Genomic DNA, 248928 nt, shown 5'->3' on the forward strand with positions numbered 1-248928 from the left:
CAGCCCAGAGGCAGCTGCAGAGAGCAGCCTTAGGTAGGAGGGTCCTGTCTGAGGAACACTGACTGAGGACAGCCCCCTTTCCTGCCTTTCCAACAAGGAAATAAAGAATAGGGTTCATGCAGTATGAAGAGGCAAGGAGGCATGAGAGACAGCTCCCTGGGAAACTAAGATTTCGTGTACTAAAGGACAAAGAGAGCAGGAAGCTTGTTAACGTCAGTGAGGAAGAAGGGACCCTAGCTAATTTGTGTTGTTTCTAAATGGCAATATGTGAGGAGAAGGCAGAGCAAGACCAGGAAAAAAGTTTCTACTGTAAAAGGTAGGCTTCTACTTTCCAGAGGTGAGATATTAAATCTGCCCTGGCCCTCAGTGACCAGGGTCAGGATGAGAGCTATGCTTCCAAAGACGTGATATGCTGGACAGAAGAGGGGCTTCAGGGAAGGAACATAGATTCAGGGAATACCCAGGTTTTGTGTTAGAAAGAAGCTGTGGTTGGCCTGAGATGGGTGCCCCACATAGGAGTGTTGTTGTTCAAGGCACTGGAGTGATACTGTGCCCCTTATGGGGGAATCCCACCCCTACCTGACAGCAGGGAGCTTCAAATCTCCCAGCTGCATTTCTCTTTCATATAAATGATCCTGTGGCCCTTGCAGTATTTTAAGTGGAATGGTATGGGTGGAGGGAGGGCCATGAGACTGTACATGGAGAGATGAACTTTTTCCATTCCTCTTACTCAGTGTTCTGTCCTTGCACTATGATTGCTGGGCATTAGAGTCCTAGCATGGTTGGGTCATAAGAGAGATGCTTCATTCCTGCATGTTCTCATTCCTCATCCTTACTCTACATAACTATCTCCAGGATATAGAGATAGAAGAAATGTGGGAGACCCAGACCCCATCACAGCCTGTGAAAATGTAAGAAATCTCTCCCTTATGAAATGTTTCATGCCAGAATGTGAGCTCCGGGTCTGAGGCTGTTCATACTGAAGATGCTAAGCAGGGTGGGATGGGAAGACAGCCCTGTTGGGTGTCAGACTAATGAACACGTGATATGGAGGCAGTGGAGGGATGATAGAGCTACACGGTGCCATATTTACACAGACTGATGGACCTATTGTTCTTCTGCTTAGGGCTGATGTACTGCCTTCTGTCTTTTACAGCCCCACCAAGCAATTTCTCCAGGACTCCCCACCACAACACTAGTGGAAATGTAGTCAGAAAATGGATCACTTTCCTCTCTTTCAGCTGTTGTCTTAACCTCAAGGTCTTGGAGGATCTTGTATAGAAGGAATTTAGTCCAATTTTCTGGGGCATATCCTCTTTATTCTGAGTCCGTTGTTGCTACTGCCCATGTTTTCAGATGTCTTTGACAGAACATAAAACCATGCAGTTCTGTGATTCCTGTGATCCTGTCCAACCTTTATCTTAGGAAAACCTGTGGAGGTTCTTGAGCCTATCTCAACCACTGCCTCCTCCACTTGGGACACCAAGCTTGGTAGGTGTGACATCAAATCAAACACCTCCTTGTTTCAACCGTAGGGCCTATATAACAGAATGCCCTACCGCTGAGAGCACAGCACAGATATACCTACAACCGGAAAACCAGCCATGGCAGCATACACTGGATTGTAACACCACCAAAAGTTATCATACCCAAAAACATCAAGAAGCCATTTGTTGCAGATGATATAGTGACCCCAAAGGTTCCACCAGAGAACCACTAAGCCTGATAAACAACTTGAACAAACTGGCTGGGTATAAAATTATCTCAAGCAAATCAGTAGTAAACAGGGTAAACAGGCTGAGAAAGAAATTAGGGAAGTGACACCCTACACAAAAGTCACAAATATGTTGTTGTAAAAATATAAAAATTTTAAAAAGTAGGGTTATCTTTTACCTCGCTGGGTCCGCACCTCAGTGCCCCAAGATATCTGTTAGATATCTTGGCAGAAACACAGCCTAACTCCACAGCAGCCCAGTGTCTCTTGCCACCACACACCTTCCTACACTCAAACCGTCACATAAAAGAACACACAACACAATAATCTTTGACCCAATTGATAAGATATAATTGCCCACTTAAACATACAAAGCCCGGTACCATCCATCCCTTAGGAACATTAATAACAACCTGTAAATACACAGAGCAGAATCTTAACATCACCTGCCATCTTTCCTGCCATGGCTTCTCAGCCCCTCTCCCTCCTGGCTCCTGTCTCCTCCTCTTCCTTCAAACTTCTCTCCTGCCCATCCTTCCTTCTCCTCCAATGACAGGCCTCCTTCTATCCTGTACCTGCCCCTCACCTGTACTTTACAAATTCAATGGGGTGCTGGTTCTGGTGAAGTCACCTGAGTTCTGAGTAGGTGACTAGGCAGCTGTCCTTGGGGCAGTGGAATTAGCATCAAAATACAGATAACTTCAGGGTAAACCACAACACAAATACCATAAAATAACTCAGTGTGACTTTAACCAAGCAAGTGAAAATCTGTATGACAAGAACTTCAAGTCTCTGAAGAAAGAAATTGAATAAGATCTCAGAAGATGGAAAGATCTCCCATGCTCATGGATTGTCAGATTTAATATAGTAAAAATGGCCATTTTGCCAAAAGCAATCTACAGATTAAATGCAATCCGATCAAAATTCCAACTCAATTCTTCATAGAGTTAGAAAGAGCAATTTGCAAATTAATTTGGAATAACAAAAAACCCAGGATAGTGAAAACTATTATCAACAATAAAAGAACTTCTCGGGGAATCACCACCCCATGGCCTCAAAGAGTATCACAGAGTAATAGTGATAAAAACTGTATGGTATTGGTACAGAGACAGGCAGGTAGATCAGTGAAATAGAATTGAAGACCCAGAAATGAACACACACCCCTATGGTCACTTGATATTTGACAAAGGAGCTAAAAGCATCCAATTCTAATATTGAATAAAATTGACTTTCAACCAAAAGTCATTAAAAAAAGAGAAAGAAGGACACTTCACATTCAAAGGAAAAATTCGCCAAGATGAACTCTTAATCCTAAATCCTATGCTCCAAATGCAAGGGCACCTACATACATAAAAGAAACCTTACTAAAGTTCAAAGCACACATTATACCTCACACCATAATAGATTTCAACACCCCATTCTCATCAATGGACACATCATGGAAACAGAAATTAAACAGAGACATAGAGAAACTAACAGAAGTTATGAACCAAATGGACTTAACAGATATTTATAGAACATTCCCTCCTGAAACAAAAGGATTTACCTTCTTCTCAGCACCTCTTGGTGTTGTGGTTTGCCCTGAAGCTATCAGTATTTTGATGCTAATTCCACTGCACCAAGGACAGCTGCCTAGTCACATACTCAGGACTCATGTGACTTCTCCAGAAACACCTCTCCATTGAATTTGTAAAGTACAGGTGAGGGGCAGGTACAGGATAGAAGGAGGCCTGTCATTGGAGGAGAAGGAAGGATGGGCGGGAGAGAAGTTTGAAGGAAGAGGAGGAGACAGGAGCCAGGAGGGAGAGAGGGGCTGAGAAGCCATGGCAGGAAAGATGGCAGGTGATGTTAAGATTCTGCTCTGTGTATTTACAGGTTGTTATTAATGTTCTCAAGGGATGGATAGTACCGGGCATTGTATGTTTAAGTGGGCAATTATATCTTACCAATTGGATCTAAGATTATTGTGTTGTGTGTTCTTTTATGTGAGGGTTTGAGTGTAGGAAAGTGTGCAGCTGGGATGTGTTTCTGCCAAGATATCTAGCAGATATCTGGGGCACCCCCAGTGCAGACGCAGTGGGGTAATAGACAACATTACTCTTTTCTATTTTATATATTTTTACAACAACATCATGGTACCTTCTCCAAAACTGACCATATAATCAGTCACAAAACATGCCTCAACAGATAAAGGAAGACTGAAATAATCCCATGCATCCTAAGATCCCCAAGGACCAAAGCTGGTCTTCAATAACAGTAACAACAGAAAGCCCACATATACATGGAAGTTGAACAACGCTCTGCTCAATGACAACTTGGTCAAGGAAGAAATAAAGAAAAATTAAAGACTTCTTAGAATTTAATGAAAATGAAGATACAACATAACCAAACTTATGGGATACAATGAAAGCTGTGCTAAGAGAGAAACTCATAGCTCTGAGTGCCTGCAGAGGGAAACAGGAGAGAGCATATATCAGCAGCTTGACAGCACACCTTAAAGCTCTAGAACAAAAAGAATTAATAAACCTAAGAGGAGTAGAAGGCAGGAAATAATCAAACTCAGGGCTGAAATCAACCAAGCAGAAACGAAAAGGACAAAACCAGGAGCTGGTTCTTTGAGAAAAATCAACAAGACAGATAAACCCAGACTAACCAGAGGTCACAGAGAGTGTATCCAAATTAGCAAAACTAAAAATGAAAAGGGACACATAATAGAATCTGAGGAAATTCACAAACTCATCAGATCCTACTACAAAAGTCTATATTCAACAAAACTGGAAAATCTGGAGGAAATGGACAATTTTCTAGACAGATACCAGGTACCAAAGTTAAATCAGGAACAAATAAACCATCTAAACAACCCCATAACTCCTAAAGAAATAGAAGCAGTTATTAAAAGTCTCCCAACCAAAAAGAGCCCAGGTCCAGATGGATTTAGTGCAGAATTCTATCAGACCTTCATAGAAGACCTCATACCAATACTGTCCAAACTATTCAACAAAATAGAAACAAATGGAGCACTACCAAACTCCTTCTATGAAGCCACAGTCACTCTTATACCAAAAGCACACAAAGACCTAACAAAGAAAGAGAACTTCATACCAATTTCCCTTCTGAATATTGATAGAAAAATACTCAATAAAATTCTTGCAAACCTCATCCAAGAATACATCAAAAGGATCGTCCATCATGATCAAGTAAGCTTCATCCCAGGGATGCAGGGATGGTCTAATATATGGAAATCTATCAATGTAATACACTATATAAACAAACTCAAAGATAAGAACCACATGATCATCTCATTAAATGCTGAGAAAGCATTTGACAAAATTCAACATACCTTCATGATAAAAGTCCTGGAAAGATCAGTAATTCAAGCCCCATATCTAAACATAGTAAAAGCACTGTACAGTAAACCAGTAGCTAATATCAAACTAAATGGAGAGAAACTTGAAGCAATCCCAATAAAATCAGGGATTGGACAAGGCTGCCCACTCTCTCCCTACTAATTCAATATAGTACTCCAAGTCCTAGCCAGAGCAATCAGACAAGAAAAGGACGTCAAAGGGATACAAACTGGAAGGGAAGAAATCAAAATATCACTATTTGCAAATGATAGGATAATGTACTTAAGTGACCCCAAAAGTTCCACCAGAGAACTACTCAACCTGATAAACAATTTCAGCAAAGTGTTGGGGTATAAAATTAATTTTAAAAAAATCAATAGCCTTCCTCTACTCAAAGGATAAACAGGCTAAGAAAGAAATTAGGGAAATTACACCCTTCACAATAGTCACAAATAATATAAAATATCGTGGTGTGACTAACCAAGCAAGTGAAATATCTGTATGACAAGAACTTAAGGTCTCTGAAGAAAGAAATTGAGGAAGATGTCAGATGATGGAAAGATCTCCTATGCTCATGAATTGGCAGGATTAATATAGTAAAAATGGCCATTTAGCCAAAAGCAATCTACAGATTCAATGAAATCCCCATCAAAATTTCTACCCAATTCTTTATAGAGATAGAAAGAGTAATTTGCAAATTCATTCGGAATAACAAAAAACCCAGGATATCGAAAACTATCCTCAACAATAAACCAACTTGGAGAATCAACATCCCTGACCTCAAGCAGTATTTCAGAGTCAACAGTCATAAAAACGTTATGTTATTGGTACAGAAATAGGCAGATAGATCAGTGGAACAGAATTGAAGACCCAGAAATGAACCCACACACCTATGGTCACTTGATCTTTGACAAAGGAGCTAAAACCATTGATGGAAGAAGATAGCATTTTCAACAAATGGTGCTGGTTAAACTGGAGGTCAGCATGTAGAAGAATCCAAATCGATCATTTCTTATTACCATGTAAAAGCTTAAGTCCAAGTGGATCAAGGACCTCCACATCAAACCAGATACACTCAAACTAATAGAAGAAAAACTAGGGCAGCATCTAGAACACATGGGCACTGGAAAAAATTGCCTGAACAAAACACCAATGGCTTATGCTCTAAGATCAAGAATCGACAAATGGGATCTCATAAAACTGCAAAGCTTCTGTAAGGCAAAGGACACTGTGGTTAGGACAAAACGGCAACCAACAGATTGGGAAAAGATCTTTACCAATCCTACAACAGATAGAGGGCTTATATCCAAAATATACAAAGAACTCAAGAAGGTAGACCGCAGGGAGTCAAATAACCCTATTAAAAAATAGAGTTCAGAGCTAAACAAAGAATTCACAGCCAAGGAATGCCGAATGGCTGAGAAACATCTAAAGAAATGTTCAACATCTTTAGTCATAAGGGAAATGCAAATCAAAATAACCCTGAGATTCCACCTCACACCATTCATAATGGCTAAGATCAAAAACTCATGTGACAGCCGATGCTGGCGAGGACATGGAGAAAGAAGAAAACTCCTCCATTGTTGGTGGGATTGCAGATGGGTACAAACATTCTGGGAATCAGACTGGAGGTTCCTTAGAAAATTGGACATTGAACTACCCGAGGACCCAGCTATACCTCTCTTGGGCATATACCTAAAAGATACCCCAACATATAACAAAGATACATGCTCGACTATGTTCCTAGCAGCCTTATTTATAATAGCCAGAAGCTGGAAAGAACCCAGATGCCCTTCAGCAGAGGAATAGATACAGAAAATGTGGTACATCTACACAATGGAATATTACTCAGCTGTCAAAAACAATGACTTCATGAAATTCATAGGCAAATGGAATGAACTAGAAAATATCATTCTAAGTGAAGTAACCCAATCACAGAAAAACACACTTGGTATGCACTCATTGATAAGTGGATAGTACCCCAAAAGCTCGAATTACCCAAGATGCGTTCCACAGACCACATGAAGCTCAAGAAGGATGCGGATGCTCCCATTCCTTCTTAAAAAGGGAAAGAAATATACACAGGAGGGAATATGGAGGCAAACTTTAGGGCAGCGATTCAAGGAATGGCCATTCAGAGCCTGCCCCATATGTGGCATATATATACACACACACAGCGCCACCAAATCTAGATAAGATTGAAGAAGCTAAAAAGTGCATGCTGAAAGGGGCCAATATAGATCTCTACTGAGAGACATATCCAGAGCATGTCAAATACAGAGGTCAATGCTAGCAGCAAAACACCTAACTGAGAACAGGACCCCCTTTGGAGGAATTAGAGGAAGGATTGAAAGAACTGAAGGGGCTTGCAACCCCATAAGAACAACAATGCCAACCAATCAGAGCTTCCAGGGACTAAACCACTACCAAAAGACTATACATGGACTGACCCAGGGCTCCAACTGCATATGTAGCAGAGAATAGCCTTGTTGGTGCACCATTGGAAGGGGAAGCCCTTGGTCCTGCCAAGGTTGTATTCCCAGTGCAGGGAAATGTTGGGGGGCAGGTGTAATGGGGGTGGATGGGGGATGAACATCTGTATGGGGGAGGGAGAAGGGATGGGGAATTATGGACAGGAAACTGGGGAATTTCAAATGTAAATAAAGGAATGTATCTAATATAAAAGGTGGGGGAAAGTCATTCGACGGAAAAAAGATAGCATTTTCAACAAATGGTGCTGGTTCAACTGGAGGGTAGCATGTAGAATGGAAATCAATCTATTCTTACCACCCTGTACAAAGCACAAGTCCAAGTGGATCAAGGATCTCCACATCAAACCAGATACACTCAAACTAATAGAAAAAAACTTGGGGCTGGAGAGATGGCTCAGTGGTTAAGAGTGCCGACTGCTCTTTCAAAGGTCATGAGTTCAAATCCCAGCAACCACATCGTGGCTCACAACCATCTGTAATGGGGGACAACTACAGTGTACTCATATATAATAAATAAAATCTTTAAAAAAGGGGGGGGGCTGGAGAGATGGCTCAGCGGTTAAGAGCACCCGACTGCTCTTCCAGAGGTCATGAGTTCAATTCCCAGCAACCACATGGTGGCTCACAACCATCTGTAAAGAGATCTGATGCCCTCTTCTGGTGTATCTGAAGACAGCTACAGTGTACTTATATATAATAAATAAATAAATCTTTAAAAAAATTTGGGAGGAGTCTCGAATACATGGGTATTGGGGAAATTTTCCTGAACAAAACACCATTGGTTTATGCTCTAAGATCAAGAATCAACAAATGGGACCTCATAAAACTGCAAAGCTCAAATTACCCAAGATACAATCCACAGACCACATGAAGTTTAAGAAGAAGGATGACCAAAATGTGAATGCTTCACTCCTTCTTAAAAGGGGAAACAAAAATATTCATAGGAGAGGATATGGAGGCAAAGTTTAGAGCAGAGACTTAAGGAATGGCCATTTAGAGCCTGTCCCATACATGGCTCATATATATACAGCCACCAAAACTAGGTAAGAATGATGAAGCTAAAAAATGCATGATGACAAGAACCTGATATAGATCTCTCTGCAGAGACACAGCCAGAGCATGTCAAATACAGAGGCAAATGCTGGCAGCAAACCACTGAACCAAGGACAGGACTGCCATTGGAGGAATTAGAGAAAGGATTGAAAGAGCTGAAGGGCTTGCAACCCCATAAAAACAATGACAACCAACCAGAGCTTCTAGGGACTAAACCACTACTCTAAAACTATACATGGTCTGACCCATGTCTCTTGTCTTAGTCAGGGTTTCTATTCCTGCACAAACATTATGACCAAAAAGGGTTTATTCAGCTTACACTTCCACGTTGCTGACCAGACGAAGTCAGGACTGGAACTCAAGCAGGTCAGGAAGCAGGAGCTGATGTAGAGGTCATGGAAGGATGTTTCTTACTGACTTGCTTCCCCTGGCTTGCTCAGCTTGCTCTCTTATAGAACCCAAGACCATGAGCCCAGGGATGGCACCACCCACAATGGGCTGGGTCCTCCCACCTTGACCACTAGTTGAGAAAATGCCTTACAGCTGGGTTTCATGAAGTCATTTCCACAACTGAGTTTCCTTTTCTGTGATAACTCCAGCTTGTGTCAAGTTAAGACACAAAACTAGCCAGTACAACTGACCCCTGGTTACCTTGACACAGAAGCACATCACAATTAAGCTTCAACCCTTACTTTCTTATTCATCCCCAAGATCTAAATAACTTTTGAGAGTCTCACAATCTTTACATATTAAAAGTTCAACCCCTTTAAAATAGCCAATATCTTTTAAAATTCATAGTCATTTTAAAATTCAAAGTCTCTTAACTATGAACTCCACTAAAATACTTTCTTCCTTCAAAAGGGAAAAATATCAGGGCACAGTCACAATCAAAAGCAAAATTAAACTCTTAACTGTTCAATGTCTGGGATCCACCAAAAATCTTCTAGGCTCCTCCAAGAGCTTGGGTCACTTCTCCAGCTCTGCCCTTTGTAGCACACCCCTTGTCTACTAGGCTCCAGCTGCCTGTACTCCACTGCTGCTGCTGCTCTTGATGGTCATCTCATGGCACTGGCATCTCCAAAATGCTGCTGTCTTCCACTGCAACTAGGCTTCACCAATAGCCTTTCACAGGCTCTCTTCATGGTGCCAGGCTTCAACTCCTTTGTATGACCCCTTCAGTCCTGGGCCATTAACTGCAACTGAGGCTGCACCTTCACCAATGGCCTTCCATGGCCTCTCACAGTGCCCAGCCTCAGCTGCTCTTCATGACCCCTTCCTGCCTTCAAAACCAGTACCATCTGGGTGACTCTTACACATTACCAAGTCCAGCCACAGCACAAGGTACAACCTTGACTATCTCTAGAACACAGCCTCTTTGTGCTCTCAGAAACACTTTCCAGAAGATTTCACCTCAGTGATGCTGGTCTCTTCTTAATCACCACTAATTTATTAGCTCCAGCTGACCAGCATCAATAGTCCCAGTAACGCAAAGGTTCACTTTGGTAGTTCTGGTATCTTGTTAATCACAGCTGATTCTTCAGCCCCCAGATAACGAAAACCACAGAATCTTCACAATCAAAATAACGTGGCCCTGAAAAGAGTCTTTAATCTTCTCTGAAATTTCACAAGCCAGGCCTCCATCTTCTGCACTGTTCTCAACATTATCTTCCATTCTCCTACAGAAGCTCTTAACATCACAATAACTCTTCTAGCTCAAAGTTCCACAGTCCTCCCCGAAACATGGTCAAGTTGTCATAGGAATACCCCCACTATGCTGGTACAAATTTGTCTTATTCAGGATTCCTATTCCTGCACAAAACATCATGACCAGGGAGGAAAGGGTTTACTCAGCTTACACCTCCACGTTGCTGTTCATCACCAAAGGAAGTCAGGACAGGAACTCAAAAAGGTCAGGAGGCAGGAGCTGATGCAGAGGCCATGGAGGGATGTTACTTCCTGGCTTGCTTCCCCTGGCTTGCTCAGCTTGCTCTCTTATAGAACCCAAGACCATCAGCCCAGGGACGGCACCACCCACAATGGGCTGGGTCATCCCCCCTTGATCACTAATTGAGAAAATACCTTACAGCTGGGCCTCATGGAGACATTTCCTCAACTGAGGCTCCTTTTCTGTGATAACTCCAGCTTGTATCAAGTTGACACACAAAACAGGCCAATAGAGGTTCCAATTGCATGTGTAGGAGAGAATGGCCTTGTTGGGCACCAATGGGAGGAGAAGCCCTTGGTCCTGCCAAGTTGGACCCCCTAGTGTAGGGGAATGTCTGGGGGCACAGGAAGGAGTGCTGGATGGGGAGGGGAACACCCATATAGAAGAAGGGGAGGAGAAGGGATGGGGGCTTATGGACAGGAAACCAGGAAAGGGACTAACATTTGAAATGTAAATAAAGAAATATCCCATTAAAAAAGGAAAAACACAAAAAAAGAAGCCATTCGTAAGCCCACTCAGAACTTGTCCAGGGCACCCTGCAAAATAAAGCCATCAGGCCACCATCTATCCTTGCTGAGCATTGTCAGATGGTCCATAACAATAAGGAGCCACAGAATGACGACAGGGCAACTAATGTGGGACAACAAGAAGGAACCTCCACCAGACTCCTGCCATACTGGAAGTTGACACAGCTTCAGGGAGATCTCCCATCAAACAGTGATCATTGAAGAGCAGGCCTCAACTCGCCCTGCCTGACCAGCCCTCCATCCTCAACCCCAAAAGGGGACTGCACTCCTTAAGGATACCCTTAAGGAAGGTCATAGAAAATTGTGATATACATAACACCATCAAGAAGGGCATTAGTCTTTGATAGCTGAGTAGTATTCCATTGTGTAGATGTACCGCATTTTCTGTATCCATTCCTCTGTTGAAGGACATCTGGGTTCTTTACAGCTTCTGGCTATTATAAATAAGGCTGCTATGAACATAGTGGAACATGTATCTTTGTTATGTTTTGGGGCATCTTTTGGGTATATGCCCAAGAGAGGTATAGCTGGGTCCTCAGGTAGTTCAATGATCAATTTTCTGAGGAACCTCCAGACTGATTTCCAGAATGGTTGTACCAGTCTCAATCCCACCAACAATGGAGGAGTGTTCCTCTTTCTCCACATCCTCACCAGCGTCTGCCGTCACCTGAGTTTTTGATCTTAGCCATTCTGACTGGCATGAGGCGGAATCTCAGGGTCGTTTTGATTTGCATCTCCCTTATGACTAAGGATGTTGAACATTTCTTTAGGTGTTTCTCAGCCATTCGGCATTCCTCAGCTGTGAATTCTTTGTTTAGCTCTGAACCCCATTTTTTAAATAGGGTTATTTGTCTCCCTGCAGTCTAACTTCATAATTTCTTTGTATATTTTGGATATTAGCCCTCTATCAGTTGGAGGATTGGATGGACTGACCCTGGGCTCCAACCGCACAGGTAGCAAGAGCCTAGTAAGAGCACCAGTGGAAGGGGAAGACCTTGGTCCTGCCAAGACTGAACCCCAGTGAACGTGATTGTTGGGGGGAGGGCAATAATGGGGGGAGGATAGGGAGGGGAACACACATATAGAAGGGGAGGCAGAGGGGTTAGGGGATGTTGGCCAGGAAACTGGGAAAGGGAATAACAATTGAAATGTAAATAAGAATTATCCAAGTTAATAAAGATGGAGAAAAAATGAAAAAAAAACGGGGGGGGGCATTAGTCTAGGGTGCAAACACCTGCCTTGCGCTTCAATCAGTACTCCTGAGAAGGGGCTGAAACACTGTTGATGATCATTCCTTCCTTGACTAAAAAACTGAAAGGAAGCTGGAATTTAACATCACAGAATTTCCAGTGAAATGCAGAAGAAGACCATATCTGCAGATCCTTGAGACAAGGGATCAAACCCCACCTGGGGTTCCAGCCTCAAACCTTCTCCATGTCCTGTTTCCCTCCTCCCCCATCTGTGATTCCAAGGAGGAGTACTATTCCAAGGCTGCCATGATCCTGGAAAATTTGCATCACCAGGACCCAGGAGGGACAAGGGTAGAAAGTGTGTCAGCTGCCAGGCTAGAGAGTGCTCTGTGTATGCACTCAGCTGCAGAGGTGCAGGAGAACCAAAGAGCCCCTCAACCTGATACCAGTCATTGTAGGGCACCCTCCTGTGGTGAACAGCAGTACTGCGCATGCGCGGGTTTTGTACCTGGCGTCAGTTGGCCAGGACGTTAATATGCTAATGAGGGATTCATGCTCCGCCAATCCCTGGAGGACAAGTAGCAGGGGTGATAGTGGGGTGATAGTGGAGTGATAGTGGGGTGATTTGTGCTCCGCCAATCCCTGAAAGACAATTAGCATAGCCCCAGCCTGTTGTGTATATAAGGCGAGCGCTTTTGCCGCTCGAGGTCCCCGTATCAGCAGAGGTGGTCCTGCAATAAAGGCTGTTGAGAAGAATCCGATCGTGTTGCGTCTTCATTGCCGGACGAGATGGATGCTACAACTGGTGGCCCATACGGACACCCGAGGACATTCTCGTGGATTCAGAACTCTTCAGTTTCAGGACGGCGACGTCGGTAAAGTTCCCGGATAAGGGATGATAAGGTTCTCTGGAGGTAAGCAGAGACGATGAAAGCCTTGGTATAGAGGCCAAAAGGTTTGTGAACTAAGGCAATGTTGTTTCCAACTGATCCTTTGTGGGTAGGGCTTGTAATTTTGTTTCTTTATTTCTTTGTGTGGGATAGAGAAGCCACAGAGGGTAAGCTTAAGCCGGGACCAAAACCTCTTTGGCGAATGATCTGTGCCTGCTTAGAGGATAAACGATGTGAGGAAGCCATTAGAGCCATTAGGACAGGTCAGAGGGTCCTTGCAGAGCAACAAGAAAGTATGTCGAAGGGAGAAAAGGTCTCGAAAGAAAAAAAGAAAAGGAGATAAAAGGAACAGAGAGAAGGCAGAGATAAACAAAAGAGGCTAATCAGGACCAGGAAACAAATAAGATATATTCTTCTTTAAAAGCCTTGACCTTAAAAATGTCAGACAATCTAGAAAGCATCACTGACAGCTTAGAGAAAGTGAAACTAAAGGTAGAACCATTGGGTCCGGGGCCGCCCCGCAGAGCAACAAAAGGAAGCGCAGGACTCGACCTCAGTTCCACCACCAGACTCGTATTGACCCCTCAAATGGGAACTCAGGTGGTGGATACAGATTTTAAAGGCCCCAGTAAGCAGAATTCAGGATTGCAGAAATTGAAAGCATGTGCAAAGATAAAGATTTGGGGTAGTGGTAGTGGTCAAAAGGGGACAAGGTAAAATGTTTTTGTGTATGTGTTCTTTTAGAGTTATGTTAATCTAGAGAAGCAAAGTCGATTCTCATAGATGGTTTTAGTCTTTGGACCCTGACTAGAGACAGTTTACACCCTAGACAAGAGAGAGAATGGGGTTGAGAAAAACAGTGCTCCCGAACTCTCCACAGATGCTTTGGGAAAAGAAGGAAATGAGCTTAAGTTTTTGAAGCTCTCCTGGAGACAGAAGGAGATGGGAGACGTCTTGCCTCCTTGCTGGCTCCTATTGGAGAAGTGCTTATTTCTGGTTCTGGGTTCTTTAGGTAGGATGTCTGGGTCCCTTTGGTGGAACACCATCTAGTTCTTTTCCTCTGTGTCTATTGTCTGTCCTTGGTGCACCAAGCTGTCCATGTATGTCAATTTATGTCTGGGTTTTGCTTCTCGTTGCTTGAATGTTTTGTGTTTCATGTTTAAAAGAAAAGGTTAAAATTTTAAATGCTGGTTGATTCACCCATTGATGTAGCTTTAACTCCTTTCAAGAAAGGAACAAATAAATAAAAAGTTTCAATTGGCTTTTGGAGCCTGCATCTGTAGCTAGAAGCCTAAGTCGGCTGGGCAAACTCCCCAGGGGGCTGGCTAAATGTTTATACTAGCCGATCCTAAAGACACCAGGAGCTTCACAGCTTCTAAGGTAATGGAACTGATGGCTGTTTCTCTTAGAAAAATCTTTGACTGTGATTATTGGACTCAACAGGTGACAAGGTGTTTCTCTTAAAACTACAGCTAGAAAAAGTAAAAATGGTGATTGATTTAAATATTAAAGGTATGTGTAGCCACTTCAATTTTGTTTCTGATTGGTTTTAAATGTATAAATATTCTCTACATGCCTTGGTTATGGACTATTGACTTTTAAGTTATTGGATATGGTTTAAAAAAATGTAACATTGGTAACAGAAAGTTGACATAAAACTGGTAAATTTGAATGCAGTCATTCTAGACAACATGTGGCATGAGCCAATCTAGGGAAACAGGTCTAAATTGGGATGATATTTTTATGGAAATCTTATCCTAGAAACCAGGCTTCTAAAAGATTTTAAGGCAATGTCTCTTTGTTGAGGTATTGGAGACTGCACCATCATGCGTTCATATGTAGGAATTGGCAGTCAAACCTTGTAGCATGAAGAATAGACTCTGTTTTGGAGACTGGATTTTGGGATGATGAGGCTGATCTCGAGGAAGAGGCTGCTCAGTGTGAGAGGGAGAGATATGATCCAGACTGGCCACACGCTAGTGCCACATGGCAACGAGGCAGACAATTAGGCAAGAAAGCGGTTAAGAAGGTACAAGGAAAAGGAGGATCTGCTTTTGTGTATACTGAGAACCTTTCATCAGCCTACATGAGTGCTATGGCAACAGGGACCACTTCTTTGGATTTATCCCCATATTTCTCCTAATAAGACCCTTGAATATTACCCTTCTGCTGTTGCACAGCTTGCTGTATTAGACGTTAAATCTTGTATTCAGCATTTTGGTATTTTACCCAAGAAAATTATTATACCATATACTACATCTCAGATATAAACATTGTGTGCCTTGATAGATGATTAGGCCATATTACGCTGTAGTTTTGATGGAGAGTTTGACAATCATTATCCTAAGGATCCTTTGCTACAATTTTTCATTGAACATCCAGTGATTTTTCCAAAGGTCACTGCCTCAGAGCCTTTGTCAGGAGCGTTAGGTATTTATACAGATGGCTCCAAAACAGGTGTAGGTGCCTATGTGGTTGATTCTCAAGAACCAGTTTTAATTCAATACAGTCCAGGCACCCCCCAAATTATGGATGTCACACACATACCTCAATTTGGAAATTTAAAATATGCTCATGTTTCTGTTGATACCTGTTCCAGTATTATACACACTACTCTGATGACTGGTGAAAAGACTCGTAATGCCATTAGTCATTGCTTAGAGGCATGGGCGGTCTGGGGAAACCCTGATAGTCTCAAGACAGACAACGGGCCTGCCTACACAGCATTTTGCCAGACAATGCAGGTCGGTCATACTACAGGATTACCATACAATCCCCAGGGTCAAGGAATTGTGGAAAGAGCACACTGTACTTTAAAAGAGCTTATACAAAAACAAAAAGAGGGAATTGCCAGTGGCCTAATACCAAAAGAACAACTTTCTTTAGCTCTTTTTACTCTAAAATTTTTAATTTTGGATGCGCGTGGCAGCTCTGCCGCGGATCGCCATGCTGCTACTACACCTATGACTAAAGCAGAAGTAAAGTGGAAGGATGTATTAACTGGTGAATGGTGTGGCCCAGATCCCATGATTTCGAGATCTAGGGGAGCTGTTTGTGTTTTTCTGCAGAATCAAGAAAATCCAATTTGGGTACCTGAGCGCTTGACTCGAAAATTGCCTTCTGCTCTTCCTGAAGATGAGACAATGAACCCTACTATTATTGGGAATGGTAATCCAGGTTGATTCACTCATCTTGTGGGCTGTTGCCAGATCCTGGCCAGTACCCATGCCAGTTCATAGCAATTCTACTGTTTTGCCAACCTTTTCTCTACCTCCTATTTGTGTGATGTTCCCTGTATAGTGCCAGATGGAGAAATGCCCCAACGGTATGCCGCCACTAACTTTTCTCTGTCGCATACCTTATGTTTTACTGTTAAGAACTCTTCCCTGCCCTGCATTTGGTTGCGTAGAGCCACATTTCAATATTCAATATACTATAAGCTCTAATGCGAGCAATGTACCCATTTGATCTGGCTTTCTATTAGCTAATCAAAGGATAGATTTAGTTCAAGAACAAATTGAAGCACTGTATCATATGACGCAACTGTCTTGTGTTTCCTCCTTTAGAGGTTTATGCATTATTCCTTTGCGAGCTAACTTTTCTCAGCACTCTCAACAGAGCAAAGAAATCTCGAATTATCTGAAAGGAAACTGGTCCATGAAAGCAGAGCAACTATCAAGACAATTGCTGATGCAGATCGCTGTCCTCAACAGCACTAGGTTGGACCCCATCACAGTTGAAGATTTTACCTCATGGATTGCCAATGCTTTCTCCCTTTTTAAGGAGTAGGCAGGCATGTTTGCCTGGGGAGCTATTGTCCTCCTGGGATGCAGAGTAGGTCTCTGGCTTATTGGCCTTTTAAAAAGAGAACATGCCAGACACAAAGTGGTTGTTTACCAGGCTATGACCGCCATTAAAAATGGTGCTTCTCCCAACATATGGCTGACCTCTTTGAAAGATTAAGAGTTCGCCCTAGATCATTTTTGTCACGGTCATGTGGAGTCATTGTATCCAGAGACGGGCAACTTTCCTCGAGCTTGGACCAACCTAAGACATGGGGCCCAGTGGTGATAGGGTAACTCTATGACAGGTAAGGCCGAGTTTGGATGAGAACGACCTAAGACAGGAGCAATGACAAAATTGACACCCAGATCTAGACCAGTCATTTTATTAAACAAAAAAAGGGGGAGATGTAGAGCACCCTCCTGTGGTGAACAGCAGTACTGCACATGCACGGGTTTTGTACCTGGCATCAGTTGGCCGGGACGTTAATATGCTAATGAGGGATTCATGCTCCACCAATCCCTGGAGGATAAGTAGCAGGGGTGATAGTGGGGTGATAGTGGGGTGATAGTGGGGTGATAGTGGGGTGATTTGTGCTCCGCCAATCCCTGAAAGACAATTAGCATAGCCCCAGCCTGTTGTGTATATAAGGTGAGTGCTTTTGCTGCTCAAGGTCCCCGTATCAGCAAAGAGGTGGTCCTGCAATAAAGGGTGTTGAGAAGAATCCGACCGTGTTGCGTCTTCCTTGCCTGCCGAGGTGGGTGCGACAAGTCATGGGCCCTCAAAAGCTCATCCAGATCCATTTTAGGGATATCTGAGTATTCAGCAAACTGACTTTCACCTCCAGACAAAACCACAGCAGACCAGGACTATCCAAAGAATGGAAAGAGGCAGTATGCAAACAAATTTGGCCCAAAAATGGCCAAGCATCCACCTAGGAGGAGGTTTCAGCATGTGGACTCAGCTCATCCCTTCTGGCGTGTGATAGTGCTTGGCCAGGATGAAACTGTCCCACCCTCAGGAGCCAAATAAAGCAATATGGTAGGTGTGATAGAAGAGCCATCTGCATGGACAGTGAGTCTGGAATCCAGTGAGAGTCACAATGGGCAAGCCATCATGATCAGTCCCAGGGACTTTGGGTCTTTAGAGACCAACAAAAAATCCAGGCCGTCTCCAAACACCTACCCTATAGCATGAACAGGACACAGGTCTAAAATCACAGACATATAGTCAGATTGACTTGAAATCAAAGTACAAACAAAAAAAGGGCTGTGGCTGCCTTACACGTCCCAAAGGGACTTACAAGTCCAGTCAATCACATGGGAACTGACTGCTCCTGGCCTTCAGCCACAGCCCTGGCCTGTGAAACACGATCCAGATGTCCCCACTACAGTACACACTGCCAAGGTCAGCTTGCCTTCAAAACACCGGATGCTTAACTTCCAGAATACATGCCAAAATCCCATAACTTCCCAGGGCTCAGGTGATGTCTTCATGAGGAGACACTCGAGGGTAGAAACTGGAGAGATATGTGTCCCTAAGGAAAAATTTGAAGTGAAAGATTTCAAGGGGTTCCATGCCCATGAAGAGAAGCAGATTACTATAAGATCTAGAGCCATAAGCCAGGGAGAAAGGCTCAGGAAAGTAAGTCCTTCCATCCCAAGCTCCACCCAGTTTAGGGATACAACCAAGACTTGGATTCCAGGGGAAGGGGAGGCTACTTCTAAAAGGTCTTGGAATAACATCACAAGGACTGCTTCAAAATATGGAAACTTCATCACAAAATACTTAGGGCAGGGGGATTCCATAGAGAATATTCTCCCTACATCAGGTACTGGGCAAATACAGGAGGTTGTAACGAGGAACAAGGTCATCTTCAATTGTAGCTGAAATACAATCACTTGTGAATGCTCTCGTCCAGATCTTGGAAAACACTGAAGGGTACCCATCAAAGGTACTAGGGTGTAAAGTAGACTCACTGACATCCCACTCTCCTGTGGGTCTGCATGACACAATTCATAGCAGAGCAGCAAGCAGATTACGCTGTGGCCATGTCAGCCCTGAGATCAATAGCTATCCCTTCACATATACGGGGATTGAAGACAAACCACAGTCAGATATTGAAGCCCAGAGAGCCTGTGACCAACTTCCAACTCAAGTGAAGAGGGGGATGGGCTTTAAGCAGCTCCACACGCCCAAGGAGAATGAACTTCCATGTGGGTACAGGGGAACTAGAGACAAGCAGGGGCCAGGTATTGCTGACTAGAGAGCATGTGACCCAGGTAAAACTACAACAAAAACTTGAATCAGTCACAGTCTTCAAAATCAGCCCTGTGAGACAGAACCATTCACACGGATACTGAGAAATTAGAGGAACAGCAGTCAGGTACTGATCATTCAGTCCCTGAACCACATTAAAGTTCCATGGCTGCCTTACAAGTCCCAAAGGGAACCATCCAGTCAACCACACGGGAACTGACTGCTTAAGGACTTCAGTTGCTGCCCAGCAAGCATCTGACACCAGATAGACCTGACCAGGACAGGGCAAGGTGCAGGTGGCTCTGGCCATCTTTGCCTTAACACCAGGATTTTCTAGAAGATGTCCCATCTGCCCAGCCATTGTGTCCCCCATGCTTCCTGGTAATAAACTTGATTTTGTCCCTGCAAAGAAAGGTTGTTCTTTCTGGAGCTCTTCCTCCTGAGCTCATGGCTCCTTCCCAGATGGGAGCTGCTTCCTGGTAAACACTCCTGTCTTTCAGGACAGTGGTTCCTGTCTCACAGTGATGGAGCAGGGGAAGGTCAGCATTGCTCCTGCCCCAGTGCAGTTTATGGAGAGACAGGGCAGGTGGGAAGGCACAGTCACTTTCAGGTGTCACCTTCACACATGCCCTTTGCTGTGCAGTTAGTAATAATCTTTCTGTCATTACAGAGACAACAAAAGGCTACACTTTTTCAGGATGAGCCAACCCTGTGAAGACCCCACCCAGGTCTGTGGCTCAATGTGTCCCCTTACTGTCCCACCTTTATGTTTTTGTCACTTTACAGACTGATGTGCTGAGACAACAACCACAAAGATTTCATCCCCATTTCAAAAGTAGGAGAATTTATACGTACATTTCAAAGTCAGACGTAGAAAACACCTATCCCAGGAGTCCGTACCTGCATTTCTAGGACAGACATAAAGAACACCTATCCCGGGAGCTCCTCCTCACCTTGATGTGGTCAGACCCTATCACTACTCATCTAAGCCTGTGTGATGGGTCAGTGGTCATCACCAGTCTGTCTTCTTCTGTGACTGTAGCTTGATCCAGAATAGAGCGCAGTGTGTGACCATTGATAGTTACTGAGGGCCACATCACACAGGCCTGCCTAGTAACACAGGAAATCCTGCAGAGAAACCACAGACATCCCCGTGAGTCCCCTCAGTGTTCTCCCTGGAGACATGGATATATCCTCCACTTCCTCCCCAAGCCATCACCATGGAGACATGCAGCTTATATGATGCTGCACCAGTGCCACTCTGGAGTAGTCAATGTCTGTCAGTTGTAGACTGTTTCCTGGTGAAGATTATTATGCAGATAATTTGGAAGCCTACATTCCTACTTTACCACCCCCTCTGAGCTCTGTGGAGACCAAACACCCTATCTGCATCCACTGTCTGGTAGAGTTCATCTCTGCTCTCTCCTCCCATAATTTTCTTTCAATTCTGCATCCCTCCTGCAAGCCCTGAAGGAAGCAATCCATTTTTCCTCCCCCACTGCTTCACCAGATCTCATCTCCACTTCTTCTTTTGCATTTTCTTCATATATTTGTTTTTAGTATAAAATAAAGAAAACATAACAAAACATATATGGGATGTTAAGTCATTAGTATAAAACTAAAAAGGGAACAAACTCCGAGGGTCAAAATACAAGATGCTGTCAACCCCTCAAAGCTTATGTGCTCCTCTGTCATCACCCCTCCCCTCTGCAAGGGAAGCCCTTGCTTCAGGAGCTTCCTCTTCCTCTTCCTCACATAGAAGTAGAGTCTTGACACCCCGAACTTGTATTGCTCGTCTCAGTGACTCTGTCTGCCATCGTCCCTTTAACACTGTAGCATAGGATGATCCATCCCTGCTCACAGGACCCACATCTGAATCATTTAGCACTTTCACCTTATTTTAATGTACCCAGATTTCTCTATCCATTCCAAAGTGGACAGATGTTTACATCCCCATTTAATTGATGACTGCCCTGGAAACTGCTTCCTCCCTGCATGATGCTAGTAATAGCTTGTGTGCTTCTAGGGCTCCTGCTTTGGTGTACAGAGGTCCCACTGGCACAAGGGTTGGTTATTTGTGGCTGCTTCGGGCCTCTTTTCCCAGTCTCACTCACTTGAGTAACTACAGGGTTAACGGATGGGTTTTGAGACTTCGGTTTCCTTGGTGCTGTTCATGGTTCTGTTTTCTTACCTGCAGCCATGCCAGTCTCACTCTTCCTTTCTCCTCACTGATTGATAGGAAGGTATATTCTGGATGTTAGCATTTCACTGGTTATATCTTGGCAGGGTATCTGGAGATTGGCTTACACATGGCTGGGAGCTACCATGTGAGTGCTAGGAATTGAACCTGGTCCTGTCCAAGGCAGCCACTGCTTTTAACTACGGAGGCAACTCTCCAGTCCCACAGGTCCTAATACTGTGAGAAAACACTTTCACTATTTCATCCATCAAAAGGATTTTATTTTGCCCCTTTTATTTCTGTATAGCTGTCAAATATTAAGGAGAAAATACATAAAATCTATCATTATATTGAATTCTCATTTTCATTAAATTATAATATATCAATTATAATAGACATTACCATTATTTAACTGATTCTTTTAAATGATGAAGATGATATTACTATTTTAAGTTTAGGACGATTAAATGTATCTTTTCATAGTCTTGTAAAACTTTACCTTCAAGGCTTTCCTACTTTTATTAGATACTTTGCTAAGTGCAAGTCCATGTTTTAAAATTATAACCTCTAGACCACCATAATCTGGTGGGCTTTGTTTTGTTTTCCTTAAGATAAAAATATGAAGCTGTGTGGGTAGTGAGGGAGAAATTTGGGAAAAGTTGGAGGAAGGAAAGAATATGACCCATATATATTGTAACAAATACAAAATAAAACAATAGTTGGGAAAATGAACCCCATTCAAATAAAGGCAACTAAGACTTCTTTTCGTACCTGGAAACACACTTTATCGCTGCACACTGACCTGCTAACCGGCTACTTGGGTCACTTCCCAGAGCTTTCCTCTCTCTTCATTTTCCTATAACGTGTGCCTTTAGGAACGTCATGTGCTATCCCTGATCCAGCCCACTTCACACACAAATTCTATTCCCTCCTGATATAGGCTTTGGGGCATAACTAGGTTATTAAGAGCATGGATACCCTTGTCCATAGAAACAGAGAACTTCCAAGTGCACTATCATCTATGTGTGGTGTGTGTGTGTGTGTGTGTGTGTGTGTGTGTGTGTGTGTGTATGTTGTTTATGATGTGTGGGGTGTGTGTGTGTGTGTGTGTGTGTGTGTGTGTGTGTTGTATGAGTGTGGACCTTTCTCTTTGTTTCCTTGGTGGGTGGTTTACAAATACAAGAGGCTCATCTGCAAACCAGAAAGGGTCCTCACTATAAACAAATCATGTATGCAGCACCTTGATAATTGAACTTGGCCTTGGAATGGGGCCAGGACAGAGTAGGGGAGGGACCTCCATGTATGTAGGAATGTGGAAGATGTCAGCCTCACTTGGTACTAACTTTTTTCTGGTACAACTTGACAGGGAGGACACATGTACCTTTGCAGGTAACCCCTAACCTCTGCTCTGTAAGTGAGCCCTTATTAGCTCATTGATTCCCAGATCAGGTTCTGTCCGAGTGTGTCACTGGGACCTTAGGAAGAAGGGTAGAAGTTAAGTCTGCTGCAAAAAAAAAAAAAAAAAAAAAAAAAAAAAAAAAAAAAACTTCTATTGACTCATAAGCTGATAACCTTTAACTTCCTTTCTTATGTCAGGACCCTGAATCTAGCAGGGCCAATGGAAGGTGGTGAGGTGTCCTGCAGGACCTGATACCTATTCCTGTATCTCAGGTGGCACTGGGGTCAGAGGGGTTGTCTAGCTGGTTCTTGAACCTGGCACTGTATATGCCACAGTAGAAGAGATACTGTCTAGGCAGGACTGATATCTAGAAATCTATATGGTGACTGTTCTAAGGTTCCTTAAATAACAATATCTCTACTGTGCTAACAGGTTATATGAGGTTCGTGTTCACCACATTTGTAAGACCTTGGTTATCAGACAATGTTGCATACAACATCCCAAAGCACCTGCCAATACAGTGCTGTGATCAGTTCCAGCTGGAGAGCCACCCTGCCACACACAGTATGTTGGGAATCTGGCCTCAGCACAGCACACACTGCACCATCACTAGGCTTGAACGTCTCTCCAGAGGTGACTTTGATGGCCGAATTCACACAGTGTGATGTTGCAGTGTGCAGTGCTGTTCTCACTGCTCAGTGAACTGAACACCATCTCTGTGAAGAGGGGCTGAGCCTGTTCTGCCTGTAGACGCCCGACCTTCTCAATGAGGCTCACCAGATCTCCCTCAGCAGCCGTCCCAGCACCACACACATATGTTTTCCCATTATGAGGGGGAAGAGATGCATTATATTTGGATGGCCCAGAAGATTGACTCAGTCATTTTCTCCCCCATTTCCTGGACCCTGAAAGTGTTATACGCTTCCTGTGGAGGAGGCACAGCTGAGGAAAGCTGCCTTTCTGTGCCAAGGTCCTGAAGGTGACAAGATCTCGTGAAACGGACACATTTTGGAAGATCTAACTCCAGTTCCAGCTTCACTGCTGCCTGCTCTCTTCACTTGCTGGCAGGTTGCTCGGCAATTCCCATGCTAACACCAGCTGACTAAACACTGAGATGAAAACCATGATATTGCACTCAAGAGAAGCAGGATGGGAGGAAGCTTTATGGCTTTCAATTCCCACATGGGTAAGTGAGAGAGAGGTGAGATGGCCCCACAGTGTGCTTCAGGGTCACAGAAAAATAATACACAAAACCCTAAAGCAGCCGCTGATAAACAGCTGAAGGTGAGAGCTGCTCACCGCCGCAGCAGATGAGCCCAGGTCTAGTTCTTGAGCCCACATGGTGGAGGGATAGAACTGGCCCCACAATTTGTCCTTTGACCTCCACATGTGTGCAGACACACACAATTAAAACTACAATAAACCAAATACTATGTCAATATATTCATGGGGAAAATGTGAAAACCTCAATGAAAGTTACTTCTTTATTTATTTATTTGTTTATTTACTTATTTACTTATTGCTTTAGCTGCTGTTTATTGACATTCAGGTGGGCACTATAGCAACAGTGAGGAAACTGGTCAGTGAGCCCTTTACAAAGACAGCACAACATGCTAGAAGGATCAGTAATGAAGACAGTGGCTCATGAAATCCGATCACTAGGAAGGCGTTTTCCAAATGTATCGGTGGAGAAAACAGGTCTGCAGACTAAAGCCAGTTAGGGATATCTCTTACTAGGGACCTCAGGTGCTATCTCACGGTCTTAGCTTGGGATATACTTAAGACAGTTTCAGAGGAAAATTTAAAGCCATGTATGCATGCATTAACCTCCACTCCCCTCCCCCCCCACAAAAGAAATACAACCAAAATCTCAAATCAAGGACCAAATGATGCATCCTGAGGTCTTAGAAAAACAAAGTGAGCTGGCACCCACTACAAGCAGGACATTTCAAGAATAATACTCATAGGGGCAAAAGCAACTATAATAGAGACTAAAGGATAATATGAACAATAAGTTAAACGAGACTTAGTTTTTTAGAAAATAAGTAGGATTGGAAACCTCCCACCTGAATTAATCAATGATGTAGAGTCCCAGATAGCAAAATTAGAGATGATAGGAGAGATGTTACAGCACATTCAGAATACATCCAAAGGATTGTTGGGGGAACACATTGAAAATACATAGAAGGGGTTGGGGATTTAGCTCAGTGGTAGAGCGCTTGCCTAGCAAGCGCAAGGCCCTGGGTTCAGTCCCCAGCTCCAAAAAAAGAAAAAAGAAAAAAAAATACATAGAAGAAAACAAAAAACTTAAAAATATAGAATAGAAAACCCACTGTAACATATGAAAGTAATTAGAGGCCAAGCATGGTGGAGCCTGCCTTTAATATCAGTAGTAGTTTGGATGCAAAGAACGCAAGTCTCTGTGAGTGTGAAGACAGCCTGGTTTACATAGTGAGTTCCAAGGCACCAGTGCTCCAGTGATCCACAGTGAAATCCTTCTAAAATCTAAAGACTGGAGAGAGCATTCAGTGGTTAAGATTACGTATACTTCCTGTTCTTGCATAACAGCCAGACTCTATCACCTACAGCAAACAGCTCACGACTGCCTGTGAGTCCAACTGTAATATAGACACACAAATGTTCAACATGATTAAATGATGAAAATCTCTCACCAATTATAAGTTGACAGAACATGCTTGAATGTAATAAAGGCTTTATGTGAGAGACTTAAGAACAATTTTATATCAAACACTGCAAACCTCAGAGTATGTACATTAAGATCTGCAGTGAGACAAGGGTATCTACATTCTATATACTTAACCACTTAGAGCCAAAGGACAAAAAGGTGACCTTAAATCAAAACATATAAAGATGATACAGACCTGTAGAAAGGAGATTAATAAATGCCTTAAGAAATATAGGAAAATGAAATCACACATGTGAAAAAAAATGCATAAAACTGCCAACAACCTGAAATCAGAAACAAAAGTAACAAAGAAAACAAAAACTGAGTGAATCATGGAGTTTGAAAACCAAGGGAAGGAACAGGAGCTACAGAGGTGAACATCACCAACAGAATATAAGAGATGGAGGGGAGGGATTCAGGCATAGAAGGTATGATATGAAGAAATCAATAGAATGAAGAAAAGACCAAATATAAAAAGTCACGACAGCTTTGAAGAAATCAGGGACACTATGAAAAGACCAAACCTAAGAAATATAGGAGCAGAAGAAAGAGAAGGTTCCCAGGTACAAGGCCAGAAGATATTTTCAACAAAATCATAGAAGTAAATTTCAGCAACCTAAAAATAGACATGCCTATATACATACAGGAATCTTACCAAACACGAAATAGATTGGATCAAAAAAGAAAATCCTGCCACCCCACAAAAATCAAAGCACTATATATACAGAATCCCCAAAAAGAGAAAAAGGCAAGGTAACATAAAAGTCAGACCTACCAGAATTACACCAAATTGCTCAACAGAGACTTTAAAAGTCAGAAGGGCCTTGGCAAGTGTGCTGAAATGGCAGACTTCAGTCCAGAATACTGTAGCTAGCAAAACTTTCAATCACCTTAGATGGAGAAAACAAGATATTCCATGGCAAAACCAAGTTTAAACAATATCTAAATTAAAATACAGTCCTACAGGACAACTCTAACCCAAGGAGGCTACCTTCACACAAGAAAGCACAGGAAATAAATAACACCACACCAGAAAACCACAGGAAGGGAAGCACGCAAACACACAGACACACACACACACGCAAATCACCACCAAAGTCAAATTGCCTGGAATTAACAGTCATAGGTCATTAATATCTCTCAACATCAAGGGAATCAATTTCCCAACAAAAACAAACAAGCCAACAGAATGGATGGGAAAACAGGATCCATCATACTGGTGCATAACGAAAATACACCTCTGAAACACAGATAATCATAACAAAAGGCTAAAGGGCTGAAAAAATGTTCTTCAAGCAAGCATACCCAATAAGCAAGCAGGATAGCAATTCTAATATCTAATAAAATGGAATTTCAAACAAGAATAATCAAAAGAGATGACGAAGAATACATCATATTCATCAAAGGAAAAATGCCTCAAATGAAAGGGCACCCACACTCATAAAAGAAACATGACTAAAACTTAAATCACCCATCAAACCCCCATGTTAATAGTGGGAGACTTCAACACCCAGCTCTCACCAATGTACAGGCCATCAAGACAGAAAATACATGGAGACATAATGCAATCAATAGACATTATGATTCCAAATGACCTAACAGGTTATCTACAGACCATTCCAACCAACCACAAAAGAATAGACTACCATCTTCTCACCATCTTACTGAACCTTCCCAAAAATTGGCCATATACTTGTCACAAAGCATGCCTCAACAGATAAAACAAAACTGAAATGACCCCTTGCATCTTATCACACAACAATAGGTAAAAGCTGAAATTCAACAACAGAAACAAAAGCAAGTCTACAAATGCATGGAAACAGGACAATTGTCTACTGAATGAAAATTGAGAAAGGAAAGAAAGAAATTTTGGACATCCCAGAATTCAGTGAAAATGAAGGCAGAACATACATAAACTTATAGCACACAATGAGAGCAGTGCTAAGAGGAGAGTTCAGAGAACAAAATGCCTTCAGGAAGGAGAGATCTCCTCCTAGGAATGCCAAAGCACACCTGAAAGCTTCAGAACAAAAAGAAGCAAATGTACGAGAAGTAGACAGTAAAAACATAATCAAACTCGGGACAGGAGTCAACAAATGAGGAACAGAGAGAACTATACAGAGGACCAAAGAAACAAAGTGCTAGTTCTTTGGGGGGAAAAAATCAACAAGAAAGACAAACTCTTAGCCAAATTAATGAAAAAGCAGGAAGAATATACACAAGTCAGGAAAATCAGAAATTAAAAGCAGAATGTAGCAACAGACACGGGGAAATCCAAAGAATAATGTGGACTGACTTCAAAGTCCGAATGCCATAAAATTAAACCATCTAAATGTCAGGAACAATTCTTTTTTTCCCCATCTTTATTAACTTGAGTATTTCTTATTTACATTTCGATTGTTATTCCCCTTCCCGGTTTCACTGGCAACATCCCCCTACCCCTCCACCTCCCCTTCTGTATGGGTGTTACCCTCCCCATCCCCCCCATTATCACCCTCCCCCCCCCAACAATCACATTCACTGGGGGTTCAGTCTTAGCAGGACCAAGGGCTTCCCCTTCCACTGGTGCTTTTACTAGGCTATTCATTGCTACCTATGAGGTTGGAGCCCAGTGTCAGTCCATGTATAGTCTTTGGGTAGTGGCTTAGTCCCTGGAAGCTCTGGTTGGTTGGCATTGTTGTTCATATGGGGTCTCAAGCCCCTTCAAGCTCTTTCAGTTCTTTCTAAGATTGTCAGGAACAATTCTACAGATACCTTTCCCCACAGTTAAAGCGAGAAGAGGTAAACAATTCAAACGGTCCTATAAACTTCTAAGGAAATAGAAATAAAACAAACCCAGGGCCAGATGGTTTTCACACAGAGCTCCACCAGACTTTCAAAGAAGAGCTAATGCCAATACTCCTTAAACTATTTGAGGAAATAGAAACAGAAGAAACAATGTGAAAGTCATTGTATGAAGCTACAATGACCCTGATAGGTAAACCACATGAAGACTCAAGAAAGGGAATTTCAGACCAATTCAGCAGGAGGGATTCAGACCAGCAGGGATGCCAGGAGCTGCTGTGCCTCTCTGGACTGAGTGAACATCAGTGAAGACACAAGGCCAAGAAGAGTTTAGCTGTGCGAGCAATGCAAGCTCTTCTCACACTGGTTTAGTCCTATTTACCCCCCCCCCTCCAAGCATCACATGCCCTCCCTGGTTTTGCCTCACCAGGTGTCTTGCCTCAGGATGTGAGTCTCCCTCAGCTGACATCACTCTGCCAATTGGCTCGAGTCCTCAAAAGGGCAAGAAATGCAGCATAGCACACCACCGGAAAATTTTGGTGATTTTCTCTCTATGGAGTCCTGACAAATGAAACTCAAGTAAAAATGTAAGTCAGACCAATAGATGCTAGTTGTTAACAGAGAATTGTTCATCACATGTCCTTTCACATGCTTGCTTTGGCAAAACATCCTTTCGCCTCTGTCTACTTCAGGAAACTCTTCCTTCACATTGTCACCCCAGCAAAACATTACCCAGAAGAAATGACTTTCCAAAGAACACTTAAGGTTCCTCTTCACATCCCCCTCTCTGTTTAAGAATTGTCCTTTTCTCTAACATCAATAATCTTTTCACAATAGAAATAATTACAGAAATCATCACTTTTCAATAAAGGGCTTATTAAGTACAATATTGTCATAGTCTAAAAAACAAGCTCGAATGCCTATGAATAGAGAATGACTAAACATAATCCTTTCATGTCTTTCAATATAGAGCACAATAATTAAACCAAAACCTTAAATTTCTATTAATATACAAATTCAAACACTAGAGGATAACAACTATAACACATCCAGTGACTAAAACTACCTAGTCAACTTAAGGGATTGGGGCGAGAGTCTTCTTTTCTTGATGCATTGTGTTGAAGAATTCCTGTTTAGGGCCCCAGAGGGAAATGGTTAGTCTGAATAAAGCTAGCTGCAGCATTTATTGCCCAGACTCTGGGTTTATACAGTTGCTGAACTGTCTGTTGTTTGGTCCCCAAGGAAAAGTGGTTAGTCTGAAAACAGTGGGCTGGATCATTTATTGTCCAGTCTCTGTGTTTATCCATTTTCTGTATTGTCCTTCCAGTCTATATTATACAGTCCCTGTGTGATTGGTCACGAGGGCCCTCTGAAGTTGATTTGCATGCATTTTTAAGGATTCATACATTGAGACAGTCTATGAATAACTTTGGCTATTTGCTTCATGAAGACATCCAGGTCTCCAGTGATAGGAGTTTTTCCCTGGTCCTATCTGATCTTTATAAGGTTTGCTGGTAGCCATTTTTTTGAGCACCTGTACATACATAAGCATTACCATGTCCCCATCTTAAAGCTAATGCAGATTGACATTCTAAAGTCAACACACCCTTACAGTATATTGGTTGACCTAGTTTGTTCAGGATTGAACTGCCCTTCCTGATTCCTGTGTGGTGTCTGCTCAGTGCTCTAGACTGCAGCTGCTGATTCATATTTGGTGTTTGCTCTGGGTTTGGACTGAGAACAACAGAGATTGGAATTGCCCAAATGAAATATTTCTAAACAGGTCCACTTCCCATATTCTAATAATCCTCCTTTTCAACTACCTCTGGTAGATGGTGAACTGGGGAGAGGTTGAACTATATTAAAGTAGGTTGTGAAAAATATGGGCCTACACAGAGAAATGTTGGGGCTCAGGGATATGGAACAAAACATGGACAGAATCTACTTGAGACTGATTCACAAGCAGGATTTGGATGGAGGGAGCAGGGAAAGGGCACAGAGGGGCTGGCTGGGCTGGAGCCTGGAAAGGGGCTGTGGCAGCCTCTCTACTGCCAGGATCCCTTTGTGATGAGGAGGCCACAGCAGTGTGATGAACCCTGAGCCCTCCTGACACATGTCAAACTGAGCTTCAGGACTCAGTGTCCTGGGAGCTGCACTGCAATTCAGAAGATGGTGAATTCCCTTCTTCTAATGAATAACGTTAAGAGATTCGTGGATGAGCCCCAGCTCCATGGACATAGCAATGGACAGGAGCATTGGGATGTGTGAGAGGAGGGGATGGCTTTCCTACTATTCCCATCCTTCACTGAGTATCCACTGTCACCACCATCTGGAAGCATAGGGGACATCCCAAAGATGAGCAAAGACACGGTTCACACACAGTGGAGCAGCAGTCTCTAATCATAACCTTTAATCTCCCATTCCCTTGAAAGGCAGGTGTACTGACAAAGTTTAGCATTTTTATTCTTTTAAAAACATAAATATAAAGACTATACATGGACTGACCCTGGACTCTGACCCCATATGTAGCAATGAATATCCTAGTAAGAGCACCAGTGGAAGGGGAAGCCCTGGGTCCTGCTAAGACTGAACCCCCAGTGAACTAGTCTATGGGGGGAGGGCGGCAATGGGGGGAGGGTTGGGAGGGGAAAAAAATAAATAAAAAAAACATAAATATAAGAATATTTTTGTGGTTTTGTTTTAATCTTGGGGGTGGTAATATGGTGTACCTTAAGATTTTCCACATCAACTGACTATGATTTGCCTCATGCTCTAGAATGTGAGTGATTTTGCCAGCAGCAGATAGTTTCTGCATTTCTCTGGTTCCTGTAACTCTGTGGTCTTTTCAGAGGGTATAAAAATGACAGGGCCTTGGGAGGCATGGTGGGTTATTGGTGGGCTGTGTTTCCTATCAGTGGTTGGTGTTTGTGTTTTGATACATAGTCATGTGCACAGAAACAAGACGAAGTTGGATATCCTGATGGAAAGGTCAAACTTGGCCCAAGGAACTCAACCCCCCTAAATCAGCATGAGTTAGTCTAACAATAACATCACCCCCTTTCTACTCCATCATTGTTCTCTCCTATGTAGTGCTACGTAGTTGAAAGGGTGGAAGAAAAGGGGTGGAGAAGGCTGGAAGAGAGGAAAACATTCAAACTCTAGCTACAGATACATAAGGGACAAACTCTAAAGAGCAGCACTTCCGTCTGCAGCAACAGACAGGTAGACCAGCGGTGAGAGTGCCCCTGAGGTGACTGACTGAAGATCTCAGACCATCTGTAGAGAGAGACAGAGAGGCTACTCAGGATGACATGACTCCATGGACAGACTATTTCTGAGTTGGTGAGGACACAGGACAAGCTACGAGAAAAGCTGTTGTCTTCTGCTCAGGGACTTGCCTATGTTTGTGGTGAACTAATGTGAAACAGGTGATGAGGCCATGGGCCTCAGATCACGGACTGAGTCTCTGCTCTGAGGAAGCAGATATCACCTGAGAGCCCAGAATCAGCTGCAGAGCTTGGGCTTGAGTAGGATCCTGTCTGAGGAACACTGATTGAGGCACATGTGGAACCTGAGGCACAGACACTGCCTTCTGCTATTTCCAACAGGGCTAAAAGGAAATGTGTTTATACACCGTGTGAATGGGTCAAGGATGGATGAGACAGAGCTCTCTGGGAAATGCATTTCATTGTTATTCATGAGCACAGAGAACAGGAAGGTTGTCTACCAGAGTGAGTAAAGCGAGTCCCCAGCTCATTTGTATTGTTTGGAACTCACAGGGGCTGAAGAGGGGTAGAGCAAGACCAGGAAGAAAACTGCTGCTGTAAAAGGTAGGCTCCTGCTTTCCTGTGGAGAGGAATTCTATCTGGCCCTCACCTCGTTGATGAGGATCATGGTGACAGCCATGCTTTTTGAACATGAGATGCAGAGCTCCAAGAAGGAAGGGGGGCTGCTGGGAAGGAAATAAGGGACAGGAAATCCCCAGGATTTGGACACAACAAAGCTGTGATTAGCCTTGATGGGTGCTACACTTGGAAGTGTAGTTTGAGCACTGGAGTGATATTGTGGACTCCCAGGTCCACCTGACAACATGTAGCTTCAATTCTCCTAGATGCAATTCTCTCTCAGAGAACAGGTCCTGTGCCCCTTGCTATATTGTAAGGGGAATGACAGGAATGGAGGGAAGAGCAAGGAAAGTATAAATGGAGAGATGAGGTCCCTCATTCCCCTTGCTCACAGTGCTGTCCTTGCACAATGGTGCTTGAGAATTAGAATCCTAGCATGGGTTGTCATAAGAGAGATGCCTCACTAATCTGTGTTATCGTTCCTTGTCCTTATCTTACATAACTATCTCTAGGGTTAGAGATGGCAGAAAAACTGAGGAAGAGGCCCAGACTCCATCACAACCTGTGAATATGTAAGAAAATCTCTAAGTCTTGTGGAATTTTTCACTCCATAATGTGAGCACAGAGTCTGGGGGTCTCCATACTGAAGGTGCCATGCAGGGTGGGATTGGAACACACCCCTATTGGATGTGACACTAAGGGATATGGGATATGGAGGCAGTGGAGGGACTCTATGGCTACAGGTGCCATATTTACACAGTCTAATGATCCTCTGCATAGGCCTGACGCTATTGCCTCCTGTCTCTTGCAGTCCGACAAAGCAACTTTTCCACACCACAGCCTTCTTCAAACCCTAATCAGAAAATGGATTATAGTCCTTTCTCTCAGCTGTTGTCCTACCTCAAGGTCTTGGAGGATCCTATACAGCTGAAGTTTAGTGGACTTGTCAGGGGCATATCCTGTGTTCTCAGTCAGTTGTGGCTACTGCCCAGGCCTTCAGAAGCCCTTCATCATCAGGATATAAACTGTGACATTTAGTGATGCATTTGTCCCTGTCCGAGGACTAAAGAAGGCTGGAAGACCTCCAGAGATTTCCCAGGAGCAGCCATTGCATCAACCATTTGTAATTCCAAGCTTGGTTGTTGTGACTGAGGCCCAGGAACTGGAAGAACTACCAAGTTCCACACCAAACCAACACCGATTGTTTACAGAGTAGGGCCTGTGGAAGAGCTGAGCCTAGCACTGAGATAGACATGCAGGCATGGCAACCAACTGAAAACCAGCCCTGGCAAACGGACTGAATTGGAAAGGCATGACAGGTTCCAAGGAACGAAAACATGAAACAGCCATTACTCGGCACACTGACAACTTGTCCAGGGGACCCTGCAAACTAAAACTACCAGATCAGCCTCTAGCATCCTGAGCATTGTCCAATGCTCCACCATCATGAATAGTCACAGAATGAAAAAGACAGGGTAATCAAGGACAACAAGGAATGCCCTTCTCATTGCTCCCATCCAGGGAATTGATTTCCATCCAAGGTCAATGTCCAGCAAACACTGTGTTGTTCTAAGAACAAGCCTGAACTCTCCTTTCCTGCTCAGCCCCATATCCTCAACTCCAAAAGCTACCAGTAGGGCCAGGTGACGGGGTCTGTGCTGAGAGATGCCCTCAGAAAGGCAATAGCTAAGTGTAACACACAGAACGCCTTCAATAAGAGCCTAGGTGTTAGGGACAAAGGCCTAACCTGCACTTTGAGCAGCAGCCCTGGGAAGAGGCTGGAGTCAGGAACCTTGCACTGAGGAGAAACCAGCTCTTCTACATGAACCCTGCTGAGCATTGTTCCCTGCTTGACTCAAAGACTGAATGGGAGCAGGAATCAAACATCACATACCTTCCAGTGAAATGCAGAAGGAGACAATAGCTGCAGATTCCTGAGGCAAGGGATCTCACCTCACCTGGGATTTCAGTTTTAACCCTTCCCCATGTTGTGTGTACATCCTCACCCATCTGTGACTCCAAGCCTTAATACTAAGTATTCCCTGGCTGCCATGGATCTGAAAAATTTGCATCACCAGGACCCAAGAGGGACAAGGGGAGAAAGTACGTCAGCTGCCAGGCTAGAGAGGGCTCTGTCTATGCACTCAGCTGCAGAGGTGCAGGACACACAAAGAGCCCCTCCACCTGCAGCCAACCATGGACCCAAAGGCTCATTGAGATCCATGGCAGAGATACCTGAGTGCTAGGCTCTGTGCTTCCTGCCTTGAGACCAAATCCCAGCAGAACATGACTATCAAAGGGACTGGAAAAGCATCCTGCTATCAGGACTACCCGAAATGACCAGGATTGCAACATAGAAGAGATCAGAGGATGTGGCGTCAGAGTATATGCTCTGGAGTGAAAAAACTGTAGGCTCTAAAGATAGGGTCAGATCTGCAGTGGTCAAAACAAACCAATACCTAAGAGGTGAAAGGAGAGCCTCCCTGACTGGGGAGTTAGACTGGGATCCAGTATGATTCCCAATGGCCCAGCCATCAACATGGGTCCCAAGTATTTGAGTCTGCAGAGGCCAACCAGACTTGACATCTCCCAACACCTACCCCACACACACTCTTGGGAGTCAGCTCTAAAAACACAAACATACACTGTGACTGACTCAATATCAAATAAGCATCCCCAGGCCTGGCCTGTGAGACATCGTCCAGAAGGCCCCGGTACAGTACACACAGGCCAGATCATCTTGCCTTCACAACACTCTCTGACCAGCTTCCAGAATACACGCCAAAACCCCAGACTTCCCAGGGCTTAGATGATTCTTCAGAAGAAGACATAGGAGGGAGGATACTCAAGAATTAAGAGTCCCGGGACTCCCAGGCGGCAGCGGTAGCGGCGGCGAGGACTGCGGCGGCGGCGACGGCAGAGAGTTCATATGGGAAGGACATTGGGGTGAGCATCTTCTCTATTTGCAGCTGGCTTTTCTGATTCACCCTACCATTTAAAACCTGGAGGCACTGGCCCACACAAAGCCTTGCTGCTGCATCACCACACCGCCGGACCCTGAAGGAAACAGACCGGATAAACAGTTCTCTGCACCCAAATCCCGTGGGAGGGAGAGCTAAACCTTCAGAGAGGCAGACAAGCCTGGGAAACCAGAAGAGACTGCTCCCTGCACACACATCTCGGACGCCAGAGGAAAAAGCCAAAGACCATCTGGAACCCTGGTGCACTGAAGCTCCCGGAAGGGGCGGCACAGGTCTTCCTGGTTGCTGCCGCTGCAGAGAGCCCCTGGGCAGCACCCCACGAGCGAACCTGAGCCTCGGGACCACAGGTAAGACCAAATTTTCTGCTGCAAGAAAGCTGCCTGGTGAACTCAAGACACAGGCCCACAGGAACAGCTGAAGACCTGTAGAGAGGAAAAACTACACGCCCGAAAGCAGAACACTCTGTCCCCATAACTGACTGAAAGAGAGGAAAACAGGTCTACAGCACTCCTGACACACAGGCTTATAGGACAGTCTAGCCACTGTCAGAAATAGCAGAACAAAGTAACACTAGAGATAATCTGATGGCGAGAGGCAAGCGCAGGAACCCAAGCAACAGAAACCAAGACTACATGCCATCATCCGAGCCCAATTCTCCCACCAAAACAAACATGGAATATCCAAACACACCAGAAAAGCAAGATCTAGTTTCAAAATCATATTTGATCATGATGCTGGAGGACTTCAAGAAAGACATGAACACACTTAGGGAAACACAGGAAAACATTAATAAACAAGTAGAAGCCTACAGAGAGGAATCGCAAAAATCCCTTAAAGAATTCCAGGAAAACACAATCAAACAGTTGAAGGAATTAAAAATGGAAATAGAAGCAATCAAGAAAGAACACATGGAAACAACCCTGGATATAGAAAACCAAAAGAAGAGACAAGGAGCTGTAGATACAAGCTTCACCAACAGAATACAAGAGATGGAAGAGAGAATCTCAGGAGCAGAAGATTCCATAGAAATCATTGACTCAACTGTCAAAGATAATGTAAAGCGGAAAAAGCTACTGGTCCAAAACATACAGGAAATCCAGGACTCAATGAGAAGATCAAACCTAAGGATAATAGGTATAGAAGAGAGTGAAGACTCCCAGCTCAAAGGACCAGTAAATATCTTCAAAAAAATCATAGAAGAAAACTTCACTAACCTAAAAAAAGAGATACCCATAGACATACAAGAAGCCTACAGAACTCCAAATAGATTGGACCAGAAAAGAAACACCTCCCGTCACATAATTGTCAAAACACCAAACGCACAAAATAAAGAAAGAATATTAAAAGCAGTAAGGGAAAAAGGTCAAGTAACATATAAAGGCAGACCTATCAGAATCACACCAGACTTCTCGCCAGAAACTATGAAGGCCAGAAGATCCTGGACTGATGTCATACAGACCCTAAGAGAACACAAATGCCAGCCCAGGTTACTGTATCCAGCAAAACTCTCAATTAACATTGATGGAGAAACCAAGATATTCCATGACAAAACCAAATTTACACAATATCTTTCTACAAATCCAGCACTACAAAGGATAATAAATGGGAAAGCCCAACATAAGGAGGCAAGCTATACCCTAGAAGAAGCAAGAAACTAATCGTCTTGGCAACAAAACAAAGAGAATGAAAGCACACAAACATAACCTCACATCCAAATATGAATATAACGGGAAGCAATAATCACTATTCCTTAATATCTCTCAATATCAATGGCCTCAACTCCCCAATAAAAAGACATAGATTAACAAACTGGATACGCAACGAGGACCCTGCATTCTGCTGCCTACAGGAAACACACCTCAGAGACAAAGACAGACACTACCTCAGAGTGAAAGGCTGGAAAACAACTTTCCAAGCAAATGGTCAGAAGAAGCAAGCTGGAGTAGCCATTCTAATATCAAATAAAATCAATTTTCAATTAAAAGTCATCAAAAAAGGTAAGGAAGGACACTTCATATTCATCAAAGGAAAAATCAACCAAGATGAACTCTCAATCCTAAATATCTATGCCCCAAATACAAGGGCACCTACATACGTAAAAGAAACCTTACTAAAGCTCAAAACACACATTGCACCTCACACAATAATAGTAGGAGATTTCAACACCCCACTCTCATCAATGGACAGATCATGGAAACAGAAATTAAACAGTGATGTCGACAGACTAAGAGAAGTCATGAGCCAAATGGACTTAACGGATATTTATAGAACATTCTATCCTAAAGCAAAAGGATATACCTTCTTCTCAGCTCCTCATGGTACTTTCTCCAAAATTGACCATATAATTGGTCAAAAAACGGGCCTCAACAGGTACAGAAAGATAGAAATAATCCCATGCGTGCTATCGGACCACCACGGCCTAAAACTGGTCTTCAATAACAATAAGGGAAGAATGCCCACATATACGTGGAAATTGAACAATGCTCTACTCAATGATAACCTGGTCAAGGAAGAAATAAAGAAAGAAATTAAAAACTTTTTAGAATTTAATGAAAATGAAGATACAACATACTCAAACTTATGGGACACAATGAAAGCTGTGCTAAGAGGAAAACTCATAGCGCTGAGTGCCTGCAGAAAGAAACAGGAAAGAGCATATGTCAGCAGCTTGACAGCACACCTAAAAGCTCTAGAACAAAAAGAAGCAAATACACCCAGGAGGAGTAGAAGGCAGGAAATAATCAAACTCAGAGCTGAAATCAACCAAGTAGAAACAAAAAGGACCATAGAAAGAATCAACAGAACCAAAAGTTGGTTCTTTGAGAAAATCAACAAGATAGATAAACCCTTAGCCAGACTAACGAGAGGACACAGAGAGTGTGTCCAAATTAACAAAATCAGAAATGAAAAGGGAGACATAACTACAGATTCGGAGGAAATTCAAAAAATCATCAGATCTTACTATAAAAACCTATATTCAACAAAATTTGAAAATCTTCAGGAAATGGACAATTTCCTAGACAGATACCAGGTATCGAAGTTAAATCAGGAGCAGATAAACCAGTTAAACAACCCCATAACTCCTAAGGAAATAGAAGCAGTCATTAAAGGTCTCCCAACCAAAAAGAGCCCAGGTCCAGACGGATTTAGTGCAGAATTCTATCAAACCTTCATAGAAGACCTCATACCAATATTATCCAAACTATTCCACAAAATTGAAACAGATGGAGCCCTACCGAATTCCTTCTACGAAGCCACAATTACTCTTATACCTAAACCACACAAAGACACAACAAAGAAAGAGAACTTCAGACCAATTTCCCTTATGAATATCGACGCAAAAATACTCAATAAAATTCTGGCAAACCGAATTCAAGAGCACATCAAAACAATCATCCACCATGATCAAGTAGGCTTCATCCCAGGCATGCAGGGATGGTTTAATATACGGAAAACCATCAACGTGATCCATTATATAAACAAACTGAAAGAACAGAACCACATGATCATTTCATTAGATGCTGAGAAAGCATTTGACAAAATTCAACACCCCTTCATGATAAAAGTCCTGGAAAGAATAGGAATTCAAGGCCCATACCTAAACATAGTAAAAGCCATATACAGCAAACCAGTTGCTAACATTAAACTAAATGGAGAGAAACTTGAAGCAATCCCACTAAAATCAGGGACTAGACAAGGCTGCCCACTCTCTCCCTACTTATTCAATATAGTTCTTGAAGTTCTAGCCAGAGCAATCAGACAACAAAAGGAGATCAAGGGGATACAGATCGGAAAAGAAGAGGTCAAAATATCACTATTTGCAGACGACATGATAGTATATTTAAGTGATCCCAAAAGTTCCACCAGAGAACTACTAAAGCTGATAAACAACTTCAGCAAAGTGGCTGGGTATAAAATTAACTCAAATAAATCAGTTGCCTTCCTCTATACAAAAGAGAAACAAGCCGAGAAAGAAATTAGGGAAACGACACCCTTCATAATAGACCCAAATAATATAAAGTACCTCGGTGTGACTTTAACCAAGCAAGTAAAAGATCTGTACAATAAGAACTTCAAGACACTGAGGAAAGAAATTGAAGAAGACCTCAGAAGATGGAAAGATCTCCCATGCTCATGGATTGGCAGGATTAATATAGTAAAAATGGCCATTTTACCAAAAGCAATCTACAGATTCAATGCAATCCCCATCAAAATACCAATCCAATTCTTCAAAGAGTTAGACAGAACAATTTGCAAATTCATCTGGAATAACAAAAAACCCAGGATAGCTAAAGCTATCCTCAACAATAAAAGGACTTCAGGGGGAATCACTATCCCTGAACTCAAGCAGTATTACAGAGCAATAGTGATAAAAACTGCATGGTATTGGTACAGAGACAGACAGATAGACCAATGGAATAGAATTGAAGACCCAGAAATGAACCCACACACCTATGGTCACTTGATTTTTGACAAAGGAGCCAAAACCATCCAATGGAAAAAAGATAGCATTTTCAGCAAATGGTGCTGGTTCAACTGGAGGTCAACATGTAGAAGAATGCAGATCGATCCATGCTTATCACCCTGTACAAAGCTTAAGTCCAAGTGGATCAAGGACCTCCACATCAAACCAGACACACTCAAACTAATAGAAGAAAAACTAGGGAAGCATCTGGAACACATGGGCACTGGAAAAAATTTCCTGAACAAAACACCAATGGCTTATGCTCTAAGATCAAGAATCGACAAATGGGATCTCATAAAACTGCAAAGCTTCTGTAAGGCAAAGGACACTGTGGTTAGGACAAAACGGCAACCAACAGATTGGGAAAAGATCTTTACCAATCCTACAACAGATAGAGGCCTTATATCCAAAATATACAAAGAACTCAAGAAGTTAGACCGCAGGGAAACAAATAACCCTATTAAAAAATGGGGTTCAGAGCTAAACAAAGAATTCACAGCTGAGGAATGCCGAATGGCTGAGAAACACCTAAAGAAATGTTCAACATCTTTAGTCATAAGGGAAATGCAAATCAAAACAACCCTGAGATTTCACCTCACACCAGTGCGATTGGCTAAGATCAAAAACTCAGGTGACAGCAGATGCTGGCGAGGATGTGGAGAAAGAGGAACACTCCTCCATTGTTGGTGGGATTGCAGACTGGTAAAACCATTCTGGAAATCAGTCTGGAGGTTCCTCAGAAAATTGGACATTGAACTGCCTGAGGATCCAGCTATACCTCTCTTGGGCATATACCCAAAAGATGCCTCAACATATAAAAGAGACACGTGCTCCACTATGTTCATCGCAGCCTTATTTATAATAGCCAGAAAATGGAAAGAACCCAGATGCCCTTCAACAGAGGAATGGATGCAGAAAATGTGGTACATCTACACAATGGAATATTACTCAGCTATCAAAAACAACGAGTTTATGAAATTCATAGGCAAATGGTTGGAACTGGAAAATATCATCCTGAGTGAGCTAACCCAATCACAGAAAGACATACATGGTATGCACTCATTGATAAGTGGCTATTAGCCCAAATGCTTGAATACCCCTAGATCCCTAGAACAAACGAAACTCAAGACGGATGATCAAAATGTGAATGCTTCACTCCTTCTTTAAATGAGGAAAAAGAATACCCTTGGCAGGGAAGGGAGAGGCAAAGATTAAAACAGAGACTGAAGGAACACCCATTCAGAGCCTGCTCCACATGTGGCCCATACATATACTGCCACCCAATTAGACAAGATGGATGAAACAAAGAAGTGCAGACCGACAGGAGCCGGATGTAGATCGCTCCTGAGAGACACAGCCAGAATACAGCAAATACAGAGGCGAATGCCAGCAGCAAACCACTGAACTGAGAATAGGTCCCCTATTGAAGGAATCAGAGAAAGAACTGGAAGAGCTTGAAGGGGCTCGAGACCCCAAAAGTACAACAATGCCAAGCAACCAGAGCTTCCAGGGACTAAGCCACTACCTAAAGACTATACATGGACTGACCCTGGACTCTGACCCCATAGGTAGCAATGAATATCCTAGTAAGAGCACCAGTGGAAGGGGAAGCCCTGGGTCCTGCTAAGACTGAACCCCCAGTGAACTAGTCTATGGGGGGAGGGCGGCAATGGGGGGAGGGTTGGGAGGGGAACACCCATAAGGAAGGGGAGGGGGAGGGGGATGTTTGCCCGGAAACCGGGAAAGGGAATAACACTCGAAATGTATATAAGAAATACTCAAGTTAATAAAAAAAAAGAAAAAAAAAAGAATTAAGAGTCCCCAAGGATAAGATCAACGTGAATGATCTCAATGTGTTTCATCACCATGAAGTGAGACAGAGGATTATAAGATCTAAAGGGAAAATCCAGGGAACATGTCATGGGATAGTAAGGTCTTCTATCCCATGCTTCACCCAGCTGAAAGATACAGAAAAAAAAAAATGGGAGCCAGTCCTCCCTATATATACAGGGAAAAGGAAAAAAAAGACTCCTACTACAATACCTCTGAGGAACATCCAAGTATGCTCAGGGATCGACTGAAACTTCTACACATATGTCAGGCTCCCAGAGTGAAGTCCTCATGCTTTACCTGTTGGAGCAGGATGTGGCCTTCCAAAATGGTTCCCAATGTTCTCTTCACCCCCTCCAGGTAATAAAACTCTTCTCTCCTTTGTCCCATCTCTGCTTAGTTTGTCTTTGACTTGAGCCACAAGAGCCCTTGGTGCGTGTCTTGCACTTAGACTATCACTGTAGCCCACACAGCAGGCATCGGCCATGCTGCTCTCTCCATTTGTCCTGCATCAGTGACGTCACAGGCAGGACATACACAGGTGTGCCGCCTTCAGGGCAGTGAAGCCCTTCAGGGAAAAGGAGTCAGAGATGGACTTACTCCTCATACTCACCTTAGGGAGCGGGAATATGGATGGCCCTTCCTCAAGCTGTCTCATTCAAATGACAGGCACAAAGAATGTTCACCTCTCAAGATTCAGCTGAAACACTTTCACATCCAGTTCAGGTAGTTTGTTTCAGTATCTACTGGGAAAGAGAGGACAGTGACTGTTCAGCCTAGTAAATGCGCAAATGAAACCAGAGTCCTATTCCCATGGGTAACTCACCTGCTGCTGGTGGTCAAGGATCCAGGACATGTTTAAATACAAAGTCAGGAGCTGGGATAGGGTGCTTGACCAGTTTGACCATGAAATCATGCTGGTGCTGCTGTAAGCTGACAGAGCGTAGAGCTAGTAGGTAAATTCCAGCCACTGGAGGAAGCCTATAAGCACACAGACCCAGAGTCTCATTGCTGTCTGATGGTGTACAGACACACATCCCCAGGAAGCTAGAACCTGGCTCCTTCCTGAACCTATCAGTCCTTGTCTGGAAACTCCCTGCTCCCATGGTTCAACAACCACAGAGATGAGCCTCTTCTCCTTCATCATTTGAGAGACACAGGACAGAGTCTGTTAGAAAGGTTAAAACACCTCACTGACTCAGTACTGAGTAGCCCTGAGCTGTATCAACAGCATTCCCTAACCCATGTTAGAAATGGATTCTGGGCCAGGAAATGCCATTACCCATATGGGACAGGCCAGAGAGAGGTGGCAGAAGTCTCCTCCAGAGTCTGCGCATACAGGCGTAATTGTGAAGGATTGATCGGTTTGTGCAAAGGCCAGCAAGTGTGGCTTCCTCCTGGTCACAGAAGCATTTTCCTTTCCAGGGAAGTCAGCAATGCAGCCAAGCCTGCATTCATTCCTTGCAACCTTACATCCCTGAGAGACTGTCCAAAACATGTCACCAGGTGCCACCATCTTCCATGTGCTCACTGTGTCTGTCAGCAAGTTTGCTTCTGCTTGGAGAACAGATATCAGGGTGACAGTATTGAAGGCACAAGCACATATGTGGACATCCTGCACCCGGTCACTGCCCAAAAGTCACGTCTGAAAGATACTTCTGACCAATCCAACATGATCCAGTAGATATGAGGACGAGCAGGGCACACATACCAACACACACACACACACACACACACACACACACACACACACTCACAGTACTACCTATAATACTATGCTGGATAACACGATTTGTTGCTGTCCCATTACACTGCTAGGAATGGAGCTTTGAGGGAAGTAGAGAAGGATGGAAAACTTGTTGGAAGATACATAAAACTCTTGAAACACAACAGTTACACAACAGAGGGTGGAGTTCTACAGTGGGAAGCCCAGGATACTCTGGCAGCTGGCAGCTGATATCAGTTAGCTACAGAGATAGAGGGACTCCAATAGGGTCTCATATGTTAGTGTACATGGGACAACATGAGCAGCTGGGGAAGGCTGGATAGGAAGGAGTTTCTATGGGAAACAGCAGCACAATGACCGGCAGGGCTTAAAAATATACATGTGAAAAAATATATATACATGTGTGGAAATGTGTGTGCAATGATTGGAAAAATGGTAACATGCATCACTACAGCCTGTCCTTCCACACTGTGTGTATGGGGTAGGTACAGTAGGACCTGACACTATGCACAGCACAGTGGTGGGAGGAGGAGGGGTGTCCTGTGTGTCCCGATTCCTAGCAGAGTATGGGAGTTGAGGGGTCTCATAGGGTGTGAGACTTAGGTATGTGGGGTGAAACATACTGGGTTTACCAGCAGAGTCTGAAACATAGAAGCATCTTTATGGATGATGTGAGGGAATATGTCCAGCACAGTTAGATACACAGCCCAATAGTATGGCTAGGGTCCCAGTAGCATCTGTTTTGTAACAGTGTACCTAAGACTGCAGAGTGGTCTCTAGCAGGTCCTGGAATGTACCAGTTTATGTGGGGTAGGGCCCAGGAGGACACCATTTCTACAGGTTTGTATGTGCCATGGGATATGCTGCAAGGGTTGATAGCTTGATGTATGTGAGCAGCCCCACTGCCCATGTTGCTGCCCTAAATACAATGTGAATTTTCAAGCATGGTTGGACACACTCTACTTGAACCCCATACAATCTTTGTTGTATGAGGGCACGGAAAAATACATCAGAGGGTTACACCACTTACGATACTGGGTAATAGACATTATGAGACCATGTGAATACTTCCTTGCTGCTATCTGAAAAGCACAACTAAGTTATCAGACTCCACACCTTGTCCCCTGACAAAGACTCCCATACACTGCCATTTTCAGAACCTTCTAGACATTCTCCACCACCCACACCACATTCACTGAGGTTTGAAGCCCTCTAGGACGTCACCTCCACTACCACAGACAACTGCTAGGCACTAGGTCATTCTGCACTTGACTTCCCTCATTTCCACAGCCTTAAATACACTGCTTTTATCACGCCATGCTGGATGCCTGATAATTTATGTTGTAGTAGGTGCTGATGAGGCTCATGTCTAAGAGAGTCCTGACACCCAGCAGTACACGTGGGCGTCGTTAGTGTGAGGCTGACAAGCAGGTCCTGCACACAGCAGTGTGCTGTGCATACAGGGGAGGGGAGTATCCAGCATGGCCTGATGACTGTCAGTCATTGTGAGGTTTGTCAGGGATCATTTAGGATCCAGAACTTATGTGATGTAGATGTTGGGGGTCTGTTCAGCATGGCCAAATACCTACCAGTCAATGTGGTGTTTGCTGGGAAGCCATGCATTGCCCAATACTTAGGAATGCATTTGAGGCACGGGGCTGTGGTACAGCAATGCCTACAACCTCGCTGCACAAGTGCTGTCTCACAGTGCAATACCCCTGAGGTGTATGCCAGGGTGGAGGTGTCCAGCCAGATCTGAATCTAGCAGGATATGAGGGTCAATGACAGGAGGTGGAATGTCCAGCAGACCTGATGCCTTTCCCAGTATCTCAAATGGCAATGTAGTCGGAGATATCAAGGAGTATCTGGTACCTGGCATTGCATATGCAGCAGCATACAAGATGCTGCCTAGCCAGGAGTGATATCTAGAAATCTATAAGGTGAGTGTCCTACATGCCCTCAAAGTAACAATGTAAATAAGGTGTTAATGGGGTGTGGGTGCATGCACAGCACATTTGTAAGTTTCTAGGTGATCAGATCCTGTTGCCCACCCCATCCCACATTACCTGACAATATAATGCTATGATCAGATCCAGCTGGAGAGCCCCTATCTCCACACATAATGTGTTGGGAATCTGGCATCACCACACCCCACACTGTACCACACCACACTTGAACTTCTGTCCAGTGGTGAGTTTGATGGCCAGGCCAAAGACATACAGTTTGATGTATCTGTGTGCAATTCTGTTCTCATGGGTTAGTGAGCTGAACACATCATCTGGGTGAAGATGTGATGAGTGTGTCCCTTCTGTAGACAGCCGCCCTTCTCAGTCTGGCTCACCAGATCTCCCTCAGCAGCACATTCCTGCCACAAAGATGTGTTTTCAGGTTGATGTGGAACAGCTCCATGATGTTTGGATGATCCAGAAGCTTAATGATGTCAGTTTCAGTGCTGTGGTCAGAGTGATTTTTCTCACCCCTTTCCAGGACCCTGACCACAGCCTACACCTCTTTGTGGAGGTGGCACAGCCATGTGGAGCTGCCTTTGCCAAGCTGTCCTGAGGTGACCCAGAGGGTCTGACCTCCAGGTCCAGCTGCATCATTGCCCACCCTCTTCAATTCCCTGCACATTGCTTGACAATTTCCATCCTAAGACAAGCTGACAAAACAGAGAGATGAGATCCATGATACTGCACCAAGAGAAACAGGATGGAAAGTAGCTGTACAGCTCTGAGTTCCCACACAGGAAAGAGAGAGGTGAGATGGCCCCACAGTGTGCGTCAGGGTCACAGAAAAATAACAAACAAACCCCAAAGCAGTAGCTGACAAAACACACTGAAGGTGAGAGCTGAACCTAGCCAAACAGACCATAAAGAACAATGAAAAAATAGAAGCATGGTCCTTGGAAAGGAGAGGAAACTGAGGCAGCATTCCCAAATCTAACAAAAGAAGATACAGAGTAAAACGAGAGGAAAAGAATGAATGAAATACAGTAGCAGATATAGCAAGGCACTAAGGACCATTAGCACAGGGCTGGAGAGATGGCTCAGCAGTTAAGAGCACTGACTGCTCTTCCAGAAGTCCTGAGTTCAATTCCCAGCGATCATATGGTGGCTCACAACCATCTGTGATGGGATCCAATGCCCTCTGCTGGTGTGTCTGAAGACAGCAACAGTGCACTAATTACATACAATAAACAAATGTAAAAAGAAAAGAGCAGCCATTAGAAGAGACCTAAGAACCTATGGAACAGAGACAGGAAACCTAAAAGACAATCAGTCTCCAGGGAGAGATGGGAAATTTTCCAAATGCATATAAAATGCTTGAGTAGGCCAAAAACAAGCAATGAAGGTAAAAGATTAACAAACGAAAAATCAGCCAGACGTAATCATAAATGAACTCAGCTAGACTTTTAAAGAACACCACTTCCTAAAATAATTCCATAATACAAAAGGGAAGGGACACTTTCCAATGTGTTCCAGAAAGCCAATGTTACCCTGTACCCAAAACCAGTGCTGTTTACCACCAGACCTGATGACCCAAGTTTTAATTTTTCAAGCCCATATGGTGGAAGGAGAGAGCCGGGCCCACAATTTGTCTTCTGACTTTAACATGTGTGCAAACACACTCATAAAATTAAAACAACAATAAACCAGATACTACGTCAATATTTTCATGTAAAAGATGTAACAAACCTTAACAAGAGTACTTGATACTTCACACCATTTCAACGACATTTAAAAATTCATGTTCATGATCAAGATCAGTTCACTCACGAATATGAGGTGAGTTTGAAATACACAGATCCACAAATAAAAGCACGTGAAGTCTATATGAGACAAAGAAAGCGCCTAGCCTTAAGAAACAGGTGGAACGAAGGATAATGTTACACGAGATAAGAGAAGTTACTAAAGACAAATGTGGTGTATTCTCCCCTAAGCAGAATGTGCACATTTGCAGGATCCTGGGACATCAAAGAGGGCAGGGCTCTGCTTCCCTGGGGTGGCCCACAGGACATGTCCTGGGCAGGGCCTGGGTGTCTCAGTCACCACTGACTGTACAGTGAGGGCTGCACAGAGTCCTAGGAGAGTCATAGACTCCTGCAGCCTTAACACCTCCGTTAGCCAGGCGGTGGGAAGAGAGGGTCAGTGCCTACAACCCAACCAAAGTGGATCTGACAAGCAGAGAAGTCAGGGTGAGGGACCCAACTCATTAGCAAGACTAGGAAGAGCAGGCTGTACCTGGGTGTTTGAGGAGTAGACAAGAGCTGCTGTCCTCTAATCATGGTGTCACACACTGCCTCATATTACTGTCTCTGCCTCTGGAGTCCCAGAGTGAAACCTTAACCTCAATGATAGCAGGCCAGTTACCAACTGTCTCAGCCACCCTGCACCAACTGTAACTCCTCATCTATGACTTAATTGGTCACATGTCCACAACTTGGCCAGTCAGACTGGCTAGCCAACCAGGACTCTCCTGAATGGTCATATTGAAATCACGTGACTCCTGCTCTCTAGTGAGAAGACTCACATTCAGACCATAGGGTGGGCAATAGTATTACAGCAGGGGTAAGGAAAGTCATTAGCCTGCTCTGTGCTTCCTTTCCAGAGATGTGACAGCTAGGGTGCACCTCCCCCAATCCCACCTCCTACCTCAGCAGGACAAGTCAGGATTGCACTTCCTTTCCCAGGTCCTGAAATACTGATTTATTTCCTAAGGTCAGATTTTGGGTTTGCTCTCAGCTGTGTGTCCTCCCTAGTACAAGTGACTTCAGTTAGGTATTCAGTCCATGATTGTTCAGTTTTCACTAGGGATCACCTTTGGGTTCAGAGGGCAACAAGACTGAAGGAATTCCTGTCTTCAGGAAGCACACGGTCTAAAATAATGAGTGAGTCTCTTTCAAGCAGTGTCTATGTCTGGAGTGTGTACAGCCTTTACCTCAGAGAGGGGCTCTTCCTTAATGCCTGTGCTTCCCTGTGTGCTAACACCATTACCTAGTGAACTCCAAAGTGAACTCCATCGTAAAATAGTCGAGGCTTCTCATACTTGATTTTCCTCTCAAAATATCTTAAAATTAAACCCTATTTTCCTCTGTCTTTTTTGAACTTTCCTTGCAATAACTTTGTGATGGATAATTTTTTTTTTTTTTTTTTTTTTTGGAATTGAGGACCGAACCCAGGGCCTTGCGCTTGCTAGGCAAGCGCTCTACCACTGAGCTAAATCCCCAAGGGATAATTTTTTAACTGGATATTTTATTTACATCTCAAATGTTATCCCCACTCCTGTTATACCTTCAGGAAACCCCCTATCCCATCCTCCCTGCCCTTGCTTCTATATGGGTGCTTCCCCACTCCTGCCTCCTCACTCGGGCATTTCCCTACACTGAGGCATTGAGCCTTCCCAGGACCAAAGGCCTCTCCTCCAATTGATGTCCAACAAGACCATCCTCTGCTACATATGCGGCAGGAGCCATGGGTCCCTCTATATGTACTCTTTGGTTGGTGGTTTAATCCCAGGGAGCTTTGGGATGTCCGGGTGGTTGCTACTGTTGTTCTTCCTATGGGTTTTAAACCACTTCAGCTCCTTCAGTCCTTTCTCTAACTCCTCCATTGGGGCCCCCATGTTGGATAATTTCAATCCACAAATTTTTGTCGGTATTTGCAACTTCCCCATTTTTTTTCATGATTTCTCCAGTACTTTGGAAAATACTCTCAATCAGTTCCTAATTAGACCTCACAGTACTTAAGTACTTTCTAACTTTCCTCCAAAACTTTTTTTCTTTTTCAATTTTTTCACCCATATCCTAATAACATTCCTCTTTCACTGGTAGGTAGAGGGTGAGAAGGGAGGGTGAAATATTATAAAAGTAGGTTGAGCAAAATATATGCCTACACCGAGAAATACTGGTGCTCAGAAAAGAGGAACAAAATATGGACAGAGGTCTATTTGTGCCTGATACAGCAACAGGATTAGGAAGAAGGGAAAGGGAAAAGACACAGCAGGTAACCCTGCCATGGAGGCTGGGGAGGGGCAGTGGCACCCTCTCCCCTGGCAGGAGCCCTTTGTGATGAAGAGACCACAGTTGTGTGATGTGGCCTGAGAGCCCTTGAAAAGTCACATGCTATACAGCACAGGTCAGTGGCCTGTGAGCTGCACTACGATTCAGAAGATGGAGAGACTTCTCAATCTGATGAATAGCATTATTTACTCATGGGTGAGCCCCTGCACCATAGATTTAGCAATGGACATGAGCATTGCCATTCTGTGTGGAGCTGGGCTCTATTTCCTACTGACCCCCTTCCTGAAGAACCTCCCTGTGTCAACATGTGAAAGTGAAATGGACATCACAGAGGTGAGGAGAGCCTTGGTTCACATGGAATAGAGAAGCTGTCTGTTGTTCACTACTGCTGCTCCAACTTTTCATAGAGATACAGGTGCACTGACAATTCTGGTATTAAAAAAACCATAAATATGAAAATTTATTTTTTAAACTCAGGTGGGTGATAAGGGGCTGCTTCAGATTGTCCACAGTAACTGTATTGTCACATGATCAAGGAGGAGCATGAATTTGTCAACAGCAGATAGTTTCACTGTTCTTGTGAATTTGGAATTTAGGGAATTTTTCAGAGGATACATAAAATCTAAGTCATTGAGGGGCATAGGGGTTGTCGTTTGTTGGGGGTTGCTATTCCATGCTGGTTTTTGTGGTTTGGTAACTAGTTGTGTGAACAGAAGAAAGAAGAAGAAGTTTTCCTGAATATCCTGACAGTAAAGGTCAAACTTTCACCCAGGACATCATCCCCTGTAATCAACGAAAACAGTCTAAAAATAGTCTCCCCCTTAACCCTCTACCTTCTTCTTCCATATCTGGTCTTAGGGGATAGAATGGGTGGGAGAAAAAGGGTGGAGAAGGATGGAAGTAAGAAGAACCAACAAATTAGCTAAAATCTAGCTACAGACAGGAGAGGGGAAATCTCCAGAAAGAGTCTGAATGGGTTAGCAGGAAGGGCATAGGAGAGTGTGGCCCTGAGGTGTCTGCCTGAAGCTCTCACACCATTGGTAAGAGGATGCAGACAGGGCACTAAGTACGACTCTGGCTACTTGGACAGACTGCATTTCTGAGTTGGTGAGGATGCAGGACAAGCTCAGCACAAGGCAATCTGTCCTCTGCTCAGGTGCTTGGTTTCAATTGTGTTGAGCTGATGTGAAGCAGGTGATAAGACCATGGCCACAGATCAGGGCTTGAGTCTCTTCTCCTCTGAGGAAGCAGATATCACCTGACAGACCAGAGCGAACTGCATAGTCTGAGGAACCCTGACTGAGGACATCCCTGGTAACTGTAGCATAGGAAGCCCCTTTTCCTGCCTTTCCAACAAGGCAATAAGGAGATGGATTTATGTACAGTGTTGAAGAGGCAAGGAGGGATGAGAGAGATCTCCCTGGGAAATTAAATTTTCATGTACTAAAGGACTGAAGAGAGAAGGCAGCTTGTTAATGGGAGTGAGGAAGAAGGGACCCCAGCTAATTTGTGTTGTTTATAAATGGCAGGATGTGAAGAGGAGGCAGAGAAAGACCAAGAAGAAAACTGCTACTCTAAAAGGTAGGCTACTGTTTCTCAGGGTTGAGATATTGAATCTACCTGCCCCTGAGTGACCAGGGTCATGATGAGAGACATGCTCCCAAAGTCATGATATGCAGCACGGAAGAGTGGCTGCAGGGAAGGAACATAGATTCAGAAAATACCCAGGTTTTGTGAGAGAAAGAAGCTGTGGTTGGCCTGGGATGGGTGCTGCACATGGGAATATTGTTCAAGGCACTGGAGTGATTCTGTGCCCCTTATGGGGGAATCCCACTTCCACCTGAAAGCAGAGAGCTTCAGTTCTCCGAGCTGTAAGTCCCTTTCACATAACTGAAGCTGTGGCCCTTGCCTTATTCTAAGAGGAATGACAGGAATGGAGGGGGAGAAGGAAATTGTACATGGGCAGATAAACTCCCTCCATTCCCCTTGCACACACTCAGTGTTCTGTCCTTGCACTATGGGAGTTGAGCATTCCATTCTTGGCATGGGGAGTAGAGAGAGACGCCTCAGTTCTGAGTGTTCTCATTCCTCATATTTTTTACATGATCATCTCCAGGTTGCAGAGAAGATGAAAAGAATGTGGAAGAGACCAAGACTCCATCACAACCTATGAACATGTAAGAAATATTTGTCCTGTGGAATTTTTCATGCCAAAATGTGAGAGGAAGCTTTGGGCATCTTCATACTGAAGATGTTATGCAGGTTGGGATGGGAAGACAGGCCTCTTGGATATCACACTAGGAGATAGGGCTTATGGAGGCGATGAGGCCCTATATGGCTATAGATGCCTTATTTATACAGAGTTGTGGACCTCTTGTTCTTCTGATGGGGGCTGATGCTTTTGCGTCCTTTCTTTTGCACTTCTAGCGAGCAACTTCTCCAGGACTCCACACCACATCCCTGGTGGAACCCTCTTCAGAAAATGGATCACCTTCCTCTCTTTCGGGTGTTGTCTTATCTCAAGTTCTTGGAGTATCTTATACACAAGGAATTTAGTCACATTTTCTGGGGCATATCCACTCTGTTCTCTGAGTCAGTCGTGGCTACTGCCCACGCCGTCAGAAGCCCTTCCTTAGCAGAACAAAAAACCGTGAGGTTTCGTGATGCCTATCGCAGTGGCCAAGCTCCTTCCCAGGCTCAAGGACCTCCAGAGTGTTCCCAAGAACAGCCATTGCCTGCACAACTTGTGACACCAAGCTTGTTAGCTATGACAAAGGCCCAACTAATGCAAATCTTTCCAAGCTCTACACCAATCAAAACACCTCCTTGTTTCAAGAGGCAGGCCTTTGGAAAAGCACGTCCTACCAGTGATAAAGGTATACAGGTATCCCTATCAACGGAAAACAATGCCTGGCAACATGGACAGTATTGGAACCCCACCGAAGGTGATGATATCCAAAAACATCAGGCAGCCTTGATGAAACCCACTCAAAACTTAACCCTACACAGTGAGGCTGTCAGGTCAGGCTCCATCCCTTGGGAGCATGGGCAGATGGCCCACAAGAATGAGGGGCCACAGAATGAAGGAAAGGAAAGTAATATTGAACAAGAACAAGGAACCCCCATCACATTCCTCCCATCCTGGAGGCTGGCCCAGCTTCAGGGAAATTTTCCAACATACAGTTATTATTGCAAGAGCAGGCCTCTACTCTGCCAATCTGTCCAGTCCTCCATCCTTGACCACAAAAGGTACACGTGGATCAAAATGACGGGGACTAAGCCCATGGAGGTCCCCTTAAGGGAGATCATAGAAAAGAGTGAAAAACATACCACCATCAAGAAGGGCATTGGTCTGGGGAGCAAGTACCTGCCTTGCGCTTCAGGCAGCACCCATAGAAAGTGGCTAAATCCTAGGATTCCCACACTAAGGTCAGACGAGCTGTCTGACATGAACTCTACTGATGATGATTCTCTGCATGACTCAAACACTGAAAGGAAGCTGGCATTAGATATCACAGAACTTCCAGTCAAACGTAGAAGGAAACCATATCTGCAGATCCTTGAGGCAAGGGATCTCACCCCACCTGGGAGTCTAGCCTCAAACATTCCCCAGGTTGTGTTTCCCTCCTCCCCCATCTTTGATTCCAAGGAGGAGTACTACTCCAAGGCTGCCATGATCCTGGAAAATTTGCATCACCAGGACCCAGGAGGGACAAGGGTAGAAAGTGCGTCAGCTGCCAGGCTAGAGAGTGCTCTGTGTATGCACTCAGCTGCAGAGGTGCAGGAGAACCAAAGAGCCCCTCAACCTGATGCCAGCCATGGGCCCTCAAAAGCTCATCCAGATCCACTGAAGAGACACCTGAGTAGTCAGCAACCTGATTTCTGCCTCCAGGCTCAACCCCAGCAGAACCGGACCATCCAAGGAAGTGAAACAGGCAGTCTCCAACAAAATACAAGCACAAAAATTGACAAGTATCTACCATGGAAGGGGTTTCAGTATGTGGACTCATCTCAACCCTGCTGTCGTGTGATAGTGCTTGGTCAGGATGAAACCGGCCCACCCTCAGCAGCCAAACCAAGCAACAGAGTGGAGGTGAAAGAAGAGCCATCTGCATGGACAGTGAGTCTGGGATCCAGTGAGAGTCACGATGGCCAAGCTATCGGTATCAGTGCCAGGGACATTGCATCTTTACAGCCCAACAAACATCCTGGTCATCTGCAAACACCTACCCTACAGCCCTCAGAGGACTCAGTACAAAAACCACAATCACACAGTAAGATAGACCTGAAATCAAAGGAGCAGGCACAGCCCTGGCCTGTGAGACACGATCCAGATGTCCCCAGTACAGTACACCCTGCCAAGGTCAGCTTGCCTTCAAAACACTGGATGCATAGCTTCCAGAATACATGCCAAAACCCTGTAAATACCCTGGGTTTAGATGATGTTTCCATGAGGAGACATGACAGGGTAGAAACTGGAGAGATATATGTCCCAGAGGAAAAACTCGAAGTGAAAGATTTCAAGGGGTCCCATCCCCATGAAGAGAAGCAGATTACTATAAGACCTAGGGCCATAAGCCAGGGAGAAAGGCTCGGGAGAGTAAGTCCTTCCATCCCAAGCTCCACCCAGATCAAGGACACAACCAAGACTTGGATACCAGGGAAAGGGGAGGTTACTTCGAAGAGTTCTTGGAATAAAATCTCAAAGACTGCTTCAAAATATGGAAAGGTCAGCAAAAAATACTTAGGGCAAGGGGATTCCTTAGAGAATGTTCTCCAAACATCAGGTACTGAGCAAATACAGGAAGCTGTAACAAAAAACAAGGTCCTCTACAATACAGTAACTCAAATACAATCACTTGTGAATGCTCTGGCCCAGATCCTAGAAAACACTGAAGAGTACCGATCAAAGGTACTAGGGTGTAAAGTGGAATCCCTGACATCCCAGCTGGATGACCCATCCCACACTCCTGTGGGTATGCATGATACAATCCACAGCAGAGCAGTAAACAGACTGAGCTGTGGCCATGTCAGCCCTGAGGTCAATAATTATCCCTTCACATATATGGGGATTGAAGACCAACTACAGTCAGGGATTGACGCCCAGAGAGCCTGTGATCAAGATCTGAACCAAGGAGGGACAGCGATCGGTTTTGACCAGCTCCCCATGCCCGAGGGGAATGACCTTCCTTCCGAGTACAGGGGAATTGGAGACAAGCAGGAGTCAGATCTTGCTGACCAGAGAGCCTATGACCCAGATAAAATCACAGCAAATGTTGGAATGGGCTGCTGGCCACATAGCAGCCTCGAGGGGCACAACCATTCCTTCGGACACAGAGAAATTGAAGGCAAACAGCTGCCAGGCATTACCCATAAAGCCTTTGACCCTCATCAAAGTACAAAGAAAGGAACCGGTCATGACTGCTTTCTGCGTCCCAAGAAGAACCATCCAGTCAAGCACAGGGCAAATGACTGCCTAAGGACTTCAGTTGCTGCCCAGCAAGCCTCTGACACCACGTAGACCTCACCATGACAGGGCAAAGAGCAGGTGGCATGGGCCATCCTTGCCTTCACAGCAGGATTTCTAGATGTTGTCCCATCTGCCCAGCTATTGTATCCCCCATGCCTCCTGGTCATAAACTTGGTTTTATCCCTGCAAAGGAAGGTGTTTCTTTCTGGAGCTCTTGGCTCCTTCCCAGAAAGGAGGTGCTTTCTGGTAAACACTCCTGCCTTTCACCACAGTGGTTTCTTTCTTACAGTGATGGAGCAGGGAAAGGTCAGCATTGCTTTGGCCTCAGTACAGTTTATGGAGAGACAGGGCACATGGGAAGGCACAGTCACTTTGTGGTGTCATCTACACACAGTCTCATCAGTGTGCAGTTAGCCTTAACTAAAACACTATGCAGTGTTTCAGGATAAGCCAACCCCATAAAGACCCCACCCAGGTCTAGGTCTCAATGTGTTCCCTTCATTTTCCCACCTTGATGTTTGTGGCACTGTACACAGGATGTACAGAGACAGCAACCACAAACATTTCATCCTTGCTACAAATGTAGGAAAAGCTCTCCCTGCATTCCTAGGACAGACATAGAGAATACCTATCCCAGGAGTCCTTACTCACCTTGATGTAGGCTGAGCCCATATCAGTACTTATTACAGCCTGTTCAATAGGTTGGTAACTGTCCACAGTCTGCCTTCTTCTGTGACTAGAGCCAGAGCCAGAATAGAACGTGCAGTCTGTGACCATAGGTGGTTACTGAAGGCCATGTCATGTCACAGAGGCCTGCTCAGTAACACAGGAAAACCTGCAGAGAGACCAGAGACATCCCAGTCAGTCCCCTCAGTGCCCTCCCTGGAGACCTGGAATCATCCTGCCCAGGCCATCACCTTGCTGACATTCAGGTCATATGATGCTGCACCAGTGCCAACCTGGGGTAGACAATGTCTGTCAGTTGTAGATTGTTTCCTGGTAGAAGAATTCTATGTGAATAATTTGGAAACCTACATTCGTAGTTTATGGTGCTTCTGGATCTGTCGAGACCCAAGGTCCTATCTGCATCCATTTTCTAGCAGAGTTCAATCTCCCCTCTCTCCTCCCATAATGGTCTTTCAATTCTGCATCCCTCCTGCAAGCCCTGAATGAAACAATCCATTTTTCGTCTCCCACTGCTTCATCAGATCTCATTTACACTACTACTTTTGCATTTTCTTCATATATTTGCTTTTAGTATACAATAAAGGATATAGACCACACCCAGAGGAAGCTAACTTGCCTAGGATCACACATCAGGAGGACACAACATCTGTCCCAACACTCAGAGTGACTGGGTCTCCCGGGATCCAGGGATGTAAGAACCCCTACCCAGCCAGCCACAGTGGTTCCTTCCAGTCTGAACTTGTGCCCTGAACAAACCTTGGGCACTAGTCCCACACTCAGTCCCACAACACTCAGAGGAATCCCATCACCCAGGTGTTCTAACATACCCAGGATCAGAGGAACACAGGATCACAGAGGAAGCTCAACTCCCAAGAGTTGACACATGCAGGAGCACTGGAGCTCTGACACAGTCAAGGTCACAGTTGAGGAAACAACTTGTTCCCCACCACCCAGCATAACTGGGACCTACACAGAAACCATGGAAACACAAACCTCATCCACCCAGAGGCACAGGTTCCTCCCAGGTTTTATCTGTGCTCTCAGCAATCTCAGGGCTCTGGACTCCACTCACCCACTTCTGTAAGACCCAGAAAAAGCTTGACTCACAGAAGCTCGGACAAAACAGGACCTCAGGAGCTTGGTCTCACGAGGACTTCAGTATCTCAGAGGCAGCTTGACTCCCAGAATCTCTGACACAGTCAGGATTCCAGGATCCCAGGATCAGAAAGACACCTGAACTCTGAGGAGTTCTGACACAACCAAAACCACAGTAGGGACAGGCTCCAGTCAGGGACACCTAGGGCAGGACTAGAGAAAACCAGATAGTGAGATGCAAGCACAAAACAAAAGCAACAGAAACCAAGGCTACTTCTCACCATCAGAATCCAGTTATCTCACTACAGCAAGTCCTGAATACTCCCATCACATCTGAAAAGCAAGATATGAAGTTAAAAATATCTCACGATGATGGTAGAGGACTTTAAGAAGGACATGAATAACTCCCTTAAAGAACACAACCAAACAGGTAAAGGAATTGAACAAAAACATACAGGATATAAAAATGGAAATAGAAACAATAAAGAAATCACAGCCCTGGAGACAGAAAACCTAGGGGAGAGATCAAGAATCAAAGATGCAAGCATCACCAATAGAATACGAGAGATAGAAAAGAAAATCTCAGGAACAGACGATACCATAGAAAACATAGACACAACAATCAAAGAACATGCAAAGTGAAAAAAGGTCCTAACCCAAACCATCCAGGACATCAGGGACACAGTGAGAAGACCAACCTTACGGATAATAGGTATAGAAGAGAGTGAAGATTCCCAACTTAAGTATCTTCAACTAATTATAGACGGAAACTTCCTTAAACTAAGAAAATAAAGAGACGCCCATGAAGATACAAGAAGCCTACAGAACTCCAGATAGACTAGACCACAAAAATTCCTCCCACCACATAATAGTCAAAACACAAAATGCACAAAACAAAAAAAGAACATTAAAAGCAGTAAGGGAAAAAGGTCAAGTAACATATAAAGGCAGATCTCTCAGAATTACACCACACATTTCATCAGGGACCATGGAAGCCACAAGATCCTAGACAAATATTATTCAGACCCTAAGAGAACACAAATGCCAGCCCAGGCTACTATATCCAGCAAAACTCTCAATTAACATATATGGCTAAACCAAAATATTCCATGACAAAACCAAATTTATGCAATATCTTTCCACAAATCCAGCCCTACAAAGGATAATAGATGGAAGACTACAACACAATGAGGGAAACTACACCCTAGGAAAAGCAAGACAGTCATTGTCTTGCAACAAGCCCAAAAGAAGATAGCCATAGAAACATAATTCCACCTCTAACAACAAAACTAATAGTAAACAACAATCACTACTACTTAATATCTCTTAACATCAATGGGCTCAATTCCTTAATAAAAAGACATAGACTAACAGACGGGATATGTAAACAGGACCCAGCATTTTGTTGCTTACAGGAAATGCACCTCAGTGACAAAGACAGACACTACCTCAGAGTAAAAGGCTGGAAAACATTTTTCCACATGAGGGTTCCAAGAAACAAGCTGGGGTAGCCATTCTAATATCCAATAAACTTTACTTTCAACCAGAATTTATCAAAAAGAATAAGGAAGGGCACTTCATATTCACCAAAATAATAATCCACCAAGATGAACTCTCTATTCAGAATATCTATGCTCCAAAAGCAAGGGCACCCACATTCATGAAAGAACATTTACTAAAGCTCAAAGCATACATTGTACCACACACAATAAAACTGGGAGACTTCAACATGCCACTCTCATCAATGGACAGATCATGGAAACAGAAACTAAACAGAGACACAGAGAACCTAACAGAAGTTATGAACCAAATGGATTTAACAGTTATCTATAGAACATTTCATCCTAAAACAAAAGAATACACCTTCTTCTTTACATGACATGGTACCTTCTCCAAAATTGGTCATATAATTGTGTAGAGAGCTGCGACGTGCCGCCCCTCAAAGATGGCGCTGGTTTCCGCCTTCCAGCCTCCCAACAGTGAGCGCTCCTTGCAGTAAACAAGTCCTTATTTGGCTATGTCTGCCTGGCCCGATAGCTTCCGCATAGTGACAGCCTATCTACATGACCCACGTGGCTTGCTAGGACTGGCCAGTGCTAGCTATTTAAGTGTGGTGCAGGGTGTTCCCCGAAGAGAGAGAGAGAGAGAGAGAGAGAGAGAGAGAGAGAGAGAGAGAGAGAGAGAGAAGAGAGAGTCAGGGAGAGAGAGAGTCAGAAGAGAAAGAGATAGAGTCAGAAGAGAGAGAGTCAGAGGAGAGTCAGAAGAGAGAGAGTCAGAAAAGAGAGAGTCAGAAGAGAGAGAGTCAGAAGGAGAGAGTCAAAAGAGATAGAGGTTAGAAGATTGTATCAAGGTTCCTGAGTAAAACTGCTTGAAGAAGATCTCCTGTGGTCATGTCTTCCTTGCTGGTCGAGGTTGAGCGCGGCAAGTGGTAGCCTGTACGGAGAATCCTCGAATCCACCGTAAAGGGACTCAACTCTCTCCGAGATCAGAACTTCTTGCAGTCAGGGCAGCGCTGGAAAGTTCCCAGGGTAAGATGGGACAATAAGGACCACAGGAAATAAGCAGGTATAAAGTCTCAGGGTAGTGAGCAAGTAAAGTTCGCGGTAATGGCGAACCGAAAGTAAAGTTCGCGGTAGCAGCGAACCGAAAGGAGACAATAAAGTTCCCAGGTTTTGGGACGAGGGTTAAGTTCTCAGATTGAGACAATAAGGTTCCCAGGTTTTGGGACGAGGGTTAAGTTCCAGGATTGAGACAATAAGGTTCCCGGTTTTGGGACAAGTCGCAAAACTCTCGGATTGAGACTATAAGGTTCCTGGTTTTGGGACAAGTTAAGAGGGATGTAGCTTACACCCGGAAATCTGGAAAGTTTTTTATTTGCTCCAGGAACAAGCGGATATTATGATGGGAGTGACTTTGAGTTTTATGGTTATATTATTACTCTGGGAGAGGGTACAAGATACAAGCTTTTCCAGTTTCAGACTAAGGAACACAGTATTTTGGGAGAAAGATTTTGTCTTTGTGCTTTTAAAAGGTGTGATTAGGCTCTGGAAACCTCACAGAGTCATACTGATCAGATTTGATAGAGGTAGACCACCTGAAAAATTTATTCAGGAGCAGCGAACCAAAAGCAAAGTTTGAGGTAACAGCGAACCGAAAGTAAGTTCGCAGTAGCAGGGAACCGAAAGTAAAGTTCGAGGTAGCAGCGAAAGGAAAGTAGCAAGACACGCAGTGAATTTAGCCGTAGCAGCATAGAAAGTTTTTGTCATGGGGACCTCACAGTCTCGTCCAATTTTTCTGGCTCTTCAAGAGCTGTTTGAGCGAAAGAAACTAAAAATAAAAAGAAGCATCATAGAGAGATTTTTGAGCGAATGCGATGCCATTGCACCCTGGTTCGCAGCCTCTGGTAATCTCATAGTGGCGAGCTGGGACAAGTTAGGGAAAGACCTTGATTTTGCCCGGGAACAGGGGACTCTAAGACCTGGGGTCCGTCCAGTATGGTGCTTAGTGTGTAGCTGCCTTGAGGATCAGAAATGTTGTCAGGCAGCTATAGAGAAGGGGCAAGCTGGGGTTGGGGATTTAGCTCAGCGGTAGAGCACTTGCCTCGAAAGCGCAAGGCCCTGGGTTTGGTCCCCAGCTCTGGAAAAAAAAAAGAATAGGGAGAAGGGGCAAGCTGCCCTAGAAATGCTTCAAGAGGAGAGGTCAGAAAAGCAGGGAAGCGCAAAGGAGACAGACTCAGAAAAGACAAATACAGAGGAGGAAACAGACGAAACAGATTCAGAAGAAGAGTTACAAGAGTTGATAGATGAAATGCGGAAACAGTCTCTAAGGAATAGACAGAAGAAGAATAGGCAAAAGCCTAAAATGGTGGAGGAACCTCCTGGGCAGTTCCCCTCGGCTCCTCCTCCCTGCAATGTTGTAGAGGAAGGAAGTAGAGTTTCAGGTAGTACATTCTGCCCAGAAGTGTGGAAGGCAGTCTGCACAGAACTACATCTGGCCTATCCTGTTATGTGGATGCTAATCAACAAAGGTATCATGAGCCTTTAGACTTTAAGGTGATCAAGTCCCTGGCAGAATCAGGACATATGGTATCACTGCCTCCTTTACTATTGCTCAGATAGAGGCTCTGCACAGATTTTGCATGACTTCTAGTGATTGGACCACCCTGGTGTGAGCGTGCCTCAAACCAGGGCAGTATCTAGATTGGAGAGCTTTTCTAATTGAATACTGCCAATTTTCAGTGTTCCCAAGACCCATGCCGATACGTCATGACCTTTAAGCCCACTACTCTAATTTGTCTAAACAGTTGTCAAGTTGTTTTTTAGGTAATTGGACTGGAGAATTCGATTTCTTAATGGATCAGCTACGTGTAGCCATCGTGACCGTGAACTCCACATGTGCAGATGCTAGACTGGCTACAGGATTGTCATCTTGGATTGCTGCTGCTATGAATCATCTTAGAGAGTGGGTGGGTATGGGAGCCCTAGCTGAATTCTTGCTGCTGGTCTCCCTAGTGAGCCTGTGGTGTCTCTGTAGAATGAGGTTTGTTCAGAGGCGGCACGAGGCTTTGATGGTACAGACATTTATAGCCATTGAAGCAGGACAGTCCCCTCAAGCCTGGCTTACGGTCATTCAGAAGACCTAGTTGCACCTCGCCCCTGAGTATATGTGAGTGACCTTGCCCAGCGACGGGCAACTTCCCTTCTACCTAAGGCATGGAACGTTGTGGGCGACGAGGTGTCCTACGACGGGTTTAATGAAGGGATGATCCTAAGACAGGGGGGGTCACCACGCTCAGCGGTGCCTTTGCCTGCTTGATTAATTAAACAAAAAGGGGGAACTGTAGAGAGCTGCAACGTGCTGCGCCTCAAAGATGGCGCTGGTTTCCGCTTTCCACCCTCTCAACAGTGAGCGCTCCTTGCAGTAAACAAGTCCTTATTTGGCTATGTCTGCCTAGCCCGATAGCTTCTGCATAGTGACAGCCTATCTACATGACCCACGTGGCTTGCTAGGACTGGCCAGTGCTAGATATTTAAGTGTGGTGCAGGGCGTTCCCCGGAAAAGAGAGAGAGAGAGAGAGAGAGAGAGAGAGAGAGAGAGAGAGAGAGTCAGAGAGAGAGAGAATCAGAAGAGAGAAAGGGAGAGAGTCAGAAGAGAGAGAGTCAGAGGAGAGAGAGTCAGAAGAGAGTCAGAAGAGAGAGGTCAGAAGAGAGAGAGTCCGAAGAGAGAGAGTCAGAAGAGAGAGAGAGAGTCAGAAGGAGAGAGAGTCAGAAGAGATAGAGGTTAGAAGATTGTATCAAGGTTCCTGAGTGAAACTGCTTGAAGAAGATCTCCTGTGGTCATGTCTTCTTTGCTGGTCGAGGTTGGGCACGGCATAATTGGTCACCAAACAGGCATCAATAGATAGAAGAAGATTGGAATAATCCCATGCATCCTATCAGATCATATCCTGGACTATGGCTGCTCTTCAATAACAACACAACAGAAGGCCACATACACATGAAGTTGAATACTGCTCAACTCAATGATTACTTGGTCAAGGAAGAAACAAAGAAAAAATTAAAGGCCTTTTAGAATTTAATGAAAATGAAGGCACAACATACCAAAACTTATGGCACACAATGAAAGCAATGCTAAAATGAAAACTCAGCTCTGAGTGCCTCCAAAAAGTCACTGGTCAGAGCATACATCAGCAGCTTGACAGCACACCCGAAAGCTCTAGAACAAAATGAATCAAATTCACCCAAGAGGAGTAGAAGTTAGGAAATAATCAAACTCAGTGCTGAAATCAACCAAGTAGAAACAAAAAGAAGTATACGAACAATCAACAGAAGCAGGAGATGGTTCTTAGAAAAAAAATCAACCAGATAGGTAAACACTTAGACTAACCAGAGGGCATAGAGGGACTATCCAAATTAACAAAATCAGGAATGGAAAGGGAGATATATCAACAGAAACTGGGGAAATTCAAAAAGTCATCATATCCTATTACAAAAGCCTATATTCAACAAAACTGGAAAATCTGGATGAAATGGAAATTTTTCTAGACAGACACAAGGTACCAAAGTTAAATCAGGATCAGATAAACCATCTAAACAGTCCCATAACTCCTAAAGAAATAGAAGCAGTCATTAAAAGTCTCCCAACCAAAAAAAAGGCCCAGGGCCAGATGGGTTAGTGCAGAATTCTATCAGACCTTCATAGAAGACCTCATACCAATACTGTCCAAACTATTCCACAAAATAGAAACAGAAGGAATACTACCATATTCCTTCTATGAAGCCACAAGCATGCTTATACCGAAACCACACAAAGACCCAACAAAAAATGAGAACTTCACACCAATTTCCCTTCTGAATATCAATGCAAAAATACTCAATAAAATTCTTGCAAACTGAATCCAAGAACACATCAAAATTATTATCCATAATGATCAAGTAGTCTTCACCCCAGGGATGCGGGGATGGTTCAATATATAGAAATCCATCAACATAATCCACTATATAATCAAACTCAAAGAAAAAACATATGATCATCTCATTAGATGCTGAGAAAGCATTTGACAAAATTCAACACCCCTTCATGTTAAAAAGTCTTGAAAGATCAGGAATTTAAGACCCATACCTAAACATAGTAAAAACAATATACAGCAAACCAATAGCCAACATCAAACTAAATGGAGAGAAACTTGAAGCAATCCCACTAAAATCAGGGACTAGACAAGGCTGCCCACTCTCTCCCTACTTATTCAATATAGCACTTGAAGTCCTAGCCAGAGCAATCAGAAAACAAAAGGAGGTCAAAGGGATACAAATTGGACAGGAAGAAGTCAAAATATCACTATTTGCAGATGATAAGATAGTATACTTAAGTGACCCCAAAATTCCACCAGAGAACTTCTACAGTTGAAAAACAACTTCAGCAAAGTGGCTGGGTATAAAATTAACTCAAACAAATCAGTAGTGTTCCTCTACTCAAAGGATAATCAGACTGAGAACGAGATTAGGGAAATCACACCCTTCACAAGAGTCACAAACAATATAAAATACCTTGGTGTGACTCTAATCAAGCAAGTGAAAGGTCTGATGACAAGAACATCAAGTCTCTGAAGAAAGAAACTGAAGATCTCAGAAGATAGAAAGATCTCTCATGTGCATAGATTGGCAGGATTAATATAGTAAAAATGGCCATCTTTCTGAAAGCAATCTACAGATTCAATGCAATCTCAATCAAAATCCCAACTCAATTTTTCATAGAGTTAGAAAGAGCAATTTGCAAATTCATTTGGAATAACAAAAAACCCAGGATAGCAAAAAGTATCCTCAACAATAAAAGAACTCATGGGAGAAATCACCATCACTGACCTTAAGCTGTATTACAGAACAATAGTGGAAAAAAACTGTATGGTATTGGTACAGAAACAGGCAGATAGATTGATGGAATAGAATTGAAGACCCAGAAATGAACCCACACACAGATGGTCATTTGATCATTGGCAAAGGAGTTAAAACCATCCAGTGGTAAAAAGATAGCATTTTCAACAAATGGTGCTGGTTCAACTAGAGGTCAGCATGTAGAAGAATGCAGATCGATCCATGCTTATCTCCTTGTACAAAGCTTAAGTCCAAGTGGATCAAGGACCTCCACATCAAACCAGATACACTCAAACTAATAGAAGAAAAAGTGGGGAATAGCCTTGAACACATTGGCACTGGGGCTTGGACACACACACACACACACACACACACACACACACACACACAGAGAGAGAGAGAGAGAGAGAGAGAGAGAGAGAGACAGACAGACAGACAGACAGACAGACACACACACACACAGACACACACACAGACACACGGACACAGAAAAGCACACACAGAGACAGAGGGGGGGTACACAAGTACCTGGCAGCTATTGGTGGGCGCCCCACCCCCTAGGTGAGTAGGGCCAGGCTCTGCCCTCGCCACAAGGCCCCGCCTCCCACTTGCACCTGGACAGTTGAGTCCTGTGGTGTTGGTTGCCTGGACAGCAGTCAGGTAGTCACAGTTCTCTGTGCCTTGGTGGCTGGTGTGCGGATGGCAGCTGTGGTGAAGAGCGGGGCCGACAGGTGAGACACGCTTGGGGCCAGGTTACACCTGAAATATTTTGACCAGTAGCTGTATGCAGACTCTTTAGTGTGCAGCTGTCCACTCTGTCCCTACTGGGGAACATCAGTGAGGATCAGTTTCATCTTATTCCTTCTAGACTTTGATACTTGGTGTGGTGTAGACCAGGCTGACGACCCCCTGATCCTCCTGCTTCTGCTTTCAAACTGCTGCCACCCTTTCAACATCATTTTCTCAAACCAAATCTAAGGTTTAAGTTTTTAGGCAGGGTTTTACTGCTGTGAACAGACACCATGACCAAAGCAACTTGTATAAGGACAACATTTCACTGGGGCTGGCTTACAGGAGCATGGCAGGATCCAGGTAGGCAGAGCTAAGAGCTCTACATCTATCTGAAACTGCTAGCAGAATACTGGCTTCCAGGCAGCTAGGGTTTGGGTCTTAAAGCCCACACCCACTCTAACAAGGCCACACTTTTTAATAGTGCCACTCCCAGGGCTGAGCATACACAAACCATCACATTTCACTACCTGGCCCCCATAGGCTTGTTCAAACACATGAGTCTATGGGGGCCATAATTAAACATAGCATAATGTAAAATACATTTAATCCAACTTCAGAAGTCCCCATAGGCTATAGCAGTCTCAACAATGTTAAAAGTCGAAAGTTCAAGGTCTCTTCTGAGATTCATCCAATCACTTAACTGCAATCCACAGACAAGACAGGAAACCAGCTGGGCAAACTCCAAACTCTGCATCTTCATGTCTGATGTCAAAGCAATCCTCATCTGTGCTGACTTCAAGAAACTTCTTTCCCCTGGGTGGGTTCCGCTAACTATCAGCAGCTTTCCTTAGCGTCTTGGGGGTCTCCAAGGCAACATCAATTGTTACAGCTTCTTGTTTTGGTGTCTGGATCCATACATGATCTTCTGGGCTCCTCCAAAGGGTTGGTGTCACTTCTGCAGCTCTGCCCTCTGTAGCACTCTAAGCTCAGGGTGATCCATAACACTGTTGTTCTTGGTGATCATCCTATGATACTGGCATCTCAATACACTGTGTGTGTGTGTGGGGGGGGGGTGTTCTGCTACAACTTGGCTTCACCAATAGCCTCTCATAGGTCCTCTTTGCCAAGCCTCAACTCCTTTGCATGAATCCTTCAATCCCGGGGTCCACACTCTGCCTGAACAGGAATCCGAACAGGAATACATTCTGAGAAATCACAGACCCTAACAACTGTTCAAATCCCATCCAGCCACCTCTTAAGACTAGTGGAGTCATCAGAAAAAAACAAAATAAAAAACAAAAAAATAAAAAATAAAAAACTCAGCAAGACATCCTTAACAACCTACAGAAAACAGAGTACCAAGTCCACCCTCAGCACCTGTTTGACAAAATGCCCTACTACTTTTCTTCAAAATCACTTGATAAGAAAGGTCTGGGTGTCTAACCTACTGCTAAAGCATTTGCTAGAATACACAAGACCCTTGGTTTGACCTTCTACACACACACACACACACACACACACACACACACGTGCGCGCGCGCGCACACACACACACACACACACACACACAAACATGTGAGAATGAAACCAGTCCTACCTAGAGACCCAGAGAGCAACAGGCCCTTATCTAACACAAGGGAAGCTAGGACTCAATGAAGAAAAGAGGAGCAGGGAAAAGCAATGGCCAAAGTAGAGCTTTGCTGAAACTACTGAGCACAGACTGACGAACAAGCAGGGAGGGAGCGTGCAGAGGACCCCTAAACTAACTTCCGACATCATGGACAGTATCTTCTTCACAAGAGCTAAACAGGAAGCACTTCTGAACACAGCAGATACAGGGAAACGAAAATCTGCTGTCAAACAGCAAATCCACCCTCAATCCACCCACTGACAGCCCAAGTACCTTCCAATCACAACAGGGGGCCCTGCACATAAACAGTCCAGCTGCACCAAAAAATACCCCAACCCCCCCCCCAATAAAAACAAAAAAGGCTGTGGATTCCTGTAGCAGGGGAGTTGTACAGGCTTGGCTTTTATTTTGCTTCTGAGACAAGACTTCATGTAGCCCAGGCTGAACTGGAACTTGCTATGTAATGGAGAATGGCCTAGAATTCCTGGTCCTCCTGACTCCACACTTCAGAGCGCTGGAATTACAGGCTCCTGAGTGTCGCACGCCCAATGTCTTGCCAGCAAGAACGACGCATGGCAACAGGATTCTTCTGCGAACAAGCCTTTATTGTACAGCTCTCTTGAACAGGGACCCCGAGGAAGGAAAAGGCACTGCTTATATATGCTTAGGAGACTCATGTCGCTACCCGATTGGTTCAAGCCCCAATGCCCAATTTGCATGCCTCAAGAGACGTGCTTGGCTCATGCGCACTGCGTCCTTCGGGGTGGACAACAGCTGTGCCCTGTTGACTCACTCACAGGAAATCGGCGCCATCTTTGGGCGTGGTACGGGCAGCTACCAACATCTCCCCCTCTCAAATAATATAAAGAACAAGGTCGATCAACCATTGGGCTCTTGTAGGACTCTCAGGGTTCGAGACCTTGAATGGATGTGACAAGGGCAAGGTACCTTCCTGCGTGCAATGGGACTAACCCTGCAGGGTGCAAAGGCTACCTTTAGGTGTAGGACACCCAATCCTGGTGCAATGTCTCAAAGGACTCAGGGTGCATGGGCTGTCTGAACAAAATCCCATTGTCAATCCTTAAGCATGTTTAACCAAACCGAGGGAGATGAGCCCACATCAAGTGCTGCAAGGGCCTGTGCAATGACCACTTTGTCACGTTGCTGTTGGGCACGTAGCTTACACACCAACCATAGCATAAACACTATCCCTCCGCACAAAAGCATGCCAACCCCAATTGCTCCCGCCCACTCCTTGAAGTGGGTCATGGCAGATGTGATCCAGGAAGATACTCCCTCTGCGAAAGAAGCATCAACTCTTGTGGAATTCACAGTTACAATGGCCACACGCAGCTGCTCCATCAAATTGTCAAATTCACCAGTCCAATTTCTTTGGCTGTCGAGGCGGCATAAGCCCCTCCTGTCTGGCCAGCCACCAGCCAGAAATCCAGGTGGCATTCAGCATTTACAGGGCCCAGATGAATCCCATAGCAAATTAAACTACGCTGTGGTCTGATTATACAACTTCATGCATGGATCATTATTTTGGGAAATATTACGTACTAGGGTAAAGCACAAGCTACCCAACAGGGAAAAATTCTTATATTCCCCTAAGCCAGCCACTTTCTCATCTAAGGGCAAAAAGGGCAAATCAAAGGACTTATTGGATGTAAAAAGGCGAGGAAACAATTTAGCATCATGATGAATTGGCATCGGCTTCGGGAACACCGACAGGATCCCCCATCGAGGTTCTGCTTGAATCATCAGGTGGGACAGGCATATCAGTAACAGCTGCAATATCATCTTGCTCGGGGAGCACTCCGCAAGTCAGGCGCTCCGGGATCCAGACCGGGCTGTCTTCACCCTGCGGAAACAGACAAACAGCTCCTCTGGATCGTATTAGAATAGGATCCGGGCCTTTCCATTCTCCAGTGAGTACATCCTTCCACTTCACCTGATCTTTGGGTGGGATAGGCCATTGCCCATGGCGTTCTGCTGCCGAATGGCCATGGGCATCTAAATTTAAGAAATTTAAAGTAAGAAGTGTGGTGGAGATGGCAACCTTGGGGGTTGGTGGCACCTCACCAATTCCCCCCTTTTTGTTTATTTAAATAAGCCTTTAATATGCGATGGGCACGTTCAATGATTCCTTGGTCTTGAGGATTATAAGGAAGTCCCGTCAGGTGTGCAACACCCATCTGATTGCAGAAATGTTTAAACTTTTCTGAAGTATAAGCAGGGCCATTGTCAGTCTTGAGCAGCCTAGGAAGACCCCAAGCACTCCAAGCCTCAAGACAGTGGGCAATGACATGAGAGGCCTTTTCCCCAGACAAGGGAGAAGCAACTATGACCCCGGAGCATGTATCAATGGAAACGTGCACATAATTTAATTTTCCAAAGGCGGGGACATGGGTAACATCCATCTGCCAAACCTGCAGGGGTCAAAGGCCGTGGGGATTAATGCCCACATGTGGGGTGGTAATAAACGCACTGCAATTACCGCAGCGAAGCACTATTTTTCTGGCCTCTGCTCTAGAAATAGAAAAATGCCTGCATAAGGTCTCAGCAATAACATGAAACAAGGAATGGAACTGGGTGGCAGCTTCCACAGGAGTCAGCACAGCAAACGCAGTGGCTCTAGTAGCCAAATCGGCTAGGTTATTCCCATGAGACATTGGGCCAGGCAACCCTGAATGAGCCCTTATATGGGTGATGAAAAAAGGGGAATGCCGAGATAGTAACTCCTGCTGGATCTCCAGAAACACAGAAGCCACTGTACTAGTGGTTCTAATCAATCCCGCAACTTCTAAAGATTTAACTGAATTAACTACATAGGAGGAATCTGAAACAATATTTAATGGACCAGGGAACACTCAGAGCACTTCCAATAAAATCTGACACTCAACTAATTGAGGGGAATTAGGGGTAAATTGCTTAGTTACCACTTTACCATCATGCACATAAGCACCCAAACCAGTTTTCAAACCATCCGTATAAACAATATCTCCTGCCTGAAGGGGTTCCATGCTGGTAACCCGGGGAAACACAAGGGGATGACATTTTGCAAAGGTCAAAATGGGGTGCCTGGGGTAGTGATTATCAAACACCCCTGAAAAGATGCACACAAGTATTGCCCAGTCATCATTTGTAGTGGCCAGCACTTGGAGCTGTTCTGCAGTATAGGGTATAACAATTTTTATTGGATGTTTACCAAAATGAGTTACAGCTGCTTTTAGTCCTCTCATAGCCAATCTTGCCACCGCTGAGGGGTACCACTCTATGGTTTTAGCCGGAGAGGCTTGTGGGTGAATCCAAAGTAAGGGGCCATTCTGCCATAACACCACAGTGGGTAATTTAGCAGTTTGCAAAACACATAGCTCAAAAGGTTCATCAGGTTGTATCCTTACTAATTGAGCCTCAGAGTCTTCTCCACCTTTCGGAGGGCCTCTACAGCCTCCATAGACAGGGATCGCGGGGATGTTAATTGCGGATCCCCTTCCAATATATCAAACAAAGGTTTTAACTCAGCAGTAGATATTTTCAGGAATGGCCGTAGCCAATTAATATCTCCCAAAAATTTTTGAAAATCATTTAAGGTTTGTAGGTGATCTCACCTGATTTCAATTTTTTGTGGAGTAATAATTTCTGGATGTACAACGGCTCCTAAAAACTTGCCCATCAGCGATCTCTGAACCTTTTCAGTAGCTATAGTTAGCCCGAACTGTTGCAAATGCTTAATTAAGTCAGCATATACTATCTCAAGCTCTTGAGGTTTGGATCCACAGAGGAGTATATCATCCATGTAATGAAGAATCGTTAGTGATGGATATCGCCCTCTGACAGGAGTCAGGGCCTGTTGTACATATAACTGACACATAGTGGGGCTGTTTGCCATCCCCTGAGGCAAGACTTTCCATTGATAGCGCTCATCAGGCTCCACATGATTTATTGCAGGCAGAGTAAAGGCAAACCTCTCTTTATCCTTAGGATATAAAGGAATAGAGAAAAAGCAATCCTAAATATCTATTATAATAACCTCCCATTGCTTTGGCAAGGCAGAAAGAAGCGGGAGACCGCGTTGGACTGATCCAAACAATTTCATTTGTGTATTAATTGCTCTAAGATCATGCAATAGTCTCCATTTTCCTGACTTCTTTTTTATAACAAATATTGGAGTATTCCAGGGTGAGCTTGAAGGTTCCAAATGTCCTAATTGCAACTGTTCCTTTACTAATTGGTGAGCGGCCTCCAGCTTTTCAGAGGAGAGAGGCCATTGAGGAACCCATACAGCCTCATCTGTTATCCACGGTATGGGCATAGCCCCCTCAACGGCCCCTAAGAAAAACCCAGACCGTGACGATCGAGTTTTGCAGTGGGTTGAATTGGCTCTGTAGTTCCTTGGTGATGCTTACCAATGCCTTTTCCTGGGACATACCCCATATCCCTCATCATTCTCTGTGCTGGTAGGGAATACTCATTCATAAGTTTAAGCCCTAACTCAGCCAAAATATCTCTTCCCCATAAGTTGACAGGTAAAGGAAGAACATATGGGACGAAACTAGCCTCCTGTCCTTCTGGGGCTTTCCACTTTAAGGGCCTAGAGGTAACAGTTGGACTAGCTTCATAAACTAAACCTTGTAATGAATGGGAAGATTGAATAATGGGCCATTTTGTAGGCCACCATTTAGTGGAGATAATGCTTTTGTCTGCCCCTGTATCTAGAATTCCCTCAAATGCTTTTCCTTCAATGGTTAGGATCAGAGTAGGTCGAGCGTGTAAATCGACCATAAGATATGCTGAATCAGTGCCCGTAGAGCCGAAACCCTTCTTTCCTCTTTTTGTACTTCCTGATTTAAACTGGGCGTGACAACTGGGTAAAACAAGCAATTGTGCAATCCGGTCACCTGGGGAAATGGAGAAGAGACCTCGTGGGGAGGAGCACATGATCTTCAACTGGCCCTCGTAATCTTGATCAATAACCCCAGGATGTACCACCAATCCCTTAAGAGTAGTAGAGGAGCGTCCTAAAAGCAGCCCAACCGTATTGGGTGGTGAAGGGCCATGAAAGTCAGAGGGGATAGACTGCACCCCCATTTGAGGGGTTAGGACGATTCTGGAGGTGGCACGGAAGTCCAATCCTGCGGAACCCGGAGTGGCTCTCCTGGGGAAGTTTGATGAGCCCAGGTTACTGGGGAGCTGGTTGCCCTATATATGTGAGGGCCCTGAGGACGGGGGTCCTGTTGGACGTTTTTTGACACATCCAAGGGCTTCCCCGTTATGTCCTTTACTGACCTGCACTCATTGGCCCAATGCTTCCCTTTCTTACACTTTCGACACAGTCCTGGGACTTTCTTTGGATTAAAGCCAGGATTCTGATTCCTGCACTCCCTTTTCATATGACCAGGCTTTCCACATTGGAAACACATGATGCTTCTACTAGAGAGGCCAGGCCGCCTTTGTCCTTGTAATATAGCCACGGCTAGACCGGCATTGGTAAGTGGTCCTCCTATTTCCCTACAGGCTTTCAGCCAAGCCTGCAGCCCCTTAGACTTCCAGGGGAGGATTGCATTGCAGCATTCTTTGGTACATTGTTCAAAAACTAACTGTTCTATTAAGGGCATGGCCTGGTCTTGGTCTCCAAAAATCCTGCCAACAGCCTCCATCATGAGGGCCACAAAATCTGAGAAAGGCTCACTTGGTCCTTGGATGACCTTGGTCAGGTTCCCAGACACCTCTCCTCTGTTAGTTAGAGCTTTCCATGCCTTGACAGCACTAGTAGCAATCTGGCCATATACCTCCAAGGGGAAGGCAGTTTGATTATTGGCCCATTGCCCTTGTCCAGTTAACATGTCAAATGTCCAGGCAGGTTGTCCTGCTGCTGCATTTGCACGTGCTTGTGCTTGGCAAGCATCGTGCCACAGTGCCTTCCACTCAATATACTGTCCCATGCTAAGGAGACAGGCCTTTGTCACAGATTGCCAGTCTGCTGGAGTCATGGCAATGCTTGCTAGTCTTTCCACCTGTGACATGGTAAAATTAGCAGTAACCCCATAGGCACGAACAGACTCTGCCAGTTCCTTAACTTGCTTGTGCTCTAGGGGCTGATGAGAACGAACGCCATCGTCCTCAAACACAGGAAACATTTGCCTGATAGCTTGCTGTGTTTCAGGCGGACAGAAAGAGTACTCACACTTCCCCTCTGTATAAGGCAGGGGAGCGGAGGCCACCGCGGCATTAATAACTTTCAGTTTCTTCACAGTGGCTCTCCACCTAGGCCCATATCTTTCTTCCTCATATCTGGCTGCCTCTTCCTTTAATTCCTCCTCCTCTGACTCTGACAACTCTTGCTCAGTCACTACCAGCCAGTTCTAAGGCTTCTAATTCCTTTAATGGATACAAAGTATCCTCTCCGGATGACTTGTACTTCGTCCTCCGGGGCACGCCTATTCTTTCCTCCGGCGGCGTTTCTTCCGCCTTTTGTATCTCTTTCATTTTTGTTTTAGTAACCTTTTCCTTTTTGCATGCTCCTAATTTCTCACTCCGCTCCGTTTCTGACATGCTCTCTTGAATGTCCGCTAAGACTTTCTGTCTCTCAAAGCAGAACACAACTAGCAAGAAGACAGCAGTCACTATAAGAATGAGCAACAATCCCTCCATGGCAGGACTAAATCCAGAAAGGGGCGTGCCTCTCGGAGCTTTCCTTTTAATTTACCTTCTCGCAGTTCTGAATCCTCTTCAGCACACTGAAGGGTCCCCTCGGCACCGGCGATGTTGGTTTCCGAGTTTTGGCACCACTTGTCACGCGCCCAACGTCTCGCCAGCAAGAACGACGCGCGGCAACAGGATTCTTCTGCGAACAAGCCTTTATTGTACAGCTCTCTTGAACAGGGACCCCGAGGGAGGAAAAGACACTGCTTATATATGCTTAGGAGACTCGTGTCGCTACCCGATAAGTGCAAGCCCCAATGCCCAATTTGCATGCCCCAAGAGCGGGCTGTAACGTGCTTGGCTCATGCGCACTGCGTCCTTCGGGGTGGACAACAGCTGTGCCCTGCTGACTCACTCACAGGAAATCGGCGCCATCTTTGTGCGCAGTACGGGCGGCTACCAACACCTGAGGCCTCATTCATTTCAGATCCAAACCAGCAAAGCTGCTTTAAATAAGTGAACAAAAACTGAGTAAGAGCCTCCCTCTACCCTAAAGGATCCGGTCTCCTAAGTCTCACCGAATCCAACAAGCGAACGTGAACACCTCACCTTCTCGTAAAAAGAAAGCCTTGATTCCACTCCATTCTGCTACTTCAAATTCCTTTATCACTTACTAGGTTGTATAGAAAACAATAGTGGTATTAAGGGTTCCCTTACTCAAGAGATCGGAGCTCTTCTTTCACATGCAGCAAGCTATAAAACATGGAGAAGGGCACACCCTGCGCAGGCGCTATGTGAAACCCCTGCTCTAAAGGGTACAGCGCGCTGACACACACAGCACTCAAGTGCTTACCTGCATCAGCTCTGGACCACTGGCCAGGTGTCTTCCCGAATGGGGTCTTCATTCATCTGCATCTATGTGAGCAGCAGAGCTGCTGGACTAGGGTGAAAATCCAATGTTCTCAGCTGAGGCTGCCCACAGGTCAGTGTTCTTGTTAATCCACCATCCAGGTGTCGCCTTTACAAGTTCAGCAAAAACACATGGAATCCCAAGCACTCTGTAAAATGAGCGTCGAGACAGCAAAATGCCTAGTGAGCCTCTAGACATAACAGGAAATGTAAGCATAATTCTAAACTGAAGGCACCGATCCCTGGAGCAATGACAGCTCCCAGGTCATAGCCAGTGTGGAGAAGAGGCTATGCAGAGACCAGGGAGCCCTGTCCTGTTAGAGCCTAAATTGAGTCTCAATACCTTATCCTCAGGTGTAAAAGTGTCAGAATGAAGCCCCACTGTGTGTAATTCATTCCGTCAAGAGGCCAGCAAGATGCCTCAGTGAAAAAGCCTGTCGTGCCTTACGAGCTGAAGAGGAAAGTCAGGGGAAGGCTGAGGTCAGAACTGGCTTCTGCAGCACAGAAGCTGTGTTTAAAGGATGGAATTTACTGGAAGATTTTCTTGAGAAAGGGTCTCACGTAGTCCAGGGTGCACTGGAACCTCTGATCCTCCTGCCTCCTGTGCTGTGTATTACCACATCTGGTTTTATAGTGAGACAGAAAGGAGGAGGCCAGGGCCTCATGCAAGCTAAGTGTGCGCTCTGGCAAGTGAGCTCCATCTCCACACCATCGTTCCTAGTACAGTATTTCTTTCTAAATGAAGCCTGCGCAGGGGCTCAGTGGGTGAAGGCATGAGCTGCACAAGCCTGAGCAGCTGACCTGGATCCCCAGAACCAACATAAGGATGGAAGGAGAGCCAACTCCACACTTCTCTTCTGACCTCCAAGTGTACACTGTGACACATGCCCACACAGAAGCTGGAGGGAGCCATCCACAGACAGACATTTACCTGCTCATTGCAGTTTCCTCAGCATTCTCGAAACCTCCCACCATAGAAGGACAATCACTCTGAGACAAAGTCACCTAAATCCAGGCACCAGGTGGGGGAGAGCCCACATTGAAGAACAGAAGTCAAGAGCAAAAGGTGTCAACTGGGCAATGGCTTTAGATTCTGTATTTCTGAGAAATGCAATTCAGAACCTTCTTGGGGGTAAAATAAGTCTCACTAGAGATCCCAAGTAACACTGTTCATACACTACCTAAGCCTAAATGAAGGCCTCTGGACATCAAAGTTAATGTGAAGATGAAGGATGAGTCCCCTGCGATAGATCATTTGTATGTGAGAAGCCCTAGGTTTCATCCACAGCACCACCAAAAAATAAAAATTATAAAAGGGACTCAATTACTTCAAGTTGCTGAACACCTTGGTTGTCATAAACTTTTAAGAAGTATCTAAGTTCTTCAAAGGTCAAAACACTCTTTAACAATTTAAGCAAAAACCATCAATCCCTCTGACTAAACCCACAGATACCAACTTTTAACAAGGACCACAAATCCAGATGGTGGAAACTAATACTCTCATTTTTTAACCTTCCTTCTGAAATACAGCACCCCTTGCCCCAGGAAGACACAACACACTGCACCTGACTCTCAAGCCACAGATCTTACCAACCCTCTCTGCACATACTGTAGACCTCAAACAGGTAAACTCAATTGTGGCAGCCACTGACCTGCTACTCCAGCAAAGACTAGCCCTGTGCCTTTGGCGCTCAAGCACCAATGACCACAGTGCAGCTCAGGGTGGAGTCCTCAGCTACCCTGGAGAAGCAGAATCATGAATGGCACACCAAAGTTCACAGCCTTTATGCAGATCCTCAAAAAGTTCTCTATATCCCAAAACTTCCAAGGTCGAGACTGTCTCAGAGTCAAGCTGACCTCTCAGCTAATTAACACTATAAATACTGGGAAAGGGACTAGCCACACAGAAAGGGCAATCAAGGGATCGGAGACTGCAGCTTTGAGCCCCAGACAGCAGCCAGACATCTAGGGAAAGGAGATGCCAATTACTCAACCAATCAAGATGACACATGAACCATCAGTAGTCTGTGACACACATGCTCATGTGAGCTCTACTGACTGACAGCACTCCGTATGCTGGTGTATGGCTGTGCCAGGGGTCATCTGACCTGACTGCACAGGAGGATGCACTCACAGCCTCACTCTGAGGACCTCCTCTGGCTGGTCCTTCGCATCCTTTCCTGACACAAAGCTATAATCACAAAAGACTGTAAGTGTCTTGAATGAGAGAAAAGAGAATGTGCTTTGCGGGTTCTTCCTGTTTGATGGGTTGGACCAGATCACTGAGTGTCTGGAGCTTGGCATAGGTTTCTTTCTACATTTCTTAAAAAATGAAAAGTAAATGCAAAACAGAACCTCAGTTTCTCTCACCACCCCATCCTTGACAGGGATGCCTTGTTGTTTCCTCCAGTAGTGGGAAGGCTCAGGGAGACCTTAGAGTTAGATGCTGAGGGAAATCAGCAGAGCTGCAGTCAGAGCTCCCAGTTGTCCCTAGGAGGTTCTAGGAGGATTCAAGGTTCAACTCCACCTCAGTGAAAATGCCGTGAATTTGTTTTGTCTATTGTCTGTTGGAGTCTAATCCAGGGAGGGCCCCAACGAGCTAGGCAAGTGTTATAGACAGCTTTTAATTTTATTTTCAGTGGAGATCATCTTGGGTGTTTGCTGGGTTTGGGAGACTAGCTTCAAGGCAAGCCATTCTACATTTCTCTGCCTTATTTATACAGAAGTACGGGCCTCTGTTCTTCTGCTCAGGGCTGATGCTTTTCCCTCCCGTCTTTTGCAGTTCCAGCAAGCAACTTCTCCAGGACTCTACACCACAACACTGGTGGAACCCTCTTCAGAAAATGGATCACCTTCCTTTCTCTCAGCTATTGTCTTACCTTAAGTTCTTGGAGCATCGCATACAGAAGGAATTTAGTCAACTTTTCTGGGGCATATCCTCTGTGTTCTCAGAGTCAGTTGTGGCTACTGCTCAGGTCTTCAGAAGCCATACCTCAGCAGAACATAAATCTGTGACATTTTATGGTGCCCGTGGTCCTGCCCAAGCTCTATCCCAGGCTCACAGACCTCCACAGCTTTTCCAGGACCATCCATTGCCTCTCCAACTTGTAACACCAAGTTTGGTAGGTGCGACAGGGGTCAGAGACCTGGAAAAGCTACCAAGCACTACAGCAAGTCAAACACCTCCTTGTTTCAAGAGTAGGGCCTGGGGAATACCATGTCTTCCCACTGAGAGAGGTAGACAGGCACCCTACCAACTAAAAACCAGCCCTGGCAAGTGGGCTGTATTGGGAAGACAATAAAGGTTATGATATCCCAAAACATCCAAAAGCCAATAGCAGGTCCACTGGGAACTTTTCCAGGGGCACCCTGCCCAATAAAGTTCTGAGGCCACTCTCCATCCTTCCTGAGCATTGTCAGATGCTCCTTAACACTGAGGAGACACAGAACAGAGACAAGGTAACTAATGTGGGAGAGCAACAAAGAACCAACCACCTTCAGATTCCTCCCACTAAGAAAACCGACTCAGCTTCAGGGACATTTCCCACAAAACAGTGATCACTATTGCAAGAGCAGGCCTCAGCCTGCCCAGCCCTCCATCCTCAACCCCAAAATCTACATGTTGATCAAAATGATGGGGACTGTGCCCCTGGGGATACCCTTAAGGAAGGTCATAGCAAAGGGTGATATACATAACACCATCAAGAAGGGCCTCAGTATTGGGGGCAGCGATGTGCCTTGCTCTGTAAGCAGCACCCCTGGGAAGGGGCTGAAACCCAGGAACACTGCACTGAGGACAGATGATCTGTTCTACAGCAACCCTGCTGAGCACCATTCCTTTCTTGACTCAAAGACTGAAAGGAAGCTGGCATCAAACATCACAGAACTTCCAGTCAAACGCAGAAGGAGACCCATATCTGCAGATCCTTGAGACGAGGGATCTCACCACACCTGGGGTTCCAGCCTCAAACCTTCCCTGGGTTGTGTTCCCCTCTCCCCCATCTTTGATTCCAAGGAGGAGTACTATTCCAAGGCTGCCATGATCCTGGAAAATTTGCATCACCGGGACCCAGGAGGGACAAGGGTAGAAAGTGTGTCAGCTGCCAGGCTGAGTTTATACCCTCACCAGCAGAGGTTTGGGAGACTCAAAGAGCCCCTCCACCTGCAGCCACCTGGAGATCCATGGCAGGGATACCTGTGGGTTCAGTGACCTGCTTTCTGCTTCCAGACAAAATCCCAGCAAAGCAGGACTATCCATCGAATGGGAAAAGACAGCTCATAATCAAATGGTTGATGCTTGACCCCCAAATGGTCAAGCATCAACCACTGAAGAGCTTTCAGAATGTCGCTGCAGGACAGCCCCACTGCGGTGAGACAGTAGTTGCCCCTGAAGAAAGGGTTCTACCTTCAGAAGCCCAACAGTCCAATGTCCTGGAGGTGAAAGAAGAGCCATCTGCATGGACAGTGAGTCTGGGATCCAGCGAGATTCACAATGGCCAAGCCATCAATAGCAATCCCAGGGACTTTGGGTCCGTAGGGGCCAAAAGAATCCCAGGCTTTCTCCAAACACCTGCCCCACAGCAATCACAGAACTCGGGTCTTAAACCACAAGCAAACAGTAAGATTGACTTGATATCAAAGGATCAGCCACAGCCCTGGCCTGTGAGAAATGATCCAGTAGAGTTCGGCCTGCCAAGGTCAGCTTCCTTCACTGTACTGGTTACCGAGTTGCCGAGTTTCCAGAAGAGATGTCAAAAGTCCAAGACATCGGAGGGCTTATGGGATGTCTTCATGAGGAGACATGAGAGGCTGGAAACTAAAATGGTCAGTATCCCAAAGGATAAGATCAAAATGAAGCATCTCAAGGGCTTTTATCCCCATGAAGAGGGGCAGAGTTCTATAAGATCTAGAGCCCTTCAGGGAGAAAGGCTTGGGAGAGGAAGGCTTTCTTTCAGAGCTCTACCAGTTCAAGGATACTGCCAAGACTCAGATACCAGGAAAAGGGGAGGCTACTTGTAAAAGCTCTTGGAAGAACATCCCAAGGAATGTTTTACAGTGTGGAAACATCAGTAGAAACTTCAAGGTACAAGGGGATTCTTTAAAGAATTTTCGCCCCACCCCCCACCCCGCAGCAGCTACTGAGCAGACATAGGAGGTTGTTGTACCAAGAAAAATGATCATTCACCATGTAATAGCTGAACTGCAATCCCTTGAGAAATTTCTGGTCCAGATCTTGAAGAACTCTGACAGGGACCCATCAAAGGTATATAACGTGGAATCGCTGATATCCAAGCTGGGTGGCTTATCCCACTCTTCTGAGGGTGTCTATGACCCAAACCAGAGCAGAGCAGCAAGCAGAATGAGCTGTGGCCTCGCCAGCTCGGAGGAGCACAGACATCCACTCACTTACAGAGGAACTGGAGACAAAAGAGAGTCAGGAGCTGATGCTCAGAAAGCCTACGACCAACATCCGAACCAGATGTAGATTAGAATGGGCTGGGACAGGCTCCCCATTCCCACAGGAATGACCATACATGCGGTTTCAGGGGTTTTAGAGATAAGCAGGAGCCAGGACTTGCTGACCAGAGAGCCTGCAACCCAGGTAAAATTAGAATAAAGATTGGTATAGGCAAATGTTCACACAGAAGCCCTGAGGGGCACCACCATTCATTCAGATACACAAAAATTGTAGACAAAGAGCAACCAGATTTTGCCCATAAGTTCTTTGACCCACATCAAAGTACAAAGAAAGGAATGGGCTCTGGCTGCCTTATGGGATACAAAGAGAACCATCCAGTCAAGCACAAAAGGAACTGGAGGCCAGTAGCACTCAGGTGTTGCTGCCCAGGGAGCCTCTGACACCCAGTTACCAGAGCAGGCCAAGAGCTGATGCCTCAAGTCATCCCTCCTTCCCACAACTGGTCCTCTCCAAGTCGGCCAGTTCTTTTAAATACTGACCCATATTTCAATCCCTATATGAACTAATATTGTAAGAAAAAGCTTTAGTTCATCCCTCAAAATAATTTCATTTTTCCCTTTATTTTTATGTAGCTTTCAAATTTCAAGGAGAAAATAACATTAAATTTTATCATGATTATATTGAATTTTAAAAAGAGTACATTGAATTCTCATTTTCATTAAATTAGAATATATATAAATTACAATAACCAGCATCATTATAAAGTTGATTCTTTTAAAATATGAAGATGATGTTACTATTTTAGGTTTAGGACTATTAAATTTTATAATTTTAATATTGCAGAATGTTAACATCTAGGCTTTCCTACTTGCATTAAAATCTACCTAATTTCAAAAACAGAGTTAGTTCTTTGGAAAATAAATAGTTTTGAAAAGATCCTACACAAATTACCAAAGATAATTTATGGATAGCATAATTAGAGATGACAGGAGAGAGGCTACAAAAGATTTTGATAAAATGTAGAGAATTGTAAAGACATATGTTGAAAATACATATCCTAAAAAAACTTGAGACTGTAGAAGAAACCGAAAATTCCACTATGATTATCAAGCATAAATTAGGGGCCAGGTGTGGTTGAGTATGCCTTTTATTTCAGTAGTAGTTAGGATGCAAAGGAAGGCCAGTCTCTGTGAGTGTGAAGATAGCCTAGTCTATTCAGTAAGGCCCAAGACAACCAGTGTTCCAGTGTTCCATGGTGAAACCCTGTCTCAGAAAAAAAAGACGTGTCAGTGGTTAAGAGTACTAATGCTTTAGAAACCTGGAGAATGCTCAGATTATACCATCCACAGCTAGTAGGTCAAACTACATAAAACTCTAGCTGCAAATTATCCCTTCTAGCTTCTGTGGGCATGCGCACACACACACGGGGGGGGGGGGCGGGGGGGAACAGAGATATCATAAAATAAAATATTATTTAAAGATTGGGAAGATATAAACAATTTAAACATATCCACTTACCTTACAACCAACATGGATTAATCACAGGGATATAACTTTGGTTTAACTAGTGTAACCCAAAAAGTGTAACACCTGATATGAATATGCTTATGAATAAAAATCATCTGAATAGCTGCACAGAGGATATTTGACAAAGTTCAATATGCTTTAAGTGATGAAAGTCCCAATAAAATATGAATTGACATAAGATACTTGAATGCACTAAAAGCTTTATATGACAGAATTAAGGCCAACATTATAGGAAATACTGCAAGTTGAGAATATGTCCTTTAACATCTGAAATGAGACAAGGGTATCTTCTCTCCACACTCTTCTTATCCACTTAGAGCTTGAACACTAAGAACAATAAGAAAAAGAAATAAAATGCATACAAATACATAATCCAAACTGCTTCTATGCATGATTCTGTATTTAAAAGTTCATACACATGACAACAGAAAATTCCAGAACTGACAAACACTGTCAGGAAAGAAGGCAGATCACATTAGAAATATAAGAGTTACCTTTGCCATATGAACAGCAAAGAGGCAAGGCATAAAACTGGAAAGCTCTTGCTATGCCAAGGATACCCTCAATATGACAAAATGGCACCCTACAGATTGGGAAATGATCTTCACCAAGCCTACATTTGAGAGATGACTAATATGTTTAAGAACTCAAGAAATGGGACAAGAACAAGCCAAATAACCTAATCAAATAATGGGGTACAGAGCTAAACAGAGGATTCTCAACAGAGGAATCTCTAATGGCTGAGAAGCACTTAAATGTTGAGCATACAGTCATCAGGGAAACGTAAATCAAAAGGACTCAGAGATTCCAACTTACAGTTGTCAAAATGGCTAAGATCAAGAAACCAAGTGACAAGAGGAACTGTCCTCCACTGCAGGTAGTACAGACTTGCACAACCACTTTGGAAATCAATCTGGCAGTTTCTCTCTTGGGATTCATTCTACCTAGCTATATCTCTCCCGAGTAAATACCCACAATCTCACAACTATATTCATACCAACATTATGTGTAATACCCAGGATTGGAAACAACCTAGATGTCCCTCAAATGAAGAATGGATAAAACACTGAGGTACATTTTTACAAAGGAATAATATTCAGCTATTAAAAACAAAGACTTCGCTTTTGGCCTGAGCCTTCCACTTGGGCACATCACCAGTTAGTCTTCTCTTCTGAAGACCCGAGTCTGGAGGCCTCCCAGGAAATCAGCTGCTGCACACAGAGCAACAAATTAGCAGCTCCCCTCCTCCTCTGACAACCACAGAGGTCATGCAGACCTGAAGATAACACAAATGCCATCCCAGGCTACCACAACAAGCAAAATATCTCAATCAGTATAGGTAGAGAACCCAAAATATTCCAGGATAAAACCAAATTCTCTACCAATCCATACTGATAGAGGATTCTAGAAGGAAAACTCCAACACAAGGAGGATACCTACACCAAACAAATATAATATATTAATTACCTCAAAACAAAGCAAAAAGTTGAGAATCACATGGACGTAATGCCATGTACAATTACAAATGTCACAGGAACTGACAATCATCTGTCTTAAATATTTCACCACAACTGACTCAATTCCCCCAATAAAAGACATAAGCTAACAGACTAGATACAAATACAGGGTCCAATATTTTGCTGCATAAAAGGAACACACCTCAATAAAAAAAAAAGGCAGATGCTACCTCAGAGTGAAAGGATGGAAAAATAGACATCAAGCAAATAATCTCAAGAAATATGCTGGAGTTGCCATCCTAATGACCAATAAATTGAAAAATAGATTTTCAACCAAAAGTTATCAAGCAAGATGGGGAAGGACAGTCACTTCATATTCATCAAAGGAATAATCCACCAAGAGAAAGTCTCATTTCTCAATAACTATGCCCTAAATGCAAGGGCACCCACATTCATAAAAGAAACTTTGATGAAGGTCAAAACCCACCTTGAACCCCAAACAGTCATAGCAGGAGACTTCAACAACCTACTCTCACCAATGTACAGGTCATTGAAACAAAATCTAAACAGAGACACAATGAAACCTAATAAAGGTTATGAAGCAAACCGTTTTAACAGATATATACAGAGCATTTCACCCTCAAACAAAAGAATATACCTTCTTCTCAGCACCTCATGGTACCTTCTCCAAAACTGACCAAATAATCTGTCACAAAACAGGCCTCAACAGATATAAGAAGATTGGCATAGGGGTTGGGGATTTAGCTCAGTGGTAGAGCACTTGCCTAGCAAGCGCAAGGCCCTGGGTTCGGTCCCCAGCTCCGAAAAAAAAAAAAAAGAGAGAAAAGAAGATTGGCATAATCCAATGCATCCTATCAGATCACCACAAACTAAAGCTAGATGTGAATTAGAAAAAAACAGAAAACCCACATACCAAAGGAAACTGAACAAATTTCCAGGCAATAACAGAGACTTGGTCAGAGTCTAAAGAAAGAAATTCAAGACTTCCTGGAACTCAATGAAAATAATGACATATCATACCCAAACATATGGGGTACAATGAAAGTAAGAGGAAAAGTTATAGCACTCGGTGCCCTCATAAAGAAGTTGGAGAGATTCTATGCTAACAATATAACGGCACAACTGAAAGCCCTAGAACAAAAAGAAGCAAATATACCCAAGAGGAGTAGAAGGTCAGAAATAATCAGCCACAAGGCAGAAATCAATGGAATAGAATGAGCTCACTCTTGGAGAAAATCAACAAGATAGAGAAAGCCCTAGCCAAACTAAAGGACACAAAGACAGTATCCAAATTAACAAAACCAGACATAAAAAGGAGATATAACAACAGAAACTGAGGAAATTCAAGAAATGGTCAGATCCTACTACAAAAGCCTATAGTCAACACTACCAGAAAATCTAGATGAAATGTATGATTTTCTAGACAGATACCCCGTACCAAAGTTCAATCAAGAGAAGATAAACTATCTAAACAGACCCCTATCCCCTAAGGAGATAAAAGTCATTAAAAAAAACCTTCCAACCAAAAAGAAAAGCTACAAAAAAGAGCTACACTCCTCACACTGTTCCATAAAAGAGAAACTGAAGAAACACTCCTTGATTCACTCATGAAGCCACAGTTACTCACACTCCTTGATTCACTCATGAAGCCACAGTTACTCACACGCCTTGATTCACTCATGAAGCCACAGTTACTCTGCTATCACACAAGGACCCAAGAGAAAAAAGGAACTTCAGACCAATTTTGCTTATAAATATCAGAGCAAAAATACTGAATAAAATTCTAGCAAATCAAATCAAAGAAGACATCAAAACCATCATTCACCATGATCAAGTAGGCTTCATTCCCAGGGATGCAGGGTTGGTTCAATGTACGAAACTCCATTAAAGAGAACCACTATATAAACAAACTCAAAGGAAACAAAATCACCCAAACATCAAGGATTTGACACAATACAACACCCCTTCATGTTAAAAGAATTGGAGAGATCAGGAATTCAAGGCCAATACCTAAACATAATTAAGCAATATACAACAAACCAATATACAAGAAACCAAAAACCAGTATCAAAATCTATGGAGAGATACTTGAGCAATCCCACTAAAATCAGAGACAAGACAAGGATGCTAGCTCTCCCCATACCTAATCAATATAGTACTCCAAGTTCTAGCTAGTGCAGTAATACAACAAATGGAGGACAAGGGGATACAAATTTAAATAGAAGAAGTAAGGGTATCACCATTTGCAGATGATATGGTAGTATACATAATTAGTCCCAAAAATTCTACCAGAGAACTACTACATCTGATAAACAACTTCCCTAAAATGGCTGGATATGAAATAATTGGGCTGAAAAAGAAATTTGGGAAACAACACCCTTCTCAACAGTCAAAAAAAATTAAAATATCTCTTGGTAACATTAACCAAACAAACGAAGTATCTGTATGAAGAGAACTTCAAGTCTTTCAAGAAAAAAAATAAAAGAAGACCTCAGAAGATGGAGAAATATCCCATGTTCATGGATTGGTGGAATAAACATAGCAAAAATGGCCATCCTATCAATAGCAATCTAGACAGTCAATGAAATCCCCATCAAAATGACAACACAATTTTTCACAGATGTGGAAAGAGCAATTTTCAATTTCATTTGGAACAACAAAAAACACAAATAGTGAAAACAATTCTTAACAATAATAATACTCTGGGGGAATCACCTTCCCTGTTTTCAAGCTATGCTACAGAGCAATAGTAATAAAACCAGCATGGCATTGGCACAGAGACAGACAGATGGATCAGTGGAATAGAATTGAAGACCCAGAAATAAACCCACACACTCATAGACACTTAATCTTTGACAATGACAAAGAAGCCAAAAATATACAATGGAAAAAAGTAAGCATCTTCAATAAATGATGCTGGTATAAGTGACAGTTGGCCTATAGAGAAAGGAAAACATATCTATTTTTCACTTTGCACAAAGCTCAAATATAAGTGGATCAAGGACCTCAAAATAAAACCAGATACACTGAATCTAACAGAAGTAAAAGTGGAAAGAGAATCAAACTCATTGGCATGGATGGTGGGGATTTCCTAAACAGAACTCTTATGGCTCAGGCACTAAGATCAATAATTGATAAATGGGACCTCATGAAACTGGAAACTTCTGTAATGCAATGGACATGTCAACAGGACAAAGTAGCAACCTACATATTGGTAAAAATCTTCACTAACCCCACATCTGACAGAGGCATAATATCCAAAATATATAAAGAACTCAAGAAGCTAACTGTCAAAAAAACTCAACAACCCAATCAAAAAATGGGGTACAGAGCTAGACAGAGAATTCCCAGCAGAGGAATCTCAAATAGCTGAGAAGCACTTGAAGAAATGATCAAAGTCCTTAGTCATCAGAGAAATGCAAATCAAAATGACCCTGAGATTCCACTTTATACCAATAAGGATGGCTAAGGTCAAAAACAACACATGTTGGTGAGAAGGTGGGGAAAGAGGAACACTCCTCCATTGCTGGCGGGATTGCAAACTGGTACAACCACTCTAAAAATCAATCTGGGGCTTCCTCAGAAAATTGGAAACAGATCTTCCTGAAGACTCAGCTATACCCATCTTGGTCTACTATGCCACAAAGGCATGCATTCCACTACGTTCACAGCAGCATTACTTGTGATAGTCAGAAGCTCAAAACAACCCAGATGTCCCACAATGGAAGAATGCTTCGAGAAAATATGGTTTACTTACACAATGGAATATTATTCAGCTATTAAGAAAGAGGAGATCATGTGTTTTGCAGGCAAATGGATGGAACTAGAAAATATAATCCTGAGTGAGGTAACTCAGACCCAAAGGACACATTTGATATGTACTCACTAATAGGTGAATATTAGCCCAAAAAAGCTAAAAATATCTAGATTACCATCCACAGAACTCAAGAAGGTTAACAAGCAGAAGATAACTCAATCCCATTTCAAAGGGAGAAGAAAGAAATCTTGGGGAGAAGGGGAGACAGGCAGGGGAAAAGGGAAAGATGATGATGTACTGGGTGGGGGACAAAACAGGATTGAAGCCTTGAAGGCCGACACAAAGAATGGAAACAGGCAACCTTGGGAGGTAGGAGGTGGACAGGGTACTGTAGAAAGTACAAGAGACCTGGGAGGTGAGAGACACTCAGGACTGGCATGGAGGGACCTTAGATGAAATTCCCAACAGTGGGGAGAGGGCACTTGTAGAGTCCACTTCCAGTAGAATGACAAGGGATTGATTGTGGGGATTGGTTTGCCATCCTACAGTCAAGAACTGTGTCCCAGGATTGTCCCTGTCTAACAGAACTGCAGGGACAGGGACGAAACAGAGAAAAGAATGATGTTATGGTAAAAATTGAAAACGAATGTTTTCTATTAGTTCCCATGAGCCAGATCTGCTCCACTCTCTACTGCCCAATCATTTAGGACCTTGACATCAACCTACAGACTGAAGGAAAGGAGGTCCAGTGACGAGCCCAAATTTCTATCCAGCTCAAGGAGACAATATTATTGATGCTATGATGTACTTACAGGCATGAGCCTAGAATGGCTGCCCTCTGAAAGGCCCAACAAGCAGCTAAAAGAGTCAGATGTAGTTACACCCAACTGAAAGGCAAAAGCTGGGGAGCCCTATGATTGAATCAGGGAAAGGCTGGAAGAAGGTAACTTCATAGGAATACCAACCATCTCAACTAAACTGGACCCTCAAGATCTCTCAGACAATGAGCCACCAACCAGGCAGCATACACTAGCTGACATGGGGCCTCCAAAACATTGAAAGCAGAGGACTGCCTGGTTTGGACACAGAGAAGACGCACCTAACCCTCAAGAAACTTGAGGCCCTAGGGAGTAGGGATGTCTGATAGGGTGGTGTGGGGGTGGTTGGGAAATCTTCTAGGATACTGGGAAGGAGGAATGGGATGAAGGACTGTTGGAGGGCAGACTGGGAAAGCAATGACAACTGGACTATAAAAATGATTAAATACTAATAATAATAATAATAAATAAAAACAAAGACACCATTACATTTGCAGGCAAATAGATGAAACTAGAAAATATCATCCTGAGTAAGGTAACCCGAACTCAGAAATGCATGCAAAGTAAGCAGTCACAACTGGACATTAGCTACAAAATACAGAAAAACTATTCTTCAATCCACAGAGCCAGAAAAAAACTAAAGAACATGGAAGGCCCAAAGAGGATGAATTAATCTCATTCAGAAAAAAATGCAATAGACATCAGAGGTAGATGAAGGGAGAGAACTGGGTGGGAGAGGGGTTGAGAAGCAGCAGGTGGAACCAGATGCAGACACCCATAGCCCAACATTGGACAGGGTTTGGGAAGTCATGTGGAAGGGTTGGGAGTAAGGATGGGGAAACAAGAAGGGTCAAGGACACCACTAGCTGACCTACACAGCCAACTAACTGGGGCCCATAGGGGCTCACAGGGATTGTACCACTAACCAAAGAGTTTGCAGAGGTTGGAGGTAGGATCCCTTCACATTTGTAACAAATGGGCAGCTCATGTGGGACCATAACTTTGAGCAGGAGCTGTCTCTGACTATCTTGCCAGGTTTTGCATCCCTTTCCCCCCAGCTAGAATGCCTGGGTGGGCCTCAGTGGGAGAGAATTCACTTTGTCCTGCTTGAACTTGATTATTGAGGCTGGTTGGTACACAAGTTGAATGTGTCTCTCTCTTCTCTGAGGAAAAAGAAAGGGAGTAATGGGGGGAAGCGATTTGTGAGGATGGGACTGAAAGTAGGGACTATGATCAGGATGTAAAGTAAATAAAAAATTAATGGTAAAAAAGAACTCCAATAGCACAGAAATGAGAAATTGAAATTGAGTTTACATGGCATGAAAAGGCACTGTGCAAATAAAGAGGCGGGCTTCAAAGCCTCCAGGACGGGAGATCATCACACCAGTGAAACTGCGATCATCACAGAAGGTTGAGTTCATAATTAGCCACATGGATTCTCATGATTACGAACTAAATTTAATTTTCCAAACTATTCAAGAACTGAAGAGAATAAAAGTAACTTACTTTAGATGTTTATTCAATGGTGATGAAGCTAAATAAATAGGAAACAAGTGGAAGTTTTGCGTCTGACTTGAGACAAGCTGGGATCACATAATGGACAGACATGGATCTGCAGACAGAACACAACCTGAGAATAGCAATCCCCAAGGAAAAAACTCAAGTTCCACACAGAAGCCACTTTGTCAGAAACTCGGAACCTGATGGACTCATGCAGACAGCTTCCAGGACACAAGGGCGAAGTGAAAACGTCTGGTTTCTTTAGAGACTCCGGTTATGCTGAGGTTTTCCTGGGACAGACAGGTGAGAGAGTTTGGCTGAAGCAGACACAGGTGAAAGGATGCTTTGCTGTAGCAAACACGTGAGGGGACACATGACGTTTAGAAGGAACATTGATATGACCCAACAGATAAGGAGCTCCACCTTTGGTTCGCCTTGCCCTCCCTTGCTCGTCATTGCTTGTGACAAGTTTGTATTGATTGGTTCCCCCTACAATTGCTGAGCTCTGCCTGTGGGGTCTTCTTAGAGAGAAAGTCACCAGAGAACTTCTAGTGAGATTCCCAAGTCTCCTTGGACTCTGGCTCCACTGGGGAGGCTCGCAGACTCTTCAGACATAACGGCCCTTGGTGATTAGTGTGTTCCCTGTACCCAGGGGACTGATCTGAAGGAGCTGACTCATGGTTGGTGTTTGCTAGGGGACTGGATGAGAACAACAGGGATTGTAATTGCCCAGTAGAACTATTTCTACACACGTCTGCTTCTCCCAGATCCCTAATAACCTCTCTTTCCCACTTTCTCTGTGGGCTGGGGGGCTAGAGGGGAAGAGAACCCTTACTAAAGTAGGATAAACATAATATATGTCTACACAAAAGACTACTGAGGCGCAGGGATAAGGAACAAAGCATAAACTGGGATCTATTTCTGACTGGTTCCCTTGGAAGGAGGGAGCAAGGACAGCACACACGAGGGACTCCTGGGCTGGAGGCTGGGGACAGGCTGTGGCATCCCCTCTCTTGGCAGGAGCCCTTTGTGATGAGGAGGCCACAGCTGTGTGATGCTGCCTGAGCCCTCCTGACACATCTCACACTGCAGCCCTGGGCTTAGTGGCCTGAGAGATGCACTGCCATTCAGAAGATGGAGAGTTTTCTCCTTCTGATGAATAGTGCTATTGAGTCATGGATGAACACCAGCACCATGGACATAGCAACGGACCTGAGCATTGCCATTCTGTGTGGGGTGGGGCTCTTTTTCCTACTAATCCCCTTCCTGAAGGACTGCCCACTGTCACCAGCATCTGGAAACAAAACAGACATCCCAAAGGTGAGGGGAGCTTTGGTCCACACACAATGGAGCAGTAAGCTGTTGTTCATGACGGTTACTCTCATATTTCCTGGAAAACAGGTTTAGTGGCAGTTGATATTTTATAAAAACATTAACATAAGAAGATGTTCTTTGTTTTAACTCAGGGATGGGATGGAGGCTGCCTACCTTGTCCACAGCAGCTGAGTGAGCCTTGCTCATGGTCAGGCCAGGGCATGATTTTCCATCAGCTGAGAGTTTCTCTGTTCCTGTGACTTCTGGAACTCTGGGGACTTTCCAGAATAAACAAATGCCAGGTCCTTAGGAGACATGTGGGTCCTTTGTTGTGGGTCTCTGGTGTTTGTGGTTTGTTCAGTAGTTGTTTGTGCAGAAGAAAGAAGAAAAAGAAATTTGGTATCCTGACAGGGAAGATGAAAGGAATTCAATCCACCTAATCGACAGATATGGATAATCTACCAATAACTTCTCCCCCTTTCCCTGCTATTTTTCTCCCCTATCTAGTGTTAGGGGATAGAATGGGTGGGAGAAAGGGGTGGGGGAGGTGGAAGAAAGGCGAAGCTACAAAGTAGCTAATGTCCAGCTGCAGACAGGTGAGGGGAAATCTCAGAGTCAGACAGGGCTGACAGGCAGCAAAGGGGTGAGAATGGACCTGAGGTGTCTGCCTGAAGCTCTCAAACCATCTGTCTAAGGAGGCAGAGAGGACACTCAGGACGACTGGGCTCCATGGGCAGATGCATTTCTGAGTTGGTGGGGACTCAGGACACCCTCAGTGAAAGGTCATCTGTCCTCATTCAGGTGCTTGCCTTCTTTGGGTTGGGTTGATGTGAAGCAGGTGATGAGACCAAGGCCCTCAGATCAGGGCTTGAGTCTCCTCTGCTCTGAGGAAGCAGATATCACCTGACAGCACAGAGACAGCTGCAGAGAGCAGCCTTAGGTAGGAGGATCCTGTCTGAGGAACAGTGACTGAGGTCATCCCTGGTAAGGGTGGTATACATAGCAGCTTCTGCTGTTTATCCAAGAAGGCCAAAAGGAAATGTTTGCACACAGTGAGAATGACACAGGATGGATGAGAGAGAGCCCGCTGAGAAATGCAGATTTCATGTTATCCCTGAGAACAGAGAGCAGGAAGGTTGTCTACCAGAGAGAGGAGGAAAGGACACCGGGTCACTTGTGTTGTTTCTAACTGGCAGGATGTGAAGAGGGGGCGGAGCAACACCAGGAGGAAAACTGATGTGGAAAAAGGTAGGCTTCTGCTTTTCTGTGGAGAGAAACGCCCTCTGGCCTAACCCTCAGTCAGGAGGACACGATATGCAGGAAAGAAGAGGGAACTTCTGGGAAGGAAATTATCATTATGGAATCCCCAAGTTTGTGATAGAAAGGAGTTGTGGTTGGCCTGGGCTGGGTACTATTCAGAGGACTGTTGTGCAAGGCACTGGAGTGATGCTGTGCCCTGTATGGGGACTCCCAGGTCCAACTGACACCAGGTAGCTTCAGATCTCCCACCTGCATTTCTATTTCAGATAACTGACCCTGTGGCCATTATAGTGTTGTCAGTGGAATTGCAAGGTCTGACAGAGGAGCAAGGACAGTGTAAATGGAGAGAGGAGGTCCCTCCACGCCCCTTGCTCATGCTCAGTGTTCTGTCCTTGGACTATGGTGGTTGAGCATTAGAGTCTTACCATGGGTAGTCATAAGACAGATGCCACTCTCTTGTGTGTTCTCACTCCTTATCCTGATCCTACATAACTATTCCCAGGTTGTAGAGATGGAGGGAAAACTGTGGAAGAGACCAAGACTCCATCACAACCTATGAAAATGTAAGAAATCTTTGTCTTGTGGAATTTTTCATACCAGAATGTGAGCTCTGGGTCTGGTGAGCTCTGGGTCTGGGCATCTTCATATGGAAGGTGTATGCAGGGTGGGATTTGAAGGCAGCCATGTAGTATGCGAAACCAAGGGGCTGGGATATGGGACAAGGGAGGGCTCTAAGAGTACAAGTGCCATACTTATAGACTTGAGGGCCCCTTGATCCTCTGCTTGGGCAGAGGCTTTCACCTCCTTCTTTTGCAGTCTGACCAGGCAACTTCTCCAGGACTCCACACCACAAATCTTTTGGAACTCAAGTCAGAAACTGGATCACCTTCTGCTCTCTCAGCTGTTCTCTTCCCTCACGAGCTTAGAGGATCTTATATTGCAGAAATTTAATCGACGTTTCTGGGGCACATCCTCTATTTTCTCTGAATCAGTTGTGGCTATGGCCCATGTCCTCAGAAACCCGAGCTTCCCACAACAGAAATCTGTGAGGTTTAGTGATCCCTGTGTCACTGACCAAGCTCCATCCCAGGCTCAAGGACTTCGACAGCAACACCGGTACCACCCACGGCTTCACCGACAAAGGAAAACAAGTTTGGTAGGTATGACATGGGTCCCAGAAAAGAAAATCCTCCCAATCTCTACCCCAAAACAAATACATCCCTGTTTGAAGAGAAGGGCCTATGGAGTGTCATGTCCAACCACTGAGAAAGGGATCCAGACATCCCTACCCCCTGAATGCCTGTCCCATAAACATGGACTGTATTCTAAAGCCGTCAAAGGTTATGTTAAACGAAACCATCAAAAAGCCATTGGAAAGCCCCCTGGGAACTGGCTCAGGGACACCCTGAAGACTAAGGCTATCAGGCCTGCATCCATCCTTTCTGAACATCTTCGGATGTTCCTGCACCACAAGGAGCCACAGACTAAAGACAAGGCAACAAATGTGGAAAAACAACAAGGAACCTGCATCAGATCCCCTCCATCCAAGAAACTGAAGCAGTTTCAGGGACGTTTCCCACCAAACACTGATCATTATTGCAAGAGAAGGCCTCAACTCTCCCAGCCTGGCCAGCCCTCCATCCTCAATTCTAAAAGCTACAAATTACGCAAAATCATACAGTCTGTGCTTGCAGGGATGACCTTAATGAAGGACAGAGCAGACTTTAGTATGCAGTCTCAATTCTCCCAGGCTCCACAGTCTTCCGTCTGCAACGCCAAAAGGTACAAATATAGTAAAAGGATGGGGTCTGTGCCCAGAAGGGTGCCCTTAAAGAAAGACACAGCAAGGTATGATATGGGAAAGCCCATCAAGAAGTGCCTTGGTGCTGGGACAAAAAATGTGCCTCACAGTGCATGCAGCATCCTTGGGAAGAGGCTGAGAGCCAGGAACCTTGCACTGAAGAAAGGCCAGGCGTCCGTCATGAACCCTACTGGCAATTATTGTCTGCATGATTCAAAGGCTGAAATGAAGCTGGCATCAAATAACACAGCACTTCCAGTCCAATGCAGAAGGACACCATATCTGCAGATCCTTGAGGCACTGAATCCCATCCCACCTGGGGTTCTAGCCTCAAAACTTCCCCGCATTGTATTTCCCTCCTCACCCATCTGTGATTTCAAGGAGGAATACTACTCCAAGGCTGCCACAGTCCTCAAAAATTTGCATCACCAGGACCCAGGAGGGACAAGGGTAAAAAGTACATCAGCTGCCAGTCTAGAGAGTGCTCTGTCTATGTGCTCAGCTGCAAAGATTCAGAAGACACAAAGAGCCCCTCCACCTGCTGCCAGCCGTGGACTCTCAAAAGCCCATACAGATCTACTGAAGAGACACCTGAGTATTCAGCACTCTGCTTTGTACTTCGAGCAGGGCAGGATTATCCAAGGGACTGGAAAGGGCAGCCTACAACAAAATACCAACCCCCAAAAGGCCAAGCATGCACCACTCAAGAGCTTTCATGAGGGGGACTCAAGACATCACTCGTGGAATGGGACAATGGTGGGCCCTGGAAAAAGGGTCCCACCTGCAGCAGCCAAACAGACTAAAGCAGTGGAGGTAAAAAAAGAGACACCTTATGCATGGAGTCTGGGATCCAACGAGAGTCACACTGGCAAGGACATCAATATCAGTCCCAGGGTCTTTGGCTCTTTAGGGGCCAAGAGAAGCCCAGGCCATCTCCAAACATGTACTCCACAACACTCACAGGACTCAACTCTAAGAACACAAGGGCACAGGAATATCATTCTCTGTTCAAACAAGCAGCCGCAGCCCAGGCCCGGGAGACACGATCCAGAATGCCCCAGTACAGTACACCCTGCCAAGGTCAACTTGTCTTCAGAGCACTCAATGTCCAGCTTCCAGAATACATGCCAAAAGCCCAAGACTGCCCAGGGCTCATGTGAGAGGGCAGATACTAAAGAGAATAGAGTCCTGAAGGATAAGATTAGAATAAATCATCTCAAGGACTTGTGTCCCCACAAAGAGAGGCAGGGTTCTATAAGACCTACAGCCATAAGCCAGGGAGGAAGGCTTGGGAGATCAAGGCCTTGTAGCCTGAGCTCCACACAGCTCAAGGATACAGCAAAGACTCGGACATCAGATAAAAGACAGGCTACTTCTAAAAGCTCTTGGAAGAGCGACATAAGGGAGGTTTTAAAATATGGATATGTTGGCTCCAAAGACATTATTGGACAAGAGGACACTTCAAAGAAAGATCAGCCCCCAGCAGTGACTGAGCGGACAGAGGAAGACTGGACAGGGGAAAAGGCCATGTGCAATATGATAGCTCACCTGCAATACCTTACGAATTTTCTGTTCGAGATCATGGAGGACACTGAATGGGACCCATCAAAGCTACAAGGGTGTGAAGTGGAATCCCTGACATTCCAGCTGGGTAGCTCATCCGACTCTTCTGAGGGTGATGATGACATAAACCAAGGTACATCAACAAGCACAATGAGCTTTGGCCAGACCAGCCCCGAGATGCATAACTGTTCCTTCACAAAAACAGGGATTGGAGACAAAACACAGTCAGAGATTAAAGCCAAGACAGCCTGTGACCAACATCTGAACCAGGTGAACAGAGGGATGTTCTCAGACCAGCTCCCTATGCCCAAAGAATATGACCTTTCATGTAGGTACAGGGGAATTCAACACCAGCAGGAGCTGGGTCTCCCAGACCAGACCTTTTACCAATATAAGTTAAGAATGACCCACTGTCCACATGGAGGCACCAAGGGGCACAACTATTCCTTTGGATATAGAAAACTTGGAGACCAACAACAGCCAGACTTTACCCATAAGGCCTTGGACCCACATCAAAGTGCAAAGGAAGACATGGGCTGTGTCTCCTGTCTGAGTCCCAAAGGGAGCCGTCCAGTCAAGCACAGGCGAACTGACTGCTTCTCACCTTAAGTTGCTGCCCAGCAAGCCTCTGGCACTAGAACGGGGCAATGAGTAGGTGGCTCAGGCTGTCCTTGCCTTCTCACACCAATTTTCTAGAAGGTGTCCCATCTGCCCAGCCATTGTGTCCCCCATGCCTCCTAGTAATAAACTTGGTTTTGTCCCTGTAAAGAAAGTCGTTTCTTTCTGGAAGTCTTCCTCCTGAGCTCATGGCTCCTTCCCAGATGGGAGCTGCTTCCTGGTAAACACTCCTGTCTTTCAGGACAGTGGTTCCTGTCTCACAGTGATGGAGCAGGGCAAGGTCAGCATTGCTCCTGCCCCAGTGCAGTTTATGGAGAGACAGGGCAGGTGGGAAGGCACAGTCACTTTCAGGTGTCACCCCACACACTCCCTTTGCTGTGCAGTTAGTAATAATCTTTCTGTCATTACAGAGACAACAAAAGGTTACACTTTTTCAGGATGAGCCAACCCTGTGAAGACCCCACCCAGGTCTGTGGCTCAATCTGTTCCCTTACTGTCCACCTTTATGTTTCTGTCACTTTACAGAATGATGTGCTGAGACAACAATCACAAACTTTTCATCCCCACTTCAAAGGTTGGAGAACCAGGACAGACATAGAGAACAACTATCCCAGGAGCCCCTGTCATCTTGATGCAGACGGAGGCCCTAGCACAGCTTACCTCACCTTGTGTGATGGGCAGAGATTGTCCATAGTCTGCTTTGCTCTTTGACTAGAGTAGGGTCCAGAGTAGAACATGCAGTGTGGGACCATGGGTCGTTACTGGAGGCCATGTCACAGAGGCCTGCCCAGTAGCACAGGAAACCTGCAGAGAAACCGAAGGCATCCCAGTCAGTCCCCTCACTGACCTCCCTAGAGACCTGGCATCATCCTGCACAGGCCATCGCCTTGCTGACATGTGGACATGCAGCTCATATGATGCTGCACCAGTGCCACCCTGGGGTAGACAATGTCTGTCAGTTGTAGATTGTTTCCTGGTGGAAGATTTCTATGCAGACAATTTGGAAACCTACATCCGTACTTTACCATCCTTCAAGATCTGAGGAGAACAGAGACCCTTTCTGGATCTATGCTCTGTCAAAGTTCCACCTCCCCTCTCTCCTCCCATAATTTTCTTTCAACTCTGCATTCCTCCTGCAAGCCCTGAATGAAGCAATCCACCTTTCATCCCCCACTGCTTCACCAGATCTCATCTCCACTTCTTTTGTGTTTCCTTCATATATTTGTTTTTAGTGTAAAATAAAGACAATATAGCTAAGACTAAGTGATATCAATGAATTAGTATAAACCAAAGAAGTGCACAACCTCCCTAGGGTAAACATGCGGGATGCTGTCAGCCCCTCAAAGCCCACACGCTTCTCTGTCACCAAGCCCCCTCAACAAGGACAGCCACCTTGCTTTAGGAACCCACTTCAGATGGACATGTTGATGCCAGGGACAGACAAGTCCGCAGTTGCTTGTGAAGGCCCCAAGGGTGTGTAAATGATGAGGTCCTTTAGTGCTGAAAGAGCGTCTAAGAAGGGACAAGAGGTGAAACTAACAGATGTAAGGAAGAGACTGCAGGGAGATGGGGTGGGACTGAAGCATCACCCAGCAAAGAGGCTGGAGGGGATAAGAAAGCTTCAGGGAGTGCCTGGTGAGGCCTGGCAAGTGCCACTCCAGAAGTCCCTTATCTAGTGACACAAGCAAGAAACATCTATAGAACATCTTGCAAGTCAATCATGGCAGAAAGTTGGAGGAGAACACACAGCGTCATCCCCACGTGTACTGATCATGGCCCACTGTCAACCATGCTCGCCCAAAGCCCAGCTTCCTCAGCCCATAATCCCAGCATTCTGGAAGGGTTGGACATCCCATGAGAATACCCCCGGAAGCCTTCCTTCCTTGACCTCAGGTCTCACCTAAGTCAGAACCAGACACCCCGTATCTTGTGAGGTTCAGGTGGGGCTCAAACCTGCAGGTTCTGGAGCCAGGGGACCCCACGCTGGGGGTCACTCCAGCCTCGTCCCTTCCCTAGACTGTTGATTCCACGTTGACACCACACTTGCTCTCTCCTGGATAAAACTACCAGAGCAAGGCTGTTCACCCAGAGACTCAGCATGTAGTCAAGTCCGAGCCTTGCAAAGATGATGGGTGACACACAGCAGGTGAGTGGGTATGTGGCCTCAGAAGACACTGAAGAAGTATGACCACCATGGAGACTGGAATAGGGTTCCAGTCATCAGTGACCAAACCACCATGACTGTGGAGTCACTGGAGGTGTGGTGATGACATCACTGCTGAGTGCTAATGGTGTCCCTGCCAAAGTTAATCAATGAATCTAGCAAGATCAGATTCGAGACTAGTAAAAACCTCCATTCTAGAAAGCAGGCATCCTGGCCTGAAAGCACAATAGTGACAGGTATACATTTAAGGCAATAATCTCAAGAATGGACCCCTGGTCCTCCCCCAACACTGTGTCACACTCCCCACCTCAGCCAGCCTGCTCTCTGCACCTCTCGGAGCATCTTTCAGAGTCTAGAAGCAACATGGAGACTCTGGTGAGTTTCTGTGCTCTGAATGAGCTGTAGGCACAGCAGAGAGCTGGTCGCCAAAGAGAAGGTTTCAGAAGGAGTCCCAGCAGATAATTCTATAACCAGGAGAGAGGCGGCCATGAGAGGCCCAGAGCGGAACAGCAAGAGAAAGGCTTGCAGGGGTGAGAGCCTTCCGAGCCAGTGAGCTGAGCCATGCTCAGGGCAGGAATCTAGGTGGGCGCTGTTGGGAGCAAGCCCTCCCCATGCCCGTCAAAGTGACAGTCTCCCCCAGGAAGGCATTTTAAGAGAAGGATGAGGAATGTTCTGCGGTGTGTGGATAACATTGTCTAGTGAATGGAATACTCTCTGCTTTAGTGTGAAGTCCCTGCAGCTACTGTCCAGAGCTGGGCCTAAGTCCAAAGGCATCTCTTCCTGTACATGGGGCAACAGGATGCTCATGACCTCATAGAGACAGCCCAGAGCAAAAGATGGGCTCTGACACAAAATGGCCCATAATAGTGAAGATGCCAAGTTGAGGAACCCCTGGCCCTCTGACGGCAGCCATCCCAGCCACAGTGGGGGTCACTACGACCTAGAACAAAGCAGAGTGGTGAGGCACAAGCTGTGGGCATCATATCAGCCCCAGAGGCCACAGCCATCAGTGAAAAACAAGTGGGCCACAATAGGGACAGCACTCAGGCCTTGCTGCCCAGAAAGTCTGTCCCCAGGAGCCTCTGCCCACACAGTCCACAGAAGACAGGGTTCTGGTTACCTTTACCATCCATCAGGCAGTCATTCAGTAAGGTGGCCCCGTCTGATCAACCAATGCTTCTCACGCATGTCGGCAAAGCTTTTCCAGTAAAAATACGTCCCCACAAGGGAAAAGCTTTACTTCTTATGTGAGCACACCCTCTGTGCACTAATAGCTGTGTCTTCTCAGGACGGGGACCGCTTCCTGGTTGTGTTTCTCTTCCAGTGCGTTGGTTTCTGTCTGCACTGAGCTGGGCACAAGGCAGGTCAGCATTTGGAAATCTTGAAACAGCTTCTAGAAGTAAAGGGCACACAGAGATGTGACAATAACACTGACACTCACACTCACCCATAATCCCTAGCTGCACTGTGAGACTCGCCATCCCAGCACCAGAGAAACGTATGAGGAGATGCACCATCCCTCCCGGGACACCCACCTCAGGGTCTTGCTCAACCTGACCCTCTGGCTATGCTGCACACGTGTGCTGGTGAAGGGATGGGTCCACAGAGGCATGCTGGGGAGCTTAGGAATGCTGGGGCTGAGGTTGTCTCCTGCGTCCTGGGCTTCCTGGGGAGAAATGAAACCCCCAGGACAGAAGACCCTGTTCTCCATGGTGAAGCCTAACCCTGCAGCCCCTCAGCTCAGCCTGGGTGACAACATAGTGTGTTCTTCTCAGTCACAGTCTGAATTAAAATATCTCCCATAACGCCTAGAGGGCAGCACTATTAAGAGGGATGGCCTTGTTGGAGTGAGTGTGGAATTGTTAAGAGGAAATAAGTCACTGGGGTTGAGCTTTGAGGTCTCATGTGCTTAAACCAGGCCTAGTAACCCAGTCACCCTTCCTGCTGCCTGCTGATGCAGATGTAGAACTCTCTGCTACCTGTCCAGCACCGTGTCTGCCTGCATGCAGTCTTGCTTCTTGCCATGATGATAATGAACTAAGCCTGTGACCAGTAAGCTGGCCGGCCCCAGTTAGGTGTTGTCCCTTATAAGTGTTGCCTGGTCATGATGTCTCTTCACAACAACAGAAACCCCAACTAAGACTGTAGTCACTGTCTTCCCACCTCCCAGCCTCGGAGGTGCCTCACTGAACCTGTATGCCTGCAGTATGGAGGCTGCAGGATGGCATTTGAGGGGTGTGCCATCCTGGCCAGGGCTCTCCTGACTTTTCACCTTCTCAGGTCTGGGTGTGCAGTCGTGGCTGTCCTGGACACGTCTCTGCACTCACAGGACAGAGCACTAACTCTAGTGATGGGACCTTTGGCTCTGAGCATCCTCTCTGTGACACCATCCCAGTGACCCTTGCTCTTGGTCTAAATCACAAGCCTGGAGGGACCTCGGCTCCAACACAGACTTCTGAAAGTAAACAAAGCCTTTAATCCGGAAATACTATTTCCTTAGAGCCCCGTTTAACTCCAGAAAGGATAAATTGCTGATTGATGGGAAAGTCAGACCTAAGAATTCTGAATGTGACACATACCCTGGTGACCTTTATAGATACATATAGCACCACTGCTCTACTTGGGGCAGAGGAGGGTACCTAATGTTATCAAGAGCATGGCCTGGACCCATATACCAAGTCCTTCTGGGCTTCCGGCACTTGTCTTCCAATGAGACCAGCAGGAGACTATCCTACAGAGTACGCTATCCTACAGAACTGGCTCACACAAAGGATGGGGCTTGTTCCAAATGCAGGAATTACCTGGTCACTGAGCAGGCCAGGAAGGTGGTGAGGCCTCACTCAGCTTCCAGCCAAGCTTCCACGTGGGCATGAGAATGCATCAAAACAGGAAAGCACCTGTTTTGCCATTCCAAAGCCTTCCATAGAGACTCCCACCTCGAAGACGCCAGTCACCTTTTCCCCTAACTTACATGTGTGTGAGCACATGTCTATCTGCACATCACACACCTGCAACACCTGTGGAGGCCTCTGATCCCTGGAATGGGAATTCCAGGCAGTTGTGAACCCGTTGATATGAGTACTGGGAACCAAACCATGCTCCATTTCCTGTGTTGGTGTAGTTCGCTCTTCCTCCACCTGTCTTTTTGGGAAGAAGAGGAAGAGAAATTGGAGGCCTGCACCTTTTCTGGCGGTACAGGGCCTAAGTTCCCAGGGGCCCTTCCACTTTTCTCTGAGCCTTCCGAGCCTTCCTCCAGCACTCCCCTAGCAGTCACTGCCCCCCATTCTGGTCTCCATAGCCCTGCTTCCGCTCTCCCTTGCTCGCCCCCCATACCAGATGCTGCAGGGCTCTCAGGCTGAGCTACAGTTGGCAATGTGTCCTCCAGCAGGAGACCAGCAGCCCCCCAGCGACTTCAATATTGCCAGGCACATCACCTCTCCACTCAAGTCCCGGCAGCCAGCCCCCAGCACCTCTGAATTTCCCCCATAGGCCATGGGGGACACCGACAGTTTCTCTGCTGATTCCTGGGTGAGGATCCTTACAGGAAAACTTCCAACAGTTACCTTAACAAGGTCCAGACATATTCTACTCCGGGAGCACTGCGCGCCAGGCAGTTAAACAGCCGAAGAGCCGCAAACCGTTCAGATACATCCTTATTGACTGCAGGAAGCACGTCCAGCAGGCACCAAGTGATCCACTGGCAGCCAGTGATTGGCTTCATTTCTGTGATTGGCTGGAATTTCATTGCTGTGGTTGGCTGAGACTCGATTGCATAGTTATAAGATTAAGCTATCATTGGCTCATAGCAAATGAGGTCACAGTTCTCTCTCTACGGTGGCCACACTGGACAAGCTTCGTTGGCTGTTATACTATGCGTTTTGTCCAAGCTTGAGTTCAACAGCCCCCCACCCCCTTTTTTGTTCTTCCATAAGAGAGAATGGAAGTATGGGCATGGATGGGCCCTGCCACAGCCTGCCAGGATTGAAATGAATCTTGTGGATTCCTTACAGTGTTCACAGTTCACAGTGCCAGATTAGCCCAACACTCTTAGGGCTACCTTCTTTGGCATTCTGACCACCAAGGCACGATTTGGTGGGAAAGAAGAGCAACTCTGATCAAAAATTAAGGAGAGCACTAAAAGAGATAAAAGACAGACAACAATGCCAACATTCATTCTTCCTCAGAACCCTCTATGAGGCACATGGAGCAAAGCTGCATAGCTTGACAGACCTCAGAGGCAGCTCAACAGCTTGTGAGCCTCACTGCTCACAGTCCGCAGATGGACTCTGGGCTGCAGGGTGACCAAGAGGTGCCCATTCCTGCAGACCACCTGGCAACAGGTATCTTAGTGATCCGCAGACCAACCAATTGCCTGCTTAGGTTAATTTGACCATGGGAATCAGTGGTCTTTCTCTACCCACCTATGGGATTAACACTACCCCGACTCTCCTTAAAATCCAAGTTTAAAAGAGGAGAATAAAAAAGAGTTGTTTGATGTTGTTTTGAGACATGGACTTGCTACTATCCCAAGCCAGACTGAAGCTTGCTGCAATCCTGACTTACTTTCCCTAGTGCTTGAAAACACAGGCATGAGCCACTACATCTAAGAGAACATCAAGAGAATCTTGAAGGCAGATCTCGACTCAAGATGAGCGTATCCTCCTGCCATTGGGGATTTGGGAGGCCAGAGGCCAGAGGGCTGATATAGTCCAAGTGGTAAAATTTGAGAACACTTCTATCAATCATGTTCAATACACACACACACACACACACACACACACACACACACACACACGTGTATGTGTCTATGCATGTGTCCCCAAAGAGATCTATACTGTGGTATTCTAGTTATAGGATTTCTGAAAAATGTGTGCTTTGTATGGCTGTGTTATGTACTCAGAGAAAAAAGTCACCAAATCAGTTTAACACAAATGACAAATGAGTGGTGTGTTTAACTCATAGATTGTGGAAGTCTCCTTTTTTTTTTTTTTTTTGGCATTCTTCTCAAATGGGAATTTATTATGCTACTCTTTAGACGAACAAAACAAAACGAAACAAAACAAAAGATCCTACCTGCTTGGGAACATGATTTCAGAGTTAAGAATTTGCCCAGTGCCATCTAGCCAGAATTTTACATATGTGTATATATGTTTACATATACTTATACATGAATAGCTATGTAAACCACTGTTCCATATTCCATGTGGTCCATAGTAGCAGCACATTTTAAATTTTATTTATGTATATGTGAGGCTAAGCTGCTGTTTGAAAAATTTTCTGTAATGTTTTAAGCGGTTGCAGCTGGCGATTAATAAAAACCGCCTGCAGATTTGCAGGGTAAACTCAGCCTTGAAATGTTGATGTTCAATGGGTTTTAGCAGTGGCGTAGGTGGCTAGGAGAATAGCTCCAGGGACCACCAAGCCAAAAGCTGGCAGTACTTCCTGTCAGGTGAGATCCAGGAATCTGGAGAACTGCATCCTTCAAGATTGCAGCTTTAGTTATGGATGTCTCCCGCAGGAGCCATGGTCCAGGGGAAGCAGACCCTTCACAGAGGCACTGCCCTGGCTAGTGATTCTGCACCCCTCCACAGGAGCCCAGAGTGCAAAAACTGGGCAAGTGGGCGGAGCTTTCTCATTTGGGGCGGGGATACGAGAAGGGGGCGGGGCTTTGTGAAGGTGATTCTGTCCTGGGCGGGGTCAGCCTGTTAATTGGAGCCTCACGTGAAAGGGTTCTAGATCTTCATCGGTTGATCTCGTGTGCAGCAGTTGGTTGAGTCTGGTGGTCACAAACGTTGGAGCTGCAGTTTCTTTTCGCTCCTCACTTCGCTGCCACCACTCAGGCCCTGCTGCCCCAGGTTCGCGTCTGTGTCCACAGCGCCCGAGAACCTGCGTGGGTGGCCCTGGAGGGGTACTGAACCGCCAAGGCCAGTCAGGGAGGCTGCACCAAGCCAGATTGACGGAGAAAGAAGAGGATGGAGGTAGAGTGATTTGACTTTTTAAAACTGCGGATTACTTGTCATTGTGTTTATACAACCCCCAAAACAGGTTTTCTCTGTAGTGCCCTGGCTCTCTTGGAACAGCCTATAGACCAGGCTAGTCTTGAACTAGAGAGATCCGCCCAGCTACACTAAAGACTTTTTTAAAATTAATTATTTACATCCCAAATGCTGCCGGTTCCCCATCGCAGAGTTCCTCCTCCTTCCCCCTCCCTTTAGCCTCTGAGAGTGAAGCACCCCCGTATGTCCCCTCCCCTGTAGTCTATACAGGATTAGGTCCATCCTCTCTCACTGAGACCAGACAAGGCGGCCCTCTGTTACATATGAGCTGAGGAGGGCCTCGGACCAGCCCATGTACACTCTTTGGTTGGTGGCTCAGTCTCTGGGAGCTCCCAGGGATCCAAGTTGGTAGACACTGTCGGTTGTCCTGTGGGGTCGTCATCTCATTGAGGTCCTTCGATCCTTCCTAACTCTTCCACAGGGGCCCCTGACCTCCATCCAGTGTTTGTCTGTGTTTATCTGCATCTGTCTCAGTCAGTTGCTGGATAGAGCCTCTCAGAGGCTGCTGTATGCTAGGCTCCTGTCTGTAAGCACAAGACAGCATCACTAATAGAATATGAGGGATTGGTGCCTCCCCGAGAGATGGGTCCCAAAATGGGCAGGTCACGTTTCAGCCACTCCTTCAGTCTCTGCTCCGTCTTTGTCCCTGCATTTCTTTTAAAGAGGATCAATTTGGGGTCAAAACGTTTTGTAGGTGGGTTGATGTCCCTATCCCTCCCCTGGGGTTCCTATCTGGCTACTGTAGGTGTTCTCTTCAGATTTTCCATATTCCACTGTCAGGGGTTTTGGCTAAGGTCACCTGCATTGACTCCTGGGAGCCTCCCTTATCCCAGGTCTCTGGAACTTCCTAGAGACTCCTCCCACCGACCCCGACACCCAGCAGCTGCATATTCCCATTCATTTTCCTCGCCCTCTGGGCCTCTCTCCCTCCTGTCTCTTCCCCACGCCTGATCCTGCCCCCTGCCTTATTTTTCTCCCCTCCCTTCTCCCACCCAGGTCCCTTCCTCCCACTGCCTCCCATGACTATTTTGATCTCCCTTCTAAATGGGATTGAAGCATCCTCATTTGGGCTTTCCTTGTTTAACTTTTCTGAGTCCGTAGGGTATATCCTAGGTATATACCTATGTACAGTGAGTACATACCATGTATGTCCTTTTACCTCACTCAGGATGATATTTTCTAGTTCCGTGCATTTGCCTGCAATATTCACAAAGTCTTTGTCTTTAATAGCTGAGTGGTACTCCATTGTGTAAATGAACCACATTTTCTGTATCCATTCTTTGGTTGAGGGACATCTGGGTTGCTTCCAACTTCTGGCTATTAGGAATAAAGCTGCTATGAACACAGTGGAGCACCTGTCCTTGGAGTATGGTGGAACATTTTTTGGGTGTATGCCCAGGAATGTTATAACTGGGTTTTCAGGTAGAACTTCCCAGTTTTCTGAGAAACAGCCAGATTGATGTCCAGAGTGGTTTTACAAGTCTTGAGATCTTTGTATATTTTGGATATTAGCCTTCTGTCAGATATAAGGTGGGTAAAGATCCTTTCCCAATCTGTAGGCTGCCGGTGTGTCCTTTACCTTACAGAAGCTTTTAGGTTTCATGAGGTCCCGTTTATTAATTCCTGACCTTAATGCCTGAGCCATTGATGTTCAGGAAATTTTCTCCTGACTCAATGCATCCAAAGGTATGGAGCCATGGGTCTGTCCGTGTGTACTCTTTGAATGGTGGTTTAGTCCCTGGGAGCTCTGTTTGGTTGGTATTGTTGTTCTTGTGGGGTTGCAAACTCCTTCAGTGCCCTCAATCCTTTCTCTAACTCCTCCAGTGGGGTCCCTATCTTAGTTGAAAGGTTGGCTGCGAGCATCCACCTCTGTATTTGTCAGGCTCTGGCAGAGCCTCTCAGGAGACGGCTATATCAGGCTCCTTTCAGCATGCATTTCTTGGCATCAGCAATATTGTCTGGGTTTGGAGTCTGTATGTATATGGGCTGAATCCCCATGTGGGACAGTCTCTGAATGGCCACTCTTCCGGTCTCTGCTCCAAACTTTGTCTCCATATCTCCTCCTATGAGTATTTTTGTTCCCCCTTCATAGAAGGAATTGGGTAATGTTCCTTCTTTTCCTATTTTGTGTAACAGTTTGAACAGTATTGGTATTAGATCTTCTGGTTAGTTTGGGGGCTTCCAAAAGTTTCCATGAAGGTGGGTAGGATATTCTTGTGGTCCCACAAGGCTCCTCCAGACTGAGGAGTAAGGCCAGAGCTAGACCCACTAAAAACTAATGAAGTTTCTTGCTAGATCAGTGGTTCTCAACCTGTGAGTTGCAACCAAGACAAATAAATATTTTCTTTGGAGCCAACACACCACTCAGTATCAAAATTACAGTTATGAAGCAGCAATGAAAATAATTTTATGGTTGGTGGTCAGCACAACATAAGGAAATCTATTAAAGGGTCACAGCATTTGAAGGTTAAGAATCACTGCTCTAGACAGACCCATAGTATAGGTGAAACATATCAAATGTGGGAATTATCAAAATACCAGGAGTTAGTGGGGAAACGTGCATATTATTAAAATGCTGGTAGTTAGTGGAAAATATGTATTTATGTTGCTTAGTATATGTAGAGAACACAGAATTGTATAGTAGTTATTTCCAACTGTGGACTCCTGGTTTTCAATTAAAATAAGTATACTACATTTATTTTGTCAGTTTATCTGAATAGTTCTTGTGTTATTGTATAGGTAGGTCCATCCACTTCTCTGCCTTAAGATATGCAGTGTCATCAAGGGTCCAATAGGACAGTAGCCTCTTCCCCTTCTCCTCCTTGCTTCCACATCTTCTTCCCATGACACTGAGGTCCTACAGGGGTTCCTGGGAGGCTGGAGCCCTGGCAAAGGCAGGAGAGGGCCAGGGAAACCTGGCTATTCGCAAACTGCCCCACAAACCTACACTAACAGGTATATAATATCTTTTTATATGTGGAATTGTTGAACTTTACTGGTTGCTTTTTAAATTCTTATTTTGAAGAGTCATTGTCTTACTGAGCTGAACCTCACTATAGAGATCAGGCTAATATTGAACTCTTGATCGTCCTGCCTCTACCTTGGGAGTCCTGGCATTATAGGCTTGCCCCAAACACACTTGGACAATGCTCTAATACCTCATTGAGTTGTGTTCATGACAGATATAGGTTTGATGTTTCTATTCTTTGCCTCACTTGGGCATTTCTGTAATGCTGCTTTCAAAGAATGGGTTAGGAAGGATACCATCCGCTTCTGTGATTGGAGGGATTGGAGGGCAGGAGGCTATCCTAGGTTCAACTCCTGACACTGCAAAATGAAAAAAAAAAAGGAAATTGGTACAGTTCTTCCAAGTTTTGAGGAATTTACCATTGATTTTATACAGTACAGACCAGGCAGGCTATCACACGCCTGTAATCCCAGCACTCAGAAGGCAAAGGCAGGAAGGGAGTTCTCTTTAGGCAATCCTGTTCTACATGGAAAGTGTGTAGAACTAAGACTATATAGTGAGGCTATATAGTGAGGCCTTGTCTCAAAAACAATTTTTAAGGTGGGGCCAGTAAGCTGTTTCTGTATGCAAAGTTACTTGCCACCCAGTCTGATGATCTGAATTCAATCTCCAGTACTAACATCCTGGAATGACAGAAATGGCCCTCACAAGTTGTCTTCTGATCTTCATAGGCACAGTAACACACACATGTGTATACGCAAACATGAAAGAGAATTTTAATTAGAAAATAAAGATGGCTGGTAACTGAATGATACCCAAGTTTGACCTCTTACTTCCATATGTACACACATGCAGACAAACCTTCACACACACACACACACACACACACACACACACACACACACACACATGTACAGAGTACATTTCATAAATATGTGGTCTCTAAATGAGAAGGGAATGAACAGAGGAAGAGGAGGAAAAGGACTAGAAGGAGGAAGAAGAGCATAAGAGAGAGAGGGGGGTGGAGGAATGAAGAATTAGTCACCAAGCTGGAATGCACATAGAGCCGACAGTCCTGAGGATGTGACTCTGTAGGGAACAGTGAGCCTGCCAAACAGAACAGAACACCCAATAATGTAAGCGCATAGCAAATAGTACTTCTAGCATATTGTATTTCTGTAAACCAACAAAAATATGAAAAGGAAACTAATTATACAGTTTTGTTCACAAAAGGATTAAATATTGGGAAATGAGGCATTACAAAGAGGAAGGAAAAGCTGGAGCCAAGTGGATGCTGGGAATTATGAAGACTGCGATCCTCCCCCAAGTCACCTAGCCCCGTGCTGGATCCCCTCAAAATCACTGCAGATGTGCTGGGGGGAGGGGTGTGACTTTGGCAAGCTACTCCTAAAATGTACATTAAAGTGTAAATGACCTAGAATCACCGGAACATATTCAATTTAAAAATTCAATGTAAAGGGCATTGCACCTAATCAACAGCTTAAAGAGGAATAGAATCTGATCACGACATGTTTACAGGATTGTGTAGTGATGTTCTAAGAATACTGCTTGAGTATGCCTACTAATTTTCCAAACCTAGAGTCTGATGACAGAGTATCTAGCTGTGTTCTTTAATCAGGGAATCAGAGTAGTTAAGAGGCAGAGGAGCTATTACAGCTGTGAGAAAGAGCTGGTGTTTTGTAGTTGTAGATGGAAAATACACCTTTCAGGTTTGGCCTCAGCATTTAAGAAGCTAGGCCTGCTTTGGTGGTGGTGGTGGTGGTGGTGGTGGTGGTGGTGGTGGTGGTGGTGGTGGTGGTGGTGATGGTGATGGTGGTGGTGGTGGTGGTGGTGGTAGTTTGGTTTTGGTTTTGGTTTTGGTTTTGGTTTTGGTTTTAGTTTTGAACTGTGGATAGATACTGTGCATAGTTGCTGATGGAATCCAAGGTCTTATATCTCCTCTCTCTCTCTCTCTCTCTCTCTCTCTCTCTCTCTCTCTCTCTCTCTCTCTGTGTGTGTGTGTGTGTGTATGTGTGTGTGTGAGAGAGAGAGAGAGAGATAGAGAAAGAGAGACAGACAAAGAGACAGAGACAGAGAGACAGAGATAGAGAATCATTAATAGGAAATAATTATCTACATTTTATATGGCTTAGTATAATGTCTTAGGACAGCAAGTCCTGTTTTTGTCCTATTGAGCCTAATTGATGATGCCATCCCTGGAGCACTGGGTGTTTGAGGGTCCTCTGACTACTTGAGCCTTTCTTTTTTTTTTAATTTTATTTTTATTTTTATTTTGTTTCTTTTTTTCTTTATTAACTTGAGTATTTCTTATTTACATTTCAATTGTTATTCCCTTTGCCGGTTTCCGGGCCAACATCCCCCTAACCCTTCCCCCTCCCCTTCTGTATGGGCGTTCCCCTCCTCATCCCCCCCCATTACCACCCTCCCCCCAACAATCACATTCACTGGGGGTTCAGTCTTAGCAGGACCCAGGGCTTCCCCTTCCACTGGTGCTCTTACTAGGATATTCATTGCTACCTATGAGGTCAGAGTCCAGGGTCAGTCCATGTATAGTCTTTGAGTAGTGGCTTAGTCCCTGGAAGCTCTGGTTGCTTGGCATTGTTGTTCATAAGGGGTCTCGAGTCCCTTCAAGCTCTTCCAGTTCTTTCTCTGATTCCTTCAACGGGGGACCTATTCTCAGTTCAGTGGTTTGCTGCTGGCATTCGCCTCTGTATTTGCTGTATTCTGGCTGTGTCTCTCAGGAGACATCTACATCTGGTTCCTGTCAGCCTGCACTTCTTTGCTTCATCTATCTTGTCTAATTGGATGGCTGTATATGCATGGGCCACATGTGGGGCAGGCTCTGAATGGGTGTTCCTTCTGCCTCTGTTTTAATCTTTGCCTCTCTATTCCCTGCCAAGGGTATTCTTGTTCCCCTTTAAAGAAGGAGTGAAGAATTTGCATTTTGATCATCCGTCTTGACTTTCATGTGTTCTGTGAATCTAGAGTAATTCTCCTTGAGCCTTTCTTGACCAGTTGCCCATGTATGAAGGTAAGCCAAAAACTGCTCAACCTGGCTATGGCCTGCTGACTCTGGTTAGAATTCACTGAGTGCTCAGGGTCTCATGACCTTCCTGAATGGGAGATTAGGTGACTTCACACAGTTCCACAACAAGATGACTCACAGTCCTCTGGAACCTCATTGACCTTGAAGGGCAAAGGGGAAACATTTTCTCTTTTTAGGCCTTTCTACCTGTATTAGAATAGCATTCAAGTACAGTTGCTAAACATCCAGAAGATCAGTTATACCAGTGTGGCAATTTTAACTACTATTTGATATTTTAATAGTTAGGTAATTTTAAATAAACTTCAGTGTGACTTATATTTTAGCCAGTTTTTGTAGTTGCTGATCATAGACCTTAAGAACTTTTAATGCCATATACACTATCCCTTTATGTACCTTAAGATATTCAGACCTTCATTACTTGCAAATGCTTTCTAGTTTCTTTTCCTTTTTTTAACTTTGTAATTATATTTATGTGTTAATTATACTTAAGAAAACTTAGTGTACATTTAACCCAGCTTAGTGGCGAGTTCTTTAGCCTTTGCCTTTTCCAGCTTGGCAATGTGAGCCACAGACTTAGGACCCAGGACGTTGCCTTCCCAGTGGCGGCGGATCTCGTCATATCTGTCATTATAATTGATCCTAATAGCTTCCACTAGCTTAGCCAGAGCACCCTTGTCTTCCGAGTTAACCTGTGTGAAGGCAACAGTGGTGCACGTCTTCCTGTGGACCAGGCGCCCCAGCCTGGCCTTTCCCTTGATGATGCAGTAGGGCACCCCCATCTTTCAACACAGGGCAGGCAGGAAAACTACCAGCTCAATGGGGTCTACATCATGGGCAGTCACCACCAGCTGAGCCTTCTTGTTCTCCACCAAGGTGGTGACTGTATTGACCCCTGCTCAGAGGACAGGTGGTCTCTCAGTTGGGACGTCCCCTTTGCCAGCAGTTTTCTTCTCAGCTTGGGCCAGCAACCTCTGCTTCTTCTCCTGCTTTGTCTCTGGCCTGTACTTGTGGGCGAGCTTAAGCAGCTGAGTCCCTGTTTGCCTGTCCAGGGCCTGGGTGAACTGGTTGATGGCCGGAGGTACTTTGAGCCGCTTATAGAGGATGGCTCTTTGCCGCTGCAGCCTGATGTAGCGGGGCCATTTGACGAAGCGTGTGAGATCTCTTTTGGGCTGGATGTCCTGCCCAGTGTCGAAGTTCTTAGGCCTTTTCTCAAAGGATTGAACAACCTTTTTGGCCTCCTGTTTCTTGACCACAGCGGGGGCCAGGGCCACCTTCTTCCCCTTGGCCTTCTTTCCTTTGGGCATCTTGCTCGGCTGGAGGAGAGAGAAAGAAGAGGGAATTGTGGGTGATAAGCAAGCAGCCACAGAGATTGCTTTTCCTTTTTTGTGAAAACAATTTAGACCTTTATAACTTGCAGAAGATTAATCTTTATACATAAATCTTTCTATATTTAAACAATTTCTATTTTTCATCCTTATAAATTTTTCTTAATACCACGCTACATGATAGAGCGTTAACAAATAAATTTAAAGTCAATTTGGTACTTAATACAAGATGTAAAGAAACAAATTAGTCATATATGAACAGACAGCTTATTTATATATTTAGTCATATATAAGGAATATCTTAATAAACTAAGATTTTGAGCATTATTATTTGTTGCAATTTTATTTTTATCATTCTTTGTTAAAGAGAAACTTAAGGGAGATCCTTAGTAAACATTGTTAGATTGGGCAGCCCAATAATCATGTGTGGAACAAAGATTAGCATCCAAGAGTGTTGAGGGAATTGGGTTTAGAAAGACAGACAGGAGTGAGGACAGAAAAAGTGACATGGAGGTAGGTGTAGGAGAAGGCATTATACGCGGGACCTCAGATCATATTCCATTCTGTCTTATGAAACTAAGTCAGTTAAGATATTAAAATCGAAAGTTCTAGACCAATGACTGTTGTCCATTGTATACTGAGACCAAACCAATGTTGAGAAGCAAAGAAGAGTTACTGGTCTCAATTCTTCTAATTGGAGTAACTTTGGGTAAAGAGAATTTGGAATCCATAGCAGATGTTGGGACTGAGGTTAAAAAGGGGGGAGGGTAGTCAAATCCTGCCTCGGAAACATCCCTTGAGTTTAGGGATTGATCAAACACGTCTGGAAAGTAAAAGAGGGTGCTTCCGGAAAGGCACTTCACAGGACACAAGGGATTGTGGGACCTGTGGAAAATTCCCACAAGTCCCAACGAATGAGTCTCAAGATGAGATGGAGGAGGCTCCTGGAGTCCTGGAGATTTAACAGGGTACCTCTGACTTAGGTCTCATGCGTTACCTTGTCCAACTTTCTGACTGTGTTGGATATGTGGTCTGGTCAAATAAAAAATGCCTCTTTAATCTACAGTACAGACCAGTGTGATGGGGAGGGAGAGGGAGAGAAGCAGGGGTAAAGACAGTGAGAGAAAAGTAAGAAAGTAGTCTTGTTAGAGAAGTTTTAAAAGTGATGAGTTGTTTTCTCTATCCTGGCTAGCTCCCAAAATAAATGAGTCAGACTATAAGATTTCTTTCAAGCTTTATGGAAATAGCTGAGCAGTTATTAATCTATTCTAATCCTCTAAACTAATATGGCTACCTCCCAGCAGAAATCCCCAATATACTTGCATTTTAGTGTTTCTCTTTCTCTCTCTCTCTCTCTCTCTCTCTCTCCCTCTCTCTCTCTCTCTCCCCCCTCCCGCCGTCCCTCCCTCCCTCCTTCCCTCCTTCCTTCCCTCTCTCCCTCCCTCTTTCTGCTCCCAATATGTCTCCATGGTGTCCCTCTATGGCAAATTCCTTCTTCCTCTCTCTCCCTCCCTCCTCTGGCTGGGATATGAAGTCCAGCCCTATTCTCTCTTCTGCTCAACCATTGGCTGATCAGTTTTTATTGACAAGTCAGAATGGTTACACAACTTTGAGATGGGAGAGTCTTAGAATAAGCATTACAATGCCATATGGGGATTGCAACCAGTTATGGGGACAGAGAAATCAGTGTTTGAATAATACAAGGATAATCTTTACATATTCCACAACAACAGTATGCCTACACAATCTAGCTATCTCCCAGGAATATTTGCTGGGTTCACACAGAACTCCAGTAAAGCACAAAGAGTCAGAGATGTCCTCTAGGGCACTTGCACTTCTCATAGCGAAAGTGGCCACAAAGAAATGTCAAGTAGACTGGTGACTGCTTAGCCTTTATATTGAGATGTTCCTGAAAGAATGGGTCCCAGGAATCAATAAGGGCAGTAAGGAAATTAAGGTTTGGAGCCAGGGAACAGCAGCCCCAGAAGCTCTCCCAGGTTTTGGCACCAAGATGTTAGGTTTAGAATTCAGGGTTTAGAAACAGGAGTTGGGAATGTGCCAAGAGTCTGACCTCAAGAGATGGAACTGTTATTAGGGCACACAGCAAGGGGAGACTCTCCTGCAGCTATGGAGAGTCTGCAAAGAGGAGGGAGCTGAGCAGAGAAGGGAACTTGGGAATAAGGAAGTTGATCCAAGGGTAGGGGGCACATATTGGCTAGTAGGGTCTTAAGAAAGACAGTCTTCACAGTCTCCCTTTTGGGGAATTGTCTTGCTTAGGCAATGTGGGATATTTTGAGAAACTGCCTGTCTCAACAAACATTTCTTTCTTGGATATGAATGTGGCTGAAAAATAAGGGTTGAGTAACAACAGCAAGGCAGTCCAGTCCCGGGGACTTCCGGTTTTCTTCATTCAGGCATTTTATCACTTACAGACTGTTCCTGCCACGGAGGGTGCCAGGCCCTTCAGAGGAGGTGGACTTTGAACCTGACATCCAAGTGAATGCAGGGCTGCAGCAAGTGAGGGGAGAAGGTGACCTGCCTCCAAGAGCCCCGAGCACCCAGGATCCAGGTAGGAGCTTGGGGCTCATGAGACAGAGAAAGGTGTTATGGAGAGGGCTCAAGTTCCCTCTGCTCTCCACCCAGCTTCAGTTTGGATGCCTTGCTCCTGAAACAGAAGGATTCAGTGGGACAGTATAGAAGATCCAGCATCCAGAATGAGAGCTAGCAAGGAAAACAGAATGCAAGCTTTACAAGACAAGTGGGGCTAGCAGAATGGGCTCTCGTGTCTCCTGACCCTGTCATCCCTGCCCTGTGCCTCCCTTAGCAGGAGAACACCCAGAGCAGGAGCAGGCTTCTCCTGAAAAACCCATTTACCATGTACTCAGTCTAGACAGATAGATGGGAAGATGCAAGAAAGTGCACGGGACTATGAGCACCTCCAAAGCTGGACAGTTTACGAGAGGTGGCTCATCCTTCATAAGCTCTCCTAGCCAGGAAGCCCGTGAAGAGAACTGAGCTGCACCAGCTCATCAACTGAAAGGACCTGCTCTTGTATAGGCCCTGATTCGTGGACTATGGCCAGCTTTGCATCCTGATTTTGAAGTGGAGTGAAGCACTACCACCACCACTGTCTTGACCAACAGTCAACCGTCACCACCATCTCCTGATCCTGTTTCAGGGTCATGAGCAGGCACAGATACTACTGCATTCTGATACCCTATATTAGACTCTTCTTTGCCAGTTCATTGAGGAGCTAGGCTCCTGCCTGATGCAAAGTCTGTGAACTACGCTGCCTAAGGAAAGGGTCTCGGAAGCTGCTGTATTGTTAGTGCCATTCAGACTCCATCTGTGCTCTGTAAGCACGAAGGGTCCATGCATAGTATGAAGCATGAGCAAGCATATGGCATCACACTGTGATAGTGCCAACTGTCCCATCACAGAGGATGAGGGCTCACTGAGCTTTGTGTCAGTGGATCAGGCACCACTTACAAACATACCTGTACCAGCATTCAGACATAGAAATGAATGTATATGTGTGTTTGCGGTCACACACACACACACACACACACACACACACACACACGAACACAGAGTGCAACAGTGCATGGCCAGTCCAGTCATTTTCAGTCATCTACAGAGAAGCCCTCATGTCTGCTCCCTGTCTTTCTATGATCAACAATTTGTGAATAGATCAGTCACCATGAAGGACACATGAAGTGGGGGAACTAAAAGGATATCCATTAAGTTTTTGTTTTCCACTTAGTATTTTATAGTTATATATGAGTATCCAAACCGTTATATAAAACTAAAACTAAAGTACAAAGATCCTATTTTATTTTAAAAATAATTGAGTATTTCTAAAGCATATATATATATATATATATATATATATATATATATATATCAGACTTAAAAATGAACAGAAATCACCAGGAAAAAAGTAGAATATTGTGATAGTTGATTGTAACTAGCATAAACCATTTCATGTGTTTTTCTGAGAAAAAAAAATTTTAGAAACACTTTATTCCCAACAGTGGGCTATCTATCCATGCTGGGGCCGTCTTCCAACCCACCGAGGGCCTGGAGGAGTTTTATTGTATGTGGGAAACACTGCCTGTCTTTGCCTTCATGTCTGCTTAAGCTGAGGCTCCAGTCATTTCTGTTAATTTGCAGAGGGTGCCTTGCGCTGACACGGTCCCTGCTGTTGCATTTGCTCCACAGAGGTATAGCATTCTCCATAATGACTGTTTGCCTGTCTTTAACCAAGACTACAGAACCTTGCCCTTTGAGCATTTTGAACCCATTTTCCCGTCATCCATCTATCCAACCTAAACAGGGTCAAAGTCAATGATAACTCTGTTCAGGTATAATTCTACCCCTGGATTAGGATGCATGGCCATGAGGTAACCTTTCTTAGCAGAGTCAAACCAAATGCAGCGAAGACATGCAATGTAACAAGTATCAGATTGAGTCAGTGTCACAGGAGCCCTTCACTACAATGCTCCTAGACAAGAATGATGGATTATTGAAGGTTGAAAATATAACTAACTCATGAGAAATATTATTTTTGAATGATGAAATGTTAACTAGTGATTTTCCTTTCCTCTCTTTCTTCTCCTTATCTTTCTCCTTTTTTCCTCTTTCCTCCCCCTCCTCCCCCTCCCCCTCCTCCTCCCCCATGTCCCCTGCCTAGTCTGTCTGTATCTGTGTACAGGTGCATGCGTTCACATGTGTTTAAAGACACGTGCATGTGCTTGGTCTTTGTGAGTAGGACAGAGGTCAGCATCAAGTCTCTTGCTCTGTCACTCTTTACCTTACTTTTGAGACAGTCTCTACTTGACGCTAGAGCCTGGCAATGAGTCTCCATCTTCTGCACAGGGAGTTCCAAGGTCTGTCGGCTTCCATCTCCCAGAGGTGGGACGAGAGGCACACACTGCCCTGCCAGGCTTTTCTGTGGTTGCTGGGGGTCTAACTCAGGTAGGTCCTCCTGCTTTTCTTACAAGAATGCTGACTATGGAGCTGTCACCCTGTGACAAGAGGAGCATGTTTGGATGGTGAAACTCTCATTAGATTTCTCGTGAGCCTAACACGGGCCACAGAGAGCAGACTGTTCACACCCTGACTGGTCAATCTCCTGGTGCAATTATAAGAAGCAGGAGAGGCTGGTGGCAGAGGATGGCCTCTGTGGAGTTCACAGGACTCATGAGAGCCTGGGCACAGTGAACAGCCTGGGGGACCAGGGAAACTGGCAGGGAAAGTTTTCTCTTGACTTGTGCTGAGGTGAGAAGTATGGAATTGAAGACTGAAAGGGAGTGGGTAAGCAGAGGCCCCAAGGCATCTGGGACTTGTTGGCCTGGAGGTACTGAAGAGAAGGGGTCTGGCTGATTGGGATGCTCTTCCTAATGGCTCCCATGAGCTAGTCCTACAAGGGGTGAGTCACTTCATATTGCCTCAGCCTTTCTAGTGAGGAGGGATGTTCCATTTCTCTGCTTCTGTGGCATTCAGCCCGATTCCTTCCATCCCACGTCCAGGCTAAGGGGTCAGTCAGGCTGTGAGACGCTTTCGGGGCTTAAAAGTCTTTCTCAACCCAAGCAGCTCAGAGACAGAGTACTCCCTACCAATGTGAAATACGTGTCTCAGTTTGGAATACTGAGTCTGGGAGTCATGGGCTGGGTGTCATTAACAATGAATTTCCCACCTGTTTGAGCCAGTTGCCACAGGGGCTGTGACATTGAATGGTTTACTGGCTTTCACTGTGGTCAGAATTCGTTTGTTGCCTGTGGACTGGACTGGACACTTGGTAGCGTTGTGTGTTTTATCTTTTGAGGAGAATAATGGGGGTATGCTTGTTCGTTCTTTTTCTGAAACATAGTTTCACTCTCTAGTCCAGGCTCACTGACTGAGGCAGTCCTGCCTGAGCTAGTTAAACTTGGGTTTTGGGAACCAAATTCAGGTTCTCTACAAGAGTAGCGCCCCCAAAATAAAGGCTCTTTGGAGAAGAAAACCAAACTCTAGAACCCTGGAGGCTTCTCACAGAACCCTGCGCTAGTCATGAAGGGACAAGTCTGAAGCTCTTCAGTGATTTTTTCTGGAGCATCTTCATAGGATTAGAGGTTTTGGTAAAATTTCCCTTCTGGGAAAATGCAAACAGAGTCCAAGGCAGGGAGTACAGGGCCATATGCAACGTTCAGTGCCCATTATGATGCTTCCTTCCCCAAGGGAACACTCTCCTAAGACCCAAGATAGTCTGGGGTAAGAAGGTGAAGATTTAATCAGGAACTGGTGTTGGAGGAGAAACCCCCTTTGTCACACAGCAGGCGACTGACCTCTAGGCCCCTGAAGGGCTGGCTGTCTTACTAGACTCTCAGGAAAACACACAAGTGTGGAGTTCTTCGAAAAGATGAGGCGTATAATGACACTCGTCATGCACTGCCAGTATGGGTTGGGAATTCAGGCTTCTATATCTAGGTGGCCTAATCTATAAATATAAAATACAGCCGAGCAGTTGTAAGAAAGGAAAACCATTCCAGACAAATGGGTGACTGTTGCAGTTTCCTCTCCAACCCGAATCGGCCCGTACAAAGAAAACGCAACTCAATTAATATGAAAACAACTTAGCGTCTAGATTGGGCAGATCCACCCTACACTGTCCTATTCCTAGCTCCCAAATCCCTCATCCCTTGCACCTTTTATTTGCCAGGTCTCCAGCTTCTCCTTCTCCCACGACGACTCTCTCCTCGCTTCTTTCCTTTTTCCTCCCCTGACTCCTCTAACTTTTCTCCCAACTCATCCTCTCTCAGTTCCCCAACGTGTGCTTAAACAGTCCCTTTCCCACTTTTTCCATTACTAACAGCTGCAAACTATAACAACTGTTCAATGCTTTCCCCTATGCTCAGGTTCTACTGGCTCAACTGTTGCCAAATGTCTGCTCTAACCCTATTCTCTGAATCTAATCCCCGTCTCAGGAACCTCTCCTGAGTTTTTCTATCTTCCCCTCTCCCTCCTGACTCCTCCCTCTGCCCAAATCTCGTGCTCTTGCCTTTATTTTACAAATTCAGAGAGAACTCCAAGGCAAACCACAACAGGTGACCAGACACAAAGTCCCCTGTTCCCCAGGACAGAGGCTGCAGCCTCTGCAGAGAAGAGCATGTTCATTCCCACTGGTGGTCAGAGAATAAAGAGAGACAAGCACAAAGCCTGTCTCCTTCCTTTGTGACCTCTCCTGGGGAGAGACACCAAGCAGGGCCTCTCCCTCCAGGGCTGGGCTCAGCCTGGCTGGACCAGCTCTTTTTCCTGGCAGCAGGCTTTGGGATCAGGTGGTCAGAAAAGGCTCCCTACCAACATGTCACACTAGAGCCTCTGTCCTCCCACTTCCCACCTCCTTTATGCTTGTCCAGGTGAGACAGAGCAAAGAAAGTTTCAATGCTGAACCCATCAAATAGAGCCAGCAGAACTGAGACCCGGGAGGAAGGCTGGTGGGTCTCTGGAGCTGACACTGAACTCCTAAGCCCAGCCTGGGGCCACAGAGGACATCACGGCTAGGGCCAAAGACCTGGATCAGGAATGACCCAGTTCCCTGACCTAACTTGTTCATCCCTCAAGAAGAAGCTCCTCCATTTCTCTGATAAGGCCCCTGGCGTTTCCTCCATCATAAGCAGGAATTCTGTGGGCTGCGGTGGACTGGGATGAGCCTGCTACCCAGAGGTTGATAGTGACCACGCTGGTTTCCAACAGCAAGACAGAAAGCAGCAGTGCAAGAGTGTGCAGGGTCCAGGAACCTCTTCCTCACCTGAGCCTCTGCTCTCCAATAGCAAACCAAAGAAGGCCTGCTGGACAGAAATGCAAGTTCTGTAGTTTTTGCACTAAATGGTTCCTGACATGCCTTTTCTGTAGGGAAGTATGGACGTGGCGATGCCTTAACAAGGCCAACCAAAGTCCTCCAGGGCACCTCTCTGCATTCCGGAGAGTCACTCTCACTTCAAGACCAGCACCTGGTGCTTGATTCCCCTGACGCGTTCCTGTGAAGGCCACAGAACCCACTACCCTTCCCAGCCCTGTCTTTATTAATCTGCAGCAGAACCAAAGGTCTGCCCAGGTAGATTCCCACACATTCAAGCCTTCCCAGCCTACAGTGAAGCTGCGTCTTGCTTCCAGCCCTGTTCCCATGTGGGGCCACATGGGACTTACCAGGTAGTCAAGGTTCTGGAATGTGATGTGACAGAGTAGCTGGCTGGTGACAGCACATCCTTCATGCCACACTGCTGGGGTGGTGTTTCAGCCACTCCATTCAGTGTGGGGTCACTGCTTCATAAAGGCCCAGTCACAGAGAGTCAAAATAAAAGCCTGCAACCAAGCACACAGCAGACCAGCTAGGTCCTCCCTAGTCACACCTCTGTGGTCCCTCAAGTCTTACATTGCCTTTCAGCAAAGCAAATCAATGACCCTTTGTTCAGGCTGCCATATGCTACCTCACATTTTCTGTGTCTTAACTTGGGTCAGTGTTGCATCAAGACCAGGCTTCAGAAACTCATCTTCTACCACAAGCAGATAACTTAGTGGGCTCCAGCTTAGCTTAGATGCATGATTCACACAGATTAGGCTTCTAGATTCCCTGGCAGCTGAGTAGCCCCTGCTGATGTAGGGAGCTTTCCCCTACCTAAAAGGTGCTCAGAACACTGTTTACACATTACCCAGCAGAGATCGGGACCCTAAGGTCACAGAGGAGTCCCTTGACTGCTGGCCTTATGGAGGCAATGCTGGGTCCCATGCCTGGCAAGGCCTACTTGTTTTGCCTCAGTGTAGCAGAAAAATCTGATAATTTCAGTCAAGGGAATCCCCCTTTAAGGTATGAAAATTATACTAGTTTTAGAATAATGGGGTGGGAGGGCAGCATCATGGGAAGCACAGAGGAAGGAGGCTATAAAGTCAAAGACAGATGTTGGCAGATCCGCCTAAAACATGGTCAAGCATGAGGAGGAACTGCCTGCACTGAAGGATGCGGCTTCTCTGATCTCCTTCCTCAACTCCCCAGGACAGGAGCGTATATTCAAGGCAGCATCCTCCTGCCTTGTATTGGCATATACTGGGATACACCAGGATCAGTGCCCCCCCCTCCTATTGTTGGCTGTGACCTGCCCCCTCCAACTTTGCTTTTCAGGGGAAGTTTGCTCCTGCTCCTGCTTATCCAGGGTCCCTGGTCCTTCCTAACACACTCTTTCTCTCCACTTCTGTGATTTTAATTGTCTTAGGACAGGCTTCACCCCTCTCCATTCCCGTTGCATTTCTCCCCCCTACCCTTCCCCTTTCCTCTGACTGGACATGCACAGTTTTATTTCTGGCAACAGTTAGTGAAAGAGAAGGTCAGAGGTGGGCGAAGGAACTAAACTAGTTAGAAGCCTAAGATAGGTGTGTGTGTCTGTCCAATTCCCAAGGCGCCTGGTGCCAGGCGCTGCAGGAGCTGGGGACGTAGAGCTTCCTCAGGTAGATGCCACATGAAACCACCTATCTGTGCAGCAGCCAGCAGTTTGCGTCGGAGTGAGAGGGAGGACCAGAAAGCTGGCGGATGCTGCAGGAGCCTGTGCCCTGGGTGTGTGCACCTGGCCCATAGCTCAACCTGGCCTTGTCTCCTTCACTATCTCAAAGCAGGACACATGAAAGGGCTTCTGTCGGTGACCTTGACATAGAAGGACTACTGAGCCACCCTGCTGTGACCTAGCTCCCCACTGATTTCTCCTTTATGACCCTTTGCTCCATCTTGTCGAGCTCTCCTTCCTCCCCCGCCACCCTCTACTTGCCATGCTTTTGCTGTCTGCTTCTGACTCAGCTTTGCATGGTTCTCTGTAAGGTGGTACTGGGGCATTGTTCCTTCTAAATGAATTGATTTCTTCAGTTTTGCACTCCATGGATGTATGCAAGTTGTCGATGACAAAGGGCTTTCCAAAACCAAAGTTAGAAAACAATGTAGATGTGCAACTTGGTGGCCTGACCAAGGTTTCCTGTGGGTCTCTTCCTTTCATTTCTTTGTAGCCCTTACTGCGAGGGTGGCTCGCCATGGGATGGGCACACAGCAGCTGAGTGTTCTCAGTACCCAAGTAACGCAGCTCCTTATCCCCTTCTAGGCCTTGAGTACCTTGTAACCAAATTCTGTGAAACAACCTGGGGCTGATCGCTGAGGGTATTTGTCCCAGTTTTCGGTTCTATGGGATCAAGTCTCTTTTCATTTAACCCTGTGGTTGTTGCGTCCTGAACTGACTTGGGGAGGGCAGATTATCAAGTAGGGTGTCACCCAAAGTCATGTTAATTTCAGTGTCCTTCAGAATACTGCTATCGATGTCAACAGTCACAGCATTATCTTCTAGGTCTGGACAGCACTAGGGCATGAGACATGTTGAGCCTTGTGCAACCTTCCTCCTTCCTTCCTCATCACCCTCCTATAGCTGATTCCTCCCAGGTAACACAGAGATTGTAAAGGCAGGTACATGTTTTTCTTCAAGGGCCTGGAGAGAAGGGGCTGGTCCATCCCTAACAGTTTGTGATCCAGCTCATGACTGTGGCCTTGATGCTCTGGGCATCATCCCTTGACAAAAGCCTCTCTTTGCTTCAAATGACAAGGCAAATATCAGCTATTGCAAAAAGTGTGTTTCAGGGCTGGTATTTAAACAAGGTTTCACAGTTGGCAGATGGCTTTTCCCACAACCCAATTGATGTTTCAGTATATTGAATGTTGCTGTGAGCCTCATTTAGTAACCTGTGTTTTGCTTATGACACAGTTTCCTGAAGGCTATATCCAGTCATGGACATGGTCCCCATGGCCAGGAGAATTATTTCTTTGGAGCCATACCAATGGGTGTTCCCACAAGGTGACCTATTGCCATTCCGCACAGGGGATGTGGGGGAGACCATTAGCATTTGTGTAATAATAACTTGGCAGGTTTGGGACAAGTGATGGGGACGATGATACATTGTAGTGGTGGTGAACTGGTGCATGCCTGAAAGGTTGTTTCTAAGTATAGAGGCTAACTTGTAAGCATGACATAAAGGATGCCTAGGTTCCACGATGCCAACAGTAAAGCCATTATAGGAATTCCATTTCTAGGGCTAAACAGAGCAGAAAGCCACAGACTGGGGTTCCCCAATATGTGCACATCTGAGTTTTATAGCCAAAGTCACAAGCTCTAACTTGCCTGTTGCATCAACTATGATGGTTTCTAGTTTTATATCCCGGTGGTCATGTGTCTTTCCTGCAGAAAGTGAACTGGTGGTACAGCCTGCTGGAGAATTAGTCCTGCCTTCTCCTCCTTTATACAGCCCAGCTCCTTAAGGCACTTCTCTGGGTCTCCTCCTGCCACATATGCCATTATCATATAAGCTGTTAATGGTGTATCAATCATGTGAAAAAGTTTGATGATGTTCCAATGATTTAATGAGCTCTACCTCAGAGGTGATGTCATTCAGGTCATTGTTGCTCTTCTCCAGGACCTGGACAATTACTGGTTTATGTGTGGGAATACAGCATGCCAGTTTGACCTCCCTGAAGGCACCACAGCTCAGAGACAGATTCTGGGATCATTTTAAAGGTTACCCTTTTCACTGGGTTTGCCCTGAGACTTGCCTCCATCTCTCTCCACCACTTTACTGTTGGGAAACAGTAGCAACACATGATGCTAGGAAGAAATATAAAGCAGTTTAGAAGTTTATAGCTATGAATTCTAGATAAACTCTGAGAGACCCCAAACAACCTAATGATGTACCTTAAGGCCACAGAAAAATAAGAACAACCCAAACCCCACAGCAGTAGATAAAAAGCATAGTAAAGGTCAAAGACGGAATTAATTAAACTTGACATTTAAAAGACAATACATTGATGGAAAAAACGAAAAAGATGTTTATTTTGTGGACAAACAAAACTGGCAAACACTTACGCTAACCATAACCAAGAGATAAGACAATTAAATTAGAGACAAAAGGTGGTGTTCCAACAGATACAACCAAGGCAAACATCAGCTACAGAAAAAGGTGTTTTCCTGCCGAATGGCTGAGAAGCACCTAAAGAAAAGGCCAACATCCTTAGTCATCAGGGAAATGCAAATCAAAACAACCCTGAGATTCCACCTCACACCAGTCACAATGGCAAAGATAAAACAATTCAGGTGACAGCAGATGCTGTCAAGGATGCGGAGGAAGAGGAACACTCCTCCATTGTTGGTGGGATTGCAGACTGGTACAACCACTCTGGAAATCAGTCTGGAGGATCCTCAGAAAATTGGACATAGTACTATCGGAGGACCTAGCTATATGACTCCTGGGCATACACCCAAAAGATGCTCCAACATATAACAAGGACACATGCTCCACTATCTTCAGAGCAACCTTATTTATAATAGCCAGAAGCTGGAAGGTACCCAGATGTCCATCAACAGTGGAATGGATACAGAAATTGTGGTACATCAACACAATGGAGTACTACTCAGCTATTAAAAACAATGGCTTCATGAAATTCATAGGCAAATGGATGGAACTAGATAATATCATCCTGAGTGAGGTAACCCAGTCACAAAAAAACACACATGGTATGCAGTCATTGATAAGTAGATATTAGCCCAAAAGCTCAGATTACCCAAGATACAATCCACAGACTACACGAAACTAAAGAAGAATGACCAAAGTGTGGATGCTTCAGTCCTTCTTAAAAGGGGGAACAAAAACATTCATAGGAGGAGATATGGAGACAAAGTTTGGAGCAGAGACTGAAGGAGTGGCCATTCAGAGGCTGCCCTACCTGGGGATCAAGCCCAAATACATACAGCAACCAAACCCAGACAATATTGCTGATGCCAACAAGCGCATGCTGGCAGGAGCCTGATATAGCTGTCTCCTGAGAGGCTCTGCCAGATCATGACAAATACAGAGGTGAATGCTCGCAGCCAACCATTGAACTGAGAACTAGGTCCCGATTGGAGAAGTTAGAGAAAGGATTGAAGGAGCTGAAGGGGTTTGCAACCCCATAAGAACAACAATACCAACCAACCAGAGCTCCCAGGGGCTAAACCACTACCCAAAGAGTACACATGGACAGACCCATGGCTCCAGCTGCATATGTAGCAGAGAGTGGCCTTGTGAGGCACCAATGGGAGGAGAAGCCCTTGGTCCTGCCAAGGTTGGACCCTCCAGTGTAGGGGAATAGCAGGGCCGGGAATCGGGAAGGGTGGGTGGTTGAGTGGGGGAACACCTTCATAGAGGAAGGAGAGGGAAGAGGATAGGGGGTTGATGGATGGGAAACAGGAAAAGGGTATAACATCTGAAATATAACTAAAATATATCCAATAAAAATTTTTAAAAAAGAAAAAGGTGGTTTTCACAGCTGATTCCAGATAATCATTAAATTTTTGGATGAATGATTCTAGAGAATTAATATTTTGAAATTTTATACTCTTAAATTAGAAAACATGAAATTACTAGACTTATGTGAGTATTGAAATAATATGAAATGAAAACACTTCAACTGGTCAATAATAAGCAACAATATTGTACTAGTAATAAAAATAGCTCACAACAGAAAAAGAACCCAGGAATCCTGAATTTACTGAAGCTAGCAGACCTTACAGAGCAAACACCACCAGTAATTCTGAAGAATACCTTCAAACCAGTCACAAAGCTAGTATTACCCTACTCCCAAAGCCAAATAGGGACAAAGTAGTGCAATTTCCCTAATGAGTATAGATATGACTATCATTCTGAGAGCGCTTGATTCCCAACATCCAGTTTAACAATACATTTAAACCTTTCTTCCGCATTAAGATGCCTCCATCCAGGAATACAAGGATAAGTTCACATACCCAGACTGAGCAGCAGCATAACAGGCTAGGTGGCAGAGGTGGGGGGCTCCCTTGCTCAGACACAATGAATGATGAACTGTTTCCATTTTCAGGAAAGTAGATGGATCTAGAGATAATTTTACATGATACAGGCCAGTGCCACCAATGTGTAATATTTGTTTTGTCCCCTATGGACCGTGAGCAGGGAGAGAGCTATAGTTTAGTAAAAGGGAGAGTATCAGTCACACAAATGTGGGTGGAGGAAGTGAACTCGATCAGGAGGCATGGTCACAGTGTCCTATAGTCAGGTGGATGAATATATTATGTATCTATAAATACAGATCAACAAACTGTATGAACTGAGGACATGGCCACTCCAAGGTATGGTTGAGGGGAAGGTTTTTATTGTAGATGTGGGGGAGAATTCAGTCAGAGGCATTTGGAAGAGTCCACAGGGGGAGAAAGTAGTAGACTGAACATGGCCAGTAGACTGGACTTGGCCATGGGTGAAGCACTGGGAGAAGAGCAGAAGATAAAGAGAATGCGGGTGAAGGATAGAGAGAGAAGACTAAGAGGAGAAAAGGGGAGAGAGCATAGCTAGAAAAGCAGGGTTTTAAGTCCATCGGTGGGTTGCAGGCTATGCAACCTTTATTGGCCTCCTGGAAGGAGACCCCAAAATACCACTTCTCAACTCCTGGACTTCCAAGGTGGAGCTGCCAAGAGCCAGATCCTTTTTACAGTAGGGGAATATGGTAGGGAAATTTCACTGGGGCCTCCAGAAATGTTGTGGAGACTTCTGGGAAACGGAATCACTGAGCCATTTTCAGTTAGGTAGATGAAAGTATGCCAGTGGACCATGGCCCAGATCTATAACTTTAATTTTTTTCAAATTCTATTTTTTTTCTTTTTTCTTTTTTTTTTTTTTTTTTTCGGAGCTGGGGACCAAACCCAGGGCCTTGCGCTTGCTAGGCAAGCGCTCTACCACTGAGCTAAATCCCCAGCCCCTCAAATTCTATTTTTAATGATGGTTCTTAAAAACTTTAACCATCTTGTAGCCCACCTCCCACCAGACGTACTGGGAAAGAAAGGATATGGGGGAGGTGAACATGTTTGGAAATAGTTTTTTCATAGCAGCTCCCATCTGTCTCGTCTGGAAATCAGCAGTTCGGTTCACAGGTCAGCAGGCAGTGGCAGCTCCATGCACTTGCAAACACCTCATGGACACACCAGCAGTTCAGGTTAGCAACAGTGGTGACATGACCTAGTAGAGCATCCAGGACTTAACCTCTGCTAGAGTCAGCAGGAAGGACCAACAGGAACACTAGGAGTTCTCAGCTGTGCCTCTCTCGGGGAAGCAAAGACAGACGTGTTGCACAGCTAGCTGTACCAGCAAGCCAGGCTCTGTTTCCGTCTCTCCGTGGAGTCCTATTTATACCAGCCAAACATCACGTGTCCTCTATGTGCCTTTGCTCGGCACAGCTCTTGCCTCAGCACGTGCATCCAATCAGCCCAAGTCCACAGACGCAACAACAAATTGCGGTATATCACCAGAATTTATTTTGGTGCATTTCTCTCTATGGTGTCATGACAAATGCAGCTCAACTATGTAACGTAAGGCAGACCAATACATACATGTCATTAGGAAAGAATCCTTTATCATATGTCCTTTCACATGCTTGCTTCAGCAGAACATCCTCTCTCCTGTGTCTACTTCAGGGAAACGTTCCTTCACATGCTTGCCCTGGCAAAACACCACCCAACTGACTTTCCAAAGAACCCTTAAGTTTCCACTTCACAAATCACACTATAATGGTGTCAACCTTTTTCATCAGCCTTTAATTATGATGGGGACCAGAAGTGAGCAAGAAAATTGGATCAATTTTGGTTTTTTGTAATAGTCACTGTTACAAAGAGAAGTTTCCTTGATGAAGAATAAGAATTCCGTGTATCTGTGAGTACGAGGATATTGTGAGTGTAGTTAGGGATGGTGCTTGTAAAGTGGTGGTTGTAGGCTCTACTCCAAGTTTCATGACGTCACTAGCCCTGTATGTCGGCAAAGTTTATAGTACCAGCCGCGATTTCTGTCTTGTTGAGTAAGTCTTAACTCTATTTAGAGAGGTATTGGTTACTACCAAGGTATGAATGGCAATCCTGCATCCTTAAGGTTATGGTCCCATGCTGGTTGTTGTTGTTGTAATTCACAGGCTTTGGAGCTGGGTATTAGTATGATTCTAACCTTATAGAAGTGTGGGAGTCGGGGTTGGGGATTTAGCTCAGTGGTAGAGCACTTGCCTAGCAAGCACAAGGCCCTGGGTTCGGTCCCAGCTCCGAAAAAAAAAAAAGTGTGGGAGTGCTCCTATTTTTTATCCTTCTTTCTTTTTTCATTTTTTTTAATTATCAAGAAGGGCTGCCTACAGATCTTTGAAAGTCTGGTAGAATTCTGCTGTGAATTCATCTGTCTCTGTAATGTTTTTATTTTGAAGGCTTTGTATTACTACTTCTCCTTTGTTGAGTGTTTGGACTGTTGACTTCTGTCTGGTTTCATTTTGGTTGTTTGGCTGAATATAGAACTTCATTCTTTGTTTTAAGTTTTCCAACCTAATGGAAAATAGGTTTTTAAAAGTATTCTGAATTTCTTTGGTGTCTGTTGTAATGTTTTTCTGTTCGTTGCTGATTCTGTTAATTTGATTTCCCTCCTTTGGTGAGTTGGGAAAGGGTCTACGATCTTACCTGATTAAAGAACCAGCTCTTACAGGGGCTAGCCCGGAAACTGTTGCCTGTCCGTGGGATATGTCCTCCTAGTTGGGCTGCCTTAACTGGCCTCAGTGGGAGAGGATATGCCTAGCCCCACAGAGACTTGACACCCAAGGGGTCTCCCACCTGCTGAGAGAAGGAAGATGGAGGGAAGAATTGTGGGAGGGGGTAACTAGGAGGGAGGCAGTGAGTGGATGTAAAGTGATGTAAAGTGAATAATAAAAAAGGAACCAGCTCTTAGATTTATTTATTCTTAGTATTGTGTTCTCTATTTCACTCATGTCTGCTCTGATTTTTATTTCTTGATTGATGTTCAGTGGGTTTAGATTTGATTTGCTGCTGTTTTTCCAAATTTTTGACTTGTATGAGTCCTTTATTTGTGCTATTTTTTTATTTTAATGTAAGCATGTAGAGCAATAAATCTCTCTCATGACTCCTTTTAATGTGACCATATGTTCTGTGGTCATTTTCACTTTATTATAGGAAATGTTTTTTCTTTCTTGATTTCTTTATTGTCCCACTGAATGAGAATTTTCACTCAGCAGTGGTTGTTTAATGTGTATTTACTAGAGATTTGTTTGCTGCCAATTTTGAGGTTTTTCGCATCATATTTAAATAGGCTACAGAGGGTTATTTCAGCCTTTTTGAATTTTTAAAGAATTGTCTTGGTCTATTTTAGAGAATTTTCTGTGTACAGTTGAGTAGAATGTGTATTCTTCGGTGTTTGGAACAGTCTGTAGAACCCTGTTAAACCCATTAGATGTATAATGTCTGTTAATTTTGTTGTTCCTCTGTAACTTTTTGTCAAGATGACCTGTCTATTGGAGAAAGTATTGAAATCACCTATTAATTAGTTTGTGTTAATTTGTCTTTAAATTCAGTAATACATTTTTTATGAAATGGAGGGCACCATATATGTTTAAGGTAGTAATGTCTTCTTGGTTAACTGTTTCCTTGTTAGAATGTAGTTTCCCTTTTTATCTCTTCTGATTAGTTTTAGTTTGAAATCTATTTTGTCAGATAACAGGATAAAGATGCCTGTTTGCTTTCTGATCCTATTTTGTTGAAGTAGTTATGTCTATCCTTCTACTCTGATACTGCTTATCTTTAAAGCTAAGATGTGTTTCTTATAGACAACTGATAGATGAAGTTTGTTTCTAGATACAGTCTGTCAGCCTGTATCCTTTGATTGAAAGACTGAGACCACTAATATTAAATGTTATAATGAAATGTGTGTAATTGAGGTCACAGAGTTTTGGTATTATGTTCTCAGTAATACTTTTTTAATAATTACAGTATCTTATATATTTCCAGTCTTCTGACCATATCCATTGATCTTTCAGCCCAAAGAATTGGTTCCTATATTTTAAGTTTGGTTTGTTAATTGCTTTAAAGATAGGCTTATAGTATGGAAATTTTTCTTTCTTCTTCAATTACAGTGGATAGTTTTGCTGGGTATATTAGTCTAGTTTGACTCTTGTGTTCCTTTAGGATTTGTAATACATTACTCCAGGTTCTTCTGGCTTTCAAAGTTTCCATTGATAAGTCAGCTGTTACTCTGATGAGTTTTTCTGCATAGTTAGTGGCTTAACTATGATATGTGGTAGAGAATTTTCTCAACATCTCTGTTTGGTGTTCTGTATTCATTGTGTATCTGTATGAGTATTACTTTCCTTAGTTTTGGGAGGTTTTCTTCCATAATTATGTTGAAGATCAAGTCTTTGTCATTGACTTGGGATTCTCCTCCCTCATCTATGCCTATAATTCAAAAGTTTTGACTTTCTATGATAACTTACATTTACTTGCTTTCCCTTTGTTTTTTTTTTCCTTTCCTGTGTGTCTTACTTAGGGTTCCCATGGCCGTGAAGAGACACAATGACCAAAGCAACTCTTAACACTGGCAAACATTTATTTTGTGCTGGATTACAGTTTGAAAGGTTTAGTCCATAAAGCATGGCAGCATGCAAGCAGATATGGTGCTGAAAAAAGAGCTGACAGTTCTGCATCTTGATTCAAAGACAACTGGGAGAGACTGTCTCACAGGCGGCTAGGAGAAGGGTCCCAGCCACACAATGACACATTTCCTCAGGCAAAGTCACACCTACACCAACAGGGTCACACCTCCTCCTAATAGTGCCACTCTCTGGGCCAAGCATATTAAAATCCCCACAGTGTGTGTGTGTGTGTGTGTGTGTGTGTGTGTGTGTGATTTTTTTTATATTTCTGATTATTTAGCCTATATACTCTCTCCAAAATTCTAGCTTCTGTTTGATTTGCTCTACTTGTAAAGCTTTCCTTTGAGTTTTCTAGTACAGTTATTCGGGTTTTCGATTCCATCATTCATATAATCTTGAGTCCTCTTCAATGTTTCTTTTTCTGAATTTTACTTTCAAGTTCTGCATTGTTTTTGTCATTTCCATCACCATCTGCTTGTTTTCTTAGGGATAACTCAAGTCTTTATTCTCAAGTTCTTTATTCTTAATTTCATTTAGCTGTTTGTATCTTCTTTAAAGTCCTGGAATTTTTCAGTGTCTATGATCTTTTAAAGTCTCTGCCCTGGGTTCGTCTGTGTAATTCTCATTGGCAAATATTTCTACATCATAGATAGGTTTTGGAGAGGAGATACTGGCTTGATCTTTCATATTGGTAATTTTTTTATGAGATGTGACCTTGTAGACTTCTTTTGTTAGTTCTGAGTTCAATATGGACAAAGCGGGATGGGGCAGGTGAGAGGATGTACAAGTAGGTTTGGCTTAGAGGTTGCAAATGGCTCATGTGGAGCAAAGTCAGATTGACATAGGAGGCTGGGTTGGTATACAGGATATGAGTACCTCATATGAGGATGAGGATAGATTTGGCTAAGTGGGAAAGTGTACATGTGCCATGAGAGGGGCTTGTAGATCATGGCAGGCAGATCTGTTAGAGGAATCTTAGAGATTGGTTGTGGTGCAGACAACAATAGCCAGACTATTCACGCCTGGGCACTGGTTATAGAATGTGGGGTAGATCTGATAGGTTGAAGAGGGTACTTGAAGAGAAAGGGTCATGCAAACTTAATAGGCCAAGCCTAGAAAAGGATGGTCAATCTTCATTTCCCATCTCCATTCTAGGTACCTTTTCCTTAGCTTGCCTCTATTGCCACTCTCCAAATAAAGCCTAGAAAGCTCACCCTCATGGACTCCTCCTTATTTCCTAATGCTCAGCTTTCCCTTGGGTTTGCATCACACCCTGAAAGTTAGGAAATGGAGTTACATCTTCTCTTTCAGACTGCTTCTGCCATGGAGAGTGCCAGGCCCTTCAGAGGAGGTGGGTTTTCAACCAAGTTGACATCAAAGTTCAGGGCAGAAGCAAATGAGTGGAGATCCTGACCTGCCTCCAAGAGCCATGAACACCCAGAGACCAGGCAGGAGCTTGAAGCCTGCAATACAGAGCACAGGTGTTATAGTTCCCTCTGCTTTCCACCCCACTTCAGTTTGGGTGCTTTGCTCCTGAAACAGAAGAATGCAGTGGGACATGATAGAAGATCAGGCAACCAGAAATTACTGAGAACTAGCAAAGAACATGTCCCTGCCATCCCTGCCCTGTGCCTTTCTCAGCATGGGCACACATAGGACAGGAACATGCTTCTCCTGAAAGCCTGTTTTATCATGCACTCAGTTTAGGTGGATAGATAAGAAGATGCAAGAATATGCATGGGGTCTAAGCAACCCCAAAGCCGAATAGTTTATAAGAGCAAAGGCAGCAGCATTCTTCACATACTCCCCTGACCAGGAAGCCCATAAAACCACTTTGTGTCTTGAATAATAGTCAACCGTCACCACCATCTCCTGATCCTGTTTCAGGGTCATGAGCAGGCACAGATACTACTGCATTTGATGCCCTATATTAGACTCTTCTTTGCCAGTTCATTGAGGAGCTAGGCTCCTGCCTGATGCAAAGTCTGTGAACTACGCTGCCTAAGGAAAGGGTCTCGGAAGCTGCTGTATTGTTAGTGCCATTCAGACTCCATCTGTGCTCTCTAAGCACGAAGGGTCCATGCATAGTATGAAGCATGAGCAAGCATATGGCATCACACTGTAATAGTGCCAACTGTCCCATCACTGAGCTTTGTGTTGGTGGGCAGGCCTGGGGAAGGAACCATGAACAAGCAGGAATAAACATTCTCAAAACAGCATTTGAGGTGAAGTACAAACAGGTGTCATCACTGAAGGAGTTTCAAGGTCACATCAATTATGCTGTGAGACCTGCCGAGGAATAAGAACACCATGAAGGCCGGAAGAGACACAACTGACATTTTTGCACTTGTTTTCATTTAATGCTTCCTGGCATGTCATAAATGCACTCTGCTCCTATGTCTAGTGAATTTTTGAATGTAAAGTTTAGTAGAAGTGGCTGTTCATGCTCAAACAGCTCTCTATGAGCCTTGTGCCTCTGAGGTGGCACCATGAACCTCAGTGGATGGTGGCTGACATCCGTAAAGCAAGTAGGACACCCTCTGGGGGTAAAATCTTCAATTGATGGCAATGTAAAGTATCTTTTCCATAGTTTTGGGTTTCTTTTTCTTTTTTTCAGAGCCGGGGACCGAACCCAGAGCCTTGCGTTTGCTAGGCAAGTGCTCTACCACTGAGCTAAATCCCCAACCCCCATAGTTTTGTTTTTTGAAACAGGGTCTCACAGACCTAGAACTGGCTTCACGGAGCAGACTGGCTTTGAGCTCAGAGGTCTACCTACTGTGTCTTCTCCAGAGCTCATGGGTCAGAGGCATGCACCTACACATCAGATTCCCTTCCACTATCTTGTTTCAAATTTTCTCTATGGACTGAGTACACTATCCAGCATTTCCATCCATTATTTCAATCTTTTAAGCATGAGCATCCTGCCTGAAAAGTGAGCATTTTCGGGAATATAATGGCCAACTTCACTGAGTATGCTCAGAGTGCAATGTGTTATTCTCTGAGGATGGTCAAGAATGTAGTGTATTTCTTCACCAAGCATGTTCGGGAATAGACATACCCATCTATGATTATGTTGAAGCTCCCTGAATAAAATATCCTTTTTTTTCTGTGTTCAAAAAGAAGTTGCCTTCCAAATGATGCCCATGCTCTCCCTGCCTTCTACAAGTATTGAATCTTCACTCCTCTGCTTATCTTGACTGTCCACATGACAGCCCTTGATGTTCAATTACAGTGTCTTCTAACCCTACAGGCCTGAACAATGACGTGCTGTATGTTTGATCGGCAACCGATTTTAGATGCACGGCTTAACCTCTTTTGGAGCAGAGAAAGCCCTTCATGCTGAATGAGGGAGAGGTCATTCACCTGGAGAAGGAAGGTGGAAGAGTGTCTTGAATAAGTGGGGACCAATATGCTTCGGACCAAGGGCTTGAGCCTTGACAGAGAACATCGCCTTCAGTTTGGCTGGAGTTGAGGGCCTCACAAGGCAGGTACAATGCTTGTCTCCATCCTTTTTTATCAGCCCAGGGTAGGCTGCAGCAGAGCCCACTCAAAGAGAGCCCTTCATGCCTCAACATACCTCCTCCTAGACCTTCTGCCCTCTGGTACCCCACCTCACTCACACTTCTCCCAGAGAGAAACATAAACTGAGAGCACATGGAAACACAAAGTCAAAGAAAGAAAGAAAGAAAGAAAGAAAGGAAGGAAGGAAGGAAGGAAGGAAGGAAGGAAGGAAGGAAGGAAGAGCGAGCTCCTGAGAATTCTAAGCTTGACCTCCGAGCTCCATGATCCCAGCCTGGAAAGCCAAAGCATACCGTATCTGGGCCTGAAGGCCATAGAGTTACAAGGATCCCTGAGCAAACTGTATCTCAGAGTAATTACTTAGCATCTTGTAGAAGGTTGATCCTCTGTGAGGTAGGCATCTGTGGGTCCCACAGTGAGGATGTCTGTAGGCATATATTTTTCACAACCTACTTTAATGAGGGTTCAACCTCCCCCCTAGCCCAACATTCACCAGAGATTGTGGAAAAGAAAGATTATTGGGATACAAGGGAAGTAGACCTATTTAGAAATAGTTCTTTGGGGGCTACTCCAATCTTCAGTGTTCTCCATCCCGCCCACTAGAAAACAATGTATAAGATTCAGCAAGGGCAGTTTGATCCAGAAGAATCTGCGAGGTTCCTCAATTGGCCCGAGTCCATGGAAGCCGCAGAAAGCCTCAGGAATCTCACTAGAAGTTCTTTGGTGAGTTTCTCTCTGTGACGAAGTCACCACAGATGAAGCTCAGCAATGTGAGGCAGAACAATACATGCGTGTCCCCAGCAAAGACCAGTAAGGCACAGCAAAGTGGACCAGTGTCCGAGCACCCGCTGTCTGTGGGGTGGTATTTATAATCTTTCTAAACATCGTGCATCCTTTCACAGGTCTGCTATAGCAAAACACCCTTTCACCTGTGTCTGCTTCAGCAAATCATTCTTTCACCTGTTTGCCTCAGAAACTACTATAACCGAAGTCTCCAAAGAAACCAGACATTTCCACTTCAGATGTGTGTCAAGAGCATGGTACACAGTAGTTCCTGGTAACTGTGCAAGAGTTCAAGCAGATGTACTAGTCAGGGTTCTCTAGAGTAACAAAACTGATGGGATGAAATTATAATTAGTGACTTACAGACTGTGGTCCAGCTAGTCCAGCAGTGGCTGTGTTCTGACAGAAAGGCCAAGAATATGGTAATCCACAAGGGTGGATGTCTCAGTTTGTCTTCAGTCTAAACTGGAATCCCCAAGAAGTAGGGATGCCTCCACAGCAGAATAAATGAACTTGGCAGTAGGAGTGAGGGCAAGCGGGCACAAAGCAAAGGCCTCCTTGACCTTTTACCTGGGTTGCAACCAGAAGGTGTGGCCCAGATTTAAGATGGTCTTCTTACCTCAGATGATCCAGATTTAGGGCAGTGCTTTCTATCTCAAAGAATCTGGTCAAGAAAACCCTTCACACGTATGCCTTGGGTTTTAATTGCCCAGATGTTGTCAGGTTAGCTACCAGAATGGGCACACTTTGGGGTAAACAAACTGACTTCATTAGCCTGCTACCTGCTTTTATTCTCCTTTCTTGGTAAGAGACCAAATTAACCGACAATGTCTCTTGAGCAACAGGGATGTGCCCATGCCACTTGGTGAGCAGCTCAATACATTTCAGAGACTCGGGCTTTCTTAGACAGCAACACCCAGTTAGATCCCATGATTCATTTGTTGCCTTCTCCCTACTAAGACTTTCTCCCACAAACAAAATGATCTCTTCCTAGCTGCTGGCTTTACAGACAAAAGGACTGTCTCCCTGGTTACCTGCTGGCCCAGACCTACTCTGACACCGCAAGTTGCTTGGTGTCCCGGGCCCAGTTCCCATGGAGCTTACCTGACAGTCATGGCTCTGAAGTGTACTGTGACTGACTGACAGCACAAACTTTAGGCCATGCTTGTGTGCCAGGCTGGGAAGAGGAGGCTGAGGAGATAAAGACAAAAAACAGATTGGCACAATGGTGGGTCAGGCAGGAGGGAGAGAGAGGATGGGAAGGCTTCATAGGACAGGGATCCCTTCTCCCAGCCTGGCATACCCTGCTGCAGCTTGCTGCAGTAGCAGGCTTCCAAGGCAGCAGCATCCTTTGTGTGTTGGCTCGTGTTAGGACACTCCAGGATCAGGCCCTCTTCTCCTAGTGGCCTGCCATGTCCTGCACCCTTTAGCTTTACTCTTTAGGGGGAATTTGCACCTACCCCTGCTTCAGTTCAATAAACTCACCTTTTGTCCTCACTTCTGTGATTGGGACTTCCACTGGACACACTCTTCAAGCTTCATGCCCTGTATTCCTCCTCTCTTCCTCTACTCCCACTCTTTATTCCCATGTCCCACTTACCCTCTATTCCATTCTCCCCTCCCCTTCCTGTCCCTTCTACTTCTCCTGTGCATATACAGCTCCTGTATTTCTCCCCAGCTGCTCAGTGATGATCGTAGTGACGGGGGACAAGCTGATGGAGACTGCGCCCGTGGAGTGCTCAGTTCTCTCACTGTGCGTGTTCTGTCCTAAGTGTACTGGAGATGCTTGGGTTGTGCCTTCATAACATGGAAGCCACGTGAACCACATCTTTCCCAAGCGAAAAGTGCAGAGGGCACAAGTGCCTGAAGGGGAGGGGCCCGGTAGCAATAGGAGAGGTAGAGGAACCAGTACCCTGATTCCTGTTGATATCTTATTGGAGATAGGCATTTGGGCACACAGCCTCCTGGAATTCTAGCCTGGATCCCTCTTCTGGCTTAGTCCACACCAGACCTAACCTAGCCCTGTGGTTTGATGACAATGGAGCCGGCTTATACTTCAACTTCACCCCTTGAAAGCAAACATACGGAAAGGACTGCTAGTGACTTTGACACAGACAGGACTCGATACAGAGCCAGCCCTGCTATAGCACAGCTTGCCACCTGAGGGTCCCCCCTCCCCCGCCTCTGCCTCCTTCCCTCCCTATCCTCTGCTGACCACATGTGCTTCAGCTTTTCTGGAATCCACATAAGCAGGGAAGCTTCTAAGGTGAACGGCATCTTAAGGTTCATGTCCTATAAATGGCGGTCAGTGGCAAAGAGCCTTTGAAGAGCAATGATAAAATACACTCGTGAATGTCAGTGGCTATACCTACACTGTTTTTCCATTTGGGGCCATATTCTTCATTCCTTGCTGTTTATTACCTGGGAAGTGTGCTGCTTTTCTTTGGGCTAGGAAGGCAACAACATTATCTGCTAAACATGTGACTATTCTTCCTCCTCATGCCCTTCTAGCTCCTTTGTCTGGCGACCTTGGAGGTTATGGGTACCACTTGACTCTGACCTTGCTGACAATAGGACCTGGTGGTGGCTCCTTGGAGTATAAGCCCCCATCAATTATTTTCATTTTCAGTTTCCTCCTGCTAGGAAGGGTCCATAGTGGGGATATATCATCAGGTAATATTTGACTGGACAATTTTAATCTCTTGCGAAAGGACTATGATGCTGTTAGCACCCATAGCATCATTCTGTGGGACTAGGTTACAATGGCAGGTCATATCCTCCAGGTAACACAACATATCCAAGGTTAGATTGCTAAATGTTCTGTCATTGTCCATCTCCTGGAAACTGGTGTTCATGTTCTAGGTATTATCCTAGATAATAACAAAAACATTATTATCCTGTAGGGCTGGGCAAAGAATTTTAATGTGTCCTCAAGATAGCACAGGATGTCCAGGGATGAAGTAGTGAATGTGATGTAACTCTCAGTCTACTGGCAATGGGTGTCAATGCTGTCAGGGTACACAGCATCGTTCTGTGTAGTAATGTTGCAAGGACAGTTGATATCCAGGAACCACTGTAGATCACGTGAGCTGGACCTTGAGCAGCCCTTGCTCCTTCCTTTTTCATCCACCTCCTGCAGTTGGTCCTTCCCAGATGAGATGAAAGTAGGCAAGACAGGGAGGAGAACCTGCAGGGCTCATGTTTGAACTGGGCTTCACAAGCTTCCCTATTTGTTTAAAAATGTTCCGACTGCTTAATTGATAATTTACTATATTGTATACAACTATGGTGTCATTAAGACTTCTCTTTCCTACAGTTTACATAATTTCTTGTAGCATGTACCTTATAGCCCATGCTACAGATGGCAACCACAATCATGGACATTGGAATTGTGGAAAGTATTTCTCTGAAAGCAATTGGCAAACCACCATCATACCCACAGGTGCCCCACAAGCTGGCTGGTGGCCATCCTCCATGTGGGATCTACAGTAAAATAGGAGATAAGGTTTGTCAGGACTGTGGAGTTTGGTGGGACCAGATATTCTGTAGAGATGATGACCAGAGGGTATTGTGGTGCCGTGCTTAGTGGGCATTCAGGGACCATAAAGTCAATCAGATTACTGAGGGACCAGATACTGGAGACTCCATGGTAGTCTCTGCCCTCCACAACCTTTTGTGCTCAATAACAATGTGTACCATAGATCTGGACACTGGTAACTTTGGTGGCCACTCCAAAGTCACATAGTTTGGTATTTCCAGTCACATCTATTGGGATGTTCTTGTCTTTTATATCCCAGTGGCTGGTGTTTCCTTTATGAAGGTACTTACCTGTGGACACCACCTGCTGGAAAGTGGTGTGCGCCTTCTTTATAAGCTCAAAAGCTGCTATGACGCTGACCAAATCTCCCTCCGCCACAGATTCTTTGCACAAATAAGATATTGCCGGCATGTTAAATGAAACAGTTTCATAACATTACAATGTTAGACTTCTCTCATGGGGTCCACCTCAGAAGGGAGAGCCAAGAGCTTGTTGACAGCCTTGTTCAGAATCTTGGTAGTCACTCTGGTGTGGGTAGGGATGTGTTAGATGAGCTTCACCTCTAAAGATGAGCCTAGGGATGATGTTGTTAAGATATTGGAGTTATCCAATTTTTAAGAAAACTTATGAAATGTATTTGTCTGTAAAATTTTATATATTTTTACAGAAAGTCTATTTCTTTGAACATAAGAAGGAAGTCTTGGATTTAGTTTTTCCATACCCTTTTGAAATTTGCAACTTCTCTAGTTAGAAATGTATTTCTTACAGCTTTTTAAAACTTTGTCATGATCAGTTGTAGTGTACATGCAGAGCCAGTTGTATGTGTGTGGACTGGTTGTAGTAGAACAAATCCGAGTTATAACTATGCAGGGTTAATTATCCAATCTGTTTCTGTATTTAAGGATCACAGGTAGATGTAAGACATTTGATCCCCTGTTGACTTACTAAATGGTAAAATGCTTTGGAAAAGCAGACTAATCTTTACCACGGTGCTATTCACAGGGTTTACTTGTTTAACACAAGTTTAAGCCTGGTGTCAATAAAACAAATATGTATTTCTTTTCTACTAAAAAAAAAAGATATTGGAGTTATCTCTGAGGATATCCTCATCTGAGGGGCTGTCCCTGAGTCCCTTCACAGGTGGAGAAATGGCACCATGTAATACTAGAAGTTAAAAAAAGAAAGCAGGTCCAGGAGGCAAGTGTATGGCTTATGGCTATCAGTTCCTACATTATGAAAATCCTATGTATCTCAATAGCCTAGTGTAGGCATATAGTTTACAAGCTACTTTAATAAGGGTTCAACCTTCCCTCTAGCCTGCCTCCCCACCAGAGGTAGTGGGAAAGAAAGGTTATAGGACACAGGGGAAGTGAACCTGTTTAGAAATAGTTCTTTGGGGCAATTCCAATTTTCATTGTTCTCAGTCCAGTCCACAAGTAAATACCACACAGGAATCAGCAACTGCAGCCCAGTCCACTCGGCAGACAGCGCACATAAATCAGCAAGGGCAGTTGAATCCAGAAGGAACCCCGAGGCTCACCAACCAGCCTGAGTCCATGGACGCTGCAGGAAGCCATAGGAACTGTACTAGAAGTGGTTTGGTGAGTTTCTCTCTATGAAGTCACCACAGATGAAGCTCAGCAATGCAGTGTAAGGAGAACCAATCCATGTGCGTCATCACGGAGACTACTGAGGGTAGAGCCAAGGGAACCAGTGCCCCAGCTCCCATCTGTGGAGTCAAATTTATAGTCTTTCCAAACATCATGCATCCCGTGTCCTTCCATGTGTTTGAGAAAACACCCTTTCACTTGTGTCTGCTTCAGCAAAACTCTCTCACCTGTCTGCCCCTGCAAAGAAACCAGAAATTTCCACTTTATCCCAGTGATGCTTTTAGAATGGGAGAGAGAAAAAAATAACCTGAATTCTGAGTATTAAATAACAAAGCATAAGAAAGATCAGAGTAGGACATTTGTGGACACTGAGAGGATGAAACAAAGATCAAAGAAATAAAGATCTGGGGCACTGAAGAGACAAACACACCTGACAAACCCTGGGCCTGAATCACCCAGAGAGAGAAGACATAAAAAAGAATGAAAGTCGAAAAAAGGTGATATTTCAACATAAACGACATCCAGTGGGCCCTAGGGGACAGCTGACACACATCCCGGAGGTTTGAAAATCCTGAAAGAAATGAGTGCTAGACCCACGGTCTCTAGGCCAACATTGATCTAAGACATTATCAAACATGAACCGACGGCTGCCCTCCCAGTGCTACACCTAGGTTTGATGCAAAACTCAGAACCTTACAAAAGTGGAAAGAGTGATGTAATCTCTCCCAACATCATAGCAATATCCATTATGAGATGCCCTGGTAGTTCACACAAAGTTCATGTTCATGATGGCTTCATCTTAGAATTCTAGGATAATTACTCACACAAATTGTTCAACAACAGACATGTAATCAGATTGGAGGCAGAGGCCCATGCTCAGCCACAGATGACATTTTGTTATTTTGACATGGGGATACACACGGACATGGGGGTCTTTGTAACATGCCGGCTCCAGAGAAAACAAACCTAACTAGTGCACAGACGGGTGGTAGGCGGGTAGGCGGGACTTTAATAAAAGGAGGGGGGACATTGTGGCACATGCCAAGGGGCTGCCGCAATGGAACAGGACAGATGAAAATGATCCAAGTTCACAATATACATGTACAGACGTGTCATAGGGAAACCCTTTAGTTTTCACAGTTAAGACTTAAAGTAAGAAAAAAATGAAGCCAAAGTAAAACATGACAAGAAATTATTTTAAAAGAATCAATTAGGCCAACTAGGAAAAATGAACACAGAAGCACAGATTAAAGTTCAAAGTGAAAAAGGTGGATGAATTAAAATGAAGGGAAAACCTACTAAAAACCCAATAAAGGAGAGTGTCCCGCTATCTCAGTCCACGTCTATCCTAACCGATACTGGAGTCCAGCTGTTCTCCATCCAGCCACAGCTCTCTGCAGGACAAAATCCAGCCTGGGGCAGTGCCTTCTGCTGACAGGTATCTACCAGTCCTTACAGAGATTGTGTGATGTCACAGCACGAAATCTTCCAAAAGCAGCAGGGCTGACCCAAAGTAGGTCTGTCCCCAAGGACTGCATTAGTTACTTTTCTGGCCATGACCAAATCTCTGACAAGAAGCAACCCAAGGGAGAAAGGGGCTAATATGGCTCTTGCTTTCAGGAAATTAGAGAGGCATTGTCCTGGGAGGAGCTGCTTAGCCAGTCCCTCCGGCTAAGCCCTGCCTCCAAAGACAGTCCTCCTGCTAGGCACTCAGCATTCAAACGCATGAGATGGTGTTCTCTGTGACTGTGTCCCAATATAGCAATCACAATCTTGGGGAGTTCATCAGTGCCCATTGCAAAAGATCATCCCAGTGGGGCTGGTTAATGCACCCATACACACGAAGAGGCTTTAGAGTCTCTCCCTGAGGTATCCAGTGATCCCCTACCACTTGGAAATGATGCATGTGGTATGAGGGGGGGTGAAGTATACAGGGAAGAGGAGAGCAAGACATCGTCTGGCGCTGGATAAGGCTGTGCAGGTATGGCTGGTTGGAGGAGGGCTTCCCACAACGTCGTAAGTCACCCCTTACATAGGCTATGTAAGGAAACTCAATAAATTCATTGGTTCCCCAGAGAGTGCACTTCGGTGGAATATTGCTGAAGATCACTGGGACTGTGATGGGTGAGGTGAGGGTAGATGCAGCTATGTCTCCCCTGGGAAGGGATTTTAGTCTGCATAGTAAGCAGGATATAGCACTGAGGATTCGTATGGGAAGAATGCTAGTGTTCCCAATAGGGAGAATGAAACACATGTATACAGGAAAGCAGAGGATATTTTGATATGGTGGTTTGTCCCTATAATGCTTGTGGGATCAATAACAAGGACACAGACAGCGAAGAGAGGAGACTAAGGTGAGGCTCCTGGGTAGGACATGCATTTAGGGAAATCTCAGGACTGTAGTCTTCCAGCTGGTAGAGCATGCCTGCTTGACGGGTTGGGCCCATGCCCAAAGTATAGAAAGGATTTGAAAATGTCTGAAGATCTATAGCAGACACTGCAAGCCCTGGGAGTAGCATAACAGAGGTAGAGGTATCAGTAAGCAGCTTCAGAGGAGCCCTGCCACTGCTGTGGGTATCTACTTAGGCTGGAGTGACAGCCTGGATGAGAGAGAGAGACCACAGGTTTGGGGGGGGGGTGGCTGCAGGAAGGAAAGGTTAGAAGGCCAATGGAGGTTTCCTCATTGCTCTCTGACTTAGTGGATGGAATACCCAGAGAAATGAAGGTAGCTGCCTGCCATTTTTTATGGCTAGAGAATGAAATGAGGACAAGGACTCAGACAAGGAATACAGAGACACTTCGGGGACCCTAAAACCTGGAACCCATGGGAAGATTTGAGGAACAGTGTGGAAAGTGGTGATGTAGAAGTAACCGGTGTGGATACGGGTCCACACCGGGGCCTGGGGCCCACAGAGGATACCCAGGTCACAGGGCCCGAGAGGATGGTGCTCACCAGAGACCTAAGGAGTAACTGGATTTAGCAAGGACCTGAGATGCCTGGACCCCCAGCAGCTCTGCTGAGCCTGTGGTGGGGCAGGATCATTGTGAAGTGGGAAAGGCTTTGGGGGAATCTAGGTGAGGTAGACAAGCATGTAGAAAGTGTCCACAAACTACATGGACAGCCTAGTGATAAGAAAATGCAGGGCAGAGAAGAAGGGCTACCTGTCATATTGGAAAAGTAGCAAGATTTGCGTTGAGCTCAATTCCTAAGGAAAAGTTGGCAGAAAACCAAATTCTGTGCTAATGAACTTCTAGAAGGCTTAAAGCAGTTCACAAAGATAAAACAATACAGGTGTTGCCTGATTTAGCTTCCAGATTTAGAGAAGAAAAAACCTAGGACTGGGATCCAAGCATCCCATCCCTGTGAGCTAGCTCCTGAAGTGCCAGGATCAAGCCTGGACAAGGAGAGGCCACTGCACCTCCAGACTAAGCAAGGGATCTTCTCCTCCAAAAACTTGTGCTAGGGGCTGGGAGAATTTCCCCCCAGAAAGGGTCTCGCCCAGCAAACAGATGTCATAGAGAGGCCACAGCTGCGGCTCCAAGCCTGAGTCTCTCTGACTCAGGGAACCATTCTGAGCAGTAGTGCAGCAAGTCAGAGCAGGATCTCACCCTATGCCCTTGAGCAGAGATGAACAAGATGAACAAGCTTAGAGGGGGACAGGCGGTGGAGGGAGGCTCCATGGAAGACTTCCAGGGTATGGAAGTGGAATGGCTCAGAGAGAGCTAACAAAGTTAGTGCTGTCTGTCTGCCCATGGTACTACTCTACCCAGCATATAGGAAACAACTGATACTGGCCGATGGACTCTTCTCATGCTGTTAGACCTTGCCATGTCTTAGTCCAGTACCGCCTCACTGTGACTTTCTGCAGTCACCTGACACTTTCAAAGCGCTTCACCAAGATTATCTCCCAGATACCCTATTTGGTGTAAGAGGATAGATAGCTCTGGACTTTAGGCCACTGACCTGCCCGTCCTCTACACAAAGGTTTTGTGCCATGTGCAGAGTGTAACTAACTCTTGAGTGTTTTACAGAGTCGGAGGCTCACCTGAGACTTTTGACATCTGAGTGCTCCTGACGAAGCCAGCACAGGAACTTACTTCACAAAGAGTGCAAGAGCCAAGGTTCTGTAAAATTCATGAGAGCATTATGGTTGGGTAAAGCACAAGTGATGCCCACAAATGTGTTTGGGGAAAGTCTGCAATAGCCCAAACCTGTGAAACGTTAAAGTATCCAAAAGATAAAAACCGATGCTCTTAGAAACTGGTTAGAAGGTGGTTAATTGGGAATGAACTAGAAGCTGGTTAGGTGAGCATCCCAGTGCAAGGAGCAAGTTCTCTCCCTAGGAGTTGTTAGCCACAGAGGCCCTAGAGGCCCTCACAGCAATAAAGGCCACAGTTGGTTTCATTCCAGAACTGAATATGGCGGCCCTGTTGCTGAATAGGTTGCAGGATTTGGCCTCCAGACTTGGAGAAACAAAGCTAGGCCTGGGATGCAAGCACCCCATCCCTGTGGGCTAGCTCCCGAAGAGCCAGCCACAAGTGGCTACTAACAATGCTGGGGAGAATTAGGACTCAAGTTTCTTTGCAGTAGATTCTGCACACATCATGTGCCAGCTGGTGCAGGAGTGAATCAAGTGGTTATGGAGAGAACCAACTTTCTGACTGACTGAGGCTTGCTTCACAGGGGGGAAATCGAATCCTGTATTGGGAATGTAGACAAAAACAGTGAAGAGGGAAGTCATGGGCTCCAGTGGAAAAGCACCTGCTATCCGCTGGCTTAATGACAGAGCAGCTCAAGAGCTTCTCTACATTGGTATTCACCATCACAGGTTACTACTGCAGTCTGTCTGCTGAGATTTTTTTCCATTTCCTGGTTTGTGTTCTTTTCCTCACTTGTGTTTTGTAGTAGGAGCCACCACCCATACTACTCAACAACTGCCACATTCTGGAATGGAGGGAAGAGCAGAAAGTTGTGAGGCTGTGTTCCACTGCTGGAGTCGGAGGAACGGTCACACCTCTGTATCACCCTATCCACGGCTCAGGGACCATTGCGGAAGAGGGGGCGGGGAGAATGTAAGAGCTAGAGGATGGGACGGACTGTGTCCTGGGTGACTGTCCTCACAGACGAGCAAATGACGTCTGATGAAAGTCGTCTGAGCCTGCATGCAAAAGACCATCCCAGTGCGGGCTGATGAAGCCCCACCCAACAGATGTTCACCTAAGTATCCAGCTGCTCCCTACCACATTGCAAGGCTGCGTGTGGCATTAGGAAGGAGCTAAAGTATGTAAGACCGGGAAAGAGGAGCATAGGACCTCCATCTAAGCAGCTGTAGGGAAGCCCATGCTGGGTAAGGCTTTCAAGTGTGGCTGGCTGAGGGGAGCAACCCCCACACCCCTGACAGTCCCTTCATACCTAAGCTGTGTAAGCAAGCTCAATAAAGTCATTGGTTCCCCAGAGTGAACTCTGTTGGGAACCTCAGGATGAATGGTAGATGATGCTTTGTTAACTCTCAGGAAAGGAGTTTTAGCAACTGATGGTATGGAATCTTTCACACTTGAACACTTTTAACTTGAAGACAGACTTAGAAAGCGTGCTTCCCTTAAGGTGTCCTGGTCTGTGTTTTCTCTCAAGAGTGATGTGGCAGGAGGGGATGACACTTAACATGTAATTAATTTTCTAAGTTAACAGAAATACAGGGGCAGTAGCAGCGTGGGGTAGGTGTTTGTGGTGCACGCCGTAATGCAATCCTATTCATCGTAACATAATCCCTATTTTGCACAGTTGATGTATACTGACATTCTGATCTCCCATTCTTCTATTCTTTGACACAGAAGCCAATGATCCATTAGTATCCATACAGAGACACAATAGTCAAGGCATTAATCTGAGCTTAGTGGTTTGGGACATGAGAGATGGGGATGCACTTTGTCCTGAGAACAGCACTTTCTACATACAACATAGAGGCAGAGGTGACCAGAAATGGACTTGAAATAAGTGATTACTAGGGAACTGTCATGGTCAATCTGCACCACGTAACAACAAGCATCACTGGCACCTTCCCACAGACACCATGGTGGAAGCAGCTGGGGGTGTAACCATGGAGCATACTACACACTTGTCAAAACGGGGGTTAGGAACCCTTGACTCTCACTGGGCTGCTCACTACCTGGGACCTGAGGCATTCTTCAGCAGTGCTCTGCTCACCCATCAGCTCTGACAGTGGGTCATCTGGGTGCAGCTGGAACAGGGTCAGTCTTTGGGGAAACTGCCAGAGCCCCATGGTGTGCATTAGGAACAGTCCTACGGGGTGGTTCGATGCTTATGCTTTTCCAAGGGCTTCAGTCCAACTGGCCAAGATGGCTACCAACGTTACTGCCTTAGGGGTTATATGGCATGTGTCATGCCACATGGTGTTCTAGGGACTATCAGCATGGTCTGCAAAATGAGTGTCTGGTTAATGACAACCTGGTTGGGTAGCTGTGCATCACATGAGTTGCTCACAGCTTTAGAAGGTAGACACTGAGTAGCTCCCTCACTGAGGAAAGCTTGCTGTAGGCAGTGACTATGTCTACTCCGTTTACAGAACATGCACATCCTTCTCTGCTTCATAAAGGAGAATGTGTAATAGCCCCAAATGTCTAACAGTCCCATAATCATGTATTGTTGCCCATGTAGGCCACACAACAGGGCAAGAGGTCGGAATATACCTGTCATTGGGTTGTGACCGCCACAGAGGACAATCCTGCCCAGTTATTTCTGCTTTACTCCATTTTAGCACTTTCAAAAGAACTTTCTACATATCCACAGAGCCTTGTCTGATGCCCGGGTCATGGCTGCCACCACCTGAGCCTCAATAAAGCCATCTCCAACTTTCAAGCAGGTAGGGTACCACTAGCCATGCCCTGCCTGAGCAAATCCTTCAGGTTCAACTGACACGTACATGAGTCATCAGGATGCTATTGGAGGATGCTAGTAGATGAGGAATCAGCATGTTAAGACCATACTCATAGAATATTAAAAGTACAAAGTGAGTACGTTTGTCTTCATGATCTATATTGCTAATGTATCATAAATTGCTACTCTTTGTTATTGCATGCACATGTGTAACACAGCAGCTGGGGCACTGAGGTTGCAGCAGTGTCTTGCACGTTCTTGCACTGCTGTAGCTTACTCTAGATGTCACTTTTGCATTTAAATGGAATCCTCATAGCAACCACAGAGAAGCAGCCCTACAATGCACACTAGCAAACTCCCTGGGAATATGAGAAATTGTGGGGTGGGGGGGTGGGGGGACTTTGTTAGCAAAAAATTCAAGTACCACAAGGAGGTAAAACTTTTCTACACATCACACATAAGCTATGGATTCTAGGAAGGAAAAATGGGATTTTTATGCCAACCAGAGGCAGACTGTGTTACTCTGAGCTGGATGGCAGATTCTGGGGCACTATACCCATAGAACCAACCTTGCTTGACAAGGTTCTAGTCTCATCTCCTCACCCTCAAACCTGTGTGTGTGTGTTCATGTGCAGTTTCTCATGAAGGCCAAAGGTCAACCCCCTTTTCTGTGGTCTCCTACTTTGGTTTTTGAGACGTACCTCCCACCAATTCTTGAGTTCACCAGTTCAGCTACTCTTTTCTGTGCCTTCCCAGAGGAGGGACGACACCTGGATGCTACTGTACTCAACTTTGTATGTGGGCACCAGGACTAGAACTTTTAGGTCTTCACACATTTCCAGCAACAAATACTGAGGTATCTCCCAAGGGAAGTGCTGCCCTGAAATTCTAGCATCTGAATCTACAGAATGTGCACCATGATGGTTAAGTCTCTTGACACTGTCGTGGGCTGCCTGTCTGTCAACTGTACAACTCCCTGGAAGGCCTTGTCTGAGTCCTGTCCAGGAGCCTGTCCACAGATTCATATACAATAAGCACATAATCCTAGAAAGGTAGTAACCTATCAAGCATAAAGCTGTTTTAACTTTGAGGTGCCTTTGATATATTATAATGTTGTTCTACACAAATGCATTCTGCACTGATCTAACTGAACACTATAATAAACTCGAAGCTTATTGCTCCAGCCACGAGGTTTCTAAAAGTTTAATCGAAATCAAGAGAACTGCTGATAGCTATTTGACAGAGAATCCGTGAGCAAATAGCTCACTGAAACAACTGATATAGTAAAATTAACATCAAGCAGGCAAGCTTGATTTAATAAGCACATTCAAACTTCTGTGACGGCAGAGAAAATATCACCACCTAACACTACAAGACTGAATCCAGGTTGAGATGCACAGTAAATCTTATTGGCCAAAAAAAATTGTCATATAAACCAATAAAACTTCATATTAATTTACTGTCTGCACATGCACATGACCAGGGCCCCGTTTGTGCAAGACAGACAGAGGACAACATGTGGGAGTCAGTTCTCTGCCTGAGTCCTCATATGTGGCAGCAAGGTGAACTAATGAAAGGTGTGTGTCAGAGACGCCCTCCCAGGTATCAACCCCAAGGCTCTGGGCCATGCCACTAAAGGGACTGAGGGTGGTCTGCTTGACTAGAGAGATGTGATTAAAAAAAAAAACTGAAAACACAATGACCAGAAGTATACACAGAAAAGAGTCAAAGCAGCCATGTCCTAAATGGCTGACAGAGTGTGGCCCACAGGCTCTCAAGCTGGAACCTGTGCTTCCCCTGGAGCAAGGGCTCCTAGTCACTGGCCCCATGTCACTGTAGCTTTATAGATGTGTTCTTCTTCCCAGAAGCATCTAGAAGAGGCTCTATATTAGATTTTATTGTCAGATTGATACAACAAAAAGTCACTTGGGAAAAGAGAGTCTCAGGTGAGGGGACTGCCCAGACCAGATTGGCCTGTGGCCATCTCTCTTGGGACTCATTTAGATCGATGATTGATGTGGGAGAACCAGGACTAATGTGAAAGGGGCATTCACAGCTCTTTACAAATGCTGCTGGGAAGGGGAGACCACACAGAAGTTGCATGAACATAGTTAACACAGACACACATCCCACAGTCACTCTCTGCCTATACATAGCGCTTGTGTGTAGCTACAGTCATGCCCACGAACTGGTTATTTATGAACCTTTTATTCAAGGGTTTCAGTTGTGTGTGATGAAACAAAAACAATAATTGAAAAAAATACATGAGGTAGTTCCCTCTCAAATATATTGCTAACTTCTGTGGTATAAATTTCCTAAAGATACCTGAAACAAAACCATGAGAAAAAAATTGTGATGACTAATTTTTTGTGTCTGGGCTTGTGTGGGCTGTGGCTGACTAGACTATTGTGTGTTCATGACTGGAGCTCAGTACAGTAGACAATCTACCCAATGTGGAGCCACCTTCCAGCTCATTTTTGTCTGCAAATGGGCTATCTCCTTTTTCTTTCTATGTGAATTTACTTTTCAGACGATTCTACTTGCTGGCATGGTGTTTGTTGACATATCCACTCAGCAGAAAATGGGTACCAACATCTCCACGATGACTGAGCTTGTCTGCCTTCTTTCCCGGAGACTGCAGAACCTTTCTTGCTCTTTGTAAATTTTGACCTCGATTCCAGAATCCTTCTGCCTGTCCCTATCAGGTCATGATACTGCTCCCTTCTGGAGGTTCTGGAGGGAATTCTGCATTCTGGAGGAGGATGTGAGATACAGGGTACACTCTTTACAGCCTGAAGCCAATCATCTACTCTTCAGCAGACACGTCTAATGAGAAGAGAACCAAATTCAAACACAATTTTGCAGGACCTTTCACCAGAATGAACAAAAATCCTAATTACTGCAGTTTGAAAAGTATATAGTACACATTAGAAAAATAATCATTTCTGAAAGACGAATGATAACTTGTGTTCTTTTCCCTCCTCCCCCCTCCCCCGCCTTCCTTCTCCCCCTCCCCCTCCTCCTCCCCCATGTCCCCTGCCTAGTCTGTCTGTATCTGTGTACAGGTGCATGCGTTCACATGTGTTTAAAGACACGTGCGTGCATGTGCTTGGTCTTTGTGAGTAGGACAGAGGTCAGCATCAAGTCTCTTGCTCTGTCACTCTTTACCTTACTTTTGAGACAGTCTCTACTTGACGCTAGAGCCTGGCAATGAGTCTCCATCTTCTGCACAGGGAGTTCCAAGGTCTGTCGGCTTCCATCTCCCAGAGGTGGGACGAGAGGCACACACTGCCCTGCCAGGCTTTTCTGTGGTTGCTGGGGGTCTAACTCAGGTAGGTCCTCCTGCTTTTCTTACAAGAATGCTGACTATGGAGCCGTCACCCTGTGACAAGAGGGGCATGTTTGGATGGTGAAACTCTCATTAGATTTCTCGTGAGCCTAACACGGGCCACAGAGAGCAGACTGTTCACACCCTGACTGGTCAATCTCCTGGTGCAATTATAAGAAGCAGGAGAGGCTGGTGGCAGAGGATGGCCTCTGTGGAGTTCACAGGACTCATGAGAGCCTGGGCACAGTGAACAGCCTGGGGGATCAGGGAAACTGGCAGGGAAAGTTTTCTCTTGACTTGTGCTGAGGTGAGAAGTGTGGAATTGAAGACTGAAAGGGAGTGGGTAAGCAGAGGCCCCAAGGCATCTGGGACTTGTTGGCCTGGAGGTACTGAAGAGAAGGGGTCTGGCTGACTGGGATGCTCTTCCTAATGGCTCCCATGAGCTAGTCCTACAAGGGGTGAGTCACTTCATATTGCCTCAGCCTTTCTAGTGAGGAGGGATGGACAAATTTTATTGTTCCATTTCTCTGCTTCTGTGGCACTCAGCCCGATTCCTTCCATCCCACGTCTAGGCTAAGGGGTCAGTCAGGCTGTGAGACGCTTTCGGGGCTTAAAAGTCTTTCTCAACCCAAGCAGCTCAGAGACACAGCACTCCCTACCAATGTGAAATAAGTGTCTCAGTTTGGAATACTGAGTCTGGGAGTCATGGGCTGGGTGACTAACAGTGACCACCCTACCTGTTTGAACCTGAGTGAGGCACAATCCCACTGTCTAGCACTGTTAGGTAACAGCAACATTAAACTCACTATTTGGGCTTTGAGAACCAAATTCAGGTTCTCTACAAGAGCAGTACCACACAAGAAAGGATCTTCAGGGAAGAAAACCAAACTCGAGAGGCTGCTCACATCATCCTGTGTTAGTCACAAAGGGACAAGTCTGAACTTCTTCACAGAGGCTTTCTGGAACATCTGCAATGGATGAGAGAAGGCTGACATTTCTCTTCTGGTAAACTGCAGAGTCCAAGGATGGGTTTGCAACATTCAGCACCCACTTGATGTTTCCCAAGGCGACACACTTCCTGCACCAAGGATAACACGGTAAAAAGGGTCCCAGCCCCATTGGGAACTGGTATTACCATTGTCACTATCCACAGCATGTCCCTGGCTTCACTCTAAGCCCTGAGGCTCTGAGGAAAGAGCCCCAGGAAACCACATGTCAAGTTCCTCAGCAAGAGGACCAATGATGCCCACCTCTCCTCTCCCTGTCCACCACTGCTCCATGGACGGGGGGTGGGGAGTGTGCTGCTGCTGCTGCTGCTGCTGCTGCTGCTGCTGCTGCTGCTGCTGCTGCTGCTGCTGCTGCTAGGTAGAGGCAATTTTAGCTACAGGTAGCAAGGTCTGGCCAAGCAGCTGTAAGAAAGGAAGACCATTCCAGACAAATGGATAACCAGACACAAAGTCTCACATTCCCTGGGATGAAGGCTGCAGCCAGAGAAGAGCATGTTCATTCCCACTGGTGGTCAGAGACTAAAGAGAGACAAGCACAAAGCCCGTCTCCTTCCTTTGTAACCTCCCCTGGGAAGAGACACCAAGCAGCCTGGCTGGACCAGCTCTTTTTCCTGGCAGCAGGCTTTGGGATCAGGTGGTCAGAAAAGGCTCCCTACCAACATGTCACACTAGAGCCTCTGTCCTCCCACTTCCCACCTCCTTTATGCTTGTCCAGGTGATACAGAGCGAAGAAAGTTTCAATGCTGAACCCATCAAATACAGCCAGCAGAACTGAGACCCGGGAGGAAGGCTGGTGGGTCTCTGGAGCTGACACTGAACTCCTAAGCCCAGCCTGGGGCCACAGAGGACATCACGGCTAGGGCCAAAGACCTGGATCAGGAATGACCCAGTTCCCTGACCTAACTTGTTCATCCCTCAAGAAGAAGCTCCTCCATTTCTCTGATAAGGCCCCTGGCGTTTCCTCCATCATAAGCAGGAATTCTGTGGGCTGCAGTGGAACTGTGGATCTGAACATCCTGAAACCTGGAGGCAGCTAGGAAACACATTGGCTCCCAGCTGCCGAGTGTGCAGGATATAGACAAGCAACTGGTAAAGGTGCTAGGTTCAAGGACCCCTTCCTCACCGTACTCTGCTCTTCAGTAGAAAACCAAAGCCATGTGTGGACAATGTTCAGGTTAGTTAGTGCCACATGCACACCTCTGTGTGTGACCTAACAATGTGGGTTCCATCGTGAAACTTGCTGCCACGGGCTGGGCTTCGTCCCTGCTTTTCTCTTTGGATGGCCACAAGATGAGCACCAATGAGCCATCATAGAAAATGTCTTCAGAGCTGTGTGATTTCCCTACAAGACAGGTTAAGGAAGCAGGAGATCAGGTGTGAAGGCACCTTCCATCATCTTCTGCAACAAAGGTTCCTGGCACACCTTATATACAGAGAAGCACGCTGAGGGCCATAACTAAGCAACCCAATTTTCCTTGAGAGGACCTCATAAACCAGACAGACAGACAGACAGACAGACAGACAGTCAGTCAGTCAGTCTTCTCTCTCCTTCTACCCTCCCCTCTCACTCCCTCTCCACTGCACTCCCTATTGACTATTTCCCCTAACTTGTTTCCAAGAGAGCAACAAAATGTACCACCTTCCCAGCCCTGGTAGAAGCAGAAGCTGAGGCCTACCCCAGTGAACACCACACCCACACCCATACCCACACCTGCTCGGCCCACACAAACAAGACCATCTGCGCCTCTGCCTTGTTCCCATGTGGGGCCAAATGGGACTCACTACATGGTCGGGGCTGTAAAAAGTATGATGTCATGCAGTGGCTGGCCAGTGACATGACCACATTCATGCCACATAGCTGGGAACACAACTTGGTACTCTCCTGAGAATATTCCAGGATGCCAAAAAGGCCTGGGGCCAGAGGGTGAGAGAGGAAAGCCTGCTGCTAAGCACAACAGACCAAATCCCAAAAGCAAGTCAGCCCCTTCCCCTCTGGGTCAGGGCATCCTGCATAAGTCACCTCCCTTGTATTCACTGGACTAGTGTTCTGTCAAGGGCAGGCTTCAGAAACCCATCTTTTACCACAAGCAGATACTTGGTGGACTCAGAATTATCTCAAATGCATGATATCCACAGGTCATCCCCCTGTGTTCCTGGTCAGCTGGTGGGTCCCTGTGGACGCCAGGAGCTCCACCCCACCAAGAAGGTACCCAGAAGAGCACTGCAGCACCACAGCAGCTAGTGTCCACTCAGCATCACTGGCTGCCATCCATGGCTCCATGGTTCTTTCTAAACCTTACCCCTGAGGCGGACACTGATTACAAAGTAGCCCCACGGCTGCTTCCTACAGAGACATTCTGAGCCCCAGTCCCAGAGAGGCCTTACCCACCCTGTTGCAGGAACCAAAGCGATCTCAAGTGCAGTCAAGTAAGTGTTGAGGGATTGTTTCTGTGGGATAGGAAGGGACATCACCACAGAGGCTGGAAGGAAGGAGGCTGTGGAGACAAAGACAGACAGCTATTGACAGAGCAGCCCTGTACCCTAGCAGACGGGACACGGATAGGTCTCTAGTGATGGATGTGGTTTCCCTTCTCTCCTGCTACACCCTACCTCAGCAACCCAGGACAAGAGCACATTTCTAAGCCAATAGCATACGCATGTGCCTTGGCACATGCTGGGACCCTCCAATCAGGGCCTCTTCTCTCGGTGGGCCATGGCCTGCACCCTCCAACTCCACTGCTGAGGAGAAGTTTGCTCCTGTTTCCCACCCCTTTCTCCTCACCTCTGTGACAGGAGTTTCCTCAGGGTAGGATCTACTCCTCCCCCAATTCCCTTCAAATCCTACCCCTTTTCTTATCCCCCTTCTCCCAGTGGACTCATGCAGATTATCTATGTCCCTCAGAACTGAGAGAGAGAAGACTGGAGAGCATGCAGGGACAGGGATGGTGAGAAGCCTGAGACCTGTATGCCAGACAGTCTGGCTTCCAGGGGTATCTGTTCCACAGGAGCTGGAGAGGTAGGCCTTCATCAGGTAGATGTCACGTGAGACCACCTATTGGTGCAGCCTGCAGTGCTGGGCTGAGCAAGCAGGGAGTTGGCAGCAAAGACCTGATGAAGGATGGCTGTGGAGCCTGTGCCCTGGGTGTGTGGGCAAACAGCACCCTGACATTCACATTCTGGCCTGGCTCTCTTCAGTGGCTGTCCATCTGCACCAGGCCTTGTCTATTTCACCACTTGAAAAAAGATCCATGGAAAGTCTTCCGTTAGTCATGTTAACATAGGCAGGACTTGGCACTAAGTACCCTGCTGTACCTTAGCCCTCCACTTGATCCCCCAACTACTGAACCTTTGCCCCCTTTGCAAAACTCTCCTCTCTCCCTTCCCATCCTCTGGTTGCTACACTCTGCTAACTACATCTGGCTCAACAACCCAAGAATCTACATGAGAGGGAGATTGTAAGCTTGTTCCTTCTAAAGACATTGACACCTTAAGTCTTGTACACCATAAATTTGTAATTTGCCACTTACAAGGGTCATCCAAAAAGCATTAAAATAAAATGTAGACATGCATTTTGATGCCCTAAACTACAGGACCCCATTCCTGTCTCCTTTCTTTGCAGCTCCTTACCACAAGTATTCATGACTCACCTTTGGGTGGGCAGGCAGCAGCAAAGTGTTCTAAATACTCAAGTAATTCACCTCCTTGGTCCCTTCCAGCCAGAGCCATCTTGGAGCCAGAGTCTATAGGTTCAACCTGGGGCTGGGACACTGGGTGAGACTCACCCTGTTGGGGGCTCCACAGGGCACAAGCTCTTGTTCTCTTCATTTAGCCCTGTGGTTGTTGCGTCCTAGGCTGACTCTGTTGGGGGCTCCACAGGGCACAAGCTCTTGTTCTCTTCATTTAGCCCTGTGGTTGTTGCGTCCTAGGCTGACTCTGTTGGGGCCTCCTCATCAAGTGGAGTGTCACCCAGAGTCACACCAACTTCAATGTCCTCCAAACATTCACAGTTTTGCTTTCCGTGTCTGTGGTACCTAGACAGCGCATCTTCTCTGGGCAGCACTGGGTGTTAGGCAAGAAACCCTGCAGCACTGGGATTTAAATGGGGCCTTACAGTTGGGAGACAGCTATCCCCACAGCCCAACTGATGTTTCAAAACATTGAATTTAGCTGTGACTTTCATTTTGTAACCTGTGTTTTACATAGTTTACCCGTGTCTAATCATACACATGTTCTTCATGGTCATCAATATTATTTCTTTAGAGACAAGTGGTGCATGTTCTTGGATGTGGTACAGCCATGTGTGTTCCACTAGATGACCCACTATCACGGGGAAGGGAGGACCAGGACCAAGCTTGCAATAATAACCTGGTGGGTTTTGGACAAGTAACAAGAAAGATGACACATTGTGGTGGTGATGAGCGGGTGCATGCCTGAAAGAATTGTTTCTAAGTATGGAAAGAGATCTGTGAACATGACACTGAGAAGGATATCCAAATTCTGTGTCAACTGTAAGGCCATTACACAGTCTACCTGTCAAGGTATCTGGGGTCAGGTAGATCAGGGAGCCACAGAGCTTCCCCATCACCTGTCCCTTTGTGAGTTTAGTTGCCATACCAAAGTCACAAAGCTTTGAATTTCCTGCTGCATCCACTAGATGTTTTCCAATTGGATATTCTGGTAGCCTGTGCCTCCGGAGGAGGAAGTGAACAACTGACGTAGCCTGCTGGAAAAGCCATAATGCTCCATCCTCCATTGGGCACCTCTCCAGTTCTTCTCCTCACCACACACCCAATTATCATGTAAGTGGTTAATGGTGTATCAACCGTGTATAAGAGTTTGATGATCTTCCAATGATTTAATGAGTTCTACCTCAGAGGTGATGTCATACAAGTTTGTTCCTTTTCTCCAGGACCAGTTGTTTACGTGTGAGAACGTGGCATGCAGGTTTCACCTCCTCCAGTGCGCCACAGCTCAAGGACAGGAAGACTTTGTAGTCACTTTGAAGAATGCCCTCCTCACTGGGCTGGCCATGAGACTTGCCTTCATCACAACCTCTTTATTATGGAAAATGGAAGCGCCACACGAGGCCAGGAAGAAATATAGAGGAGGTTAGAGGTTTATAGCTATGAATTAATTATACACCATAAAATCTGAAAGACCCCCAACAACCTAATGATGCACCTCAAGTTATAGAAAAACACAAACAACCTAGATCCCAAAGCTGTAGACAAGCACAGCTGTCCAATCCCACCCCAGTGGTGCTGTCCAGCGTCCAAAGCAGATCATTTTTTGCCCTCTGTTATCCAGATTCCCCTCCACTATCCAGAGAAATAAGGCTCCCTGTTATGTAGCCTCCAAGGAGGTTCTGTCCTTCTGTCTGTCTCTCACTAACCTCCTTTCTTTCTCTCCTTTGCTTACCATCTTTAAAAGAAGAAACCTGTGACCCAAACCTGCTCTGCATTCTCCAGGCCACAGCTCTGCCTGTTTCCCCAGAGGCCCGCTGCCATCCTGAACAGCCAGGTGAGATATCCACACCCCAACCCCAACAGATACAGCCCATCCCCTCTTTGCCCCATTTTCCAGTCTACACCCCTACCTGCCACCCCGCATCTGCACTCTATTCTCCAGGCGACAGCTGGGCCTGCTTCCCTCGAGGCCGGCTGCTACCCAGGACAATCAGCACAGCTGCTCAACAAACCCCACTCGGTTGTATTCATAATGTTGATGAAAACGGAAAGATCATGCAGAGGAAGGATGCTCTTAGAGGACCTGTCTCTGCCTTTCCTCTTTCTGCCTTTGCACCATGTGATTCCCTCATGTGCACAGCTCTCAGAAGTAAGCAGCCACACCTCTCAGCTTCCCTTCTGCTCTCCCCTGACATCTCCTGGGCCCTTGTCTCCCAGGTGGTCCCACCTCACCCAGTCTCAGCTTCAGGGTCTCTGCATCTGGTCCAAGATCTCCGATGTACTACACACCAGTCATATCCCTGGCCAGCTTGTCAGGCGAATCTTCTATGGCGTCCTGGGCAGAGGCAGGAAGAACCTGAAGGAGAGACGCTTTCTGGAACACCTCAACTGAACTGGATTCCTGCAGATCCCAAGAGAATTCAGATGTCCTCAGAACTATGGTTCTGTCCTGAGATCAGCAACCTCTTTGGAACTGGACCAGCCCACCCCAGGACCTTGCTTCACATGCCTGCCCTTAGCAGTTCTCCAGAGCTGGAAGCTGGTCATGGCCTCCATCTCACCTCAGACTGAGCTTCATGGCTCGGTTTCACAGTTTGAGAGCACAGAGGGAATGGAGAGAATCCACAGTTGGGGATGAGGAGAGCCTTCCTGTGTCTGCTCCTGCACCCCAATGAGACATTCAATGTCTTGTTGAAGAGCCTGTCGGTGTCCATGCAGAGGCCAAATCAATCGCATGCAGGCCTCTTCTTCCAGAATGAGGCATTTGCTATGCAAGCTAACTAGCTCCATACAGCCTGGGGCTATGCTGCCCTTGGTCTTAGATGACCTGGCTAATTACTCTCCTTTCCTGTCACCTTTCCAAAGGCCCCGTACACCATACACTCAGGAATGAGGCACTGGGTTTACAAAGTAACTGGGGTATTGGTGATTCAAAATGTTCTCCCACATGGCTCTCCCAGATGTTCTTGCAAAGTTCCCTCTCATAGGTCTTTAGGACAGTTGTCCTGGTTTATCTTAGGCCAGTGCAGTTCCCCTGAACTCTGCTCTCCCAGGCATGGCTGGGGTGAAGTTGAACCAAATTCCTACTCCATCATGCTCTCTTATCTCCCAAAACGCACCTCTATAAAAATGAACCAAGAGGGTTACCCTGGTAACCTACCTGCTGGTCTCCAGATACCTGCAGTCACCAGAGACTAAAGCACTCACAGAGATCCTGCCTGAAGCTGGTCAAAAGTACACGGACACCATGCACTGGCTGGAGGGGCTCCCAAAATCTACTGCAAAAGAGCCTAAAGGAGGGGAGAGAAATAGAAACATTAAGCCAGAGCAAGAAGAGGATGAATCTTTCACTGATCCAGGACTCTAGAGATACACATATGAGCCATGGTCCCAGGAAAACCTTGTTGAACAACTGAGCTGCATCTGGAGCTCTGGTATTAGCCAGGTTCTGGGTATAGCATCCCAGGTCTTTGGAACTAAGCCTGCTTCCTTACTGCCTAATTGTGTGTGTGAAACCATCCTGCCTTGTCAATCATGTTATATGGACCAGGAAGTACCAGGCTTTGCTTGTTGATTCCCTTGGAGGTTTTCTAGACTTTTTTCCTGCCCTCAGCATTCTTGTCTTTCTGTTTACAGGTAGAGGCCATTGCAAAACCCCACTTTGTGGCTGAAATCCTCTCCCCTATACCAGAGATAAAAATGGCAGAGGATCTGGAACAGGAGGAAGAAGTCAGTGTTGATCGGGTAGTCAGGGACGGACAGACATGGGTACAACAGTACATAAGCAAGAGGCAGTGGGACACCAGGTGGAACACGGAAAGCAGGGAGTAAACAAGAGACAACAAGACACCTAGAGGGAAGAGACCCTGCCGTTAAGGCTGGGGCTGTCCCAGATGAGGAGTGCAGATGTGGAGAAGAAGAGAGACTCTATAGAGCTAGAAGGATCCCATCAAGGCAACACAGCCTCAGACCCAGTCTCTCCAACATAGCTGTCTCCTCCCTTTCCTACCGCCACCCAAATGTTCTGGCCCTCCCTGCATGGGGCTGAGCCACTCTTGCACACTTCCTCCCCAGGCGCTGGAGGTGCCACCTGCCTCAGGAAAGGAGTAGGGCATGACAGCACCTCCCAAGACTGGTTCTTCCCAAGCAGCCTCCAAGGTTTCTGTGTTGGTCATCTTCAAAAGTACAGAGAGAAATGACCATGGTCCTCAAAGAACAGTCAGTGCACTGGCCAGGATGGCTTTCTGAGGCCACTAGTGCCACAGGACCACTGACGTATGATGCATAGATGCTTGGGCCTAAGCCTGTTGCTGTCTTGCAGAAGAATCAAGAGCTGCCCTCACTGGAAGTCACCCCATCTACTGCTTCTGCCCACGGCCATGGAACCCATTCCCAAACCCCAGGCTGCAGATGTTCAGGGGACTCAGAGGACCCTCTGCTACCAAGGAGTCCGGGAGTCACAGACTAGAACCAAGGAGGACAAGGAGGAGCTCCACAGCCTGTCTTTCCCCTTGTTCCCCTAGTACCAGTTGGTGCTCTGGAGACCGTCCAGCCACTTGGGTCCCAACACGGATCTCCCTGGGATCTCCTGGAGATGCTTCCCAGTCCTCAAATCCTCAGCCAATGGACCTCAGCCCTGATCCTCTCCCAGCTGCCAAACCTAAGGCGACCTCTCCTTGGAGGCTCAGTTCCTGTGGCTAAGAGGCCTAGATCAGGACCTGGGCCTGGTGTACCTGAAGGGGGCTAGCTTTAGCTCTGAAAGTGCTTGTCTCTCAACAGATGGGATGTAAGTCACTAGGAACCCATAAGAGGTTAAAGGAAGAAACACTCAGCCACCTGTGTGGTGTATCCTCAAAGTGGGCCTAACAGAGATTTGACTGTGCTTCTGTCCTGCACCCTAAGAGCCAACAACTCCTTCCTGCTTACTGGCTGGTCTTACATTAGAGCTAAGAGGAGGTGGCATTGGGAAGAGGAGGAAAGGACGGAGTGTTGGAGAAAATGGGGGTAACGGACCACTTTAACAGTTGGTGAGTTACAGTGAGCAAGGGTAGTTTTGCTGAAGACAGTCTTGGAGCTGCTGCTGCTTTTGGTCTGACATCTGCACTGCTCCATCTAACAAGGAGGGTTGAAGGGATGGACCCAGAGACCTCAGACTCCAGGGTGCTAAGGTGCACATCTGGGTCCTCCCTAGGTTTACCCACTGTTCCTGGGTGAATGCAGACTAGAGACTCTCAGAATCCCTGCCATCACCCTCTCACAGCCTCTTTGGACTAGTGGGCCTTCCTAGAGCCTGAATTCATTGTCTGCCCTTAAAAACTTCTAGTAGACAGCTGTTTTCCAGTCTTGAGCTCTCTGAACTATTTATGCAGTCTCTACTGTTAGCCTGCAGAATGCATTTTCTTAAGGGGATCTTCCTGCTTCCTTAATGACACAGGTGACAAGGCTAGACCAGCCCTCAGCTGGCTAGGGCTGTTTTGACTGTGGTTTAAGGCAAGATCCACAGGCAGCTAGGAAACATTCAGCTGACATCATCAACTAGACCCCAGTTTTCAATCAGGCGAGCACCATGCCCTCTGATGGTGACACGAAGACCCTACTCCTATGGAAGTCCTGTTGCGGTCTTTCACTTCCTTTGCTGGATTCTCTCCAGGCCTGAAGAAGCATTCTACCACTGAGCTGCATCCATGGCCCTCTGTATACATGTTACTTTAGACAGGGCTGCGCTATGTTGAGGAGACTTGCCCTGAATGCCCTGTGGCCCAAGTGGGGTTTAACTGACAACCCTCCTGCTTCAGCCCTGAACCTCCCATAACCCTTATAGGTGGTAATACACCTACAATACCAAGCCTAGCCTGTAAAATTCCACATTTATTACAATCCACAGTTAAGGGAAGTTTTGCAGGTCTCATGTGCACTCCAAGGGTTGGAGCGAGGTCCTTGTGTGTAGGCTCTTGACCAGGCAAATAGCTAAGCACCACCGGGCCTGGCTGAGCCTGCTCATCAGTTAAGCAGCAGCCATTACTAGATGTGGGTCTCATGGGAGGATAACTTCAATAAGGACTGGCTATCAGGACCAATTGCGGGGTTTTCTTTAGCCCTCCTCAGGCTGTACTGGGTCTGCACTGAGACTCTGAGTCACTTCCCAGATCCTCAGCTGGCACCTGTACCTTCTGGATAAGACAGCACTCAGCAGGGGTAATTTCTCATCCTCACACCAGTCCTCTCTGAAGGACCAATTCCACCTCACGGGTCAGAATCTATTCCTGTCTTGTCCTCTGCCTTAATTCACTACAATAACCATCCTCCTGGCTGTGTTTTGAGTGTTGGTAAAAGTATATGAGGGTTGAGGAGAGAGGCTTTGTCACTAAGCAGCATAATCCTCACCACACTCGAGGACAGAAACAAAATTCCTAACAAGTACACGCAGAGGGATGAATCACGGTGAACTGCTCTCTTCTTGTAACCCACTGGCATGACACTGAATCCAGTTCTTCATTTGTGCTAAAGGAGAACCTCAAAGCAGAAATTATTCTGAAACCCCAAGGGACTGAGATGTTGCCACATGGCAACATTGTTTCCTGAGCAATGAGAACATGACCATACCCTTGCAGGGCTCCCCATGTACGCCATAGTCTCCAGACTCATCATCCTCTTTCCCAAAACACTACCTACTTAGCACTAACACTTGATTGTCTGGAGTCTACCCAGGAGTTTCCTAGCCAGGGACATAACTGTCACCTCCCCCTTGCCCAGGCCCCAATTTCACTGGAGTACAGCTGGCCCAAGGGCCTAGCTCTGTAGTCACCCAATGATTGGACCCACTCTGGCCAGTGACAGAATGTTTGCCATGCTGTAGAGGTAGGGGAGAGGCTGCCCATGATGGTCTGACGGAGGTGATCTGCCTTCAAAGCCTTTCCAAAGCCACAGCTGTGCCTTCTCTCAGTTGGCCTTTGCTCCTCTGTGAGGCAGGGCCAGTCACTGCTGTCCCAGGGGTTGAGGTAGGCTGGCTTCAGCAGCCTCATGTCTTCCCTGTACTCAAGGCCAGTGTTGAGTTTAGACCAGAACCCTGAAACTTGTCTTCTCCCAGAGACAAGGCTCAGTGGCATCTTGAGCAATGAGAGCCCCCACATTTGGCTCACCCATACAGTGTCGTGTAGGTGGCCACTCTTCAGCACAAGGAGTTCTCTACCACAGAATGCCTAGAAGAACACACAGACAACTTGTATGGCAAAAGACAGAAGCTGACACCGCTAGCTAAAAGCCTCAGCTGGATGAAAACTGATGTTTCCACCTAGGCCTGACACTAAAGGTGGATGTTGGGTTCAAATCAGTTCTACAGTTAGTAGCAAAGGCATCTGAAGTTGCTATGTCCTAGATCTGGCAAGGCCCACTCACCTAGCCAAAAAGGAACAGCACAAGTGACACATATTCTCCAGCTTGCCGGCAGTGTCTTGTCAGAAGAGCAAAAGTTCTCCTTCCCCCTTCTGAACTACTGCCTCAGAATGCTGTGAAACTGGGTCCTCTGGCCTAGAAGGTAGGCGGGACCATAGGGCAGGTTGCAAAACCAACTTCTACCAGGGGAGACTGAGGGAGTAAGGGCATGCTGCACTCCTTGGAGATACTATCCAGCTCAAGTTTCCCCCATCTTTGCTCTGCACTGGTCACAGGATTCAAGCATCCTGAAAACAATGTGAAGAGACTTCCGGACACAGGCACCCCACTGCCTCCTAACCACACATCATCCTGTCTCCCTATGCTTACCCCATCAAGGCTGTTTACCAACCTGCTCATACCACAGTCCCGTAGTACCAACAGATGCTGCATCTTCTGCTGTGTGACAAGTTTAAGGCCAGCACCCCACCAACATGTGTGAATTGCTGTCTGTATGCAGGTGAGGTTGGGTGAAATCTACTTAGTCAGATAAGGCTAAAGCCTGTGAGTGGGCAATAGAGAAAGAAGGGACAGAGGTGGAAGAGGACACAGGACAGAGAAAGATGGAGGAAGAGGACAAACTGGATCCACGTGGCTTGAAATAGCCACAGGCAGCTATGGATATCATAGGAGAGCAATAGAATATAGGGCAATTTGTCCAATCTAGGTGGACAACTTCTATCAAAATCAATTGAGTTTTTGGGTTCTTAGTGTGGGCATTCTGGGGATTGAGAATTTACTGTTATAAATCTGACTGATAAATTACAAGTCTCTTGAGTCTTAATTATAAGGGGATAGTGGTTTAGAGCTAGCCGCAGGGGCTAGCAGTGGGTAGATGGCCTGGGAAGATACAAGCGAACCTGGGGAAACTGGGCAGACTGCCATTTGGGGATAGCCATGGGGGCAGGGAGACAGCCTTTGCTGGTGTGTAGTTAGTGATATTGTGGATTGTTTTTAATAATTGCATGCAATAAGGTGACTCTATGTCAGCATAGCTGTGAGTAAAACCGTTGCTGGGCCAATTTACAAGGAGGAACCAAGGCCCTTGCCAAAGTCTGTGCAAAGATCTCATAACCTATATCAGGAGGTCTCTGAAACTATCCTTACAGATCTGGACGCTCTAATACATGCCATTAGCTTGTCCCAACAGACTGCTTACCGTGTGGACTCAACCGTGCTAGCCTACCTTGGGACAGTTGGGGTAGGCTATCTAGTAACTCTGGTGAGAAGACTGTTCCTCCAATATTCTAATCCATCTTCTCTCATACAAATACATGGGGCTTCTCACTCCCGGTAGCTTCAGGCATGCTCTCAGCTCAGTCTGTGCTCCCAGAAGGATGGTGTGGAATGCCGTCACTGAGTCACACTCCCTCCTGGCTGCGATTTCCTAGGGAGCAGCTGATCATAATTCACGCACCTCCTCCTATGTAGGCCAAAGCCTTCTGTGCAGACACACTGCCACCTAGATGTCCTGCCTGCCTCCCACTATCACTGTTTCAGTCCACCCTGGGCAGATTCCCTAACCCATGGTTAAGCTCATCACAGAGGATCATCACTCAAAAGCAGAAAGACACATGAAATGGGACTGTGTTTTGGCTGAAACCTATGATACAGTCGGTTGTAGTTGACTGTGTTGATTATGCTGGCCCTGATGTGCAGAGATCCCCACCTAACTCCTCCCTTCCAAATGGCTGCTCCCTATGGCCAACACCCTACTCCAGCTGTCCCCTCCCCCAACTTCTGGTCATCATGCACTGCTCTCTACCTCTACTCAACTTTCTCATGCTCCACATAAGGAAAATGCTGTGAGGTTGGGAGGGTGGGTCCTTATTTGCTGCCAGCACAGTATGTGGTACATATGTTAAAGTGCATACGCCAGAAGCAGGTACAATTACCATGTGTCAGTTGCCAAGGACGTTAGAAAACACATATATTAAGTGACATGTAGAAGGGCATCTTGATGTTCATTCTTGATGTTTTGTGTGACTTTACTCTCCCCCTCACCTGGTTTTGTGTGACTCCACTTTCTCCCACCTCCTGTGGAAGCACTCTCCTCTGGGAAGTGCAGCTTCTCCTTTGGTCTGGCAGACAGCAGCATAATCTCCTTAAACACTTCACCATCCTTCTCTTTGCCCGCTTCCATCTGCCTGATGAGTTCTGAGGAGAGGCTGTGGTTACACACTGGGTCTGGGCAGCAGCAAAGCTTGGTTCAGATGTTTCCTGCAAGGACAAGCTTCTGTCCTTGTGATGACAGTCTGTGGTGGCCATATCCTGAGGCTTCTCCTCAGAGCTCCATACAGAGGCTATACTGTGGATGTATGAGCTGCACTTAGTCAGGGATTCACCCTGGGGATCCATCTGGAAAATGTGGTACTCAGAAAGAACGTCCATGGAGGGAGCTGTGTCTGGAGACGTACCCCTGGAAGCCACTGTGTTTCTCTTTTCCATGGAGCCGCTTAGGAGGTGCTCATGGTCATGCTGCATGGACTCACAGGACACGGCCTTAGAAACCAGGCCTCCATTCTGCAAGGTGCTGTTGGAGAGCTGCACAGGACCACAGGACACGGCCTTGGAAACCATATTTGTTTTTTGAAAGCTTGGGAGCTGCTCGAGGTCATGCTGCATGGAACCACAGGACACGGCCTTGGAAACCAGGCCTCCCATCTGCAAGGTGCTGTTGGAGAGCTGCACAGGACCACAGGACACAGCCTTGGAAACCATATTTGTTTTTTGAAAGCTCGGGAGCTGCTCGAGGTCATGCTGCATGGAACCACAGGACACGGCCTTGGAAACCAGGCCTCCCTTCTGCAAGGTGCTGTTGGAGAGCTGCACAGGACCACAGGACACAGCCTTGGAAACCATATTTGTTTTTTGAAAGCTCGGGAGCTGCTCGAGGTCATGCTGCATGGAACCACAGGACACAGCCTTAGAAACCACCCCTCTCTTCTGCAAGCTGTGGCTCAGGGGATGCTCATCTTCATACTCGACAGGACCACAGGACACGGCCTTAGAAACCACCCCTCTTTTCTGTGAGCTGTGGCTCGGGGGATGCTCATCTTCATACTCCACAGGACCACAGGACACAGCCTTGGACATCATGTTTCTCCTCTGCACATACTGCACAGGACCACAGGACACGGCCTTAGAAACCACCCCTCTCTTCTGCAAGCTACTGTTCAAGAACTGATCACGGTCATACTGCACAGGAAAAGAGGATACAGCACTGGAAGCCACGTTTCTCTTCAGCAAGCTGCTTTTCAAGAGAGGCTCCTGGTGACGCTGCACAGGCCCACACTGGGCAGCTGTTTCAGGAGGGACACGAGTCTTCTGGCGGCCCATAGCATCAGTTATCCTGGGATTCTTGCTGTCCTTTCTTACAAGCTTGGCGTTGTTGTAGGGCTTGTCTTTTGCTGTTGGAGCAGAGGTGGAATTGTCAGGCTCAGTCCCGATGTTCTTTAGGAAGACATGGACAGTGGGAGGATCTGTGGGTATCGTGGCACTACGAGGCTGAATGAGTTTAAACTTGCGGTTAGCGCTGTCCCTGTAGGGTGACTGGTGTTTTAAAATTAAGTAAGTTGCCATGATGCTATTAAATTTTTTTTTATATAAAGAGTCTGTAATGTCCTTGGGGTTGTAGCCCATGGCCCCCATAATTGCCATAATACTGGGGCTGGGCTTGCTGCTGAGTGTCTCTTGGGGTAGGGTGATTTTTGAAAGCTCCTCGCTGCCCTGCAGCCACTGATGTTTCGCAACGTCACCTATCTTGGGCCTCTGCAAAGGATCAATAGTGAACAACTGCATGATGAGGTTGGCAATGTGTGCTGGGAGCTTTGGCGGGATATAGTAGTGTGGGTCCCGCATCTCCTCCCTCATCTTGTCATATGTCGTTGCTTTGAACGGGTAATGCTTCGTCACCATGATGTATAGTACCACCCCCATGCTCCAGATATCAAGGGCCCTGGGATCATAGCTTTGGATGCTGAAAAGTTCTGGTGCACAGTATGGAAGGGTGCCACAGAACACTGTTGACTTCTGCTCAGTGTTAACCTTGATGGCCAGGCCAAAGTCACACAGTTTGATGTTTCTTCTAGCATCCATCAGAATGTTTTCTGGCTTGATGTCCCTGTGTGCAATGCCATTCTTGTGGCAGTAATTAACTGCACAAACTATCTGTGTGAAGATGTGTCGGGCCTCCTCTTCCTGAATGTAGCTCACCTCTATGATGCGACCAGCCAGATCACCACCAGGAGCGTATTCCATAACCATGCAGACATGCTCACTGGTTTCCATGACATGGAACAATTTGGTTATATTAGGGTGGTCTACTAATTTCATTATTTCTAGCTCTGTGGAAATCAGAGTAGCGTTCTTTTTGTCCTTTTCCAGGGTCTTCAGAGCAACCTGCATCTTTGTGTGGAGGTGCACAGCCAGTTTGACCTGAGCAAAGTTGCCTGTGCCAAGGGTCTTGAGGATCCTGTAAGGACCGATGAGGACCTCTTGCTCAGAGGAGCTAGGCTTAGGATCCTGCTGCATTGTCACCTCCTCCTGTGATTTGCTGTCGTCTCAGCACCAACTCACAATACTAGATTTAGAAAAATCAAAAGCAGACTGTATTAGCTATAGTTTTGTTGTTATATCCAAATACTATGGCTCAAAGCCATGTAGTCTACTGTATAGTCGAGTATTTGGATTCAGAGGGAGGAGAGTCCCTCAGTGGCAGGTGAGGTACGGTAGCAGGTGGTGGGAGCAAGAAGCTAGGAGACCACATCTCAATCACAAGGCAGAGCACAGAGTACACTGGAGGTGGGCAAAGCTATACCCTCTCAAGGTCCACCCTAAGGGATGTACTAGGCAAGGCTGAATCTCCTAAAGGTTCGATAACCTTCTCAAGCAATGCCACCAAAGGTGGACCAAGTGCTCACCTCTGTGAGCCTATGGAGAACATCATTCATTCTACTGCAGGGTCTAAGAGGGAACTTCATGTCAGTAAATTTCTACATAAAGCATTCAGAAATCTAAACAATCTGATTAAAAATAACCTATGAAACTGAACAAGTTCTCAGAACAAGCAATTAATAAATATTTTTAAAGTGTCAAACTAGCATGGAAATGAGGATTTGAAGCAACTTTGAAATTTCATCTCACTGCAACCTGAATGAGTATTATAAAGAAAACAAATCAGTTTGAGTCCTGGTAAGGAGGGAGGGAAAGAGGGGCCTTTATTTGCTGTGGGTGGAAGTAGGAAATGGTGTAGCCACTATGAAAATCAGTGTGGATATTCCTCAAAAAATAAATATGTAACACACCACTTCTGAGCCTCTACCTGAAGGACTCCATGCTCCTGCACCTCCATGTTCATTTTCAATGGGGAGAAAATGGAACACACATAGTGCACATCAATAGATGAGTGGATAATAAAGATGTTCATATACATGATGGAATTTTATATATTGGCAAAGAAACTAAATAAACCATGGCATTTGCAAGTAAATAAGTTTGCTTGTAAAATGTTATACTGAGGTAACTAACCTAAACCTGGAAAGGCAAATGCCATGAGAACGCTCGGATACAAATTGTTAAAGGTATGTGTTTAACAGTGAATGCTGGTGATGGTCAGAAAGAGAGAGAGGGACTATCTGGTGAGAGGTGGGAAAGAGGCCGTAAGGGAAAGGGATAGTAGAACATATTAGAAAGGAAGGTAGGAGGGGGAGTCTAAGGAGGGGTAGGAGTATGGGGAAAGGGGGGATGGGAGCAGTAGCAAACATAAGAATATATGAAGAAGATAACATGGGATCATATGACCTTATAAGTTCATTAAAAATTATAATCTAAAAGGAAATGTGTATGCTGGTGTCTTCAATAGATGAAACCCATTTTAATATCTATAGGTTATTAAGTAAAAATCCAGTGCCAGATGTTGTCAGCCAGGGAAATTCCCAAAATGGCCATTGCTCCTGGTTTAAGATCCTATTACTGAAGACTTACTTTGGTCACAAGACATAGAGAAATCAAGTTTAAGATGGGTTGGAAGTTTCCTCTCTACTGGCTAGTCTTCACAGTGCTTAAGGATGCTGTATTCACTGGGCCAAAAGCTGCTACAGAGACTACTGGTAAAGAATGGTCGTCCAGAATCTGACCCAGCTGTGAATCCTAGGCTACAACAATGGCCTGCCAAGCAAGATATTCCCTCCAGTAGAATTGTGGATAAACTGCTCTGTAAACCTGGTCAAGAACCCTTAGTTGAGAAGGTCCTAGGTGCCAGGGTGGAATCTACTACTGTACTTTTGATCCCGTGGAGTCCAGTGGCTTCTAGTCAGGTGATAGCCCCAGATGGACGGTGCAGCCCACCATCTGAGAAGCATTTTACACTGCAGGCAGTGAGTGGTGCAAACCTTGCTAAAGTGACTAGAATCCATGATGGTGGAACTGTCAGCCCTAAGGGAAATAATGATATCAGCCACTCCACGACTCCAGGAATGTGGTGGAAAAGGGATGATGGGGAGAATGTGAGAGCCAGAGGATGGGGGAATGTGTAGCACAGAAGATGTTTCTAGACATGGCATGTCCTTTACACCCAAAACTCATTTCAGCTGTGGTATGCACATTGGACTGGCCTCCTCCAGTCTTCATCATGGTATGGGAGGGATCTATGAGACTCCATGGCCTCCTAAAAGGCTATAAGAAGGTACCATTGAGAGGTAATCATTTTCTTCAGTGGTGTAGCCACTGTTTACATGATCTAGTTCAGAGGAACACTCCTCCCTTGCTGGTGGGATTGCAAACTTATACAGCCGCTATGGAAATCAGTATGTCAATTTCTCAGAAAGTTGGGAATAGGCCCAACTATATCCAAAAGACACACTGTCCTACCACAAGGAACTCACTCAAGAATGTTTATAGCAATTTCTTCATAAGAGCCAGCAGCTGGAAACAACCTAGACGTCCCTCAACAGAAGAGTGGACAAAGAAAATGTAGTACATCTACACAATGGAGTGTTACTCAGCTATTAAAAATAACAATGAAATTTACAGTCAAGTGGATAAAACTAGAAAAGAAATCATGATTAGTGAGGTAACCCAGACCCAAATAGACAAACATGATATGTAAGTGAATATTAGCATAAAGTAAAAGATAACCATGCTACAGTCAACAGACCCAGAGAGGCTAAGTAACAAGGAAGGCTCTAGGGTGGACACATGGATCTCTCTGTGAAGGGGAAAAGGAATAAACTTTGCAAGTGGACTAAGGGTAAATGGGAGTGGGAACAGGAGTGATCAGGTGAGGGACGGACAACGGCAATTAAGGGCACTTGGGGGCAATATGGAAACCTAGTGCAGTGAAAACGTACTGGAACCTATGAGGGTGACCCTAGTGAAGACTCCTAGTGATGGAGGATGTGACGCATAAACTGTCCATCTACTATAACCAGGCTTCCAGGGATGGGACTGAGACACCAAACAAGCCACAATGGTGGCTCGGAGCTTGTGGGAGCCGCCAATCAATGACTTGTCTAACTTGAGAACACAAAGCTGGACAGCCCCAAGAGACTTACGGTAGAACCACTGCTAGGCCAATCATCATCAGACAGGCTACCTCCAGCAGCTGATGGGAGGAGACCCAGATATGTGCAGTGTGATGATTTGTATACGCTGGCCCAGGGAGCGACAGTATTAGATAGAAGGTGTGGTCCTGTTGGAATAGGTGTGTCACTGTGGGTATGGGCTACGAGACCCTCATCCTAGCTGCCTGAAGTCAGTATTCTGCTAGCAGTCTCCAGATAAAAATGTAGAACTCTCAGCTCCACCTACACCATGCCTGCCTGGATGGATGTTCCCACCACGGTGATGATGAACTGAACCAATGAACCCGTGAGTCAAGCCCAATTAAATGTTCTTTTTCAGGGTTAATTTGGTCAGAGTGTTTGTTCACAGCAGTAAAACCCTAAGATACATAGCCAAACAGTAGATGGAGTTAAGGGAACCCCAAGGAAGAGAGGGAGGGAGGATTACAGAAGCCAAAGGGTTTCAGTATACCAGGAAAACATGACCTACAGAATCAACTAAGCAGGGCTCATAGGGGATCACAGAGACTGAAACAATAGCCATGGAGCTGGCATGGGTATGGGTCTTCTGCATACATGTTATGTTTGATTAGCTTGGGGGTGTTGTGGGACTCCTATCAGTTGGAGTAGGGGTGTCTCTGACTATTTTTCTTCTCTTAGGACTGTTTTCTTCCTACTGGGTTGCCTCATCCAGACTTGATATGAGTGTCTGTGCCTAGTCTTATTGTATCCAGTTATCCTGTATTCATTTGCTATCCCTGGGAGGCCTGTTCTCTCTGAAGGGAAACAGGGATCAGATCCACTGATCTGGGGGAGAGGAGAGGTAGAGGAGGGTTGGCTGTGGTCATGATGTATTGTATGAAAAATAAACAAACAGGAAAACTAAGATAGCCCTGCTCTAGTAAATAACCTCTCACCTGCACTAGAGCAATGCATTCTCATGAAACTTGGGGCTGCACATAAAAAGAAAGCAGGTAAGTAGAAGGGGGCCTAGTTGAGAAGAGGTCAAGCAGTAGAGAGACAAGCATGAGACTAAAGTACATGGCTCTGGATATCAAACAACAAACAGACCTAACGTACCAAACAACCTAACGGTTCGGGTCATACGAAACGGAACAAACCAGTTCGCAAGCAGTGGGCAGCAATGCACAAAGAAAGATCAAAGTTGAAATGAACAAAATCTCATCAGAAAAAAAAAACAAGAAGAAAAAATAACTAAGCTATTTGAAAAGATATACAAAAATGGCAAACCTTAAGACAAATTAACCAAGAAAGAAACACAAATAAACGTAATTAGAAACAAGAAAGAAGATGGTACTATCAGGTACCATCAAAATCCATGGACTGTCAGGAACTATTTTGAAAACTTTAGTAAACTGAAAAATATTGAAGAAATGGGAATATGTCCAGACCCACATGACCTATCAAAATCAAGATAATAACTTTGAAAACATATTAGTAGATAAATAAAAATATAAAATGATAATTTTTAAAAATCCCTAAACAGAAGAAAGTTCAGGGCCACTAGGAAATGTGAAGAAACCCTATCAGCCCACTGAAGAAATGGGGATGCTCATACTCGTCCTTAGAAAGGAAAAGAACACTTCCAAACTAATTCTACAAAGCCAGATTACACTGGCACCAAAACCAAATAAAGATGTCACAAACAGAAAAAAAAATTGAGACAAATTCCTTGATGAACACAGGTGTGAAAATCTTAAATGAGAATACTTGGTATTTCGCTCTGAGTTCTGCAACATGAGAAAGGCGATACTTCATGATGAAATGACCTCATCCTTGACTCATCCATTTAGGGATGGTTCAGTGTCTCAGGCTGATAAATAATACAGCATGTAAACAGAATCCAGTGTAAAAATCATGTGTGCTCGGCTATAAAGTAGAAGTGTTGACATTCTCAGGATCTGGAGATTGTGTTACCTATGACTAGCCAGTGTCACAGTTACATCTTGTTTTCTATCCGATGTAGAGTCTTACAGTGCTGAGAGTGAGGCAGGAATGGGGGAAGGGGGAGGAATGGAGGGAGAAAGAAACAGAGACATAGAGAGACAGGGAGATAGAGGGGGAGAAGGGAGACAGGGGAAGAGAGAGGGGTGGAGAGGAAGAGAGGAGGAGTGGGAGAGAGGAAGAGAGGAGGAGTAGAGGAAAACACAGAGACAGACAGGGAGATAGAGAGGGGGAGAAGGGGAGACCAGGAGGGAGGGAGGGAGGGAGGGAGGGAGGGAGGAGAGAGAGAGAGAGAGAGAGAGAGAGAGAGAGAGAGAGAGAGAGAGAGAGAGAGACACCCAGGTGCCTGAACCTTCACAGAGTGCCAATTTAAACCTGGCTGTAACAGCCCTTACGATCTCTACTAACTTGCCAGCAGGAGCAGAGGCCAAGAACATAAAACCCAATCTAAAGGGGCTTGGACAAACCACCAGAGAGGAGAATTCACAACACTGTAAGGCAAATGGCAACAGACAAGACTATACCTGGTGTTAGACGAGGAGATAAGGGAGCACCAATTCCAGATTTGTGGTTTTGCACACTGCTTCTAGTGTCTTCCTACCGAAAGACCGGTCTTCAATATAACAAGATGGGCACCAACTGATTTCGCCACCCACCTGGAACTTCCAACTGTGAGTCCTGATTCATGACCTAACTGGTCACATGACCAGAACCTGGCCAATCAGATTAGCCAAACAGCATGCGCTCTCCTGATTGGCCAGGCTGAAGTCATGTGACTTAGACAAGGGATGCAGGAAGAAGTATCCTGTCAGTGAAGGCAGGGCAGGGTAAATGGCAGAACTTTTGCCTTTGCTGTGGATTGTTTCCAGGGATGTGCCTGTTCATGTCTCCCTCCCTTATCCCAATCGCTTCTGTCTAAAGAACTCAAAACAGCACTTCGTCCATCCCCATTCCCCATTCCACTTGTAAAAATCCTGGCCTCTGTTTCTAAAGGTCAGAGTTAGGATTTGCTTCCAGCTCCTAGCTCTCTTCCTGCACTACACGTTCTCTTCTTGAACACGACAGTCAAGATAACTACTGTTCACTTGCTAGGTGAGCCCTTGTTAGGTGCTGGCTCCAGGGATCAGCAGGACTGAAGATGTAGCTGTCTTCAAGGAGTTATTGGCCTACAAGGGAAAGTTTTCTCCCCTTATGGAGCTGCACTGTGCACTGTCCTTTACCCACGCTCCATTTGTGTCCCTAATGCCTGTGCCCAATCTATATACAAACCTTTTCTTAGTGAATTCTAAATTAACATCACAAAAAGTCACGGCTTACAGCATCTCCTTATGGAGTTCAACATCCTAAAATTTTGAGAATTTTCCTCATTATGAGTCGTACTCCATTCTCCACACTAAGCATGTGACGGACAGGGTCACTCTAAAACAGACAGTTTTCTGTTTTAGACCTGGAAACTTTCCCCCAGACATCCCATATATTATTTCTCCTTTGTTCTACTTGAAAATACTTTCATCCACTTTTTGAATCAGTCTTCAATTTCTTGTTAAACTTTACAGATTTCCTCAGTATTGCTTCCAGATTTCCAGCCATTTTATTCCTTTACCTTTTCTTGTTAAATATTCTTGCTTAAATATTCATTTCAAAGTATCCAGTTCTTGCTTAATGGGTGCATCATTTTCTCTCATCGCTCTGAAGACTTTAGAGAGGTTGTGTAGCAGGACACTATCAAAATAACTGTGAAGCCGTGTGGTAAGCACTCGTGTGTTAGCACCAGCGAGCACAGATGTCTGACGTTCATTAATTACTACGTGCACGGCTGAGGCTAACTGAAAAGTGAACTTGTTATATTTTTGGCTGAACAGAAATCTGATTTTTTGATACTGACCCACAGTTCTTAAAACTGGGTTGTTGGAGCAGCTGAAAGAGTCAGATGCAGATGTGTACACCCAACCAATGGACGGAAGCTGCTGACCCCTGTGGTTGAATTAGGGAAAAGCTGGAGGAAGCTGAGGAGGAGGGTGACCCTGTAGGGGACCAGCAGTCTCAATTAACCTGGACTCCCAAGATTGCTCAGACACTGGGCCACCAAGCAGGCAGCATGCCCAGCTGATGTGACACCTCCAACACACAGAGCAGAGGACTGCCAGATCCAGTCTCAGTCAGAGAGACGCACCTAACCCTAAAGAGACTGGAGGCCCCAGGGAGGTCTGGTGAGGTAGGTTGGGAGAGTTGAGACATCCTCCTGCAGATGGGGGTAGAAGCTAAGGGATGTGGAACAGTCAGAGGGTGGACTGGGGCAGAGATAAAATCTGGACTGTAAAATTTTAAATAAAAATTTAAAAAATTAGGGTTGGGGATTTAGCTCAGTGGTAGAGCGCTTGCCTAGCAAGCGCAAGGCCCTGGGTTCGGTCCCCAGCTCCAAAAAAAAAGAAAAAAGAAAAAAAAATTTTAATTATATATATGAATATATGTGTATGTGTATTATGTGTGCATATATATGATGTATGTGTATATATTTGTAGGCACTCACAGATATATATAGATATAGATATAGATATAGATAGATAGATAGATAGATAGATAGATAGAGATAGATAGATGGATTCATTGCCCAGAACCCCTTTTTAGTTAAAGAGTTTATCATTTGCAGACTGCATAAAAACAAAAAAAAAAAAAACTGTGGTGTTAGATACTAGGGGAAACTGTAGTTTGGATGTATTATATGAAATAATGAATAAATGAATGAAAAAATTCACTGATATAAAATACCTTAGATTCATTTTATTTTATGTGTATGAGGCTTTTTTGCACGCACATCTGTTGGAGGTCAGGAGAGGTTACCAGGTCCCCTCATCTGGAGCTATGAACAGTTGCGATCTGCCATGAAAATGATGGCAATGAAATACAGGTGCTCTGCAAGTGCTCAGGGATGGCACCACCCACAATGGACCGAGCCATCGCCCACTGACCACTAATTGAGAAAATGCTTTACAGCTTAATCTCATGGACAATTTCCACAACTAAGCTCAGCTCCTTCCTCTCTGATGACTCTTGACTCTAGCTTGTATCAAGTTGAAGCAAAACTGGACAGTACCAATACCTTCAAAGTTTTCCAGAAGTTAGTATAAGCACAGGGCTCCTCGTCTTAGGAGTGTTTCCAGGTGCAGATGATTTTATGATAAAACAAAAGCCTCCCCTGGGGGACTGGATGCAGTTCCAGGAATGTGTCTTTACATTTGTATCTGAAGCACTATGCTATTTGTAAACCGTGTTACACTGAAGAAAAGACACAACAATCAACTGCTTTAGTCAGTTCAAGAACTTGTGGACTTTTCAAAAGACAGAGTTTAAACCTTGAGTTTCATTTTTTTTTAATGTTGAATGAAATTTGACTAAAACAGTGCTTCTCAACCTTCCTGATGCTGTGACCCTTTAATACAGTTCCTCATGTTGTAGAGACCCCCAACCATAAAGTTATTTTGTTATCTACTTAATAACTGAAACGTTGTAATGTTATGAATCATAGTGTAAATATTTGATATGTAGGATATCAATATGCGACCTCTGTGGTGGTCACAAGTCATGGGTTGAGAGCCTCTGGGCTACAGGTTAAGGTGAAAATTATTCTCAGCATTGGAAATTATGAAATCGAAATATGAACTGACTCTGGAAAACATTAAAGAGGCTCTACCATTAACCATCCGAGACCAGGTTTAATGTCTTATAAAAAATGAATAAACACTTACATCACAATAGTGTGAAGATTCAGGCCTATATCTGTTGTCTGTCTTCCTGAGAAGGCCCTTCCCACCCCCCAGGAACACCCATGTTAGACTTACCATAAATCCCTGCGTGACATGTCCCAGTGGGGCATCCCCAGCACCAGTAAACCTCATCTGCTCCCCTGAGCTCCATTTTCCAGCCCACAACTCTTGCTGCATCCTTCGTGGTCAGCCAGCACCAAGAACAATCTGATGGCTAAAGGCCAGTATAGGAGAGCAATGGACAAGAACCAGGGCAACATAGCACCACGGGGCCCAGCTACCCTACTACAACAAGCCCTGGATATCCTGACACAACCAAAGGACAGGAAGATGGCCTTAATTCCAATCTTACAAGGAAGACAGAGGCCTTTAGAGAGGAAATGAATCAAATCCCTTCAAGAAACACTGGGAAATACAATCAAACATACAATCAAACAAGTGAAGGAAATGAAAACAACTGTCCAAGATCTGAAAACAGAAATAGAAACAATAAAGAAAACACAAACTGAGGAAATCGAGTGGGTAGAAACCTAGGGAAGAGAACAAGAACTACAGACACAGCATCAACAGGAGATGTTAGAGGTTCTCAAGTATAGAAGATACGGTAGAAGAAATTGGTCAAGGAAATGTTAAATCTAAAAAGTTACTAACAAAAGACATCCAATAGACCTGGGGTACTATGCAAACACCAAATTCAAGAACAATAGGTGTCACGGGCCAGCCTTGACACCCAGGTATTAAAGTTTGGTGCAGAGTTGGCAGGGACCTTGAAAGAACAATTCTCAAAAAATCTAGGATAGCTAAAACAATCCTGTGTAACAAAAGGACTTCTAGAGACACCACCATCCCCAAGTTCAAGCTGTAATACAGAACAATAGTAATAAGTCACCAGAGTACTGGCATAAAAACAGACAGGTTGATGAATGGAATTGAATCAAAGAACCAGAAACAAACCCACACACCTATGGACATATATTTTGATGAGGAAGTCAAAACCATATAGGGGTATAAAAGACAGCATATTCAACAAATGTCGGTGTTCTAACAGGATGCCTACATGAAGAATACAAATAGGTCCAAATTTATCATCTTACTCACCAAGTCCAAGTGGATCCAAGATCTCAAAACAAAACCAGATATACTAAATCTATTAGAAGAGGAAGTGGGAAACAGCCTTGAATGCACTGGCACGGGAGACAACTTCCTGAACATAACACAAATGGCTCAGGCACTAAGATCAACAATTAACAAATGGGACCTCAGGAAACTTTCAAGCTTCTGTAAGGCAAAGGACACCAGCAATAAGACAAAATGGCAGCCTACACAACGGGAAAATAACTTCACCAACAGAGAGCTAATATCCAAAAATATAGTTAAAAACTCAAGAAATTAGACACCAACGGACCAAACAAACCATTAGAAATGGGCACAGAGCCAGAGAATTCTCAACAAGGGAACCTATACTGTCTGAGAAGATCTTAAAGAAACACTTACTGTACTACATGTACACAGCAGAGTATAGATACACACTGGGAAAGGGGCCTTGAAATAAATGCAGTAAATAACACTGGCAAACCAGGACATCCACTGGAAGAAGAGTTTAGAGAGAGAGCTGTCTCTCTCACCCTGTAAAAAATCAGTGCAGAACAGGCAACATACCTAAACTTAAACCCTGAATGCTAAGGCTGCTGAAGGGGAAGAAGGAAAACACTTCCTACACAGGCATAGGCAGAACAGTCCACCAAGAGCACAGGGAAGGACCCACGGGTAGACAAATGAGAGTACATGAAATTAAAAAGCTTTACGTAGCAAAAGATGGTAGCATTCAAGGGAACAGCCAACGTAGAACATAGGATAAGATCGTTAAGTCACATTCCTGTGGGCTGTTAACATCTGCAATGTACCAAAAAAAGTGACTATTAAAAACAAAAAAGGAGGGGTTGGGGATTTAGCTCAGTGGTAGAGCGCTTGCCTAGCAAGCGCAAGGCCCTGGGTTCGGTCCCCAGCTCCAAAAAAAAGAAAAAAGAAAAAAAAAAGGGCAATAAGTTGGTTAATGAACCAAGTCGTTTTCAAAAGGAAACACACAGAGGCCAACAAATGTTTTACAAAGTCTTCAACACCCTTAACCTTTGGGAAATTCAAGCTAAGGCCACTTTAAAGTTCCCTCTCACCTGAACCTCAGAGGCTGAGATCAGACAGCAAATGAGAATCCCTGGCAAGGCTATTGAGAAAGGACCTGTCGGCAACTGCTATTGGAGTGTGTAAACTGGAGCTGCAGGGTGGAAATCAGGATAGAGGTTGCTAAAAACAGAACTACCATAGGCCCAGCTCTACCAATCATCACAGTGGACTCAAAGGACACTGTCTACATTTTGCCAAGGGATACCTGTATGTCCAAACTGACCATGGCACTGCACACAATGGCAAGACAACTAGGTATTAAAAATACCTTAATGATTCACATCATTTTATGCTAATTAAAATTAAGAACATATACAAATATGAAACACTAAAAATATCAAATTTTTAATGATAATTACGCACATGCATTCTTATGATAAAGTATGGAATTTCATGTTTCCATAACCTAACTGAAGTTACTTAATTATATTCTTTTAGATTTTATTGCAAATTGACAGTGAATGAATAAAATTGACAATGAATAAATGAGTATGAGACAAATAGAACTTTCTTGTCTCAATTTAGATCAGCTACGATCTCATAATGGAGAGACGTGGATGTGCAGAAAGAAGACATCCTAAGAGAAACAATCCCCAAGAAACAATTCAAGTTCCACAGAGAAGACAGCATTGTCAAAAAAAACTAAGACCTGAGGGACTCAGGTAGACATCTTCTAGGAAGCAGAGGAATTCTGGGGCTCAGGGAGGAGAAACAGAACATCGACAGAGATCTACTTTGACCGCTTCAGCACAATGATTTGGAAAGAGCAAGGAAAGCCAGGAGGTGGGTGGGGCTGCTGCGCTGGAGGTTAGGAAGGGGCTGTGGCATCCCCTCTCCTGCCAGGAGCCCTTTGTGATGAGGAGGCCACAGCTGTGTGATATGGCCTGAGCCCTCCTGACACATCTCACACTGCAGCCCTGGGCTCAGTGGCCTGAGAGATGCACTGCCATTCATTCAGAAGATGGAGGGTTTTCTCCTTCTGATGAATAGCGCTATTGAGTCATGGATGAACACCAGCACCATGGACATAGCGATGGACATGAGCTTTGGCATTGTGTGCGGAGTGGGGCTCTTTTTCCTTCTAACTCCATTCCTGAAGAAGTACCCACTGTCACCACCACCTGAGAGCCAAAGGGACATCCCACAGGTAAGGAGAGCTTGGTTCACACACAATGGAGGGGCCGTCTGCTGTTCATGACGGTTACTCTCACATTTCATAGAAATACAGGTGTAGTGACAAATTTTGGAAGTTTTAAAAATATATATATAAGAATATGTTTTGTTTTGGTGTCAGGTGTGGGAGATGGGGGTTGTTTCAGATTGCCCACAGCAGCTATAAATTTGCCTCATGCTCAAGCATGGGTGTGATTTTGCCAGCAGCAGAGTTTCTGCGCTGGTGCGGCATTTGGAGTTCTGGAGACTTTCCAGAGGGTGTATAAACGCCGGCGCCTCGAGAGGCCTGATGCATTATTGGTTGCTGGTTGGTTGCTATCAGTTGCTGGTGCCTGTGGTTTGTTAAGTGGTCATGTACAAAGAAGAAAGGAGAAATTGGATATCTTAATGGTGAAGATCGAAGGAACTCAACCAGCCTAATAGCATCTCCCCCTTTCTCCTCTATCCTTTCTTCTCTCCTATCTAGTATTAGGGGATTAAAAGGGTGGAGGAAACAGGGGTGGAGTAGAGTATGAGAAAGAAGAACCTACAAAGTAGCTAATGTATACCTACAGACAGGTGAGCCATAGTCTCCAGAAAAAGCACCAGTACCTCAGGCAGGCAGGGCAGAGGTGAGAGATACCCTGAGGAGTCTACTGAAGCTCTCGGGCCATTTGCACAAGGAGGTAGAGAGGTCACTAAGCATGACTGTGGCTCCATGGACAGACTGCATTTCAGAAATGGTAGATACACAGACAAACTCCTAAGAAAGGCCATCTGTCCTCTGCTCAGGCACTTGCTTTTGTTTGGGTTGAGCTGATGTGAAGCAGGTGATGAGACCAAGGGCAACAGATCAGGGCTTTTGGCTCCTCTGGTCTGAGGAAGCAGATATCACCTTAGAGCCCAGAGGCATCTGCAGAGCTCAGCCTTGGGTAGGATCCTGTCTGAGGAACGCTGACTGAGGTCACCTATGATAACTGTGGCATAGACAGCACCTTCTGCTTTTTCCCAACAAGGTCAAAAGGAAATGTGTGTACACACAGTGTGACTGACACAAGGATGGATGAGAGAGAGAAATGCAGATTTCATGTGGTCCCTGAGCACAGAGAGCAGACAGCTTGCCTACCACAGAGGGGAAGAAGGGACCCCAGCTAATTTGTGTTGTTTCAAACTGGCAGGGTGTGAAGAGGAGGCAGAGAAAGACCAGGAAGAAAATTTCTACTGTAAAAGGTAGGCTTCTGCTTTCCTGGGGTGAGTCATTTCGTCTGGCCGGCCCTTTAGTGAAATGATGAGAGCCTTGCATCTGAGGACAGGAGGTGTAGAAAGGAAGAAGGGATTGTTGGGAAGGAAATCAGAATCAGGGAATCTCCAGGTTCTGGGACAGAATGATGCTGTGGTTGGCCTGGCATGGATGCTACACATGGGAATGTAGCTTGAGGCACTGGAGTGATGCTGTGCCCCCGTATGGGGACTCCCAGGTCCTACAGACAGCAAGTAACTTCAATTCTCCCAGCGGCGTTTCTATTTCAGATACTGCTCCTGTGGCCATTATAGTGATGTAGGTGGAATTACATGGGTTGACAGAGGAGCAAGGACAGTGTAAATGGAGAGATGGGGTCCCTCCCCTTGCTCACTTTCAGTGTCCTGTGTCCCTAGACTCTGGTGGTGGGGCATTAGAGACCTAGCTTGAATGGTGTTTGAGAGGTGCCTCTCACATTTTCATGGAATATATGGGGTTTCGTGTGTGTATCTGTGTATTTTCCATAACATGGGCTTTATTTTCAGATTATAGAAACAGCAGAAAGAATGCACATGATACCCAGAATGCATCACCACCTATGGAAAGGTAAGAAATCAACCATTTGTGCAATTATTCAAACCACAACTTAGGATGTGAACTCAGACACTGGGACTATTCATAATGAATGTATTAATATGGTGGGATGAGGATACAGTCCCATTAGAGGTGACAGAAAGAGATATGGGCTATAGAGGTAGTGGAGGGTCTGAGGGACACAGGTGCCATATTTACACAAACTAATGGGCCTCTTGATCCTCTGCTTGGGGCTGATGCTTTTGCCTCCTGTCTTTTGCAGTCCCACCAGGCATCATTTAATGGACTCCTCTTCACAACCCTTTTGGAACTGTAAAGAGATACTGCATCAGCTTACGCTCTCTCGGCTGTTTTCTCACCTCAGAGGCTTAGAGGATCTTCTACAACATAAATTTATCCGAATTGTATGGGGCATATCGTCTGTGCTTTCTGACTCAGTTGTGGCTACTGCCTGGGTCTCCAGGGAATCCTCCTCAGGAGGATGTAAATCCGTAAGATTTAGTGATACATGTGACCCTGTCCAAGCTCTACCCATGTCTCAAGGACCTCCACAGCCTTTCCAAGACCTGCCATTGCCCCACAAACTTGTGACACCAAACTTGGGAGGTGTTACAGGGGTCAAGGAACTAGAAAACCTTCCAAGTTCTATGCCAAAACAAACACCTTCTTCGTTCCAGAGCAGGATCTGTGGAATGGCAAGTCCTACCCCTAAAATGGGAATGCAGGTGCTCCTACCAACTGAAAATGAGCCGTGGAAAGAAAGATTAAGTTGGAAAGACATTACAGGCTGTAAGGTCCAAAATCATCAAGCAGCCAATAGGCAGCAAACTGACAACTTGCCCAGGGGCACCCCGCCCACTAAGGCTATCGGGTCAGCCTCCATCCTTCCTGAGCATTGCCAGATGCCCCAGGATCATGAGGAGCCACAGAAGGGAGGCAAGACGACGAATGTGGGGAAAAAACAAAGTACCCATGTCAGGTTCCTCCCGTCCTTAGAACTAACCCAGCTTCAAGAACAGTTTCAAGAAGATAACAGTGATCACTATTGCAAAAGCAGGCCTCAGTGCTCCCAGCCTGCCCAGCCCTCCATCTTCAACCCCAAAAGCTACACGCTGAGCAAAATGATGGGGACTGTGCCCATGGAGATACCCTTAAGGAAGGTCATAGCAAAGTGTGATATACATAACACCATCAATAAGGGCCACAGTGCTGAGGACAGAGATGTGCCTTGCACTTCAAGCAGCACCCCTGGGAAGGAGCTGAAGCCCAGGAACACTGAAGTAAGGACAGATAAGCTGTCCTCTATGAATACCACTGAAGACCTTTCCTTCCTTGATCCAAAGTCTCAAATGAAGCTGGAGCCAAAAATCATGCAGCTTCCTGTGAAACGCAGAAGGAAACTACCCTGTATTTCCAAGGCAGAATACTATGCCAAGGCTGCCATGATCTTGGAAAGATTGCATCACCAAGATCCAGGAGGGACAAGGGTGGAAACTATATCAACTGCCAGGCTGCAAAACCCTCTGTTTGAACACTCACCTTCAGAGGTTCAGGGGACCCAAAGAGCCCCTCCAACTGCCTCCATCCATGATCCACACCAGAGATACCTAAGTGTTCAACCCCATACTTTCTGCTTTCTGGCAAAACCCCAGCAGAGCAGGAGGCTCCAGGGAAGTTCGAGAAGCTGCCTGCTACCAAATACCAGCCGAGGATCAGCCAGACATCCACCATGGAAGGGTTCTGAGGATGTGGCCTCAGGACATCCCCACTGTAAAGCCACAAGAGTTAGCCCTGAAGAAAGTGTCCCATCTTTGGTGGCCAAACAAACCAACACACTGAAGGTAAAAGAAGAGACACACAATGACCAAGCCATCAAAACAGACTTTGAGTCTGTAGAGGCCAACAGAAGCCCAGGCCATCTTCAAATACCTACCCCACAACACTCAGGGGACTTGGCTCTAAAACCAAAAGTATATAGTAAGGTCAACTTGAGAACAAGCAAGCCTGAGAACCATCATCCAGATGGCCCCAGTACAGTACACCCTGCCACAGTCAGCTTGCCCTCGCAGCACTCAGTGTCCAGCTTCCAGACTACATGCCAAAAGCCCAAGACTCCCCAGGGCTTAGGTGATGTCTGCATGAGGAGTGGTGAGAGTGCGGAGAATCAGCAGTTCAGAGTCCGTATGGATAAGTTCGCAGCAAAGAATGACAACACATTTCATCCCTGTAAAGGCAGGACGAGTACGTTGAAATATGGAGGCATAAGTCAAGTAGAAAGGCTTGGGACAGTAAGGCCTTCTACTCTGAGCTCCACCCAGCTCAAGGATATAGCCAACACTGAGAGTCAATCCTCCCTATATAAACAAGGAAAAAGAGAGACTCTTCCAAAAAGCTCCTTGAAAAACATCAAAAGGAATGCTGCACGATATGGAAACCTCAGCACAAAATTCAAGGGGCAAGGGGATTCTTTGAAGAATAAAAGCTCCACGCCATCTACTGAGCAGACACAGGAGGTAACAGAAAGAGAAAACTTCATTTACAGTACAGCGGTTGAATCACAACCGCTCACAAATGTTCTGGTCCAGAACCTGGTCAGTAATGTAGATGCATCAGATGCACCAGAGTGTAAAGCGGAATCACGGACATTCCAGCTGGATGGCTCTTCTTCTGAGGGTCTGTATGACCCAAACCATATTAGAGCAGCAAGCAGAATGAGCGGTGGCCACGCCAGCCCTGAGGAGCACAACCAGCCATTCACACACAGGGCAATTGGAGACAAAGAGCAGCCAAGTGTTGACCATAAAGCCTTTGACCCACATCAAAGCATAAAGAAAGGAGTGGAATGTGGCTGTCTTATGAATCCCAACGAGAACCATCCAGTCAAGTGCAGAACTGGAGGCCAGGAGCAGTCAGCTGCTGCTGCCCAGGGAGACTCTGACTCAGATGAAATTAGAACAAAGAGTGGAAAGGAGTTCTGTCCACATAGAAGCCCTGAGATGCACAGCCATTCACTCAGATACAGAGAAACTGGAGACAAACTGCAGCCATGCCTTAATGCCCAGAGAGCCTGTGACCACCATCCCTACAGTGTGAAGAGAATGGTCTTTGACCAACTCCCCACTCCCCAGGGAAATGACCATCCACACAGGTCCAGGGGAACTGGAGACAAGCAGCAGTCAGGTCTTGCTGACCAGAGAACCTGTGACCCAGGTCAAATTAGGAGTAGTAGAATGGACTGCTATCCACACAGAAGCCCTGAGGAGTACCACCATTCACTCAGATACAAAGAAAGTGGAGGCAAACAGCACCCAGGAATTGTCTGGACAGCCTGTGACCCACATCAAAGTACAAAGGAAGGAACGGGCTGTGGTCACCTTATGAGTCTCAAAGAGAATCATCCAATCAAGAACAAAGGAACTAGAGGCAAGGAGCAGTCAGATTTTGCTGCCCAGGGAGCCTCTGACCCCAGGTAGGCCTCACCAGCAGAGGCTACCATCTTTGCCTTCCTGAACCGGAAAGTCTTCCAGAAGATGTCAGATACCGTTTTCCCTTATGCTTTCCTGGTAATAAATGTTGGCTTTTTTTCCTGCAATGAAACTTTCCTATTGGAGCTCCTCCTCTGTTGCTAATGGCTCCTTCCAAGATTAGAGCCCTTTCCTAATTCATGGTCCTATCTTTTTTTTTTCTTTTATTGACAATTTGACAATAGATTCTTTTATCATACATGTCTTAGTTAGGGTTTTACTGCTATGAACAGACACCATGACCAAGGCAACTCTCATAAGGATAACATTTAATTGCGGCCTTACAGGTTCAGAAATACAGACCAGTACCATCAAGGAACATGACAGCATTAGACAGGCATGGCTTGGTGCAGGAGGAACTGAGAGTTTTACATCTTCATTTGAAGGCCTCTAGAAGAATGGCTTCCAAGGAGCTAGAATGAGGGTCTCAAAGACCACACCCACAATGACACACTTCCTCCAACAAGGCCACACCAATTCCAACAAGGCCATACCTCCTAATAGTGCCACCCCCTGGGTCAAGTATATACAAACCATCATCTGATTACAGTTTCCCCTCACTCTACTCCTCCCAATTCCTCCCTGACCCCCTCCCACCCAGATCCACTCCCTTTCTGTCTCTCTTTAGAAATTCTATTCTGGGGCTGGAGAGATGGCTCAGCGGTTAAGAGCACCCGACTGCTCTTCCAGAGGTCACGAGTTCAATTCCCAGCAACCACATGGTGGCTCACAACCATCTGTAAAGAGTTCTGATGCCCTCTTCTGGTGTATCTGAAGACAGCTACAGTGTACTTATATATAATAAATAAATAAATCTTTAAAAAAATAAAAAAAAAGAAATTCTATTCTGAGAGATAACAACCAAAACATGACAAAATAAAACAAAAACCATCACATGTAAGTTGGATAAGGCAAGCCCCCCAAAAGGAAAAGAGCCTTAAGAGCAGGCACAAGAATCAGAGTCCCACTTGTTTACACACACACACACACACACACACACACACACACACGAGAGAGAGAGAGAGAGAGAGAGAGAGAGAGAGAAGGAGGAGGAGGAGGAGGAGGAGGAGGAGGAGGAGGAGGAGGAGGAGGAGGAGGAGGAGGAGGAGAGAAGTCCCATAAAAATACAAAGCTAAAAGTTATAATATATAGAAAACCAGAATCTGGCACAGTGTTCTTATGGCTTTTGTCTCTGAGTTCATATGAGCTTCAGTTGATTCAGTGGCCTTGTTTTCCTGGTTTTCTCCATCCCTCTGGCTCTCACCATCTTTCCACATCCTCCCCCTGAACTCTGAGGGGAGAGATGTGATGGAGACAGCCCATTTAGAGCTGTGTTTTCCAGGGACTCTCTTTCTCTGTGTAATATCTGGCTGTGGGTCTCTACATCTGAGTCTGCTGCAGGAGGAAGCTTCTCTGATGATGAGTGGATTCGGCCCTGACCTATGAGGATAGCAGAGAGTCATGAGTCATATATTGATCATGCTCTTGTCTTTCAATGCAGTGGTTTCTGTCTTACAGTGATGGGGAGGGGAAAGGACAGCATTGTGTCTGTCTCAGTGCCGTGTCTATAGGGGATGGGCACATGGGGAAGGCATGGTCACTTTGAAGTGTCATCCTAATCCACTTCTATCATTGTGCACTCAGTGCTTACCATTCTGTCATTACAGAGAGAAGCAACCGAAGCCATTAGATTGTTTTAGGATGAGTCAGCCCTACAAAGATCCCACTCTATGGCCTGACTCTGCCAACCTCTGCTTTCTAATACTTCGACCTTTGTGTTGCTGCACATGGTATGCAGACACCAGAGAGTCAATAACTTTCACAAGTCTCAAAGTAGGTGCAAGTGTTTTTGAGTAATAGGACATCCTCCTATTTATGATTGGGAGAATCCTGGTGGATGGAAGCCTATGTAATGAACAGAAGGCATCCATCCCTTGGATCCCCTACAGAACACTGATGCAGGGTGAGAAAGGGCCAAGCCTTCCAACATCAACTCCTGGATGAAAGGACTATACTATCTGCCCTGATCCTCGCCTTTTTCTCTGACTCTCGAAAGAATCAGGAGGTAACCTTCAGGAAATGAGATCACGGGTATCATTTACGGGCCTCAGTTCATACTTTAAGTAAATATGTGTCTGAGGAAAAACCAATATTCAGAAGAGGTAAAGGTTCAGTCAGAGGTGGACACTGTCAAGTGTTGGAGCTACTGAGTAAGACGAGCGCACTGTGGGATGGGGTGAACTGTGCTGTGGTTCAGCAACAGGTGTTTGATTCTGGTGACAGGTGACTGGCTTGTTAGGTATTCAGGCATGTAACTAAAAACAAAAAATTATAAAAACATTTAAAGAAAAAAACTGAATCTTCAAACATAAGTTTGAAGAATGTCATTCTGTGTAGACCAAAAACTGAAAGCCAGAACAGATAAACTTGACTACATAAGAAAAATGTTTGTACTAGAACAAAGTGGCAAAAGAGTCATGTGTGTGCATGTGCAAGTGGTTATGTGTGGGGGAGAGTATACATGGGTAGGTGGGATGCACATGTATGCTTGTGTTTACACACAAGTGAGGCCAGAGATCAATCTTGAGTGTCATTCCTCAGATGCCATATTGTTTTTGAGACAAGGCTTCTCTCCAGTATCTGGAGCTCATCAGGTAGGCCAGACTGCCCAGTGAGCCTCAGGGATCCATCTTTCTTCACCTCCCCAGTATCAGGATAGAAACCCCAACCGTCATACATGTAGCTTTTGACACAGCTTCTGTGGACTGAACTCAGGCCATTATGCCTGAGGGGCAACCATTTTATTGATCACCCACTTCTATGGCCCATCACAACAGGGTTTTTTCCCTAATTGCTATGAAATGCAGAAAATTTATATGCAACAATATGTGAAAAATATGCATGTTTTATGAAACTGAATTAAAAATATATATCCTAGAAAGTAGAACAAAGGTTCAATGTAGAAGTTTCCAACATTGATAATGATGAGAAACATATTCCACCTGCCTAATTTTGTGGGAAAGTGGATCAAGTCCACCATGATGACCCTTCCTGAACATAAAAGGAGTGTATTCAACATATGACCTGTGTTAGGATGGGTGGGAATTGGGTGGTAGGAGTGTGTGAACATGGCTGGTCTAACCCTGGCTAACTCTGGCTAGTGTGGCTCTAGATGCAGAAGCTAAAGTATGAAGACTCAACTGATGGCAAGTCCCATATGTTTGCATCTCTCCTTGCCAAGCTGGAGACTCTATGTCCCGGTTTCCAGAGCCTTCCAAAAGCACCTCTCTGTGTCCTCTAGACCCTTGCCTTCTTTCAGGCTATAGGAATGGAGAGGGCCCTGAACACTGGCTTTAAGCCTTAAACATCAGAGACCTCATTGACAGACATGGCAGTGTGGATGAACACTCTTTCCAGCCTGGCTGTTTCTGCTCAAGGAAAGAGGTGACCCCAAAATCAGCCTATCTCCACAGGATACTATAGCCTAAGAAACCCCTGGCGTAACCTGGGTAGTATTCTAGAGTGTTCTTAACACCCCAGACTTCAGCCGAAACTACAGATATTGGTTCTCTCCCTTTCCTCCGGCCTCACAGTTCAAAATCCTTGTGTCATTCTCTGCTGGGCATGCTGATGCCAGCTCCAGTTTCATCCTTTTACAATGTTTTCATAGTTATTTATCATGTGTTGCACAGGTATTACATTGTGCATGCAGAGGCCAGAGGCCTTTCGGAAGTCATTCTTTCTTGCCATCATTTCTCTCCCCAGACTAAAACTCCGGTCATCAGGAAGGGCAGCCAGCACTTTTATCCACTGAGCCACCACAAACACTTATCCTTTTTTAAAGCTGTAGTTCATATTGGTCTTGAATTTGCAATCCTCCTGTTTCATCCTCTTTAGCTTTTATCTACTGGCATGTGCCACCACAACTGACAATCTTTTTAAAATCTTTATTCTTTTTAAAAATTTGAATGCATTTTTTTAATTTGTGAGAGTATGGTCACAAGTGTGTAGTACCAGAGCTTGATCTCAAGACCTTGAGTATTCTGAGCAATATCTACCACTCAGGTATATTTCTCATCGTTTTCCTACCGTCTGTCTTGAGACAGGGTCAACCTTCCCAATGCTCTCACCCTTTAGTACCTCATGTCGTGGTGACCTCCAATCAGAGAACTGTTTGGTTGCTACTTCAGAACTGTAATTTTTCTATGGTTAGGAATCGTAATGTAAATATCTGATATGAAAGTATTTGATATGCTACTCCCAAAGAGGTCATGACTTACAAGTTGAGAAACACTGGTCTAAGTGAACTGGGTTGATGTTAAACTTTGAACTCCCCTGCCTCAGTCTCAGAAGCTTCTCCACTTTTTTATACCATCATCCCTCTGCGTGTGTCCACTTCCTCATTCCCTTTAAGAACACTGATCACCCTGGATTATGGCTTTCCCCTCATGACCTGGTTTTGACCAAATTCTTCAAGGGCCCTGCCTGTGAAAGGAACTCCAGTGTGAGACACTCGGGGGCTATGATATCCACAGAGTTTGAAGAACATGACACAGACTTTGATGGTGTCCTTTTGTGGAATTCACTGGCCAAGACTCCAGATGTCTGTCGCTTAGGGACAGTTTACTCATGCGTGTCCTTCCTCAACACTAATCTAAACCATCAACAGGAAATTATGTGGGAAGGTTGGTAGGAGTGGCAATGTGGGGCATGTGATTACCACTCTTTATTAAAACCGTTAAACTGGGTAGTAATTAGTCCTGATTGCATCAAATGAAAGACCTGTATTATAAAAACTTCAAGGGTTTGAAAAAAGAAATTAAAGAAGATATAAGAAGATGGAAATATATCCCATGCCCATGGATTAGTAGGATTAACATAGTAATCATATCTGCATCCTATCAAAAACAATGTACAGAAAAATACAATCCCCATCGGAATTCCAACAGGATTCTTTACTAACCTTAAAAGGACAATATTCAACTTCATATAAAAAAAAAAAAACCCACAGGATAGCTAAGATAATCCTGTACAATAAAAGAACTTCTGGAGGTGTCACCATCCCTGATTTCGAGGTGTATTGTAGAGCAACAGTAATAGAAATCAATTGGGACCAGAATAAAAAGACAGTTGACAGATGGAACTGAATCAAAGACCCAGACAGAAGTCTACACACCTAAACACACCTAAAATTTGATTTTAAAAAAACCAGAGGGGTTGGGGATTTAGCTCAGTGTTAGAGCGCTTGCCTAGCAAGCGCAAGGCCCTGGGTTCGGTCCCCAGCTCCGGAAAAAAAAAAAAAAAACAACAACAGAAATACACATTGGAAAAAAAAGACAGCATCTTCAACAAATGGCACTGGTCTAACTGGATGTCTGCATATACATGAATGCAAATAGATCTATATCTATCATTCTGCACAAAACTCAAGTCAAAGTGGATCAAGGACCTCAACGTAAAACCGCACACATTACTGTACCCAACAGAAGAGAAAATGAGGAATACCCTTGAATGAATTGGCACAGTAGACAACTTCCTAAACAAAACACCAGTAATGCAGGCATTATGATCAACAATTAATTAATGGGATCTGATGAAACTGAAAAGCTTCTGTAAGACAAAGAACATCATCAGTAGGACAAAATGGCCGCCTACAGAATGGACAAAGATTTCCACAAACTCCACACCAAAAGAGAGGTAATACCATATATACGTATATGATACTAAATATATAATATATATTCATAAACAAACAAACTAGATATCAACAAACCATACGATCCTATTTAAAATTGGGGTACAAATTGCAACTGACGAATCTAAAATGGCTGAGAAACACTTAAAGACATATTCAACATCCTGAGCCATCGGGGAAATGTAATCTTCCTCCATGGTTAAAGAAAGCCTCTGAAGCCAGGCATGTGGCAGAAGAGCCCCTGCATGGAGGCCTGAAGAAGCCATTGTGTGAAGTGTGGAAGGTGAAACCTGGATTGGATTGGAAATCCCAAAATATGGGTTACTTGGGGACAAGGGAGCTACTAACAGCAAATGGGACAAGGCCAACAGAGAAAAAATAAATAATGGTCAAGCAAGCTGGAGGAAGTGGAAGATATGAAGACCTTTAAGCAGTGTTGAGTTTGTGAAAGGCCTGGGGAGTGACTTTTGAAGCAGGACTAAATGCATTATGCTACGTCTACAGGTCTACAGGTGCCAGGGAGGGGAATGTGCTGGTTTGAATGACAGTGGCCCTCATAGGCTCGTATATTTGCATGCTCAGCCCCCAGTTAATGGAACTGTTTGAGAAGGATAAGGAAGTATTACCTTCTTGGAGGAGGTGTAGCCTTCTTAGGAGGTGTGTCCCTGAGTAGCATCCTTTGAGATGTCTCAAAGGTGGCTTTGAGGTTTCAAAAGCCACACCAGACGCCAGTCCCCCTTTCTCACTCTGCCTGCCTGCCTGCCTGCCTGCCTGCCTGCCTGCCTGCCTGCCTGCCTGCCTGCCTGCCTGCCTGCCTTCCTGTGGGTAAGGATATAAACTCTCAGCACCATATCTGCCTGTCCAGGGCCATGGTTCCTGCCATAATAATACTGAACTAATCCTCTGAACTGTAAGCAAGTCGGCAGTGAAACGCTTTCTTTTATGAGTTTCCTTGATCATGGTGTCTCTTTATGGCAATAAAACAGTAACTACAACAGCACTCAAAGATGTTAGAAAAATGCAAATTAAAACTACTCTGATATTTCATCTTGCCCTCATAAAAACAAGATCAATAAAAAAAAATGTCAGCAGATGCTGGAGAGAATACAGAAAAGGGGAAACATTTATCCAATTCATTGCTGGTGGGAGCGTAAACTGGTATAGTCACTACAGAAATCAATGTGGAGATCCTAAGAAAGGTAAAAATAGTGCTATATCACACAATCCAGTTATACCATTCTTGGGCATTTATCCAGAGGAACTTATATTCATCGATGTCAGTCATAGGTGCAGCAGTAGAGAGAAGCTCACCGAGATGCTAAGCCTTTGTTTTCCAAAGGAGCAGAGGGGTTCAGCCTTCTTGGAAGACTGACACCCAACTAGCTCATTCCAGTTTCTTTATTCAAACATTATACAAGGTTAACTAGGACTGGGAAAGGTTCCAACCACCAAAGTTATCTTATCCTTGCTGTCTGTGAGAGCAGATAACCCACACAAATCTCAGTCCCTTCTGACCAGGGCTAGCCAATATCAAAGTCAGAATTCCGGGTTTGCCAGGAGTGTCTTAGGACCAAGCTTAGTGCAGCTACACGCTCTCACGTGGCACCAAGTGCAGATTCTCTGGAGACACAACACTTCTGCAAGATTCAAACAGTCTCAAAACAATGCCTTAGCTTCTACTAATTGACCCATACAGAAAAGGCTTTGCTGAAACATTTCACTTAAAGCCAGAGGCTTTACTATAAAGCCTTCACTATACTGAACACTACAAATCTACTAATGACTACATAGACACTTGCATATCCATTTTCACCATTGCTCTATTCGTAATAACCAAGGTTGGAACCAGCCTAGATGATGATCAATCATTAAATGGATAATGAAAATGTGTATTTACACAATGGAATATTATGTGTTAGAAAAAATGGAAAATTGAAATTGTAAGATAAATGGCTGGAACTAGAAACAATCCTAAGTGAGTTAACCCAGATCCAGAAAGACAAACATTGAATATTTTCTCCTATGTATACATCTTTGCATTGCCTGTTCCATTTATAATATGCAGAGGTTGGGGAGCTACTATGAGACTGGTGGGTGTGTGGTGGGAAGAACAGATCTTCCAAGGAAGGGAAAATAGAGTATTATAAGTGGACCATTATAAGGGATGAATGAGAAAGTAGAATAAAATGATTAAATGAAGAGAGAGATGGTAGGGCAGGATAAAGCAGGGAATATGGAGAGGGAAAACTAACACTAAAGGACTTTGAAAAGCCATATACAAAACTACTAGTGTGGTAGCTTCCTAAATTATATGTGTATGTGTGTATGAGTGTATGTGTGTGTGTGTATGAATGTGTATATGTATGTATTTATGTATATATACATACATATATAGATACATACAGACACACACACACATACATACAAGTATGTGTTGTGTCATTATATAACGGGAGAAAGAATGCTTCAACTATATACCATATGCTCCCAAGAAAAACTCCCAATGCCTGGAATGGGTTACATCTTTCTGAGTGATTAGCCAATGGGATCCCATAACCACCACCATACCCAAACAATACAGGTTACTGTCAATGCTATTCCTTACCCTCTATACCCTGTTGGTTAGAACCAATTATGAAAGCCCCTTGAGCTTTGCCGCCAATATCTCGGCTGTCTTCCAATATCCTACCAGGACAGAACATTAAGCACTGCTTACCATGTTTCAACCACTTTTCTAATCCAGATCCTAAAAGATTTCCACATTTCTAGGGCTGGGGGGACGTTGTGAACAGGTCTGTCACAGCAGAAGTCTACTCTCTAGTACCAACTTCTGTCTTACTTTCTCTATTGTCCTAATAAAACACCATGACCAAGGCAACATATAGGAGGAAGGGTTTGTCTGGCTAATGGTTCCAGAAGAATGAGTCGGTAGTGACGGTGAAGCATGGCAGGAAGCAGTGGCTAGGACAAAATCTTCAGGCTCACATTGAGAACCACAATGGTCAAAAAGAGATAAAACTAGAAATAATGAAAGTATTTAAACTATTAGAGCCTGTCCCTGTGAAATACTTTCCTCCAGCAAAGCCGCAAGTTCTAATTTTACCCAAAGAACACCACCAAATGGGAATCAAGTATTCAGTGCCTGGGCTATGGAGCATACTCATTCAAAACACCATACTATGAGATAGACAGACAGACAGACAGACAGACAGACAGACAGACAGACAAGAAAAAATAGATTCTTAGTGTGCGTGTTTGGCTTGCATATATATGTCTGTGTTTCACCTGTGTGCCTGGTGCCCTCAGAGGTAGTAAGAGGTTGTCAGATCTTCAGGAAACAGAGTTACCTTCTATTGCAGGCCACCATGCTGGTGTTCCAAATCTAGGTCCTCTGGAAGAGGAGCCAGTACTCTTAACCAATGAGCCATCCCTCCAGGGCAAGTGTGATACATTCTGATTGAGAGAAAATTGATTTTGCTAATTTAATTATGAAAACATAATGTCATATAGATCCCTTTGAAGAACCCAATTATTTAAACATGTAACTTCCAAGAAAACAGTGTAATGTACTTCCCTTAAAGGTGATATGGCCCTCGGGGCTGGGGATTTAGCTCAGTGGTAGAGCGCTTACCTAGGAAGCGCAAAGCCCTGGGTTCGGTCCCCAGCTCAAAAAAAAAAAAAAAAAAAAAAAAAAGGTGATATGGCCCTCTTTCCAGTTGGTCCAGTGAGCATATGGTCACTGGAGCCTCATTGTGTGGCTCTGGGATCATTCCACAGTCCAAAATAGCCTTGCAGGATCCCAAGAGTGTCCTGCTGTCGGATGAAAACTGTCAGGGGCCCCAAAACTCACCAGCTTAGAACCCTGCCCCTCCAGTCCCATCCCAGTTGGATCAGCCTGCCATCCCAATAGATATGCAGGGAAAAAGAATGCAGAGATGAGTTTGGAGTGGTTCCCCTGAGCTCCACTGTCTATCGCTGTCAATCTTTGGTCTCAAGGACCCTTGTAGGACCCCAAGAGCCTCCTACTACCCTGTGGCGGCCTGCAGAGACACCAAAACCTACCATCTTGTAACATTCTGGATGCCCCACCAATTCCTTTCCAGTGGAGTCTGCTTGAGTCAGAGCTAGCAAAGGCAGGAACCCTAACCTCCACTGTTGGCCCACGCTTACCTCACCTTTCCAGAAGTCTTGCAGAAAGAAGGATCATCCAGCCAACACCAGGGAAAATCACGTGCCTAAAGGACAGCATGAGAACTCAATCAACAAGAACCTGGGCAATGTAGCACCAATCCTGCTACAACAAACCCTGGATTTCCTAATGACGCTGAAGCACAAGAATAATCTTATAGGAAGTGGAAACTTGAGGATTCTTTGGAAAGACAGTTGGATGGCGTTTAACTGGAGCAAACTTGGGAAGGAACATTTCATTAGAGTGGACACAGGTGTGAAAGGCTAAGGAAGACTCACAAGGGAATGTTTCACTGAAGCAGACACAGGAGAGAGGACTAAAGCGAGCACGTGATAGGACGTATGTGAAGGATTCTTTGCTAATGACATGCATGTACTGGTCTGCCTTACGTTGCATAATTGAGCTGCATTTGTTGGGACTCCATAGAAAGAAACACACCAAAACACTTCTGGTGCTGTGCTGCAGCTTCTTGTGGCTTCCAAGGACTTGGCCTAATTGGATGCAAAGCTGAGGTAAGACTTCTGTTGAAACAAGGGACATGGAAGGTATGTGGTGTTTGGAGGATATAAAAAGAACTCCACAGAGTGACAGAGGCAGAGCTTGGCTTGCTGGTACAGGTAGCTGTGCAACTCTTGTGGATCTCTAGTCTTTGCTGATCTTCGATTCTGTGAGAGAAGCACAGCCTCAAACATTTCCTGGTGTTCCTGTTGGTCCTTCTTGCTAACTTAAGACAAGGCTGAAGCCTGGCTGTCTCTGCTAGGTCCTGTCATCACCGTTGCTAATAGGACTCTACCAAACTGGACTGCCAGTGTATCAGTGAGTTGTTTGAAAGTGGATCAAGCTGTCTCTGCCTGCTAACCTATGAACTATAATGCCAATTTCCAGACAATATAGACAGTTGCTCTAAAGAACCTTTCTAAACACCTCCACTTCCTCGATATCTTCTCTTTTCCACTACCCCTGGTCGGTGGTGGGCCACATGGAAAGCTAAAGCATTTAAGAACTGTCATTAAAAATAAGTATTGAAAGCATTAAATAAAAATGATAGAAACCTTTAAAGAGGACATGAATGAATCCCTTATGGAAATATAGGAAAATGCATTCAAAGAGGTAGAGGCATTAAAAGAGGAAGCAAATAAATATAAAGAAATACAGAAAAATAAAATCAAACAGGTGAAGGATATGAATATAACTGTCCAAGACCTGAAAAGGAAAATAGAAGCATTAAAGAAAATACAAACTAAGGCAATCCTGGAGAAGGAAAACCCAGGAAAATCAATAGAAATTTAAAATGTAAGAATCACCAACAGGAGATACAAGAGAAAAATCTCAAGTATAGGAGATACAATAGCAGAAATAAATAAAAAAATAAAATGCAAAATTTTAAAAATGTATGATACAAAACATCCAGGAAATGTGGGACACTAAAAGAAGAACCTAAGAGAGCACAGATGTCATCCCAGAACACTATACCCAGCAAAATTTTCAATAAGCAGAGATGGAGAAACCAATATATTCCACTATAAAACCAAATTTAATCAGTATCTTTCCAATAATATAGCCCTACAACGGAAAGTAGAAGGAAATCGCCAACAAAAGAAGGCTAACTATACCCAAGAAAACACAAGAAATTGATAATTTCACAGGAGTAAAACCAATAGAAAAGAAATATACACAACAACCACCAACATCAAAATAACAGGAAGTAGGAGTCATTGGTCATTAATATATCTCCACATTAATGGAACCAATTCTCCCGGTAAAAAGAAAAAGGCTAACAGGATGAATGCATAAACAGAATCCATCATTCTGTTGTATACAAAAAACACATCTTAGCAACAAAGATAGGCATGACCTCAATATAAATAGTTGGAAAAAGGGTGTTCCAAGCAAACAGACCCAAGAAATAAACTGGAGTAGCTATTCTAATTCCTCATAAACTTTCAACTGAGAGCAATCAAAGGACAGTGGTAAGGACGGAATGCAGATCAAACCATTCTTATGGCTTGTACAAGCTAAAGTCCAAGTGGATCAAGGACCTCCACATAAAACCAGATACTAATAGAAACTAATAGAAGAGAAATTGTGGAAGAGTCTTGAACACATGGGCACTGGGGAAATTTTCCTTAACAGAACACCAATGGCTTATGCTCTAACATCAAGAAATCAACAAGTGCGACTGCATAAAATTATAAAGCTTCTGTAAGGGTAAGGACACTGTCAATAAGACAATACAGCAAGCAACAGATTAGGAAAAGATTTTTACTAATCCTACATCCAACAGAGGGCTAGTATCCATTATATACAAAGCACTCAAGAAGTTAGACTCCAGAGAATCAAATAACCCTATTAAAATGGGGTACAGAGTTAAACAAAGAATACTCAACTGAGGAATATCGAATGGCCCCAAAATACCTAAAGAAATGTTCAACATCTTAATAATCAGGGAAAATAAATCAAAACAACCCTGAGATTCCACCACATACCAGTAAGAATGGCTAAGATAAAAAACTCAGGTGAAAGCAGATACTGGCGAGGATGTGGAGAAAGAGGAACACTCCTCCATTGTTGGTGGGATTGCAAACTGGTACAACCACTTTGGTGGTTCCTCTGGACATAGTACTACCTGAGGACCCAGCTACATCACTCCTGAGCATACACCCAAAAGATGCTGCAACATACAACAAGGACACATGCTCCACTATGTTCATAGCAGCCTTATTTATAATAGCCAGAAGCTGGAAAGAACCCAGATGTCCTTCAACTGAGGAAAGGATACAGATAATGTGGTACATCTACACAATGGAGTACTATTGAGCTATTAAAAACAAGGACTACATGAGATTCTTAGGTAAATGAATGGAACTAGAAAATATCATCCTGAGTGAGGTAACCCAGCCACAAAAAAACATACATGGTATGCACTCACTGATAAGTGGATATTAGCCCAAAAGCCTGTAATAACTAAGAAAAAATGTACAGATCATATGAAGACCAAGGAGAAGAAAGAACAAAATGTGGATTCCTTCTTAGAAGGGAGAACAAAATACAAGAGGAAATACAGGAACAAAGAGTGGAGCAGGGACTGAGGAAAAGGCCATCCAAAGACTGCCCCACCTGGGGATCCCTCCCATTTGCTGCCTCCAAACCCAGTCACTATTGCTGATGCCACGAAGTGCATGCTGACAGGAGCCAGATAGGGGTGTCTCCTGAGAGGGTCTGCCAGAGCCCTAACGATACAGATGAGGATGGTTGCAGCCAACCACTGGACTAAACAAGGGGACCCCAATGGAGGAGTTAAAGACTGAAGGAGCTGAAGGGGTTTGCAACACCATAGAAAAAACAATATCAACTAACCAGACCCCACCAGAGTCCCCAGGGACTAACCCACCAACCACTGAGTACACATAGAGGGACCCATGACTCTAGCCACATATGTAGCAGAGGATGGCATTGTCCAGCATCAATCGGAAAAAAAGCCCTTGATCCTGTGAAGGCTCATTTCCCCAATGTAGGGTAATGCCACGGTGCTGTTGAAGTTGGAGTGCGTAGGAGAGGTAGCATTCTCATAGGAGCAGGGAGAGTAGAAGGGGGTATGGGAGAAGGGGGAAAGGGATAACTTTTGAAATGGAAATACATAACATATCCAAGAAAAGTAAAATGTTTAAAAAATTAAAAAAGTAAAATGGGAGATTTTTTTCTTGCTTTTTCTAGGGTATAGTCTCCCTCATTGTGTTGGAGTTTTCCATCTATTATCTTTTCAGGGCTGGATTTGTGGAAAGATATTGTGTAAACTTGGTTTTGTCATGGAATATCTTGGTTTCTTAGTCTATGTTGAAAGTTTGGTTGCATATATTAGCCTGGGCTGGCATTTGTGTTCTGTTAGGATCTGTAGATCTGCTCAGGATCTTCTAGCTTTCATGGTCTCTGGTGAGAATTCTGGTGTAATTCTAATAGGTCCGCCTTTATCTGTTTCTTGACCTTTTCCCCTAATTGCTTTTTACCATTCTTTGTTTTGTGCACTTGGTGTTTTGATTATTATGTGACAGGAGGAATTAGAGTTCTGTAGGCTTCTTATAGTTTATGGGCATCTCTTTCTTTAGGTTAGGGAATTTTTCTTCTATTCTTTTGTTGAATATATTTACTGCCATTTAAGTTGAGATTCTTTGCTCTCTTCTAAACCTATTATCCTTAGGTTTGATCTCTCATTGTGTCCTGGATGGTTTGGGTTAGGAGCTTTTTGCATTTTGCATTTTCTTTCACAGTTGTGTCAATGTTTTCTATAGTGTCTTCTGCCCCTGAGATTCTCTCTTCTATCTCTTGTATTTTGTTGCTGATGCTTGCATCTGTGACTCTTGATCTCTTTCCTAGGGTTTCTGTTTTCAGGGTTGTCTCCCTTTGTGATTTCTTTTTTTTTTTCTTTTTTTTTTTTTTTATTAACTTGAGTATTTCTTATTTATATTTCGAGTGTTATTCCCTTTCCCGGTTTATGGGCCAACATCCCCCTAACCCCTCCCTCTCCCATTCTTTATGGGTGTTCCCCTCCCCATTCTCCCCCCATTGCCACCCTTCCCCCCAACAATCACGTTCACTGGGGGTTCAGTCTTAGCAGGACCCAGGGCTTCCCCTTACACTGGTGATCTTACTAGGATATTCAATGCTACCTATGAGGTCAGAGTCCAGGGTCAGTCCATGTATAGTCTTTTTTTTTTTCTTTTTTCTTTTTTTCGGAGCTGGGGACAGAACCCAGGGCCTTGCACTTGCTAGGCAAGCGCTCTACCGCTGAACTAAATTCCCAACCCCTCATGTATAGTCTTTAGGTAGTGGCTTAGTCCCTGGAAGCTCTGGTTGCTTGGCATTGTTGTTCATATGGGGTCTCGAGCCCCTTCAAGCTCTTCCAGTTCTTTCTCTGATTCCTTCAACGGGGGACCTATTCTCAGTTCAGTGGTTTGCTGCTAGCATTCGCCTCTGTATTTGCTGTATTCTGGCTGTGTCTCTCAGGAGAGATCTACATCAGGTTCCTGTCGGCCTGCACTTCTTTGCTTCATCCATCTTGTCTAATTGGGTGGCTGTATATGTATGGGCCACATGTGGGGCAGGCTCTGAATGGGTGTTCCTTCTGTGTCTGTTTTAATCTTTGCCTCTCTCTTCCCTGCCAAGGGTATTCTTGTTCCCCTTTTAAAGAAGGAGTGAAGCATTCACATTTTGATCATCCGTCTTGAGTTTCATGTGTTCTAGGCATCTAGGGTAATTCAAGCATTTGGGCTAATAGCCACTTATCAATGAGTGCATACCATGTGTGTTTTTCTGTGATTGGGTTACCTCCCTTTGTGATTTCTTTATTGTTTCTATTTCCATTTTTAAATCCTGGATGGTTTTTTCAATTCCTTCACCTGTTTGGTTGTGTTTTCATTTAATTCTTTAAGGGATTTTTGTTTTTCCTCTTTAAGGGCTTCTACTGTTTTACCTGTGTTGTCCTGTATTTCTTTAAGGGAGTTATTTGTGTCCTTCTTAAAGTCCTCTATCATCATCATGAGATGTGATTTTATATACAACTCTTGCTTTTCTGATGTGTTTGGATAGCCAGTATTTGTTTTGGTGAGAGAACTGGGCTCTGATGATGCCAAGTGATCTTTGTTTCCGTTGCTTAGGTTCCTGCGCTTGCCTCTCGCTATCAGAGCCTGCCGCACCTGGTGATTCAACCCATATATCTATACAGCCACCAAAACTAGACAATATTGATGCAGTCAAGAAGTGCATTCTGACAGGAGCCTGATAAAGCAGTTTCCTGCGAGGCTCAGCCAGAGCACGACAAAGACAGAGGCTAATGCTAGCAGCCAACCATTGATCTGAGAATGGGGTCTCCATTGGAGGAGTTAGAGAAAAGATTGAAGAAGCTGAAGGGGCTTGCAACCCCATAATAACAATACCAACTAACCAGAGCTCCCAGGGACTAAACTACTATCCAAAGACTACACATGGACAGACCCTTGGCTCCAGTTGCATATGTAGCAGAGGATGGCCTTGTTGGGCACCAATGGGAGGAGAAGCCCTTGATCCTACCAAGGCTGGACCCCCAGTATAAGGGATTGTCAGGGCGGGGAGGTGGGAAGTGTGGGTTACTAGGAAAGAAAAACACCCTTTTAGAAGAAGAGGGAGGGGGTGGGATAGGGGACTTGTGAATGGGAAACCAGGAAATGGAATAACATTTGAAATGTAAATAAAAAATATCCAATTAAAAAAAGAAAAATATTTTTTAAAAAGTTGGCAACTTAATTTAACAAATAAATAAATAAAATAAAATGGGGAACTTGAACTTTTCTATAGAGAAAAGGAAAGATATAAAATGGAGTTGGTCAGACAACAGCATTAATGTAAGACAATTGGTAAACATTTTAATAAAAATTTCCTGGAATATGAAAAAACAAATGACTTAATGAAATTCTTAGGCAAATGGATAGAACTAAAAAATATCCTGAGTGAGGTAATCCAATCACAAAAGAACACACGTGATATGCAGTCACTGATAAGTGGATATTAGCCCAAAAGCTCAGAATACACAAGATATAATTTACAGACCACATGAAACTCAAGAAGAAAGAAGATCAACATGTGGATACTTCAGTCCTTCTTAGAACGGGGAACCAAATACTCCCCAGAGGAAATACAGAGACCAAGTGTGGAGCAGAGACTGAAGGAAAGGCCATTCAGAGACAGCCACACCTTGGGATCCATCCCACATACAGTCAGTCACCAAACACAGTCACTACTGGGGATGCCAAGATGTGCATGCTGACAGGAGCCTGATACAGCTGTCTCCTGAGAGGCTCTGCCAGAGCCTGACAAATACAGACGCATGTGCTCACAACGCACCATGGGACTGAGAATGGGGTCCCCACTGGAGAAGGCAGAGAAAGGACTGAGGTAGCTGAGGGAGTTTGCAACCCCATAGGAAGAACAACAATATCAACCAACCAGACCCCCCCCAGAGCTCCCAGGGACTAAAACACACACACACACACACACACACACACACACACACACACACACACACACACACAAAATAGTAGTCATGGAGTGACCCATGGCTCCAGCCGCATATGTAGCAGAGGATGGTCTTGTTGGGCATCATTGGGAGGAGAGGACCTTGGTCCTGTAAAGGCTAGATGCCCCAGTGTAGGGGAATGTCAGGGTGGGGAGGTGGAGGATAGGTGGAGGAGTACCCTCATGGTTGGGGGGGATGGGATAAAGGGTTTCTCAAAGGGAAACAAGGAAGTGGAATAATGTTTAAAATGTAAATAAAGAAAATATCCAATTAAAAAAATGAAAAATCCACCAAGTAGACACCTCAGTTCTGAACATCTGTGCCCCAAATGTGGGTGCAAGGAAGGTTACCCACATTCATGAAAAGAAAGATTACTACAGCTTAAATCACATTAAATTCCACATATTAATAGAGACTTCAATGACCAACTCTCACTAGTAGATAGGCCATTGAGACAGAAAATAAGCAGAAAAATAGTGAAACTATCAGAGGTTATGACCTAATGGATATCTATATAACCTTCTACCCAACCACAAAAGGATGTACCTTGTCAGCACCTCACAGAAACTTCTTGAAAACTGACCACATAATTGGCCACAAACCAAACCTCACCAGATACAAGAAGACTGAAAGGAACCCATATGTAGGATTAAAGGGGTTCCTCATCGGCTCCGCCACAGGGCTTGGCTTGCTAAGGGAGGCTGGACACAGGAAGTTTGACTGTGCCTATGCCACGCCGAGCATGTGTCAAGCTGTGCCTCAGGACATGGCTCGGGGGTGGGGAAGCACAGTCTGAGTGCCCAAAGTAAGAATGTGATACTAGGACATGGTTCGAGGAAGCGATCTCAGCCCTGTGACCTCCCGGTCTTGGACCATGGGTTATCCTGCGTGTCTAGCGGGCTCTGGTAGAGGTGTGGGGTGGCAGGAGTACCCTACTACTGATAGCTATCAAGGTATGTGGCTCACGAACTGGGGTTCAAAAGGGCATAACATCTAGCTCTTTATATCGTGGCACAGGGAAGCAGTGTCCAGCAGGGTTTAACACCTCACTGTGCATGCCAGGAGGCAGAGATTGTCCTGCAGAGCCCTGACACCTTTCAGTATCTCCCGGATAACATGTGGTGGTGGTAACCACATACACAAAAATAAAACAGGCCCTGAGAGACCCACGACCATCATGCTGGGAAGTGATGGCATATACTTTTAATCCCCAGCACTCAGGAGGCAGAGATAGGAGGATCTCTGAGTTTGAGGCCAGTCTAGTCTAGAGGGAGTTCCAGGTCATCCAGAGATACACAGAGAACCACACCTCAAAAAACAAAACAAAAGAAAATTGAAAAAGCAAAGCAAAACAGATGCTATTATTAAAGGAAACAGCCAGAAACATGGGTGACTGTTGCCAGTCACAGTTGAGGAAGGGGATGCACATTTAATCTAAAATGTACAAAGAACTGTAAATGTTACACACCCCAAACCATCCGATCAATGAACAGACTAACGAACCACACAGTGTTCAAATGTAAATACACAGAGGTCAATATTTTACAAAGTGTTCAACATCTTTGTCCTTCAGAGAAATTCAACTTGAGACCACTTGACGATTCCATCTCACCTACACCACAAAGGCTGGGGTCAAGACAACAAATGAAAACAAGAAACTCTGTCATAGGGAAAGGACCCTTAGCAACAACTATTGGGTATGTAAACTGGAGCCTTAGGGAAGAAATCAGTACAGGTTCCTAAAAAAACAGAACTACCATACATGCTGATTGTGGCACTGCTTACAGTAGTGAGACGATTAGATATAAAAAAAAATGCCCTACTGAATTCTAATAAAATTTGCTAAAAGAAAAATTAACCTATAGAGGAAAGAAGTACAGGTGATAGCACTTGTTGGTGAGAATCTGAGAAAGGGGAACACTCCTCCATTGCTGGAGGGATTGCAAGCTGGTAAAACCACTCTGAAAATCTTTCTGGAGGTTCCTCAGAAATTGGAAATAGATATACCTGAAGACCCAGCCATACCATTTTTGGGCATATACCCAAAAGATGGTCCACCATGCCACCAGGGCACAGGCTCCACTGTGTTCATAGAGGCCTTATTTGTGACAGCCAGAAGGTAAACATTCGAATTAGCATTGAAGGTTCTATAATAATTATCAATACACATTCTTATGATGAACATTGAACTCCACTTTTTCTAACCATTCTATTGCTGAAGAAATGAACTAAAATTATATTTTATGTAAATTGACAAAGATAAATGAATTTGTAAAAGACAAATGGAAGTTTCATGTCTCACTTAAACTAAACTACGATCTCATAATGAAGAGACGTGGATGTGCAGAAAGACATCCTAAGAGCAACAATCCCCAAGAAACAATTCAAGTTCCACAGAGAAGACAGCATTGTCAAAAAGTAAGAACCTGAGGGACTCAAGTAGACATCTTCTAGAAAGCAGAGGAATTCTGGAGCTCAGGGAGGAGAAACAGAACATCGACAGAGATCTACTTTGACTCCTTCAGCAGTGGAAAGAGAGAATAAAGAAAGCCAGGAGGTGGGTGGGGCTACTGCGCTGAAGGCTGGGGAGGGGCTGTGGCACCCTCTCTCCTGCCAGGAGCCCTTTGTGATGAGGAGGCCACAGCTGTGTGATATGGCCTGAGCCCTCCTGACACATCTCACACTGCAGCCCTGGGCTCAGTGGCCTGAGAGATGCACTGCCATTCAGAAGATGGAGGGTTTTCTCCTTCTGATGAATAGTGTTATGGACTCCTGGATGAGCCCCAGCACCATGGACATAGCGATGGACATGAGCTTTGGCATTGTGTGTGGAATGGGGCTCTTTTTCATACTACTCCCATTCCTGAAGAAGTACCCACTGTCACCACCACCTGAGAGCCAAAGGGACATCCCACAGGTAAGGAGAGCTTGGTTCACACACAACGGAGGGGCCGTCTGCTGTTCATGACGGTCACTCTCACGTTTCATAGAAATACAGGTGTAGTGACAAATTTTGACAATTTTTAATCATAAACATAATATTGGGGTTGGGGATTTAGCTCAGTGGTAGAGCGCTTGCCTAGGAAGCGCAAGGCCCTGGGTTCGGTCCCCAGCTCCGAAAAAAAAGGAAAAAAAAAAACAAAACATAGTATTATGGTTTTTTACTAATCTCAGGTGTGATATATGGGACTTATTCAAACTGTGCACAGCAGCTGACTATGATTTGCTTCATGCTCTAGCATGGGTGTGATTTTGGCAGCAGCAGATAGTTTCTGCGTTGGTGTGACATTTGGAGTTCTGGTTACTTTTCAGAGGGTGTATAAATACTAGTGCCTTGAGAGGCATGGGGGGGTCATGGGTTCTTGGTTGGTTGCTGTTGTTTGTGCTTTGTTAGTTGAGTCCAAAGAAGAAGAAATTGGATATCCTGACGGTGAAGATTGAATCTGCCCCCGAGAAACTCAACCCCCCAATCAGCAGCAAATAGGAAAAGATAACTTTGGCCCCTTTCCCTCTATCCTTTTTTTTTCCTCTCCTATGTAGTGTTGAGGAAAGAATGGGTGAAAGAAAAGGGGTGGAGAAAGGTGGAAGAAAGAAGAAACTACAAAATAGCTAATGCCTAGCTACAGACAGGTGAGCAGATATCTCCAGAAAGAGCAGCAGCACCTCAGCCGGGGAGAGGTGAGGATGGCCATGAGGAGTCTGCCTGAATCTCTGACCATCGGTACAGGATGGCAGAGAGGCCACTAAGGACTACTGAGGCTTCATGGACACTGCATTTCTGAACTGGTGGACCTACAGGACAAACACTGAGAAAGGCCATCTGTCCTCTGCTCAGGCACTTGCTTTTGTTTGTGTTGAGCTGATGTGAAGCAGGTGATGAGACCAAGGGCAACAGATCAGGGCTTTTGGCTCCTCTGGTCTGAGGAAGCAGATATCACCTTAGACCCTAGAGGCATCTGCAGAGCTCAGCCTTGGGTAGGATCCTGTCTGAGGAACGCTGACTGAGGTCATCTATGATAACTGTGGCATAGACAGCACTTCTGCTTTTCCCAACAAGGTCAAAAGGAAATGTGTGTACACACAGTGTGACTGACACAAGGATAGATGAGAGCGAGCTCCCTGAGAAATGCAGATTTCATGTGGTCCCTGAGCACAGAGAGCCAAGAACAGACCCCAGCTCATTTGTGTTGTTTCCAACTGGCAGGATGTGAAGAGGAGGCAGAGCAACACCAGGAAGAAGACTGCTGCTGTAACGGGTAGGCGTCGGCTCTGCTGGGGTGAGGAGTTGCACCTGCCTGCCCCTCAGGGACCAGCATCATGATGGGAGCCATGCATCTGAGGATAGGAGATGCAGAAAGGAAGAAGGGGCTGCTGGCAAGGAAATCAGAGTCAGGGAATCATTAGCTTTTGTGATACAATGAAGCTCTAGCTGGCCTGGGCTGGGAGCTACACATGTGTTGTTCAAGGCAGTGGAGCGATGCGGTGCCCATGTATGGGAGAGTCCCATAACTCCCTAACAGCAGGTAGCCTCGATTCTCAAGCTGGGTTTCTCTTTTAGATACCTGATCCTCACAGATGTGGAGAATGAGAGGGGTTGAGGGAGGAGCAAGAAAAGTGTGAATGGAGACATGAGGGCCCTCCATTGCCCTTGCTCACTTTCAGTGTCCTATATCCCTAGACTCTGGTGGTTTGGCATTCGAGTCCTAGCTTGAATGGTGTTTATGAGAGGTGTCTGTCACATTCCTATGTGATGTATAGGTTTTTGTATGTGTATGTGTGTATTTTCAATAACATGGGCATTATTTTCAGACTATAGAGATTGCAAAAAGAATGCACAAGATACCCAGAATGCATCATCATCCATGGAAAGGTAAGAAATCAACCATTTGTGCAATTATTCAAACCACAACTCAGGATGTGAACATACTATGTATGGTGGGATTGAAATACAGCCCTGGTAGACACTAAGGGATATGGGATAGGGAGTCAGTGGAAGGGCTGTGGGATACAGGTGCCATATTTACACAGACTGATGGGCCTCTGGAACCTCTGAGTGGGGCTGATGCTTTTGCCCCGTTTTCTGCAGCCTCACCAAGCTTCCTCTTCGGGATTCCACAGCAAAACCAACGTGGAACTCCACTAAGAAACTGGATCAGCTTTCCATCTCTCAGCTGTTGTCTTACCTCAAGGTCTTAGAGGAACTTATACAGCAGAAATTTTGCCAGATTTTCTGCGGCATATCCTCTGTGCTCCCTCAGTCAGTGGTGACCACTGCCTGGGTCTCCAGGAAACCTCCCTCTGTAGAAACCAAAACTTCACCCTTCCGTAATTCATATAGCCCTTACCCGGCTCTTCCTCTGGCTCCCGGTCCTCCACAGCTTTCCCAGGACCAGCCATTGACCCATCAATGGGCGACATCAAGATTGTTATGTGTGGCAGAGACCCGGGTAGTGAACAGATACCCAAGCTCTACAACAAAAAACCCACCTTCATCATCCAAAAGTAGGGCCTATGAACCAACATGTTCACAGCCTGGGATGAAGGCACTGACATCCCTCCAGACTGAAAACCAGGGCCAGCAAAAGGATCTGAAGTGGAAGCACACGACAGGCTCTAATGCCTCAAGCCAAGACGCTATTAGACAGTCCACTGGTAGCTTTCCTTGGGGGACCGTGCTCACTGAAGTAATCAGGTCAGCTTCCCTCGTTCCTGAGCACTACTGGATGGTCCAGGATCATGAGAAGCAGAAGAAACACCAGGTGAGTAAGGTAGGAGACCATCAAGGTCCCGGCTTCGAGGAACTGAAGAGCCCTGAAGGACATTTCTCAGCAAATAGTCCTCAGCAGTCTAAGAATGAGCTCGAACCTTCCCAACCTGCCCCACCATCCACCCCAGACTCCGGGACCTACAAGTCGAGCCACATGATGGAGTCAGTGCCCTCTAGGTTGCCCTTAAAGAAGAGGCCAGTTAACAGGCAGGACTCCATCCAGGAGGGTCTTCTGCCTTGCACTCCAAGCAGCAGCCCTGGGAATAAGCTAGAAACGGAGAAACCTGCACTGAGGACGGACCAGCTGTCCTATGTGAACACCGCCCAGGCCCTTTCGTTCCTTGACTCAAAGACTCAAATGGAGCTAGAATCCAACATCCTAGAACACAGAAAAAGATCAGATCTGCATTCAAGAGATCTCCAGTCTGGGGTTCCACCCTCACACCTTCCCCAGCCTGGGTATCCTTCATCAGCCTCCTGTGTTTCTAAGGCTGAACGCTTCCCCAAAGCTGCTGTGGTCCTAGAAAAATTGCAGCACCAAGATCCAGGAGGGACAAGGTTGAAAAGAGTATCAGTTTCCAGGAGGCTGCAGAATACTCCATTGGTCCACTCATCTTCAGAGGTTCAGGAGAACCAAAGAGCTTCTTCACCTGGTGCCAGCTATGGGCACTCTGAGCCCGAGAGAGCTGCATTGCAGAGCACCACAAATACCTGGGCCAATACTTATTGCCTCCTGGCAAGAACACAGGACAGGAGGACTATTTGGGGGACTGGAAGAGGCAGCCTGCAACCAAGAACCAGCTTCAGAATTGTCAGGCAAGTACCATGCAAGAGATCTGAGAATGTAGCCTCAGGGCACCCCTTCTCGAGAGGCACAATGGTTGATCCTGAAGTAAAAGCTCCATCTTCAGTGGCCAAACAGACCAACAGAATAGTTGATGCAAGAAGAGAGACACCCAATCCATGGAAAGAAACCCTAGGGCCCAACAAGATTCCCAGTGGCCAAAACAAAATCAATTTCAGAGCCTTTGAATCTACAAGGGCCAATATAAACCCAGGCCAATATTTCCAAACTTGTCCACCTCACCCAAGAGGCCCACCTCTAAAACCACAGGTGATTAGTGAGGTTGACTCCACGTCAGACAAGCAGCCACTGTCACCCACCGCTAGGCTCCATGTGCACACTGACATGGTCATCTACCCTTCACTACCCAGCTACCAGAATAGATCCAAAGATCCCAAGACTTTGGAGGGCCTACGTGATGTGTTCATGAGGAAAACTCACGCCCAGGAGACTCAGCATCTTAGGATTTCCAAGGATAAGATTCTAGGAAGCAATCACAAAATGGTTCTTCCCAATGAAGAAAAGGGGGACTTTGTGACATCCAGAAGCAAAGGCCAGAAAGAAAGACCTAGGGGAGTGCAGTCCTCTCAAGGCTCTGATACCTCCACCCAGCCCAAGGTTATAGTCATTCCTGAATGTCACTCTAATATGCCAGAAAATGAACAGGATAATATAAAAAGCTTTCTGACAAAAATAAAAAACAATTTACAGTACGTTAACCCTGACACAGAAGACAAAGGGCAGGGAGATTCTGTGAAGAATGAAAGCCCCCCACCATCTACTCTACCGAATCAGGCAAAAGAGAAGTTCATCTCTAGTATGGAGACACAATCTCTCTTGAATGCTGTGGTCCAGATCCTAGTGGACACGCTGGGCCTTAAAATAAAGGACCCGTCCAAGATAGAGTGGTGTGAAGTGGAACAACTGTTATCCCAGCTGGAGGCCTCGTCCCACTCTTCTCAGAGGGCCTGTGACCCAAAGACTAGCCAACCAAAGAGAATGAGCTGTGACTACACCAATCCCATAGGGCACAGCCATCCAATCATGTACAGGGGAACTGGAGGCAAGCAAGAGTTGAGTGTTAATGCTCAGAGAGCCCATGATCAATATCAGAATAGAGGAATGGGCTTTGACCAACATTCCACCCTTACAGAGAAGAACCAGTTATTCAGGTACAGAGAAATTGGAGACAAGCAGCAGACAAGTCTTGCGGCCCAGACTGCCTGTGACCAAGATCAAATTAGAGCACAAACTGGTAAGGAGCCCTGTCTATACAGCAGCCCCAAGGGGTACAATCATTCCATTAAATGCAGAGAAAATGAAGAAAAACAGCAACCAGTTGTTGACCATAAAGCCTTCAACCCAAGGCAGAGAACAAAGGAAGGAATGAGGTGTGGTTACCTTACGGGTCCCAAAGAGAACAGTCCAATCAAGTATAGGGAAAGTAGAGACCAGAAGCAGTCCGGCAATGATGCCCAGGGAGCCTCTGACAGAAAGACTTGCCAAAATAGGTCAAAGGCAGCCTTTGTCCCCCAGTAAGTCTTTCAGAAGATGTCCCACCTGCCCAGCCATTGCTTGCCCCATAATTCCTGGTAATAAACATTGTTTTTTGTCCCTGCAAAGAAACTCTTTTTTTCCTACTGGAGCTCCTCCTCCGATGCTCGTGCCTCTTCCCAGATAGGAGCTGAAACACTCCTGTCTTTCAGGACGGTGGTTCCTGTCTCACAGCGATAGAGCAGGAGAAGGTCAGCATTGCTCCTGCCCCAGTGCAGTTTATGGAGAGACAGGGCAGGTGGGAAGGCACGGTCACTTTCAGGTGTCACCCTCACACACTCCCTTTGCTGTGCAGTTAGTAATAATCTTTCTGTCATTACAGAGACAACAAAAGGTTACACTTTTTCCAGGATGAGCCAACCCTGTGAAGACCCCACCCAGGTCTGTGGCCCAATGTCTTCCCTCTTCTGTCCTATCCCTGTGCAGATTGGTGCACAGAGACACCAGAAAGCCCAGAACCTTCACTCATCACAAACTTTCAGTCCCAGTTCAGAGGTGAGAGAGGATCTCTACCTGCATTTTCAGGATAGACATAGAGAACTATTTCAGGAGCCCCTACTCACCTTGATGCAGGCTGACCTCTTTCACCACTTACGTCAGCCTAGGTAATAGGGCAGACTGCTCAGTCTGCCTTCCTCTCTGACTAGAGCAGGGTCCAGAATAGAACTTGCAATGTGTGACCATGGGTGGTTACTGAGGGCCATGTCGCACAGGCCTGCCCAGTAACAAGAAGCGCCTGCAGAGAAGCCAGACATTGAATCCACTGAGTGCTCTCCCTGGACACCTGGATCCATCCCGCCCAGGCCATCACCTGAGCCAGGCCCAGAACCTTGAGACCCTCAGCTTTCATGATCCCACCAAACACTTCACCAAACAATACATGCTGTCAGAGACATGGGACTTTGTCCACAATAGACCACATATTAACACACAAAGCAAGTCTCAACAACCGTAGAAAAAAGCATATCCTGCATTCCATCTGACCCCCATGTGCTAGGGACAGCATACAATGACAGGGACTGCCAGCAGTAGGCCAGGTTGGAGACATCTCAGAAACCCGCAGCAGTTCCTTGCAAAAGAGAAGTGTCTGGGGCCCTGAGAACCTGGAGATTGATCCCTCCAGGGACCCACCATCTGAAATAAGAGGCTGCCTGCAGTAGGCCGGGATGGAGACAGCTCAGCAGCCCACAGCAGCTCTCTGTAAAAACTGGTTGTTCCCATTTCTCCTACCCTTAGCCCTGGACAACGGCTGGATAGATTTCATTTACGTGTGACTGCCTCTCAGTTGGCCGTGGTGTGCACAATTATTCTATTATATCTGACTTTCCTTCTTTCTCCTTCTGCTGTTGAATTTGGTGAAACTAGATGTTCCTTGACGTTATGATTCTTAAACAATTGGAAATTGAGGCATAGGGACACAGCACAGCACAGCCCTAGTGGCCCAGGTGCATGCTGTGTGTTCTTGTCTTGGAAACAATGTGATAACTGCACAATGGTAGTTCCAGAATAGAATGCATAAAATGATAGATTAGTAAAGTCAAAATACTGGGACTCTTACAAGAGTCATTGTGTGCTAGCGAAACTACTGAGTTAAGGGAAATGCAAGTAGCTGACCTCGGAGCTTTGAGCTCTGAAGTGTAATAAGTTAAAAGTTAAAATTTAAATAATAAGTTTGCAATTATTATTATTGTGGCCACAGGTCTGGGGGCGGGGAGCTTGAAACTTTGGGAAACAACTGCAATTCTTAATTCTTTGTGGGATGTGGTTATTCTTTTGAATTTGGCAATGATTATACAATGTCTTTTTAATACCTGCTTTGGATTATCAATAAAAGACTGGGGCAAGAGAAAGGCTAGAGACCAAAGAGCATGTAAAGAGTGAGTGAAGAGAGAATGTGAGGTGTGTGTGAAGAAGTGTGTGTGAGTGAAAGGAGAGTGCATGTAGTGTGTGTGAGGTGTGTATGAAGTGAAAGGGGAACAGAGGTGCGCATGAGTGTAGGAGTTCAAAAAAAGGAGAAAAGCAGAGTGCACAAGAGAATGCAGAGTGCGTGCAGCCTCAAGCTGCGAGTGAGTGAGCGAGAAAGCACGGGGGGGGGGGGGAGGGGGGAGGAGTAACTTTAAGCCTTGAAATTGCCTGCCAGTTTGTACCCAAAGAGTAGTTTGTGTATATTTATTATGGGCCTTCCAGATATCCCTGCTTCCAGTTGAGAACTCTGATCCTGTGTCGAGGCTGGACCTCAGCACCCATGCATTAAAAGAAAATAAAAGTATACAAAGTCATGAATGTCAAACAACATACTACAGAAATTGTGTAAAGGACAAATCAGGAAATTTGTTTTAAATTCCTAGAATTGAATGAAAGCCAGACAAAGAACAAGAAAAAAGTGAAAATTATAGGCCAATGTACAGCAACACAAAACTTCTGCAAAAATACAGGTAGAATTCAAGAACTCATCAAAAAGGTCCTCATGATGAAGCTAGCTTTATCTTAGAGATACAGGGATGGTTCAACATCAATCAATAACTGAAATCCACCTACGTGGGGTGGGGGTGGGAGAATGAGAAGAAACTGGTATGAAGAACTCATGGAGGTGGGGGGTACTGGGAAGGGCAGCAACATTTTAAGTGAAAATAAATAAAACAGGGGTTGGGGATTTAGCTCAGTGGTAGAGCGAGGCCCTGGGTTCGATCCTCAGCTCTGAAAAAAAAATCCTCTGGATAAATAAAACAATTAAAGAACATATAAATAAATGACACACAAAAAAAATTTTAAAAAATCCACCGCACAAATAAACTAAAAGTTAGAAACCACATGGTTTATATACAGGTAATATACAGATATACATGCAAGTACACACACACACACACACACACACACACACACACACACACACACACACAGGGTGCATGCAACCAAAGGAGATGAATTTGAAAGAGTAAGGCAGTAAGTAGGATAGATATGAAGGGAGAATACTGTGTCATTACACCATAATCTTAAAAATAAAACTATTTTAAAACAGAAACTCTTGTGTGGTGATTTGACAGACATTTACTATGGGAGTCAGAACTACCTGCGTGGGTTAAACCTGCTTCAGTCTCTGCCCCTCGTTACTAGCCCAAAATGCAGTCATCATTAGGAGGCTCAGTATCCAGGAGCTAGACTCAGAACAACGTGGGATATGAGGTCAACTGTGGCCACATTGAGAAGCAACACTCCTCACAGGTCAACATTGCTTTGGAATACAGAAACAGGTGAGACCTAGGTGACACAAAAATGATCTGAGCTACACAAAGCTGGCGGTATCCTGAGTCAACAGAGATAAAAAAAACAAAACAAACCTGGGGTTGGGGATTTGGCTCAGTGGTAGAGTGCTTGCCTAGGAAGCGCAAGTCCCTGGGTTCGGTCCCCAGCTCCGGAGGGGGGGGGGACCTTTTCTCTACACAGGACTCCCTCACCCCATGAAAATGCTGCTCATCAAACAGAGTGTAAAACCTTTGATAGTATCATGGTCCTTTGGAGGTCCTGTCTAGTTCCTGGGGTCTCAGGTTCCATGGAGACATGCTGGTTCACAACCAACGTCACAGATGATCTGTGGATACCCAACAGTCCCCACCCAACATAAAGAGGGAAGATGGCAGTGGGCATGCAGGTTCTGCCAACTTCTACAGTCTGGGGCGGAGGAGATGGAAGTCCCTGTCTGCAAAGGTGTTCCACACAGGATGCAGGATTGCCCAGATGAGTCTCGGGTAATTGACAGGGAAGATTTAGCTCACCTAACTTCCTGTCAAAGACCTAGCATAATTCTATAACTACTGTCCATACAGATGACACACCATGAAGGTTATGTTCTCCTCAGACATCCACCCACCACATGAGCACTTGACACCTATATGTCATGACCATACAAGGTAGAAAGGGCATGTACACGCCTAAGATACAGACATCTCTGTATCCGAACATAAAGAGCCCATAGGCTAAAGAGATGGCTCAGTGGTTAAGAGCACTGACTGCTCTTCCAGAGGTCCTGAGTTCAAATCCCAGCAACCACATGGTGGCTCACAACCATTTGTAATGAGATCTGATGACCTCTTCTGGTATGTCTCTTATAATAATAAATAAATATATAAATAAATAATATATAAATAAATAAATCTATCTTTTAAAAAAAAGAACCCAAAGTCAAAATTCATAAGAACTCTTTGGTCATGAATAATTAATTATTTAGCCAATACAGATCAGTGCCCAGAACCACCAGGGTCAACGTCTTGAGGGCCCATTCAGATTTCATGCAAACCTCTTACACATGTAAACCCATTGAGGCCTACATGTTCTCCACAAAAACATATTGTACCTCTGTGTGTGTGTGTGTGTGTGTGTGTGTGTGTGTGTGTGTGTGTGTGTGTGTGTGTACACAGGTGTGTCATCAAATGTTAAGGCTCTTCTACAGAGGAGGGGGAGTGTCAGGATCATACCCTCAAATTTAGGTACTGAGGTAAGGCAGAGATAAGAGGCTGATGACCTCTGGCCACTAACTTTCTCTTGCTGTTCTGGTGCCTAGGAACTTGATGGCTTCTAGCAATCAATTATCTGTTGCTGTCTTGAAGCCAAAAGCTGATGGCTTCTGACAATTGACTCCTGCTGATAGCAACAGGGGATTAAGAAAAGTAACTTAATTACTTGGGCTCTTTCCTCTTTTTTTTCCAATAATTTATTGCCTTTTCCATTCACTTTACATCCCAGTCACAGCCCCCCTCCCTCCTCTCCTCTTCGTTCCATCGTCACACATCCTTCCCCCTACTCGGAGAAGGGGAGCCCCCTCGATATCCAGACCCAGCAGAACTAGGTACATCCCCTTCCACCAAGCCTCAACCCGGCAGTCCAAGCACAGGACAGGGGATCCAATGGCAGAGACCAAGGCAGGCCCTCCTCCACTTGTGAGGGGATTCACATGAAGACCAAACTGCACATGTCAAGGTCCAGCTCCTGCATGCTTCCTGGTTGGCAGCCCAGCCTCTATGAACCCCCATGTTCCCAGGTTAGTTGACGCTGTAGAGCCTCCTTGTGGTGTCCTTGGCCCCTCCTATCCCTGACTCTTCCACGAGACTCTCCAGGCCCCACGTAATGTCAGGTTGTGGGTCTCTGTGCATCCTCAGCCCAGTGCTGGATAAAACGTCTCAGGAGAGTTGTTAGGTTTCTGTCTGCAAGCATAGCAGACAGTCATTAATGGTGTCGATCATTAAAGCTGGGGTAGGAATTACCTGGCTATTCCTCCGGTCTCCATCTTTATCCAACTGAAGATGAAAAAGAAAAAAGGAAAACAAAAGAAAAAAACAAAGACAAAAAATAACCTACTTTAAATTCCCATGCCATTTTACAACCCCCAGACTATACCAGGCAAAGTTAATGGCTACTGAAAATACTTCCAAGATAGAGCTATGTAAAGACACATTTCGTACTGTGTTAATTATACATAAAGAGACACCGTCCCATTTAAAAGCAAATCTCACACAGCCTTACATTTCAATTTTTTTTCGTTAAAAGGAGTGAGTTGTTTACAGGGCAGTTAAATGCTTTACAGACAAGAAAAGATGCTCAAGAACCAACTCGTTCCTCTTCCTCATCCTCTGCATTCTCATCGGATTCCTGTTCCTTCTTTCTCTTGCTCTTTTCCACCTTGGCCACGCCCTTTCCCGCTGAATCAGGTTTTCCTCCAGCTGTATAAGCAGCAATGCTCTTCTCACACTTCTCCTCTCAGCTTGGCGGCCTTCTTCTCATGGAGTTGCTCATCATCCGCGGCAGTGCTGTTCCACATCGATGGATAAGCCGGGATGCTCGCCTTTCACTTGTAGGCAGTCCTCAGAACAGAACAAGAAGGCCAAAAGAGACCCGGGGTCCTTGAACTTCTTTTGGTCTCCCTTTTAAAGGGATGTAGGTTTTCATTTCTCTTACATAATGAGCCTTGTCAGCCTTTGCCATATCTTCAAATTTTCCCTTTTCTTTGGCACGCATGGTCTTCCACCTCTCTGAGCACTTCTTGGAGAACTCTGAGGAGTTGACAGAAGTATCCAGGTATTTCCTCTTGTTCTCCTCCCTGCAGGTTTGCACAAAGAATGTATATGAGGACATTTTGCCTCTCCACTTATCTCCTTTGCCTGTGTTTAGTTGATTTCCCTCTGCGAGTTACAGAGTCACCCAGTGCCCATATGGCTCTCCTTGCCCTGGTGCTGTCTCTGTGGAGCTCAATGTATTGCCCCAATGGAGATCTCCAATTTACTCTCCTTCACATTTGTTGTGTGTCTCTGCATCTGCTCCCATCAGCTGCCTGAGGAAGCCTTTCTGATGGTGACTGGGCTAGGCACTGAAGAAGATCTACTTCTAATCCAGATCTTTTAGGCAGGAAGATACACCTTTGATACATATCTTTAATCCAGATCTATTTGGGTCATATCCTCTGCTAGAAACCAATATAAAAACATGGACGAAGGAAGATTTTGACCTTCACTTGGTTGCTCTTCCCTTGCTAGTAAGTACAAACTTTCACTGGCATTACAGCCTACCTCTGGATTCCAGCACACACTGAGGACCAGCTGAAACATACAGTCTTATGGACTGAGTAACTGATGGACCCTAGGACATTCCATTCATAGCCAGCCAATGTTGGATTAACTGGATCACAGACCATGTCAGTCAAATAAGTCCTAGATACATAGATAGATAGATAGATAGATAGATAGATAGATAGATAGATAGACAGACAGACAAGACAGACAGATACATGGATACATAGACAGTTAAAGAGAGATAGATATATTCATTTTGGTGCCAGAAGTGTGGTTCTAGAACAAAAGCATATGAGCAAATCCTTTAAGTACCTGGAACAGACTTTCCAATTTGCCAATACATAGAGTTACTGAAGCCTCTCCCAGGATCTCCGAGAATACCAAAAGCCTGTGGTGTGAACTATACTACAAACGTAAGGAGATAAATGCGTCTGATTATCCTGATTCACCAGTTGAAGGTGGCCACAGTGACTGTGGGGATAAGACTTCTGACAGTTTGTGGAAAGTAAGGACAACAGTGGAGATGGTTGGTTGCTCTTAGCATCTCTGGATAAACTGACAAATGACAGGGATAAGCCCCATGATGATCCAAGTGAACTCAGTGATAAGACTGACCAGCTCCAGATGCACATAACAGTCTCAAGGATTCCACGTGTACCTTGGAAGAGCATCTTCTCCCCAACAGTCACAGAGCTCAAGCTGCAGAAAATCAAACCCAAGCACTCGTTAAAAAGTTGGCTGAATTACAGCAAGAATTCAAGTCCCAACTTTGGAAGTTTTCAGAATTAAGGTAAGGGCATTGACCAGTGAACAATGATATCCAAAGCTTGGAATGTGGGTGTATAGGAAGATCCTAGTGAAGATGAGACGTTTGACCCCTCAGATTCTCAGGGGTGTACCTGATCTGAGGAAACAGGCTCTTTACCCACAGCCCCATCCCTTAAAATAATGCAGTCTTCACCTGAAGAAATTAATCCTTCATTGTCTTCTAAACCAGCAGTGACTTCTTTTAAGGAAATGTCAGGTAAGACAGTACTGATGTCCCCCCAGGCCCAACTTCTAACCTCTGCCTCTGGACTTCTAACCATATTTAACGTAAAGCCAGCTCCTAGAAAGGTAGGAAGTGTAGGTCATGAGGATGTGCACTACACTACACTACAAAGGAGCCTAAGTTTGTTAATTCATTCATGCAGAAGGCTGGGCAATAAGTGTCGGAAAGGATTTAAGGGTGTGGGATGATGGTGGAAGGAAAATAAGCCAGGTGTGGGCCCTCTGAGTTAAGATGCTAGGTTTAGGGGCTGGGGATTTAGCTCAGTGGTAGAGCGCTTCCTAGCAAGCACAACGCCCTGGGTTCGGTCCCCAGCTCCGAAAAAAAGAAAAGAAAAAAAAATATTCTAGGTTTAATATGCAACTTTGTACAGTTTAAAAAGGTATCCAGAGTTTGCTTGACTACAACAGCCTAATGGAGACAAGATGGCAAAAGGCAAAGGCCAGACAAGAATGGGTATGGTCACTCTTCCAGGAAAAGAGCCAAGGCCTGCTGCGATGCTTGCCAAGGGTGGAGGAATACAGAATGAGGAGTAGATGGAGGAAGATACCTATAAATATCATCACCTAAGGCCACGTGACCAGTTGCAGAAAAGAGAATTAAAATTGACATGAGAGTTTCTGTTCTATTTTGTTATGGGTGTGTTTGTACAGATATTTGTGTTTTCTTTCTTCAATGTCTTTATCATGTGATATAACATCAATTAAGAGATTATCAGGGGTTGGGGATTTAGCTCAGTGGTAGAGCACTTGCCTAGCAAGCACAAGGCCCTGGGTTCGGTCCCCAGCTCTGAAAAAAAGAAAGAAAAAAAAAAAAAGACTATCAATGGTTATCATATTTAAATGTGAGATACTAAGAGAATGTCCCTCCAGGGACATTGCCACCTATCCTAAATTTATACTGTGTTTGTGGTTATATGATGGATAATTATATCCTGTTAGGTACAGTTATGAGCTGGTTAAATATGATCTGGCTGTTTTTTCACTTGGAAATTCTTCATGACATAGAGATTTGATCCTGTGTCAGGTTGACAAGGGCTGGGCTTACGATGATTATTCTTCTCAGGTGACATCTGGAATTGACTAAAACCTCCAAAGAGAAGGCACCCCTATGGGGGATTTCTGCTTAATTTGAAGTAGGAGGATCTACTTCAGATTCAAATCTTAAGGTGAGAAGACAATATATGTCTGTCAAGTATTTACTTACAGTGAAAGAACTGGACACTATCTAATCCAAAGAAAAGTGACTTCTGATTTGGATCCTGTGGGCTAAATACTTAGCGGTTCCTTGATGAACTGGAGCTTCCAGGACAGGTAACTGGAAATGAGGTTATCACGCTCAAGCATGCAGATATCCGACACTGCAGTGGTGGGACACACAGGATTGCTTCCTAAAGAATGGGATTCGCAGCTGCCGCAGCAGAGAGCCCATGGGCAGCACCCCGAGAGCAAACTTGGGCCTCGGGACCACAGGTAAGACCAACTTGTCTGCTGCAAGAGAGCTGCCTGGTGAGATCGGGACACACAGAGGCAGAGTTCATCTAGGACCGGGCACGTCCTGTGTTTGCCGGAGGTCCCACGCCCGCGGATCCCGGCCCGCAGCAGTTCTCTGCTCCCAGACCCCTTGGGAAAGAGGCCTCACCGCCTGGTCAGGTGGGCACTCCTGAGGCTGCAAAGCGGAAGAGACCACCAACACTGCCCACCCCTGCCCACATCCCTGGCCCAAGAGGAAACTGTATAAGGCCTCTGGGCTCCCGTGGGGGAGGGCCCAGGAGCGGCAGGACCCCTGCCTGAGACACCGCCGGAACCTGAGGGAAACAGACCGGATAAACAGTTCTCTGCACCCAAATCCCGTGGGAGGGAGAGCTGAACCTTCAGAGAGGCAGACAAGCCTGGGAAACCAGAAGAGACTGCTCTCTGTACATATATCTCGGACTCCAGAGGAAAACACCAAAGGACATCTGGAACCCTGGTGCACTGAAGCTCCCGGAAGGGGCGGCACAGGTCTTCCTGGTTGCTGCCACCGCAGAGAGCCCGTGGGCAGCACCCCGCGAGCAAACTTGAGCCTCGGGACCACAGGTAAGACCAACTTGTCTGCTGCAAGAAAGCTGCCTGGTGAACTCAAGACACAGGCCCACAGGAACGGCTGAAGACCTGTAGAGAGGAAAACCTACACGCCCGAAAGCAGAACACTCTGTCCCCATAACTGACTGAAAGAGAGGAAAACAGGTCTACAGCACTCCTGACACACAGGTTTATAGGACAGTCTAGCCACTGTCAGAAATAGCAGAACAAAGTAACACTAGAGATAAGCTGATGGCGAGAGGCAAGCGCAGGAACCCAAGCAACAGAAACCAAGACTACATGGCATCATCGGAGCCCAATTCTCCCACCAAAACAAACATGGAATATCCAAACACACCAGAAAAGCAAGATCTAGTTTCAAAATCATATTTGATCATGATGCTGGAGGACTTCAAGAAAGACGTGAAGAACTCCCTTAGAGAACAAGTAGAAGCCTACAGAGAGGAATCGCAAAAATCCCTGAAAGAATTCCAGGAAAACACAATCAAACAGTTGAAGGAATTAAAAATGGAAATAGAAGCAATCAAGAAAGAACACATGGAAACAACCCTGGATTTAGAAAACCAAAAGAAGAGACAAGGAGCTGTAGATACAAGCTTCACCAACAGAATAGAAGAGATGGAAGAGAGAATCTCAGGAGCAGAAGATTCCATAGAAATCATTGACTCAACTGTCAAAGATAATGTAAAGCAGAAAAAGCTACTGGTCCAAAACATACAGGAAATCCAGGACTCAATGAGAAGATCAAACCTAAGGATAATAGGTATAGAAGAGAGTGAAGACTCCCAGCTCAAAGGACCAGTAAATATCTTCAACAAAATCATAGAAGAAAACTTCCCTAACCTAAAAAAAGAGATACCCATAGGCATACAAGAAGCCTACAGAACTCCAAATAGATTGGACCAAAAAAGAAACACCTCCCGTCACATAATTGTCAAAACACCAAACGCACAAAATAAAGAAAGAATATTAAAAGCAGTACGGGAAAAAGGTCAAGTAACATATAAAGGCAAACCTATCAGAATCACACCAGACTTCTCGCCAGAAACTATGAAGGCCAGAAGATCCTGGACTGATGTCATACAGACCCTAAGAGAACACAAATGCCAGCCCAGGTTACTGTATCCTGCAAAACTCTCAATTAACATAGATGGAGAAACCAAGATACTCCATGACAAAACCAAATTTACACAATATCTTTCTACAAATCCAGCACTACAAAGGATAATAAATGGTAAAGCCCAACATAAGGAGGCAAGCTATACCCTAGAAGAAGCAAGAAACTAATCGTCTTGGCAACAAAACAAAGAGAATGAAACCACACAAACATAACCTCACATCCAAATATGAATATAACGGGAAGCAATAATCACTATTCCTTAATATCTCTCAACATCAATGGCCTCAACTCCCCAATAAAAAAGACATAGATTAACAAACTGGATACACAACGAGGACCCTGCATTCTGCTGCCTACAGGAAACACACCTCAGAGACAAAGACAGATATTACCTCAGAGTGAAAGGCTGGAAAACAATTTTCCAAGCAAATGGTCAGAAGAAGCAAGCTGGAGTAGCCATTCTAATATCAAATAAAATCAATTTTCAACTAAAAGTCATCAAAAAAGATAAGGAAGGACACTTCATATTCATCAAAGGAAAAATCCATCAAGATGAACCCTCAATCCTAAATATCTATGCCCCAAATACAAGGGCACCTACATATGTAAAAGAAACCTTACTAAAGCTCAAAACACACATTGCACCTCACACAATAATAGTGGGAGATTTCAACACCCCACTCTCATCAATGGACAGATCATGGAAACAGAAATGTAGACAGACTAAGAGAAGTCATGAGCCAAATGGACTTAACGGATATTTATAGAACATTCTATCCTAAAGCAAAAGGATATACCTTCTTCTCAGCTCCTCATGGTACTTTCTCCAAAATTGACCATATAATTGGTCAAAAAACGGGCCTCAACAGGTACAGAAAGATAGAAATAATCCCATGTGTGCTATCGGACCACCACGGCCTAAAACTGGTCTTCAATAACAATCAAGGAAGAATGCCCACATATACTTGGAAATTGAACAATGCTCTACTCAATGATAACCTGGTCAAGGAAGAAATAAAGAAAGAAATTAAAAACTTTTTAGAATTTAATGAAAATGAAGGTACAACATACCCAAACTTATGGGACACAATGAAAGCTGTGCTAAGAGGAAAACTCATAGCGCTGAGTGCCTGCAGAAAGAAACAGGAAAGAGCATATGTCAGCAGCTTGACAGCACACCTAAAAGCTCTAGAACAAAAAGAAGCAAATACACCCAGGAGGAGTAGAAGGCAGGAAATAATCAAACTCAGAGCGGAAATCAACCAAGTAGAAACAAAAAGGACCATAGAAAGAATCAACAGAACCAAAAGTTGGTTCTTTGAGAAAATCAACAAGATAGATAAACCCTTAGCCAGACTAATGAGAGGACACAGAGAGTGCGTCCAAATTAACAAAATCAGAAATGAAAAGGGAGACATAACAACAGATTCAGAGGAAATTCAAAAAATCATCAGATCTTACTATAAAAACCTATATTCAACAAAACTTGAAAATCTTCAGGAAATGGACAATTTCCTAGACAGATACCAGGTACTGAAGTTAAATCAGGAACAGATAAACCAGTTAAACAACCCCATAACTCCTAAGGAAATAGAAGCAGTCATTAAAGGTCTCCCAACCAAAGAGAGCCCAGGTCCAGACGGGTTTAGTGCAGAATTCTATCAAACCTTCATAGAAGACCTCATACCAATATTATCCAAACTATTCCACAAAATTGAAACAGATGGATCACTACCGAATACCTTCTACGAAGCCAAAATTACTCTTATACCTAAACCACACAAAGACACAACAAAGAAAGAGAACTTCAGACCAATTTCCCTTATGAATATCGACGCAAAAATACTCAATAAAATTCTGGCAAACCGAATCTAAGAGCACATCAAAACAATCATCCACCATGACCAAGTAGGCTTCATCCCAGGCATGCAGGGATGGTTTAATATACGGAAAACCATCAACGTGATCCATTATATAAACAAACTGAAAGAACAAAACCACATGATCATTTCATTAGATGCTGAGAAAGCATTTGACAAAATTCAACACCCCTTCATGATAAAAGTCCTGGAAAGAATAGGAATTCAAGGCCCATACCTGAACATAGTAAAAGCCATATACAGCAAACCAGTTGCTAACATTAAACTAAATGGAGAGAAACTTGAAGCAATCCCACTAAAATCAGGGACTAGACAAGGCTGCCTACTCTCTCCCTACTTATTCAATATAGTTCTTGAAGTTCTAGCCAGAGCAATCAGACAACAAAAGGAGGTCAAGGGGATACAGATCGGAAAAGAAGAAGTCAAAATATCACTATTTGCAGATGATATGATAGTATATTTAAGTGATCCCAAAAGTTCCACCAGAGAACTACTAAAGCTGATAGACAACTTCAGCAAAGTGGCTGGGTATAAAATTAACTCAAATAAATCAGTTGCCTTCCTCTATACAAAAGAGAAACAAGCCGAGAAAGAAATTAGGGAAACGACACCCTTCATAATAGACCCAAATAATATAAAGTACCTCGGTGTGACTTTAACAAAGCAAGTAAAAGATCTGTACAATAAGAACTTCAAGACACTGAAGAAGGAAATTGAAGAAGACCTCAGAAGATGGAAAGATCTCCCATGCTCATGGATTGGCAGGATTAATATAGTAAAAATGGCCATTTTACCAAAAGCAATCTACAGATTCAATGCAATCCCCATCAAAATACCAATCCAATTCTTCAAAGAGTTAGACAGAACAATTTGCAAATTCATCTGGAATAACAAAAAACCCAGGATAGCTAAAGCTATCCTCAACAATAAAAGGACTTCAGGGGGAATCACTATCCCTGAACTCAAGCAGTATTACAGAGCAATAGTGATAAAAACTGCATGGTATTGGTACAGAGACAGACAGATAGACCAATGGAATAGAATTGAAGACCCAGAAATGAACCCACACACCTATGGTCACTTGATTTTTGACAAAGGAGCCAAAACCATCCAATGGAAAAAAGATAGCATTTTCAGCAAATGGTGCTGGTTCAACTGGAGGTCAACATGTAGAAGAATGCAGATCGATCCATGCTTATCACCCTGTACAAAGCTTAAGTCCAAGTGGATCAAGGACCTCCACATCAAACCAGACACACTCAAACTAATAGAAGAAAAACTAGGGAAGCATCTGGAACACATGGGCACTGGAAAAAAATTTCCTAAACAAAACACCAATGGCTTACGCTCTAAGATCAAGAATCGACAAATGGGATCTCATAAAACTGCAAAGCTTCTGTAAGGCAAAGGACACTGTGGTTAGGACAAAACGGCAACCAACAGATTGGGAAAAGATCTTTACCAATCCTACAACAGATAGAGGCCTTATATCCAAAATATACAAAGAACTCAAGAAGTTAGACCGCAGGGAAACAAATAACCCTATTAAAAAATGGGGTTCAGAGCTAAACAAAGAATTCACAGCTGAGGAATGCCAAATGGCTGAGAAACACCTAAAGAAATGTTCAACATCTTTAGTCATAAGGGAAATGCAAATCAAAACAACCCTGAGATTTCACCTCACACCAGTGAGAATGGCTATGATCAAAAACTCAGGGGACAACAGATGCTGGCAAGGATGTGGAGAAAGAGGAACACTCCTCCATTGTTGGTGGGATTGCAAACTGGTACAACCATTCTGGAAATCAGTCTGGAGGATCCTCAGAAAATTGGACATTGAACTGCCTGAGGATCCAGCTATACCTCTCTTGGGCATATACCCAAAAGATGCCCTAACATATAAAAAAGACACGTGCTCCACTATGTTCATTGCAGCCTTATTTATAATAGCCAGAAGCTGGAAAGAACCCAGATGCCCTTCAACAGAGGAATGGATACAGAAAATGTGGTACATCTACACAATGGAATATTACTCAGCTATCAAAAACAACGACTTTATGAAATTCGTAGGCAAATGGTTGGAACTGGAAAACATCATCCTGAGTGAGCTAACCCAATCACAGAAAGACATACATGGTATGCACTCATTGATAAGTGGCTATTAGCCCAAATGCTTGAATTACCCTAGATGCCTAGAACAAATGAAACTCAAGACGGATGATCAAAATGTGAATGCTTCACTCCTTCTTTAAAAGGGGAACAAGAATACCCTTGGCAGGGAAGAGAGAGGCAAAGATTAAAACAGAGACTGAAGGAACACCCATTCAGAGCCTGCCCCACATGTGGCCCATACATATACAGCCACCCAATTAGACAAGATGGATGAAGCAAAGAAGTGCAGACCGGCAGGAGCCGGATGTAGATCGCTCCTGAGAGACACAGCCAGAATACAGCAAATACAGAGGCGAATGCCAGCAGCAAACCACTGAACTGAGAATAGGTCCCCCGTTGAAGGAATCAGAGAAAGAACTGGAAGAGCTTGAAGGGGCTCGAGACCCCATATGTACAACAATGTCAAGCAACCAGAGCTTCCAGGGACTAAGCCACTACCTAAAGACTATACATGGACTGACCCTGGACTCTGACCTCATAGGTTGCAATGAATATCCTAGTAAGAGCACCAGTGGAAGGGAAAGCCCTGGGTCCTGCTAAGACTGAACCCCCAGTGAACTAGACTGGTGGGGGGAGGGCGGCAATGGGGGGAGGGTCGGGAGGGGAACACCCATAAGGAAGGGGAGGGGGGAGGGGGATGTTTGCCCGGATACCGGGAAAGGGAATAACACTCGAAATGTATATAAGAAATACTCAATTAAAAAAAAAAAAAAAAAAGAATGGGATTCGCATGGCAAGAGGATGCATGGATCTTCTGGAAAGACCCTACTTTTCAAACACCCTATCCTCCCTCTTCCGTCTCTTAGAACCATATGTTCCCCTAAATATAGGTTGAGTTTTGTTGAGGATGAATAGACGTTGTGAAAATGTTCAAAGAGCATACCTCTACTGGAAGGGTGCAGAGCTTGAGGTCGAAGGGAGAACAAGGTCTAGTGGAGAAGAACGAGGTCTAATGGAGAACAGCATCAGTGAAGCCAGCAGGCTGCATATACAAGGAAGAATCTTACAACACGAACCACAATCGCTAATACCATGATTGCATCACTGGAGCTACCCCCAAGGCTCTTACGAATCTGCCACAACCCCTTATGGAGTGCCTCTCTCAGCTTTCCACCTCTTCCCCACAGCAGAATATGGTTTGCCTCATTCTGGAGCTGTTTACTTTCCAATTCCACCCAGCTGTGGCTGGATTTCTGGTGACTCTCTCTGTCCTTTCCTTTTCTCTTCATGGACCTTAGTAAAGAAGCATGGTTACTGTCCTGATCTGCAGGGACAGCTTCAGAATGTAAGCCTGGACTATCAGCATAGGAGACCTGAATCCTTGCCACCTTTAAATTATTAGGAATCAAATTTGATAGTGAAAAAGACTGGGTGGAGGGAGAAGGCAGCAGCTCTGGGCTGCCCTGGGGACATGTCACCAAGGAGGATGACAAAACCTATGACAAGATGAGTTGAGTGCATAGGGAAGTTCAAGATGCTAATGGACATAGAGTTGGGAGAAAGATGAGAAGACCTAGACTGGTTCTTCCTGTATGGGAGGCAGGTCCCGTGAACACAGTTCATGGGTGTCGTGGGATAGCTCATTGTGGTGGTTCAGAGATGGTTCTGGGAAACAGTTGATCCCTGAGTCTTTTCTTCAGGTTCCTAGAACTTGCTCTGTAAGTTTATGGGTCTCGGGGATTTGAATGAACCATTCCGGATCTGGGAGGACAGTGTAGACAAATGGCAAAGGCAGAAAACATCTGGGTGGGGTCCTCTCTGTGAGGATGGGGGTTGTTACATCAACTGTAGCCCAGAGTCCCTCACTCCTTCCCACAGAAGGGAGGTGCCTCCTTTATAAGTTAGCTGAAGAGAATCTGATTCTCCAGGGACAGAGCAGCAGGATACATCAACTAACCAAACAATGGAGAGTGTTTTGAATTAGTAGACCTATTGGGAAAACATCACTCTCAAGGTGGAGTCCTGGGACTCTGGGCTGTTCCCTTGGCCTTCCGTTTGGCTTTGACAGGAAGCCTCTCTTCCCTGATGCTACTTTGACAACAGAGAAGGGGTGTGGAGTGTTATTGGTTTTAGCAGGTTCCGACATAGCTGGTTTTCATTTCCAGGGGCTTCAAAGAGAAGCATTTGACTTGGAACACGTTGGCTCTTACAGTTAAGCAGAGACAGAATGGGTGTCTCTGGCCTTTTGGACCTGGCTGTCTTTAATGGGGTCCTTGTGATCCTGCTTAGACAGCAGTGAGCTGCAGAAAATTATGTATCACTTGGCACTTGGCTTGCCTGGGGAGTCATTCCTTTATATTACTGGGAGCTTAAAAGAAAAGACGCCTCTCATTCACCACTCCATTACGACCTCCCACAGCCACTGCAGGGATGGCAAGCACAGGCTTTGGAGAGATGGCTTACCCACTGGTGCTGTGGGAACAGCTCCCATCCATGGTGGGGACCATGGTGGGGTCAGGCAGTGTGGGGCTGTTGAACCTATCCATCTTTGCTGTTTCCTGTGGGAGGAGCTGGAGCAGCAGCATGGGTAGGGTGTGCCATGGGGCCCCCTCCAGGATTCTGGGGCCCAGGCTTGGAGGATCACTCAGTGTTGGACTAGAAAGGGAGGGAGCTTTGAGGGTGTGAAAGGGACACTCAGAAGGAGCCGAGGTCAAAATATTTGAAACCTGCTGCCTTCGCAGAGACCCTTCCAGAAACTGGCCCTCCTTGATGGTGCCTTGCCTCCCGTGAGCATCAGCACTGGGACAGTGGGGAGGGAGACACAAACTGATCCATTTCTGGGTAGAGAACTAGAACACCGGGCTGGAGAGATGGCTCAGCCGTTAAAGGCTGGGCTCACAACCAAAAATATAAGAGAACTAGAACACCGTTGAGCTTTCTGCCAGGGATTTCTGAAAGAGACTCTCAGAGGTGGGGAAAGCGGGGCTCCTCTCCACAGACAGCTCAGTGATCCGGGAATCTTAGTGACTGTGGAGGAAGGTCCCTGCTGAGACAATGCTCAGGCAGATGACTCCAGCAGGGGATCTATTGGGGACCTCTGCGAATCGTGCAATCTCCTCTTCCCCTTGACCCTCTCTTGTTGAGATTCTATCCCTGACTCCCACTGGCTGACTGGGACCAGGGAGCTACCATTGTCCATCCACAATCTTTTCTTTCTCCAACATCCTCTCTGGGATGAAGCACGTCTGTCAAGCCTGGTGGTTCCATGCCTACACTTACAACCCTTCCTGTTCCCCCACATGCCCCCAGCACCCCAGCTATTCTGGAAGACCCCATTAGTCCTCCTAACAGCAGAGGGCTCTCCTGGCAACCCTCTAGTACTAGCCACATTTCCCCTGCTCACCCTCACCAGTGCCCCATGCCAACAGAGCCAGCTCTTTTGTCATATCCAGGCGAGGTACAGGTCCCACTCTCCCAAGTGCTGCAGCAGACTAGAAGCTGGCCCAGCTCTCCTGCTTGCTATAGGTGAGGAGAGGTGAGGAGTAGGGGAGGGCATCCCTCCCTCACTCACATCACCACCTGGCAGACAAGAGGCTGGGTCAGCTTTCCCACACTCATACTCTCTGACCAGCTCACCCACAACTCCAGCAAGCAGAGCCAGCTCTGCTGCTCTTCTTGGGCAAGGTGGGGTGGGGGATTGGGGAACACTCTCCCAAGTTCTGCAGTTGGCAAAGGGAGGTATGTCTTTGATGCCCTGACATCAAACAGTTAAGGTAAAAGTGGAGGAGTCCCACAGGGCCTGACATCCAGCAGTGGGTGCTGGGGCTATGTGGGGTGTCCTGCAAGACCCGGTGCCTAGCAGTGTTCACAGGGCAATGGCCGGGTGTGTTCTGTCCCTTCCCCTTAGCACTTTCCATAATATCACTGAGGCTCTTGGTAAGTGCTGGAAACACAAGTGCACAATCTGGAGGGATCACTTCTGTCCCCTGCCATCTCTCCTTGGTCTAAGCCTAGCTGCTTGCTCCATGTGATACACTGGGCATCAGACTGTCATTCTGCTAAGTCTACAGAAATCCAAAAGATCTGTCACCTGAACAACTGTGCTGCCAAAGAAGAAGGTCATCGAAGAGTCTAGAGCCCTTTAGATTTCTCTCAGGCTTGCATTGCAGTGGTATTAATGCAAATTTATGCAAATTATGTTGGGTTTCTACTTCAGGACTACAGCATGCGATTGCAAACTGCATCTATGTGGCACTGGTGAGAGTACCTGCAGGCCCCAAGTTTCCCTCTTCACTTTAGCTTTCGCACCTAGAACTCAGTGGGTCCATGGTCACTGTCCTCAGGAGACCCAGTCCAGGGGCCAGGCACAGACGTGTGCTCACTTTCTAATTCTGCTCAGGCAGGTTTTCTGGAGCATCTTTGAGGTCGGACAGGCATGGGTGACCTGCACTGGGAAATATACACAGGGTCAAATCAGGGGCACTGGGAAGCCCACCCAAGGGGGCCTAGCCACCGACCCCAGATTTTGTGGTGAATGAGAGGAGGCTCTGGTCTTTAGTTGGATGCTGGAAGAGAGACTACGTCATCACCCACAACCCTCTGAGCTGCTCAGAGCCTCAGGAAATGACTTGCTGGTCTCCCCAGTAAGAGGGAAGATGGGAGGTGCTGTCCACTATCACTGGTAAGAGTGGGGAGCACAGAGCCTCAGGGCGAGAAACGCTTGGCTACATGTTACATTATAAGAAGTGACCAAGAACTTACAAAAGGAAGGGAAATCAATACAAATGGATTAGAGGGCAGAAAGGCCCACATTCTCCACGTTCTCAGTCTATGGCCTCTGCAGAGAATAGCAAGTTTGTTACACATGGCACTGGAGTTAAAGGGGACTACAATGGTGGTATAGGTTTCTTCTCTGCTTTTTTTTTTAATACACCAGCAAGGCCAGCTCAGAGCCCTCTGTCTCGAGGCATGAACTCGGCCTGCCTGGAACCGCCACTGTTCTGGTGGCCCAAAGGCCTGACTGAGTACCTGCGGACCTAACCCTGCTCTGGCCCCATGAGCAAGCTGTTCAGAATCTCCGTTTCCTGCGCTAGGCTGTGAGGCTCACCTGTGTTCATGGCTCTGGAATCCAAAGAAGACGGAGCTTGTGGCCACTGGTAAAAGGACAACAGAAACCCCATCTGTCTCCATTTCAGGACCAGGCCTGATTTCACAAAGAAAGCCACCAGTCTCAGGAACTAGGCTATAAGCCACCAGCTCCAGGAACTGACCATATAAATCCCAGGGAAAAAGGTAATGAACCCCCTACCCAAAGAACAGCCTGGGGATAACCACAAGAATGGGGAAATACCTTATCTCCAGATGGACCTGCTCTGCTGGGCGGCCCTAACTCAGCCTGTGGTTAGATGTTCATGACATAGGAATACAGACCACCTGGCACAAGCCAATCAGAAATGAAATTTTGATTACTTAACCTGCTCTCTAAATATAGAAGAACTAACATAGTAGTAGCCAATCAAAGTTATACTAATGTCACTGTTTGGCCCCTACCAATCATATTAGAGACTACCCAATCTGCTGGAGAGTTCCCCTGGTTCCCTGTAAGAAGGCCTGTATGCCTTTGTCTGGGGTTGCCATTTTGAAGAATGCCTGTTTCTGCAGACTAAATGTTCTTTGTCTTCGCATACTGTCTGCGTCTGTGGTCTTCCCTCAGTGATTTGCAGACCCTTACGGTGCAGAATGGCTCTCATGTCATGTAGGTGCATGGGGGAAGTTGTTTACTCTTGTCAACACAAGTTGCTCCTCCACAATGGTCAGGATCAGGGCGGAGATATGCTACCTGCCACCTGCCCGCATGGCCCCAGGGTCCCTCCAAAGCTACACCACTGCCTTCTCTCAGTAACATTTGCTCCTCTCTGTAAGGCAGGGGTGGTGACAGCTGTGCCTGGGATGGAGGAGCCTGGCCTCAGTTGCCTTATGCTTCCCTGCTTTGCACTGAGGCCAGTGAAAAGGTTAGACCAGACCCCTGAAACCTGTCTTCTTCCAGAGGCCGGTTCTTAGTGGGCTTAACGACACTGAATGGTCCACACATTTGCTTCTGTGGGCAGCAGTTGTCCATTACAGGGAGAAGAGCTCCACTAGGAAGGTGCCTACAACACTACAGGCAGTTTGCACTAAAGGACGCACAGCTGACATGGCTGGCTGAAACCAGTGGTGGTCAAGGTTGCCTGCCATCTATCTAGGCCTAGCCCCAAAGGTGAGCACTGGATACAGCTTGGTTCAGTAGCTACCAACAATGCCACATGAGACCTCTGTGCCTCAGGGGCGGCGAGGCCCACTCACCATTCTGAAGTGGAGCGCCAACCCAGCGGTCCAGCCAAACGGACACACATTTTTTTCTCTTCAGCTTGCTGGCACACTGCCTGTTAGGCAAAAGACAGGCTTGGCTGTGATAAATTAAAAGTCCTCAGACCAAACGTCCCTTTCTTTCCTGATTCGTTGGACCAGCATGCAGCAGGGCTGGCTGGGTCTGCTGGCCTGGGAGGAAATCAGGGACACGAGGCATGTACCAAAAGCAACGGCAGCCACAGGAAGTCCAGGTGAGGAGGTGCAGCTGTCCCTGGGGACACTGCACAGATCAGGGTTCCCAAGCTTAGCCCTGCTGGGGTACAGGAACCCCATGTGGCTAAAACAACACACCATCCTGTCTCCCCACTCACCCCAACAGGTCCATCCATCAACCTAGGATCACAGGTTCCTCCTCTCCCATGTGAAAAACCATCTCTCAGGGCCAGAAACCTGAAAAGGAAGACAGAACTGCAGAGCAGGAAGACCAGTGTCTCAGCAAAAGTCTTCTTCTTACCAACCCCCCTTTCCGCCAAGGGAGAAGAGGGAGCCAGCTTCTTGCCTCTAGGCAGCTTTGACCATCCTTTTGACTCACTCTAGCTTAGAACAGGATGCTGTGGAAGTTTAGCCCCAGGCCCTATTTCCTGTAGAGAAACCTACAGCTGTGTGCTTACCTGCTCCACTGCAGGGCTGAGGCCTCTGGCCACCAGAACTTCCTATATGGCTCCTGGTGAAGCGGTCTCAGTCTCTATCAGGCTGACCCCAATCCCGTGTGTCAACGTACACAGAGGCTCAAAGCTTAAAAGCAGACACATAAAGAAGACTCTCTTAATGACTTTCGAAGTGACAGGGCTTGACCGTTGCTCACAATGCTGTACCACAGCTCTCCCGTGCCATGAGTCCTCCCCACTGAGCATGTGACCTCTTTAGCCAACCCCTTCCTGCTGCCTCTGCTGCCTCTCACCCTCATCCTCTGCTGGCTGCTTGACACTTTGAGCCTACACAGGTGGGCGATGCTTCGGGGTTGTTCCTTCTGAACTCATGGAGGTGTTAATTTGAATGCCCCATAAATGGAGCAGTTATCATGTGCCAAGTTGTAAATGACATTAAAAATACATAGATAATGAATGAAACTCCTAGTCCCACCTTTGCCACCCGCATACCTCACTTTGTGTGACTCCGTTGCCTTCCCCTCCACTGGAGTCACTTTCTTCTGGAAAACCTGGCTTGTCTGTTGGGCTGGCAGGCAACAGCACAGTCTCCGCATGCAATTGCCCATCCTTCTTTTAACCCTCTTCCACCCTTGGTGCAGACTGTGGGAAGAGGCTGCCTTTGCCCTCTGTCCTTGGGCACCTGAGCATTTCTCTCCAGAAGATGTTTCCCAGTGGGACCCGTGCCTCTCAGTCTCATGCACATCACTGGTGGTCACACTCAGGGGCGCCTCCCCGGAGTTCTTTTCAGATGGCATAGTGTGGGTGCATGGGCTGTCCACAGCGGTGACCACATTCTGGGGTGCTCTGCAGGACAAACGTTTCTCAGAAAAAATATCCTCTGAGGATGTGTTACCTAAGGACACACCCTTGGAGGTCATGCTGGTCTCCCAAAAGCTGCTATTCATGAGCCGGGCAGCCACAGGAGCATGCCGGGGATTGGCGTTAGGAAGATTTTTCATGTGCTGGCAGCACAGGATGTCGGGCATGCTGGGACTTTTGCAGTCCTTCCTCCTTGAAAGCTTGGCATTGTCAGACACATGGCATCTGGCTGTCAGGGTGAAGATGTTAAGAGCAGACTCGCTCCCTGCCCTCTTTAGGAGGAGATGGGAGGCGGGCGGACCTCCCACGGGTGTCATGGCAACGTGCTGCACAGGCTTCATCTGATGCTTACCGCCGTCCCCCCAGGGTGACTGATGTTTTAAAATTAGGTAAGTTGCCATGATGTTGTTGAATTTTTTTTCACGTAAAGAGTCCCTAATGTCCTTGGCATTGTAACCCATGGCCCACATAGCCACCACAATGCTGGGAGCTGGTTTGCTGGGGCACGCCTCTGAGGAAGATGCCAGTTTGGAAAGGTCTTCACCACCCCTGAGCCACTGGTGCTGCATAACGTCACAGATCTTGGGCCTCTGGTCTGGGTCCACAGTGAACAGCTGCACAATGAGGCTTGCAATGTTCGGCGAGAGCATGGGAGGGATGGAGTACTTGGGGTGCAGCATCTTCTCCTTCATCTGGGAATAGGTCTTGGCCTCAAACGGGAAGCGCCCTGTCACCATGGTGTACAGAACCACTCCCATGCTCCAGATGTCATTTGCCTGAGCGTCGTACTCCACATCAGTGAAAATCTCCGGGGCACAGTACTCAAGGGTGCCACAGAATCCCTTGAACCTCTGCCCGGATGTGACTTTGATGGCCAGGCCAAAGTCACACAGCTTGACACTCCCGTTGCCGTCCAGCAGGATGTTGTCTGGTTTGATGTCCCTGTGTGCGATGCTGTTCTCGTGGCAGTAGCTGACCGCACGCACCATCTGTGTGAAGATGCGGTGGGTCTCTTCCTCCTGCAGACAGCCCACCTTCTCGATGTGGCTCACCAGGTCTCCCCCGGCAGCATGTTCCATCACCATGTAGGTGCGCTCTCGGCTTTCGATGACATGGAACAGCTTGATAATATTGGGGTGGTCCAGCGACTTAATGATGTCGATTTCAGTCATGATAACGGAGTCGTTCTTCTCGCCCCTTTCCAGGACCTTGACAGCAACCCAAACCCCTGTGTGGAGGTGGCAGGCCAGCTTCACCTCAGCAAAGCTGCCTTTGCCCAGTGTCCTGAGGATCATGTAATGATCGGTGAGTGTCACCTCTTCAGAGGGGCTGGCCTCCAGCTCCAGCTGCATTGTCACCTCCTCCCTCCCCTTGCCTTCAAGGAGCTTGAGGACTTCACTGACAACACTGACAAAAGCAGATTATTTAAAATTAAAAAAACGGGTCTAGGAGGAAAGTGTACAGCTACAAAGTCCTATATCACAAAATCAGAGACATATCAAACAACCAACCCCGTGATCTACTCCAAGGTCACGGAACCCAAAACAGTAGGTGACAAGATATGATAAAGATCAGAGCTGGCATCGAGGATCTGCAAACCAAAAGAGTTACGGGAGGAGACGAAGAAGCAGAGACAGTTATTTGAAATGATGATCAAAACTGATAAAAACCATTGCCCAAACTAAGAGGGGAAGGCACACATTAATAAAAGTAGACACTAAAGAAGGCAAGATGGCAGCACGTAAGACTAAAACCTAAAGAATCATTGGGAAACAATTTGTAAACCTGTACTCCGTTAAGTTGTAAAACTGGAACACATACGGCCTGCCAAAAATGAACAAAGGCATACCAAATAACTAAACAGATAAATGACAAGCAATGTGGCTGAAATATTAATAAAGAAATTTAAAAAAAGGGACCAGATATAGTCGTGGATGGATTCTGTTAGATCTTTCAAGATGATCCTTTGTTCCTCAAGCTATTCCATAAAATAGAAAGGGACACTTCCCAACATAGTCCACAAAACCAATATTACCCTTTTGCCAAAAGTAGACGAAGACACAATAAACAGAAAAATAAATTACAAGTCAATTCCCTTAAACATATATGTGAAAATCCTTAATGACAACACTTAATATTCACACCAAATACAACAATCCATGAAGTGGGTTCACCCAAGAATTTAAGGATGGTTCCACGTATGCAAACTGATAAAGAATACGGCATGCATAAGAACCCGGGTTAAAAGCCACATATTCAGTCATAAGAACAAGTGTCATTCTCAGGAAAATAGATGGGACTGTAGATGACTGTGTTACATGTGACATTCCAGTCTCACAAAGACAAAATACCAACCGGTGTTTCCCTCATGTGCAGCCATCTGGGGATTTGGAGGAGTCTGAACATAAAAGAGGAACCCTGGGGATGTGGAAGAGGACAGTGCTCTGGTTCCCTGCGATGGCCCACAAAGTGCTGTGCAGGGGGATTTGGGGTCCCTGAGCAACTGAGGACAATCAACAGTATGCTGCACCTGGGCTTGGGTGGCTCAGAATGCAGAAAGAACAAGGGTCGGTGTCGTAACACCTAACTCAATGTGGTGTACACAGCAAACAAGACAGGGTGAGGGGATCCCTGAGAACAAGCAGTCTAATGGCAGGCAGCAGCAGACAACACAATACCTAGGTGCTGGATGAGTAAACCGGGGAGCGACTCTCCTGACTTCGTGCTCAGTGCACATGCACCTCGGTGCCACCTCTGCCGCTAGCGTCTCTGTAAAGAAAGTTCCGCCTTCGACATAACAAATCAGACACCAACTGCCTCAGTAACCCTCGCCCACTTCCAACTGTGCCGCCTGAGAAGTCCAATTGGTCACATGCCTAGAGTTTAGCCAATCAGACAAGCCAGGTCGAGTGGGCTCTCCTCATTGGTCAGGTTGAAGTCATGTGACCTGTGCCTAGTAGGTGCTGAGAGAGTATTTGCTCTCAATCCAGGCTCGAAAGTATATGGATGCTGGTGTGGAGAGGACCCTTCGCATATTCCGTAGGATGCTTTGGGGGTTGTGTCTACTCATGCCGCCTCCTTCAGCCTACTGCTTTCTGGCCACAGGAGAGCTCATGGCAACACTTCTTCCCCTCCCAACACCATTTCACGTATATGAAACAGCATGATTTTCTGAAGGTCTTCGGAGTTTGGGTTTGCCTCCAACAACCCCTAGCTCTCTCCCTTGGGGGATGTGAATGTCAAAGTGTAGATTTGCTGGGTCAACTTTTGACTTGTTAGCTGCCGGATCCGGGGATCAAAAACCCCTGTCATCGAGGAATTGGCACACAAGGAAAAGTGTTTTCCCCTTAAGGAGCCGGAGTGTGCACTGTCCTTTACCCAAGAGCCCTTTTCTCTTCCTTAATGCCTATGCCTAATCTATATTAAAAAAAAATTCTTAATTCCAAATTTGCATAACAAAGTTTTAGCGTACATTACTTTATTTTGGCATACAATATCCTAAAAGATGAAAGTCATGGAGTATATGATTAGTTACTTTTATTTTGAAATTTCTGTTTCTCAAAATTATTCCTTTCCGGGTATCTCGTGTTCATTTTGAAAATACTGTTAATTGAACAAGTCCCAAAATTATCTGTTGCATGTCCTAGATTTCCTCAACAGTACTTCCAGCCCTTAATGGGGCTTGAGAGGTAGCTGAGAGTTCTACATCTGGATCCACAGGCAGCAGGAAGAGAGACAGCAGGCCTGCCTGAGCATTCGAAACCCCAAAGTCCACCCCTAGTTGACACGCTTCCTCCAACAAGGCCACACCTTCGATTTTGGTTTTATTCTTTTGTTTTTTTAATTAGTTTTGTCTAAATGTTATTTCACAGGAACCCCTCCCCCCGCCCCCGCCCCACATTCATATTTATGAATGCTTGGTCATTGGCACTATTAAGAGGTAAATCCTTATTGGGGTAGTTGTGGCCTTGTTGGAGGAAGTGTGTCACTTGGGGTTTCAAATGCTGAAGCCAGGCCCTAGTGTCTCTCTGCCTGCTGCCCATGGCTCCAGATGTAGAATTCTCACACACCTCTCAGGCCCCATGCCTACGTGCTGCCAAGCTTCCTGCTATGATAATAGACTAAACCTTTGTAAGCCAGCCACAATTAAACGTTCTCTTGGTGGTCGCGGTGTCTCTTGATAGCAATAGAATATCGATTAGACACACAGTGTCTAGCTACACTTCCTTCCTAGACACAGAAATGTCTCTCACCTCTTCCAGGATATAGGTAGAGTTTCAGCTTTGTTTTGTGGTGACACAAGGTCACATAATCTTGGATTATGACAATCCTCCTGGGTCAACCTCTCCCTCCACAGTACCAGGCTTACACGCATACTTTTCCAGTGATGGCCTTGATAAGAGATTTTAGCATTGTCTTTTTTGTTGCGTAACTTCGTTTCCTCCCAGTTGTGTTTCTTTTTATCCTTAACTGCCACAATGGATTTTTTTCCCCCAAGCTATTCTAACAGTTGTTCAGGAAAGGAAGGGACAAAACTCGGCATATATGTACCTCCTACTATCTTAATCAGATTGCCACCTGGTATTTAGTTTGACTGTATATATAAAAACAAGGATCATTGGGGGACAGGTGGTGGAGGGGGGGTGTTTTTCTAATTAAAATGTGCCTTCTCAAATGAATGGAACTGGAAAATATCATCCTGAGTGAGGTAACACAATCACAGAAAAACACACATGGTATGCACTCATTGATAAGTGGTTATTAGCCCAAATGCTTGAATTACCCTAGATGCACAGAACACATGAAACTCAAGGATGACGAAAATGCAAATGCTTCACTCCTTCTTTAAAAGGGGAACAAGAATACCCTTGGGAGGGAATAGGGAGGCAAAGTGTAGAACAGAGGCTGAAGGAACACCCATTCAGAGCCTGCCCCACATGTGGCCCATACATATACAGCCACCAAACTAGACAAAATGGATGAAGCAAAGAAGTGCAGGCTGACAGGAACCAGATGTAGATCTCTCCTGAGAGACATAGCCAGAATACAGCAAATACATAGGCGAATGTCATTATTAAACTACCGAACTGAGAACGGAATCTTAAAAGGACTGAAAGAGCTTGAAGGGGCTTGAGACCCCATATGAACAACAATGCCAACCAACCAGAGCTTCCAGGGACTAAGCTACTACCCAAAGACTATACATGGACTGACCCTGGGCTCCAACTGCATACATAGCAATGAATAGCCTAGTAAGAGCACCAGTGGAAGGGGAAGCCCTTGGTCCTGCCAAGACTGAACCCCCAGTGAACATGATTGCTGGGGGGGAGGGTGGGGAGGGGAACACCCATAGAGAAGAGGAGGGGGAGGGGTTAGGGGGATGTTGGCCCGGAAACCGGGAAGGGGAATAACAATCGAAATGTAAATAATACCCAAGTTAATAAAGATGAAAAAAAAAAAGAAAATCATATACACACATGAAATAAAAATGAGTAAATACTAAAAAATATATAATTTAAGTTTGCTTGTAATAACATTTCTTTTACAATAAAAAAAAAGTGCCTCTCCCACAAAGGATTTTAGGAAATACATTTTAAAATGTTATTTTTGAGTGCCTGCATCTAACTTTCTTTCTTTTTTTAAAGATTTATTTATCTATTTTGTGTATTTGAGTACACTGTCACTATCTTCAGACACACCAGAAGAGGGCATCAGATCTCATTAAAGATGGTTGTGAGCCACCATGCCGTTGCTGGGAATTGAACTCAGGACCTCTGGAAGAGCAGTCAGTGCTCTTAACCCCTGTGCCATCATTTAATTCTTCAGAACAGTTTTTGTGACCTCATTGTTGCATGCTGAGGAGATGTGTGACCCTGTAGGGACACCAGTTGGTCCTTTTGTCTCTCTTTAGAGAATGCTTCAGAGTCCCCTCACTTTAGTTACAAAGAGTTCCCCTGTGTCGGGAGCTGCTAGTGCAGATCAGGACTCAGAAGTACACCACGAAACCTGCGTTTCTTTCTGCTTATGTCATCCAAGACTGTCCCACTCCTCAGTTGTGAACTGGGTTTTCAGAGGTCCAGTAGACTCATTTGGCATCTAAGACACAGCAAGGGAAGGGTTGGCAGCAGAACTGTGTCCCTTTGTGCAAGGAAAGGGGGACACATCTGTCATTAGTCTACAGTCCTTGTATTAGTCAGGGTCTCTAGAGTCACAGGACTTATGGGTAGTCTCTATATAATAAGGGAATTGGTTGATGACTTACAGTCTGTAGTCCAACTCTCCAACAATGACCAAAAGCAGCTGTGAATGGAAGTCCAAAGATCTAGCAGTGGCACAGTCCCACAAGGCAGGCAGGAGAGGAAAGGAGAGTTACCCTTCTTCCAATGTCCTTTATGTATGTCTCCAGCAGAAGGTGTGGCCCAGATTAAAGGTGTGTACCACCATGCCTGAATCTGGGGCTTGTTTTGTCCCAAATGACCTTGAACTCTCCTTGCCTTAGGCTCTTGGAAATCAAAGCCTCTTGGCCTCAAGATCTCCATGCCAAGATCCAGGTCTTGCAATAGCTCCCTGCTACAATTCTCTTGGCACTGTTAATTTCCTTTTTCATAAGTGGCTTTTGGTCATGGCGTTTTACCCCAGTGAGAGAACAGTAACTACTGTGATATCCCTGGAGTGTCTCTTTAGTGTGTGAGTTGGTTTTAGACCCTTGACTGGGTTTTTATCTCAGGGAGTTCTTAGGCACTCACATTTCTCAAGTGCTGAAAAGAAGCCTCCTTAATTTCCTTGGACTGTTTCTTAGTGAATGACACACTAAATGTCTCTTTGCAATTGCTCTGACACTCTGTGATACCATTAGCCCATGAAATTTTTGATACAAAATTCCCCATCCCACCCCCATGTTTGTCAGCATTCCAGTTTCCTTGAAGGCAATTTTCTCTTTTCTTTTCAGAACTAGTTTCCTTGAATGAGGAGAGAAATGAATCCCATCCATCGCTGAATGCTCTTTGCTCTCTGTCTTTGCCTGCCTACTCTTTTTTTTAAAGAGATTTATTTATTTATATAAGTATATAAGTACACTGTAACTGTCTTCAGACACACCAGAAGAGGACATCAGATCCCATTATAGGTGGCTGTGAGCCACCATGTGGTTGCTGGGATTTGAACTCAGGACCTCTGGAAGAGCAGTCAATGCTCTTAACTGCTGAGCCATCTCTCCAGCCCCCTGCCTGCCTACTCTTTGCCTGTCTACTAACTTTCCTTTCCACCCCCTGTCACTTTGTCAAGTTCTCAGCTAAGTACTGGATACCACATTTGCACATCTGGATTCCTCGGGAGACAACGGAGGCTCTCAGCGTTCTGGGGGCAAATGGAGCCTGAGCAGTCTTAGTATCCTTGGCTATAACACACTGTGGGACCATGAAAGGCAGCCACAGTCTTCTATAGATTTGTGACCATCAGTCACTCACGGCAACAAACGCCCTCAAGACATATCTTCATTATAATGAGGTACCTAAAGGTCTGGAGGCTCAGCCAATAACCTTTCCTTCCCAGACACTCCTCCCTGCAAAAGAATCTCAAGCCATCTGACCCAGAACTCCATGAGCTTTTGCTCCCTCTCACTGCCTCCATTAACCCTGTGAGGAGCAGGTAACCTTCCTTCTGGCCCAGGTGCCAGAAAGTGTGAGCTCTGCCACTCAGTGATGGGATATCAACTGCCACAGTTTTAGTGGTTTCAACTGGGTGCTTAGGGGGTTCTTATGTTGGCCTTAGGGAATAATTTTCAGATAATCAGAAGTGTTCTGGTCCTTTTGACAGCTCTGCTCTTCCTCAGAACTGATTGCAGCATATGTCTGAATAAGAAAGTAGTTTTCCAGGACCTTCCATAAGTTTGGGCTGATTTGGGTAATGAGGCTGCTGCTTTTCTGTGGACAGGGAGGAGTACTAGTGTGTTGTCTCTCTATACTGGTAAACCTGGGCAGAGATTGGGGCAGAGACTACTAAAGGTCTTAATGACACAGGCCCCTTTTATTTGTGCGCTATATGGTTCTTTTGGACACCCAAGCTTCTGACAATCACTTCTCTCCTGGTTAGAAAGGTTTGGGTGTCCCACGTGCAAACTCTCTTGATTTTGCTTTTCTGGTTTTTTGTTTCTTCTGAATTTTTGTTTCCTGGAGAAGTGTGCACTGATGGCTCAGCAGCCTAATGCAATAGAAACGTGATGCAGCTTCCTGCAATGATGCTGGCTTCGAGGGTGAAAGTGATTGCATGAAGCCTAATGATGTTAATCTGAACCCAGGGACCCATGTGGCGGAAGGAAAAACCAACTCCTGTAAGCTGTCCTTGTACCTGCACACATGTACCTGGCCTGCATGCACCCATGCCCCCCCACAGTGAATTAATGTAGTAATTCATTACTACATTAATTACTACATTACAGGTAGAGAGCTGGCTTCTTGAATCAAGAGTACTTGCTCTGGCAGAAGACCCAAGTTCAATTCCCAGCACTCACACCAGGTAGCTCACAATTGCCTGTAACTCTAGTTTCAGACAATCTAATGGCCATTTCTGGCTCCTATGGGCACATATGAAGCATACAAGACATACACACACACACACACACACACACACACACACACACACACACAAATAAAAATAAATAAACCCAAATTTAAAAATAACACATTTAAAATTTTTTAACGTTATGTGTATAGTTATGCATGTATGCACATCTGTGGGGTGTTTGCCTGTGCACATGTTTGGATGCCAGTTAAAGGATGCCAGTTAAAGGACTATGCCCAATTAGTGTGGCATTATACACACTAGAACCTGTATCCATCCTCTCCCGAACCTACTGTTCCACAGGTGCTACCCTTGCCATTTAATGGCCAAACAATCTTCCAGCATTCTCTATTTGCGTTTTCAAATGTCAAGGTCTCAATTAGCATCCTGTCTCCTCAAAGGAGCTGTCTTGTCTAACTCTCCTGCTTTTCCATTTCTTCTACTTGACTGCCCTTTGACACAGTTCCTTGCCCTCTTTCTACCTGGGGGAAATTCTCACTCTGGTTAAGTCTCTTGGAATTAAACTATTTATTCTCCCTTTTCTGTGTTTGACAATTTTTTCAAAAATTTGTCTGCCTCTACTCTCAATTTCTCTAGCTGCACAGCCAACTCTGTTACTTTTTCAGAAAGAAGGAGGAAGGAACCCTCTTGTTTTTCCATGTCCTCTATTATTATTATTATTATTATTATTATTATTATTATTATTATTATCCCACGTTTCCATTTCCACATGTATTTTTCCCAGATGCTCAGCTAATATTTCAATCTTTTCTTAAACAAAATAACCTAAAATGAGGAAAAGCAAGAAAAAGAAAAACCTGCTGAAAACACACCACAGCCTCAGCAAACACCACATGGGGTTTTTGAAACAAAGTATCCATTGCTCCTTTTCCTACCTTTTGCTCTAGGGTATTTGAAATTAAACCTCCCTATTCTACCTTGCCAAGTTAGGCCCATTAATAAAATGGATACTGTTTTACAACAATAACCAGTGTTCTTGACTCCCTTCCAGCCCCCTTCCTGGTTTCCAGCCCAGTCTCTTCAACCGTTTCTTCTAACCTTTCTCCACCATATTCTCCTTCACTCTGCCAGCCACCCTGTCTCGGCCTCCCCCTCTCTCAGCCTCAGCAGGCGTTGTTTTTAATATCCTCTCCTGTTCCCAGAAATCCAAGAGGCAACCAATATTGAAGGCCATAGGGTCAAGCAGTTCGAACAGCTAAGAATTCTTAGAGGACCAGTTGACTAGCAACTGGGGATTCTTTAGAAGTCCAGGCCCACAAAATGAGTCATATTGCAATAAGCAGGTTACATTTTCCCCTCAAGCAGCTTGGATCTGTTAGGTCCATGGCCACAAGGGCATTGCTTTATGAATTCTTTGTTGAATGTCAAAGAGTTGCTTGACTTACAGGTGCCAATTTAAAAGAAAATGGACAATATCTGAAGATCAATACCGAAGACCAACTGGTGGGAAATGCTTTCCAGCAGAAGGTAAGAACAAATTTGGAGGGCTGGAGAGATGGCTTAGAGGTTAAGAACACTGTCTGCTCTTCTGGAGGTCCTGTGTTCAGTTCTCAGTGACCACCAGGCAACTCATAACCATCTGTTGAAGAGTCCTTTTTATTCCAATTTGTCTCCACTCAGAAACTAGGCTATAGGCTATCCATCCTAAGTGTAAGGTACTTTGCTTCTGTCTGGGTTGCTCTGAGGTGAGAAGCTCCTATCTCTGGTTTAGCACCTCATAATAAAACAGCGGGAGGCTAGGTGAAGTAGCCTTTGTTCTATCTCTCAGTAAGGAATTGCTCTTCTAGGAGTCTCAGGAAGAGGAAGGGAGGGAGGCCTGTCTCTGCACTTTGTTCTCAGCACTTGTACAACTTTCAGAGTGTGTGCTCAGAGGTAAAATGATCACTACGAGTTTGCAAAGAAATTCAGTTCATAAATTGAATAAGAGGTTTATAATGGACAATGTCTACATGCATATCCACTAGGAGCAATTATCTGGTTAAACATTCATCATTTGTTGCTAGCTTACAGATTCATGGGAAGTTAAAGACTGTATCTAAGCTGTCCTTGAAGTTTTGTATAGATAAACCCAGTCAGTTTCTTATCTCCTGTTTTTATACCTGTGGTCCTGTGGTGTGTATTTTCTTTATGACCTTCAGTTAATGGTTTCTGTAATCCCTTGGAATGTGCCCTAGATTTTAGAAGTCTGATACTATCTCAGCAATCAAGCAGTTCTGTTATAAAAGGGCCTCAAATGTCTTTGTCTGGTCACCATTCTGAAATGATGGTGGCCCTAGCATGCTAGTTGTTTCTGCAAAATAAGCGTTCTGTTTTTGAATTATAATATCTGAGTCTGGGGTCTTCTTCAGCAAATTTCAGACCCTTGCACTATAATGAGATCTAGTGTCCTCTTCTGGCCTGCAGACACATATGCAGGCAGAATGCTGTATACATAACACATAAATAAATCTTTTTTCCCCATCTTTATTAAATTGGGTATTTATTATTTACATTTCAAAACAGAAACTAAGACTACATGGCATCATCAGAGCCCAATTCTCCCACCAAAGCAAACACTGAATATCCAAACACACCAGAAAAGTAAGATCTAGATTTAAAATCACATTTGATCATGATGATGGAGGACTTTAAGAAAGACATAAAGAACTCCCTTAGAGAAATGCAGGAAAACACAAGTAAATAAGTAGAAGCCCTTAGAGAGGAAACACAAAAATCCCTGAAAGAACTACAGGAAAACATAATCAAACAGGTGAAAGAATAAATCTTAAAGAAAAATTGAAGCAGGAGGGAGGGATAGAGGAGGAAAAGGGGATGGGGTGAGGGGAGAGGGCATGATATGGTATTGGGTGGGGGAAAAGAACTGAAGCGCTGAGGGCCAGGAAAAAGAATGGGAACTGGTGGCCTTTGGAGAGAGGAGGTTGGGAGGACCCTCCAGAATATCCCAGAGACCTGGGAAGTGAGAGACTCTCAGAACTCAAAGGAGGGCATCTGAGGTGAAATGCCCTACACTGAGGAGAGGGAACTTGTCCAGTAGAAAGACAGGGCATCAAGTGAGGGATGGGGTTGCTATCCCACAGTCAAAACTCTGACCCATAATTCTTCTTGTCTGGAAGAAATGCAGGGATGGAAATGGAGAAGAACCTGAGGAAAAGAAGGTCCAGCAACAGGCCCAGAGTGGGATCCAGCTTAAGTGAAGCTCCCAAGACCTGACACCATTACTGAAGCCATGGGGTGCTCACAAAAAGGGACCTATCATGACTGCCCTCCAAAAGGCCCAACAAGCAGCTGAAAGAGTCAGATGCAGATATGTGCACCCAACCAATGAACAGAAGCTGCTGACCCCTCTGTTGAATTAGAGAAAAGCCGGAGGAAGTAGAGGAGGAGGGCAACCCTGTAGGAGAATCAGCAGTGTCAATTAATCTGGACCCCTGAGATCTCTCAGACACAGGCTCACCAACCAGGCAGCAAACACCAGCTGAGATGAGGCCCCCAACACACATATAGCAGAGGACTCTCGGGTCTGGGCTCAGTCAGAGAAGATGCACCTAACCCTCGAGAGGCCGGAGGACCCCGGAAATTTAGAGGTTCGGTGGGGTAGGTAGGGAGTGGGACATCCTCGTGGAGACAGGGGGCAGGGAGGGGAGGAGGTATGGGATGTGGAACCGTTGGAGTGGACCAGGAAGGGGAATAAAATCCGGAGTGTAATAATAAATAAAAATTTTAAAAATGTTGAGGGCGCCAAAGTAGCTCTGCAGCCTCTAGTAGTTCTCCTGGGCTCACTAATGTCCGACCCGCAACAGCTCCCTGTGTCTGTTTCTTGTCTCTACCTCTGCCTCCAGTGAGGTTTCTTGGAGCTGCTTGAACTCTGGGCTTCTTTAACCTTTTGGAGTTATTTCTTTTTTTTTTTTTTTTTTTTTTTTTGGTTCTTTTTTTTCGGAGCTGGGGACCAAACCCTGGGCCTTGCGCTTCCTAGGCAAGCGCTCTACCACTGAGCTAAATCCCCAACCCCCATTTGGAGTTATTTCTTAATGAGTGTGTGTGTGTGTGTGTGTGCGCGCGCGCGTGTGTGTGTGTGTGCGTGTGTGCATGTGTGCATGTGCGTATGATTAGTATGTGATGTGTAATATGCGATCACATTAATAATCAAAGTCAGAATAAAACAACTTGTGTTTGACAACCGTTGTGTTTTTAAGAAGACCAGGGTATGTTTCGTAGAGTACAGTACGGTACAGTGAGGTGGGAAGGATGCCTAGGAGGACCCATGCCGAGGCGTCCCTAGTTTATTTAGGTCATGGGAAAGGGGATTGAGAAGGGAGTAGAGGCAGGGGCTGGGGAGGGAGGGAAGCAGGCGTGAAGAGAAGAGAGGAGAGGGGAGCGGAGGAGGCCAGCCAGGATCATGTGGAGAAAGGGGTCAGAGAGGAAGAGAGAGAAAGAGAGAGAAGGGGCAGAGAGTGTGAGGAGTGGCCAAACAGCCTGTTATAGCAAGCCAGCCAGCACCCCCTCCCCCGCCCCCGCCCCCGCTATTGCCAGGTAACTGCTGCGCAGAGCCTAGAGAAATGCCGACTGCTATCTGCTATCAAGTGGAATTGGTGTAACTTGACACAAAGTTAACTATACATATGATTGCCTTATTCAGTAACTTCTCACACTGTGCAAAAGCACAAATTTGTGCATGTTTCTGGCACAGCATACCCAGGCAACTTGTTTTTATCATCTGAAATATTCATTATTTATTAAATAATTCATTATTGGGGAAATTTCATTTTTTTTTAAATCTCTGGAGGCCAAGTTCATATGTTCACTAACCACTGACCCTAACCATGAGGCCCTTTGATTTCACCTATTTCTGAGAGGTCCTGTTAAAGATATAAAAACCTTGAGAATGTAAAAGTTTGGTTTCCCAGGGAAGCAGACTGGGCTCTTCAGAAGGAGCTGCTGAGAATGGACTGTCAATCACTGATGGCTCTGACAAAGGGAGTTTAAGCTCAGAGCTGTATTGGTCCCTGGAGTTTACACAAGGCCCCACCGAGTATAGTGAAACTAAAACAGCAGCTAGTCAGAAACCAACCTACGCAGTTTCCCCAGCACCCACCAATAAAGTTTTTACATTTGCTATAATTCCCCTAGTTTCCTATTAAAAAAAAAATTCGGGCCCTTTGTCTGGGGTTGACATTTCTTAAGTGGCTGAGACCCTGCATACAGACTTCTTGCTTTCTTGAAATAAAAACACTCTTGCCTATTGTGTATGTGAGTGGTGGTCTCTGTGCAGCAATTTCAGACTTAACACTCCAACCCCGGATCTACACTTTGTCTTCCTCTTTCCCAGGTAATTCAAGCCTTGGATCTTTTTTGATGCCAGAGACACTATTAGTGACTCCCTATACTATCTCTACCCATAGTTCCCAGTGGTTTCCTTTGGATCTGTAGTTCTGATAAAGATGAACTGAAGGTCAGAGCCAGGCTGTGCACCCAATTAGAGCGAGTGTCAAAAACAAAGAGAGCGCCCTTAGGGCTCATGCAGGAGATAATAGCTCAGGCCTAAACCATGACTCCGGCACCTGGAATGTTTAATGTCACTTCAGTAACAGGGCAAGGCCTGGAGAGAGAAGACACCAAGAGGATTTAAGGAGGTTCAAGTGCAGGGAGAAAAAGTCCTGGACAGAAAGTAAGATGCCTGATGAGAGCCAGAGTAAGGTCCAGATGGAGGATGCTGTTCTAGCAGAGGCTGCAGCTGAGATCAGGACTGGTCCAGCTGAATCCCCATTTAGCATTTGCACACTAGGTACCAGAGCAGTTCACACCACACCTAGTCACCAAGATAAAAGATAAATGCAGAGTGAGGCTTGCTGTGAAAGGTCGTGGTTGCCACGTGGGGAGTTATGAGTAGGGATGCAGATCAGCAAGTTTTTCCTTATTCATTTTTTATAAGATTTGTCTTTGAGATGAGTCTCACTGTGTAACCCTGGTTAACCTGGAGCTTGCTATGTAGAGTAGACTGACACTGAACTCAGAGATCTGCCTGCTTGTGATTTTTGGATGCTGGGATTAAAGATATGCATCACGTGGCCAGCTTGGAGTGTCTGTTTTGTATGCAGTCGATCTTGGGTTTGATATCACGTTTGTGCAGATACCCGGGCACACGCACAGACAGACAGACAGACAGACAGACAGACACACACACACACACACACACACACACACGGCCAAGGGGTGAGAATGAGAAGTGGTTGCAGCATCATTATTGGAAGCTGACTATCTCATGCCACCATCTGCTGTGTCTGAAGTTGTCCAGAAAGCTGTCTTCTGTGTCTCTTGAAAGAGTGAGTTTCAGGCACCCCGTTGAGGTGGACTGAGGAGTACCTAGTGAGTTGAAAGGCATTGATTCAGGGCTGGGCAGAGCAGGTGCCTGGCAATGTTAGAAGTAAGGCCCCTTATAAGGGCCCTTCTGGGCTTGCTCCCATTACTGTCTGGTTAGAGAACTTCCAAGGAGCTAAGTGTCTGGGTTGTGGAATTTCTTTTCACTCATGGGGAAAACCAACTCCAGTCTGTTGATGTTAATAGGTATGTCTAGTAACTCCCTTATAGAATGTCAGAATATCTAAATTGCTAGGTTATAATCTTCAGATGCCTGGAAAAAAACTGGCATTTTCTTCCTCCTCCCTCCCACAAGACAGGTCTCAGTTTGTAGTTCTGGCTGTCCTGGAACTCACTAAGAAGGCTGGCCTCAAACTCACAGGAGAATTCACCTGCCTCTGCCTCCCAAATGCTGGGATTAAAGGTATGTGGCACTATGAGGGAATGTGGAAATCCCACACATGGGAGCGCTTACTCTGTTTACAATTTAGCAACAACAGAACCAGTGGTCCATTTACACAGGACAAGCTTAAGACAAGTGGGTAAACATACATGTGGCAGTGAGAGAATATAACCATGACATTTAGGAATTGAATTAAATCTACTTATAATGCCCTAAACATGTTTATTAATGAAATTGTATCAAGTGGTATGAATTCTCACCTGAATACCGACAGCCTAGAATATATCAAATTGACCTAGTTAGCAATCAAAAATAAATTGAGGGTTGAAGAGATATTGTTCAGTGGTTAAGAATACTTGTTGCTCTTCCAGAGGACCTGAACCCGAGTTTGGTTCCCAGCACCCACATGGTGGCTCCTAGCTGTCTCTAACTCCAATTCTAGGGGATCCAGTGCTCTCTTCTGGCATCGGTGGGCACCAGACACACATGTGGTGCACAGACAGGCATACAAAGAACCCATACGCATGAAAAGTCTATTAACCTTTTAAAAAATTGAAAATCTGACTGATATGTTATCTAGTATCAAGAAAAGCAATATTAGATAAATGGAGACACCAAATAATTAGGATTGAACAATCTCTACACATACAAAAATTTACTTAATTTTGAACACTTAGTAATATACAAACACAATTTAGTGCATATAAAACCTTTTAAACGTTGGCACCCAGAATTGATAAACTTCCTAAGGGTTACGTGTGTTTTTGCACGTATTCTGTGGGTACCAGAGGAGGCCAGTAAGTGTTAAGATCGTCCTGGAGGTAACCAATGAGAATGCTTGGAACCCAATTCTGGTCCTCTGAAAGTGCAGTGAATGATCTCTCTGGGCCCAACTTTAGTAATTTTTCTTTTTAAAATCACTTCTCTGGGAGACCATAAAGCTAGTTTGTGATGATATGGACTAAGTTTGTGTCCCATCCCTTGGGATTCTTCTGTTGAGATCTTACCTCAAGACAGCATTAGGCCTTGGGTTTAGGAGAGGTTTGGTTCAGCGGTGCCTGTGCCAAGGCTTTCTGAGGTACTGTTTCTTGGTCCAACAGCTTTTGGCACCACAGACCATGCTTTCTGTGATCTTCGGTCTATGTTCTACTTGGTGTAGGGAGGAGCTAAGGCAGAGAGTCCAGATTGTCTTGTGTTCACCAGGGATAGTACAACCTCTTAATGGCCTCGAGTTTATAGACTTGTCTGTCTCTGAGTTGCAGGCATTAAAGGAATCTGCCTCTGCACTCTCACACGATGTCCTCGGCTGCTTCTCTCTACTGGCACTTTCTGTTCGGTGCCAATGGCATTTGGAATTTTTGACCCTAAACTGTAGGATTCTCAGAGCAGGCCTTAAACACATAAACCTCTTTTGGGGGTGTGTGGCGACGTGCATGTGATAGTCACAGGCAACTTCTCTCCCACCATGTTGGTCCCAGGGATCAAACTTATCAGTCATACCTTGCTGGCCTAGAGTGAGGCACTTTTAAAGGTAACCTCTGGTGTCAATGATTTTGTTCTGTGGGGTAGGAGATGGTATAAAGCTACTCTCTTTCCAGTTTAAAGGGGAAATGTGTCCTTGCCTTTGATGCCTTATACTAGTTAGGAATGTTTGCTGACTTGGCCATGCTACATAATCTCAATGTGATTTATGGCTGGCCTTGACCCAATGTGTATTCTTAACTGTGGTAGGTGGGGAACCACATCAGAAAGACTTTAATGTGGAGTTGTGGGGGTCATGCAGTACCAGGTGACCTAGACTGGGATTAACCATGCCAGCAGTCAGTTGTTGTGCTTGTTGCTTAGATGGTGGCTCTATATACTGTCACATTGCAGTGCCAGAAATGTATCCTAGCTCCAGACAACACAAGTGGTTAGTAAAGAACACCGAAACTTGCAAACACCCTGTTCAAGTCACCCAGATGTCCACCATCCAGTGTTGCCTTCACTAGAGGAGAAACCTCCAAAAACCAACTGGTGACACAGAGAGCTGCAAGGCAGGCAACGGGGCACAAACTCTTCTGTGTCTCTAGAGTTCCAGACCAGCTACAGCCATAGAGGGAGACCATGTTTAAAAACATGAAAGTAGGGCTGGAGAGATGGCTCAGTGGTTAAGAGCACTAATTGCTCTTCTGGAGGTCTTGAGATCAATTTCCAGCAACTACATGGTGGCTCACAACCATCTGTAATGGGATCTGACGCCCTCTTCCGGTGTGTCTGAAGACAGCTACAGTGTATTTATAGTGTACTTAATATATAATAAATAAATACTTAAAAACAAACAAACCAACCAACCATGAAAGCAAAGCCTTCCAGCTTTCTCCACTCACCAGTCTCTCCCAGAGTCTCTCAGCAGGTGCTGAGGATTCTGAGCTGTTAAATTAAGCTTTTCTTTGCTTGTATAATTGAGCTTTCCTGGGCTGACCACTTTAGTCGCCCAGCCATCTGTTTTCCAGTTCTCCCATGTTTTTTTTTTTTTTTTTTTGGTTCTTTTTTTTTTCGGAGCTGGGGACCGAACCCAGGGCCTTGCGCTTCCCAGGTAAGTGCTCTACCACTGAGCTAAATCCCCAGCCCAGTTCTCCCATGTTTTAACTGCTGTTTCCCATTTTCTCTAGCTTGTGGGTTTCCATTGAGTGTTTTCATGCCTTTGTGTGTACAGTATTCAGAAGGTATTTCCAAAGGGTCCATGATGAAGAATCTGATGAGTGTGGCTGAAGATGGTGGTACCATGAACTGAGGCATTTGTGCCAAGGCCATGAACCTCAAGCTGTTCCTGGACACTGACTGTTAAAGGCAGGGACACTAAACCAGGTCTCCTTCAAACTGAGTTCTGCTATAAAAAACAAACAACAAATCTTTGCCTGATAACTGTGCTTGCAGTGACTGTTTTTAGAGCTGTGAGTCAGGAGAGCAGAGTGGAGAGCGGAGGAAGAAAGCCTCCCACAAGTGTTACAAAAAGAGGAGAAACTCATTGCCAAAGAAGATGGCTGGAAACCCCAAGAGGCCAACTAAATCCCGCCAGTGTCCTAAGGTGTCCGGAGGCTCGTTATGATACTAACACCCCTGGGCAGAGGCTTGAGATGCTCCTTAGACACACACTGCATACACTTAAATGAACTATAAGTAACAGAGTATCCTTAAAACACGACTCAAGGGGCTGGGGATTTAGCTCAGTGGTAGAGCGC

At 45.2% G+C, this 248928-nt stretch overlaps 6 protein-coding genes and 1 long non-coding RNA gene across 42 annotated transcripts; 5 read left to right on the plus strand and 2 right to left on the minus strand.

Moving 5' to 3' along the window:
* Positions 1-17310: 17310 nt before the first annotated feature.
* Positions 17311-101525, minus strand: LOC120097802 (igE-binding protein-like). 16 transcript variants are annotated; one of them, XR_010059099.1, is made up of 15 exons: positions 100438-101524; positions 99883-100015; positions 97995-98267; positions 95371-95514; positions 94078-94283; positions 91154-91251; positions 89643-89807; positions 89367-89544; positions 73600-73804; positions 72811-72948; positions 55236-67962; positions 42196-42350; positions 41983-42115; positions 20154-20328; positions 17311-18478 (listed from the first exon to the last, which is right to left on the minus strand). XR_010059099.1 is itself a non-coding variant. In XM_063276937.1 (10 exons), exon 10 carries the CDS (start codon positions 72239-72241, stop codon positions 71201-71203), a length of 1041 nt encoding a protein of 346 aa, XP_063133007.1. In that variant the 5' UTR covers positions 72242-72948; positions 73600-73804; positions 89367-89544; positions 89643-89807; positions 91154-91251; positions 94078-94283; positions 95371-95514; positions 97995-98267; positions 99883-100011; positions 100438-101497; the 3' UTR covers positions 67975-71200. The 16 variants fall into 16 exon arrangements, 12 of the variants coding, with proteins under 12 accessions (XP_063133007.1, XP_063133006.1, XP_063133005.1 ...); XR_010059097.1 differs by having other exon boundaries at positions 17311-20328; positions 89367-89448; positions 100438-101525; XR_010059098.1 differs by having other exon boundaries at positions 17311-20328; positions 41983-42112; positions 100438-101523.
* Positions 49218-54774, plus strand: LOC134482684 (spermatogenesis-associated protein 31E1-like). Its single transcript, XM_063276876.1, has 4 exons — positions 49218-49447; positions 50644-50695; positions 51231-51291; positions 51542-54774. Exons 1-4 carry the CDS (start codon positions 49265-49267, stop codon positions 54633-54635), a joined length of 3390 nt encoding a protein of 1129 aa, XP_063132946.1. The 5' UTR covers positions 49218-49264; the 3' UTR covers positions 54636-54774.
* Positions 89220-94864, plus strand: LOC689526 (hypothetical protein). Its single transcript, XM_017600765.3, has 4 exons — positions 89220-89474; positions 90665-90716; positions 91231-91291; positions 91545-94864. The coding sequence occupies exons 1-4, from the start codon at positions 89289-89291 to the stop codon at positions 94699-94701; spliced, it is 3456 nt and encodes a 1151-aa protein (XP_017456254.2). The 5' UTR covers positions 89220-89288; the 3' UTR covers positions 94702-94864.
* A 1073-nt stretch (positions 101526-102598) lies between the features above and the next one.
* Positions 102599-143725, plus strand: LOC120097917 (uncharacterized). 2 transcript variants are annotated; one of them, XR_005495812.2, is made up of 3 exons: positions 102606-102852; positions 112723-112859; positions 132064-143725. It is a non-coding gene; the product is annotated as an uncharacterized LOC120097917 (long non-coding RNA). The 2 variants fall into 2 exon arrangements; XR_010059104.1 differs by having other exon boundaries at positions 102599-102852; positions 112723-143725.
* Positions 143726-147350: 3625 nt separating this feature from the next.
* On the minus strand, positions 147351-233209 carry LOC102549716 (high mobility group protein B1-like). Of its 19 annotated transcripts, none has more exons than XM_063276887.1 (11): positions 223434-229238; positions 192463-192522; positions 191635-191740; positions 162615-165192; positions 155412-156469; positions 153141-154547; positions 152455-152726; positions 151883-151988; positions 150617-150835; positions 148327-149895; positions 147351-147984 (listed from the first exon to the last, which is right to left on the minus strand). In XM_063276887.1, exons 4-5 carry the CDS (start codon positions 165141-165143, stop codon positions 156455-156457), a joined length of 2544 nt encoding a protein of 847 aa, XP_063132957.1. In that variant the 5' UTR covers positions 165144-165192; positions 191635-191740; positions 192463-192522; positions 223434-229238; the 3' UTR covers positions 147351-147984; positions 148327-149895; positions 150617-150835; positions 151883-151988; positions 152455-152726; positions 153141-154547; positions 155412-156454. The 19 variants fall into 19 exon arrangements, with proteins under 19 accessions (XP_063132957.1, XP_063132956.1, XP_063132963.1 ...); XM_063276886.1 differs by having other exon boundaries at positions 192458-192522; XM_063276893.1 differs by lacking the exons at positions 191635-191740; positions 192463-192522; positions 223434-229238 and adding an exon at positions 170662-170953 and having other exon boundaries at positions 147351-147910; positions 148332-148540; positions 149392-149454; positions 149737-149895.
* Spata31e1l2 (SPATA31 subfamily E, member 1 like 2) lies at positions 176531-182665 on the plus strand. 2 transcript variants are annotated; one of them, XM_063276874.1, is made up of 4 exons: positions 176531-177229; positions 178413-178464; positions 179020-179080; positions 179331-182665. In XM_063276874.1, exons 1-4 carry the CDS (start codon positions 177044-177046, stop codon positions 182539-182541), a joined length of 3510 nt encoding a protein of 1169 aa, XP_063132944.1. In that variant the 5' UTR covers positions 176531-177043; the 3' UTR covers positions 182542-182665. The 2 variants fall into 2 exon arrangements, with proteins under 2 accessions (XP_063132944.1, XP_063132945.1); XM_063276875.1 differs by lacking the exon at positions 178413-178464 and having other exon boundaries at positions 177094-177229.
* On the plus strand, positions 201250-207758 carry LOC134482685 (uncharacterized). Its single transcript, XM_063276878.1, has 4 exons — positions 201250-202438; positions 203726-203777; positions 204331-204391; positions 204608-207758. Exons 1-4 carry the CDS (start codon positions 202253-202255, stop codon positions 207669-207671), a joined length of 3363 nt encoding a protein of 1120 aa, XP_063132948.1. The 5' UTR covers positions 201250-202252; the 3' UTR covers positions 207672-207758.
* Positions 233210-248928: the final 15719 nt, after the last annotated feature.

Source organism: Rattus norvegicus, chromosome 17 (assembly GCF_036323735.1).
Source record: "Rattus norvegicus strain BN/NHsdMcwi chromosome 17, GRCr8, whole genome shotgun sequence".
Taxonomy (NCBI): domain Eukaryota; kingdom Metazoa; phylum Chordata; class Mammalia; order Rodentia; family Muridae; genus Rattus; species Rattus norvegicus.

What these genes read in the sequence shown, in the direction of transcription:
- LOC134482684 (XM_063276876.1), top strand. Translation starts at nt 49,265, where the DNA reads ATGGAGAGACTTCTCAATCTGATGAATAGCATTATTTACTCATGGGTG. An exon ending in GAAAACTGCTACTCTAAAAG is followed by an intron (nt 50,696 to 51,230) that starts GTAGGCTACTGT and finishes GATCATCTCCAG; the next exon opens with GTTGCAGAGAAGATGAAAAG. An exon ending in CCATCACAACCTATGAACAT is followed by an intron (nt 51,292 to 51,541) that starts GTAAGAAATATT and finishes TTGCACTTCTAG; the next exon opens with CGAGCAACTTCTCCAGGACT.
- LOC120097802 (XM_063276933.1), bottom strand. Translation starts at nt 72,241, where the DNA reads ATGTTTCCTGTGTTTGAGGACGATGGCGTTCGTTCTCATCAGCCCCTA.
- LOC689526 (XM_017600765.3), top strand. Translation starts at nt 89,289, where the DNA reads ATGGAGAGTTTTCTCCTTCTGATGAATAGTGCTATTGAGTCATGGATG. An exon ending in GAAAACTGATGTGGAAAAAG is followed by an intron (nt 90,717 to 91,230) that starts GTAGGCTTCTGC and finishes AACTATTCCCAG; the next exon opens with GTTGTAGAGATGGAGGGAAA. An exon ending in CCATCACAACCTATGAAAAT is followed by an intron (nt 91,292 to 91,544) that starts GTAAGAAATCTT and finishes CTTCTTTTGCAG; the next exon opens with TCTGACCAGGCAACTTCTCC.
- LOC102549716 (XM_063276887.1), bottom strand. Translation starts at nt 165,143, where the DNA reads ATGCAGCAGGATCCTAAGCCTAGCTCCTCTGAGCAAGAGGTCCTCATC.
- Spata31e1l2 (XM_063276874.1), top strand. Translation starts at nt 177,044, where the DNA reads ATGGAGGGTTTTCTCCTTCTGATGAATAGCGCTATTGAGTCATGGATG. An exon ending in GAAAATTTCTACTGTAAAAG is followed by an intron (nt 178,465 to 179,019) that starts GTAGGCTTCTGC and finishes CTTTATTTTCAG; the next exon opens with ATTATAGAAACAGCAGAAAG. An exon ending in GCATCACCACCTATGGAAAG is followed by an intron (nt 179,081 to 179,330) that starts GTAAGAAATCAA and finishes TGTCTTTTGCAG; the next exon opens with TCCCACCAGGCATCATTTAA.
- LOC134482685 (XM_063276878.1), top strand. Translation starts at nt 202,253, where the DNA reads ATGGAGGGTTTTCTCCTTCTGATGAATAGTGTTATGGACTCCTGGATG. An exon ending in GCCAAAGGGACATCCCACAG is followed by an intron (nt 202,439 to 203,725) that starts GTAAGGAGAGCT and finishes TCCAACTGGCAG; the next exon opens with GATGTGAAGAGGAGGCAGAG. An exon ending in GAAGACTGCTGCTGTAACGG is followed by an intron (nt 203,778 to 204,330) that starts GTAGGCGTCGGC and finishes CATTATTTTCAG; the next exon opens with ACTATAGAGATTGCAAAAAG.